General features: G+C 39.3%; 1 protein-coding gene across 3 annotated transcripts; it reads right to left on the bottom strand.

Annotated features, from left to right (window-relative positions):
* Positions 1 to 59,580: 59,580 nt before the first annotated feature.
* RAPGEF2 (Rap guanine nucleotide exchange factor 2) lies at positions 59,581 to 240,852 on the bottom strand (the record flags this gene model as incomplete). 3 transcript variants are annotated; one of them, XM_084264147.1, is made up of 31 exons in its annotated part: positions 59,581 to 60,268; positions 61,518 to 61,823; positions 64,377 to 64,936; positions 66,472 to 66,697; positions 68,027 to 68,146; positions 69,067 to 69,219; positions 71,440 to 71,628; positions 72,479 to 72,702; positions 73,740 to 73,763; positions 74,383 to 74,506; positions 74,593 to 74,804; positions 76,434 to 76,817; positions 77,053 to 77,293; positions 81,764 to 81,921; positions 86,623 to 86,869; positions 88,854 to 88,962; positions 89,057 to 89,260; positions 89,352 to 89,459; positions 92,372 to 92,536; positions 92,884 to 93,036; positions 94,694 to 94,852; positions 95,413 to 95,549; positions 97,308 to 97,485; positions 106,506 to 106,637; positions 142,439 to 142,456; positions 145,081 to 145,248; positions 147,989 to 148,064; positions 167,502 to 167,585; positions 178,862 to 178,918; positions 182,408 to 182,478; positions 240,396 to 240,852. In XM_084264147.1, the coding sequence occupies 31 exons, from the start codon at positions 240,462 to 240,464 to the stop codon at positions 60,243 to 60,245; spliced, it is 5,082 nt and encodes a 1,693-aa protein (XP_084120273.1). In that variant the 3' UTR covers positions 59,581 to 60,242. The 3 variants fall into 3 exon arrangements, with proteins under 3 accessions (XP_084120273.1, XP_084120274.1, XP_084120275.1); XM_084264148.1 differs by lacking the exon at positions 68,027 to 68,146; XM_084264149.1 differs by lacking the exons at positions 68,027 to 68,146; positions 142,439 to 142,456; positions 145,081 to 145,248; ... (3 more) ...; positions 182,408 to 182,478; positions 240,396 to 240,852 and adding an exon at positions 127,772 to 127,831.
* Positions 240,853 to 288,358: the final 47,506 nt, after the last annotated feature.

Genomic DNA, 288,358 nt, shown 5'->3' with positions numbered 1-288,358 from the left:
CCCATTCTAACTTCTTGATTTGCGACCTTTTGTCTTACAAAGTTAATATACTTTGATAACCAAACAGGAATTGTTCATTTCAGGAGAATTTAGAATACATTAATGGAAAAAATGTAGGATTTTTACTTCAAATTTTTTTTCTTTGAACAATCTGATGCCTGAATTAAATACTCTGAGATTACCTCTGAACTCCAGTGTTTACCAACATATTAATACAAATTCTGGAGAAGTATTATTTTGTTCACTAGGGCTGGATTGTTCAGGGTTTTTTCCTTTTGAAAAGTAGCTTCCTCTGTTCTTATATATGACGTGACCCACAGAGGTCAATTATTTCTTTTTTCTCCATCTTCCTCCTTTTCTTCAGACTATTTCCTGTGGTCTAAACGCTTTTCCTTCCAGCTACATTCTCTCCTGTTGGTGAACTACTTCTGATAAACTGTAAAGATCAATATTTTTTTTCCTCAGTCTTCAGCTCTCTGTATCCCACACATTGAACTAGATAAGAAACAAAGTAAAAACAGTATGTGTATGCTAAGGTGAAGGGCAAATTTAAAATGTTTTAAGACTACTAGCCTAAAATTTAATCGCAGTAACTCTCAATACCATGCTTAACATAGCTAGTTACTAACATGGAAGATTCACAGTGCTGCATACTTCAGATTCTTACTACATCTCTTGAGAAGAGACACAAGTAAATTCAATTATTTTGAAGTATTGATTGACTTAGTTTGAAAATCATCACATGCAGTATTACAATGTGATATTCACCTGTATGAGGCTTAAGGGTGAGTCTTTCTGTAAGAGCTCATGTAAATCAGCTCTGCACCATTCTACTTATTTCAGAAAAAAGCTTTATAAAATGAAGTTTATTTTAAACTCCATTCCTAAAGTTAAAATAACTGACAAGAATTAGATCAATTTCACAAAGTGTTTATTCATCATTCTTCTACTAACACCAGTTCATCACTTTATCAGGTTGTATTTAAATGCTGTATGCAATATTTTCATAAACTAATTTCAACTCATGAATGAGCAGTTTCTGCTAACAGACAAAGTATAATTCAGAATGCTGACAGCTGTAAACAAATTTTGCTCTCAGTAATGCATTCTGGTCCTATTCTGATGGGAATAGTAGCTACTAAACAAATACATTTGATTTATTTTTTTCTTTATACCTTGGCAGTAGATGATTCACTTAGGAATGTATGTATTTTTTCCTAAATCTGACTGGATATACCATATCTGGTAGTAAAATTCTTGGAGAAGTCAGTTAAATTATCCTATCTTCTTCCCCTTTCATTCTGACTTTTTGAGGGTCTTCACAAAAGACAGTTGTTACAGAGAAATTCAGGAGGAGGTGAAATGAGAGTACACACACCTGTGTGATGGGGTTGCAGGCTAGATCTTTCCCTAATGCTTTGAATTTTTCAAGCATACTATTTTACATTTTAAAAACACACTCACTTCAGCAGTAAACAATATTATTATCAGCAACAAGGAAAAATAGCTGTGTTCCAAAAAAACAAGAGGAACAGCAAAAAGAGAATATTCTCAGAGACAACCATTATTTTAATCACCCCAAGTTATACTTGTCTTTCCTCTCCTTCTCACTCTCTCATTCCACAGAATGTTACCACCTACTAATGTGATGACTCATTAGATTGAGAATATAGCAGGAATATTAAGCACCAGATTTAAGCAGAATATGGAGTAGTGATTGCATTAGAAACAGACAGTTAAAGGATTTATTGTATTTATCTTTTCTTAACTATGTGAACCGAATAACAAACTTTTTTTTAATTTTCTTTTCCTTCACAGAATTGCTACATTCTGATAATTTATTTAAAAAAGATTGAGAGAAAAGATTTTTTTCTACAATACTGTATTTTCTATAATTTTCCACATTTTTCTGAATTGCTGCTTTAATGAAAAAAAAAAGAACCCTTACTTCAAAATATACTAAGAGAATGATTCAGATTTCCTCAAATCTATTCCTTTTTATTCCCTTGAAAGAACTAGTGGTCAAATGCCCTCCAAATTTGAAAATAATTTCTATTACTTTACAAATGCCTTTTTCAGTAAATGCCTGCAAGTAATTAGTTTTGATGTACATGTCATCTCCAGAATTGTCAAAAAGCACTTACTGTGATTCTGACTACTTGTCCTGATTGCAGTTGGGATAAAGTTAGCTTGCTTTCTAGTAGCCAGTGTAGTGCTCTGTTTTGGATTTAAGATGAGAACAATTCTGAAAACAGACTGATGGTTTCAGTTGTTGCTGGGTAGTTGCAGTGCCTACACTAATTCAAGGAATTTTCAGCATCTCACACCCTGCCAGGCACAGAAGCAGCTGGGAGAGCACAGTCAGGACATCTGGCCCAGAATGGACAAAGGGATATTCCCGGCCACATGCTCCATATATAAAGAGGGAAAGTTAGCTGGGAGCTGAGATTGCTGCCTGAAGTCTCGTCATCATGGTCTTTTTGCACATGCTAAGCTTATGCATTACTGCATGGCTTCTTTATGTTGATTATTATTCTCTTCATCTTCCTTTGTTATCCTATTAAACTCTCTAACTCAACCCACAAGTTCTTTCCCTTCATCATTCAATCACTCCTTCCCACTCCACTCAGCAGGGGAAGGGGTGAGCAAGCAGCTGCATGGCTCTTAAATCACAACACTACTAAATTCAGAACAAATATAATCTTCAGTTCTTTGTCAAATAATCCAGAACCCACAGATATATGAAATCCACATTCCTTTAGAACACTCACTTTCACTGCTGACATTTGCCTACAATAAAATGTTTTCTAAAAATGGAGAATTAAAAGATTATTTATAAACTAAAAAGTGCAGTACATGAAAAGCCAGGTAACTGGTTTTCAGGAAATTAAGTATTTTATATTTCAAAATTAATTTAAATTGAATACTTGTGCTGCAGGTGTTTTCAGAACACTAAGTCTAAAATAGGAATATTAGAAATACGGGTAAAACCTTGTTATAGATAAATGGACAATATTATGACATTATCAATTTCTCTTATCTGTATTAATTTTCTGCACATATTTTCATAGTGGAAATTCTGGTTTATTACTTCTCACCTATTTCAGTAATAAGTTTACTTAAATGCAGATTTATCTCTCACATCATTTTGCTGCTGTAGTTACTCACCCAGCTCAAAATACACACATAATGCCCACCACAACTTTTACATAAATGTCTCCAGTAATTGTTGGATGTGGAGAGGGGAAGTTTTTGGCTGAGTCCAAGGGTCTGTTTTCATGAGAGCACATTATAATGTGTGTTGCAAAATAATGCCTTTCAAATGAGCCTAGCTTAATTCAGTATAATATTTAAATTACAATCAGATTTATTAAATGATGAATAATATTAAACAGTGATAAAATGATGATGAGGCAGCTAGATGATGTCTGCTGTGAGTACAGACTGAGAGTTGGGGTTGTTCTGCCTGGAAAAGAGCAGACCCTGGGTAGACCTAATTGCAGCCTTCCAGTAGCTAAAGGTGGCTTTTGGAAAGCTGGAGAGGGGCTGTTTATCAGGGAGTGTAGTGCCAGGAAAAAAGGGGGTAATGGATTTAAGCTGAAGAAAGATATGTTTAGATTAGATATTAGGTAGAAATTTTTCACTCTGAGGATAGTGAGCCACTGGCGTAGGCTACCCAGAGAAGCTGTGGCTGCCCCCTCCCTGGCAGTCTTCAAGGACAGGTTCAATGGGGCTTTGGGCAATCTGGTCTAATAGAAGGTGTCCCTGCCCATGGCAGAGAGGTTGGAACTAGATGATCTCTCAAGTCCCTTCAAACCCAAACCATTCTATGATTTTATGAAATAAAATAATTTAAAGTCTTTGTGTTTAAGTAGGTCAAAGTGAAACTGAAAAAAATTTCTAAATGTCTTTTTTCTTTAAATTTCTGTGACTACCAGAAAGTATTAGACCCATTATAGGTTTTTCTAAGCAGTTTTAAACGTTGATTAACCTAAAAAAATATTACAAGTAAACATTTCTGAACAACTAGACTACATTTCTCAAAGACTATAATCAAGCTCAGCTCTCTCCTCTATGATCAATCAGGTGTTATACACCTCAGAGAAGTGCAATCCGTTCCCTAGTGACTCTCTCCTTAACCTCACTATCTGTAGAGGAGCATATTTACTTACAGAGTAACAAAATGTGGATATAGGGCAAGGAAATCTGGAGATTTCCTTTGAAACACTTTTGAAAAAGGACATTTTGCAATTTTAGCATCACTTAATTTCATAAATCCCAGGAAGGACATAAGTCACATATCAAAGTATAAATTAAAAATTCCTCAGTTCAGAATTGTTTGTTTCATAAATGTGACCATAGTCAGAATTTTATTTTTATGCTAAATTTAAATAAAAACCTCGTCAGGCAGCTGAATCTAATCACTACTCTAGTGTAAAAAGTTCAGCAAACTGTCCTTTTCATGTCTTGAAGTTGTCCTTGCAGTGGAGATCACATCCTATCTGTTATAAAATTCTTATCCACCACTCTTTGCTCTTCTCACAGACCCAGAGTAAGACACAAGTAAGTAAATCAATACTTTGATTGACTCAACTTCTTCAGGAACAAAATACATAATATGAATATGTCTACTTGTTGAGGATGCATGGATGCTGGTACACATTCTCTTCTGCTTCCACATGAACAGCAATGCACAAGGAAACATCATTTCATCAAATGACAGCCCTGGACACATTTCCATATCCTGTTTCTGCTGGCAAGCAAACAGCTTTAAAAAGCCGTCATTGGGGATGGGCCATATGGTTGCATAGCACCAGCTGCACCCTACAAAAAGATGAACATGTATTGGTGAGTGTTCCCAAACTGCAAAAAGTACACTAGCAGCAGCCTGGGATTTCTTTTCTTTTTTTCCCCAGGGTTTTTCTAATTTCAGAAACTTGATTTCCCCAGTCTATCAAGGTGAAAAATCCCATTAGCGGGATATCTGAATATTGGGCAACCTGAGTATGCTGCAAGACTGCACATCACAAATCTTGTCAAAGTAGAAGAAGATGTAAGGCCAACAAAGCTAGCCCAATACCGCATAGGGTGCCAACCCCTTCGTAACAGCAGCTATCCCAGGAATGAATCACATCCATGCCCATAGAATCATAGAATATCCTGAATTGGAAGGGACCCATAAGGATCATCAAGTCCAACTCCTGACTCCACACAGGGCCAGACAAGTCAGAGCACGGGACTGAGTGCATCGTCCAGACACTTCTTGAGCTCAGTCAGGGTTGGTGCTGTGACCACTTCCCTGGGGAGCCTGTTCCAGTGCCCAACCACCCTCTTCATAAAGAACCTGTTCCTAACATCCAACAAACCTCCCCTGTGTCAGCTTCATACCATTCCCTTGGCTTCTATCACTGGTCACTAGAGAGTGGAGATCGACACCTGCCCCTTCACTTCCCCTCGTCAGGAAGCTGTAGGCTGTGACGAGGTCTCCTCTCAGCCTCCTTTTCTCCAGGCTGAACAAACCAAGAGACTTCAGCCTCTCTTCATAAGACTTCCCCTCCAGATCCTTCACCATCCTTGTCACCCTCCTCTGGACACTCTCCAGTATTTTAGTGTCCCTACTATGAATAGTCACTGTTTAGCCCTCAGAAGAGTTCTTGCATTACAAGGTACCATATCCCTAATGTTTCTGCTGGAGCACGCCACTACCCACTACTACATAATAAGCTCTCTAGTCCTTTAGTCCCTGTACAAAATCAGACTTCAATTTTAGCAAATGACAAGATTTTAGCACGCTTAAGAATTATTTAGAAAACTCCTAGCAGTGCAATTCACAACTAGTACTACCAAGCTTAGTCCCCAAAGTTCCTCAGGTTGTAGAATATTTTTACGATGCATTATTTGGCATACTATGCAGACAGAGGCATATGCATGAAGGGAAAATGTAATAGCATATTGTACCATCAAAAATAGAGCATAATAAACTTTGTCAGCAACAATCAAAGATGATCTTAGCAGCTACACAGTTTTACAGCTCCATTAACTGAAAATTATACTAGCTGGAGATTTTTCCTGTAGGTTTGTAATTCATAATCCACATTATTTCTGCTACTTACTTGTTGTAAATAGTTACAATACATAGTAGCAGGAATATCACCACAACTTGGGCTTTGACAAATTCTAACAATTTTCCTAGACCAAAAAATAAAAGAAAAACCCCAAAAAACACCAGACAGAGAAAGCAGCAAATATAGCAAAATTGGATAAAAGGAATGGCAGGTGACACGCTCAAACCCTTCAGTGATGACATCTGGTGACATGAATTTGATTACAAATTTGACTTTGCTAAAGCAATAGTTGTGCTAACATACAAAACCGTCATGCAGCTGTATGGGGGCCTTTACAGAGGAAGGCATGTGCTCAAGTAATCTATCAGCATGACCAACCCACACTCAGTCTTCCCCCTCACCCACTTCTACCAACAAAATTACTCAGGTAGGTGGCTGATTCAGCTACCTTTGCTGTTGTAACAGGTTTATTTGAAAATAAGTGCAGTTTTTGGCCTAATATAAGCAACGCAATTATATATATAGGCACAGAAAACCTCTGTATTTTACCTGTTACCACATAATCCCCACAACAGGCTGTTCAACAAACAGAGCTGAAGGTATCCAGTTCTGTAAGGCTCTGCCTGCGGTGCCACCTCCTAACCCCTTCTCCTCCACTGCATCTCCCATGCTCCCTCGGGCTCCCGTGGGAGCTCTAGGGCATGGCCTGCCCTGACAGCTGCACAACCAGCTGGCAGGCCGCTGCACCCCACAGCAGGCTGGCATGAGTGACACCATATAATCGAGACTGATTTGGATCTCCCTCTTCTATCCAGCCACACATCTAGGTCTTGTAGACTTTTCATACCTTTGAGATGTCTATCTTCTGTCAATGTGGCTGAAGCAAGGCAATTAGTTAAAAAAATATTAGTGATAAACTTGATGGCTGCTCAGCATGTAAACCTCATTTCTTAAGAAACAAGGCCGACACCTGTGCGTTCAGGTTCTCATCACTGAAACCACAGGGAACAATACAAAACTCTGAGGCAAAGAAAACAACACTATTTACAAAGGTTCCTGAATTTTTAGTTTAAGTAAAGCTTAGAGTTGAACTTAAATTATCAAAAACATTGACTCTATACCCACAAAAAGTGCTGTGAACCCAGGTAGGACATGCTGCTTTAGTTGCACAAAACTAATAGAATTAAAGTGAAAAATGGAGCTTAGTGCTAACTAGTGAAGTAGCAACAGTAACTCCATAATAAAATGAAAGTACATAGAATGAAGGTATTACCCCTTGTGTAATTGTGTGTCTGCGCTGTATGATCATGGATCCTAACAAATGTGATTATCAGCTGCCTGAATGATAGGCATTTTGTCAATTATGCACCAGCCCAGTAGGCACAAGTGCTAGGAGCAGCAAAATTAGGAAGATGTAATAAAATGAAATGGACTTAACAGAATAAATGGTTACCAGAATTAATGAACCTATTATTCAACATACAAAACACTACCACAGAGTACTCCACATTGCATTATCTGTCTGTAGCTACAATTCTCTATCCGTATTAAAAAATATGCTGAACTAGAAACATAATATCTGACTTCAGGCTAGAATTTCTGTCTCTAACCACTATTACCACCAGTGATTAAAGTGGTCAAGTATAAATATTTACAAGACAAAACAAAAGATATTTTTTCTACCTTTAAATGAGTGGTGTGATGCACAAAATGGGGGAAATAAACCCACCAAAAAAAAACCAGAAAACTAAATGTCTTTAGAATTATTAAGAATGCTGAATATTTTTACTCTTTTGATGCAGTGCCAGGATGAGAATTTCAATGGGGAACTCTACAGCTGCATCTGCCAGTATTTTAGAAAGGAAATGGGTCAGGCAGCAACAGCTCATTCTTTAAGTCTCCTTTTTTATATCCCTACAGTAATGGTTTAGAAACTGTTAAGGGTTTTTCATGAAGGCAGAAGAAAGTGCTCCCCATCACCATGGTTTCAAACTTTTTTTTTTTCATTTTAACTCAAAAAACCAAGGAAACATTCATCAGTATCAAGATAAAAACTCCAGACTCTTCTAGCAGTATTCTAGTTTAGGATGATCATCTTCTCATCAGATGTCTTAATTTTAACTATACTTCAGATACAGCTTTTGAGAATAAAACAGCTTCCTCACTGCTGACACAACTAGTATTCAGAATTGCCACTAATATATTCACAGAGAGGAAACCATGTTAAGTTTGAAACAACTCATTTTCAGGTCTGCATTAACCTTTAAATTGCTATTACAGCACTGTGAAATCCCCTTTGTGCTAAAGAGAAGCAGTAGTGCTCTAGTGAAACTGATTTTTTCACATTTTCTGCCTGCAAGCATGATTTGTTCTATTTAGAAGTTCCTGCATTCCCCGCTGTTTAACAAGCACCCATAGCTGAACAGCTCTCTCACCTGCTCCTTTATTCTGGCTGGGCAAACTAGGCAAAATACTGAAGGTTATTTTATCTAAAATATGATCTGAATTTATTAACACAGGTAGACAGGTAGAACAAGATTCAGCTGATCCTAAGTGCATGTACCAAGAATTTTATTTCCCCCACGAAAAAAAGAAGCTGGTGGTGGGGTCTGGAAGAAAAAGTGGGAGAGGGCCAGAAAAGGTATTTGCTGCACTAAACTGGATTAATGCTAATATGCCCAGGAATGTCAAACTCACTTTAACAATCAAAAATCAGGAAATACAAAGTTATGGTTCCCATTGGCATCACAACTCATGCTCTTGCACACATACATTATTTTGTATTACACCCTGTTAAATTTATAGGAACCATGTGAATATGTTATAGTTGCTTTTTAAAGCATTAGTTTGAAATCCTGGACTAGAGCACATGAGGTCATAGAAAAACATCCAGCTGTGCATTACACAGCCACAAGTCTGACTCAGTCTGGTCTTTGCAAACAGACAGAAATTATATGTAAAACCTGATGGTCATTTCCTGAAGCTTGACTATACAGTAAATGCTACCAGACCTAACAGGAACAATGTTCAGCAAGGACCAGCACTCCACGCAGACCAAAAAAACCAAAACCAAAAAAGCCCACAAAACCCTGTGGTTTGAAGCACATCAGCTGAGCAGGAGCTATTCAGTCACCAAGGTAGGATAAGATTAATTCTTAAACTTCTACATGTTGATATATTTTAAAAACTAAAGAACTGCAGATATCCACTGTAGGGAAAAGGAGTACTGAATAGTTATTTAACCTTCTTAGACACCAAGGCCCAAAGAAGATACAAAAAGGCACTAATCTGAAAAATTATAGCCATCATTACATTTATTGTTCCCCTTAACTGCAACCTGCCTGTTGCCTTTTGGTAAGGCATGGCGACCTGGTTCAGGAACGGCAACGGCGCCACACTCTGGCAGCACGGTCCATTCAGCTCACAGACACCAATGTGGTGGACGGCAAATGGCGTTTATTAGAGAGGGGCGCGGGGCTTTATACCCCAGGGATCAGATGTCACTTCTGTCCGCTTACCTCACCAGCTACCTACTATTGGTTACCTAAAGAGAGGGGGGGGGTCCTACCTTTCCGTACAGCCCGAAATCTTCCGACCGCCAGGCCCTATCTACCGACATTTCCCCCCTCCCTGTGCTCACTAAAACTACTTATAGTGCAAAGTGCAAAAGTGACATACAATACTGATATTTAAAAAGGTGATAGCTTATAACAGTGTTGGACTACAGTAGTGACAATATATAATAGTGATAATAATAGTGATAATATGTTAGTAATCATATATAATAGTGATAAGTTATAATATTGATAGCTTATAATAGTGATAGCTTATAATGTTAGTAGCATAAGGCACATTAAGTGAATGATAGTCAGGGGTAGCTTAGACAGTAGGGTATACTAGGGACAACTACAGAACAGTAGGGATAGTGCTCAGTGGTTGCTTTCTTAAAGCATCTGTCTGTTTTCTACAAAGAGAATGTTAACCCACTCTAGACGACTCTTGACGAATGCTGTGAGCTTGTTCAGTACGTAGGGTCCGAAAATCAGTGCTATTATGATCATTACAAATGGTCCCAACAAGGTAGATATTAAGGTGTTTAGCCATGGCGAATAACTAAACCATGATCCCAACCATCCTCCTTGGGCCTCTCTTTCCTTTTTTCTCTGAGCTAACCTTTCTCTCAGTTGAGCCATCGAATCCCTGACTAATCCTGTGTGGTCAGCATAAAAGCAGCATTCCTCTTTCAAGGCTGCACAAAGGCCTCCTTGTTGCATGAACAGGAGGTCTAGTCCTCGTCTGTTCTGCAAGACAACCTCTGTGAGTGAAGAGACAGATTGTTCTAGATGGGTCATAGATTCCTCGAGTCTTTGCAGATCTTCGTCGATGGCAGTTTGTAGTCGAGCCAGGTCTTGGTGATGGTTCAGCATAGTGGTCGCTCCTGTGGCTGTACCAGCTACTCCCAGGCCGAGCAGTGTTGCTATTGTCAGTGCTGTCAGTATTTCTCTCTTTTGGATCCTGTTGTCTGCATCTCCCCAGTAATGGCTCATTTCTTCATCCGAATGATATAGGACCCTGGGAATAATCAAAACTTGTACACAAAAGTCAGTTGATGAGTTAAAACGCTTAATGGACACACAGGGGGTTAGCCCTGTCTGATGACAGATCCACATCCCTGATGCGGATGGAACTGCCCATTTATGGGTTCTATCGATCGCAACCGTTTTTGCACAGACCGCTCTGTTCCAGCTCGCTAAGGTGGCATTACCAAAACATATGCCTTGGCCTTTAACCTGGTCCAAAGTGATTCCTCTCCGAGGTGTATCCCACTTGCACTGAGTCGGGTTATCTTTCGATGAGTAGCTAAAAGGAGTGTTGAGGGCAATACCCTCATAGTAAGGGGGATAAGCATCATAACATAGCCAACATTCCCATGCCCCTGTTATCAATTCATTAGGCTTCCACGTGGCCAGCCTGTAATGCTTTGTTCTTTTGGGAGGCCACTCATTTTTTCTCCTAATTTTGTGTTCCACCTATTTCAATCTCGACAGATCTTTTACAACTGCCTTGTACTCCAGCTGCTGAGTTGAGGCTTGTATTTCCTCTAATACCAATTCCTGTTATTTTCCATTTTCTTTGCTACGTAACCAGCCTTGCTCTGAGTTAGCTAATTTGTGAATGCTGCAAACCGACCCATCAGATAAGTGACATTGCAAGATGCGAGTTGCTACATTCCATTGGCTTCCCTCTACCCCCATAAATGAGGGCAGGGATAAACACAGCTGATAAGGCAGGCATCCTCACTGTGACTTCTTTCTTCTCCCTGGAAAGAAAATAAACAAATTCGCTTCTCGGTGAGAAGAGGAAAAAACAGCAAGGTGGAGAAAAGAGGTGGGGAACAGTGAGTCCTTAATGTTAAAGGCAGCAACAAGGCAATTTCTTATAAAACTATGCAGATAGCATCTTCTTTTCTAAGTGTGGAGATAAACTGTAGTGTCTACCAAAAATGTTACAGGTATTAACTTAGGTTCTACAAAACAAGTAATCAGTAAATCACGTCAGTGGTTTCCAGTGAGTTTTCTGATATATATATACACACCCTTCGCCCCCCACTCACTTACAAGGGGACAAAGGAGCTAGCCTCCCGGCAGCTTGGGGGACACAGTTAAATACAATAAAAGAGCACTAGGAACAGGATTTTCGACCTTGATTTGTGGATTTTTTGCTTGTCTTTGTACTAACTTTTCCAATTTATCTGTTGGCACCCCATCATGAGTTCTCAGGGAATGCCTTTTCGCCATCCCATGGTCCACAGACGATTATGTTTGTTTTCTATACCTTCCGTAATTATTTCCCTTTTTCTTCTCTTTCTGATAACAAAATTCCATCTCCTACTGACAGGGACACTCTCAACACATAGTCTGACTCCTGTCCACACAAACAGCTTAAATTTGCCACTTGCTTTGTCTGTCTCCAGCTGCTCTCCTTGCAGAGACACAGAACCACTGATCAGAACTCACACTCGCTTCACAGTCAGACTGCATCTCAGTCAAACACTTAAATCATTCAAACAACTCACGGTACCGGGCACAAAGATTTCTTGCATATGCAAAGCATAACAATGGTTATGAAAAGGTTTTTCTCTCTCTCGCAATTACGCTGCAGCTCAGTCACTCACCACTCACACCAGAGTTAACTCATTTCACTCACACAAATAGTTCGTCAAATTTAAATCAATTTCCAAAACTCAGTTCCTTTTAGCAATATCTGAAGTCAATACCAATAAATCAATGTCACCAGAAAAGGATTCCCTGTTGGGGAATGGAACCCTGGTCTCCTGTGTGACAGGCAGGAGTTCTCTTGCTTAGCAGCAACTGTTTGTTTACTTCTACTGACTGCCATAGGAGCAGCCATTCTATACAACTCAAAGGGGCAATACATCCTGAGAGGGTCCGACTTAAATATCAAATTTTCCCTATTCACTCTCAGGACCTCACACCTTTCTGTTCTCCGAGAATCCTGCCGACTACACTATTAAAATGTCACGATCCACACCCAGATAAACGGCTTTGGCAGAGGTTAAACCCCCTTGCATTCCAACCGACCTCAGATTGCTCTGGGTGGCTGGGGGCGGCTGGGCTTAACCCCTGAGTGATGTCCAATTAGGTGCTTTATCATGAGGAGATCTTCACAATTCTCGGGAACAGAATTAAAACTCAAAACTGAGTCAAGGTTTAAGTTACTTTATTTAGCCTGCAACATGCGCACACTAACAATGATACTTATTCATTAGGTTACCTTATACCCCTGTTCATATTCCTAAATCATCCCACTTCATATTAAAATGTGCCCCAAGAAGTGATTTCCATTAACTCCTCCCCATTGTGCCTGTGCACTGCTGTTTGGTGGTGGTCGTTGAGGGTCGTGGGGATGAAGTCAGATGGCTCCTCTCCATCACCGCAAGTAACCTTCTGTCTTGCGCAGACTCAGTTACCCCTTGACTCTGATCCAAACTACAAGTTTTGATTTAGCAGGTTTTGTATACCTTCAAGGACAAAGGGGAGCTTGAACTAGTTAAAGTGGAGTGCTTTGCCTGCATTCGTGGCCAATTAGAGACAAGCAAGGAATTCATGAACAGATAAGGAGGAGGGGGTACTGGAACTCATCAAAGAAGTCATTTTATTTCCACAGAGCACATAGTCCTTGAGTGTGTAATTTACGTAAGATATGGTATTAGACCCAAACTTACATCCCTTTTGATGTTTTCTTCTTTATCAGTGAGGCAGAGGCCTTCAAGCGAGGCATTGTTTATGGGAGGTTACAGCTAGGGCACTTCAGGCTATCCTGTTAGCAAGTCTTCCTTAACCCTTTACAAGCATCTTAATGCAATATTTCAGCAATGTTGAGACATAAGTCCTCTGGTACAGGCATTCGTGGAGGGACACGGTATGTCACACCACCCCGTGACTCAACATTGCCACCTTATAGATGGTACTCCGTGATAGTAGAGGATAGAGATAAAGTAAGGAGGAAGGAAAAGTGTGTGCACAATAGCTCAATACCTACAATCAAAACATTCAAACAATTAACAATTTTCAAATTGCATTTGCAATAGTCAGTAAGAACTGTTAACATTAGATAGACATTAATTAACAATTTGAATTTGTCCAAATGCAAAAATCCAAATCACGTCATATTGCTGTCCCTTGTAGTTCAGGGGCTGGAGGAAAACAAACCAATGATACTTTACACAAACTTTTACGAGGCATATCGCCCTTTTGATCTTTGGGCTCAGCAGGCTTATCACCGTCTGGGGGCTGCAAAGTTTGTGTGGCCGCCCCGATTCCCAATTTTTGGGATGACCGGCAAACATTCTTTCGCCTCCCTCCAAGTGTCCTGCTCTTGTATCGCTTTTCGGAGTGCCTGCACGAGTCTCCCCCACGATTTCAGAGTTTTCCCACTGCCGGAGGACATAGTTTCCTCGGCTAAAACTTTAGTACATTTAACCCACACCTTAGGATGGAGAATATCAACCGGCTGGTCAATGACCCCGATTTTCAAAAGTCTCGCAACGGCGAGAATAAAATCTTTAACCTTACACTCAATATCCCACTGCACACTCAATACCAATACGACCCTCACAAGGGCTTCCATCCTCCTTGCGGGTCCGAGGGCGTCCCCTCTGCCGGGCTGGTCCTGCCGCCCGGCCGCCGTTCACCTGACGCAGGCGAGTCTCCCGGGTTTCCGGCACCATTTGTTGCCTTTTGGTAAGGCATGGCGACCTGGTTCAGGAACGGCAACGGCGCCACACTCTGGCAGCACGGTCCATTCAGCTCACAGACACCAATGTGGTGGACGGCAAATGGCGTTTATTAGAGAGGGGCGCGGGGCTTTATACCCCAGGGATCAGATGTCACTTCCGTCCGCTTACCTCACCAGCTACCTACTATTGGTTACCTAAAGAGAGGGGGGGGGTCCTACCTTTCCGTACAGCCCGAAATCTTCCGACCGCCAGGCCCTATCTACCGACACCTGCCTCATAAGAGAGCAACTTTCAAGCCTGCTAAGCTTATGAAGTTGCGTGTGACTTCTTAAGCAGAAAATGGTTTAGTGAATTTCATAATATTCAGTAAATGTTCACTTACTTGGAATTTAAATAAAGGTGACTTTTGAGTAAACTCCGGGTACAGCTTAAACATCTAGTCATAGCCAGATAACATCTAAAATAGTTATGCAACACTGATTTCTTCCATCTTAATCTAATTGTTGGTTTCCAGGTGGCATTAAACTATGTTAATATCTTTCACAAACTATTGACTTGAGTAGTTTCTTTATAAATGTATTTGTACCCCTCCAATACCAGAAATGTTGACACTTAAAGTCATTCACAGGAAAAAGAAGTATTTACATGATTGTTTTATATTGTTTTTAACATGCTTTTTAAGCACATCCTACTATAACTAGAAAACCTAACAAGAGAGTAACACTAATCTTATGTTAAAATATGTATTTAAAACCATTTTTAAAATTCTGTGCCATAGAAAAAGATACTGCAAATTACAGGAGTTCTTGCTAGATTAAACACATTTCTCAAAGTGTTCTTCTCAGTTCTGATATCATTTCAAAGAATGTCTCAAGAGGGAGGAGACTTCATTTTTTCCTATCAATCATTCTGCAACAGCATTTGGCAATGCCCCGTATTGAAGCCATGTGGCACAAACTGTCCATCTCACATAGCTTGGCAGCAGACAGCTGTAAAACGAGAAAGATATCTTCAGACTCTAAATACTGGCACCATAAGAAAAAAGTTTTCCTTCAAACAGCATTGTCATGCAGCAAGATACGGTATCTTCAGTCTCACCAGGCCATGCTATGTTTGGCATTTTTATTACTTTCACTTCAGCTGAAGGGGATCAGCAGATGAAGAACCTCTGGTTTTCCTTTCAGGTTTTCAGCATTGTGTTTCTAGCCCTTATCACAACACAGAGGGGACTGAAAACTAGAATTCTTCAGGTTTATAAAACATTTCAAATTTAATAAACGTAATGGTTACACTTCGTAATGTGGGCGTTTGATTTGTGAGGTTGAAACTCCTGAGTTGACAACACTTCACAATGTTAGAAAACGCTAATACTTCACCCTGTATATGTCAGCACTGTGAGAAGCAAAGGACTTAAGATAGCACCAATTGCCAGTCATCTCCTAAAAATGACAGGCCAAACTTGCCTCTGGCATTCAAAACTAGGATAGAGAAATGGAAAGCCTCCGACAGACAATACAGATGGCGTTTGCTATCAACAAGTAGCTGATTCTCTAGCTCACCCCTCAGAAGTAACTTTCAAGTACCAAAAGCGCTTTCCTCTTCCAGATCACAAACAACCCCTAGAATCAAAAGCAGGTTTTTTATCCCCAAATGAGCTTATCTGCAGTGACTGGAGTAGATTGAGCAATTCGGACATCTGTGCTGTGGTCTCTAGCATCCCTCACCAGACTGATGCATAAAGCAGCCAGACCCTGGGCTTTAATGATCTTCAGATGATTTGACCTACCCCCAAACTCTTGAATTTGGCCTGGCAGCAGAGAAGAGCACTTTCCCCTGATAATCACAGAAGGGGGAAGGGAGTACTTTGGCTTGATTTATCTAAAGTGTCATGGGGTTTTCCCCTATGAATATAAGATGTGTGTTGCTATAAGATAATATTCAAAGTGACCTGAGGCAAAATTGTGAGCTCTGGAGGGGCAGGGGATCAAGTGAAAAATGCATCAGAGCGAGACAGTTTAAATAACTACAGTAGATGACCTATGAAGTCAAATGTGTGCACAACACCCTATACAAGACTCTGTATCTATAGCTTGGTATTAGAAGAAACAACCTGATTTTCTGGAGGCAGTACAGGCCTGCAATTATTTAAAGTGTGAGGAAATTGTGTCTTCAGCAACTCTGAAAAGCAGCACTGGCATGTTATCCATAAGCAGCTAGAGAGTAATTTTTAGAGCCCAGATTGGAAAACTTCATTGAAATATGCCAGTGCATCACAGAGCTCTGAGAGCAAGAAAGCAGCATCAGAGCTGGGAACATATTTCTGGCACTGGCATCCTGTAAGTCTCCATATTAGCAATAGCCATCATCTCTTCCTCTGCTACACTAGAGGAGCACAAGTTCGTTTAAAGTGAGACAAACAGGAAGCTCTAGGCTAATAGTTGTCTTTCAAATTTTTACCTATGCAAATAATGTAATCTAACTAGCTTTATAAAAAAATACGTTTTACAGGCTCAGAACTAGAAAATAAAGGAAACAAAAAAGATAACAATTGCCAAGCACATTTCTATTCAATATGGAAAAATCCCATACTGTAAAATACTAGTCATAAAAGGAGGAAAGAACACCAAGAATGATGCAACAAAATATTTTTCAATCAAAACTGAAAGGAAAAGAGAGAGGGCAGGGGGAGCAGAGAGGTCCCCAGCAAGTCATTGCCTTGAAAGATTTGATGCAAACCCAGAATGTAAAAAAGCCAACTAAAATTTACAGAAGAAAGGGTTTGATTACAGATGGATAATGCACTGAAAATTCAGAAAAAGTAAAAGATTAGTAAAGAACTGTACTGAAGATTTTCCTGTTTCTCATGAGACACTGAACTTGGACTTATAACAGAGAATGCAAGGAAAGATGATACTTTTCATGTAGAAGTGTGATGCAGGAAATGGGAATTCATTTTGCAACTCTGGCATCCATCTTCTGCCACTCTGTGCCTTGAGCATACACCTCAGCCAGTCACTCCCATTCACTTCTGCAGGAGGACATTTCATCTATCTTTAGTTTCCCTCTGTAAAGTTAGAATAATACTGGTGTTACTTGGACAGTCACAGTGCAAATTGCCATTGTTAAAAAGAGCCATTCTTTTGGACCACATTTTCACTGAATCACAGAATTTCCTCTGCCTCCCTTTTCAAGCTACGTGCTTAATAACCTACCCATTTCTGTAGCCACCACAGCAAAGCAGGAGATAGAAACCCTTATGCGTGGTCCTTGCGTGCTGTTTAAATTTTAAGCCAGTCATCTCATCCACAGACTTACAACCATCCTCTGATTCTCTGTTCTCATATGGTGTTTGCCCTGTCATACTGTACCGGGGCTCCCGTGAGAGCAAAGCCTCTAGGCAATACCACAATGCATTCAGCAACAGACCCAGCAGGATGGTAATAGGCTGTCTTCATTAACCTTTGCTGACTGAACTGCTCTCGTCCTATTTGCACTCTGTACATTGGTGATGTCTCATAAAGATTCATAAGGGGGAGTTTAATGGTAAAAGAGCCCAAATTGTCTATCCAGTGAAAAGGGAGAATGTTTGTAGGTAAGAATAGATTATTTTATTATTATTATTTTTCCCTCATGAAAGCTGTGGCAGCACTTGAAAGGGCAAACAGAACAGAGGAATGGATCAATAGAGGAACTGTGGGGATGATAATTAATGTAGGGAAATGGCTATTTAAACACAGCAACAGAAGCTGCATTCACTAGGTATCTGAAATAAAAGGAGCCAGTTTCTGAGAGAACCTGAGCCATTGGATTGCATCAGCACTAGCTGATGAGGCACTGGGCATCCAGTGTGACATACGCCTCTCCCAAAACATTGCTGCCTGCCCTCACAACACACCGCAAAAGTTGAGTTGTGGAGTGACTCCAACAGAGCTAACTTCTTAGGATAAACACCTTCTCTTTAAACTACCTGCATGATTTGAACTCCATAACAGGTTTTTTTCAAGTCATTGCTTTCATAAAGGTTGAACAGCTGAAAGTCAAAGTAATTTGAAGGATGATTGGGGCAACTTAGAACTGTTATATATATATGTGTATATATAATATATATATATAAAAACATAAAAATCTCCTCCTAGGTTTCTTAAGCAAATATCCCATACATGTCTTCGTTTCTCATCTTCTTAGTGTGATAATGAAAAGTCCGTAGGTTACAATGTAAATTAATTACTTGTATTTGATTAGTTTGATCCATAGGAAAGGAAAACAATAGTTATGTTGTTTTTCTCTGAACTAACAGTTCAGAGACATGGAAAACCCTAAGTAGAGGGTTACTGAATGAAGATAAAGGCAAATTTTGGATAACCATGTGAATAAAACCAAGGAAAAAATTTCAAAGCCATCTAAGATGTGTTCTTTCAGTCTTACAACATGATGATTTAGTAGTGTTAGCTTACATTAAAAAAGGAGAACAGCAGAACAAAATTTGATGTTGCTGCTTTTTATTAGGTGATGGCTACCTTTCTAGCTGCCATTTCAAGGAAACCAAATAACTACTTTTAACTGGAAGAAGTGCCCTTGCCTCAGACCATGAGGAAAATTAAACCATAATTCTCTGTCTTCCAGTTTAATCAAAGTCTGTAGAAGCAGCCTAACTGTACCATACAAGTGGGGGAGACAAGGTGAAACCACATAAAATCTTCAAAATCGAGGGAATGGAGACAAAACTGGAGCTTCTGTGACTATTTCCCATTTATACTTTCTTGAATTAAAGCAATTCAAAATATTAGCAATTCATGTCGTGCTCCTGCACTGATTGCCACACCTTGTGAAACTGCAACACGTCTTCATAAGTACTCTTCAACGCAAAAGGAAAAGCTTCATAGCTCATCAATAAACCTGAAAGAGCAGTCTTATAAAAATTTAGCCACGACATGTTCAATTATTTCAGTGGAATCAAGCAAGTCCTCATATTACCCTTAAGAATGAACCAAAATAAGAGAAAAACCTTGGTGAACAGTCAAATGTTTTAAAAGCTTTGCTTTACACCATGGTGTGGAATACAAAAAGATAATTAAAAAGTGCACTCTCTTGGTGGCTGTTTATAATTTTTAGATATTATGTGAATAGTTAGTAAGAATTATTTTCATTAAAACTGTTGAGGAAGAAGGCCCATACTTCCCATTAATTACAGTTCTTCATAGATGAAAAAAATTATGATAATTTATAACCAGTGATCTGGAATGTTGTTTCTCTTTCTTTTCAAAACTCAGACAGGAATATTTAAGATCCAAATTACTGCTTGGATGATACTTTGTGCTTATTGCCTCCTCCCCATTGCTGTTAAAATTGATTCATTAATTTTTAATCTAAAAACAATTAATGTGGGAAGTGAAAGGTTAGGTTTGAAATAAGGTGTGATACAAAGGGGATGGCAGGCACCCTGATGCGAAGCAGATTGGCTCTGATCTTTCGCAAGCCAAGTGAGGTGTTGTTGTTCTGCTATGGATGAAGGGGCTCATTATCCCAAAGATAATTGCCCAGATGCCACACCAGTGAGGTCACATGAAGCACGGCTGTGGTTGCTGAACCAGTATTGGAGCTAATTAACAGTTAAGGCTGCAGGCAGCCATTTTGTACAGACCTCTACTGAGATGCACAGCTTTCCCATCCCATTAGCATTAACCATTTGCTCACCCTCTTTTTGCTGCTGAATGAAAACATCATCTCACCTGTCAGAAGAGCAAACACTTTGGTGCTATTTTTACAGCATTAAAACGCATCCTTTCAATCATCCTGCTCATCTCAAAGAGCATCAATCATTTTCATCCACATGTCAGCTAAAGGTTTGTCATCTTGTTTAATGTTGAAAAAGGCTGCATTGGAAAGCAAAGGAAGACCCGGAGTTCTAAAAAGTGCTAACTCACACCAACAGGAAGCATGAGACAAAATTTTACTTTCCAACATGACTATTTTTCCTTCTTTCATTCCATGTTACATTGCATACTTAAGTTGAAATCATGAACTGAGCATCTGGTGCTTCCAGAGACCCACTTATTTATTTACTTTTTTTAGCCATACCTGCTTTAGAGGGGTAGTTTAGTCAATAATGCAGCAGTAAATTCTACACTTGCAAACTCCTGAGCCTCTGAGGGCTCCCCCTTGATTATAATGGGTCTTTCAACATGAGTGCACACAGGCATCCGAGTGGAGTTCATGGAAACAACAGAGGATTTGCCATGACAGCAGCAGGCAGGCCAAACAGGTAGTTTTTAAATGGTCTTTCCCAGATGCTATAATTTCTCCCAGCTCCTTCAACTGACATATCGTATGTTGTTATTGCCTTGAAAAGCTGCAACTGAAACTTGATACTTCTGCATTTCTATTACAAAACTGAGCAGAGTTTCTTTAGCCTTGTGAATTCAACTCAGGTTTAGTGTATCCTTGTAGCCAAGAAATACTTAACATCATTTTTAAAAATGTTATAAAATTGTCAAAAAAACATCAGTTTCCCCTTTCAAAGATGGTTACATTTAATCAGAACAGTCAAAATTGTTTTTCTAAGAGAAAGTGAATGATTCTGGGGTTTTTTTGCCTTTTTTCACTAATGGAAAAAAATGGGGTTTAAGCTGTTGTGTGGCAGTACTTGCCCTACTTCTTTTTTCATTTCAGTCACCGAACTGAAAAAAAATCGGCTGTCTCAATCTCAAACCACTAACTTTATTCTCTGGACCATTTAACCATGGCAGGGGCTCTTTCCCAAGATTTATGTAGAAAGTGATTCCATTCCTACACAACGAACATGCAAAAACCTGAATGACCTCCAACATCGAGAGACATGCTTTCACCTCAGATCCAGCTATGCCTGGCTTTACTCTTGCCAGCCACTTGGAACAAACATTTTGCCATCCCCTGCATCTCCTGAAACCCTTATCTCTTTTCAGAGGGCTCATGATCCTCATCATAGGCTCCTGCAACATTTCTCTCAGCCAACAATGTTAAATAAGGTCAGGTTTAGTTGTGGGGTTTTGTTGGTTTTGTGTTGAATTTTTTTCCCAATACCTTCTCTCCAGTCTATTTGTCAAGTTTGCTCATCATAAATCTGTATCGCTGGGGGCAGGATTGCCCAGCTTTAACATTTGGGCATGCACTTAGATATATATATTATGCATCCATCCATACACACACACACACACACGTACTTGAAGAACTGTCACTTTGAATGCTCTTTAAAGTGAACTGCCAGGTTTTTCTGACCACACAAAGATACCAACATTTTTCACTGCTTGGAAAAAAAGAAATCAAAGGCAGGCAGTATAAATGGTTAGTGATAGCAAAGCAAAAATAAAAAGAAATCCGAGAACAAATCTCTAGGAACCTATAACATCTGTCACAGAACGGCTGTAAATGGGTAAAACCTATGCTGGAAAGAAAATATAGTGATTATTTTTTCAGAGTGAGCAAGAGGACTCAATGTAATGTAAATCTAGCCCAAGAGAACTGGTAAAGAATAAGAATACCTATTTTGAATATATGGTAGGTAATAGGGGCTTTTTATAGTATCTGAACCTGAAAATGACAGCTTTGAAGCAACTCCCTAACTATAAAATTATCATTGTCCTCTTTCACATACACGCGCATTTTTATGCCCATGCTTTTGCCACAACCCAAAGACTGATTAATTAGCAGACTGTACTCGATGAGAAAGGCAAGAAGCTGTTACCCAAACACAGGGATAATTCAGGCTCTCCTCTAGTCCCAGTCTTGAGATCGCACTAAAATTATTCTATATGTCTGAGCATTTGAGATTCTAACATGGAATAGAGAAAATAGAGAAGTAAACAAAGACAAGGTCTGACACAGGAAACACTGTACTGACTTAGAGTTTTAAAATGCTGTCTGATTCAGTGCTTGCTAGTCCAACTTATTAAATCACTCCTAGCAAGAATCTAATCTATTCATATACTGCTCCAGAGGGCACAAAATGTCTGATTCATGCAGGTGTGAATTGTTTGAAAAGTCTGCTTTTAAAAAAGTCATTTGCATTTTCTTATAGAAGTGTTCAAAACGCTTTAATCATTGAAGCAACCTCCTGAAAAGAAATCAAGTTTGGGTTTAAAGATGTGTGTATATTGGTTAAGTCAAGCTCCAGGTTTTACATGTTTTCATGTTATTGTGATTGACATTAAAGAATCACAGAATCTCAGAATCACAAGGTTGGAAGAGACCTTTGAAGATCATCAAGTCCAACCATTCCCATCCTATGCTAAACCACGTCCCTAAGTACCTCATCAACCATTTTTTTTAAACACATCCAGGGAAGGTGACTCAACCACCTCCCTGGGCAGCCTGTTCCAGGCCACGACAACTCTTTCAGTAAAAAATTTTTTCTAATATCCAATCTAAACCTTCCCTGGCACAGCTTCATGCCATTTCCCCTTGTTCTATCTCCTGTCACCTGGCTGAAGAGACCATCACCCACCTCTCTACAACCTCCCTTCAGGTAGTTGTAGGTGGTGAGAAGATCTCCCCTCAGCCTCCTCTTCTCCAGGCTAAAGCTCCCCAGCTCCCTCAGCCGCTCCTCATATGATATGACCTCCAGCCCCTTCACCAGCCTGGTTGCCCTTCTCTGCCCTTGCTCGAGGACCTCAATGTCCTTTTTATGGTGGGGAGCCCAGAACTGCACACAGTACTCAAGGTGTGGCCTCACCAATGTCGAGTACAGGGGCACAATTGCCTCCATAGACCTACTGGCCACAGTGTTATTGATACAAGCCAAGATGCCATTGGCTTTCTTGGCCGCCTGGGCACACTGCTGGCTCATATTCAGCCTGCAGTCAACCAACACCCCCAGGTCCTTCTCTTCCTGACAGCTCTCCAGCCAGTCTCCCTCAAGCCTGTAGCGCTGCATGGGGTTGTTATGTCCCATGTGCAGCACTCTACACTTGGCCTTGTTAAACTTCATCCGGTTGGTCTCAGCCCATCGGTTCAGTCTGTTCAGATTCCTCTGAAGAGCCTCCCTACCCTCAGGCAGATCAACATTTCCTCCCAGTTTAGTGTCATCTGCAAACTTACTGAGAGAGCATTCAATCCCTTCATCCAGGTCATTGATAAAGATGTTGAATAAGACTGGACCCAGGACTGAGCCCTGGGGGACGCCACTCGTGACCGGCCTCCAGCTGGATTTGGTTTCATTCACCAACACCCTTTGGGCCTGGCCATCCAGCCAGTTTTTAACCCAGCTGAGGGTCCACCTGTCAAGGCCAGTGGCAGCCAGTTTCTTAGTCAGAATGCTGTGAGAAACTGTGTCAAAGGCTTTACTGAAGCCCAGACAGACCACATCCACAGCCTTCCCCTTGTCCATTTAGCAGGTCACCTTGTCATAGAAAGTGATCAGGTTAGTTTGACAGGATCTACCTTTTGTAAACCCATGTTGACTAGGCCTGATCCCTGGCCGTCACGCATGTGCTGCATGATAGCTCCCAAGATGACCCTCTCCATGATCTTCCCTGGGACTGAGGTTAGGCTGACAGGCCTGTAGTTCCCCGGTGTCACATCTGCCAGCCTCCAGTCGAGTGGAACTTCCCCAGTCTGCCAGGATTTCTGATAGATGATGGAAAGGGGTTTGGCTAGCACATCTGTCAGTTCTCTCAGCACCCTCGGGTGAATATTATCTGGCCCCATTGACTTGTTAGTATCTAACTGGCCAAGTAGGTTGCTAATCATTTCCTCCTTAACCATGGGAAATTTGCTGTTCCTCCCCTCTCTGTCAGCCAGTTCCTAAGGATGAGTACTCAGGGAATAACCATCTTTACTATTATAGACTGAGGTAAAGAAGGAATTAAGAACCTCAGCCTTGTCCTTATCCCTTGCACTAATGTTCCCTCAGCATTCAAAAAGGGCTGGAGATTCTTCTTGACCCTCCTCTTACTGTTAATGTACCTATAGAAGGACTTTTTATTATGTTTTACAGAACTGGCCAGTCTGAGTTCCAGTTCAGCTTTAGCCCTTCTGACTTTCTCCCTACATGATCTCACTAATTTCCTATAGTCATTCCAAGACACTTGCTCCTTCTTCCAAAGCTCGTATTTTTCCCTCTTTTCCCGAAGATCTTCCTGGATCTCCCTACTCAGCCAAGCTGGCTTACTTCCTCGACAACTCCTCTTCCGACAGACTGGGACAGCCTGTTCTTGTGCCACCAAGATTTCCTTCTTGAGGAGCAACCAACCCTCTTGGGCTCCTCTGCCCTCAAGGGCTGCCTCCCATGGAATCTTATTGAGCAGCTTCCTGAACAGACCAAAGTCAGCCCTACGGAAGTCTAAGGTGCTTGTTCTGGTGTTTCCCTTTCTTACTTCTTCCGGTACTAAGAATTCTATCAACTCATGATCACTGTGCCCCACGTGTCCTCCAACCTTCACATCCCCCACTAGGCCTTCTCTGTTTACAAACAACAAGTCCAGCAGGGCACCTTCCCTGGTGGGTTCATTCACCAGCTGGGTCAGGAAGTTGTCTTCCAAACACTCCAGCAACCTGCTAGACTGCTTCCTCCCTGCTGTATTGTACCTCCAAGAGACATCTGGTAAATTGAAGTCCCCAATAAGGACAAGGGCTAGTGATCGTGAGACTTCTCCCAGTTGTTCAAAAAACAATTCATCAGCTTCCTCCTCCTGATCAGGTGGTCTATAGTAGACTCCCATCACTGTATCTCCCTGACTTCATTTTCCTCTGATCTTTACCCAGAGACACTCAACCCTTTCATCACCATACTCCAGCTCCAGGTAGTCAAAACATTCTCTGACATACAGGGCTACCCTACCTCCTCTCCTACCCAGACTGTCATGCCTGTATAGTTTGTAACCAGCAACTGCAGTACTCCAATCATGTGAATTATCCCACCACATTTCAATGAGGTCAATCACATCATAGTGTCCCTTAGTAACAAGGACTTCTAATTCCTCCTGTTTATTGCCCATGCTGCGTGCATTGGTGTAGATGCACCTCATCTGGTCTATTGATCTTGTTATACTCCCCAGGGAAGCCTTGTTTCCCAAGTGACAGCTGCTTAAGTTACCTAGCCAATTGGTAGTAGTTACATTTCTACTGTGAATTATCACACTATCCCCTGGATTAACTAGGGTGGCTGACTGGAGGTCATTGCCAGCACACCTTTCCTCAATAACTCGACCACCACAACCAGGTTTTTTTCCATCTAGCCTGGCCCTGTCCCCCTCCCACTTCTTATCTAGTTTAAAGCTCTATTAATGAGCCCCGCTAGTTTCTTTGACAGTATCCTTCTGCCCCTTGGGGATAAGTTCTCCCCATCCCTAGAAAGCAAGGCTGATGAGGCTCAAGCCAGCCCACTGTCAAAGAACCCAAAGTTCTGTTTCTCACACCATGCTCTGAGCCAGGTATTAATTTCCTGGCTCTTCTTCTTCTGTCCCTCCCCATTCCCTGTAGTAGGAATGATGGAGGAAAACACTACCTGTGCTCCAGATCCTTGTACCATGCGTCCCAAGGCCCTTAAATCTTTCTTAAAGGTCCTCAGTTTTCTTTTATGTATTTCATTACTACCAATTTGGAAAATTAAAAGCAGATAATAGTCCGTGTGCCTGACCAATGGGAGTCTCTTTGTTAAGTCCCTAACTGAAGCTCCCTTAAGGCAGCAGACTTCCCTACATAGAGGGTCCGGCCTACAGATCAGGCCCTCAGTTCCTCCAAAAGGGAATCACCTAAAACAATGACCCGTCTCTTTGTTTTAACAGAGCCTGTTTTGATAGTATGCTTAGGGGGTCTTGTCCTAGGGAACACAACCTCAGGAGTCATTTTCCTATCAGCTGTCTCATTATCTGGCTGGTCCCCTTCTAGTAGGGCCTTGTATCTATTGCTCAGAGGAACTTGTGGAGGAAGGAGAGGCATGGAAGGCACTCTCCTACTACCCTTGCCACATACCTGGTTCCATTCATCCCTTTCATTTAGACTGTCCTGCCTGGGGGAGGGTACAGGGTCCCTCTGGTCCTGGGTGCTGTCAGCTGGGTACTCACATTTCTGTGGCTGGGAGGACATAACCTGGCTCCTCCAATCTATCTCCATTTTAGCCTCCCTGATGCTCATGAGCCTAATTTATCTTTGAGAACATCTACCTCTTCTTGTAGATATGCTGTATTACACCACTGTAATCTAATATTCTGTTACAGTGTCACAACACAGTAAGAAAATCAGAGCAACCTGATTACAGATCAGCAGGAACACAGGCACTGAAAAGGTTTTGCAGCATATATATACATAAGTAATGTTAATTGGAAACTGAAAGTGTTGGAGTACTGTATTTGCTTGAAAGTAGAAAACATTACCTGGATGTCTCAGCCCAATGTATAGATAAAGCAGGCAAGCATGTCAATAGGAAGAAAGAGGAGTGATTTTTCAGTTTTAATGTTAATGAATCTTTAGTAGCAGCTAGTTAAACTGGACTTGCAGAGCAACAAGATGCATCTAATGGTAAATATTTTTAGTGAGATATTCGGAGTGATTTATTCTTTTATGAATGAAAGTCACAATGCTTTGATGCCTGGAGGCTAAACACTGGTATCCAACTGGATCAAATTGGTGCATATTTTTGAAAGAACATCTGGAAAGCAACAAAGACCTGGAACAGAGAAGCTCTGTCTAAAGAAAGTAGACAGCAAGGCCTTGGAGCAAAGGAGCAGGGGCATGACATTCTCTTATCCCAGTCACAGTTTTGCCTGTAGTGCAGATAGATACTTACACTCTTGACAAGTTTCCTTTTAACACTGTGATGACAGAAGTTCAGTGTTTCTGCAGATAGTGAGATGGGTATTCCCTTTGCAATCACATAACTTACATTAACTAGGTTTCTTAAACCAAGTCCACCAATATAACATATACAACCATTACCTGTGCCATCTGAAGGAAATTGAGGCTATATAAGTTAGAAAGACATCTTTCACCTTCCTCACACTACATTGAGATGACTGTTTTGAAGACCCATCATACAATTGAATAATGAGTAATGTAATAACTAGTAATAAGCAAATAAGTGGTTCTCTGTCCCTTCCCACCAGTATGAATATCCATGTGGTATTTCTGTCCATCATATATATTCCATTTAGTCTGTATGTGGCAAAATTTGATCCATTATGTGGATACCCAGTTGAAGTACCTTAATGGTACCGTAAGGAAATGCTGAACACAGTACTGAAACATGATTTTGTATGGCTGGGGTATAAAAGTCTGTCCTGTTGCACTGTTTGGATTGCAATTTTAGATTAGCATTAGTAAAGATAACATTGCAGAGCAGGACATTTGCTGCACAAAAGAGTACTTAGAATTGGAATATGCAAGAAATTATACTGACTTGTAGACTGGAAACAAACTCCAGGGGACTATCAGCATAGCACAGCTGTGGGAATGAAAGTCAGTTTGTATTCCTGCTTGGCTAGTTTTAGACAACTTGAAAAACTGCCTGTCTATATTTATAGATAAAATATTATACTATCTGACACCAGTGCTTCACAGTAACACACAGAATTTACAAATAAGGATGTAGATTACTGCATTCATTTTATCATTTTATTGTGTGCTTCTTTCAGTATAGTTTCCGTTTACCAGAGATGTACAAAAATCACAAGATGTTATGGAGCTGTTTTGAACTCAGTAGAAAGAGGCTGTTCAACTGATCCAGAAAAGTATAAAAGAAATGTAGCATAACAGTGGGCAGAATAGCAAGCCACCAGAGCATGCTGGGTCCAAGTCCTAAGGCAGCAATCAGTCCTTACCACAAGCTCTCCCTAAATTGCAGAATGGGGTCACAGGGATGCTCTGCGATGGCAAGTGTGTACGTATTTTGACTATGACCTAGATATTTTTACCTCTTCTTTTTTTTGTTTTCTTCTGTTTTTTCCTAGGTTGAGAATACTGAATATTCCCTCTGACATTCACTGTGTCTCTCTGTCCTCTTTAGTTCATACAGCAAAAAAACCAACTATCTATCACCCTTCTCCTACACCTGTCATATATACATATATATGTACTGTGGCCTGGGTCTCCCACCCTGCTCATAGAGCCAGCAAGATTTGCTGACTGCTTTTCTTGACAGTTCTCTCAATTTACACCCTTTATTCTATATATAAAACAAGTATCTTTGGCTCAAGACAGCAGTGTCTCTGAATGTAACAGAACCTCACAAGCACTGGAGGGTTCCAAAATGTTACAGAGCAGCAATACACCAGACTGGGCAATTTTTGACATTTCCACTGACATTGCTAGTGTCAGAGACGGGGAAAAAAACCAGAAATTGCACCTCTGTCTCAAAGCTCATTCATGGCATCCTGAAACAACTGTGCCTGCTTGGTACCAGGATATATGCTTCCCAGTAAGAAATTCATATATTTCTATCTCAACTTGTTTGGCAGGTATGTGCACTTGAATAGAGTACAGGTACAGGAGAGAGATCATCTTTCCCAATATCAAGGACTGGGTTTCTGAAAAGCAATCTGGCACTCCCTGGCAATCCCTTCTTTTGTCCCACAGGGTATTGTTCTTCCTCACAACAGCAGAAGATATCAGGGCACACCTGTTTCAGGCAGGGAAACCTCCAGGTGTTTCCAAAACCATCGCTTGCTTCATTTGTATGAAAAACTCACTGTGACAATTGGAAGCAAACTAGTTTCTTTTACAATGTCTCAGGGACGAGAGAACATCATAGCGCCATCCACTGCATGATACCCAGCACAACTCCAGTCAGGTTCCCTTCACTGGTGTTTGGTTGTCCCACAACCCATAACAATCATTATAACCTTTGAGCCACGCTCTGTGACTCCAGGCTCTATGCTTAGGTCACCAGTGATAATGCAATGTGATCACTGGCAGGAGTTCTGTGATGGAGTTGCCTGCCTCAGTCTGCCGTCCTTTGCATTTCTGTGAACTCTTTCCTTTTCCCCATGCTCAGTTCAGAACAGAGCAGTGTGCTGCCAATCTCACTAACCAGTAGAGAGGGAGGTTTTGGAAGGCTGTGTATGTCACTGAGCAAACACTCACTGATATGTCCCCAGCCTGGCTGGAAAGAGGATGAAAAAAGCAATGCTCCATGACATTAACTCCCAGTTTGCCCAGCTGTGTAAGGGCCTGTTGCCCAGGGTATGCTCCTCTGCATGAATCACATTCTGTTCTTTCTTTCTTTGCTACTAACACTGATTAAAATTCTTTTCCAACTCTTCTTCACCCTTCCTCCAAATCAAAGTCATCTCATAATAACCTAAGCAAATGATACCACCTCACTGCAGCTATTTTTTCTTCAGACAAAGCTATTTGCCCATTTCATTCCAAGTAGTTTCACAGTAATGGAAACGCCATTCAGAGATGAATAACTTAATCCTTTCTCTTAATGGCCTTCCCTATCTCTTCCATTTGATTTGGTGTCTTTGCTGGCTCAGTATCTGTTTAACTGATATTTCTTGGAGCAAAGACCTTATTTTCTAAAATATTTGCACTGTGGCTAGGCAAACTTATGAATATGCTTTTATATCTGCTTTCATTTCAAGGGGAGCACTGTGGACACGATGCTAATTTAAGTCATTACAGCCTGTCAACAAAGATCAGTTAACTTTGACATTTCAGGTAATTATGCTTTTTTAATATTTATAATGTAAAATATATTGCGAAATAAATGGAATTAACAGCAATTGCTGATTTTCTAAGCTCTACAGCAAGGAGTATAGAGGACAAGGATGAGATTAGTTTATTTGAAGAAAGACTGTCCAATTTCATTGTTTAAAATATAATAAGCATATTGCAAATTACTGGACAACCTCATCTAAATCACATTAAGCTTTCATAAAGAGCCATTACTATGTTGGAATTTAGTCCTCCTGGAAGCAAACTAACTGGTATGATATTTTTATCAGTTGCATACATGTCTGTCTTGTGTATATTGTGGAATTTAGAAATCCAAGCCAAGCAGAGATCAGCTTTATTTGGTGTCAAACATCTAACACAAAACTGTTCTACATAAGTATCCACACAACAATCAGTGGCTTGTTCCAGAAACTCCTAGTGAGACAGTTTACTACATCTTACCTTCCCATGCATACATAACAAAAAATAACCACCACCTTAGATGTAATTCATAATGCCAGAAATGTACATATATATGTAAGTTTAACAATAATGTTTAAGATGCCTTTGTGGATCCTTTCATTTTTCTTGTAATCTCCTCATCACATGGGCATCATAGTTATCAGGTGATTTTTAGATAACTAATTCCCCAAATTAAAACTGCTGTGCATATTGCCTGTACCTCAATCAGGCCAGCTAATTCAGATCCCCTATCTTGTTTCCTTATGAAACCTTTGGTAAATGTGGTTTTAGAATATGGGACTGTCTGGAACAACAGCCTCACTCAATCCAATGGCCATGTCTCAAGTCACCCTTGCTGTTTATAGCCTTTATTTTCTGTTGCAAGTACTTCTAGCTTCACCTTTATGGATTTTAAAGGTTGCTCCCAAATCCCAAAATATACCAAGGTTTGGTTTGATTTGCCTTGCTTGCCTCCATATACACGTTCAATTCCTTGCTCACCCAGGCGTTTTGTTTAATTACAGAGCCATGTTTTGTTTTCAGTTCCTATTTTGAATAAAATGTCAAAGATGGCAAAGAACACTTCGCTGTTTCCTTGTGTAATTTAGCAAACCTAAGAAGATATCACAGGCTGAACCTACATACCCCTCTGGTAGGCATTCAAGGTTTTTGACATCCTTCTCCAACAAACCATTATGTATGAGCTCATGGATAACACATGCTACACCAATACTTCACTGCAACCTGACAGCCACCTGGCTGGTGCATTCACTGATATTACTATAGGTCTTTCCCATGAAGAGTTATGTTTTGGAATAAGACTTGCCAAACCTTAGAAATTCACTTAATGTCATTCTTTAGCTGAAGAAAATATGCAGCATTCTATTTCACTTGTTATTCTAATCCCTGAACATTACCAGCATTAGCAGTCATTAATATATTTTCACACCAATGCACTTTTTTGCCTTTTTCCTCCCTTCTTTTAAATGGCACGTGTTTCTTTTTATTATAGAGAAGCAGCTTCAGCTAACAATTTGTACAGTTATTACTGCCAGAGTACAGTATGTGCTCCAAAACTAGTCACATACAAGACCACTAACAGGCAATTTTGGTTTTTGTTGGAATATAATGCATGCAGATAGGATAGGACACAAATCCCTCATTAAACACTGTCCTGATTATTTTCCAGAGAGCTTCAACTCTGGATGGGGCTCTTCTTGCCCTCATTCTCCTCAGATTATTTTCTTAGTTTGTTTTATGCCTTTACTGTGTGTATGGGCCAATAACCACTCACCCAGAGACTGGCAGAGGAGGGTCTATTTCATTCAGTGTGCGTGTTTTAACCTCTCAGCTTTTCACCACCACGGCCTCTGTTTCAAAAGTCTATCCAGCTGGCATACAGCAGGATACCTTTATGGTACAGCTCTCAGACGCCTCAACCTGATTTACTAGCACCTGTCCCCTGCTATTGCAGGTCTTTATACACTGCTGTACCCAGCAGAAATAGAGGATTAGCACTACTTCTGGTGACTTCTGGATCAGTTTAATCGGGCTAACCATCTGGGGCAATTCAGCTCTCTTTCCAAACCTGTAATAATTACCACTTTTGACTCAGCCATTACCAGTCAGCTGCACTGAACTGGAGTTCTGTGGCTGGCTCATAATTAATTCTCTTTAACATAATTGTCATTTCTGAGTAAATAACAACCAGGATCAGATGGATGAAAAGAATTTTCCCTTCCACTGCCAATTACCAGTATAAAAAAAAAAACAAAAAAAAAACCAACGGGATGTATCCTTGGCACATCTTGCTCAAAACAAAGTTGGAACACATTATACCAGCTATAACAAAATGACATTTGTTTATACAGAGCAAAGCTTTCTGAACCCATAACTGTGCTTTGCTCTTGAGGAAAAGCTATCTCCAGCACATCAATTAGCACACAGTAATTTAATTTATGTTCAGCCAAGTAACACAGGGTCGTATTACAAAGATGAGGAGAGACAGAAGAAAAGGCACTCTGAAGGTAAAGCACACTTGAGCATGCAAAGGTTGCAGGCAGATTTTGAAACATCTTTGGTTCACATCTTACAGCATGTTCCTATTTCAATCAGGACAGAAAAGAATAAAAGAAAAAGAAAAAAAAAAGGAGAGAAAAACACAAAACAAAACACCCAAACCACCAGAATATTCATTAGTGTCTAAAGTAGTAGCCTGTGCCTGACAAGTTGCTTTAAGTCATTTAAAGTTTTATACTAAAGTTTGTCAGTGAGCCCCTTTCTGTTGGATCCCAACCACCCTGAGGTGTGGCACCATGGGCATGGACAGGCTGGGGCAGCAGCAGGGTGGCTCTGCAGCACCTTGGCTGCACAGGCATCCAACACTCCCCTTCTCCAGACACCTACACTTGTATTATGCCCTGTATGTTAAACTAACTTAAGGCAGAGCAGGGAATTGTGTTCTGTTCCCCCTCCCAATCAATTATATAACTAAAAAAATTTTGAGCCGTTAAAACAATTATACATATATTAAAAAATACATATATATACACACAGACACATATATATATGGTTAGATCCAGATGCATGGCCCCCACTGCACAAGCAGCAGGGAAGCTGTCACCCCAGCAGTGCCTGCCGCCTCCTCCCAGAGCCACCGCCCGCCTTTCCTGAAGACACATTGCCACCTAGCAACGGCACGGCGTAATCTACAGCACAATAGCACAGCCTCTAAAAGAAGTTTGTTTAAAAAAAAAGAACAAACCACAATCCATCCAAACACAAGAACCGGATCCCTCAGCGAAGCGACAGGCTGTTGCTGCTGGCTGTTAGGACAGGGAAGGCCTTGGCGAGCATGTGGCCAGCGCCATGTTACCCTCTGGCCAGCACTTGGCAGCTCCCAGCCCCATGCTGCCACTGCATCCACCAGAGGGTCAGATGTTTCCCTCCGTGAATTTGTTCTTAGATCTCACATCTCAATGCCTGGGACTGACTGCCAAGGAAGGAAAATACTGGAGGGAAAAAAAACCACAACCTTGAACAACTATAATTCTTTTTCCACAAATAAAAATGCTGGCAAGGTGGTTGCATGAGACTCCTTTTTTTCACCACAACCCCCTTAAGCACACCCCTCTGTAAGGAAATTTGATGGCAACTCACACCTCTCCTGGGCAAATCCCACTAATTCAAAATTCCTCCAATTCATTTCTTGGTGCCTTCCTTGCACAGCTCACAGCACACCTTCCTGCATCAATCTGCCATTGATGTCTCTCCAGTGACCACCCCAGTCACTTTCTGCAGCCACAACCTTGTCAGGAAAGGGGGCTAAGGGAATGGGCAGGAACTCAAGAGGCAGAGATGTGTTTTAAATGGTATGTCAGGATTAAATTATTATTTAACCCATATAACTGTCCTTTGTGTTCATCTTTGTATGAGCATACAGGCAAGAGGGAGAGACTGACAAAAATACTCTTAAAAACATCTTGGAGGCAGGCTTAGGGATATTTTTTTCATGCACTTCCAAACCAAAATCTTAGCTGTTTTGCTATTCAAATTACTTCTTATCTTTATATCTTGCAAGGGTTTTTTTCCTCCCACATTTTTCACTATTGGTTTTTAATAGGAAGTAGGGACTTTTGGGACATCAGTACCAAATTTGCTATTGCCCAAGGCAACTTGAATTTAACTTTACCCTGATAAACGTGCTATACGTTTTCAGTACCAAACAGTGATTTTCATCAGTAATAGTATCCTCTCTCATTACAACAAAATATTAGATAAGGGAATGGGGTATAGTGTGTTGAGCCATCTGTATTTCCTCATAAAGCACACTGGAATTATTTCAAGGTTTTCAGTGGGGACACCAGCTCAGTTATTTACCCCTATAAAGCTTGAAAAGGAAAAAACAAAAAAGGCAAGAAAAAAAAAGCATGCAGGTATTTTAATCAATAGTATCCTCTGTCAGCAAGGCACCTACAGGTCCTAGAACAAAGAAATGAGAATGCATTCACTAGGAGGCAAACACATCTCACAGCCGACTGCTGAGACTGAAGTGAACAAATTCTTTTGTGAACCTGTGCAAACCTGAAGTCAAAATCACCTCTCATTGATTTAGTGTGCAGTACTGTACATTGACACAAGCTATTATTTGCTCTATAAACTGCTTTGAAATAACACAGGCCTTACACAACTGAGCATTTTGATGAGTGATACGGCAGTGCTTAGAATTACCAAGCTGGGTTGCAAATATTTATTTCAGTGTCTCCTCAGAAACTCATTGGAAAAAGAACCTCTCTTTGAAACTACACAGTGGCTTCATTGACCTTTCTTTAATACATTTCTAGAAAGTGTGACACTCAGCTAAAAATAAAATGCCTTCAAATTGCAGCTGTGGTTTTGCCCCAAAACTGTAAGTAAAGCAAAGTCATCTCTTCCAACTGTAGAGAAAGTTATTTCATACTACACACAAGTCCATTACAGGTAATACTTTGGGGTTTTCTCTTTATGATGCCATCTCACATTTCGGTACCACTTCACACTTCAAATATATGGCCCAGAAAACCAGAGTAAAATATACCAAAGGTGTTGAGAAAATTGCATGTCTGTATGCAGATGAAATCACAAATGGATGGACATATGCAGCTATTCCAGTGATGGCATTAGAAGCAAAATACATAACAGTGAATCTAAACACAGTTCCAAATTTAAAAGGTATCAGTGCTGAAAAACCTCAGTGGTCCAAACCAGTGAGCTATCAGCATTGCTTGAAGTTACATTAATGGTTGCAGAATGTAACCCTTCATTCAGCAATCCTTACACAGGAGTTTTTGAATTACCTGAAAGAGATAAGTGCTTTTTTTTGCATATCATCTCAAAATACAGCAGGGATGGCTCCCCCAGACCTTGGCTGGAACATTCTCTGGTTCAGAACCTGAACTGGATCTAATCTGGCCCTGCCGATACTGCCTGGACAAAGATGATGGTTTTGGGGGCAAAACATCCAATTCTGACCCACTTCCTTCCCTCCCATCTCGAGTTTAATAAGCATTGTTTATTTTTCCAAAGCATGTAGCTATTTGAGACACCAAAGTCAAATGACTTTGAAGGTTATTTCATGTGACAGCCCTGGCCTTCCTTTCCCAGCAGTTGTACACAAGACACGTCTAAATTGCAGCAAACAGAGCAGTGCATGCAGCCCTGAGCCAGCCCCACAATCAGAAGCAGTGCAGTAGCATTCTCACAGCATGCTCCCAGACTAAATCGCTTTGTCAGGATGGCTTAGCACACCATAATATGGGGATGGCAATTCCAGAAACCAAGCAGGAATCTTTGTTTAGTCTGGTAGACACAAGTTTACTCAAAGCTAGTTGATGTCTTTCCAGATCCAGCCTGGCTGCAGACAGCTTCTGCGATAACTACTTCTTTCTCAGATAAATAGATGACTCATAACCTTTTATTCTTACCTCTTTCTGGGAGGGTCGGTGAAAACACTTGCGTGTGTCTAACCTGGGGAGGCAAACCTTCATAATTATGGGAGGTTGTGTCTCTAAAGCTGTCCTGGCAATTGGACAGTGCTTCCTTGCACAGTGCAGATTCATTCACATCATTATTTTCATGAATTAGGGAGAACACCCAGCATACTAAGTCATGCCAGGTTTTGTATGTTTACAGGGTAGGATTTTTGGGGGATTTTTTGATCTGTTTTGGGGATTGTTTTTTTTCTTATCTGGGTCTTTCTATGTCTGTAAATCCTAACAGACATCCTCCTAAGTTGCAACCAAATTATTAGTACATAACAACTTATGCTTCATTAACATTATTCTGCAATTCAACAATGTTAAGTGTGGATCAGAGTGATTCTCTTGTCTTTTCTACCATGACCTTAATTATTCTGATACCATTTCCCAATACCCTGTTATACTGAAAGATAATTGGCTCTAGCAACCTCATGTCTAAACCTCCACCCTTCCACCAATTTACTACATTCTGTCTCCGCAAGCTGTCCTGTTGTCAAGGATTGTTAGATCTGAAAAATAGGTAGCATGCAGCAAGGAAAAAGGCAGGGGGGTGGGGGGGGGAATCACTTATTTAGTTATATCATTTTCTGGTGAGTTTCTCTCAAGGTCATAAACACAGTATCACAGCAAGCTAGTTATCTGCAGTCCTCTTTTCCTTCAGTGCAAAAAAATAAAAGAAAATAAATAAGCCTCTGCCTACCTTATTGCTAGCAGCATATTTTGCTCCCTATAGCACCGAGCATGAGGTGTGTTGTTTGATTTGTCTGTGTATTTGTCTTATGTGAAAGTCTTAAAACTTTTTCTAATGGCATAATTAGCTCGAACTTAATATAATTCTGGCCTTTCAATTAAATTTTGCAATTCCCAAATAACCTTTCTATGCCGTTCAGTGTGCTGTCCTTGGCAGGGGCAGGTGGTCTGTACCAATACATGGCTGCCTCCTGCACTTCAGCACTGTTTGACAGTTAAAACACAGTTCCTTTACTCACACTTGTAAATACACCTTATCTTACGTTTCCCTAATCATTTTATGTACTTCCTCAGCTATCTCCTTAAAAATCACAGGCCATATATTTATTGTAGGTACAGCGACTTTCAACTCTCCCTCCCATTGCCTCCCCCCCCCCCCCCCCCCCCCCCCCCCCAAATTCTAGTGAATCTCAACAGCAACAGAAGTTTTAACTGCCCTGTTTTCCCATCCTTGGGCTTTCCTTGTTCTTTCTCTTCATTCTCCAGTGTCACTAAGTGCTCAGTCAGTAATGATGTCAGAGAAACAATCTTTCAGTGTAAGGAAGGGAACTTGTGGAGACAAAAATAGGGGAAAAACGTATGACTATATGAAAATACCAAATTAATTAATAGATATCTGAAATAATTAGCTGAAATGCAGCATTATCATCAGAGAAAATAGTGAGCTGGGACTGTTCAGTCTGGAGAAAAGAAGAATAAGGGTGGACCTTATTAATGTTTATAAATATCTTAAGCATGGGATGCAGGGGGAATTGGCCAGCCCCTTTTCAGTGGTCTGTGGGGACAGGACAAGGGGCAATGGCTGCAAAATGGAGTGCAGGAAGTTCCACACCAACACGCGGAAGAACTTTTTCACAGTGAAGGTGACAGAGCCCTGGGACAGGCTGCCCTGGGAGGTGGTGGAGTCTCCATCTCTGGAGATATTCAAGAATCATCTGGACACCTATCTGTGCAGTGTGAGCTAGGGAGCTGCTTTGGCAGGGGGTTGGACCCGATGATCTCTTGAGGTCCCTTCCAATCCCTATGATTCTGTGATTCCCCAAGCTTAATGTAGCTGATCTGTCTTTCTGTAGTCAAGAGAAAGAAGGTCCTTCCTTGTGCAATTCAGGGCATTTAAGTGAGGGACCATAAATCACCCACCAAGTTAGCCTTTTTCTCCTCAGCAATTGCAGAAGGAAGAAGATAACTACCTGGTTAATTTTGCTGTCAACAGTGGGTAGCATGACATATCATTTGTTTCAAATGCAAGGATATGTACTGATGACGAGGTAGATTATGGAAATTAAGAATGGAACAGGATTCACAGATTAAAGATGCTTGAGGTGATGCTACTGGATACTCTCATGGACTGGTGTGTAAAGTATAGACTGCTGTATATTACCAGCCTCATCAGTGGCACATCCAGGGAACAGTCCAGGAAAATACATTACTGTCTTTTCATATAAAGCAAGAGAACCCAAATGCATCTTCCTGGTCCGTACTTTGCAAGCATTGAAAGGCTGAGAATGACTCTGGGTGTATTCCAGACAGGTCCAGGGACCACAGAATAGCAGCATCATTTAGGTACAGTGAATAATTGTTAAATTGCCTCACCGTATGCCAGCAGAGTACTGCTGCTCCCTGTCATCACTTCAAGGCCCAAGAGCTAGAATTCACAGCAGAGACAGATATCTAACATTTGAGCTCATCGTCACCATTACAGCAGAATTTGACAGCAGCCACTGCTACAAGCTTTCATTCATACTTTCCTAGAATTGCAGCGTGTTGGTCCTTCACTTCAGGCATCTGTGGAAATAAGTATTATATGTGGTACTGAAACCCTGCTGAAAACTTCACAATGCTGTGGAGACATGTGTCCTTAACATTGGTATTTTATGTCACTAATGACTACTAGCCAAGAAAAAAAAAAAGTGTTCTTCCTTGCAGTAACTGCCTTGTGAGCAGAAAATTTACACTGCAAGACCACAAAGTCTCCTGTAATACTGCTGTTATTTTTATACAAGATTAAAAAATACGTGTATTCAGATATTCTATTTTGAATATAACTAAACCCACAGTAGATGTATGCCTTCAGTCATAACTACAATTTTCTATTAAGCTAATGACATTTTTGCTAGTAACGCAGAAGATACTGTGATTGTGTTACAGAATATAATTCATTTGCACATCAATTTGCTTGAATGCAGTAAAAACACATTAAGAATTGGAACATCATTAAGTTAATGTTGAATGCATACATAAGATCTTTCACCCCAAAAAAAATCAATGTCTAATTTGTTTGTGAAAACATCAGACGTTACTGATTACTACAGACACTTGCTTCCTGAAAATACACTGCTCTAGCTGGGGAGGAGGAGATCTTTTATTCTAGTAGTCACTATTTCAGCAGTTTACAAACGTCTTTTAGCTGACAATAGCTCCTGAGAATTCTGTCCAACTTGTTGCATACACTACTTTGAACCCATCATGTCATTGCTCTCAATAGGGACAAAGAGGCACTGCTGAATTATAAGAGCATTTGAAAAGGGTCCCTTTTCCCACTCACTACCTCCCTTGCAATTCCACTACAACTTCAGGCTACTTACCCAAAACTAGTTTCAGGTGAGTTTGTGTCTTCTTGTAATTCTCTATCAGCCATGACAACATTTTGTGGAGTCACGACCTACCAGTAGAGCGTGACAGTGCATGGCAGCATGACTCTGTAGACTACCAGGAGGCACTGTGGGCAAATAGGAACAGATTTATAATGGCAGCTACTTGACCCTGAGGACCTGACATCCACTGGCTTGTCTTTTTTTCGCCCAGAAATAGAATCCCCATCTGTGGCTGGTGAACATTGCATGGCTCCTGGAGCATGGCTGCAGTGTTTCACCCAAGAGAAAGACAGTTCACTAATTTTGAGACTGCTCCAGGATGGAAACCAAAGTACAGGAGGTGGGGATGGTAAGCAAACTGACTTAAAAAGCACACCCCAATACGCACTAAGACACTACTATCAGCTGAGCACTTGAACACTGAACTCCCTCTCAGCTGCATTTATGCTTCTGCCCACTAACATTTGTATAAACCCATAACCAAACATGAGACTCCTTTCAGCCAGACATTGTCATTTTGTGTATATATTTTTAGAACAATAGAAACTTAAAAGGAATCCATTTTGTACTGGATCTTTTGGATGCTGCCATGTAATAAATACTGGATAATAAACATTTGACATTTTCACACAAGAGATCCTTAGTCAAAAGGGAAATCTACGTCAAATTACTGCCAGTCAATACTGATTCATAACAGCATAAGGATATATATGCCCTTTTCCATTGCAAATACATTTTCCAATGGAATGTTAAGCTTGCATAACTCAGAAAAATATATCCTTATATTAATAGATTGCATATGCAGTCAAAACAGATTCTGTCTCCAGAAACACTAGATCCCTGCAGTCAGTGATTCCTTCCAACACAGCAAGGGCTGAACTGTTCAACTCAGTTACTTCACTCAGTTATCAGGGTTTTCTAGGTGACCTTCAGCACATTTAAGCAATAATGCCTGTGGAAACAATGGAACCTGTAGTGTTGCAATATCATAGCAGCAAAATTCAGTTAATCTAGCATTCAGTATTTCAGTATTCTAAAATCAAAACTAGATTTAGAAAATCGGGACATAATAACTTCAGTCAGGAAAAGCTTCTGACTGGGAGGAAGAATTCTGGGAAGAACTAGAAAAAAGAAAGAGTTTCATGTCCAAACAGTTGGTATTTGAGATAATGGTTTTGGATAGAAAAAATGTTTAGAACTCGGTTTATTTGCCCCTACCTCATGTCCAAAGAGAGTCTACACATGCTTGCTGCAGCACTAGGCACCTATGACAGATTCTGGAGACCAGATGGGATACACTGTGCCATTTCCAATAAATACCAATGCATGCACAACTGAACTGAGCTCCAAGAGGGAAAACTTACCAATAGAAATCCCGAATGTAGGTGTCTAATAGTTATTTGTCTAAACTTACATCACATGGGCTCGGATCAGCTGTCTGAATGGAAAGCAGACCCGTGCAATCACTCAGCAAGAATTTAGTTATGCCATTTTCCAGTAAAACTGCAGAGAAATCTCCTCCTTAAGCATGCGTGCTTAAACTCTGCTGGACGGTAGCATTTTCTGCGGGTGAGGTGTCCCGCGTACCTAAGGACGTGCTTCGGTCAGCGGCTGGAGTGCAGTTCCCGCAAGCCGCCGCTCTGGGGAGCCTGCTCACCACCGCGCTCAAGGCAAAGCAGCTGCTCGGGAGCAAAAGCAGCCAACGGAAAGAAAATTACTGAAGCCTTAGAGGAAGGGAAACAAAAATAAACTAGCTTTCTAAATCATCGTCATATTCCTATAACATGTCATTATGCTTCAAATTCTGAAAGCCAAAAGCTGCCCTCCCTGCCCCCCTCCCCCGGGATAGTAAAAAACAATAGGAAACAATGGGCCAGAACTGTTTCCAAATAAAATTATTTTCAGACTTGAATTCTAGCTCTGCTTATACTACAATCATGTTCCAAGAGGAATCGTTAACACTATATTAACTGGTCTTAAAAGTCAGCTTGCGTGGTGTGGTTCGCTTGTGTTGCGGTAAGACAAAGCCTCATTCTGCCTGAAATACATATTTAAATATTTACATATTTAAGTAAATACATATTTACTTGAAAGTAAAAGCCTGAAGCATCTTCAGGCTGAATAGAATTACCTGTAATATTAGAGGAGATGTATTAGTTAAGATGAAACTGTAAACTTAGATACACCTAAGCACATATATACACGCATGTGGAACACACAGGGGCATAAAAAAGCAGTTGCTACTTTACCTTTTGAAAACTCAAAGGCCCTAAATGAAGAAGAATAAATTTCAACTGCAAACAAACCCAGCTCAAAAATATTAAATTCTTCTTCACCTTTCCTACTTAAAGCAACCACAATATGTTAGAAAAGTAGCCTACTGTCACCATAACACTTCTGTAAAATACTAAATGTAGTCATCACCTGCCTTTCCATGAGGAGATCTGAGGAGGTATGAACCTGCCTTTGCAATTAACCCAAGAAATATTCATTTTCAGAATATATAATCACTTTCTGTGGATAACCTATTGCTAAGTGTCTACAGAACATTACCTGCTAATTCTACCCAAATGTAACCCTTCTAAGTTAGAGGTAAAAAGCACAGAAAGCAGGTGGCACAGATGTTGTACAGTACTGAGCAGTGCAGACCCTACATGGACCCTCTCTCTAAATTATTCTGTACAGATAAATAGTGCTGACAGGTTAACATGCCCAGTTCAGCAATAAATGTAGTTTCACTTGAGTTAACTTCTTGAAATATTGGAAAGTTTAGGAAGTCTGATACAGAGCAGTGAATGAGTTTGAATCCCAACATCCTCTTTCACATTTGAGGGGTTTCACCAAAGATAACCTGCATGTTCTTCAGAAGCCCTCATTTCCTTAGACTATGTTTTATTTCCATAGAAAACCAGCTACCTGCTAATGAAAAATTAATTGTTCTGTAAATGGTTCAGCGTTCAAAGAGATGTTTAAACTCTTCAGCCAGCACACTCCAGTATCTTTAAATCAAGTGGGAGAACAGTACTATTTTACAACATATTTCCTCTGATAAAAATGAACCTGATCATTTTAACACAGATATCACAGAAACTTAGATAGACAAAGTTCTGTGTTTGGGATTGTTTTTTTGGGTTGGGTTTTTTGGGGGGTTTGGTTGGGGAGTTTTGTGTGGGTTTTTTGTTGGTTGGTTTGGTTTTTTAATAGGCCAAGGAATCACTGGATTTTGAGGCTGTTGGGTTTTGCAAGGCTTGGGTTTTTTTACAGGGGAGGAAGGGTGTTAATTAAATTTAGCATTTTTTTCATCACACAATCTATGTTGGGACTTATCATTTCAATGAGTTGAGAGTCACTTTTATGAGCCATTTGCTCACCCCCTTCATATTCTCATGTCCGTGGTATCAGGAATTCCTCTCTGGTGAAAGGAAGCTGAGCCACTTGCCTTTTTATCAACAATGTAACTTCAGTTTATGCCTAGAGGAATCACTGTAGATGGAATTACACATTCACTGAGGCTTTCTTGCTAAACACAGAGTACAAATATGTTGTCATATGCACACGCAGAGAGCCTAAGTGAAAAAAAAAGGAAAGAGCACAGATAAAATATAAGGCAAGTAGCTAGGCTGATGTTAGCATTCATTGCCTGAATTTGCATTTAATGTCTAACTGGAGAAAGTAAACATTTTGTTTAATCTTCTGAAGCCTCCAGCACCAAATTATCCTCTCCTCCTCTCACTCTTCTTTGAAGATCCACTTGCAGCATCACATCTTTTATAGAAAGAGCTATTGTAATGACTGGCTTAGCTGCAGCCTGAGTGTGGCATCATCTAAAGCAGCATTTTACAAGATTTGGAAGCAAGCAGACTTCCCAATACAGACAGAAACCCTACATTCCCCTGCAAACCTGGCTGCACTGGTGCCTGGGCCTGGGGACAAGAAAGAAAACTGCAGGGACAGCAAAGTGCTGCACATTTCCATACAATCAGGGGATCAGCCAGCACTGTAAGAAGGGAACAGAAGCTGGGATGATAAGGAATCGCAGGATGAGCGAAGGCTGCAGTTGCCAAGTGGTATCATTCTGCTCTGCAATGCTCCCCTTCCTGGCCACATGTTGCTTTTCTTTCTTCTTTGTCACTACTCAATATGGGGAACTGATCCAGCTACATTTTTTTCCTCCCTTGAAGTTGTTTCCAGCCATATCAGTTTCTGTATCTGGCATATCAAATGTCTGTGCTAATACAAAGTGGGAACAGCTTGCCGAAGATGGGGCTGCCTGTTTCAAAGACAGCTGATGCTTGGATTGGCTTAACACTGTGAAGCTGCACACTGGGGTTGTGAAGGGGACTCACAGTGAGAGACAAGCAGAGAAAGATAATTTTGTTAATGAGAAAGAAACTCAAATATTTTCCATTTAAAATGTCTAATAATTCTGCAGAAAGGGTGCACTGCTTTAAGCCCTATTTTCAATGCGTGAAACTCATCATCTGAGGAGTTATGTCCTTGAAATAAAACAATTTTTCTTCAATTATACAATACTCTTATATTTGAGGGTTAAAAAATGTATTATTACACTACCCAACATTAAGATAATGACTATAGCAAGGTTATTGTTTGAAAGCAGAAGCTTTCTCAGGCTTGTCAATGAATCTGGTAATACATGTTATTTTGAAACAGAACCACAGCTTTTTTTATTATTTTTTTTTTTTAAACTACATGTAACAGCTGCACATTCTCAGCTCCATGTATATACATCACAAGCTGTGCACATGAAGAGCCATACAACGTGTACCAAAGACACTTTAAATTTGGCTGATGTTATTCCACAATCTATTCCTATCTGAACAATTATTAGTTCACAGTTTAAAGAAAATGCATAATAAAATTCCTGAATAAATTCTAAGAATACAAATGCGGAGAAAAAGTCAAACAACCCCAAACTCATTTTCTCAGAACTTTGTTTATTCTTTCACTTTAGAGGATAGCTATTCCACAAAAATAAAGCATATTTTCCTTTCCTTGAAGTAGGTTATAGTCAATTGATCCAAGTAAATGAAGTTTCCTATTATACAATGAATCTGTTGAGGTAAGTACCAGCTGGATCTATCCCCAACAGCAATAACAACATGTAGAACATGATTATAATGTGACAGATTGTGAAACAGAAGAGATGGTTTCACTTATAATAAGGTCCTTATGTTAATACAGTAACAGAAGAGAGAGTTTTGCTTGTACACAATGCTTGTAGCAAGGCCCTTATGTTAATATAGCAAATAATTTCAGGGGTACATTCTCTGAAAATATTGCCTTTGAACATTTTTAGGAGCTTGATTACATATGCACATATGGAAAAATGTGGACCTGCTGCTAAATGAAGCAAGGTACCTGGTGACACAGGACATGCAAAAGGCTGAAGTACCAAATGCCTCTTCACCTCCGTCTTTACTAGCAAGACCAGCCTTCAGGACCCCCAGGTCCAAGAGATCAAGGAGAAAATATGGGGCAAGACACATGTATCTTTGGTAGAATACGATCAGGTCAGGGAATGTTCTGGCAAGCTGCCTGACGGGATGCACCAAGTACTGAGGAAACTTAGAGGTGTCACTGCAAGCCCACTTGTGATAATCTTTGATTAATTGTGGTGACTGGGAGAAGTCTCCAAAGACTGAAGGAACCAGCTTCACTTCAGTCCCTGGGAAGGCTGTGGAGCAGCTAAATCTGGGAAGCATTTCCAGGCATACAGGAGACAAGAAAACATGAACAGGAGTAGTCAGCATGGCTTCATTAAGTGGAAGTCATGCTTGATAAACTGCTAAAATGAAATAACTAGCCTGATAGATGAGGGGAGAGAAGTAAATATTGTTTAGTTGGACTTCAGTAAGTAAATACTGTTTACTTGAACTTAAGTTCAAGATACAGAGAAGCCATTGAAGCAAGGGCTGGATGAGCAATGAGGTGGATTGAAAACTAGCTGAACATCCTGTCCTAAAGAGTAGAAATCAACGGAACTCTAGGTGAAATGCAGTAATTAGCAGTATACCCCAGGGATCAGGGGTCCAGGGATTCAGTCCTGTTCAGGGTCCTTATTAGTGGTCCAGATGATGAAGCCGTGAACCTTCAGCACGTTTGCTGATGACACTGAACTGGGAGGAGTGGCTGATATACCAGAGGGTTGTGATGTCATCCAAGGGACCTCAACGGGGTAGAGAAATGGGCTGACAGGAACTTCTTGAAATTCAGCAAAAGGAAGTGTAAAGTTTTGCTCCCAAGGAGAAACAACCCTAGGCACCATTACACCCAGGTAGAAAGCAGCTTTCCAGAAAAGGACCTGCGGGTCCTAGTGAACACCAAGTTGAACATGAGCCAGCAATGTGCACTTGTGGTAGAAGATAACAGATTCCTGGGCTACATTAGGAGTGTTACGAGCAGATTCAGGGAGCTGATTCTTCCCCACCTCTCAGCACTGGTCAGGCCATACCTGGAGTACTGTGTCCAGTTCTGAGCTCCCCAGTACGAGAGACAGACATATTGAAGACATTCCAGTGAAGGGATACTGAGATGATTAAGGGGCTGGGCTATGTTACCTATGAGGAAAGGCTGATAGAACTGGGACGGGAGAAGAGCAGGCTCAGAGGGATCCTATTCATGCGTACAAATACCTGGAAGTATAGAGATGTGAAGGTGTAAAGATGACAGAGACAGGCTCTTCTCAGTGGTGGCCGGTGAGAGGACCAGAGGCAATAGGCATGAACTGAAACACAGGAGGCTCCATCTGAACATGAGGAAATGTTATTTTTGCTATAAGGTGACAGTGCTGGCAGATTGCCTAGAGAGGTGATAGAGTCTCCATCCTTGGAGGTATTCAAAGCCCTATGGACACAGCCTTGGGCAACTGACAGGAGGTAGCCCTGCTTGAGCAGGCAGGTTTGACCAGATGACCTCCAGAGGTTCCTTCCAACTTCAACCATTCAGTGATTCTGTGAATCACAGACAAGCTGTGCCTTGCAAGTAATACATACTTTTAGCAGGCAAGAACATGTACACAGGCAAAGTTAAATATCATGCAGAAAGAGTTGGCAAGCAGTGCTACAGAAACCATTCCAAATGTCAACTAGCTTAGAGACAAATCTGTGTTCAGCAATGAGTGTAAATGCAAACAGTTTAAATTATTTTACAAGGAAAGTTTTTGTTTAAATCCCTTACGAACTGAATTTGTTTCCTCTCTAGGCTTTCCAAAAGCCATTCTGCTGAGCAGCACTTATATTTGATTTTGAGATCTTTAGAGCTACCCTATTATTTTTTTGGACATCATCTTTTTAGCCATAGCAGTTGGTGCCTTCCAGAGCAAAGTATTTTTGGTCTTGCTATTGGCCACACTTAGCAGGTCACTGTTCCTGTGTGTCTCCCGCTACTGGAGAGTATTTGCAACTTAATTTTTTTCTTCTAAAGGCAAAGACCGAGTAGTCAAAGTGGAGCACCAGCTTGGAAGCAAAGCTAGTGGGAACATTGGCCTGTTTGCCAAACGCCTGCATACCAGCCCCCATCCAAGATGGCCCACTGACCGCCAAAAAACATTCAGTGACACACTGGCGGCTGATAGATCAAGTTGAAAACAGCCACCTGCTGTCAGCTCACATGGTTTTGTTTTTCTAAACAAGGCTTACAGCATTTGGTGTGTGTTTTTTTCAGAAAAGCTCCAGTGCCCAGATTTTTGTTTCCCAGTTCTGATATTATAATAGAGCAGCTTGAAACATGCTTTTTAATAGCCTGTTTCACAGAAGGTGAACACTCCCCCCAGGCATTTAGTTATTACTGAAGAAAATCCATACTTTTTTTATAACCCTAATGATGTGTTTAAGACACTACTCTACATTCCTGCACAACCAACATTTTCTGCACTATACTGTACTCACAGGGAGCTCCCACCTCTTCGAAATGTGACAGCATCCCTGGGATGCGTAACGAGTGGTCTTATGACATATCAAACATCCTAGGAGAAAGGTTATTTGGCCTCAAATTTCATAAAATCCATGCAGAAAACAAGGCTTGACATCTCTCCATATATGCATAGATTCAAGTATTTTTTTCCTCACTCTTAGGCTATGTCTTTTGATACCTTACATAGATCCTTACCATGATGAAAAAGATCAAACTGTGCATGGCCTGCAGTTGCACATTAATGAATTTATAATGGAAAGTCAGTGCAACTGAAATAACTCTGAAAAGACCAATATTTCAGTCCAGAAAAAGAGACCTGATTCCAAGAGATTACTTACTAGCTAGTGACTATATTTTTATGTAATAAGAGTACGTTTTTTTGATGCAATAAACTTTCAACATAACCCAGAGGTTCCTGTAAACCCTTGCACAGAGCAGTTTCACTCATCTGAGGTCAGAGGCTTCATCTTCAGAGTAACAATCTCCAAATGTAAATAGGTTACATGTGATCCCCAGGCTCAAAAACAGACTACTTGAAATGGAATAATCAAGATGTTAAGTTGGATTCTTTATTTATAACAGTTTAAGTAGGATTACATAGTTTTGAGCATGACATTGTCATCTCTTCCATTCTCCTTGGACATGCTAACCATTGCCAAGAACTCAGGGCTGGCTCATCATCACCCCACACTTTCAAAAAACAATCCAACAAGAACAAAGTAAAGAACAAACAAAATAAAATCCCCTGCGATTCCAGCATCTCTGAAATTTGCTCTGCAGTAAATTGTACAAGTGGTTACCATGTGTGGATAGCACACCATTTTCTAAAACCCAGCTGCTCTTTTAGTCTTGTGGTTACCTTAGGAGGTGATTCAATTCTCTTTACAAAACTGTTAAGAGGCAAAGGATTTTGAAGCAGGCATCTTTAGGGAAAAAACAACAAAATAACAGAAAAAAAATACAAACCACAAAAAAAAAACCCCAAACAGAAACTCCCCACAAATCTCAGAAACCATCTCGGGATTTTTTAGGCTGAGACATGCAACACTTTCACAAGCAGTAAAATCAAAATATGCTTTTCAGGCTTCCCTCCAAGTGCAGTACCGCACAGTCAGCACACGAGGTCTCTGGCACACAGACTCATCCCCCAGCCTTTCCTCATTTACAGCTCACTAAAGATACCTTTTCACAGGTTAGCTTTGAAACCTGGGGCCTCTCCCCAAAACATCTAGGCCCACATAAGCAATGTGCCAAGCCCTTAAGTGGCAAGTTTTATAGAAAAGAAATGGAAAGCTGACTTATTATTATTATTATTATTATTATTATTATTATTATTATTATTATTATTATTATTATTACTACTACTACTACTACTAAGAACACGCATGGGATGTATTGCTGCACCTCAGCTGCAGCCATGCAGGGACGTCCTCAGAGCAGTCACGCTCTGACTGCTCTCATTGCTTAGTCCTCGAGCTGCCTTCCTCCTCATCCTGCCTTTCATTCCCACTCTGACTGTACACAACTGTATTGCCTATTTCTAATATGTTAGCATGTTCCTTTTGGAGTACACTGCAATACCCGTGCACAAACTGGTATCAGAACTTTGAGGAATACAGCCTTTATCTCCTCACTTCTCTTTGTGACTTGTTCAAATGCCATTTCCTTTTTTATCCCATCCATATTATTCTCCTGGTGTTTTCTAGATGTCTTTAAACAGTAGCATACATCTTGCGTGCAGGTAAGTACCTGATCTGCCTCCACATAGATTACTGCCAAAAGAGACAACAAACATGCTAAAGATACTGTGCTTGTTTTGAGCCTTGCTTGCCCCAGTCCTATGTTGTAGGCATAGACCATTTGATTATTACTTACTGTGTCTTAGACCTGCAAGAAGCTCAAAGTAACCATCAGCAGGCAGAATCAGCTTGTCAATTTATAAACACCATTTTTACAAATACAGGTATTTTGTTCTTAAAGCACAGAGGTTCAGAAATGTTATCTTCAGGTACTCATTCCCACGACATATTTTAAGTAGCAGTTTTCTTGTATAATTTCTATACTCTGTACTCTGAATTGCACTTTGCCCCTTGCATTAGTTTGGATTACTTGTATAAATGGGATGAGTAAACAAAAGAGATCTAATCTCATCTGATTCACATTTCTGTCACTAATGGCTGGTGAAAGTATTGCTGCCACTCTGCCTTGCAGAAGTAGGTTTGCGTGCATTAGGCAGGCTCTGCATGCTTGTGGCTTGGCAAGAACGTGAGTACACCTGAAAGATTACTGAGAGAAGGTCAGATCAGCATGATGTCCATTCTGTGGTTTGGGCTAATTACCTAATTTTTCTCCTTGCAGTGAAACATACTATTTTGTACCAAAAAAGTTGGAAGCACTGAGGTCGTTGTTTGCAACAGCTAAAAGGTGAGGATTGAAATATGTGTTACGCTTGTTCACCTTCCCCAGGCCATTATGAAAATAGCAGTTCTAGTCATTCCATCACTATTTTTCTTCCTCAAGGATGGATGAAGAGGTCAATAAATTTAATTGAACTCTCATCTTCAAAAAACACAATTTATTGTAATAAGAATAAATGCTATGTCATCAACATGCAGTATTCTATTAAGTACGTATTTTTAGCAGATTTGTGAAAGGTATTGATTGGGTACATCTGGCCAATTCTGCATTTCTAAAATCCCAGCACATTTCATTTATAAAATAATATTTCAGATGAAAGAAGGTGACCTTCACTGAGTGAGTAGTGTTTTTCAAACTTTCTATGTAAGCATCTCTAACTTAAGAAACCTGCAGACAAATGGGGTTGCCTTTTTTTTCTCTTTAAACCTTGTCAATGCAGAGCATGCTTCAAGAAAGAAAAGAAAAATTGTTAGGGAAATAAGAATTAGTCACTGATATTATTTTATATATGTACACTGCCTTTATCAACCAGTTTCCAGTCTAAATTATGCATCTCAATTTGAAGTAGTAAGTGAAGGTAAACAGTGGGGAGGGACTGGAATGAGGGGCAGATTATGCTGCTAAAATGCTGTGAAAGCTCATACACAAATCAAATATTGGTATAGGCTAAATTTACAAAGATTGCAAGATAGGCAGTTGAAGAGAGAAGGAAAACAGTAAAATAATGTATAAAACATTAACCTACAACCCCCAAAGCCCCAAAGAGCAAGAACAGCAATTTATCTGACAATCCTAGGTGAATAATCAAGAGAACACCACTGATCACCAGGCTAAGACAGCGTTATGCCCTTGTCTGCACAAGGACACAAAGGAGCCAGGGATTCACAACTCACTGAAAGTGGGACAGCCCACAAGAGACCTTTCAGCCCATCATGCCACAGGAACTTGAACTACTGTCAACCAGCTCTTTTGGACGAAGCAGGGACATGATTGCTTTCCAGAGGTCAGCAATTTGCATTTTTCCTCTTTTATTTATATGTGCCTTTTACTTATGCACACTTTAAGAGCATCAGAAATCTGCAGAAGCTCATGCTTCAAACCATGATGCTGTTTCACAGAGAACCACACCAGTACACAACCTTCATAAATGTTGAGAGGGACTGCGGGCAGGACCTGCTGATAGAAATTTTGCTTAAAAATCATAGCATTATTGATTTTCCACTGATTAAAAATACTATGTTTCTTCACAGTATAGAGTGGTGAGAATGCCAACTACATATCTAGATAGTTGCACACTTCTCCCTTTGGCAAAGGCTGTAAGTATGGACTAAGGTAACCCTTGCAGCTATCTGAACAGAAATAGTTGAAAATCCATGCTACTCAGTTTCACAACCACAAAAATTATTTCTTTAGGATCATCTTACAGGATGACCAGTATCAGTATGCAGTAAGGAAGATTGTTTTAAAAAAATAATCAGCAAACAGGACATTACAGTACAGGCTGCCATGAGAAACCATGAGCTCTTCAGGCACTTGTGAACTGAATGAAGAATTAAGAATTATAACAGTACAAGCCAGGACTTCTCAGGAATCAGGAAAATCAACATTTTCTTTCACAGCCATCTGTTTCCACGCTGAGATGCATCCCCAAGAGAAGACATCTTGCTTGCTTGCCAAAGACACTAACTGCTGTGAAGGAAAGTTTATCTGAGAAAAGCCCATCTTAAGTGTCAAGCATATCTTGTGCACTTAGCATTAGTGCGCTTCAAAACCAGCAAAAGAAATTGCTTGTGACACTTGGACTAGCACCAGATGCAAAGAGAAACAGAACATCAGCACATCAGCAGATAGCAAATGCATTCAGCTGCAGCGGTTTCTTTAGCAGAAGAAGAATGTGAAATTTCAGCCAAAGCTATTAAAATGAGGAGGACACAATCATCAGGACAACGCTACAATCAAGGACAAGTTTACAACTAAGAAAGGAATAAAGGCTGACGCTGCAGGTGCTACAAAAGCACCACATACTCCTGAACTCAGCTAAAACAAGCAAATTTGGAAACCTCAATGACCCTAAACCTGAACCAAAACATTCAACCAATAGTTAGGTGAGTAAAAAAACAACTCCAAAAAAAAAACCCACCAAAAAAGTACTAAGACAAAACAACGTCCTGTGACATCACAGAGCTTAGAGGTCTGCAAAGATTTAAAAAGACACAGAATGCATAGCACCTACCTCATCATGAACCCATTGCACTCAAACAAAAAACCAAATCCCGCAAAAGAAATGTACAATTGGGGAAATTTGACACTTAAACCCCAGCCCAGTAGTCATAAAGGTGCTAAAACAATGCCTGCATCAGATCCAAGCAGTTTAAAACAACACTAAATCAATTCATCACTTTAGTGATATTTATAGACAGTATCACCTGACTGGAGTTACTCAATCTTTGCAAGTGGACTGACATTTTGAACATTATATTTGTGAGGTGTATCAACCACACCTTTAAGGGAGCCTTGCCCAAAACCAATGCCATTTTTATGTCTTCGGTGCAAAGACAACATGAAGGAAGCTATAAGCCCCAACCTGCAAACGCCTGCTAGAAATACCTGGGAAATTGAAATTCAAATTGGTTGCAATTGCACCTTAGAGGACACTTGCTGACCTCTGCAAGCCTTAGTCCAATCCTCTAAAGGAAACGGTATTACTTCAGCTATTCAGAAACTATCAGAATTTATAAACTACTACTAACTGAAATTGCAACATTACATGCTGCTTACGCATCACGAGAAGTAGGATGCATCCAGGTGACTCCTCAACCCCAGTGAGCAATGTAACCAACCACAAACTAGAAACAATCTTCAATGAACTACAGAAGATACAGGGAGAGTTTGGAAAGATTAAGCCTGTGACATGCCAGTTTCCATAAAGAGAAAGGAAAAGATCCAACACAAAGATATACCAAAAAAGAGTGCCTATGACCTCCCCCTGGAAAGTCAGCCACTTGAAGAGTAAGCACCAGAATGGAGACATCCCAACCAACCAAACGCAATAAATATACAAAGTGAAGGTAGTTCTGTCACATACAGGTCATTAACAGCAGATCTCCAACACTGTTTTGGAAAGACACCTGTTTTTCTAGAGCATGCATATTGGCCAAACATGATTAAAAGCAGCAGAAATGTGATTAGAAAATAGTCAGATACAGACCCTTATAATTGCACAACAGACCCCTCTAACTTGTAAGATTACTGCTCGGATTTGAGAAGTCTGCCCAGAACCAGCCCTCCCTCACTTCCCCTCGTCCCCTCCTCTCTCCACCGGTCCTATGCTGCACTCAATTTGTGTTTGACAAAGACTTCAAAGCCTGGAAAAAAAAAGTTCTGGTTTCATCAGATCATAATTATCACAAGTACAACAAAGTAAGCATTATGCCATGCATACATACATAGGGCACTACATAGAAACCTGAACAGTAGAAACCTGAACAAACCAGCTTTCAAGAAACAATTGAGAAAAGGGTTATGTATGCAGAGACAAAGAACTGAAGTCTGAATTTGCCCTGCCTGGGTACACTCCTTTCAAGCTTTTTGAGCACTGAAGTGCTGCCTCCTTCCATTGTTTCTGAGGCCTGCATACAAAACACACTTTGGGAGGAAGGAAATGGGTGGTACCTGCTCTACAAAGGAGCAAAGAGAAGCTGTGTGAGAAAGCAGCTAATATAAGCAACAGGAAGAGGTTAATAGGGAGGGAGAATTGTGCATCTGAAGAACAACAACAGAGGCATGAGAAGGAGGAAAAGCATGTATGTGCCTGGAAGAGGAGAAGCCACTAAGTACACCCTTCCTTAGTCAACAAAGCTCTTTAAACATGAATGATTTATTGAGGCGTATTCACCAGCAATAAATGCATAAGCCTTCTGAGCATGAATTTCTGTACTGTCTTTGCTACGAGCTTTTCACAAGCATAACAGCTGACTCGCAAAATGAACTTTGTGTGGACTAAGGCACAGCATGCAAAATTTCAGGAAGCTCAGTGATTTTGCCAATGTTATTATTTGAACAGAAGACAAAACAAAATGCAAGGTTTTTTTTAGAGACTTTTATATTCGGCCCTAATCATGGAGGGACCTCTGTCAGTTTTCAGGTCTGTTCATCTTAAACAGTTGCGCTGTCCTAACAGCTCCACTCGCAACACAGGGACTCAAAGGCATTACACACAGCCCAGGGACAGCCAAGTCCTTTAGCTTTGGGAGTCACAGAAAACAGGACCCCAGCTTTCCTTGGAGGCTACACTTCACTGACCCTTAAGCTTTCTTGTTCTCTAACTGCCAAGAAGGCACAGACTTTCTCAAAGTACAGTACTGAAACCTGGGTAAAATTCTTCAGCCAAAGTCTCAGCTAATGTTACACAGAATAAGAGATTCACTTATTTCATTGGTTACCCAAGATACAAAAGCTGTCCTGAAAGTGTAGAAAGGGGAAAGAACTTGTAGGACAAGGCTCCAGGATAATTTTTAAGAGTAGCTAGGAAAAAGCTAATCCCCATCCTATAATCCAATCCAAATCAGTGAAGTAAACAAAGATTAACAAACTAGTATTTTGTAGGATGGAGGTGAAAATCAAAATTGGCAGAGGTGAACTTGAATTAGACTTTTCCATTGATACAAAACCCAAAAGATTCTTCAATGAGTAAACAGTTAAAAACCAAAACAAGTCATCAGGGCCACTATATGACCAGGGAATAATAGAGCTCAGGAATAATTCACCTATAGCTATGCAACAAAGCCAACCTTCTTCAATGGAAAATACCACTAAATACAGGGGCCAATGAAACCAGTGATGGTATCCAGCCCAGAGTTCTGTGGTATTACAGACTGAGTAGTAAGACTTAAGGAAACTAGTAAGTGAGGGGCTACACCGGGTGCCTTAAGAGTAATGAACGTATGGGAGAAGTGGGGGGAACAAACAATCCACCATCCTGTACAAAGCTTGAGAACAAGTGTCAAAAAAGAAAGCTGTTTTAGGTCCTGGGTTAAACACATAAGGAATAGAATGCAAGGTAGAGATGATATAATGTAAAAGAAACTACCTACCTGCATGGGAGGTGGGAATGTAAGAAGAATACCAGCTTGGAGAGGGACGACTGTTCCTGATGATGATGGGTGTGAGCAAATCTAATAATTAATAATAATCATCACAGCACAAATACAATTGGCTAAGAATACAGTGTTGAAAGGCATTGACAACAGATCAGAATACTGATGACAGGATAATCACAGTGACAGAAATAGGATCAAATTCAGATCACAATGCAGACTGCACTTAATTTCAAGCAGTAGTTTCAGATCCACATTAAAATAAAAAAAAATAAGGCTGCACAAGACACAGAGGGCTACACAAGTTTCCACCCCCTGCCTGCCCTAATGAAGTCTGTGTTATTCTGACAATACGAACACATGGCCACTGTAGGACATAGGTACCAGAAAAGAGAAGGGAAGAAAATCACTCATCTTAAAGAATATTAAATGCAAGAATGGTGCACACATGTAAGCAGGCACACAGAGGCTTGTTATCTCTTGACTACTGGGGCTGTGGATCAGCCTTCCAACTGCAAAACATGGCAACAAAAGCTATCTCTTCTTAAGACCAGAACATGTGCATCAGGGGGGGGTTATACGAGGGTTCTCCGAACTGTCAAATCAGAACAACCCTTTCAGTTCTACACTGAAAAAAAATTAGAAACTGCACCCCTTAAATGCTTTTAAATAATGCTGTACCAGCTTCTCCACTGCAGACAACAGCCTAGCTAATAAAAGTGGATGGATGGTACATTTTATACAATGTTTATGTATATACATACACACACAGAGCTTCATTGCCAGCAGTGAAATGGTGCTGTGAAAGAAAATTATTGTCCTTTCAGAGGTTACACTATGTAGGACAAACTTCCCCATTAGAGAATCCAATTAAAAAACACAAACAAAAAAAGCCAAATAAATTTTCCAAAGAGGAGAAGACTAAGCATGCCATGAGAGACTGACACCAAACAATAGAACAGTAGCTGAGGTAGACAAGTCTACTCAATAAGGAGAAGCCAGCACTTCTCATTAACACATTCTGAGTGCTGACACAGGGAGCCAAGACTCATTTCTCCACAGCGAGAACTGAGCCATGTGCATTAAGTGTCACTGCATCAATTTAATCCCAGGCAAACCCCAAATCATAATAGTTTGGATTATACAGTTGATGGTTGCTAGTAGTTGGATACTGTCAAGGTTCATGGCTCCTTATTTTGTTTGTATGATACAAATCTTTCAATTTATGAATTTGAAGAATAGTATATAGAATATATTAATCTAGTACCTGAGGCGTATCTATACTATAATAGCAACTATTCCTAAATAGTCACTGCGTATAAGCAATATAGAACTTTAAAGATCTTTGTATTCTAGTAAAACCACAATTTATCTGATTTTTAGTGGAAAAGAGAAAATAATTGATTCCATCTTATGCCAGTAATAAACCTACATTCACTACCTTCTCTCCAAGCATTCCATTTACAGTGACAAGACCGTAAATCTTACTTAAAGGACAATTTAGGGATAGGTAACCAAACTATATTAATCATCTCAGATAGTTGCTTTTTTTTGGGGGGGGGTGGGGGGCGGGGGGGTGAATTTTAAAGAGTAATTTTAACAACGTTCCTGTTTTCCTTAATAAATCTGTGTTACTTGTAATGAACACTAGACAGGCTGTTGCTGCTATATAAGCTTTGCCCACAAAGATCCTTCTGGTGTTTCACCACATACCAAGAAATATATAAGGTATTAAAATGCTGGCAATGAAATCATTACTTACATTCCCCAGAACTGATTTTGTCTTAACTATTGTACAATCCATATAAGACAAGAATTCTGGAAATTTATTACATTTCCTACTGGTTTTAAGCAAATTGTTTTGCCTTTAAAGTAGCAACACTTTAGGTGGACCAAATAATTTGGTCCCAGATTTGTAAAACGTGCATGCTCCTACAAGTGGCCAATGTTACTCCAGTAAAGCAGTATCTTCAATACCTCAGCTGTTAATATTTTTATGGCCAAGTCCAAGGTGTAATGAACTGCAGAAAGAAGTAGCCTCTGCATCAACAAGTCAAGTCATAAAGAGTACAGATAATCGAATGACATTTTGGCAGACAAAATAATTTTCCTTACATTTCAGTGTTCAGTGCAATTTTCATTAATGTAACACCAAATCCCAGCAACCGGTAGTTACTTGTCCACAGTAAGTGCAACATTCATACTACAGGTATGAGAGCAACAATCAAATCCTGTTTCATGAGAAGTCATACCATAAACAAGGCCTTTACTTGTACTGAATCGGTTGCTTGTTAAGTGCTGTTTATTCCCCGAACCCACAATGAGTTAGGTTATGTGTATTGGACAGTGAGCATTGAGGACATCTCTGCACAATGTGTTCTAAAAGTACTAATTACAGATGAGAGACATAAAAAAGAGGATAAGGGAATGCTGCCTAATTCAATACTATGTCAAGCATATTGAAGAAAATTTACAAATGTGTAAATGGTTCCCTATACATGACAAGTTGATAAGAGGAATTATTTCTCTAACAATGTAACTTTAGTATTACTGAAGGAAAATCTTGCAGGTAAAATGGATAAAATTTACATTTGCTCTACTAATGTCAGAACCAGTGGTAGTTCTCTAGCTTGTGGAAATGTACCCAACAGGTATTAGCCAGAGATTCACAGAGATTAGTTACACACACACACACACACACACACACACACACACACACACATACAGATCTAAGGGTTTCAGTAATTTCCTTCCTTACAGTGCTAGAGATTCTAGTGACAAGACAACAATGTTTATGAGACCTTTATTTTCAATGATTTTTAACTTGCTCATGGTTGTATCTTAAGTGAGGAACATTTCTCGAGTTATGGTAGGAGGAATTAGATCTATACAGAGCATTTTGTTGTTTCTCTTTGCAATGAACTAATTTTAGATTTGGAAACAACACCCATGAAGCATTTTAAAGCTAAACAGGATACAGCTGATAATGGCTTTAGCAGTGACATTTTAACCCAGTCTTCTGCATACTGCTGAAAATTATTAATCTAACCCCTGGGGGAAAAAAGATAAAAGTCTACAGATTTGACATTGAATTAACATCATCTTCTCACTGATGCTGCTGTCATGTGATCTTTATTACCTGAAATACGTTCTTTGGTAAAAGCTCAAATGGATCGCTTTCCATACTTCTCCCTACCCAAATGTTACCACATGTATTCCTTACAAAATATAAAATCACAGTCCTTTCTTTAAAACTGTTTACATTCTATAGACACCTAACACCGTATCTATTCTCCCTTTTTGGCATCTCAAATGTTTCTGCTGGGGACCTACAACATATCAGCCATTCTCATTCAGCAGTACATGCACACACACACACACAGAGACAAACACCAAACTTTTCAGAAATTATCAGCACAACTTAATGTTAAGAAAAAACTCCACACCAATGGTTTGCCCACATCACTTGGCAATGTCCCTTTAATATTAATACACAGAGAAGTAAAATTTTTTCATAAATTTGTTCAAGTATGTGGAACATGTAAAATGCATAAGAATCAATATGGACTTCATTAATGTTATATTTATTTATTTTCCAGCTTCATACAAACTGGATGTAGAAGCATAAACATAGTACATTTCTACCATTTTCAACAAAAATATAACCAATATGTACAATTATTGTATTAAAAATACAAAAGGGATACAGACTCCACCAATGTCTTTCTAAAAGACATACAGGTACAAGTAGTATCAAAAGTATGAGGAAATCACCAGTTAATTGTACATTCTGCACTTGACATCACAGAGCGAACTGAGATTAGCAGTCCTATGGTCTACAATTACTTAATGCTTATATAACATTTGTGCAACTTGTGATAGAGCTAGGATTTTGTATTTCTATATGCACATGAGGTCCATAGCCTTGAGAATAAAACTGGCAAATAATGCATATTACATGTAAAATTACAAATGCATAATTGACAATGTGATATATAAGCAAATAGACAAAAGCTATGATTACAGGAGAGAGAATTAAATAAAGCACTGACATTTGTTTGATACAGTGAAAAAACACTGCAATTTGATCTTTAAAAGTTGAAGCTATTTACGTTTATCTACTGATCAATATGATCAGCTGAGTTCAATGGAAAAAAATAATTAAAAAAAAAAAATCCAAGACCAGCAGTTCCTCACATTTGAGTACTACTCGGATTGGCAGCCTTCACTTCTCCGGAGTCTGTGCAAAAACAACACAAAAATAGAGGGGAGGGTCATTTCAGTCATTATAGGGTTAATAGCAGCTGTGAGCAGGTGGTTGCTACACATTGGCCTTCTCTACACATGCAGTGTTCCATGAAGCCATTAACAGTTGTGACTAGTTCTGCATTGCAAAGGCTGGCAAATCTAAACGTGTTATTTTTCATTACTTAAAGGCTCGTTTATCCCCTAACGGCAAAGTCAATAGATGGAAGTTATTAGATCAGTGTTAACAGCTGACACAAGCCGTGACATCCCAACTTTCCTTCACTGCAATATTATCCAGTTAATTTTTCTTTTAATATAACTACTATATAGTAAAAAAAAAAATAAAAATTAAAAAAAATATATATAACTTAAAGGTGGGGTTGCCATCTGTCTCGTTACATTGGGACACTGTCTTTTTTTCATATGCCATCCAGTAATCTGCAAGGCACAGGTATGAGACACGCAGTGTCCTCGTCCATCACCGGCCAGCTGCAAGCACACGTTTCTGCACTCACACTAGACCCGGCTGAGGATGCCATTAACACCAACATTTACTAAATTTTGAAGATGCCAGGGTGGGGCACAGTAAGAGTAAAGCCTTCCCCTCTGCCCTGCTCAGCCATATTCTTTCCAGGAGCTCAGGCTGGCAACCCTACTTACAGGTATGCAACAATACTGTAATTACTACGCAGATGCAGTATTTGATCTCCGAAATGCAAACATACAAAATTGTAACAAAGGCATTGTAAACAAGCAAATAAGCACTGCCTCCTTGAAGGATTTCAATGCATTTTTTTCTCTTTGTAGGTTAAAGGCCAAATGTAACTTGACAACTAGCTTATCTCATTATCCCAATGAGACTAAGTGCTAGGACTGTGATTAAAATCTAAAAGGAAGATTTAAAAAAACCCTTCCAGGCATTGGGAAGTGCAGCCAGAGTTAATCATCCTGATGTGATGATCTTGGAATTTGGAATGATACTGTGTGATGTGGCAGACAGCGACAGTGGTAGCTTGGAGATTGCTGCACTGTGCATTTCAAGCAACACAGTTTGAAAAGTGCCAGGGCGATTTCTTCACAGTATTTCACATGCAAGGGGAGAGGGGACAGAAGGGGGAGGGGCAGAGGAAGAAGCCCCATGCTGCTTTAAGGCAGGGAAGGAGGCAAATAGGTCCACCATCCTTTCACTATAGTTCCAAGGCTCCTATTCTAGGGACGTCTTCTTGTGCTCTCCTTTAAGGTGGCTCACTCTGGATCCAGAAAAGCCCCAAGTCTTAGACAGCAGAGACTTGTTCATCTTCTGCAAACACAATAGGATAAGGGAAAATAGAATTTAGTTCATATAGCGCAAGACTGCTACTGAATGAAATAACCTCTACTGTGCTGGTGTTTTTTCCACTTTGTTGTAATAGATATATATTTTTAAACAATCTAAATATCTGTACATTTCAGGCCTCACAACAAATATTCCTTTGCAATTTCGCTCTCGAAGAAAATAAGACAATTGTTGGAACTGAGCTAGTGAAGTTCTTCAGCCTGAGGCACACAACAGCCAGCTACTCCTAGATATCTAATAGCTTCATAAAGTTATCTTAGGGTTTTTTTCCCCTATGATTTATTTGAATCATGATTGTATAAAAATTGAGAGCCACTTTAGTCATTGGTAGAAGCAAGTAAAATTCTCTGTCCTAGTAATTCCCAAAGTTTGAGGCAATTTGATTAAGGTAGACTTAATTTTTTTCCATCATGTTCAACCTCAGAGCTCAACCTGCACATATAACCTTACTAACTAAGCAGCTAGGAAAGGAAGGGGAAAGTTAGCTTTTCTATCATTAAGCAAAATACAGTCTTCCAATATGTGACTTGGGCACAGCCTTGGCTAAATTTTGAGCACCTTGTTCTAAAGATGTAATCCATCTACACTTGCACTCCATAGGAAAAACAGCTATCGTTATAGCTGAGCTAAAGCTTAAAGATACAGACACGCTTGGGCAAGCCAGGCAGCAAGAGAGTAGTGGGCTCGTTACATGAAGCAGTGGCTGTGGAAGACCCAGTGTCCACAATGCAAGAAAGAGTTTCAGGTAGAATGCGAGTGACTGACTATGCAAATAAACCTGACCAATGATGATCTATGGGGCAGATGGGCAGGAATTCTACAGGGCAGGTATTCTACAGGCCAGGGTACATTTTTTTATCCATTAAATGCATGGTTAGTGAGAAACATTAGGTACACTGGAAACTTTCAGGGTAGGCAGGGCTATACCTTGTATATCTGATCTCTGTATTCCAGAGAATTTTCCTAACCTAACTGCTTGGTTGTCCAAGGTTCAGGTGGACCTACATTCCAGATTTTAATTGTATTTAGGATGACCTGAATTCCTCCCCTCCCAAAAGGTTTACAAATAGTAAGTTATGAGAGATGGAAGGGAGCTCAAAGTATGGCAAGAATTTCTATGGCACAACACACTTGCATAATTTGCTTTGTGTCTGTGAAAGCATTGACCATTTTTGCATGCAGCACACTCAAAATCTAACAATTAGAAATTTACCATCTTCCTCTGCGGAAAACCCTTGAGACGGATAGTGAGCAAGACGTGGATCTGACTCATTTGGTTTATGCCACTGAGGTTTGTTCACAGGCCTGCTCGTTGAATGGCCATGTGACTGCTGCTGCGGAGCTGATGTCCCATGGGTCTCACATGTCCGTGCCACCATTCTAGACCTCTGAAGTGCTATGTTGTAATCTGGAGGCTTTCTGGTAGGATGGGAACCACCTTCTGCAAATTCAGCAATAGGTATTCCTACATAACCAGGAGGAGTTGGAGGTGGTTCCCGATATCGACCCTCTTTTCGTGCTGCAGGAAAAACAACAGATTATTAGAACGGATAGTAAGAGGAAAACTGCCAAAAGAAAACAAACAGTGGTAGTTAAATAAACATCAATCAACTCCACATCCCAGAAGAAAATCTGAAGCACATTGTCTACCATATGTAGACAATGAGGCCTTGAAAAATAAACCACGCAAGTACAGAATACGCAACATGCACAGGATATAGCTAATCTTCCAATTGTGAAGCACTAACTCTAATAAAGTTCACCAAATTACACAGGGAATTTGTTCAAACTTAGCAACTGAAGCTGTCCCATCAATTGTTTAGAATAAAACATATGACAATCAAAGTAACATGGAAAGACTCAAGAGACCACAGAAGTGGCAACCATCAGGAATAATGGCATCTCATTACTATCTTTCTTAATCCTGAAAATGGGCTTTGTAGCTAAGAGCTCATCTCTTGTTTTTAGCATCTTGTGGGAAGGGGGAAGGAGGGGTAAGGTAGCACCTGACAGCATTATTTCTTCCTACAACTCTTACTACTTAATAAGCTATAATTTCAAAAATTCAGGAAGTGAGCTTCATCTCCATACTTCCTGTATGCATTACTCTGCTGCTCTTACAGTTGTATTATCTGCAAAATTAAGACTTGAAAGCATGCCCCTAAGAACAGTGATTGCATTTGATTCTATTTAGGAGACGGAAAGACCACCACCTAGTTTGTGGGTCTTATTGAGGCACAACTTCTACCTGAACCAGACTTAACTCTGGGTATACTTAGAAGTCCTCTCTTACAGACAGCTTCAAGGAAGGAAACAGCAGTTAAGAATTTTAAGCATCTGCAGGGACACACAGCAGATAGGCATGACTACTTTGGAGTTACGTACTTGAAGTTAACTGGGGCTTTGATGCTGTACACTTTTTGTGGGTCTAGCCTTTTAACACATGAGTGCTTAACTTACAGTACAAAGGCAAACACAGCAGGAAAAACCACTGACACAGACAATTTACTCTCCACAGCTTGTCATATACTGCATACTCTTGCACAAGTGGCAATGACAATATCACCCTGCATTATGCAGCATGGAACTGACTGAAAAGGCAGTATGAGCCTCAAATGGACTGGTGCTACTTGGATGTGAGTTTTTATAGATTAAAAACTAAGTCTTGATATTATAACAAAACCAAGTATTTTCCAATAGGATATAAATATTTTTCTTGAACAAATTATTTTAACTGAGGAAAGCAACATGAAGAAGTTTCTGAGAAATTGTATTCAAAGATTTCTGAACAGTAACTTTGAGGTAGAAGAAATTCTGTGAAAAATTAGTCTACTGAAATACTGCAAGGGATCAATGTCTATCCAGTGCAATAAAACCATGTAAAAATAGTGGCTTCTGTTGGACAGTGATACTCAAGAGTTACATCTGCAAGATAATTAGGTAATAATAGTACTGAAGTGCATGGATGTGAATGGCTTGAATTTTCAGATCTCTCTCACATTCTCTCAAGTCTCTAAAAACGTAAAAGCACCACTTTGAGAGGCAAGTTTGGACACACTTGTTCCACATTCTGGTGGAAATGAAGGGCATCAAAGAATAAAATTAGACAGCAACATGAATCAGGAACCTGGAGTCCTGAACTGAACAGCGTCCTCCTTTTTATAGTTCAGGGCTTCGGATCTGCACCCAAGCTTTGAGGCAATGGGCCACTGCTAAGCAATATACTTGAACAGAAAATGGAAAAGCAGTTTATCACAGTGGTCTCAGCATGACCTCAATCTGGCAGGCTTTTTCAGCTGTGTCAGCACAAAATGACTTTTAAATAGTTCTTCACATTAACCTAAAGAAAGGCAAAGTGAAGGAGAATGAAAGAAATGAAAGAGGTAAAAAAACGCAGAGGTCTTGGATGGCCCAAGGACTGGGATGCGTAGAAGGAACAGGGAAAGGAAAATGTTAAACGCTGACAAAGACACCTTCACATTAATTTATATATTATCTGATCTTTCTTTTGTTGAATGACTATAAATGTGTTTCAGCTGTAATTTCTTAGGAACTTCTTCAGTTTCAGCAGTCCAAAGAAACATCTCAGTCAGTATTTAAGCACAAAGTGATCCCATTTTCAGAAGTGAAGAATATATTCACAATTATCAGACAAGTCATACAAATGCATAAAGTAAAAGGCTTCTAAAAAGAAAAAAAATCAGGCCACATTTATTAAGCTATCTAAATATAGAGTGTGAAGCTTTACTCTGAAAAGAAATTCACATTTGAGAACTGACACCTAAATATATCAACCCCTCAAAACACTGCCCAGCAGTTGAGCTAGTTTTTTTGATGTATGGTAGGCTCTCTTGAAACACAAAGGCACTGACAGAACTGTGAAGCAACAATAAGTGATATTTTTTTTCCCTAGCAATAAATGCACAGTTAAAGGGGAAAATTTGAGAAAGACTGATTTACTTTAAAAATAAAACCCCAACAAACCGGACAAAAGAAATGCAGTTTTAGAATGATGAGAAGAACCATAAGCAAATGAACTAAGATATTTCACGATAAGCAAAACTTAACTTACCAATAAGCCCCTTTGTACTGCTTGATGACACTGCTATATGAGTGGGCACAGGAGCTGGCTTTGACTCCTCTGCTGGTACAGATGTCATGCCACTGGTCTCAGCTTCAATCGAAACATCCTTCCCACCCCTCCGCTTTATGGTACCTGTATCACCTTCTGAGTCCTCTCCCCAGTAGCCTGTTGAGGATGCCCAGCTTGCTCTGGACTGTGCTTGATCAAGGCCCTCCCTACCTTGACTTTGCCTGCCATACTTTGTGCCATGATCAGAGAACATGAGCTGGTCCATGTGACTGCCTGAGGCCCACAGTCCTGCCCCATCGCCTGAACTATCGAAATGAGCATGTCCAAAAGGCAGAGTCTCCCAGCTTCTCTGGTGCTGTATTGTTTGTATGTTGTCATGAGAACCACTTGAACAAGAAGTCCAGCTGCCACGGCCACTGTCAGCCGCATCAAGCGAAGCTCTGTCCCCCTGATCCTGCGACAGTTCTTCTGTACTAGGAGAAGAAAGCACAGTTGCTCCAGCATACAGGCCTCTGGTCTCTGACAGTGGTGCATATGAACTAGATGCACATTGATGAGAGAGGGGAGAAAAAAAAAATAAAAGAACCCAGAGTTGGAATCTGAGATCATTTATAACACGAAGAATTCAACAGTCAATAGAAAAACAAGCATATGGAAGGTTTTGATGAAATTTGTATTGTTATTTGCATTAACGACTAATTCAATTTTAAGAATGCAACTCACTCATTCCAAGCTCATCTTCAGTAAAAAAAAATTTTAAAAATTACTGGAAAAAACCCGAAAAAACTTAATGCTTCAGTGGAGTTATTTCAAAAGGTAAAATCTTAAATCTGCGCAGCCCTTTATGACAGGCAAAGTGCACTGACATGCACAGAATAAAAGGGAACAGGCTGACAAATTTCTACTGTTTTTCCAACCATGTGAAGCAAAGGATCAAAAGTTAAGAGTTTTAGCAGGAGGTGGCTGAAACTTCTGTTTAGGTTCCTGCCTTTCAGATTCATTTCTGCTTAGGAAACTCAAAGTGAACTTTCCAGCATTCCTCGCAAACGGAAAATTATTTTAACTTTAATTTTGGGAACACGTGCTACTTTGTAAAGCAAGTATATTCTCCATAGCCTTTAAGGGATTAAGTAAGCCTGACACTATCACTTGCATAGCAACAGAGAAAACCAACGAAGTGTCACTTCAGTTTAGCAGCTATCTGGGCTCCTGGGGTTTCTCCTTCCTGGGCAGCTTGCTGTGCAGATTGGAACTACGCTCTTCCAAATATTTAAGACATCTGATTAAAGAGCTTGCGTAGCCTGGGATTCCCAAAGCTGAAGTATACCTGCTTTGGAACAGGCCTGCGATCCACAGACCCCCTTCAGGATTAGAAACCTTGAAACCATTCAGAGGACTGAAGCATCCAAGTAATAGCTCAGAAAAGCAAGTGTATGTCAGTAAGAGACTAATTGGAGCCCGAGCTCAAATTATTTTTCAGACCAAGGCTCTCTGCTAGAGGTTTAGAGAACTCCTAACAGCACTAGCTTCCCCACCATTACAAAAGTTAATTACCTAGAAAATTACCTAGAAAACCAGCAGCCTAATGTGAATTTTAGCTTCCAGTTATTGTTGACTAGGAGAGATATTTGGGGAAAAATATTTCTGGGTTAGATAAATACGCAGTTTCTTATGAAGCAGACTGGAAAATTACTAGCTATTTCTGTCCTCAGCTTGATCACTGAATAATTGTATGAATAATTTCTCACCTAATTCAGTTAATTCCCCATCTAGAAAACAGGCTAGCACACTAGTCTGCCATAAAGAGGATAATCTACAGCACTACTAACTGCTCAGATAAGGTCTACTGAGGCAAAATCTTACTGCTGTAGACCTCATCAGGTCTACAGCGAAACCTTTTCTTGTCAGAAAATGGAGCATTATCTCATAACACAGCACTGAAATAGTGTTTTTTAAGAGTGTGGGAGGAAAAAAAGATTGAGAGAGATACTGCAAAAGTTACATGAACAAATATACACACCACATACACACTACATGAAAGTATAATGTCAGTAAGCACAAATAAAACTCCTACCCTAAGCTGTATTGATCTGGTTCAATCATGATTCTTCTATCAATCCTTCCCACACCAAGATTTGTCTCCACGATGCTGACAGAATGCCTCTGTCTCCTCTCCTCATGCAAGGAGACTGGCATAGAGTCAAAAGAGGAATTGCTGACAATACTAGATCTGGAAGAAATTTCGCTGTGACCAGAATCTGAAAAGTTATCCACCGTGCCACTAGGAGCCAAAGTGTAGCCTGCAAAGGGAAAGCCATGTTAATCAGACTCTCCGAGAAGCCCGCTCAGTCATTGTCAGGCAGGCAGCAATACTGTGACCATTGTAAATCAAAATGACAATTACATGTATACAGAAGCAGCAACAAAAAAGATACGTGACAGATCTGGGTAACACCGTGTATTCTGTCTCTTAGTAAGAGGTCTCAGACTGTGTCAACATGCACTACTCACCAAGTGCTCACTTTCCTTCCTCCCTGCCCTCCTCCCCCAAAATAATTTTCAACTGCATCATCACATCTGTATCCCTGCATTATGAAATCTCACTGCTCAAAAAAACTGCCTGAACGTAAACAGTGTCTCCAAGATTAGAAAGAAAGAGATGCCCTGGACAAGATTACTGCTTGAAGTAACCCAAGACACACCCTCACACAGTTTTTCTGTACACTTCAGACATGAGCAGCAGATACAACATGAAGCACAGATGTCCGGGCTGACGGCTTATTACATATCTTGGCTAAGAGGTGGCCTGAAGTGTTTTTCAGTAAAATGTTAAAAACATATTCACAATTTTCAAGCTTTCTTTGTGGTACTTGGCTAACTATTCACATTCCAAAAAGACAACATTCTAGAGCATGTATTACCAGAATTATACTGTAGCTTGGATGCAGCATTGACACCGCCAGACTGAGATAAAAATCTGCAAACCATGAAATGCCACAGAGGTAAATTCAGCATTTCTTTTAGTATTAAACAAAGCTGAGCTCAATGCTCTTGCCAGCTAAGTCAAAGATCATTAAACAACATTCATCCACAAGTATATACAGGGGTTTTTTTTGTTTTTTTTTTTTACTTTCAGTCTACATGTAAATGTCAAGCTGACTTCAACTGATCTATCCCAATTCACTTGCTGAGAACACGGATTTAATGCTGTCAGTTTGCCAGAAAGAACATATCATTAGCTTCATGACACCAGCAAACCAAGGCTATTTTTAATTTATAATTAAATTTTCTTTTTGCAAAAATAAATTACTTTTCCCATTATGAGCTAAGTACAGAGTCCAATTCCATTTTAAAGAAATTGACAGGCCTGACCAAATTTGTATAAATTCATCCTCTGTAAATATTTGGGAGAAATCATCCCAATCTCTTCCAAGTACTTGAGATGTCTCTCTACAAGGACTCTAAGTCTTCTCTACGTAACATCCTCCATCTGACCTTTGTAAAGATCACTTCAATAGATATCTTGGACAGACATTTGTATTTCCTTGCCATGTTCATCTCTCTCCTTTGGAGATCTCTGCTTATTCAAGTGGAGTTGCTTTTTCCCTTTTTGTTTCCATAAGTCCTGCCCAACCCAGATGTCCATGGTGAATTGTTATTCTTGCAACTCTTCTCCCTCCCAAGAGGAGTAGAGGAACTGGTTAGGCCCATTGGTCTGGAGCCATAAGGCCTCAGATGGGCACTGCCACCTACCACATCAAGAAAAGGGCTCACCTATCCATTTGCTAAGAAAGTAGAAAAAGTGATACACACGTAAGTTTCAAATTATCATGATCCCTGTGCCGTTTGGAGAAGGTTATTGCTACTGGGATGTCTCCCACAGACTTTAGCATTCTGAACCTCTGTGATGGGGATTCAACACCAATATATGTATTTTGTGATAACGTTATGTTATTATCTTTCTTAAATGGGACTTTTGTTGTTTAAGCTACAGGAAAATGCCTCCATTCCCTGTTTTATCAATTCATAACCAGAACAAGTATAATGAAAAAGAAACTGTTTAAAAAAATATTTTCAAGTCCTAAATTCACTTTGAAAACCAAAATAATTTAAAATTAACTCAGTGAAGAAAGCTCTGATGTGTAATACCATTCCTCAGATACCCATATACATTGTTTGAATAATTAAATAGGCTGCTAGTAAAACGGTGTGTATTAGTGATTTGAATCCCAAATGTCTTAATCCTTCCTGTCATGCGTAGGCCACATCCCCTGCAGATGCGTGACACAGCAAATAATTCCTCTAATAGCCTAATGTGCTCAATGCTGTACCCAAACTTTAAGTTTCAATCCGCATATCCTTCCACTGGCAGGAAACACTGATGATGGGAATATCTGTGTCAGAAGCAGCTGCAGTGAGAGTGACACACTGCAAACCCTGTGTCAGATTCAGGCTCTCTTTTCTAGCTTTTGCTAACCAGAGGGAGTCCAAGTGTCCTGAAATCAGGTTCCCAGGTAACCTTTCACGTATCCCACCCTGCACTACATTTCCTGCCACATCTAACATAAACAGGAGCAGCAGTAATTTATCTGCAGCATCCAAATTCTGAGAAGCTTCCAAAGTCTATGAGCTTCAGGAACCAGGATGAGAAATATTACACATCTGATACCTTTCCTTGGAGAGCTCTGTGGGGAAGTGGGAGGAGAAGACAGCTGTGAAGATGCACTTGAGACCGTGTCTTCAGATTGTTTCTTGTGCCGATCCAAACTTCCTTCTTCAGATAATGAAAGTATTTTCTTTAAAGCTTGTGGGGAGTTAATGCCTTTAAATAAGAATTAATGCAAGCAGATGTAAAGTCCAGTATAAACACGTCTTTCTGTTCCACAATGCATTTATAGAGCAGACACCATACAGGTAAAAATCTTAATTTCTTTTACTGCATAATTGTGAGTTTCTAACACCAGCTTAAATGAAGCAATTTTTTTAAACCTAGGCCTGTTTAAAATGTAGAACTTAATTCCAGCATGTTAGTGAAGCTGGTCACCTAAAAGAGAATACTTTGCCGCAGAAAACACAATGCCAATTTGGTGTTGCAGAAAACTGACTAGATGATATAGAAATCAAGGATAAGCATGGTAATGGTTACTGAGACACTTAACTAAGATTATGTTGAATACAAACACACACAAATCTCACTGGTTAGTGAGGGTTTATATAGTAAGTATTGAAACTGTTCTCCTGTTTCTTTTCTATTCAGAGTAGCCCAGAAGGTCAAAGAAAGCTGCAAAGAAGATTAATAAGATTAGGCTTACAAAACAAGGCCATCCTGCAGCTGCCTTTCTCTGTTTCATTTATGAGAACTATGTCTGCACCAGCTTATTTTGGGAAACTGAAGAGTAAAAACATCCTGAAGATGATGGATGATGTAAAGATCTAGAGCATCAAGAATTGCTTTTCTCTGGCAACATTTATCAGTCCTTTCCCTCCCCTCAAAAGTCTATCCTGGGACAATCTTAAAAGTGAAGACAGAGCTTCTCTGACAATTTTGGCAATGTTTGCAGAAGAGGTTATTTTCAAGCATTTTACAGAATTTATCTTTGATCTGTTGGATCACAATGCTTCTATCAATAATTTACAGCTGCTTCAGTAACGCAACCTAGTCAGTTTTCAGAAAATTTTCCACCTTGAGTAAAGACACAGACTATGGTGCTTCAAAGTCCTTTTAAGATTAAAATTTAATGGTAAACTCAAAAGAACTAGACAAATACAGAATTTTTGCTTGGTATTTTGCTGCTTCTAATGTCTCACTAGCAGCCTAAGCAGTGCATGAGTAAAACTAATAAAAAGTGAAATCAGAATCAAGCACTCGTGAACTTACCATCATGCAATAAGGAGAGCCAGTTACACTACACATACTGATTAGGGATACTACTGTACTTAAGTGATATGTAAGAAGTTCTTTAATAATGCACTGTCCTGGTTTTGGCTGGGATAAAGTTCATTTTCTATCTAATAGCCAGTACAGTGCTGGTTTTTGGATTTAGGATGACAATGATGTTGATAACACTCTGATGGTTTCAGTTGTTGCTAGGTAGTTGTAGTGCCTACACTACCCAAGGACTTTCCAGCTTCTCACACCAGGTGCACAAGAAGCTGGGAGAGCAGAGACAGGACAGCTGGCCCAGCCTGGCCAAAGGGATGTTCCCCACCATGGAATGTCATGCTCCCAAAAACTGGGGAAGTGAGCTGGAAGGTGGGATCACTGCTCAGAAACAGACTGGATATTAAGCTGTGTTTCCACATACAGTGAACAATTGCACTTGTGCATCACTTGTTTCATGTTTATTATCATCACCATATTCCTTTGTAATCCAATTAACCCATGAGGGGTTTTTTCTCCATTCTCCTCCCCATCCCACTATGGGGGGAAGTAAGCATGTGACTGCGTGGTGCTTAGCTGTCATCTGGGGTTGAACCATGACATGCATATATGCTGTGTACACATGCTGAGACACAGATCTGGAAATCGGATTAGAAGAAATTCCTACAGTCTGATATTCTTTTCAGCAATATACAGGCAGCAAGAACTGAACAACAGCAATAAAAAAAGCACTAGGGAGTAGGAGCCAAAGGGACAATTGTCAACATGAAACTTCAGGCCTCCATTTCTAACAAGACTACCAGTTTGAGCAGGCCTGGAGTTCATATTAAGTGTTCAACTTTTGAAAAACCACCAAAACTTCTGAGGCATCTCAGATGGGTCCCTTTGGAGACGTTAAGGCAAGATCCCAGGGCAGATAGTTGGAAGCAAGTAACAGGTAAATACTTATGCAGATTAAACAAACTGGCAGGATGTGCTCCTATATTTCTTCCTTTCCATTTCTAGAGAAAAGAATTGAGCATACACACTGCATAAACTGTCATAACCTGCATGTAATACTACCAGGAAAGAAATATCTGAATCTCCCTTGATAAAAAATGTCTCCCTGACATAAGCAAACAAACCAGAGCATTAAACCGAACACTTCACTGTTCCACTTACCAAATGGTGGAAGGTCTTTGACTGGCACTTTCTTGCGAGAGGGATAAAGAGACACAGCAGGGACCTGCAAGGCTTGGTTTGCTTTATGTTGCTGTTGCTGCTGCTGCACTTTCTGCTGGATGCCTGCCCGGGGAGCCACCGGTGACGTTTCAGACTTGCCAGATCGCTTGTCTCCTGTGTTCTTCGGCACTTTGCAAGAAATGGGAGGAAGCACAGAATGACTACTTGATAAAAACACTGTGAGAGTTTTAATCTCGTTGTGCAAATCCCTCCAATCATTAATTAAAAGGTGCTCAAATACTTGCATAATTAATGCAGTAGGATACCTTCAGAGAGAACAGATGAAGAGGAAAAGACAGGGAGATTTAACTCTGTTTAAAATATGTACATTATCAGAGAACTTAAACTCTCTTTCTCAAAATAAAACTCTCCTAAGTGACTATTGTTGTAGTTATCAAAAACATGACCAGAAGTTATAGCAGGCTATCATAAGGACCACAATTGGTTTAGAACGGATATATAATTACTATTTTTTGCTACCCTGAAGGAAGGGGAGGGCAAAAGATACAGAAATTCCCCAAATCAGAGTGAAACAGATATCCAAGCATAAGACTATCCCCAGCCAGGTGCAGCCGTCCAGGTGTCTCTGAAGCCCCTGCACATAAAGAGATCCCCCTTTCCCTCTCGAGACCAAGATATCCAGGATGACCGACTATATTCACACCAACAGCTTGAACACATCACAATTGTAGAGAAACTTTGGTCTCCTCTATATGCTTTGTATGGACAAATGTGAGGAACCCTTGTGTAATTCAGCATGGCATCTTGATGGTATCTCTTATATAAATGCTATGTCTCTGTATTGTTAATCCGCAAGATAATTTCCTTAAGATTCATAGATGTTCGGTACTTGAAAATTACTAGACACATCGTTTTCCACCTCATTGCCTAGTTACCATTCCCAATTACTTCCTCAGAGAAGAAACAGAGGTATATTTAACAGCTTTCCCTGAAATCCTTAACAAATGACAATGCTCACATGTGTTGGTGGCTGGCTCACACTGCAGAGACAACGTCTGCAGGCTCTCTTCATCCATTTCCAGATCCAAGTTTGAGAGATACTGCTTTACTTTCCGTGCCATCTGAGCATCTTCATACAGTTTTTTAGCATTAAGGAAGGAGCTGCGACGGACCCGCTTTTTATGGCCCCCAGTTTGTGCAACATCCAGCACAGCTGCATTCGTACTGCCCTGGCTGAGAGACCTGGAGTGAAGCGGGGGGCAGGATGGGAGAAAAGAGGGGAAAAGTACGAGTTAGACCAACATGGTATCACTTGAGAAACATGAAACGTGCAAAAGATTGCATGAATGTCAGTCTACGGTCAAAGCTTACATGCCTCATTCCAGTAAGTCAAACAGCTATAACAGATAGAAAGATGAGGGCCAGGAAATCGTTTTACTTGGTTACAGGCACTATTTTAATTACAGAAATATTTTAACCTATTCTGCTCCAACTAGGCAATATCACTTCACACATCTAGAGAAGCATTCAAGCTAGCTCTCTCACGTAAGCCAGCTACTGAGAAGATTGGAGCATTAAGAAAAGCTCATGCAGAAAGGCAATGCTGACAGAAGACTGTAAGTTGAAGTTCAAATTTAAATATATAGAGAAGGCATTTAGAAAGCTCTCTAAATAAGTTTCAAATCAGGCCGTAAACAAAACATACAGCTCAGTTTTACAGAATAGAACTTCCTTGTAACTTGCTAGGTTGAAGACAGCTTTTTGTTTAAAAAGAAAATAAAAAATCAGCAATTTCATGATGAAATAAATGTCATGTGCATTTCAATGTATGTTTGTTTATGTGATAGCAATGCATTGTTCCTGAATTGTTAAAGATTATAATATTATAATATGAATTAGTTTAGGGGATACTGTAAGTTTTAAGTTTTGCCTTTGATTGTGCTAATTGCTTATTAGGCATAAGAAAGTGAACAGTAATTTTCAGCTGTTGCAACCTTGTGATTTCATAATTTCTCTTTTACTGAAAGTCCTTTGGCAATTTAAATTGGAGGTGGGGGAGAAGAACACTCCACTCCCATCTACAACCACTTTTAAGTAACACTTTTGCATTTTAACCTCAAAAGCAAAAGCACTCCTGGATTAAAATGTATTGTCAGTAAAAAAGGGTTAACAAAAGAAAAAAAAGTCGAAGCATCAGAAAATTAAAGATAGCAAGTAGGAAACAATGCAAATGGCAAGGGAAGAATGAATGTCTGTGTGTGTTGTCTCCAACCACTTACCCCAAACTCCTCCATTTCTTCTTCCTGCAAGTGAGAGCCAGGAAGAGTAAAGCATGGGTTTTAGAAGAGACAGAGAAAGATCACAAGCTCAGAAAGAAAAAGACCAGACCTCAGGACAAGCAGTTCTGGAAGCCCACAAACATTAAAAAGAGCCTTGGCTCAGGCATACAGTCAGATATTACAAACTCTTCTAGCTCAAATTAAGAAAAAAAGTATGCAATAAGCTCATCTAAAATAAAGCCAAAGAGCATTCACTCCATGTTTTCTAGCACTACTAGCTGACATTATTTCAGATACATTCCCACTTCTAAATCAAAATGATAAGGGTGGCACACTTCAATGTTTCAGACTAATACTTCAATGCTCAAGACAGTATCTCCACCTCTCTCCCAATGATGGAATCTCATTTTTATGAGGTAACTGTCAGCTTAGGAATAATAGAAACCAATTTAATATAATCATAATATAAACAAAAACCGCAATGACTTCTCAAGTTTGAGAACACCAGAAAATGATGGTAAATGGTTAACCACGAACAAAATACTCATACTGCTCCGATACAAGGGGCACTTCAAAAGCACCTCTTGCTGACACCTAACTTTCCCTCAGCTGGGAAAAGCTTTGCTTAATCCAACACACTTACCTTGTCCTAAACATTAAAGCAGGATCCATGTTCACTGAAGCCATGCGACCAACATGGCGTATTTCCTTTGCAATCATCCTCAGCTTCTCAAAATTGACCAAGCCTTCCACTTTTGAATCATTTCCTACAATCAACAATTAACAACATCAGTTATCAGGCAGCAAAGTTAGATTTCCTTAGATGGTAAAAGATGAATAATTCTGCTTTTACCTTCATGAAGGAATGTAAGGTCTTTTTTGATAACAGGAAACAGGGGGATTATAGGGGGCTGGAGGTTTTGGCTGTTAAGGACGTTACGGTATTTTGCCATATTCCTAGATGGATCAAACAAGTCCTGTAGATCTTGAAACAGCTTTTCATACTTGCTTGGAAGCTTTTCCCAAGTAGTTCGGAGCCTTGCAACAGGTGCCAAATTCAGGCCACTTGACACAAAGAAAAAAAAGAGTGCAAAAAAAGTTCAAGAACAATAGAAAGAAACAAAAATTCCCAGAAAAGGCCACATTACATTTTGTATGGGAGAAATACCATATAGCCAGAGTAGTGTAGCACAACAATTTCAATAAAGTAACAGAAGTGAAAACCTCCTTTTGTCCACATATATTACAGAACAATCACAATCATCTGTATATAAAAGCTCTAAAACCCGAAGTCATCTGCATGATGCAATCATAAGCAGACAGAAATTATAGGTGGATGGATAATTAAACATTATAAAAAGCATGCACTTGTTCTTATTGCTTTGGAACAGTGTCTGGATTTGACAATACCGTAATCTAGGAGTAACTCAGGATCACCATTTACTTCCAGATTGCCAGACTGAAGTAAAAACCTTCTTCCACCTACATTAAAATTTAGGTGGTGACTGCACAGTGACCCACCTTCTTGCTGCAACAACACATCTGACTTTGTGTTGTCTAAAACATATTGTTCTAAGACACTCTATACATTTGCTGGTATTATGAAGCTGTAGCTGGTACAAAAAAACACCCCAGGTTTTTTCTCCCTTACTGGCACTGGCAAAATGAGTATCTTACACATTGGCCAGTTTTTCTTACAATTCCTTCCTTCCTGTTGTAAAGTTTGCTATCTAGAATCTTTCCTTCATCACAGGTTTTGTTCACAGGCAAGCTGGGTTTTTTTTCTCGTAGGGCAGCTGAAATAGCTGAGCTAAATCTTAAGATTTTTATATCTCAGAGATGCTGACTGATTATCAACATGGATCCTTGACTTTGGAGTTTCCCATGGGTTTTGAAAACCATTCAAACAATCTTCAGAAAAAATGTCACAGTCTGTTAATTGAATGTGATGAGAGCTTTTGCAGACAGGGACAAAATTATCATTTTCATGCAACTTACTCAAGCTTTTTCATAAAAGGCAACATTTAGGTTTTGGGGGTTTTTTTGTTAGGTTCTCTTTGCATGACTTTAAAGGAGATGTGAATGATTTAAAAATGTGTATAAACACACACATTAGTTTCCTCTCCTCCTTTCCATTGCTAAACTACGAAAGGTTATCTGTATGAGATTTTCAGTATCTTTTGTAATTCTGATTACCAAAATCTTTATTTACAGCTTATTATACGGCATCATAGTCTGCTACTGACCATTATCAGAGTTCCATCCAAGAAACTGTTGATACAAAGAAAACCAAAGGCAACATAGATGGCTCGGTGAATTCAAGATACTGGGAACTATGCATAAAATTAAGAGCTCCTATGGGTAATTAACCCACTCCTTTATGACAATTTTATAATTTTTATTCATTTTTATTTCTTTTGGTCTTCGTTTTTTAAATAAGCACAGTAGTTTCTCCAGTGCCATATTCATTGCTGACTCTTGCCTCATTGTCTTGAGCATTAAGTACATAATAGTAGTATTCTAGATAATATTTTAGCAAACGTTTCAATTTCAAGTTCAGAATTCTGGAAAATACACTTATTGAATTGTCTAAGTGTTGACAACAGTATTAATTGATTTTTCTGTTTAAGTTATTTTTGGACTGACATAAACAAGACTTTTTTACATGGAATTAAAATTATTAAGGGGCAATACCTAATGATGGCAAACATGGAGTTGAAGTTCTTGCATTCTCTGCAATGTAGTGCGATCTTAATGAAATGCTTAATGATCTTCATCCTTTTCAACTGGTTGGTTTCTCTTAGAATCTCAGAAGCTACCCAGAACGTTTCTTGATTTATCACTTCTTCAAATTTTTTTAGATTAGTGCAACCTGTTTTTGATTTTAGTTTGAACAAGTCATCTATGTATTCCGTGGGTTCAATATTACGGAATAGCTCAAAGTTTCTCATGGAGAGTTGGGTAGCCACCTCAACAGTACTGAGCTGTAGCAGGGAAATTTGGCTTTCCCTTAGTAACTCTTGAGCATCTTCATCCGAACAAAGAGTTTCTGTTTCCATGTTGTTCTTCAGGTAATACCTGTAAAAGCAAAATTAAAAAGACACTTGATAGAATATACTCAAATCCTAGTGAAAGTTACAGTAACAATCCAGTTGGAATCATGGAACAAAGGAATTTCAACAGGCTGAGACAGTAATCAGAAGTTACATAAGGAGCAATTTCTTGTAAAGAAACACAAGAATGCTCCTAATGATGGGATTTTGACTTAATAAACTGGTACCATCAGTTTTAGCTCACAGTCTCTTAATCTCACCTGCCACTCAGCTGTATCCTGTCAGCAAGCTTGGATAATTGATCAGGAAGCCTCCTTTGCTTGATTACACCCTCAGGTGTGACAGAGACTTCACATAGTGAATATGCATCAGGGGTTGCAGTGAGAGCAAATTCCCTGATAGCCTGGACGACCACTTCCTTTGCTGTTGTGTCCTTACTGATCATAATGTAGCGACTTTGCTGATCTGCCTTGAAAACCCTCAGAACTTGGTCTGGTAAGTCTGGGAAAAAAAAGTTACATGCAGTTTAGGTACACAATTCTGTAAAACTGAAAAAAAATCAACCCTATAAGAAGAAACAGTATCAGTTAATCGGTCTAATTACCAGTGCTATTAGTTTTTACTTCAATATCATTGTTTCACCTCTTATAAAACAGATGGGGTTTTTTTTGTTTGGTTGGGTTTTTTAATTGTTCCATTAACAATGAAAGCAACAAAAATATATTCACATTTCCAAAGTTTGGATAAACTAATGATCACTCTGATTTTCACAGATGTTGAGACCTTGCAATACTATTTAAGTCTGGGAAAATGAAAAGACAGTCAACAACACTATCTTACATACCAACTTTTAAGAAGTTTAAGTAAATTAGGTAATAGGAGTGTCAATTTTACTAAAGATGTTTTTGAGAAAATAGACTCATTTATCTATGTTTGACCCTCAACCAGAGTGCCACAAACAAAGGCAAGATGTGTACATATAAATAGCTAGGAAGATGCATGCATAATAGCCCACGCACATGTACACACAAATAAACTGTGGTGGTATTAATGCATCCAAGCACTTAACTATCCAAAATACTCTACCCTTGATACATTTTAATCTTAATAATACTTGTGTAAGTAATAAATTGAAAACTTGCTCTTTATTCTTTGTACCCATGTTTCAGTAATTAAGAACTAAACCAGCAAAAGACAGGAAAGCACTTCACAAATACTCAAGTTCTAAATATATTACTGTTTCAAGTGACTGATGGCAGAACACTTACAGTGAATTCCTACAAGACAGCCATTTTTAGGAAACCTGGAAAATTACCAGCTTAACTCCAACTGTTGGATTTGCTATTTCCATAAGCTTATTAATGGACTGAAATCTAGACCCATTAACATTGCCATCATTATATTGGAAAAAGAAAACAAAGGGCAAAAATTACCCAGCTATCCATCACTGGATTTTTTTAACAGACGTTATTTTTAGCTGACAAGATAAAGTACTTTTAATTTCTTCCAACTGTTACGAGTAATCTTTTCTAGTTTTGTGTGGCATGACACTTGGTCATCTGTTCTTTCTTTAATGAACACTTCTTTAAAATGATTTTTTTTTTTTTAGATCATGAAGGTCATGTAAACAAGAAAATAGATAGCAACAGAAAGCCTTCTGAATATAGAACCTAAAATGATGATTATTAAAAAAGATACTGAAAAAACACCTGCCAGACAAAAACATTCACTTTGATACAACTGCAATCTTTTTTACAAGAGCTGAATGTGCATAACATGTATTTAAGTTACTACAGAAAGATCTCGTCAGCAGCAGAAATCTTGTGACACAGGAGTAAAAAATAACATCTTGCCACTACTGCTGCATGTGTCCAAAGTAATCCTTTGGGAAAACATTAAGATAAATCTCTCTGATATGAGTTTATATGCCACAAAGGCTGTTTAGGCTTAAATATATCAGTTTATAAATTCGACGCAAATAAACTCATAACTTTTAAACTCACAGTAGTATTTTTGCAACTTGAAAAGCATTAGTACTAAAACACATTAGAAGTGAGTGATGACATCATCATTTACACATAATGGGCATCAGTACAGGCGAGTTTCTAGCCATTTCCTAGTGCTTGAGGCAAATGTACGGATGACTTCTAACTAGCAAGCCAGTTTGGCTTTTTATCACCAACTCTGTACTGGCCTATCTTCCCTCAGTAATTAGTTGAAGAGGGACATGGAGCTGTACCTGAAATCATTTCTACGTTTTTTGCCACCTTGAGGAAGACAGATGCCAAAGACATAGCTGTTCAGAGCAGTTATTAAAAACCAGAACACTCTCCAGACCTTGTTGCCTCTTGCTGTTACAGAAATACCTGCCACTCAAATGCCATGAAGATGGGTGGGTACAGTAAATGGCACCAAGGTGGGAACTCGCTTAATACTTCCAAGAAGCAAGTGTTTCGTGCAAGGAGAAAATAACTACTCTGCTGGACTGCTGAAGTCAATACCGAAGAAACATAGAAAACAACAAATAGAAAACTATCATCTTTGCACTGTATTTTACCATCCAATTTCTCTGGCTGTATACCTACCAGAGCTGGTAGCAAAAGCACTACACAGCATAGAGAGAAGTCTGCCAGCAACTGAAATTATTACAGCTATAGCAGTGGTAGCAAGTAATTCAGCACAGTAATTTTTAAATAAAGAAGGACTTGAAGAGAATCGTAATCCCCCTTCACTCCTTTCCAAAAAAGTAAAGTGGAGTGTTGGGCTGAAGAAGCAATGTTATATGATAGGAATCTAGTCCCTTGGAAATCTTGTGTGGGGAAAAAAAATGGTACCAGTGACTGGCATCTCAGCATTACTGTGTTATTTGGACTTCGAATCTAATAGCAAAAGCAGCACAAGAGAAATCAAAGCACTATTGACTGTTTGAACATTTAAAAATAAACCTTAAAAATTATATGTGAGAAAGCCCGAGAAAATCAGAAGAGAAACTAAAATTACTCCTTGCAGATTTCAAACTTAAAAAATAGAAGTATGCTCTTATTTTCTACTCAAAGCTGTTTTATTCTCTGTCCTGAGGGATATTCCCCAAAGCCTCAAAGGATGGCCTGTTCTACCACTTTTCTCTTTCTTCTCTAGAGCATTCAAATTCTTTGCAAACTGCCTCCATCTCCATCTTTAATTTAGACCAATGCAATAAAAGAAATTAAAATTGCAGGCTTTAATTTTTTTTTTCCACATTTTAAAGTATATTGAGGTATAATTGAATTCATCTATCTACAATGCAACTGCTCCTGAAGTCCTTAAGGCATGTGCTTATTTCAGGCCCCATTTCCCCTTGTTCTCACACAGGGAAAAAATCACACCTGCAAATTACTTTAAAATTTGCACAATTGTCCACATACCAAATATTTTAAAGCAAATGAAAAAAAAATTTAAAGGATAAAACACTTAATACATTTTCTATGAAGATATCTGAAAAGCTGCTATAAAACTGAAGCAATGACACTACATCATTTTTATCTTGTTTTCTCAAAGTAAAAGGCAAACAGTAGAACATTATTCACTTATTAAACTTCTCTGATCTCCATCTGTGATGGAAAGATCTTCGGACCTGCAATGGCTTTCCTTCTCAATTAATGGAGTTTGTTTGAGCTGTGTGAGACAGTGATGCCTGCAGCTCTGGAAGTTAGCCAGTCACTGTGCTCATCATTAGGGGCACTTTATCTAGAACCGTCTGGTTCTAAGTAATAATAAGCTGGAAAATGGAACATTCACTCACTGCTGAAGTGCTACTGAAATGTTAGGCGCTAGTGATAAAGAATATCTTCAAAAAGTGTTGGACACTAGTCATTAAATAAAATAAAAAAAAATACCAATTTTCCCAGTCTCAGGAGAGACCTTAAACACTGGGATGGATAAAAATAAAAAAAATATTTAAAATCACACATCATCTTGTAGTCTTTTCTAGCCCTGAAAAACCCAAGACAAAGCAATGCTCACTATCACAGTTTCAAATGCGATGATTGCACCAACTTGGCCAGCATGTACCCTGATGTTTAAGCACCATCCCTGTAGGTAAGGTTTGAAATCCCTCAGGCTTAGAAGGGCACCGATTTTTCAGCTCTACTTCTGAAAAATACTCTAAAGATTAGACTAAAATAGCCAAGTGTCTGCATAGCTACTGCCACCATATCCTCCTCCAGCAGCTACGTTTTAATAGCAAAGATTTCGATACTTAACTCAGAGGTTTCCTGCTAAGAACCTTCCTGCAGCCAGATAAGAGCACAAATCCCTGTCCCGCCAGGAGCTCCAGCTAAACCCTTCTCATATGATAAGGCTCTCAAGTTTTTCATATTCTCCCCCTTTTTCTCCCTCACTTGCCCCCATGCTTTCTTCCTCTCTGTAAAATTTATTAAGTATATCAGAATGGGATTTTAAATAATTTGATGCACAAAGAATTCAGCACAAAACTGTCGGGCAGGGTGACTGATGGGGAACTTTGAAACTCTGTCCTTTACAGCTGCAATACAAGACTATATAAGTCCGTTCAGAAGACAGGAACACACATCCTGTATCCCAGTCCAACGCCCTTTTGCTGAACTGTAAGCTATTTGTAAATACTGTGCTATTTGTAAATACTGTGCTTGTTACTAGACAGATCTATCAGGGCAAATTGTAAAATACCAAGCAAAGTAAGTTTTTACAGGCCAAGAGCATTCAATCAGTAAAAGGCCCTCTCTATACAACAGACTTGAAAAATAGACATCAAATACATTTGGGTAAAGTATATTAGAGCAAATATAATAAATCCTAATGCATTAATATGTGCCTAATCTCTGGGTGACAGCACACAGTTAATAAAAACTAACATGCATCTTCTCACGCTGGAAGTCCAGAAGGCAGGGAAGGGGCGGGGAGATTGATGTAAAGAAATTACAAGGTCAAGAACAGCAACTAAAGAATCCTTACCTGGAGTAGTATTGAAGTCTAAGATACGGTGATGAGACTGCAGTAGATCAGGATTACTGGATGACAGGGTTCCACTGACAGGTAAAGCAGGAGGAATGTGCTTCGTTTGCCTCAGTCCCACAATGCTGTCATCCTGAGACTGGCCAATTCCAATATCACTGTGTCCAGACAAAAATAAATATCAGGACTTACAGACATTTGGCTATACCAGAGGGAGGCAGAGACATCTATATTGATACATTTTCACACTTTCATTTGTTAGTCCAGTAATAACTATTTAGAAGTAAAAATTCTCCAGACAACAAAGCTTTGTGTCCAGCTTTGACAACAGCACCCAAACGACCACTCCAAATGATCTGCTGCTCACACTACTGGAAAATCCTTGTGTTCACCACTAAGCTCTGAGAAGCTGCTAGTCTTGTTATTTTTTGACAGATTTCTCACAGTGGCCAAGATCTTTTTCAAAAGCTGGTACACACCTAACCATTCCTGTACTACTCCATCACCTCAACTTTGATGAATACCACTGTTCCCTCAGTGCTATTTCTTAAGACCCTATATTCACAAATCTTTCCTCCAATCACAGATTTGCAACCGCACTTTGGGACATATCATAGCCACTACTAAGATCTTTCAACAGATAGGCAAGAAATGATCCATTTTCCTACCCTGCATCACCTTCTCTGAGTTTCTCTTCACCAAATGTGACTGAAGGGATACCAACTAACACAGAAGGCTAAATAAGCATCCGCACTTGGGTGCATCTCTATTCCTTCTAAAGTGTTGTAAATACAGTGTTACATGAAGGATCTTGTCTTTAAATTGTGTAAGGCAGGGTGTAACTAAGGAGGTCAGTAGACAGATCAGAGACAGAGTTATCAACATGTTATAGCAGGCATTAATGTGCTCATTGTTTTGAGTTCATCACCTTCAAGTGAAGGAGGACAAAGTTGGAGGTAGGCACTGAACTTTTCTATAGTAGGTGCAAATCCTTAATAAAAATGCTGACTGGCAAGCACTGTAAAGCTAACTTTAAAATTTAGCCACTACAGTCAGACTCTTTCTAAAAGGCTAACCCATCTAGATTTATATCTACCCATGTAAATAAAGCATAAACCAGAACTTTGATTTCATTGCAACTCTAGAAAGTCAAGCTAGTCAATTAAACGATGCAACACAAATGACCTTTTGTACCCTAATTTAGGGTATTTAAGCTTTTGTCTAGTGTTATACCCATCCTCAGAAAACCTAAACAGAATTAAGGGCCTGATAATTATCCCTGTTGAGCTGTTACAGCACAAGCATCCTTTTGTTCTTACCAATGAATTACTTTACCCGGTACACTCTCGTACCACTTCTTTAAGTGCCATGAATTGAAAAGTACTCTGGAAGCTTGGGCACTATCTCTAGGCATCGGAGAAACAATTTTAATTACAGGAACACAGCAACTGCTTTTTGGAAGGCAATGCAACTCAATTTGAAGGGGTATTGCTGTATGATGTGTTTGGGTTTCCTCACTTTTTTTTTTTAAATAACTCCGTAATACAAAAATATTTTACGAAGTGTAAACCCAAAGCCACCAGAGTGACAGAAACATGCAAGTCACCTAAAACAAATAATTCTTGGGTTCTTTCTCAGTCCAAGAGAGAATTCAGCTGGATGTGAACATCTGTATTTTTGTACTTGCACATAAAGCACTGAAGACTGTGACAAGCAGCAGTGATCAACTCACACACAGCACTTTTATGCTAAGCCACAAGCAAGGAGTTCTTTCACTACAGCTAAAAGCACTCCCAGCAATTGACATCTTGCTTTTTAAGTAGGAACCACTCCCCAAACACACACACACACATAAAACCAAGTAAACAAAGAAACCTCAAAGCCCCCAGAGCCTCAAAATGCTTTCTGGTGGTTCTAATCAGCCAACCACACAGTGTATTCAATAAAGGTGTGAACACCGGTATGTTCTCTAAATTCAAATCAAAAGATGATGTGACTCTCCCCCTTATGTTAATGGTTTCACTGGCATTATGTATTCCCTTTTGGGGGCTGTCACTGTTACATAATCTTATACCTATTGTGTGCGTCATGACAAAGCAGCTTCAGTAAAGTGGATCAACTGACATGTTAGGTTTTAAAAAAAATAAAAGTAATATCTCAAAATTCTCCCCCCAATTCTAAGCATTCGTTTACTAAATTGGAATGTGTTTACCTTGCACTCAGTTTGCTCTATTTTTAAGACTTAAATCAGAATCTGAGTCCTAATTTATGCAAACAAGAAATGAACCCCGGAAATTTCAGATCCAAATAGCAACACTAGAAAAGTCTGGGTCCATGAAGATCAGCTGCCCCTGCTGTTAGGTGAAATACTTTATTATGCCAGTGAATTTTATGCTGGTGACAGGAGATTCTGGTATTGCTTTCTGTATGCATTTGCCATGCAGGGAGATAGCATTAACTAAGAAATAACTTCCCTGTTCAATGAAAAGCATGCTAGAAGGGATAATGGAATAGCAGAGCTGTCTAATGCTTCTTCCTTCAAACTACAGCATACTGTGCATCCCACAGCAGGGCTGTAAAGGCGGGGGGGGCGGGGGCGTTTCTTTGCCTGGGATGCTGCGTTATGGACCAGGAAGAACTTGGTGGAGGTTGTGTTTAGGCATTATTTGGAACCTACAGATCACAAAACCCACTCTGGATTAGAAGAGTAAAGAAAGCAAAGAGCTTGACTAGAGGCTGTAGCCAGAAGCACACTTCAAGAGTGCCTCAAAGCTGGCTGAGATTTCCGAGCAGATGCAGAGGAAACAGTGCTGCTTGCTCCGTTTGGAAAGTTACTTGACATTATTGGACTAAGCAGCAAGACTGAAAGAACGCATTATCTCTGATTTAGTGTCAAGCTCAGACAAGCTCCCTCTAAGAATGACCTCATGCTAGTTTAAAGCTTGGTTTTATCTGGATGTATTTTTGGAGGCATGGGAGACTTCTGCAATATTCATGTTCAAAAGAAGGTGGACAGATTCACCTCAGAAGCTGACTCATGAAGTCATCAAATACCTACTTTTAATTAATGAGTAAATCAGCTTTTTCATCCCTTGATTTTTGGTATTTAAAACCACATGAAAATAAGTAAAGTCTCTTAATACATGCAATACCATTGAATATTAGAAAAAATGAGAAGTTTCTACACAATAGTGGGGGGGAAGCACGAACAGTAAAGTCTACAGCTACACATCTCTATGCAGAAACTGTGCAGACACAAACAACTGAATGTCAACAGGCTTTGCAGACAAATTGCTATATATAACACATGAACTAAAGCTAGCAAAAGGAAAATAAAATAGGTCAATTGTACTGTTTTTCTGAGTCTTACCCAAAGAAGTCCCTGCACAGAAAAAGTGCAAAATTGAAAGGAATCAAAGAAAAAAAAATTATGCAAAAGCTTTGAGCAATGGCGAACAATGAAAAAAAAAAAAAATCCAGCCTAACACTATGTATGGCTCAGCAGAGGAGCAACCATACAAGACTGTGAAATAACAAGAAGGTTTACAGATTCTCCTCTAGTGAAAAGTACCTGCGTCAGTTTAAGAAATATCCCTTATTTCAATATAATAATTTATATTTTCAACATTTAACTTACTACCATACTATTTATAATGCTTCAGAACATTATTCATTTAGTAGAGAATACCAAATACCAGTTAAGCTAACTTTAAAAAAAAAAAGCTGGAAAAATTCCTAGATTTTCAACACAAATGTATTCTAATGACTTTACATATAATAGATTTCTTCCTCAATGGGACACAGAAAAGAAAAATGCAAGAGAAAACACTGATTACACATAAACTACCCTCTACAATTCCTTTTTCCCATTGACGCCATCTGTCTTGGCCAAGAACCAGATTCCCATAAAAAACATATAAAACTCATTCTTCTATTGTTTCCAACAACCCTTATCAGAAGTCTACTTCTAAAACGTGTTCATAAAACAAAAGATATCAGATACCACATTTAGCTTTCAATAAATGCATACTCAAATCTATCAAAGAACCCAAGTTAAAATTTTAACCTCGCCATTACAGCAGTATATAGAAATTCCTATAGATGACTGGAATGTGGATAAGTTTAAATCATCACTCCTCTGAAGCATCTAGAAGCAAACCTGCTTGCAGAGTTATTCTGAAATAATTAATACTTAATTGCCTGGGATGTTTCCAGTTAATAGTCACAGAATGACAGAAAGATCGAGGTTGGAAGGGACCTCTTGAGATCACCTAGTCCAATCCCCTGCCAGAGCTGGATCACCTAGAGCAGGTTGCACAGGACAGAGCCATCGCTCTGTCTATAGGACATAAAATACATCCACACTGATGTAAGGAATTGCATTATTAGTAGTATTCTGTAACATATTCTTCCAGATTTAAGGAACCTTATAGTGACTTTCCAGTACCTGAAGGGGACCTACTGCAAAGCTGGGGATGGATGTTTGTAAGGGCATGTAGTGATAGGACAAGGGCCAGTGGTTTTAAACTAGAGATGGGAAGGTTTAGATTAGACGTTCGGAACAAGTTCTTCACTCTGTGGATAGTGAGACACTGGCACAGGTTGCCCAGAGAGGTGGGGGAGGCCCATCCCTGGAGACATTTGAGGCCAGGTTTGATAAAGCTCTGATCAACCTGATCTAGTTAAAGGTGTCCCAGCTTACTGCAGGGGGGTCGGACTAAACATCCTTGAAAGGTCCCTTCCAACCAAATGCATGCTATGATTCTAGTAAGTACAAAAAGGTATCATGACAAATTGTAAGTATCATTACAGACTATTAAAATTTAACAGAAAGGAAACATTTAAGAGGACAAACTCACTTGTATGGTTTCTGAGGCAGAATACTGATACGTGTCTTGTCAAGTATCTTCTTTAATTTATTTCTTCCTCCAACTGTGTTGGCTTTACTTTTCTTATTTACTTTTTCTAATCCTATTACTTGCTCCACATCAACAGCAAGGTCCGGGATAGAATAACGACTCGCCTTTTTAATATCACCAATTTTAGGCAGGTGGGGAGCACCATTTCTTTTTTCCTCTGACAACCGTGTTAAGAGTTCTTTAAAAACTGCACAAGACAGGGAGGGAAGAAAAAGAACAAAAATGTAAAAGAAAGCTCTGAGCAACAGAAAAGTTTAATAGAATAGAAATACATTGGATGACCACACGGTTCCATGGATGGTGTCAACAGAAGGACACAGACTTCTGCAGAACAACAGCATGCATAAAATGAGCCCACTAGACAAAAACAAGGTTGAAAAATGAACTACTGAGAAGGGAGGTTTTAAACAGATAGCTAGTAACAAAAGCTCTCAGATGGACAAGAAATTAGCATTAGGATTAAAAAAAAAAGAAAATCAGAAGACAAAACTGCAAGGAAATATATTTTCATGAGGAAAATACAAGAAACTATGACAGTATTGAAACATCTTGGAGGTTTGACAGGGCTATAGCATCCATCTGCCAGGTGCACAAAAAGCCTCTTGGACTCCCTCAGCTCCCTAGCAAAGAGACACCTCTGAGGCAGAAATATCTGATGAAGTTGTGAATTAGTTCTATTGCAGGTTTAAGCTTCACAAAAATGTGTATGTATTTAAATATATCAAACAAAACTGATCTGGAGATTAAGTCACATGTTCTGAGTGTGAGATACATAAATGGAAAAATCCTCTGATTACTTGATTTGTAATAATAATTGAAAATTTATCATTAAACCCAAGGAATTGTAGAAAAAATGGGAATGAGGGCTGAGTATTAAAGGTTTTACTATTATGTATTAATTTTTTCATTAAAAGTCATCCTTATATCCAGAGGTACACAACAACTCACCAAGAGACTTCAAAAGCTCCAAGTAAGACACACAAAGAAAAATGGGAGAGTAATCCAAGACAGCAGCTTTACTATCAAATAGAAGCTCTGGGCTGGGGGGATAAATTATATACAGATAATTTAAAAAAAAAAAGTAAACTCTCCTTTTGGGATTTGTTGATAAGGAATAAATGCAATACACAAAAAAATAACTGTTCTGAGACTCTACTGTGATGTGAGTTTGGTATTTGTCACAGAGGAACAAGATTAAAAACACAGCTTCTCAAGGAAAGAAGTAACATACGAGAACCAAAAAACCTAGTCCATGAAGGATGGTTACACAGAACTTACACATAAAGAAACAAGTACATACTGCTAAACAAACCATTTACAGATTTATTAATATGTATACATTATGTATACCTTATAAATGCCTTAAATATTGGAAACAATTCAAGTATTAGAATCCGTACTGCAAAGCAAAAAAAAACCCCCAAAAAACCCAAACCCAAACAAAACACCAACAACCCAGAAAACAGATTTGACAAATTACTTTTGGAGATAACCTGAGCTTCCTTAATCATCAGTTAGTGCAGTGACATCCTGTGGTAATATTCTGCCCTACTTATTTGTGGTGAAGAATCTGATCCTGAAAGAGATACTTGGGGAATGCATCAAACAAAACCCATAAACTATAATTTACTTAAGATGCCAACTGAGGTCCTGAGAGGCATATGGACTCCTTCATGGCTGCTGTAGTACTTGTAAGAGGGAGAAGTGAAGAGAATAGATTAGGAGGGTAATGAGGTTGTTTTTACCGACCTGACAAGAAAGTTTTTATTAACCTTGTCACACTTCATGTAGACATGGATTGAAAACTATGAGCAAATTCAGCAGGTAGATTAAGATCACTAATCAACTGAAATTCCAAGAGGCTCCTTTCTTGAGAAAGGACTAAATGTTACACATCAAACACTTTTTACAAATTTGAACTAAATCGTCCCAATAGTTTCTTTTAACCCAGAAACGAGCACTTGTGAGAGTGAAGTCCCTTCATATAAGACTCTATTACTCATTTTTTCTCCGCAATTATGAACTCAGATATTTTAGGACCTGTAAGCTTCCTCCTTCTATTCTCCTCAGTACAAGTGTTTCAAGCAAAACCATTTAGAACTTTTGTAAAAAAAAATTAAGACTTCATCTAAATTAGAACAGAAATTACATAAAAGTGTACATAAACTTACCAAATAAATTGGTTTTCACAGTGATAGACAGATGGGTGTTATTTCTAAGGATTTCCATGGCTTTCGACAACTGAATGTTTTCAAAGTTTTGACCATTTACTTCCAGTATCTGAAACAACAGAAGAGTAGTGTTGTTTTTATTTAGCAAAAAGAAAGGAAACAAAAAAAAAAGGGGGAGGGCACGACATTTTAACATTACATACCTGGTCTCCACGTTTCAAGCCTGCTTCTGTAGCTTTGCTACCAAAATCAACACTGTCAACAAAGATTCCAAATCCCTTTTCTGACCCTCCCAGCAAGATAAAAGGCAAAGGGGCTTCTCGAGATGGCTTTGTTAAGGTTATCAATCTTCGTTTAGCTTTAGCAGCACAAGCAATATTTAACAGCCTCAAATGTCCACCCATTTTCTACAAGAGAAAAGCATAATTGATTTATATATTACAGCAGCCTGGCTAGTCCCTGCCATCCCAGGTCATTAGAAAAAGCCCTCACTCTTACCTCCCTCTCCAGATTGTTCTCAAATTCTTCCAGAAATCGAGTCATAGCAGGATCTCCTTCAAAATCATTGAAGTGATTGTTCACCCACAACAATACTACCCGTGTAACCTGAAATTTAATCAATAATATAAATATTTTCCAGGAATACCCATACAGCACCAGTGCTAAATGCTTTAAAAAACACCACTCCTTAAAGTCCCTGTAAATTTCCTTGGAATTCCTAAATATTTTTATGTATGCACACACTCAAACCTAACTTAACTAACTGCAATTATTTACCAGGAGGATAGACTGTACTAATTATTAAAATTACTTTCACTTGTATAAGCAATTGTATGTTGTAATTCATAAAGAAAACCGAATTAGAAAATTAACACTGGCTTGAATAGGCAGCAGAGCACAGAGGTACAAGGCAACGTTAGATCTGTTTCTGACTTCTTATAACAATATCCTGTTCATGTACACTTCCAAATCTGCTTAATTCTTCAAGCACGTGATCAGAAAGCTTCCAATACAGCATTATGCTGGTTCTTGAATCTCAAGAATCTTTAGGTAAGCCACCATTAACTTGATTGGGCATTTACCTGTGTAAAAGAGCTATTATACATTTAGAGAGTCAAAGAAAAGGAGCTATTGTGAGAAGCAGGAAAGAGCGAATAAATGCAATTCTTTTCCTTAGAGTCAATCTTTCAGTTCATGCCTCCTCCTCCTCCCTCTCCACCCCTACTCCCCCCAGGCAACTAGGATTATCAAAAGTCCAGAAGGATCATGGCTGGTATTTTACAGTTTGTTAGAAAAAAAAAAACCCAAAAAACCCCTAAAGGAATACTGCCAATTATTACTGTTTATGGTAAAGCCACAAACTAAGAGCTGCACTATTTAAAACTACACACTTGCTTCCACTATAAAACATTATCTTAGCATGCTATTTGTCCTGGGACATCAGCAGCACTTGTTCTGATAAAATAAAGAGAATTTTCATGTCTTGAATTAATATTGATGCGTGTTACTTTAAAAAAAGCTTCTGAATCCAAAATGGTTCTGCCACTCAGTTGCCTCTGTAAATACAGCTGCATTTCTTATAGTATGCTGGGAAAGTAGGTTAGATGGGGAAGCCCTCTAAACATTTCAAAAACTAGAGCTTACTAAACCTCTGCAGCCTCTTATGCTAAAGATCTGACATCGGGCATCTAAAACCAAACCCACCTATACGGTTTCCAAGTAGTTTGCCTTTTACCCCACAAAAGCAAGTGAATTCACAGAAACTAACGACCAAACTAATCAAGTACTTCAGAATTCCTCAGGAGTTCAGGTTTCTAACAGGAGGCAACCGCACACCATGCCCGTGCAGCAGCGCCCAACCACAGGGGTGTAGGCTGGAGGTAGCATTTCTGAGGTATCTGAAATTTTTCTACCTTTGAAATTCCTTTCTCTTAAACATTGGTGGTGTTTTCTGTTCATCTAGATGGCACTGGAACACCCAAACAATGTCTGGTTAAATTTAGGCTAATTGCAGATCTTTAAAATTAGCCAGGAAGTTGCAAGCCATATCCTATGTTAAGTCACTGAAGAGATAGCTTCTTTATCAATATTGCTTTCTAATTTGGGACTTAGTGATGTATGCCCAAACAGCACTGCACTGAAATGGTTAAATGGTGACTTCCAGAGAAATATCATTACTTGTGTCACAACCACAAACAGCATTAAAAGTGAATTAAAGATGCAAAGTCAAGTAACTTGCAACTGGGCAAATTCATTGGGAAGGCTGGATCTCACATGTCCCAGTCTGATTGCTACAGAGTACCCAGCATCCTCAGGCAGTTACACTGACCTCTTTCCAGCTCCTCACTGCCTATCAGCCCCTAATACGAAACAGCCAAAACCTTCCAGACTGCTTTTTCCCCGCGTGCTTATCGCCGCTCGCCCCAAGCTGTTCTCAGACTCCTGCCTTTCTGCCAGTGCTACTGGATGTCAGGAAGGGATGGTTATGGAGATGGCAAAACAAAGAGCTGCTATGTTTTCAGACCTGATAACAGCAACTGCTCTGGCTCATGCTTTTACAGAGGCTGAGGGGATTATCCACAGGAGGACAAGAAAAAGAAGTTTAAAGAGTAACTCCAATACCATGGCTCTGAAGCCGTAACAAGCCTGTGCTAAACAACATTAGCTGCAAAGCCTGTTCTCTTTGCCAAGTGCAAGATCCTTCCTCCAAGGGATAGATATACCAGTATTTCTAGAAGAAATATCCAGATTTAAGTAAAAGTTGAAAACCAAACTTCTTTTTAAACCCTATTGCTATAATTTCTTTGGTTTTAAACTTGCAAAAAGCAATCTGGAAATTTTTATTTAGCAAAAAGAACAAAGGTGGGGTTTTTTTGCTTTTTAAACATGAGAGGAAGATAAAGCATTACAGTGTGAAGCACAGTATAGCCTCAATGGATAGTGTGGCAAAACTGGAAACAGAGGGACTAATTCTTCTATCACGGACGGTTTGTTTAGGGAAAGGATGTTTGTTTGATTTCTTGAGTGTGGGTTTCTTTGGGTTTTTTTAATACTGTGCAAGGCTCAATAGATTCTTAACAACAGTTATATTTTATATATAGTCTCTTTATATGAAAATAAATGATCACAAAAAGTTTGCCAAGTTGTGCTAACTAGTGTTATGTATGGGAAAAACAGAATTCAGTTATATGCTGAAGTTTCAAGACACAGCAGAATTTTATTGAATTAAATAAAAATACTGATGATTGGAAAAGCTTTCCGTATATTTGTAAGTAAATAAGTTATGTTGTAAAAACACAAAAATGTGCAACATGGCTAATTTACCTTGCCTGAGCATATTAATAATTAAAACAGGGAAAAATATTTTCTTTGTTTTGTCCATATATTCTGCCATTAAAATATGTCACCAGTTATTTACATCTTACTCAGTTTAGTCACTCAGTCTAAACCACATTTTGTTCTTAATAGCTTATATTTCAGTGTAAATGGTAACATGTATGTATTTGGGGAATTTTAACCTTATCCCTGAGGCTGGGGTCATTAAACCACTCCAACAACTTCTTGCCCACTTCCATTGGGCTGGAAAGAAAGGTCCGATATGTTAACAGGAAGTCTTCTATAAAGGTTGGGTCTACCACAGAGTGCTCTTCCACCAAATGCATTGTTAACCTTTCGGATGTCCCCTATTAAAAATAAATAAGTCTTAGTTATTAAAATAACTTTTCAATTTTGTTTTCTTGTAACATACTAAAGATGCATTACACCAGAAAGAATACTGACATCTATCAACTGCTGAGTAAACATAACAGTTTAAACATTCTAATCAGAAATGTAAAAGAAGGCAAGTAATTAATTTCTATAGCAATCACCTAGCTACCAATATGCATAATTATAACCAGAAAAACTAGAAATATTAACAATTTTCAAATATGTATATGCATATCTGTCTAATAATCCTGGACCTAATTTGCTAAATTACAAAGTTTATACGACTCAGGCTTTTGTGCAACATCCCTTCTTTTGCTTTTACCTTGATGACAATGTGACCTTTTCTTGTTCCAGTGCGATCAAGCTCCCTGTGCTCCTTCACCATCACAATCTCCCCTTCCTCTTCTACCTTCTGCATGTTCTTCTCCACTTGATTGAGGATGCGGCAATAATCTTGCTGGGCTATACAAACAAACTGGAAAGAATCATCGCGCACCAGTATTAAAAGGTAAAATCTTCAGAAAAGCATTCAGACTTAAGATGCAATTACACTATTAATAGAAAAGACAACCTGCAGCGAGCCAAATTTGTCTTTCCAGCATTTCAGCTGTAGTAAGCAGATGAATACACAAGCAGAGTACTTCTACTACAATCTTGCAGTCAGAGGAGACCAAGCTTCAACAGAGCAACATGATTTAGCATCATCAGCCATTTTTGTTTGGCTGCTTTGACCTCCCCTCTGCTGAAGATGAAAGGCAGTAGCCTAACTGGTATTTTTTCTCCCATGCAAGCTTTTGTGTGGTATTTAGAAGGGTTAAGAGTTTGAAGGGAAAACCTAGCTTTTATTTTTGTGGGCCTACTTCTATGATAATTAATTTTGATTTTTTCATAGCTATGATTAATAAATTCCATCATTAAGAAACCTACTATTTATTCAGTTAAATGAGTGCAGGCACACAGGAAAAAAAAAATGTTATGGATTAAAGTATATAGTGGGAAAAATATTTTCTACAATCATCTGCTATGCCAAGAATAAGTGTAAAAATAAGTATATTCAGAATATTGCTAGCACCTACACTATGCAAATATAATTCAGGCCACCCACCACAACTTTGGAAAAGAAAATACTATACACACTATGAATTGCCTTCTATAACTCATTAAAAGCTTTAAACCTTTGTCTCTCTTTTGGGGCAGGATTAAGCTGCCATCTTAGATGAAGTCAGGTATTTAACTGAAAGGAAATAAGTGTTTCTTCTGATTGAATGTTGTTAAATCATCATATACATATTTTGGACAAAGGTATGAGATTCACAGAGATAGTATTTTCTCCTGTGTTCTTTATAATTCATTTACACACCTTTTGTATTTCCAGTATCTACCAGTAGCTGAAACAGAATTCCCACAGCTTGGATTTGTTGCAAAACCTTATCCTAACAAGAGAGCATTTATGCACTTCTTGGTGGGCAAACTAAACCAAACTAAATCATTAACACACATTTACACCTATTTCAAGGGACATCTACTGGAAGCTAATTAGCCATCAGAACCAAGCAAGATGCTTACTTCACCCAGGGCTTGAGTGTAATTTTCTGGATGGGAATAAGCAAATAGCAACCACATATCTAGATTAGGGGAGTAGTTTTATGCGACAAGAAGCATTCCTTACATCTGACTGCTTGCGTCATAGAAAATACAAAGGCCTTTTCCTTGAAAAGCCAGATTAGCTGAAACTGGAAGATGTTCTACTCAAACAATGAGAGAGAAAGTTTGTACTACTTCAGTAACTGAGTCATGCAAGGAAGAATGGCTTTTACCTGTAGGAGTAAAAGAGTCTGTATTGGATAATGGACTTTGAAATCTTAGTAAGGGCAAGTTTGAAGCCATGGATGTATGCAACTAGCTGCTGGGCCTCATGTTCTAGAGGAAGCATTTAGCCAAACTTCTTCATCTAAACTGATCCCTATCCAGGAATTCAATTTCCCAGACAATGGATATGGGACATATTTCCCAACTATTGTGTAGGGTTACACACCGAAGATTTTGCATCTATTCAGTTTCAGTTGGCTATTGAGTTGCCTTACATGTGTGTATGTATGTGATTTTGCATGCATTACAGACCGACACTCTACCTGGCAGTCATCCACTTTGGTTCTCATCACTCCTTTCATATATTCCTTTTCCATGGTAGGGGAAACACCAAAACTGTTCCCCATGCAGAGAATCTCTGTTCTTCCATCAGGGTATGTCACCTCCACAGAGCCATTCAAAATGACTGACCAGGAATCCAGCTACAAATCAAATGTTGCAGGATACATGACTGAATCACTTAACATTGGAATATCATACCATATAGATAACAAGCCTCCCACTTTTTCCAAAGGAAAGGGCTTTTTAGCACCCATTAAAACCACGTTAAGCTAGTTTACTTTAAATGTGCATCTATTTGCAGCTCAAGAAAACCGAGATCTTAAGTTTATCTTTAATACTAGGTTGTAGTTTATGCAAGACTGTTGAAAAAAAAAACACTAAAAAAAAAGATGAAAATATGGTTTTAAAACACCACTCAAATACTGAAATAAAATCGGCTCCAATAGGCAGGATGCATTTTGTACATCATTATGAAGAGTATTTGTTTCTGCTTTAAATGTGTAAAGAGATGTTGTGCTTGACTTACACAAAAGCTTTCAAACCAAGCCAGAAAAAAAAAGACACACCTAATTTACCTGCCCAATGTTACAATTATTTTTTTTTATTTTATTTATTTTTAAAAAGCAACAAAATAGGAGCTTAACCCCATGGAATCTGGGTGTTTGGTATAATAGCAGAGTCAAAAGCACCTTCTACTGACCTCTTCCCCATCGTTTAGTACAATAGTTCCTGCTCTCTCCACAACTGCAAACACCATTACAGCACAGAGCTCTCTCCTCACTGACATTGTCATGTTGGCAAAAGCAGGCAATTGATGCATGAATTCCAGTAGTTGTTCTGAAGGAGAGAAAGCCCACTGAGTCGTGCATGTCAAAACAACAAAGCACAGTAAAGACAGTTCTTCAGCAAGATGCCGTAGGCTACTTAAGCTAAAATGCTACACAATCGTTTCTGTATACTAATAAATCATGTACAGTGGCCTGTTGTAATTACTGGGTACTTTGTAGACACAGACTGGCTGGTCATATCATCAATAGAAGCTCTGCAAAGTAAAAGTCAGCATAATAGAAGAATTGTAAAGTAACCAACGGCTCTGAATACAACCAATGATATCTGTAATACTCCAGCCAGGGCAATAGCTCCCTTAAGACTATGAGAGGCCTATATAAAACACATCTAGACATTAAGAAGGGAAACCTCATTGCACCAAGCCAAGTTCATTTGTAAAGACACCACTTCCTAGGCTACACTTAACAGTAAATTGTACTTGATCATCACCTGGATGATTCACAAAGTTCTGCTTGGTTGGACCAGATGGGATTACTGTCTTAAAGGTGTCTACTGTTGTTCTGTCTTCTACATGCACTGGAGTTGCACTTGCATTCAACAGTGATACTCTCCTGTTTTTCCACTTTTTACATTGCTCATAACTAGAGAACTCAACTTTCCTTGATAATCCTGGTAAAGGGTTATAATCCCTAATGCTAGATGGTTTTGCATTCAGTTTGATATAAAAGTACCTACTGAAAGTAGTCAATAGGACTTCATTGTTTTACTAAATTGCAGCATTACTGGATGGCTGAGGTTGGAAGAAACTTCTGAAGGTCATCTGGTCAAACCCACCTGCTCAAGCAGGACCACCTACAGCCAACTGCCCAGGGCCATGTACAGATGACACATATCTCCAAGAAGGGAGATATCTCTACCGCCTCTCTGGGCAACCCGTGCAGTGCTTGGTTGCAGTAAAAAAGCATTTCCTGGCAGTCAGAGAGAACCTGCTGTGTTTCAGTTGTGCCCATTGCTTCTGGTCTTCTCACTGGGAACTGCTGAGAAGAGCCTGTCATCTTTACACCCTCACTCCAGCTATTTGTACATGTTGATGAGATCCCCCTGAGCCTGCTCTTCTCCATCTGAAGAGTCCCATACCTCTTACACCTTCCCCTTATAAAAAGTGCTCCAGTTTCTTAATCATCTGATAATCAACCTTAATCATCATTTAATCATACTTTGATAAAATTACAAAAAGAGCAAAACTCAGCCAGTGAAACAGATTAGATTAGAACATACAGGATTTTGAATTCTAGTCCTGCTTTGCTTTCAAGGCATTAACCTGTACATTAAGACAGCAAATTACTTTGATTAGGTGCATGTTTATGTACAGGTCTAACAGCTCCAATGTTGAACACAAATGTGTATCTTTAGTTAAAAACAGACATAACTTCACAATGTAAAATTTAAAAAAAACAATGTAATAATCGAGTGTTGGGAGTCAACGTTCAATTTGCCATGGTTCTGTCTGTTTTCCAGTATGCAATGATGTATGCTTAGTACATCAATTCTGATATCTCTTAGAAGCTTAATCCTGAGATTGAAAGGGCCCGCAAGTAATAGTGTTCGCCCATATAACATATGTTTTCCTCCTCTTTGGCTGTACTCAACCACTGGCTGAATTTGTAGCATTTATAAATGACCTTACAGAATAAAAACTTATCAACTGTAGAAGCCAATGATTAAAATAAAACCTCAAGCTTAAAAATTAATTTATTTTTGCTGAAGAACAAGTCTGACTGTGTTTTTCTACGTTGCAATACTTACCAATGTCATCATCTGTCCGGTCTATTGGGTCTTTCTCCAAGCAGTCTCTAACAATATCCCTACTCATCAAAGGATCTGATGCCCTTTCAATGTCTTCTTCATCATCATCATCCTCAGAATCCACTGCTGTCTCTGGCAACCCACTGAGATCCATATCACCAGCCTCACTTTCTGTAGCCTAAATTGATGTATAAACAATTTTAAAAAATAATGAAAACATTTAAATGGTTTTTTCAGTGCTGCAGTTTTCTAGTTAAATGTACAGAAATTAATTCTATCACTTATCACTCAAATTCACGATTTTGCAAGTTGCTTTTTGCTTTATATATCTTTTTAAAATAATTAACAATTAAATCAACCACAAACAATGGTTTAAACAGGTCTTTTAATATTTATTTCCATCAGCATTCAACAGACATTTCATCAGCAGGTCTTGGGGGAATTGAAGGCATTTATATTTCAAGCACAATTTATTGTAACATTAAGTGAATATAATTTTTTTTAAATAAACTGTTCATTTAAAACAGTTCTGGTTCGCAGTCCAACTTTAGATTTTCAGTTAGGAATACAATGTAATTTTCAATAGACAGTTTTGTGAAATAATGGTAGCATCAAAATGCTATGAATTTGCATGTGCCAGTAACCTAGGACTGTATTTTTCTTTTAAATTTCCAGTTGAACATAGTTAAATATGTCTTTCATTGGCTGATTAACTGTAAAAGAATTTATGGATGCGGAAAAAATGCAAAGTCACTGTTTAAACACCACAGATGGACTACAGAGAATACCTGCCAAAGTTATCCAACTACGAATTGTATTAAAATGAAGGAAAACATAGTTCACATATAGCCTGAGGTCATTAGTATAGCACCTAAAGGTAAACAGATTTTAATGATTCGGTTTTAAAACCAAACACTTAAAGCCCCATAAACATTTGTCTGCCATGGCCTGATAAAGCTGCTTTTTCTCAGAACCTGATTTAATAGCACAGCAGCTGCCAAGGCTCAGCTATGACATTTTTTGAGGAAACGTGAGTTTCTAATGAGCAAGTTCTAAGCCGTGGCTTGAGGAATCAATTTTCATATGCTTTATAGAGATGGTTTGTTTCTAGGACTCTGGAAGCACGTAACACAGTCACATCTACTTTAAAAATGCTACATGGGCAAACACAGCTTGTTTCATCGACCTTTCTCTCACAGTAGTAAAAAACCCCACCCAAAACTAGGTCACCCTCCAAACAGAGAAGGTAGGGCAAATTACATTGGCATTTTCATAGAATCATCTCCCCTGTTTCTGCCTCACCAGCCATGGCTGACATCTGCTACTTTACTGCTGTTACACACAGCCACCTTAAGAATGGCAGCATATGGCCGGAGATGGATCAGGGCAGCTACTGTCATTCTTAAAAGTTCTGTCCTACAGCATAACACAAGCCTTGTAATTTATTAATATACATTCTCTTACTGATTTTGTTTGGAGGTTTAGGCTTGGGTTCTGGTGGGGGGTTTTTTGGTGGCTTTTTTAAGAAAAATGCTGAGTGTTTCTTCAGCAGGATAAAGATCTCATTGGCATACGAACAAATCACAGAATCACAGGGGTTAGAAGGGACCTCAAGAGATCATTGGGTCCAACAACAATAGAACTGATAGCCATATTTTCATTAGCAGTCCTAATGAGTTTAATATGCATGTTCTTCATGATCTATATGAAAAAGTTGCTGTAACTACTCTTTCAAAACAGCCTTTATCAAAAGTGACTGATGGAAAAATTTGTGATGATGAGTCAGCAGACATGCAACTTATGACACCAATCTGTCAGAATCAGAAGTTTCCAATGGTGACAATTCCAGTGACAGTGAGATTCACTAATTCACAGTCAATTTTGCAAATCTTCCCATTACCAAGAAGTACCCCATCTACCTGTCTATATTAAGCTCTTCCAAAATCACGTGGGTAAAATGAATTCAGAACTAAATGTAGTCACACGATGCTAACATACATGAGAAAATTCCACATGCACACCTGATTATTAAAAGACAAATTAGTTGGCTGCCTTAATATGATAAAGCCAGACAGAACTTGGAGCTCTAATATTGAGCAAAGTTGATGCTATTTGAAAAAAACCTCAGATTGAAATTAAATTAAATTTTATATACAGAAAAGACGTCTGAAATACTACTAGAGGATTTTCGCGTTTCCCAGAGAGCTTCACTTTTTATAGAGCTAATTATAGCATTTTCAAAACTGAAGTCATTGGTGGAAACCTGAATGATAAAGCAACTAGTTCTAACTTAGTGGTTATCAAAAAATACAAACCATGGCAACAAAGCTCAGAATTGAATGCAACAATCCAAATTAGTAACAAAAATTATTAAAAATAAACCTTATCTTTTGAGAAAAAAAAATCCAGAAAACTTTTTGAAAATATTATGATTATACAAAAGTTAGAAAAGGAACACAAATGTAACCTTTTCATGTGGGCAATAGGCATTTATTAACCTGTTTATTGTAAAGAATCAACTCACCCACCAAGCACTACTCCTTACTCCTGCTTATACATGCAAAAAGTTTTGCATGAGCTTTGTTAAATTAAGTGTATCGGATCCATCTTAATGGTAAAAACATATGCCAACTCATCTACAAAAGCATTGCTAACAGCTTCTATAGGCTTGGTAGCATCAAGTATGACATTAAGTATTCAAGGTCCTCTTGCTGCGACACTAAACTTCCAACTCACCTACTTTGAGTACTTTTGTGCTCCCTCATTTTTTATAAAAATCAAGCCTGTCCACACAGGAACCTTTAGTTCCAGAGCAATAACCATGTGTTTATGTAAGACTAAAAGGAAAAGCCTTGATTAGCTCCTCTGAGCATAGGGCCTTCCTTACAAACCTCAGCAGAAGAAAATCCAGGACACAAGATGAATACCTGACAAATCTGTACTACAATCACAAGTCTTATAAGTTCTCAGGGTATGTAATCAAGGGTGAAATACAACTCAGAAATCAGTGTTTTAATAGGTGTATGTTGTCCTTTGCTTCTAGAGTAATTAGCTTCTAGAGTAATTAGAGAAATTAGCTTCACTTAAATCTGAAGAGATTGCATTTACAAAAAATGTTGTTTGCAGCATAAAGTACAAAACAAAATCTCTCCAAAGTCTGAATACAGCTTCAATAAAAATTTTCTTCACAGTTAGAAAGATGGCTTAAGAAATTTGCTGAAGCTTCTAAGGAATCACATAATAGTGACAGCCTAATATTTTATTTGTCATATCACCAACAAGAAACTCAGGGGATTAAGACACATATTCAAGCATGAGGTGAAGAGTTATTTCACATTTGGTGCCTAAGGAGAACCTGCCCAAGTTTAAACAGTGTCTATGAAGGCTAATATTGTACTCGCATAAAAATGGTTGCTCCAACCACTAAGGATCTCCAAGTCCAAAATTAATTCTAGATTCGAGTGATAACAGCTACTTAAACAAATACTGTAAAATAACTAGGAAAAGATGCAAAGCAAATGAGCCTTGTGTAAGTTCTGTTAGCCTTTGGCTCCTTGACTGATTCGGGGGTGGAGTGTGTGGGTGTGAGGGTGTGTTAAAATAAGAACTATTATTCATTCCCCTTAGGCCAAACTGGGCAGACTTGGAGAAATGGAAGACCTTGTTAGTCCTTTAGACTGGTATGAGAAAAAACTGTTTAAGTCCAACTCTACCAATGTTTCATTTTTTAGAGGCATCATAAACACAGAAATAATGAGAGAGGTGATGGACTACATAAACAGTGAAAATTATCTCCTTTACTGCCTCATTTCTTTCTCCAACTAATTTTAGGATATCTGTTTAGAAAAAAGATCAGAAGAGTTCAAGGGGGATGTTGGCTCATCCAACAGATCTGTATCACTACACAGTCAAGTAACTCTCCCTCCAGTATACATGCCAGCAGATGCACCCACACATCACTTCACTATGGGAAAGAGAGTGGGAAGACTTGGAGAACCGATAACAAAACAACTGGCTCTACTTCAGGTGGCCACATTGGTTTTCTTTTCTACAATGCTTTGAGGAAAAAGCTTCCAGATGATTGTAATATAAGAGAAAAAACTAGAAAACCTTTAAAAATAACTACATTAACTTCTGATTTCATAGTATTTAAAACATAAACTTTTAATTTTTAACTACTTTATTTAGGAAATACTAAGAAAAAAATGCATAATTTTGAAGAATAAATCCCCTTCGTGACTGATGTCAGCACCTAAACTGACGATCCAAAATCTCCAAACATGCCAGAGAAAAAACACTGGAGGCCAAAGAAAAAAAACACGAAGAAAATTTTTGTGCAAAGTAGAAATATGTTCAAGTCCATGAAAAAAAGTCCATGTCCTTCAAGTCCATGAAGAAAACAAAGACAGCAGACATTCTCAGCTCAAAAAATCCCACCCCCACCTTAGGTTTGATTATTGCAGTTTAAGAGCTGAAAAATAAACTAAGAAATGAACTTAATAATGTTTATTATGAAAGCACTCATTTTTTTCTTCCCAATTTTTAAACTAAGACTGTTATAAAACGCACAGAACACTGGCATTGGACCTCTCATGAAATCACTCACAAAAGTCCCATTAGTTTAAAATATTTCCTCCTGTCATATAGATATATCAGATCCAGACACTCTACAGAGAAATCATGGCTGGGGTTTTGTTTTACATGAGCTTTCAACTCTAAGGGTAAAAGTTTACAATATCAATAAATTGCTATGAAATTCAATCCATGTGATTATAAGATGTATTTGTTTATTAAGTACGTAGCATATATTACGATCAATTATTATTACATGCATAAAATCATACATAAATCTAAAGCAGTAAAATTAGTTTTTCATACTCTGCTGACATGAGTGCAAGAGACCATAAAGTACCTGAAGACTCCTTCAGTCTAAGATTTTTACTGCATTCTTCATGTTTGTTTTTTCATTATCCACTACAAAATTTAGACCACATCTGTCACAGGACCCGGCCTGAGCAGCCTTCCTCCCTAGAGATGCAAAAAATGTAGCGACCCAGACAGTGCACACCAGGAGACGTGTCCTCACCCATCATCAACTAACTGCCACCTTAAAATGGAGCAATACAATCTGAGACCACAAGCATACAGCAACAAGGACTCTGGAAGTAATTCCTGGGCTATGAACTGCCAAAGGGGAAGGGGTTCAATAGGACACCATTTACCGGAGCTGTTTCAGACATCCTTGCACTACCCAGAGCCCTGTACTGCAGAGGTTGATACAATCAGAAAGGCTGACTTAATCTTAAGGCAAAACCTCTTCATTTTGCTTTCAGCTACTTAGGGGCAGGCTGCATGGGCTCTCTGGTTCGAGAGAGAGAAGTCTGGGAAGCCTCAGGAAGACTTTCGGGATGGTGGACCTTTCTTCTAAGATTATCAGACTCATGAGAAAACAAAGCTGACATCTTGAAAATTTCCAAGCAATACACACATCCTGGGAGGGTATCAGAAAGGATGTTCCCTGTTTCCTGTGCTGCCAGGAGTGTCTGGGCAGACACCCGAGGGCACACAGGGTCGGCAGGAAGCCACCAGGCAGAGGACAGGACAAGTCAAAGAAAGGCTGGCAAAGGAAAGAGCTGAGCCAACACACCACCTTCCCAAAACAGGGAGGGGGAAAAACACGCATTCAAGGGCTTAAATCTCCTTGCTCTCAAGCTGGGATCATTCCCTGGTTATACACTTGACAGGTATAGGAAGCATCTAGGAGCATATAGGAACAGGTATATGCTTCCATACAGGAAGCATTAACTAAGCATGAGAAACAGGAGCAAGCAGTCATACGTGAGAAGCAGCCATGAACAATTTGCTTTGTCAAATCAACACCAGTATTGTTCTTGGCAAATACCATGCACAATCTAGTTAACAGTCAGCATCCCCTTCCTCTCCAGTCACATTAAAGTTAGTCCCTTTATGAACTTATTTCCTAAAATATAAAGTAACAACATTTAAGGACCTTACTGATTGGCACTTGAAATATTTTTGAGCCTTGGGTGGGGTAAACACAAAGGATTATTTATTTTATTTGGGTAAGTACTTCTTATCCTAAAAGAAGTTCTTTCATGTCCAACATTTGACAAACAAATTTAGTTACAGCATTAATATTTAAAAGGAAATATTCTCAGCTCAATGCTGAAAGCATCTGAAGATTCAGCTTCATGATTTATTCAAGAAAATCTTAAAAGGCCATGAACGTATTTTCACTGCAAACAGCTGCTCTGAAGGCTACAGAACTAAAACTTACTAAGATGCAAAACTTGACATATCATTAGCTCAGATTTCAACAGTAAGGATCGAATTAATAGAATATTTTTTTAAAAAACCCACCCCACAACATTTATTTATCAGTTGAAGAATAAGATGGCAACCATTGTACTTAGGCATAAAAAAGTACATACTACTGAAATGAAAAAATGACATTATACACAAAACATAAGAATCCAAGGAACAGCAGTACTGAGCTTTGCCTAAGACCTATTAAAATTGAAATTAAAAAAATAACATTGACCCTTTACTTATGGTTTACTGGTTTTGAATTAACACTTGGGAGAGACTCATAAGGCAAATAAAGAGAAAAGAACTGACCCAATCTCAGTTTCAAAAATATTTCTGTTGATTTAATCCTTGACTTGACCCTAGAGAACTGAAATTGGAGCTGATTTATTTTGTTATGGCTTTTTTTTGGCAGTACTTTAACTTAACACCATTGCTGCCTTACATTCCTTTAAAACTGAAATCTAGTTAAGAAATTAATGACTTAACACAATATGATAAATCATTAAATAAAGCAATACCTGGAACCATTAAGTTAAATTTAATAATACATGAAAATTAATAATAAGTTAATAATGATAGTTAAAATCTATAATTTATTAAATTTCCATACCTGAACTTACAAATTCTTTTTTAAATATGTTTTTCTTCAATTCTGTGTGTTAACACAAAATCATGAGGCTACATTCTACAACATATGCTCATATTTCTCAACGTTGAAAAAGACAAAGGTAATTTGAAGTATTACTGTAACATTTTACAATTGCAGTTCTCAATTCATCTGTGCCAACTTATCTTTAAATGAGGTATTAGCTGTAGGTTTTTTTAAATCACCAAGAATGACATGGTATCTCCAATTATTTTTTAAATTAAATTGAAAGTACTAAAAAAGTAGATGGTCCTCATGTAAAACTTTCACAAAACCATTAACTCTTTTCAAGCACAAACATACCCTTGGTTCCATTTTTGTAAACAAAACTTATTGTGGGATTCATACACAGGTTTCTGCCTATAGAAAGATGTATTTCTCTGAAACTTATATAGGGTTGTTGGGTTGAGGTTTGGGGTTTCTTTAGTTTCACAGAAATTCAGTGATCTTTTTCACAGTCACAAAAGTTTTGCTGAAACTCTGCAAAAATTTACTTCCAATTTATCTATAGAGTAACTGTATGACTGTAACTAAATGCCACCTACAACTGTGTCTCTAGAGGAACTTGTTATTTTTATGTTAAGATATAAAATCTTTGGAATGAAAGGTATGAAAATCTATAGAAGCCTTAAAGAACAAAGCTGATTTTACATCTTCTTCACCCTCACAGTAAAAAACCTAAATCCTGTCCCGAAGTAATCCTCTCTCCAAAGAAATTCTGACATACTTGACTGGCATATGCTATGTGTTCAGCTACTTTGACATTTTTCTCCAAAATAAACCTTTGTATTATTGCAATTACTATCTAAATTGAACTGGGACATTTTTATCACCTATCTTCTCCCACAGAAAAGCCTACAAGCTAATTCACGTGAAGAAGGCTACATGCTACAACCAGGCACACAACTGAACTTGTATTTGTACAGATGATGCTTTTCCCACTGTTGAAATGTCTACGTGTGCATTTTTAAAAGCATCCAAAACAAATGCTATTCCTTTTCTAGGTAACAGCACTTCACACAGAACTGGTCTCATTTTTTATTTTTTTTTATTTTTTTAACATCTGTCATGATAGAACAACATTTTATTTAAATTTAATATTTTTTTTCAGAATAAGAAATTGCTATAGTTTCTTATCAGAAGAACAAATCCTCCCCTGACACTGCAGGAACGGTAAGCATCAAATGAATTATTTAGACCTTCAGAATTATTTTTTTTCTAGCTTATTTTGAGGAAGTACACCCCAACGTGCTCTAGGGGCCCTCTGGATCAGTTTCACAGTAAACCTCTTGAAACTCAAGCTGCTCCAAATGAAGATCATAGATCGTTGTGACAAGAAGCACCCCAAGCAAGAAGTATAACAACTTAAAAAGTCTCACCAGTTCAACTTCTCCATCTTTCTCAGGACAGCTAGAAGAGAAAGCACGACTGAGATGCTGGCGCCAGGTCTCTACAGGGTGGGGAAACTGGAATATGCCACTTAAGTCAGGGCAGCACAGGCTGCTCACTGTGTAATTCTTTCCCCCTACCACTGGATATGTTCTAGACGTTGAAGCCAACACTGCTAAGAACTTTAAAATACAGCATCAAGAAGAAAAATCCCTCACATTACAAGGTCCTAAATCTATAGTTTTGAAACTGCAATCCAGCTTTTAATCATCATGCCCAGCTCATGTGCACTTTTCATTAGCACATCTCAAGTCTAGACTTCTAGCCCTGAATGTCACAGCTTTTATACGTGTTAAAAAAAGGAGACAGAATGACAAGATGAAGTGTTGGAGGCAGGAACAACCCCCTTTACCTCCTAGGTCCCACCTGGGACATCTGCTGGAGAGGCCACACCGGCTTCTCCATGCTGAAGTTCAGAAACACTTCCTCTCTCAAATGTCACAAATTGCAAACAAAATTAATGAAGCACGATCCTGAAATGTTGCCACACACTACTCCTCTACATTGCTGACTCAGATCCTGACCAGGTCAGGCAACACACCTCAGGTCGCTGTGCTGCTGGTTACTTGCTGAGTTTTCACAAACATCAGACCTAGTATGCAGCAGATAAAAACCTGAAGTTTTTGCAATTCAAACAAAAATTAGTTTTTTGAAATCACATTGTGTCCTGCTTCAGACAAAACCTGACAACACACAATAGCACAGACGTTCAGCTATCAACATCAAAACTGTTGGCAACTGCATCTCCCCATCAACATCCATTCCAGTCTTACCTGGTAGATATCAGAAAGGCTGCTGCTTCCTGAATCACTAGTGATGCTACATCCTGAGTGACTAGATGAAACGTGGGTCACCTGTGGGTGGAGACTGTCAGTAAGGTGCAGCTTTGTGAAATCTGCAGGAAGCTATAGGTGGAGCAGAAAAAGCATCATTACAATTTGAGGTAGATACACAGCAAAATGAATTCAAATAATTTATGTCACACTTTACTCTGTGCCAGTACCACGTCTATTAAGAAAACCACTGGGGCTTGAGAATGCAGCATAAAATTTTGAGTTTTGCAGGTTTTTTCAGTTCATGCAGAGGTCATCAAAATACCAACAAATTGCTGCAAATATAAGGGATTTAAAAAAAACCCCACCAAAACATGTATCTGAGGATAAATACCAGTGAAGCAATAACCCTTATGCCAAAACTCTTCAACATCTTGCTATGGGGTTTGGATAGAATTAAAGGACATACGAATATTGTGCTAGTTGTAATATCAATGGTTTCCTGTAGAATGGGGATTGACAGCAAGTCAAGCCACATACATTTAAAAAATAATAATAAATAAACCAAAACCAAACCAAGCACTGCTCTGGATTTAACTAACTCTTTGGTTTGTGAAGGTGACAAAGTACATTAGAGGCAGGTAAAAATCAAAGCCAGCTGAGCTACCTAGCTGTTATACTTTGAGCCAAATAATATAATGCAAATAGGAAATGTGTGGAGACTGACACAACTGCAAAGACCTACAATCCTGAAATGAGTTTGCTCACATGTGGTGCTGAAGAATGAATCAAGACAGTATATTTATCATTTAACAATCATCCACCAGGACTTGTGACTTATTTTCACCATTACTTTATGCACACAGGTCCCTTGAAAATCTTTTAGAACTGTAAACTGACTGCAAAAAGTGAACTTTTGATAAAGGAAAATATTTCCTGTCTGAAGAAATATTTATATGCTATTTCAGAGGTAAATCACTCCTCAAGAAGCTTGCATCCCACCACTAGTCAGTAAAAGTATGTCAATATATCAATTTTGATATGCAATAAATTCTTCAAGAATGAAAAAAACTTTACTCATTTTTTTTAACCTTTTTTCAATAGTTTCTGCACAACAAGGTAGATACTCTATCTGTGCTGTACCAAGAATTTCATATACAGTGTGTCCATCCATGTCAGTTACAAATGCCACCTTAACACTATTAACATTCTCCCTGGATGGAAATTAAAATAAGAACTCATTCAACATTAAGATAAAATAAGTTGATCATCACAGACAGTTATGAAAACAATCATCTTCAAGTCACAAGAGAGTGTGATTGAGAAACCTATTAGCTCTATGTGCTTAAAGGTATTGAATGATTTACTGATGTTTGTGTGGTTTAATTCTGTTTATGGAACATGCCCTGAAAGAACCCTGACTTTTGGGTTTGTGGTGAAAGCACAAACAAACAGAAACGCTATTTAGACTGACTGGCATTCCCTCTTCTAATACACCTGAAAAGGCTTTCATCCTTATCACAGCATGACTGCATCAGCGACAGCAAAAATGGCTACATTTTAAATCATTCTTTCTTAATATTTTACCTGAAAGAGGAGCCAAACCCAGGAATCAGACATTAATAATGCTAAAAAGCTTCAGTAAGCCCAGAGCTAGAGTTGATCTTCATATACCAATCAACAAAGAAAGGGCAATTAACAAAAGCAATACTATAATAGCTAGTCATGGATGCTGCCTCCAGAAAAAACTAATTATGCTCACTACTGATGATGAAATACCAAAAGGAGAAAACATGATATGAAGGAGTGTGTTTTAGATCGTTATAATATCTCTTCTCTCTGCTACTTCCCTTTTCAATCTGTAAGCTTGAATCAGCACAAAACTGGGCAGTGTTTACTGATATTCAGGCCATTGTATCCATTTTTTATCATTATTTGAGCCATTTCACAACTAAGTCTACTTTTCATAGGTAGAGTGGATAGTAAGTCAACCACCACAGCTTTTGCAATGTGTTGATGAATACTTGTAAAAGTACAAACTCTTTAAATTAAATTAGTCCAGGTTTATTTCCAAGTAGAAAATTATTATTGAGATGTGCACAAATTATCTAAGATTAGCACACTTAATAACTCACAAAGTTACAACGTTAAGAGCTTTACATTTGAGTAACTATTTCAATCACAAATAAATATTAACTCCATAGGGAGGTGCATATCCAGAGGCTTGATCCCAGCCAAACTCATTTAGTTTTTCATAATGCCCTTTAAATATCTCCATGTCATTAACAATTGCATTTATTTTTTATCGATGCAGTACCAATTCTAAGAACCTTGCATCAAAGCAAATCCAGTTAGCATGTTAAAAATTGAAATCAAACTATGTTTAATTTAATGACTGCACTTAGTGTTCTAAATGAACGGCAAGGATTTATGTTTTGTTGCTACACAGGCAAGAGGAAAAGGCAGGAGATCCCACAATAACTGATGAAACACATTGCAAGCAAAAGCAAGCCTTCTGAATTTTTTTTGACTGTAGCCAATCAGCTGATTGTTTGGTGATTGCTGGTCTCAGAACAACTCCTGGAGTCAAAGCCATGCTGCGTGAGCTGGACTTGCCAAGCGCTGACAGCAGAAGATCAGAAGCAGGCATTTTACTTAGGGCAACCTAACTAGTCACTTTGATCCTAATCAAACAGGACTATTCACAAGCAGAAAGCACATGCTCACATCTTCGCAGAATACTACATCTCTGTGCTACATGCCCCTAAGCGGCATCCACTTCGACTGCCCTACCCCCAAATAAGTTAAGGTGAGAAGTTGTGCAAGAAAGGAAAAAAAAAAGAATCCAAAAATTAAGTAAGCGGAAACATTTAAAATGAGAGTTCAGTGAAAAGTGTGTGTGAGAAGAATATGCATTTCTATCTTGGTCACATACTGCTGGTTTAATTATTTAATGTACAGAGTGGTACACAGTGGGGGGGGGGAAGTAAAGCACTGCTGACAAAGAAAAACCACACGTGCCTAAGTCTCCTATATCACTCCTGGAGCACAATCTTTGGTAAATGTTTTTTCAGTAAGCAGAGCAAGAATAAAGTGCAATGTTCAACACTGGCAGAGCCAGCAACTAGCATAGTGTTGTCTGATCTACACCAGGGTATTTACATCTGATTTCTTTCTTACTTGCAGTGGAACACCATTAGACAACAACATCGTGAAGTCGTGCTACTGCATCCAGTTAAAAATGGTTAGGTACATCGATCACTGCTTTTGGGAAGCATATGGAAGTTAACTTCACTACAACAGGTATAAGCTGCTGTGCTACTGAACATCAATTTATTATGAAATTTTCAAGCACTCTGTGCTTGCATTCAGCCATCATTCTGTTCAAAAGCTCAGTGCTGACTCCAGTATTTATCATCACAGTAAAAATAAAGGTTCTCTTGGAACATTTCAAAGGGCATACAGGCTAGATCTAGTACATGCTTTATCCCAAACCATGCAGTAACAAGACAATCTAAGGACATACCCTTTGCCTCAGCAACATTACCTATTACAAACTGAAGACACCACAAATGGCATCAGAACTGAAGAGTCATTTTTCTCTTGCCCTCCACTGTCATTAAATGATGGCTAGTTTTCAGGAGCCATTCAAAGTAATAAGAATCTTATTCTTATTACATCTTATTCTTATTCTTCTTACACAAGCAACTTGTGTATTTTACATAACAAGTACTAAACTACAGCTTTGCTGAAGCCAGAAACATTTCTAAAATTCATTACCAAAGACTTAGAATAAAAATGCAGCAGGGTAATTCAGAAAAATGAATGCAGTCTTTGTTCTTAAGTTAACAGAGTTTCAAAGTACATTATCTATACACTACATTCAATAAGTGTCATTAGAAGTGCCAGATAACTGTCCTGATAGCCTATTTTCAGGACAAACTTCACCAGTGATAAACATTAAGGCTTCACAGGCATAGATCAAATGAAGTGTAATGGGGGGATAAAAGTTTTTAATACAAAATATGAACCGATAAAATAGTTAACACTAAAGCCCTAATCTTAATTTGTCTGGGGACAAAACAGCATTTTATAAATATATACATAGCTTTTAGTAAGTGAGCATGCATGTGTACATACACACATTTAAACAGTTTACACACATGTATAGAAATGAGGGGAACAAATAGCTCATCTGGGAACTCCAAGCTTTTACTTCTTGAAAACCCTAAACCAAATGAAAACTTAAACTGTCTTGGGCACAAGGAAGTATCTCCATTTTGAACTGTACAATACCTTAAAACCTTATCACATCTTCCTATCTTTAAAGCAGCATTTTATTATTTCCACCCTCTAAGTGAGTCACCACTTCATGTATGCAAAGCTAACAATTTGCTCTGAATACATTCCTCCTATTTTAAGAACATCATGATTTTCTCCTACCCTACAGCGTGCCTTTCTGTATAACAAAAGGCAACTTCAACTTCTACTCCAGAAATCGCTGGGCTCATCCTACTAACATAGTATTTTAAAAATAATATATATATTTGTAGAATATTGACTGGACAAGAACTGAAAATCTTCAATTATAGCATAAAAAGGTATGAAAACAGCAAAACACTAGTGAAATGACAATAAAAACTTTTCTTCATGTAAATATTATTCCTCTATAGGTTTTTGTTGTGAGGGTCTTGGGGTTTTGCTTTGTTGTAGATTATTTTTGTTTGCTTTGTAAATGCAGTTATGTGTGAAACAAGTATAAATGTAACAATGGGAAAGACAGACACAAGAAGAGAAATGTAAGAGAAAATTCTGGTTGGGGAACTCCCTTATAACAACACTCATTTTGGTGCAAACACATCAGTAAGCATTTTATAAACAAGGTCTTCTGCTGAAGGGAGGTCAGCACTTCATGACAGATTTATAAAGCCTGCAAAATGACTGAAGTACATCTGCAGAAGGATGGAATTTCAAAATGTTTATTGCACTCCAGGAATGCAGATCGCCAACACAATATTCTTCAGTAAACTATCAATTCAGTAACCTTTTGTGTCACTAACATAAATTGAATATTCACATAAGTGTTTTTAAGTCTGTTGTATGCATTTTAAGGATATACCCAGATATGTGATACATGACTGAAGGAACAAACACTTCTAATAATAGTGGGTATTCATTGACATGCTATTTCAACATAATTCTTTCACTAACCAAGAGAGACATCGAGGAAAACATCTTTATGGTTCAGTGACTTAAAACATAGCAGTCAGTGTAAGTAATTACAGAATAATAAAGTAATTTCTATTGATTCTGTCTACAAACATGATGCAGGCTGACATGTCCAGTGCAGAGTTAAATTTAAAATAAAATTTTGAACTATATACAGGTCAAATTAGGTTGTAATTCTCATGGAAGCAGGATTTCCTTGTACTTAGGGGTGGGATGGAGAACATGAAGAAGTTTCTATGCAATTTCTCTGAAAATTTCAGCAAGAGCTGAATAAAAACCTTCTGACTTGAATTATGCCTTCTGTGTATCATTCATTTTATACAATAGTAACTCATGTATTTTGAATCTCCAAATTTTCCTCAAGTAGATATCCTCACGTGAAACAGTGGCTCAAACTTCATGAAGACCTGCTCTTAAAAACCTTCATCTTGGCTGCAACACAAGACACAATCCATGATCTGAAAAGACTGCATTTGAGTACTATTGCCATTAAGCAGTTGCTTATATACAAAGCTGCAGCACACCTCTAACCAAAAAATAATCATTATAAGGACGTCTTTTGGCAAGCTGCAAGGTAGCACCCCGCCCTGAGCCCTAGAGTTCAGATGTTCAAGCTAGTGCAGTGTAACCTGGTCTCGGGGAGAGATTGAGACAGAGCAAGTACATGAGAACTTCAGTTTGTTTCCCTCACAAAACACACAATGACTGCCACTTACTGTACGTCTCACAGCTCTCAGCAGCTAATCCTATGAGCATTTAATGCATTGAACATAATTATCCTTTGCTTGAAGGATTATTGACTTCAGCAGAGGGACAGAGGTGGTGAAATGTAAATGGGTATCTGGGGAATGGAGAAAAGCTCTCAGGGACAACTCTTTTCAAAGGAGAAGTATGAAATCACTGACACACACCCACTCTTATTTAATGAAACTACCTTATATGTTGTAGTACCAAATCCATTAGTATTTGCTTTTTCTTTTGACAGCATTTGTGGCACAGGTTCAATGCAGCACTTTATAAGGAGAAATCGTATCATACAGATATTTACAACGACTGTGAACCAAGAATACATTTTTCCAAAGCTCTTCTCTGAAATCCTGAACCTCAACCATTATAACCCCTTTACAATGAACAGCAACAAATCTGCAAAATCAGATTATTTCTATTTAGAACCCTACTCAGAAGTCTGTCTCAGTCAGACCTGGTAACTTCTCTGTGCAACTAAGGATAATTTAATAGTTGTAAAATATGGAATCTCTGGTGGTTTTAAAGTTGAAGCAGTTCTGCTCCAGGGATCATACTACAAAGACCATTCTACAGCTGTTTGATCGTGGATATACATATAAGTACCAACTGCTAAAATTTTTCCCAAACAGTGCAGTGGAAGGGAAGCCTTGCAGAAAGGAGTTTGTAGGAGGTCTTCCTCTTCTTTTTTTCATTAAGCATCTGGTACTTTATATTGATATGCTTGTTTTCTTTCAAAGTTGTCTACAATTTATATCAGATCCCGTCCTTAGTCACCTTAACCTACCATGGAAAAGCAGAAACTCTAACTCAGCATATTGCATCTACATGTTGACAAGGACATCCCATATAACTCTTGATAGCAGCTCCTGTCTCACCAGGCACTCGCATTTAGAGCCCTAACAGAGCTTGCACAACCCACATCTGCCCGCACAGAAACTAACAGCTTCCCAAAAAAACAGTGAATGAAATTGGTCAGGGAATTCATATTGTGGAAATCTACATAATGAGAACTGACAACTAGGGACAGGCATGCAATGACGACTGCAGTTTAGGCTGAAGGAAAGATTGTTCTGAGGCATTTCAATTGACTTCTGAAATATCTCTAGGGTAGGAGCGTAGAAAACTGAGCTCAACCACTGAACTTCAGTAAAAGCTCCCCATTATTTGCTAGCAATAGACGGGGAGGACAAAAAACTAATAACGCCTGGCTTTGCAGAGATCTCTCTCTTGGGAATAACTGACTTTCATACTAACACAATGCATGTTCAACTTGATGTTTTTCCCACAGTTGGATATTGCTAAATACTTCCCCTTTGTGCCTGCTTGGGTGTGTAATATGCCAAGAACTAATGCTGGACTGGACTGGAAACTAAATGGCCAACTTTCAGGATTTTGGAGGACCTGTAAGATTAAATTTTGAACTCTTTGGCCTGTCACAAGTCACTGTGGGAGAGGAAGGAACTGAGAACCTGGTCAGAAACTTTCCTTCCAAAGGAAATCAGCTAAAGGATTTATGACTAAGGATGTAAAAGCAAAAAAAAAAGTTCAGGAACACTTTATGTGGGGACATGTGTTTACAGGAAATGCTAATTCAAACATTTTCAAGCAAGATGCTTTAAATCCTGCAGAACATTTTAAGTGAGAGGATGCCCATGTATGCAGACTCACTCGTGGTTCACAGCAGTCTAACAAGGGAGAAGAGGAACACTTAACAGCAACTACACCAGCAGGAGTAAAACTGATGGCACCTACAGCCAGATTTTATTTTCCACTTTAAAGCATCACTTAGGATTGAAAACCACTAGAGGCAACTAAAGATTGTAGCTGAAGGTGAAAACATCAATCCTGGGCACATTCTAAATGGTTCCACAAAGATGCACAAAAAGTATACAATTCGAAGTGTTAAAATCTCCATCACTGGGCTGTTCTGAGGATGTGTGTTGCTTTTTTTTGTTTTGTACCTTTTCATACAATATTTTGTTTTATGGTTACAGCATTCTAGCCAATCCAGCTAAACCTGGTATGGTTTTTCAAATACTCATGAAGAGACATTGCAATTTTCAAGTGCAGCTGTTGAAGCTGAACTACACAGTTTACTTACTGAACTACAAACTTAAAATAGTAAAAGGTATCAAAGTGAATTGATTCTAGACTAAAGAAAATTCAAGTTAAGAGGTACCCAAATGATTTTTTTTTTAAAAAAGGATGGAATATGAAAAATTATAGCTATAGGAACAATCTTAGAATTCCCCTTTTTCCAAGATGGAGGGAAAAAAACATGCTGCTAAAACCTTATAGTATCACAGTGCAAAGACTCACTGTTGGTACAAGGGATGAGTAGGACACAATTCTGTGAGAGTGGTGTGACTACTACTTGGACTAAGAGATCTAAAATGCAGTATGAGAAGATGCAAGATCATGCACTTGGAGACAAGACCCAAGATATCCATCAGAAATGACTGTGAAAATAGTTTCGGTGTACTTGCTAATCAGGTGACTGAACTATTAAGGTGATGCAGCAGAACCCAATGAGATCACAGCATGTATCATACAAATATACAGAAGTTCTGGGCTCTTCATGGCCCCAGAAACACCTTATTTGGAAGTGCTGCACACATTGCCAGCTGTGTGTTTTCAATAAAGGTGAACTTAATGCCAAAACATCCATAGATTCAGAGAACTATTATGATTATCAGAAGAAAAATAATTAGTATTATAAACAGTGGAAGAGGAGCGTGATTTATTCAGCTCAAGCTGAAAGAGGGCATGATCACTATCTAGAAATAGGAAGGAGGAAAAAGAATTATTTCTAGTAAAAAGCAATGCAGGTGCAAAGCCTAATGAGTAGGAAGTTGAAAGAAGGTTGCTACCTAATGAACCACAGAGATTCTCAAAACCAAGCTCATCAGGAGCTGTGGGAGAGAAGGCTTTCAAACCCAAGCTAGACAAAGTTATGAACATGCTGTGCAACAGTGTGTAATGGCAGTGACCCAGAAAATCCCTTCCATATCTACATCCCTCCTCCAAGCCAGTATGTTTGGGGCTTTTTTATATACTCTGTCACTCATAACCAGACTAACCAAATGAGGGAAAAAGACAAATTATTAACATGATAACATTTTAGACATTCTTGCTGGTAGCTTCTTAGTAAAGGTTTAAGTATTCTCTATGTTTCCAAGGAACATAATTTTAAAAGATATAGATATGCAAGGAGTTGCTGTGCACAGATGCAAAACCTGGAGGTTTCCATCTGTAGACTGAGTCATACCTCTATAAAAAAACAAGTTAATTGAAATAAGTTTGACAGAAACTTAAATAGAGAGATGACAGTTCACAAGCAATTGGATTTTTTTTCCAAGTTTGATGGCTGCAACCATGTCAACACCACCCTTAGTGTTTTCACTAAAGGATTATCTTTGCTTTATGGTATCAAGGAATAGTTAATGAGAAAAGCGTGGGTTTCTTTTTCTCTAATTCTACAACTTTGCTTTCCAGTAACTTAAGCAATAGGATAGGAATATGTATAATTTCTTCTGCTAACAACTGGCTCCAAAGAAGAAATCGTACACCACAACATGTTGATGCGCACTTTTGCTTCATCTCAAGCAAAAAAAACTGAAAAAACTGATTGCAGGATGCATACCTTCAACACACAAGAAGCTATAAAAGCACTTGTTCCACCCTTTTTTTTTAAGAGTATTCTGATTATAGCATTTTTGCTATGAAGCAAAAATGTGTACTACTGTAATCAGAGATTTCAGGTTTATTAATCACTTAATAGTAAGCGTTTCTAAATAATGATACAAAATGTAAAAAAGGAAGGCTGGTAAAAAGGAAAATAATTCTGCTTTAAAATAAGAATCATATTTTTTGAAAGAAAGCTTACAGATAATTCTGAGACTGATGTACAGAGAGCAAAAAGGTTTCATATTTGCCTTATAAAGTTATATATGTAATTTCTCACTGTTTTTCTGTATAACAAAAAATAGCACAGCACTAAGACAACTCAAAATATTTTAAATGACAATTTTTTAGTGTGCCAGTTATTCTAAACTGTAATGTCAAATGCTAAGTTAAAGTAGCCTTTTTGTTTAATCACTTATTTTTTCCAAATATCCACAAAAACATATTTACAAGGTAATGATTTCCCAACTTCCTTCAATGATGAAGCAAAACGAGAATGCCCTACATAGCGTTTGCCTGCTAAAACCGAGGCTGCTTTAGAGCAATGAGATGTCATTCATTGAAGCACAATGTCATTCTGCTTAAAATGCTGACATTCAGATGTGACTTCCAGAAATTTATCTATTTGTGCCTGTGAAGTTGTGCACACAGTTTAAATCATCCCTTACGTTCCTCCCTCAACAGCACACTAAAAAATACAGTTCATGTAGCAACTTATATATCTTATTGACACCATGAAATATTTCATAGGTGCCTATTTAGGAATGAATTTTAAATCAGAGATTGGTAAACTGCAGAAAAAATAAGCAGCACATAAATCTGCTGGAAACATCAAGAACAATAATCTCTAAAACTATTAGGGAAGTTCATGGGCTTTTTCTCCCAGCTACTAGAAGACAAGAGCCAGTATCCTTGCTATAGAGACCCAGTATGTGTGCACATACATCACCTATAGCATTAGGTCACCTTGCAATAAGTGGAAAAACTGAGACTCAACCTTCAATGGCTGAATTACGACAGCACTACAAACGGGTTTACTCTATCACCCCATGGTGCAAGAGATTAAGGTGGTTACTTTCTTTCTGAAAAGTGGTAGACATTTTAGTCATTTATTACATTAAATGGGTTATCTCTGCATGCTTAACTGAGCAAAAACCCAGCTGGAACATTGAACCTCCACTTAAAAGAAAAAAAAAATCATATTACTTGAACTCAGGAATTCCTAAATTTAGTTTTCCCTGGGTACAAGGGAAGAAAGAATAGTAATGTACAACACACTAATGGAAGTGGCAGGTGTAGGAATGACATTTAACTGTCTAAACAACCTCTTCCTTCAACAGGAAAGAGGTAGATAACTAGATTTTCTGTGTACTACTGCTGACATGCACAACACTGTTTGTGAAACTACGCTTTAGTATACATTTATTTAGGAATAGCAGCTATACTTCAGGACCTTGGAAGCTCTCTGCTAGCCAGAAATATTTAAATCCTTTACTCTGAAATGCAAGAAATCTCTCATCACAACACTTTTCTTAAAAAAAAAATTAAAAATTAGCCACTAAAAGAACCTCCTGTTTTGGAAATGAGGAAGATTGAACAGGACTGCGACTCCTGGAGTGAGACTGCAGAAAATGTTTGCAGAAGTCATACACCAACAGGCAAGGAGAGGTACACCTAGCACACAGGCTTCTACAGCTATTCACGGAAACTGTTTTCATTAGTTTGCTTTTTATTCTGCTCCTACAGCTGGGAACAGCTTTACTTTTAAAAGAATTACTATGACTCTTCTCTGTGGCCTTAAAAATTCAGTGGACCACCATTTCCAGACGTGGAGTTAATTATTTAAGTATGACCCTTTACAATGGCTCAGAAATCCATAAATTCATGCATCTTCCTTTTCCTTGAGGTTCCTTAAGAGTGAGGACAACAGGAAAAAAAAGATCCCTCTACATTATTTATGGATATTTCAAATAAAAATCCCCTACAGTCAGCTTCTTATTCAAAGGCCAAAAAGCCTAGCTAAAAATCCACTGGTGATGTGGGTCAAAACTGAAAAGGCAGGCACACCAGGGAGACACATCCAAGTCTGACATCTGGCTCCTTCCTGAGCAATCTAGAAAAGAGCTGCTGCCTGCCAAGTATTTGGAAGAGGGTTTTTTTTCCTAGCTCATTATCAGGAATACATTAAGATTTGGAGGTCAAGCTGTATGCTGAGCAGTGAAGCAGTAGAGGCAGAGACTGTACAATGCAAGTTTTGAAGTATATATTTAGCTGCTTCCATATAAGAAAAAACAAAAAAACCCCAACAAACCAAAGAAATCAAGAGCACAAAAAAATGCAGTTGGGTTAAAATGAGAACAGGGCTGATGGTTCAGAAAACCTAGGATATAGCCAAGTAGGAAATATTTTCCCAAATTCAGTTTAGATCTCCCAAAATCCAGGCTAATTATTTTTTTTTCAACTAAAACCAAATACATCCAGCTTTCATGTACAATGTCCTACATCACCCTATTTTCAAGTCATCAATCCCATTACCATGATCAAATTTATGGTCCAGTTCTGCAGCCATATTCTCTTTTTCAGGCATTACCATTCAAATCATCCCACGTTAGCCCTTCCTGACACTCACATAACTCCTACAGCATTCTGTAGGTTGACAGGCACACATCAGCACATAGGCATTTAGGAAACAATGCCATGGACGGAGCCCTAACAGCACAACCCAGCTCTCATTCTCCTGGCTCTGCAGGAATAACAGTAGCATAGAACAGTAAAAGCCTATTTTTAACTATAAAGCAAGCCAGCATGACTAAATACACAAAGGGAGCAGACCCACAAAATAGCACAACGTCATTTTTATGAAATCATTCTTCAGAGAAGGAAAAAGAAAGCTTTAATCCATTTTTCCTACTTGCAAAGTCACAGTTTGGAGTCAAGCTATAAACTAATAAATCCTACCCAGTAGGTGTGTGCAAACGACCCAGCGCACAGCGCCAGTGCTTATAAGCCAGCAAGCTGACAGGCTGCAGCCAGATAAAAATGAGGCAATATTTATAGATCGAGTGAAAGAAATCACAGGTTGAGGAATTTGACCACTGGGTTATTGTCTGAGTTTACAACATGGTTCCTCCCTGGGTGTCCGTATACCTCTGAAGATCTGGTCACAGCAGGTACCAAGAGCAGCATTACTGCTACCACACATAAGCAGTATTTTCACTTGACCACCAACCAACCCTAGGACAGTTGAAGGAAGTTATCAATAGGTAGAAAGTTAAAAGTGCTACATGGAGCGACTTTTTACTTGCCATAGCTTTTGTCAGCTTATTAACAGATACGAAATGCAGCTATAATGTAATACTTTGCACTTCTTTGCATCCTAAATGATCAGACTGCTTTTTCCTCTATTTTGAAAAGCAGTTGGCTCTTGAAAGTCAAGAATCCGGGGCTGAAACTGGTTTTAAACCAATTTCTATATTCCCAGTGCAAAGGATAAGTATCATCTCCATCACAAGCTGCCAATACCATGGAGGTATGCATATATTTGAGGGTAAAGTCACAATCGTCTTCACATTCAAGGCAAAATCTTCACATTTTGTCAAACAGTTGAGAGCTTTCTGATATAGTCACTAAACTGGAGCTCAGAAGACATATGAAGAAAAATCAGAAACCCCTGATAATCTAAAGGAGGGGAAAGTCACACTCACATCCACTACCCAGCACAGGGACCATGAAGCACAGGATCTTCTGAAATTTGTAACATAAGAAATTATTTTATACTCCAGACAGGCTTTGGGAGGGATGGCAGATTACAGGAGACATCAACAGGACTCTGGAAGGGCTAGTAAACTGGCTCGTCCAAGCTGTGAGATTCAGCAGGCTACTCCCCAATTAGGAAAACCCTCTTTCACTTTTCATTAAAGTCCTACCCAGTCAGTGTGTCCAAATGACCCTGCACACAGCGCCTGTGCTTATAAGCCAGCAAGCTGACAGGCTGCAGCCAGACAAAAAGAGGCAGTATTTATAGATCGAGTGGAAGAAATCACAGGTTCAGGAACTTCCACTGGGTTACTGCCTGTGTTTATACCATGGTTCCTCCCTGGATGTCCATATGCCTCTGAAGATCTGGTAGCTGCAGGTACCAAGAGGAGCATTACTGCTACCAAACATGAACAATGATTTCTACTGGTCACCAACCAACTCTGGGACAATTTAAATAAGCTATCAACAGGTAGACATGCTAGGATTTTGTGCTCTGACAATTGCAAGGTAGACCATGGATCACAATGCCCTTGTTTTTAGCTTTTTGACCAACTTAAAGTTTGGTCCAAGTTAAGAATGCCAGGTTAGCTAAGTACTGTGAGGGCAGTTTGTGGAAGCAAGTTTCATATTTGCAGTCAGAGCAATTTCAAACTATAGATAAGCCTTGCATATTACCATAATGCAGTAGTATAATAACCAAGTCTAGCATCACAAATGCAAATTATAAACAACAGCTACATAAAATTTAATCCTATCTTCCAGCTATTCCACCAAATACAGTTGGTTGTGATCCTTCATCTTTTCATAACAAACAAAAGAAAGAAAACATTAAAAAAAAAATAAGCAAAAGCTCATCTCCACCCCCATGTTTCAGATGTATCAGGACTAAGCAGCAGCCACACTATTTGGGTCAGGTGCTATGTTACCATAATGCAATTTACCTTCAACATCACCCACATAAAAGCATTGCAATCTGCTGTCCTTCATCTGCCCTTCTAGTATGTCCATACACACAGCAAGTTGGGGAAGCAATGACAAACACTCCTAATAAATCACAGCTCCTGGGCATAGGATCAGCTTTCACAAGTAACCCACTGAGCAGAGACTCCTTTGCTACAGTTTATTCTTCCTGGGGTTCTCAGCTGAATCATCACCATCCCAAAATGAACAGCAAAAAAAGACTTGGCAAGTTGACAAAATTGGAAAAACGACCAACCATCCAATAGTGGGATACCGGTATGAGTGCCAGTTACATTTCAGATTGATGGGTTAGGCACACAGAGGTTTAGAACCCTATAAAGCCTGCAGATCTGCAGGGGTCATCTCACGCTTCTCTTCCACTACAGCTACTAGACTTTTAATGCAATATTGAAAATGATGTGTGGCAGGTACGAGGTTATTTGGTCATGGGTAAATCTTGAGACGTTAATCTCTCATTTTTCTCAAATCCTTAACAATAACTGTACTTCTCATGTAGGGTCTTCACAGTCAGGAGTACTTGTCATTCATTGGCAATAGACACAACTGGGAAACACCACTCCAGTATTACACTTACCTGCATGGAATGCCCCCACTATCCATATTTTCTTCTTCTATTTCTATTCATTTCTAAGTTTAGAGAATGCTAACAAGAACACATGAAAAATACCAAGTAAAAAGAACTGCTTAAGTTATGTATTTGCTGTGGCAGCTAAAATATAAAAAAATTATGTCAGACTTTAATAAAATAACCCTGAGATCCTTGTATTTATTTCAGTCAGAGAAAAATCACACCACTATGTATTTATGAACGGGTTAGTAAAATTAGTTCAGCTTTTCAAACATCAAAGATGCTGTTAATGATTAATTTGTAGCAATTTAAAGCCTAGAACACTCCAAGGAATAAAAGACATCTAAGATAGTTGAAGAAAACCAAACTTTAAATAAGCATTAAAAAAAATTATTACATTTCCAGTGTCAACATCTTCCAGTATCCCAGAGAGTCGATGGTTTGAACACAGTTTAAATCTTAATCCCACTGTAGTTTAGAAATCAGAAAACATGTTTCCTAATGCTCATATTGTTAAATCCCATGTTGTTATCTTTTGATATTTCATAGATTTTGCTGACAACCTGTAGAGCTATCAGGCATATAAGTGTTTTGTAGATGAGCTTCAAGTCACCTCAGCAGCAGATACAGAACACGAGGCACTTCCCCTTGTTTTTGTCTATGGGAACAGCAGCGGCAATCAGAACTGCAAAAACAAGCCATGCAACCACAGCAGCTTCTAATCCTCTTACAGACTACATATTTCTTTGCATTATCATTGTCTGAGAGTCCCTCTCTTAGGTAATTAAAACTGAAATTTAAAAAAAAAAAATATAACATACTTCATCTCGCAGGAATATTTTTACAGGTCCATTTGCCAAACTGTTAGGTTTACACACTTGGAAATTGTTTAAGTACAAGCATAAGTACCGCTGTTAAAAACTCTCGAGCCAGTATTCTGCAAGAGTGCAAACATTTTGCAGACGGGAGAATTAACTTGAGGTACAAAGACACAGGATTTCCTTAGCTGACCATGCCTGCTTCTAGTTACAATGGACTTCATGCTACTCTATGTACATATTGATGATTCCTGGGTATTTTTAACCTATGCTACTTAGCACAACATATTCCATTATCCATATCCATTTATGGACCTTCTATTATTCCTCTGACATAATTAATTTCTAGAATCAGGAATAAATTACAGTATGTTATGGGCTGTTGGGTTTTCCTTTTTATTTTGAGCTTCAGTCTTTTGTTTGTTGGGTTTTTTAGTTTGGGTTGGGTTTTTTGATTGGTTGGCTTAAGTTTGGGGTTTTTTAATTGTTGGGTATCACCAGCTCTCAATTTTAGCTGGATTTTCAGCATGCCTGAAAATCAGGCAGGAGTGCCTATAACTCAATAGTGATAAATCGTATTAGTCTGTTGGTCTCAAAATAGAATTTAAGAAGCAGCTGACTTTTCAGGTTCACATCTGTAATATGATGACACATTTCAGGATGCACCATAATAAATATCACTTTGCAAGCACTCTAAGACTACCACTAGATTTGGCTGCTTTGGAACATAATCCAGGACTGATAATATATAGCTCATGGTAGTTTTCCAGTTCTCATTGCAAGGCCCAAACTTTTCAAACTTCATGATCTTGCTAAACAAATGCTCTACTGTGAGGTTTTCCAAGGCAACTATCCACACTGACCTGATAAAATTTCAGCTACTTCTTAAGAAGGTAGGGAAAGTAGTTTTGCGTTACACATATAGATGTGGCTTTTTTGGTGTGGGTTTTTTCCTCCCTTTTTCTTTGAAAATTGCTGTGCAGTCCCCAGGCCCTGAAATTCTAACAGAAAGATGGCAGGACATCTCCTGTGTGCCAAGGATTATTTCAATGCCATCTCTACAGGTCACTAATGCATTCCCTGTCATTCCTATGAAATGACCCAAATTTTTCTATTAATAAGCTTTTGAGAAAATCTGCAGTTAAATGTTGTCCTGGAGAACAGGAATTTAGCCAGATTCTACCACAGATCTCTGGTAGGATGCCAGGCAAGTCACTTAAAATCAACCTTTCAGGCAATCATTAGGCCGTGGGTGCCTGAACTGGGCCAACACACAGAAAATTCAAATAACAAAATCCATACTTTGGACACTTACTTAGACCTAGCTATGCTGAGAAAAAAAAAAGCATCGTAAGTTCTCAAAATTCTGTCCTTGCTGTTTGTCAAAGATTTGCTTCAGCGGAGCTATCTGAAAAACACAATGTCCCCTATGCACTACTTTAATGAATCACATGAACACTGTAGTTACAAAGACCTAAAAAAAGCTACAGAAGAAAAAAATGAATGCTTTCATGTTCTGTGTAGGACTTGAATAGCATGCCATAAACACAACCTGGCCATTTGAGCAATGAAGCTAGTGCAAAATATCAAACAGCTGCTCATTAAACCAGAGCTATCCATCTTGAGATGGATCCTGTGGAAGATACACGGCCATGTAATTAAATTCTGCATCATAATGCATCTATGAGAGGTGAAATACTATTCCTAATGACATGAAAAATCCACAACTCCTTTAATGGTCTTCAGAGAAGACTTTATTTCAAAATACACAAATTAAAAGGAAAGGAATAATAAAAAGGGGGCAAAACAGAAACCTGATTTCAATAAGTAATAAAAATAAAGGTGCCTAACAACAACAGAAAAAAAAATATCTGTATCAAGTCCCAGTGAAATATAATTCATCAAGATAAACAAAATCACAACCATCAACAGCTACAGCTACAAGTAGGTTACTACTTAGTTGTTGTTCTTCTTTCATGTATCTCTCCCTCCCCAATATATCTAAATATAAAAAATGCCACCTCCAATTGTTCACCTTACCAAATGCAACAATCACATCATCACAGTTCTCTTTGGCATGCCTCACTACTGCTGTGTAATGCTCAAAGGACAAGCAACCATCCCATGTTACATTTATTGTACCACTTATAAAACAGTAATGATGGTCTCTTCCAGAAAATTATGCTTATTCTCTGTAGTTCTAGATTTCTTAGCAAAGTAGGCTAACCAACACACTTACTACACACCAAACTCAAACAATGGTATTTGAGTAATTATCACTCAAATTTCTTTCTCAAAGCACCACTCATTTCCTTCTTGTCCCTGGGAAAGAGGGGCCCCCCTCACACAGGACCACAAATCTTTCTGAACAAAAATACGGTAAGAACAAGCCAAAGACTTGACTTATTGCTTTCAATATTTTTCAGTAATTCAAGACAGGTCAGGTACATGAAAAGACTGCAGTAGCTACGTGATCCCTAAAGGAGTGTCACTGGGCTGGCAGTGAAACATGTTTTATTAGCAGACGTTATTTCAATAATACCCAAAGTAAAAATGTAACTTATTCTTTCTTACAGGTTGTGCATAAGTCACATCCTGTAATTCATGATTTGTTAATGATTACACAGTCATGAAAGAACAATACATCTCATCTGACATGTTTAAAAGCCATTAGACTCGTCAACTTTTTTCATTTTTTTTAAAATAACCTTGAGTAAGTTCCTACAAACAACACACAGAAGGGAAAAGGAGAAATGAGATAGAAAGATAACAGTATAGAAAATCTGAGTCTACCATGGGAACCTTCATATGCTAGATCTTCATGGCATATTTCCACATAATAAAGGTAGATGATGCAACATGTGAAACTTTTCAAGAGATAGTCGTTTCAACGTTCCCAAATTGACCATTTTTTTAAAATATCACTCACCTTCCTCATATTTATGATTAGGAAGATTATAATTAAAGCACTACAGAGCCAATTGAGCCAATTGAGAGGACTCTTAAAACCATCAAGGATACAGCCAAACAGAATAAACATGCTGAAATCTGGTTAATTACTTTAAATGCAAGAACTAAGCAGAACTACATTTTCAACAATCCAGCTTTCATTTCTTTGCCATCTTTCACTCAGAGTATACTTTTACTCCCTGCTGAGCAGATGACAGCAGTTGTGTATCAAGGAACATCACTTTCAGTTATGTATCAAGGATCAACTTTCAGTTATGTATCAAGAGAGGCGTCCATAGCACTGCTTCAGACTCTTCCAATACATGAAAGACAAGACATGTAGGTTAACTACTCTTGATTGATGCTGATTTTATTTCTTAAAAATGCAACACAGATTTTCACTTTTCCTCTCTCCCTTTTCACCATGATGAACACAGCAGTCAGTCTAGACCCCATTTTCACAGAAGGGTACACTTAGCCCATATCCCTCATTCCTTAACTAAACTGGTATGAAATTAAGATTTAACAGCATTAACTAAAATTAATTCACAGAATTTTGTGCAACCTTGCACAGGAGATTTTTTGCCTTCAATACCAGACTGTCCCAGCAAACCAAGCTGTGAAACTTTAGATGGGGGTTTTACAGAAGTAATTAAGGCTCTCTCCTTGAAATAAGTTGAAATCAGATATCAGTAAAAGAATTAGGACTCTGGGAACATACTAACATGAAAAAAACACCTCATCAACAAAAAGGTTTCACTCAATATGTTTTCATTTTAGGCAAAGCAAGAGAGAAAACAACCATGGAAAAGTTTCATTGCCGAAGTGGCAATGGGTTTTTTCCTGAGCTACATTGTGTCCTAGCAGTTTCATTTCAAACTTCTGTATAAACTCTAAACTCTCACTTTTTTCATGCAAAATGTGCAATCAAATGCCAGCCTTATGTCAAAGGCATTTCTCTTCTCTTACATATATGTGGACATTTCTTAAGGTAAACTAATTTTCTTATAAAGCGATACCTTGACCTCTTCCCTTTTATTATTCCTACTTTCTGGTCCAGAGAGTGAATTTATTTCTGTGCTTTAAAAAACTCAAATACAATTAAAATATAACAGAGCTTGTAGCACAGAGTCTCTAAAATGCCAAGGGTGGATTTTTTCCTTTACCTATAAGCAATTATTTTATATGCTATATAAATATGCATTATATGTGTTTAGATGCTGGGTTGTCAGAATCAACCTAGAACTTGTCATCAACATTATTTGGAGACTAGAAAGATCAGGAAAAAACAACAGCTTTCTCATTTTATTCCTATTTGCAAATTCAAGGTAACCTATTCTTTTTCAGCTTCTTCAGTACTTCAGTTTCAGAAGGAAAGGAGGTGGTTTGTTGGTTTTTTTTTTAGATTAAGTTTTAAATATTTCATGAACACCAAATGATTTGGTAACATGAACTCCTTTATACTTAGAATGTAATTAAGAAGGAGGAAAAGGAACAAAACAGTCTACAAGAAGAAGCTGTGATATGTCTGCTACATGCATAAGAAAAATCCACTAGACACATTCAGAAATGTTTCTAGATTAGTTTCCATATTTTGTATATAATAAAAGCTGAATTCTTGAAGACACTGTTCCTCCTTTAAAAAGTTGCTGCTATCAATATTTATGCTTGAGCTGCACACACTGAACATACTGCACACATTCCCGTGCACATTCTGACACATACATATATGCATAGAACACATGTATAAAAATACCTTTTCAAGAAATAAATTGCCAGACTGAAAATTATAACGAACTACATAAAACCTAGCATAAAGATTGAAACGTGTTTACTGATCAGTAAGAATCTATACTTCTAGAATCTTTTTATCATGTAAAACCTAAATTTCTAATTCCTGACACCTGAGGCCTTGTTAAATAATGTTTGTTCTTCTGCTTATGAATGCAGTTTTCCCAAACAATAAACACAGGCAGCCTATGGGATTAAAGCATGACAAAGGTGTAGCTGACTCATGGGATCAATTAGAAAGCATCAGTACTTACGCCTTTTGTTCATTCCATGTTTTACTAACAGTTTCTGCATTTTCAGCATAAGTGTATCACAGATGCTAAACGCCATGCTACAAGGCAACAGCACACTAGTACCACAGACTAGACAGAATAAATCTATTCTTATCACTACCTACAGTTATATCGCTTGTTACGCAGCTCGAGTATTTCCTTAAAGTTTTAACAAATGCATAATGATTTTAGCTGAATGCTCGTAGCTTCTTGTCCAATGTATGTCAGCATTTTTTTTCAGTAAAAATTTAACATCCAAGAACTTACAGAGTTGCCTTTTCTAAGCTAAAAACAACCTTAAATACAGCCACCGACGTTAATGTCACCTCAGGTACAGCTTTCCCTCGAAAACCAGTATTAAATTCACAAGCAGGAAATCCCGTAAGCAGGACGACAAGCAGTTTCAGTCTCCATGCAGTTTGCCCGTGACAGGTTATTGATAGAACAAACAGAATTTGCAATACTTACTGAGTGTTTCTCCTGCTGGCCCATAACTCCATGGTTAGCTGGGATTGCAAGTGGTTTCATAATGAAGAAACATAAGCTGAACTGAATTTACACATCATGTACCAATTTCTTATGGATGGCAAGTCACCCTCCACGGCATTAAATTAAAAAGAGGAGGAGGGGGGGAAACCAAGCTGGAGCTAAAAGTGTCACTACTGGTAAGCTCAAAACCCCCCTTGCACTTGTAGTGCAGAGCAGCAATCCAAACGATGCGTTAGTCTCCATTTTTGTAACACTGAAAGTCTAAGCATGTCAGGACGTACAGAGCCTGATGAAACCCTACATATCCAGCATTCATCCAAGGGAACAAAACCATTCCCTGAGCCTGAGGAATGGGAAGAAAAGAAAAAGGAGGAAAAAAGCTAAAATGGCTGACTGCACAGAGACTCCCTCAAAAAGGCTTAATACAGTATTATATTAGTGAGGGTGCAGGAACCAGCCTCCAGCATTCAGCCAAGCATTGTTAATACTCCTGTTTCATTTGCAATCACACACACTCACACACGCAGCCTCCCCCCACCTCCAGCACTACCCTCCACTCCCCCAAAATCAGGGCAGAGCACGCGAATAGGGACCTCCTCCCCTAGCTGCTAATGATGCTGACAGAGTAGTGACCAGTGATCTCTGTTCCACTCAGCTAACCAAGTTTGCACAATTAATCTTAGCAGCGTGACATTGATGGACATTTAATTTTATGATGCCTGCTCCTCGCAATCGAGACAAGCACGTCTACCGCCCAAAGAGTCAGCAACAAAAATACAACACAGTTACACACACACACGCACACACACAAAAACCCAGAGAATCATGAGTCTGAATGCAATACGCCAATATAATTACGTTATTGTGCTTACTTTGGAAGACCATGGCTGCAGGCAGTTGGCATAGCAACGCACAAGGAAAGCCATTTCCTGGGTAGAAAGAATGCTTCCTTTTCTAAATAAAAAATTCCTCTTAGGATACAAACGGCATTGCTGCTTCCTGCAGAAAGCAAAGACACTGTAGTCTGTCTCTTAACCTGCACACAGGCACACACTCAATGCAGTTCGAGTGATGTAAGTGGATTTCTCTCTCCTCTCTCTCCCTCCCTCTCCCTTTATCCACCGAAATATTCAAGTCAAATGGAAGACACATTCCTTGAGGCTCGCCCCCTCGGATACTTAACCATTTCACTCATTAAGGTAGAGATGGACAATGCAGATAAAACAGCAAGCTCTTGCCTGTATCTCGTATCAGCCTCTGAAGATCAAGGCAGCCCCAGAGGGGAGGGATCCGCTTGCTCCTGGCTCCTAAGAATATCACTGAAGTCAGGGTGGGAATAAGGACCCACGTTTACCTCGGCAAATCCTGAACCGAACACGACTTTTCATGAAGATGAGGATAAAGCAGAGGGTTTGACATCACCACCCTTTTTCCCCCACCCAAAAGAGTGCTGCTGCAGAGCTGTAAACATTGTTATCAAGTATTTATAAACAGGGCACTTGATGAGCTCTCTCAGATTTTCAGCAGCTTCCCAGCTACGCAGGCCACAGATACCCAGGGGCTGGGGCAGGTAAACGTCCAGATCCCTTTAAGACAGCATTTAAAGTCTTTCTGAATATAGCCCCTGCTTCTCCTTGCACACTGAACACACAAATTCCACTAAAATTGAAAGGGGTTGCAAGATCTGGAAGAGTCTGATGTACATATGGTTTTTATGATTCTCCTCTCTGACTGTAATTATATCTTAAACTTGCAAATTTCCCCAGTCACTCCCATTTACACTATACCACTTCTCGTGTTTTACTAGCAACAGCATAATGCAGAGGAGCTGAAACGCAACAGGGAACATGCTCAAGCAATAAACTAATTGCCAGCCTAATAAGACGTACATCTTAAGTGCCACGAATTGATGCCACTTGGCACAGGGGAGATCAAGCCAGGGCAAACAGGAGCATGCCCCTCTTCCTTTAGGCTTCAACTTTACTGCAGTTCTCTATAACACGTTTACGACACATTCTTTAAAATCAGAGACCATCTGTGCTTAAAGTAACTAAGTAACTTCAAAGTCCTTTTTTTTAAAACAAGAACAATAGGAAAAAAGGCTTAACAGTTGTTACACAGGCATAAACACACAGGGGAAAAAAATACATACTACAGAATATTATGTCATAAAATCCACAGCTGCCTTCCACCAAAATAATAAGTCCACTGGTAATGAGTTTAGTTGGTTACACTGTGACTTCTTTTGGTACTGACAATGACTGCTAGTAAATGAGGCTATAAATATTAGTGCAAATGAATTCTAGTAAAGCAAGAAAAGATCCTCAAGTATCTGGTCTATTTCTTGCACGGTTATTCTAAGGACACCGTGTCACACATAGCACATTTTAAACTGAATATATTTACATTTATGAGAGTTTAATGACACTTGCGCACCCTTGGTCTTCTAGTATATGCTATAAGAGAAGTTATTCTTTATACAGCTAACTATGAAAATTAGTTGAGAATTTTAAAAAGTTTAGACTTTTTAGAAGTCTTCGTTGTGTGCCTGTGCAACTAATAGATGATTTAAAAATGCTGAATTATGCTTAAGCCTCATAAAACAGTCTAATGCTGAGCTCAATCAATTTTCTGATGAAGCGCTGACCAGAAATAGCGGAAGTTATTCATTCTAAGAAGCTTAGACAAACCCTCTCTAGCACAAAATTTTAAAAAATACTACTTGTTCAGAAAGCAATTAAAACCCTCTTGAGTCTGATTGGTGGCCTTGTGGTTAACACCACGAGCAGAATGGAAGTGTGGGGTTTTTTACACTCATGTCAGGAAGAAACGAAGTTCTGTCGAGCCAGAACTCTGTTTCCTCAGAGCAGGGAGGGAGCACAGCGCTTACTGAACTCCACTGTATACATAACCATCAACATGCATATCACCATCATTTGGTATTTCCAACCAAAATCTAGCCTAGGTTTCTGTGACATAAGCCTTGAAGAGTAACATGCAAACATGAACAAAACCATTAAAACATTTGTGAAAGACAAAACTTCCAGACAGTGATGCCACCAAACGCTCCCTTGCTACTTAAGCTGGCCACTACTATGCATCTTTACTTGTCTGTTAGAAAATTGTACTTCACACATGAATTTAAAATTTAAAGCCACTTAATGTCTAATTGATGCTCACATTCAACAGACTGATGAAAACTTGGTGGTTTCCAAAACAGGAAATAAAGTTTTCTTTACAGTCAAAATGTGAAAAATTGGTATTTACAGTTAGGTAAGGAAAACACCACTCACAGGTTGGTGCTATTTCAAGAAATAAATAGTTGGTTCCATTTCCCTATTCCTCCACTCAACCGCTACCAATTTCCAGGTGTAGTGGTGCTGTGTAAACATATGCACTGTCCATTATCAGTTCAGAAAATAATTAAGTTTAATTTCTTTTTTTATAAGAAAATAATTAAAGCAGAAGCTTAGTGTAACATTCGATGTTTAATTGAAGAATTCATGGAATTTAAATCAGTGTATGGCACCAGAATGTTATATCCTGGACAGTTTCTATCATAAGCAAATATGAATAGTTTATCTAAAACCTAATTGCAACGCTGCGTTCATGTGGGTTCAAAACCCACATAAGAATTCCTTGTTTGACTTGAAGTTTGAAAAGAGCAAGACATTTTTGCAAATGTTTTAGACGATTGTAGTGAGATGTTAATACAACTGACGTGCAATAATTGGACATGATGGGCAATCCCCAGCTGCTTTCAAAGTACTGTATTTGTAAGAAAGCTGGCTTCTCTTTATGATTCACAGAACATTAAAAAGTCCTTCCAAAAGTAACTATCAGTGTTAGGACATCCTTGGACTATCCACAGGATTCCTAATCAGCACTTCTGAATTTAACGTACAGACCACAGCAGCATCCGCCTTTAACACCTCTCAGCTATTTCACATCCTAGAATGCAATCTCACACAGATATTATTCTGTCAACAATGCTTAGACTATTAAACCTTTTTAGGTTAATGACAAATGCTGCAACAGCAGATTACCTCAAATCTTCAATTTTACCTTAACTCACAACTATTTACAGGAGCACTTAAAATATTAAAATATTATACAGATTACGTATACAGAAACCATTCTTTTCTTAACATGCATCAAACCCAGAAGTTATTAGCACATTTCCCCTTCCTTTCAAACACAGTATGAAGTACCTTTTCCTTCATGTTCAAAAATCTTACAGAAAAGAATGCTGGAAGGTCACCAAATGCACTGCCACTTCATAACTCCAATAACTAGGAAAGGTGGGGGTGAGGACACAAATAAATAGAAAAAAAGACCAAGGAATAAGACAAAACCCCACAATCATTGTGTGTACCCCAAAAATATCCACTGTGAAGGAGCTATGTTACAGAATGGTATAGGTGGAATATAGACACTTAAACTGAAGAGTGTAAGAGTGCATAAGGCAGAGGTATCTTTGCTTCCCATCCTCCCCCCATGCTTTCACTATTAAAGTTATGAAAGGTTAAAACTTAATTTTATGCTCAGAGGTATTGCACAGTTAACTGTTTAGTTCCCAGTAGCGTGCTTCTAAATTTTACAATGCTGATGCTTTCTCTCCCTCCCCACTAGCCTTATGAGAGAGATCACTAAATAACAATCTGATGTTCCCATCAGATTTAAAAACACTAACCAAAACCACCAAAACCCCAGAACAATAATTCACTCCAAATGCTGCAATACATTTACATGTTTCATACAATATGAAAGTCTTATTCTAATGTACTTAGGCAAATTTACTGCCCGTAATTTAAATCTCTGGCCATATGACCCAATTCCACACAAGCGAGCTCCTGTTTATCAGCATAAGGCTGATATGGGATTACCCAAGGCACACCTGTTCTGTGTGCATTTTCTTGCAAACTTTGAGGACTTTTTTTAATAAAACTCTGCTGCATAAAGGAAAATCACCATACATGTTCTCTGAGGTGAATTTCTATGACTAAAACACCATTTGGGCCAAAACACACTGATGAAGTAATAGTGTTTGTCAAATTACCTTTTTTTCTTTTTTCTAATTCCTAAAGCTGTGGCATTACCCTCATTACAAGGACGTTCACCGCAGCACCAGCAACACCAAAGCAACAGCTACAGTGGAGCTGCGTGTGCTGTTTTGATAACACATTTACTAATGTTACAGACCATTTGAACAAATGCCCTTCTGTTGAGCTGCTGCTGCAGATGAATCTATAATCCGGATCTTTAAAATAATGACAAGCCCCAAGCCATCAGGCTGGTGCCTCAGCTGGGTGGATGTGCCAGAGACTGCCAATCTTCCCTTTGACGGCAGACTCATTTGTCACCTTCTGTGCACAGCTCTGTTTTCAGCACAGCAAACTTTCTGTTTGCATGCAATCCATCTTAAAATGGGAGTGAGTTAGAGTAGTCATTTAAAATACCTGCCATCGAATTCTCCTACATACAACAACTATGTTAGAACAGGCATGAAGAAAACCTGTAAGTGATGGGTGCTTATCCCAAAGGTCCCATTTCCAGATTATTTAATTTAGCCTACAAAACTGACTCGAGCAAAGGCTCACCACAGTAACAGAGCACACAAACTTTTTCCTGGACTCCATATTTATTTATGCTTTAAATCCAACAATCCTTCTAACAAAAAAAAAAGAAAGTCAACTTATCTTTTGTGTTCCTGAAATAATTATAATGGTCTTACTTATTAATATTTTTCTTGAAAGATCAAAACTTTATTCAGTACCTATGCTTGTAAAGTCACTTTATGTGATGCTTGACTGATTCACCTGTGTTTTTTTACGTAAAGCAAAAGGTTATTATTTACACAAGCCCAAAGTTTAGAGTAAATAACATGGCATTAAAGGTATGCATTATCGTTATTAAATGTTAAGAGTTTGACATTAAAACTTGAGATATTAAATTACTTCAATTGGCAGAATGGTCACAGATTAGTGTAACTATTTCAGTACTTCAGGAGTAGAAAAAAATCCAGTCTGTCAGGATAGATGTTTTCCCCAATGTTCATAAAATTTTCTCACTTTGGTGTAAGGACAAGAGTTGAAGATAACGTGTTAATTAAATCAGAGAACATGAGAATGTGCTTTCTGCTTTTAAACTGTGAAAAAAAAAAAAAAAAAGGAATGAAAGCAAAAAAAGCAAACTCTCTTTTAAGGTCATGAACAATAACATTGGACATATAGGGCTAGCAAGGCCTCTTTACCAGATCTAAACAGTACCTTGACACACCTACCTGCTGGGCATGAGGTCCACTACAGAGATAAAAATCACCTTACTATATTGGTGGAAGAAAAAAAAAAAAACCAAAAAGCCACAAAAACCCTTATAACATCGTGTTCACACCAATTTCACAGCAGGAATCCAGAGACACAAGTTCTTCTCCTATGTGAAGTGCCAAAATTTCATGTACTTCACTGTATAATAATGCAGGAAAACTTATATAAACTAGCTAACTGCATACCTTTTTCATGGTATACTGCTGCTGCACTGTTAAAATGCTAAGAATAAAACAGAAGTATTTTTCTGAGGTCAATCAAGTGCCCAGATTCTAGACCATTACAACTTCTTTACCAGCCCCACTGAATTCTGTTACCTGAAATATGCTGACATGAGCTGCAAAGATGATTTTTCTGGCATGGTACTGGACACATTTGTGACCACCCTAGGCAGGGGAACAATTATTTAATGCTTCAGTCTAAAACATGAATGGATTAAAACCAAACAAACCCCAGATTTTTCCAGTCTTCTCAATGCCAGCTAGTTTTTCTGATGGGTTTAGGTGTTTATTCATTGGAAGACTTCAGCAGTGGTGGAGAGGGAGTATTTTTCTTTTAAGGAAACATGATATGTTTTCTAACAGCTTCCCTCGAACTTAGAAGTTTTAAGAAATCTCTCATTACTATATTCAAGGTGTAGACACAGATGGGACTGGTAGAAAACCTCCAGTCCACCATTTGGTTTCCAGATTCCCCAAATAATGGTGAAAATTGTGTGTCATTTTTACTACCATGTGTCATGTTGAGTCCTTTCTGTCCATCTTCTTAAATGTTTATTTGAACATCTCCTGGGGTAACTAATTACTTATCTCTGGTATTTTTAGGAAGTTTGACTTTGAAAGGGACAGTTGCTGCTACAGAGGATTTTCATTTTATTTGAATTGTCTGTTGGAAGGAAATAACTTTTGGTTTTATCTCCAGCACAGTCTTACCCAATGAGACACTCCAAAAAGCCTACTCCAGAGGTTTCCAATTCAAATGAACACTAAAAACAGTGTACCAGTGTAAGATCATTTTCTTTTTTGGAGAAGTCTCTCTTCATGCCCCTGTATATCCTCCTTTGTGTAATGCACTAATATATCTTGAGTGCTTCGTGCCCTGGCTCTTGCTACTGTACAGAGCTCATTTATCCAGACCTTTTGCTTTTATCAGTAACAAACTCCATGCAACTTCAGCTTTCCCTTACTTTTAAAAGTAATTATCAAGCAAAATGAGCCAAATTGGTTTTAGATAGGAAAAAAAGTCAAAATTCAACATTAGATACTTCAAATAAAGAGACATCAATATAAAATTCTAAGAAATGCCCTTTTCCTTGCCTTTTTTCCAGTCAAATCAATCAGGGAGCCAACTACCCCCAACTGACAGATGTCCTATTTTGCAAATTTTCCCCTTGCAACTACAAGATCAGTTACCTAGATATAGAAATGCTAAATAAAATTATGGAGAACTACACCCACCACATTGAGTGCCCCTAATAATTTGATTCTACACTGCTTCATGTTCCAAGATTACCATCAGAAAAGCTGTTAGTGTGCTTACATTTAGAAGATGATCTTTTGAGCACCATGGATCATTTGCAGATTTTAAAAGCAGTTAGGTGCAGACCTTTACACTTGCCAAATTACAACATTCAAGAGTAAAACAGAGACTATAATAATAATAATAAAAAGTAAAATAGCTTGACTGAGTTCAAGAAGCGTCTGGACGCTGCACTCAGTCCCATGCTCTGACTTGTCTGGCGCTGTGTGGAGCCAGGAGTTGGACTCAATGACACTTATGGGTCCCTTCCAACTGAGGATATTCTATGACTATGAATTTACATTGTAGCATATACAAATAATGGAAAACAGAGCAAGAGCACCATGTGTAGTTCTTATGCCTGCCATATCAATACCTGTAACACCAGCTGTTCCAAGTGCATGTCAAAACTTTACTATCTGAAAATTCAGAGATAATTAAGGTTAACCACTCAAAACTAATGCCCAGCTCCCCATACCTACTGCTTATACAACAGAATAATAATACTTTTACTAGACCTTACATAAAAGTTTTATCATTCCATAAAAAAAAAGTTCCCTGCCTTGGCTTTGATAACAGCTTGTTCACTTTCCTGGACTGAACTATCAGTATCACGACTATCATGCAAGCATGAACAATGGCATTTAGACTTAGCAGGACTAGCCAAGGCACAGTAATACACACATCTACCCAACAAAGTATATAGGGTTTACATATTATAAGATTTTGATCTCAGCCTTTCCAGTGTTTAAATTATTCCACCTGTCCTGCTTAAATTTTAAGATTTAGACTACCAGGGAAGTGTTATGGGCATTGCTGCATCTTCATTAGCAGCTGTGGCAGCACTTTGAGACAAGCCTCGTACCCACAACTTGGGCTTGTGAGTCTCAACTAAAGGATTAGAAACAGAATTATATTGACTGTGCACTTACCATTGTAACAACTGTATTTCCTTCACTTTAAACAAACAGAACTTTTAAAGAAACCAAATCACCTCCCAAAGCTACCATGACAGACATACTCTCAAAGATCTATGCTGAGAGTTTTAGAAGTTTTAGAAATTCACACAGCAAAATGATAACTTTAAATGATTCATATCATATCCAAAAGCACTATTAAATGTACTCAGAAACAGAACCTTTTGTGCTAATATTAACATCAAATACTGATCATTTTACCTTTAGGTCACTACATCAAGCACAGCTCACATAACAGTGGCTTATATGCTTGGGGGAAAAAATACGAACAGACAACATCCTTCCATGCTTCAGTGGAAAAATGTCCACATTAGGGCTATCACTCATGATGCTCATCTGCATAGAGATGCCAGTGTTCAAAGGATCTGTGTTGGTATTCTACGTATATAATGCACAGACAGATCCCATTTCCCCATATGTACTTTATATGCAAACAGTGTTTCTAAATTAACAACCTTACACTAATGAGGATATCCTATTTAAAAAATATTTAAGAACACATGAATGTGTTTGGCTTTCTAAGCTTCCTCAACTCTAATCAAGTTTAAGTAGTGGAAATTCAATATTTGTATTTAGTTACATTTTGCAACCATCAGTTTAGAAAAAAGTTAGGAAAATTTATTTTTCTGCTGCATGAACGACTTTCTGCATTTTGATGACAAACCTCATATTTAGTTTTATACCCTGTATCTCAGAAAAGCAATCTTTTATATAATATATAAAAGAGCACATGACATGTCAGCAACAGCAAAAAAACCTCACACTACTCTGGAAAACCCAGGCCATTATTAAACAAAGTTTCACATATATTTGGTCATCAAGTATTGGCAGCTCTATGAGCTGTAAACAGGACCTAGTGTCAGAAATAGATCCAAAAAACACCAACTTATATTACTGACACTTCAGTTGCAGAAAATACTGCGTAGTTTCAAAGTTTCTCTTTGAATTTCCAAATCTAATCACAATTACAAATCCAGTTATGGCATCAATGTGAGCCCTTCCCAAAGGGAATGGAAGAACAGTAAATCCCAATGGATATGAGTTCTGCAGCAGGGATGATGCAATATATAAAAATAGACATCCTCTGACAGAAGCTGCAAGTTGAGTAAATAACATACTGGATGTCATTAATTTTGCATTAGCTTGCTAGCAGACAATACTAAAAGGATGATGAACTAACAAATTTGTTTCGCTTCAGGTGCTACACAAAAGAAAATCGTAGCATTGCTCAGCTATTAACAGTAATACACAACATGTAAGTTTGAACAGCAACAGTCCCTTACAAGACAGATGAAGGAGGGAAGCCATGTAGCTAAAATGGTTGTGTTTTGCAACAAAACACCAAACATAGGGATGGGAATCACATATTGTCATTATAACATTACTGGGGGTGTTCCCATAAAGAAGCATCCAACTTCTATTAAAAAAAAAGGTTAAAGGGAACTGCACAAATTGTCTCAGGAATTTTTTTAGTGCCTGTCTTCAAAATACACATGCATATATAACACAGTCTCACGCTTCAGGAGTTAGCATTACTGCATGTGTTCAAATATTACATATACAGACTAAGCATATCTATTCAGTATTTTGTAGTGCCTCCTAGTAGAATGGACACATCAATCTCCTCCAAAATCATGGGGTGATTATCACCATCATGGAATAATAAAACCAGTTGCTCTTGAAATTGCACACTGAATTTTGTAAATTAATTAGCTTTTCTCATTTATTAATGGAATGATCAATACAGTATATTTTATTCTAAACAATAGAAATGTTAAATAAAATATTTTTAATTGAATGCATTATCCCTAGGAAACAAATCTGCTTTAACAAACACACAGACATTATTTGTGTGATCAAACGTATGATTAAAGCAGCCTGCATACTATGCTACTTCCCAGCAGCTATACATTGTAAATTTCGGTGTGTGTACAATCATCTTTTTAATTACCACACCTCTGCTCACATTAATTAATCAGTTTCATAACCAAGAATAGAGTCCAGTTCACTTTATATTTGTTCTAAGTGAGGTGACCTTTTTGATTCGAGTCCACATATGTCACACAACAGGACCTTCTCAGCTTCCTTTCTCCTTGACCTTCACACTCTTCCTCTATCTTGAGCAAAACTAAGGTAGCACCAAGTTCAAAAATTAAATGTATTTAAGTAGGTTTAGCTGCCACAACTCATACGAGTCTTAAAAGCCAAAACCCTCAAACACCCTGCTTCCCCAAAGATTTTTGATGAGCAAGTCTATCTGACTTGGATCCACAGTAGTTTTTCTGGGCCCTTTTTCCTTCGTAAATAGACTTGATTAACACTTCCAAAGTCAAGGATGGTTAAAAAATTGGGATTTTTCCCCATGACGTCTCCATATTCCTTATACCTTTGTATAAATTCAAGCCTTCCCTGTGTTCATACCTCTTTGTCCCTCACCTTATCAAATAAACTTCCTAGATTCAGCAAATTAGCTCAGATGTGGTACATCTTCTTAAGATCACATTATTTGTTTGTTATTATTCAAATTACAAAGATTCTCTTTAAGTGAAATTGTATTTAGAAAGAAAGTGCTAGATAATCCTAATGATGTAGTCAGGAATGCTAAAAGCTGCAGCTATTTACAGGCTTGAAAGATGGACAGTATTCCTTTAAACTAATTCCTTGTAGAACGGTATCTGACAACTGTTCCTACTGATTCAAACTAAACTAACTGAACTTTTACCTATAATAAAGATTGCTATGTACACTGTTATCTTTGCATCAACTTAATATGTAGAATACAAAGCACTAACAAGAATACGTTATAGTAAAGTATATCACAATGCCATAAAGCCCACATTGTTGAGAGACAACCACATATGAGGCATTTCATGATCATTTACAGGGTCCATGGAAAGACAACCAGCAATATATACCTTACAACATGAACATAAGTATACACGCAGAGAAGCAATTGCATGATGTACTTTTTTAAGATTAAGTCTCATCCAAAATTATACCTGGCATCTGTAACAAAGTCCTAAAATAGCTTTTCTGAATTCTCATTTACTCTATTACCCAAAAGAAAATACTGCTTTTCTTGTAAACTTCCACATGGCTTCAGTAACCATCAAATAAATTAAGGAAAACAACTAAGACTTTGCAGCAAATTTGAGCAGAAAAAAAAAAATCATATATTTAATCCTTCCTGATTAGAAATGTCACATAGAAATGACATAAAACAGCTTTTTTGATTTTTACAATGTAATTTTTTCCAGACAAAAGAATCGGAACATAAATTTTCAATCAGAACTTTTAGACTCTCGGCAGACAATGTGAATCCAAATGGGATCAGGAAAAAAAGGCGACTTTGCCAACAGTTTGCAATAACTGTTAGCTACAAGAGAAGACAGGGCAGGAAGGAAGATTTCTACAGTTTGCTACTGAGCAGGTTCTAATAACTTTTTAAAAAAATATATAACAAAACTAGAAAACCCCCTCAGGCTTATTTTTTTCAGGGAGTCATGGCTGCAGATGAGACTTGACTCAGTGATATTAGACCTGGTTTCATTTCCACCCCTCTTCTCATTCAAACTTTCAAGTCACAACCTTCAGATAAAATCCAGAAGGGCAATACTTGTGTGCCCTTAACGCATCGGCACAATGACTGGCTCCGTAGCACTGTGTGTGAGGAGAAAATTGTTACACGCCTGTAACTCGGGGAAGAAGCTGTGGTTACTGATGGCTCCGTGCCCACTTCTCCCTCCCTTCCAACAGCGGGTAAATGGATTGTCACCTCACGTGAATCTCAGGCTGAATGGGATAAGAAAGGCTCCTCAAGGCAGAGAGGCCTTTTGCTGGCATTTCGGCAGCTAGCTTTAAAAAGCCTGGCTGAGGATGCACTAGCAGCAGTTTTCATAAGCCTGTTAACTAATTCAAATCAGGACAGTTTCTCACAAAGTAAAAATAAATCTGAAACACACTAGTTTCCTTTCAGGGCTATTCACAGGTGCTTCAGCATTTTATTTACCCACATCTCTACACATTCCTCAGCATGCTTTGATATTTTCTCTTTGGCAGAGTAAAGACTATGGTACAGACTTGTAAATGCCCTCAACTCAGTTTACAGATCAAATCTAAGGCACAGGAACACAGTCACAAACCAGGGAGTTATAAATTACTACTTGAAATTACTACTTATAACCTCTATGCCACCGAAAACCAGCATTTTATTTTGGGCTAAGTTATTTTTCCCTTATGAATATCTGTTCATTTACACTAAATATGTCATGCATTATATACATAATAGCCAGATCAACAACACTCTGACTGGGCACTACCAATTCTTCACAGAAGCACTGAAGCATCCACAAAGTTTATTCCCAGTAAGATATTTCCAGAACGTCTACCCCTTTTTAAAATTCACTCCATAGGAGACAATTCTATTTTAAAGTTTGGAAAAATAAAAATCAGTCTAAAGCAGAAGTAAAGCCATGTCCATGCTCTTTCAAGTCAAGTCACTCAAAACAAGGGCTCTTCACTGAAAGCATTAAAGTAACCTTCAGTATAGAAATACACAGAAGGAAAATGCACTTTCAGAAGTGAAAATACAATTTCTATTCTTCAGTAAGGAGGTGTTACACTAATCAATTTCAGGGTAGTTTCTGACACATTAGAAGTATAAGCAAAAATTTTCTACGAAAAAAATCTGAGTAAGGTTTTCCAGATTCAAGTACGAACAGCTCAATATAAACTTATGAGGATATTTTTTCTTCCCTGAAAAAGAACAGATCTATTTTACCAAACTACAAATGGTGGCAAAAAGGATGTTGTTATATCAGTCTGATAAAACAAATGCATTATATTTCCCTATGTTATGAAGTTTCTGTTTTCCTCACCCTAGAAATTAGCAACACTTGTTCCAAAAGTAACATGCCTAAGTACAATATTCAACATTAGATTTCACTTCAAATGGTCCTTGAAGCATTAGGGTAAGTTTTCAAACTACTGCAAAGTATTTCAAATTCCTATCATAATTTGAAAAGCATATTATCACTCTTAGACGTAATATCTTAGTAACAGTAGGTTACTCAGGACTCAGGGCTCATTTCACAGAAATGAGCACTGATCTGAAGATGTGAACTGGGTTCCTAAAAGAAACATACCATACATGCTGAAGAAAGAGAATTTCAGCACAGATAACACAATAGTGAAATCTGAACCCTCTAAATCTTTTAGATAAATTAATTGAACAACGTTATACAGAAGATTATTTTAAAATAGTAGAGTAGTAGGTGTGGAAAGGAAGAATTTTGAAGCTAAAGGAAAGAGTTTCAATTTGTTTGCAGTTCTATCACAAGAGATTCCTCAATCCTAACAGTAAAGATACATAGCCATTGGACAAGACACCTTTCTTATCAAACCTTGTATTTGGTGGTTGGTCAGTATTTGCTCACTTCTGCACTGACAAATGAAATTACAAATACAAGTTTGGATGCTACTCACATATTCTGCATTTAAGACCTGCTGTAAGGCAAAACTACTATGTCTTTTTGTCTGCCAAATACTAAATATTTTATATGTACCCTTTGCTTATTTTTCTCCATTTTCTCTAAATCACAGGACACCAAAGCAAGAAAGAAAGGTCAGTCGGGCTGGGCAAGAGACACTGTGTGTCACCAAATTCTACATTTACATTAGTATTTTTATATCATAGTGAGATTGCTCAAGTGCCAAAGCAAAGGCTACGAGGCGATTTTTGTCATCTCATTGCATCAGTATTATGATATCACACTGCAAATCCACAAGTAAATTGTTAGTGGACCATACACAGTAAGTTACAATACCTGAGGTTTAGTGCATTCCTGTGAGCCAAAATGAAATGAATGCCATATAGGAGGAAAGGAAAAGATGAACATTATCAGACATGCCATAGTACATTCCACCACTATGAAGATAATGTTACAATTATGTTAATGAGGGCCACTGTCCCCCACAGGTTGACTGTACTGCAGAAAGCCATGCCACAACTGAGCACCTCATGTAGTTTTTAGTTCTCGAAAAGCACAGCCATGCATCTTCATTTAAGCTTTACATTTTCTCAAAGATATAGAAAAATTTCTTCAGAAAATACTGTTTGAACTTTCTGAAGAAAAGCAGACTAGTACAAATAAGGCATTTATAACTTATAGACAAAAAAATTCTACACGGTAACTAAAGATTTAGAGTAACACAAAAAATAAGAAAATTACACATTTTGGAAGACATTGAGGATGCTACCAGAGCAGATCTATTACTTTCAATCTCATGTACCTAACACCTAAATGCAGAACAAATCCACAAGGAAGTGTAAACTTGAAAACAAATGCCTCATAGTAATACTTCTTTCAATTTGACTTTAACACATGTATTGCAATAGCTGAACATCTGAATTTTTTTAATGCTTCTTTATCCATAATTAAGCAGTAGAACCAAAGATGAGACCCTGACAGATGCTGACCAAAGAATGGATGGGCAACAAGCCCACAAGATATGTGCTAATGTTATTTTAATTCCTTTGTGGTTCCAAAAACCCCCGCTTTCTTCAGTCAATTTTTCAAGAAATGAAGACCACAAAAAATGAGGTCAAGGGACATAAATTAGGAAGGGAGAAAAGACAATGCAGCCTTTAACACATATGGTTAAAGCAATAGAAATAATATTTGCAATAGGAGAGAATGAGAGAACAATGTATACAAGATCACCAAATACTGTAAAAAATAGAAGGGAATGGGCCAGCATGGCGAGTCTTGACTACATTGTTAATATTGCTTATTTGACTCTATTTGCTTTGTGAAAAAAGTAAAGTCAGTCATATGCATCGTATTCCACTTTTTAAAGCAACATTTGACTGCAATTATTGCAGATTTTACAGTTTATTTGGCAATCTCTTCCAACTCAATATGAAATCTCACTTGCAATGAATTTCCCAACACATACACAAAATCATTATGAACTTGCACAACAGAATGGCACACAATGGGCTTTTGCTCTTAGTACCAGATAAGCATCCAAAAACTCATTAGGCATACCTACAGTGAAATTTATACAACAGGCATGGACCTACTAATGCAAATGGCACTGTGTCTCAGCTAAACATTGCCCTTCTAGAGTTAGATACAAATCGCACTAGAACTGTTGTTTGCTAATCACAACATACACATCTAAATAATACAAAAGTAATTATTCCTGTAATTCCTGCAGAGAACAATACCACATATTTATTTTTTCAAAAACAGACCAGTAAAATGTTTCATCTTCAAACCAAGTGAACTGGCTCAATCCGTAATAAATTTAGAGGCAATTAAAACTGCACTGAAAATTAAACCATTAAAAGCTGTTGTATAAACAAAAACAAATTGTTGGCATAAAATGTAATTATTCAACTCATGAGGAAAAGCCTGTATAATTAACAGATGTAATCAAACATCTACACACTTACAGACACACACTGAATATACAGGGAACTGGCAAACAAGTCAAGGATAAAGAAGGAAAAATGGAAAAAACCTACAACTGCATTGGATCAAAGACAGTATTTTAAAAACACTAAGGCTCTAATCCTTCAAATTTATATGCGTGTGGCTTACACTGTGCAAAATTCAGCCTAATGAACTCAATGAGATTAAATATGCACAAAGTTATTTATGCCCATGCCTTTATGGTTCTAGCAGATTTGGAGACTTAAATGAGAGCCAAAGACAAACAGCTTTTCCAGTATCTTGCTTACAGTTGAAATCAATACCAAATAAATACATTATAATAGAGCTTTTCTCAATTTAAAAGCCGTATCAAATATTTTGTGAAATGAGCTTTAATTATTAGTTTATTTAAATCTCAAGGGAAAGCCTTGAAACTTTCAACATGTAAGATTACCCCTCAGAAAAAAAAATAAATCAAATTAAGTAAAATGCCCAAATGGGCAGACTACGTAGTTCACTGAAACCAAAGAATAAAGGGCTCTCGAGGCAGACACCAGTAAAGGTTAATTTGACATTTAGGTTCTGGATACCAAAAAAGAAATGACAGATTCAATCTGAGAACTTGGCTTACTGCATTGCAGGGTCGTCTTTTTCAGGCCAAAAAATGTTATCATATACATGAATGAGTGCTTCACTAACTGACCTTTTAACACTGTACACTAAATTATTTGTATTGTAACTTAATATCAAAAGGAAATGAGAACATAGTTTCTTTCACAATTTCAAATAATGACTGGAACATTAAGAAATAATACATGACATTCACGGTCATAAAAAACTTGCTTTCCACTGTGAACTAAGATGCAAGCTGTGCACTTATTTATGTACTGATGGAGCCAAATTAACTCTGTTTTAACGGGAAACCTCCCTACAAAAGCACACTGTTCTGCCAGAACCAAGTTTGACCATCTTGTTTTGAGTAGTTTTCTGATTTATGTTGTTGTGAACCATAAATACAGACATCTTACCGTATGGTAGCCTCTAAGTAGAGGTGGCTTCCCCACTGGATAAGGGTCAACAGTGTCAATAATTGTTTGCCTCTCTCCTTTCTGATTGATTTTCCTAAACCTTCTTCGAGATTGCCTGTGAGAAGCTTGACGCTGAAAATACTCCTCATTTTCATCCATATAATCAACCTATAAGAAATGCAAGTAAGTGTCATTTCCCACAAGACATCAAAGTTTATGTTTAGAAATGCGACAAATTCTATTTTCAAGAAACATGTTAGCTTTGAATTTCCTGCACTTTCAACACTAAGGGTGAAGGCACCAATTAAAAAAAAAAATACAAAAAAGTAATCACTGGCATGAACTGCATCACCAAGTAAGAACACTTTTCAAAAATTACAGAAATGGTCACCTCACCATTCTTTAGTTTCTCCCTCTACCCTTCTTATTCTGGTAGGAGGGTTGGTCTAGATTATCTTTTGGGGTTCCTTCTAACTCCTAACATTCTGTGATTCATCCAGATTCACCACTCAACACAAAAAAGAAACGGATACGATAGGGCACTTGGTAGTTTTCCAGCTGACCTCTATTTGTCACTTGGGATCTTGCTTAGCCCAAGCTGTGGCAAAGACTTTGCTCTTCAACAGGCATCCCCATTTTTATTTTTTACTTCTAGTATTTTCAGATCATAAAAGGATTTCTAGTAGACTGGATTTACATAAAAACAAATCACTTTAAAACAGCAGCATGGAGAATAAAAAGTACTTTAGGTATATCCTAATATAAAATTAGTCATCTTGCTTCACAAATCTTCAAAGACATCCTAAATTACTACACAACAATGCACTGCAATGAAATACTTGAACTAGGAATTCTGGTTTTCCTGAAAGAGGAGAACAACCTTTTTATAGTAGTTTGGCTGAAAATCAACAACCCTACTGTTTTCATCCTACTAATAGAAACCTTACTGAAGACTAACAGGGAAATGAGGGGGGGAAAAAAACAACCAAAAAAACCAAAACTAAACAACTTTGAGCATTGCCCATACACGAGGATTCAATTAACTCTGTCTTCTACCCAATTCCACCCCACAGAGATAAATAGTATTTCTGAAGATGCAGAGATGAGCTCATGAGTTACCTAGCAAGGCTTCTGTGTATTTTTCAACAAGTAATTAAACAAAATACTCCCACGAATTTGCAGAGTATCTGTGTCAGAAGCATCCCATCCTAGTCAGTTCATACCACTACATACAACTTTGAGCCTACTAGTACAAGGAGATGAGCACAGTTCCTGGTTCAACCAGGAAGCAGCGGTAAAACTTACCACTTACTGAGGATTTATTTCACATCTGACAGAGTCAGACTCACAACCTACACCTACCTGTCTCCCAGAGAAGAAGTGGGAGATTCTCAGAACCCTGGGGATGGGATTTTTTCTGGTCAAGAAATATGAATTACTCCTTTGAAAGATGAAGTGTTCAAATTCAGCTCTCCCAGAATGCTAGAGTTTTGGTTTTTTGGGACTAAGATGACCCATGTTAGAGTCACACACCTTTCCTGGACCCAACATTATCTATCATCAGTCCAGAAGAGTTTTTTTCTGGAATCTTGTGTTCAGTTATCTCCTTTCCCTATGCCTGTATTTATAGCATTCTTCCTTATGTCTCATCAAGGCATGCACAGGAGAGACAGACAGACATCTACGTATCTACCTCCAACTAAATTGCATACTTCTAGAGAACAAATCGAGGACAATAAAATGTTTCCCTAACTTATGGTCAGATACAAGTTGCGCAAACTGGTCAGACAAATCAGAGGCCAATGCAGGGCTGAATGGGGAGGTCTACTGCTGAGGAGCTGCTCCTTTACAAAGTAAAGTTACAGAGAGTTTTAGTTAGGGAGAGTGAAAAAAACAACTTGCATTTCTCCCATATGCCTTCTGTGTCTCCTGCTGTATTGTATTAGCTTCATAAGATGATTTTCTTAATTCGAATTGGAAGAGGGAGAGTTCTCAAACATCCGACAGAAAATGCTACCATTACACAACCATCTTTATCTGTTTAAAGTGAAACCACAAGGAGCTTAAAATCCACAAAAACGTGCCTGCATTTGCATGAAAGTTAAAAAGCTGGTGGGTTTTTTTTTTATAACTGATCAACTTTAGACAAGTAACCCAATCTCTTCTAAAAGCCTAAAGCTATACCACGATTCCCTGCGCTTCTGCAAGTTCTGCAAGAAACTCACTTATTAGGAAAAACAAAATGTTTAGTTTCACAGCCTATATTTGAACACTATATGGCTTAGATAATTGTCATGCCTGGATATCATTATTCTCAGTGACAGAAAAAAATTTAGCCCATTGATTGCACATTTCTTCAGATGATGCATTTTGAGGTGGCAAGTAAAAACTTTTGAGCTTGTGAACCCTTAGAGATGCAGCTCTTCTGCCACAGGTGTGCAGCAGACAGGAAATAATCTTCACTTAGAAAGGTCAGTAGAATTTTAAAATGTTCAAACTACTTCTTAAAGCCCCAGACAGCTGAGAATAAGTTTTAATTCAAAAAAATATTAATTCGTTACACTAACCCGACATTAAAACTTTAAAGCATCTATGCTTACTTATAATAATAAAACAACTTAAAAACAAAACAAGCAAAAACCCTCAAACTGTTCTGCTCTTCTCCTAGCACAAGAAAACTTTAATTTTACAAGAATTCCTCAAAAGTAAATGTAACAATATAAAAATGCCTGTATCACTCAAACAATGCACATGTGTGCGCAAAGAATAGCAACAAAGTTATGTAGGACATCTTAGATTTTTAAAAAGATCATGTGCAAAGCAGAACATTCTTCAAGTTTTATTGGAAGTTAAGTGTTACCAAAGCTGTCTGTTAAATTTGAAAGCAACTGAATGAAAATATTCTTACCACAATCATTTCAGATGGCTCTAAAACAATGCATTCACAGCCCCGCCTGAAGCTTCCTGCAGAACGCTTGCCAAAACTGAAGAAGAAAAATATTTCAATCAGAACAAAAGTCAGAGCTATAACACAATCCATAAGCACATTTACATCTTCTCCACATACTGTAAAGCACAGGGGAAAAAACGTACATACCTCTGCATGATACAAGTTCCACACATGTCATTTGACAGGTAACTGATACCCAAGGACACCAAAATCTGTGTATTTTGTATTTACATTGTTTACTAAGAGTATGTGCTTAATAATTTCATTAGCACAAAAGCAAGTCTCAATCAAGTGCTGTCTATTGAAGATGCACAGTTGATTCTGAACTTCATGACAGAGTTTGATCCAGCATCTTCTGATGTTACAATATTAAGTTACCTAAGCTATCTGCATTTCTATAAAGCAAGCTAACTAGCACACCAAGGAAAGAATGAAAAGGCTGATCAATTTCATTTAGGTCTTTCTTTACTTAAAATTAACTAATAAAATAAAGAATCTGAGCGTGAGAGTATTCCCAAATTGAATAGATGAGGACAGAAGGTTGTTCTGCCTTTCATGACACATTCCCACCACAGTGTAATAATTAAGCATACTATTTTTTCCCCATAGGATAAAATAGAAAGCTATTCTAGTTTCAGTTTCTGAAATACTCTGCCTTTATTAAATGAATGTGTGTGACTGCAGGCTTAACTGCGAAGAACCCTCGAAATGCAGCTGTAAAGGTAGAGTGCAGAGTACTGGTACATAATTCAGTGAAACTCAAGAGCTTTATGGTCAGATCCTTAATCATACACTGTCAGAATGGAAGAAAAGACAACCAGATAAAGTTTGTTTCTTGGCTGTGTACTTCCCTCTCAGATAGTTCATATTTAAGCCTGCCAAGCCAATGCCTGTCTTACCGTCGCAGAGAAAGGCAGGACGGATGAGAAAGTAGCTGAAACTTCAGGATCCCTCTTGGAACCTGCTGTTACACACCTGCCCTAAAATTTCCTAAGAGCCAATGCAACTATTTAGCCTTTCCCTTTCTTCAGCCTGGCTCTGTTCAGTAGAAACGGGAAACCTTCCTATCTGAAGCTCATAGGGCAACAGCTCTTAAACTACCTGATGAAAAACAAATCAGACTCAGTAAAATTATAAAATCTTAATTTTAACCAAGCCTGTAATGCAGACACACACTAAGGCACCATGTTTGTGAAAAGTAACTTTTTAATGCCTTACTTCATAAGAAGCAAACTGAAGTTCTTATGCCATTTGGAACGGTCTACCTAGCCAGTTTATAACTATTCTCCTGTCCTGCCAGGCGATTAGTAGAAATGAACAGTTTAACTTGCTACCCCAAAGGCTAATCTCTTCACAACAGCATGTTTACAGCTCAAATAGAAGGCAGTCAGATATTGAAAAGAAATGCCAGCTGTGCTTATTCATCAAAATAATAATCGCATTTAATGGTACATGGGACTTCTACAATAGAAAAAATTTTCCAGAATACTAAGCCTCTTGAAAAGAAACACTCAATAATGAAGTCTCTCAACAAAATGCGCATTTTCCTAGAGGCAAACACATGCTTCCTCCTATAGTCCAGCAACAAAACACAGGGTGCTTTACTCTACAATGCCACCTTGAATTTTATCCAATTTCAACTTCTCTTACAGATAACAAAAAAAATAATGCTATTATCTTGATTCATTAAACTGTTGCAAAAGTGACAAACGTTCTCTTGCTCATTCACCTGACCCATACACACAGTTTTTCCTTTAAAATGGAAAGAAGGGGGAAGAGAAAGGAGAAAGTAAATCAACTCATTGATTGAAAAATAACAATGCCAAAATGGTAATTAGGAAGTCAACTTATATGATATTCTAATTCAACACAGAGAAATACTACCTTTCTTCTTGCAAATCCTCATTCCCCTCTTTGTTGCCATTGGTTTTGGTCTAAATACAATATTTACTGTGTTTTTGCCAGCCCATTTTCTTGCCTCACAGCAAACATTTATTTCAACACAAATATACTTTTCTCCACCCCACAATTTCTTCTTCCTCTATTGCTGTCTGTAAGTATCAACTATAAACTTCCACCCTTTGATAATCGCTGCTGACATCCAAAAGTTTCAAGCCTTAGCAAACACAGTAAAAACACAGAACTGCTTTGGATGTGCTCTTCTACTCCTGAATAACTTCTTTGGATTATACCCTTTGGCACAAGGGACCAGGTACCCAACATATTAAGACAGGAGGCATATACTGAATTGCTACAAAGAAAATTCTTTATTTCTGTTCCTAGTAAAATAACCATGTCATTGCTGTATTGTTCAGATTCCCATGACAGCATGGAATTTATCAGCACAGACAACACATCACACACACACATACAATCTTTGACCAAGGAACACAAGGCACTTCAGGCTGCAGAAAACTCTATAATCTTTGAGAAGTATTTTAGGCAAGAAGACAAAAAAATCAAAAAAGTCCAAAAACTCAGAAGAAAGTTAAATGACCTTTCAAGTGTTACATATCTTCTTAGATATGCCATGCTAAACTTCATGACTTCCAATCTGCTGCCAAAGTTTCGTCATCAGCGAGGAATTCACATAACTGTGAAAATCAGGAAACTTTTTTGTGACTGTCCACTACATCTAGACATCTCAGAGGTGTGCAATTTTGACTGTGGTAAAACATCCATCACAGTATCCACACACTATCTGATGCAGAACCACATTTTTATAGCTACACATCATTGAATACCTGATGACATGCAGCTCTAAGAAACAACTTTAATCTTAGAGCACTGCCAATCCCATTGGTTCAGTGCAGAAGATTAATATCAGTATCAGTAAGTTTTATCAGAGTGAACTTGTTGGAGCTTTGCACAAGAGCAAAAAACAAAGACCAACGAAAAAGGACTTCAGTGTCACTCTTCTCCACCTGAAATTCCTGGGGCAGTAACCAGCCACTAGGCAGAAGCAGCCGAGCAAGATTGTTTAATTGAAAGTAAGTTACTTAAAATAATAGTAGGAAGCAAAAAGCAGCAAATACCCAAGCCATAACAAAGTCTGTTTACCGAGTTAATCAAAAAGCCCGAGCTGTAAAGCATTTTGTAAAATTCCAGACGATCTTCATATAAAAGACCAAAAGCTGGCATGCAAGCTTGCTTGAGGGATGCTGGGTATCACAAAAAACCCCAGTACAGTAGCTAAATTTTCAGTGGAAGAGCTGACAGATTATCTTCATAATACCAGTTCTATTTTAGTAACTTCTGCTACACATTCTTCTTTCCAAATTTTAATGCTAGACCAGACTTAACATAGAAAGTGAGTTTGTCTACCCAGATTTATCATGAACTATACAGTCTGCATGAGCAGTAGCTAGCTAAAGTAAAATGTGGAAAGCCTTTATTAGCTCATTTCCATGGAGCAGGGATTTGACAGATTTATTCCTTCCCTTACTGTAGTGTGGAATAGGCCTGTGGATACACACCTTCACTAGGGAGCTTAAGGTAAAACCACATTTTTATGTTTACAGCACAATAGCAAATTTTACATAAAATAAGTTTCACATTTGGTTGTATCATACTATTCCTTAATAATTTCAATATAAATTGGTTTATTACATAAAGGTAAGGTCTTCTCTTACCTAAGCCTTATTCATTTTGACTGCTAAAAATAGCTCGCTTGCAACTATTAAGTCAGTGATGCACCTGAGAAAAGCCCAGCTTTGCAACTATTTTCTCTAAATCAGTGATGTGCATGAGAGAACGTCACCAGCGCAAGCTAAGGCAGTTTAAAGTTATCTTTGCAATGGTGGCTGCCAATATAGGATGTAGAGGTTATAACAGTAATTCAGATAGCCAGAAAGCTGCCTGGCTAGGATATTGCTGCCTCACCTGAATTCCCCAAATAGCCTTGTTTTGCAGCAGTTTTCCCAAGACTTTTTTCCTGCTATCACATAAGCTCTGACTTGAGGTTCCCTGAGTATTAAACTTCACATATGCTCTCTTCAGTACCTGTCCTAGAGGCAATTTCACTTTTGGAGTCCTCTTCTGTCACAGTTACTTTTATTCCCTGTACAGCTACTGAATGCATGAGGTGAACATAAATCTACTTTAAAAAAAAAACAACTTAAAGATATACAAAACAATTTTATTTGCAGGAACGTCCTTTACAGTAGCAATTTCAAAAGTGGATGATTAAAAAAAAAAAAAGAAAAACCTTAACTCTTACATGATTAAATATTCTCCCTGAGCAACTGCTCCCTAACTATACTATTCCCCAAAGCAATTGACAAAAAGTTTAATTCCCTTCTTGGCTATATTCATAAGCATTAATTCCAGATAAAATCATTAGTACTAAAAAATCCCTTTTTGCTCACTACATGTATTAAAAGCAGATACTTTAATCCATATACATTATTTACAACTTCATTTCCATTCTAATGTATTCAAAAATTGCATTTACACTGACTGTAGATGACAGTTTCCTTCTCTGAAAGTGTAACTTACTACATACTCAGAATACATACAATGGGCTAAAGAACAGTTGTGTTACAGGTGACAACATGCTGGTTACTCGGAAGACAAGTTGTAAGTAAAAGTTAAGCATTTCCATGCTTCCCAAGCTTATGCTTTCAGTTTTCACTAAAAACAACCTTTACAATTTTAAAACCACCATTAGTGCAGGAGCTAACAAACAGCAACATGAGAATAACTTAAGGCTGACATCTGCATTTCTTCTCATTCAAATTTAATAGTTGTACTAATAAACCAAGACAACAGATTATCTCAATTAACTGAAACACCTACGGATACAAACAACATACTGATTTTTATAAGCACTTACATTTAGAGAGCACCAAAAACTTCCAGGTATTGAGAGTGACTCTTTCTATCCTTTCTACTATGATCATGACACCGGAGGACCGAGCATTTCTCTCCAGACGTGACCCGTCCATTTCCCCAGGTCCCCAGACATAGCAGTACACGCACACACAGATGCTCTTTTCAAAGCTGGCAGGAGATGCAGCAGCTACTGAAGAGGGAAGGTTTCCCTATCAGCATTCAGCCCTGTCCCCTTGCCCGGGGCCTCCACATTCCTGTTTTCACATCATCCCAGCTCCCAAATGGAAGATTATTTCTCAGCACTGGAATGTAAATGCATTCATCAAAAGCGAGGCAGAATCTGAAGAAAACTCCACTGACGACAAACACCAAGAAAAGATTTTTCAGTGAGAAGCCCTTTTCTCCCTTCTTAAAGTCAAAGATAGCTCACAGAAAACCCAGTTTCACTGGTGCAACTATTTTTCAAAAAGGCCATACAAAACGTTTTCCTCTTGACCTTTCTTTATTTTTATATTCACCACCTTGCATAAGCTCAAGGTAATCCTTAATTCAGGTATGAATCACGAGTCTTAGTGAAACTACATCTCAAGTCTTACAAAGAAAGCTCCACAAAGTCTGGTCATCTATATCATGCACATTCTTGGGCACGTTTTAGGGCACAAAACATCACTAGAGTTTTATGTATTTGCAAATGCAGCATTTGGAATGAAGCTGCTGATTTAGAATGAAGTCTATTGAACTGGCATTTCCTATAAGTCCAAAAGCATGCTCCATTTAGACATACTCTAGAGCAATTAAAAACACGAGTAACACATTTTGTTTCTCCAATTCTTAGCATTTTCTATGATACATTTATGCAAGCAATAAATTCTGTATTGATTTTCGTGGTTTGGGGTTTGGTTTTAAAAAATATATATATTCTAGCAGATACTAAAACTAGAAATGGAGTGGAGCATGATTGCTGAAATTATGCCAATACTCTAGCAATTAGATATTCAAAACCTTTCTTCCAAAGTTTTCAAATGGGGTGGATAAAAAAGCCTCTGGCTTAAGGTCAGTGCTGTGCAATATTTGCTGATACTGGACATGTAAATATACATGGAGATTAAATTAAATGCTTTCCTCCTCACCATCCCTGAAATTAATCCTTTTCTCTTCTAGACTGTACCTGAGTAAGTCTGCAAGCACAGGGCTTGAGATCAGTTCAGTTTCCCAAGCTTTTAACATATTCATGATAAAACGAGATCTTAAATTACATAAACTCAATACCTCCAAACTCTTTTTGTAAAAGTTAACATTGCTCCAGCAGAATCAGAGAAGACTACCAAAATGAAGTACAGAGGATGTCTTCAGCATATTGAGAATTTTAAGTCCTGTAACATAAAGAGTATCCGTTTGCTTTCGGGTAGCACCCACCCTGCCAATGCTATTACTGCCATGGCTATTTACATTCAAATGCTCCCTACTTCATTTCCCATCTTCCCTCTACCCTCCACTTCTCAAACTTGGAGCATGGAAGAGCCACCGTTCCTCTGGATGGATCACTTGCTGCATGTTCCGCCTGCACGTGCTGCCTGGTGCTGCTTCCTCATACCCGTGCCATGACCTCAGCTGTGACCAGCAGCTGCTTTCCATCACCGCATCAATTACGCTCTGATGATACAGAAGCAAACACGAGCAGAATGTCTGGTCTCTGACAAATCCCAAAGTCAAATCTTGATGAAATAAATCAAGATTTAACTTGCAACAATGCCAAAATGAGTTAGATTTAGTTCTACAGCAAACCAGTCACACTGAATTCCTAAATGAAATATTAAAGAGCAGTATTTAGCAAATGTCTGGGGGAGAAGGGAGGCTATTTTCTATCTGCTCCTCAGGGAGACAGTAAGGAATTCAGTCAAGTTCTTCCTCCTCTATCTTTTCTAATAAAAATGTACCACATTTCATTTTGGTACATCTAGATTGGAGTTAAAGACATCAATCCTTAATGGCTTATTCTAGCCAAGCTAGGTTTAGCTCAGTTTCAAATGAATGTGCTGTGAAACTCAGACTGCCCTTTCCAAGGATTAAAAAAAAAAGTTAGAATTTAGAAGAGTATATACACGTGCAAGCCATCCCTAGGGGAACGCTTAAGTGTTCTGATGAAAACTAAATTTGGCATGGCCACTTTCTGACCTCGCAGAAAAAAAACACAGAGCCCTTCATGCATGCTGAGCAGCTCTAACGTGAACAGTCCTCTCCGTTGGGGACGATGCAAGGGGAGAAGGTAGTTTCCTCACGCTTAAAGTTGCACACTGGAAACTATGAAAGCATGGGTTTGTTAACTAAAAGACAGAGAATCATTATCAGACAATTTCATCTTCTGAATAATAGAGGCTGGCTTCTCCAATTCTCATTTGAATTACTGCCTTTAGATAAAAAGAGCCAATACATAAATGCAGCGCAAGCTGCTTTTGACTTGTGTTAAGTATGATTAACCAAATTGTGGCAGTCATCTGCATATCAAAATAATCAGGTGATTCACCTTTGGGGTGGGTTTCTTTTTGTGGGGTTGTTGGGTTTTTTAAAATTTTATTTTAAGCTTGCTTTTTTTTCCCCCAGCAAGAGCAAATAGCTGCTTGATAGATATGTTTTTCAGCTGAAAGGAAAATTGAGATGCTGGCAACTGGAATATGAGTTGAAGCAGCATTTGCAGACCTGTCAGTTTGCAAATCCTGGAGATGTGAGCTCACCACATACCAAGGATAAGGATGATTAGACTTATCCAGTGTCATATGATAGCTTAGATGTTGTTTACGGTCTCAGATACAACAGCTCACGTGTCAGGGAACAGACACACTTGCAACATCACAACTAAGTGCATGCCATTTAATAATACCTTGACAGAGGGAGTCTCACAAGAGGAAATAAAAGCCTCAAACATCATTGCACCTCCTTGCTTGATCTGGGACCCAAACTCCACTCTGCCTGTGGGGAAAGGGGAATCACAGTGCCAAGGGCAACCACCCTGCTGCTGCAAGCAGGAGGGTGTAAAGGCAGGAAGAACCCAGCAAGCCAGACAGAGAATACCTGACAACTAGCTTTTCCATGTGAAGGACTCTAAAATTACAGAATAAGCACGTTTGTAGTATATTAATGCTTTAAATAATTCCTGTTAAAAGTGTGTAAAAATTGACTTGAACTCCAGATGAAAGCTTTAGTAAACTTCAGTATTTCAAACACGTTTGGTTGGCATCCTTACAGATGACACTACCTTATCTATGTAATACTCATAGGGATTTCTTTATTTCTTATGCAAATACAACCCAGATCAGAAGTTGCATTAATCTGGTAATTTATAGCTCACTAATGAAAGCACTTCAAAAGAAGTTCCTGAAAACCCACAGTGAATAATTTGAAATTAGCTAGATTCTGGAGGTTTCCTCTCAGAGAAAGTCCCTCCAGTCAAGCCCTGAATCATATGCCTTATGATCTTCACACAGTTTTGCTTTTAGTACAGACTACTATTTCCAAAAGAGTGCTTAATTTTTAAAATTTTACCTAGTTCAAGAAGGAGCATAGTGGTGACTTTGACTAGTTTAAGTAAAAAAAAAAAAACAGTGAAGTTTCAAAGTTTGTTGCTTTTCACATTGGCATTTTCTAATGTTACCTTAAAAATAAAATTAAGCTGAAAAAATGGTTAGAAAATCCAATCAGGAAAACAGCAATGTAAAGAATCACTTTTTTTTTCAGATTTACTCCAAATGAGGGTGGATGCTCAGGGCCTTGAAAGCAGCTGGTGTGCCAGAATACCATTCAGGCTTCTTTACAACCTTTTACATACATATAAACAAGAGAAATGTGTTTATTTAAAAACTAAACAGGTAAGAGTATAAACAAAGCTGCAACACAGTGGCAACAAAGTTTAGCTTGTTGCAGCTCAACTTTGCAGCATCTCTACCGCAAAAAGGTAGAAGGCAAGCACCTCACCAGAACAGCTGACAAAAGTTATTTTAAAAAAAAACAAACCCTACTTTTATTTTTAAATTAGAAGTTCTTATGTTATTCTATCTTGGAATATATTCAAAGATGAAAGCTTTTTTCCTAACCTACTTTTTTATTATTCCTTTTTTAAAAAATTAAGAAATGTTTTGAATAAAGACAGCTCTGATTATGCTTCATATTAATGACGTCTGTGTTGCCATGGAAATTACCATGACATCACAAAATCTACATAATGGTCTCAAAGAATGAAAAGTAGTAGGAAAACATTGCTTAAGAGGCAAGACCTTGTCTGAAGACAGTTTAGCTTATTAACATTCATGAAATTCATTAAAACAGAGGAGTATTTTTCCAACCTCATACAGAGCCTTTAGTAGTTAGATCCTAAATGAAGACTGGGTTTTTACCTTGAAAAATATATAATATGCGTTTCTAAGTCCCAACGGAGACTTTCGTAACTAAGGTACTATAAACTGCTATCTTTTTAAAACACTAAAAAAAGACCAAACTTGACAAATCATTTGGGTTTTTGGTAGTAAAATAAAACCAAACATATTGATATTTTCCACCCCCACTAATGCGCCGAACTCATTCAATACAACCATTTCATTCATATGGAGGGCTAAGCACATGACCTCAGTAACTAGTTTCCATAAATCTTATTAGTATAATGCAGATGTCTTCAAGATACCTTTGTAATAAGTGCCCTGTAACTCTAAATGAATAAACAAACTAAACCAGTAAAGTAATAGTCACAATTTTGTTTTAGCTATTTAGATGATAAGTTGAAAATAAGTTATCCCTCACCTAACATGTTATACTATGTCTAATATCCCTGGATTTATTTTTCAGAAGCATTTGAAAATTTCAACATCACCTACAGTGCTGTATATACATAAGGAACTGTCATTATCCAGCTTATCAAGATTGTCCTTCACCAAAGGTAAATCTATAAAAGTTTACATCACCAGAGTTCTACATGAGGCAAAAAAACTGCTCTTCCCCACATATATGCCAAACCTAAATGCAGGGACAGCCATCCTATAACTTTCCCTCAAGAGTTTTCTTGAGCATTTTGGGGTTTTATATATATACAGACACATACATAGACTTGTAAGTCTTACACTTGTAAGCACAGTATAGACTCTACGGTACCTCTTGACTTTTCTGTAGACTACACAAGTTTTGGTTAGCATGATTTTCCACTCTGTATATTCTTCTTTTAAATATAGTCGTGCAGCTGTAACAAATCATCTCCAATTTCAGGACTTTAAAATGGACCTCTGTCTAGTTAACACTGTTGCTTAGGCTGTGAAAACTGCAGAAAATAGCCTTTTCCCCAGCACATCATACCTAGACCAGCATCCTCTCCTTCTTGCTCTGCATTGTACTCTGTCTCCTATCTCCACGTGGGTATAACTTTTCCCTCTTTGGTACTGAGGTACTTCAAGATATGGTTTAGTAGAGGACACGTATGGTTGGACTCAATGATCTTAAAGTTCTTTTCCAACCTTGTGATTCTGTGATTCTTTGTACTGGTTTTGCACACAGTTCATTTTGTTGATACTGTGGAGTAAAAAATGACCAGGTAACTTCTTAGTTCATTACACTTATAAAACTTGCCTGGACACCCTGAGACTATGTAAAACAGCCACGGTCTTCCTTCTGCCTTCAGCAGGTATAACAACACATATGCGATTTTCTCAAGTAACTGTGGGGTTGGGGGTTTTTATGGTTTGCAGGTTTCTACTAAAAGTCAAAACCTGAAATACCAATACACTGAATCAGGAACCTTATACCAGTGGGAACAGATTGCAGAACAGGTCATCTCACCAGCTGCAATATCAGTTGTCAAAAAGCAACAATTTTATTCTGATAGACATCTTTAATTGGCAGTGTAAGCAGCAGTGAATGCCCAGATATAACAGGTCTCACATGTAAATTTGAAATAAGCACGTACTTTATTACATAGAGAACTTTCCTTTCCTTATCAAAAAGATTTCTCCATTTTTTCCTCATCCCCATTTGTATGCAAGTAATTTATTACCATTTCATATGGCAGCTTTTTAATAATAAAATCAAGCCTGAAATTTTACAAAGAAGATACCACTATAAGCAAGAGATGTTGAAATTTAATCAATATAACATAATTATATTGTACAGAATAACAATAAAAGCAAGAGCAAAATGAACAATGCTTCCAAGACTGATTAGATGTTGTTCTTAAGTACTTCAAATTATGACATACTCCATTAGAAACCCTAATGCAGGGATTAGACAGATGTCTCTAACCAATGAGACACAAAATAAGATAAAGAGTCAGCAATAAAAAACATATTCTTTCAAGGCCAGTTTTTGTTGCAGCATATTTTAGAAACCAGGTATCAACTAAGCAGTACCAAAAATTTTCAACAATGAGAAATGTCAACATCTTTGGGAAAAACACATTTTCAATCAATGTTCTTCCCATCCATTCTAGAGAGCATTCTATAACATTCCAAAATACAAAATAGCACTCAAGTTTCAGCACACTTTTCAAACTTTAAATAGCCAAAATTTTAACCCCAGCTTTCTAAAAGTTTAAAAAAAAAGGGGGGAGGGGGAAGGGGAGGTTGTAAAAGTTGGTAACATTCATAGATGTCAAAGATTACAGTTGTTTTGTCAGCTACCTTTAAGGATTCTCTCCTTTCCTCTGCTTTCTTTCTGCTGCAAGTTTATCCCCCATGAGTCTGGTCTGTTAAAACCCTCTGCTTAATTTCAATTTCTTCTTAAGGTCCTTTTCAGTTGCTATGAGTTATTAAGATACATTCATGCTTAGACAAATTCCTCTATGTTACCTCAGACTTTGTTTTTCCTTAGCATTGGCTGCATGCCATACTCACACCACTCTGAAACATTTTGATTATAATTATTTAGCAAGTGCAAAAATAACTTAAATTAGTTCACAGGCAGGACTCTCCATAAAATCAGCAGTTTGGATTTGCATTGTTAAATACTTGGGGTTTTATGGTCCATAGCACAAATTTCTAAGCATAATTTTGTCATTAAAAGAGATACCTATAACTTTTTCAATATTTTTACAGTTTCAGTGGGGAAGATAAACACCATCAATCTGAATAAATAACATCAGAAAAGTCTATGTGTTTTGGGGTTTTTTTTTTTGCATGCACATTGGCAGGAAATAACATCTTTACTTCACTTGCAATTACTGTGTGTGAAACAATGAAAACTGGACCAGAACAAGAACTCTTGCATACACAAACTCTGCATCATCAGTTAATGGTGCTTCTCTTATAGAATATGTACATTGTTCTGGACATTCCACCAACGCACCTGAGCATCAGCAAGTGATCCAGACCACCTCAAGTCCATCATCAGGTGTTATGTATGGAGAGACAGAAGTCTGTATCTATAGAACATATAGACCTAGAAGCTAGTACAGAGTTTACATTTGTGAAGGCTTCTGAAGTTGGCTTTTCTCCTACCATGAGTATTTCCATGCCTGAAAACCTCCCCCACCTTTAAATATTCAAGCTCACTTAAAAGTTATTTGGGTCATTTAGCACTTTCTGCTTCATTGTTACCTTCTCATCTCCTTGTTAGGACCTTGGAAGAAAGCCCAGTAGCACTAGCCCCCCTACGCTAGATTTCTGGTTTCATTTTCAAAAGATGCCAGCGTAATAGATTAAGTCCCTTAACATTTCATCAGCTGTGCAAGAGCAAAATTGTAATGGTGCAGAAATAATTGTTTTGACAGGAACAACACCAGACACCACCCAATCTCATCATTTAGGAACTGTTTCCTCTTCTATTTCCCAACACCTTAGAAGATATTGGCAGCACATTTGGAAGATGACCAATTTCAAACCTCAATGAACTCTTCAATTATTCAGCAGAACAGGAGATGGGTGGGATAAAGTAAAACGGACACAATGCCCAACTCACTTCGCTGTAAAAATCACTTTGAGTATTCATATTCTAAAAGACCTGTACACTAATTTCTGCAAAAAGTCATTTCACATGACATTACTGGTACAGGTAGCATCATGAACTCTGCTGTAGCAGCAGGTGACATGACAAGACAAAGCCCCATTAGTTTGTGGCTCAGCTAATTCAGATACCAACAGTGTTGACTGTGACTGTGTCAAAATGAAGAAGTCAGATTTGGAAAGCTCAAAACGCTCCCTGCAACCCAGGCCTCAAGGAGCAGAGTTCAGGGACAGAGCCAGGGCAGCTTGTGAGGCAATGCCACACATCACCAAACTCCAGGATTCACTGGTGACACTGGCCATGATACCGAAGGGAGACGAGCAGATTCAGGTACTCCAAATAAAATGTTCCCTCTTGCAGGCAAGCTTTTATTTTATCCAGGAGTTAGAGTCTCAAAAAGTAATCATAGCTGCATGGACTGTGGCAGTCTAATTTTGTGCTGGAAGGTACTAGCTACCATTTCCACTCAAAAGGACTTACTCAGTCTTTTAGGTAGATGCAGATGGTACAACACAATTGCCATTACTGTCTCAGTGTCCATTTAAAATCCACTGTGAGCAATTCATACCAGACACACTCAGTCATAAATGGACTGACATCTCCACTACTTCTAACTTCTTTCTTCAGCTTATGACCTCAGTTTTATACAGATAATACTGTAAAATCATGCTCCTTCATGCTGCAGTTCCAGCTGATGGACTGAAATGCCAAAGCAAGGCATTTGAACCAAGTAGACAAGACAGCCCTCAGTATCACTATACCTTTCCACCAACCCTTAGAGATAGTCATGAGCATGGCTTTGGAATTAGCTGGATACAGAAACAATAAACCAACAAACAGGTCATGGGAAAATCTGGCAGCACTAACAAGCAGAAAAATAAATTTTAATATTGAGAGTGAGAGTTCTGAGGGCAAACTGAAAATGCATACTTTGGATTTAAGTGATTTCTTAACAGTCTTGAAACTATAACCTAGGGGAGCTATTTCCCTTTACAAAGATACAATATATGGTCTTTGTGTTTCCATCATGATGCTGTAAATCCTTAGCTATAAGCAAAACTCAGCGGGAAAAGCTCCAGAAGCACAGCACAGTTCTTGATCAACTCCCTCTGCAGCTTAACTAACTAAACCAGACGCTCTGAAGAGTATAACCCAGAGCTTCCCTCAAAATCCATTGTTCTAAAACTCTCAGTTTCCTGCTCAGGACAAAATATTCCCTTTTTAGTCAAAATTTTAAGTTTCTCTTCGTTTAAGTATTCGTGTATAGTGGTCAATCTCAGTTAAAATAACAGTTTCATTCTGTTCTCTCATGACTTTCACCCAGCAAGAGCCATTATTAATAAACACTTAGTTGTAAATACATTAAGGTCTGGCATTGAGAGAAGAATTTTATCATTGTGATTAAAGCTATCAATATAATTTTATTCACCAAAAAGATGGAACAAAGGCAGCTCTATATTCAAAATATAAATGTATCACTAGTTAGATATACATAAACCACACAAAGCGTAAGTCCCAAGCATCATTAAAATTACACATACGTTTCAGGATACATAAAGCTGTAGAAACGTGTGTAAATAGCCAAGAGCTCGGCCCAAGCATATGACACTCACATGCATTACCCATCAAAACACAAAAAGCCGCCAAAATGCCTAACAAATTTTCTTGTGAGAGGTTACTTCCTCAAATTAATCAGGACACATTTGGATGAAGACAAATCATTTCTGCACAAATTGAGTCACGTTATTGCTTTAAACACACTCAAAACAAGTCCATCGTTTCTTCGATAGGTCTCCAGTAGAATTTGATACTTCATTCCATCTCTTCAGTTGTTTTAGTATAGCAAAGACCAGAGGGCTCAATCATCAATATCTAAATAGCTACATCTCTCAATTATTAAAAGGGAAAAAACACAGATGTACTCTCAACTTCAAAACTTAATCTTTTCATTATAGGAAAAAGCTTAAATAATTGCTCTCCTGTGTAAAATCTGTGAACTTGGTAAAGGGAGAGCAGCTCTCTATTGCCACATGAAGTGGTGAGGAGAGAACTGGTCAGGTGCAGAAGCAAGGAAAGAAAAGAGGTGGCTAACAGTAAGGGAAGAATATAGATCAGTGAGCAAAGACAAGAGCACATATATGACAAGTCAGCATCGCATCATGCCTGAGCAGCACAGCACACACCACCCAGACAGTCTCTTCAAGGAGAGAAGCAGAAAAACCCAAGCACCAGAGCCTACTGGTCTGAGAAGAACTGCCCAGCAATTCTGTATTGAGTTGCTACTAAGAGCTAGTTGCATCCTCCAGTCGTGGAGGCCATGGGTAAGCGCGAGGTTAGCTGTGGGAGATCTAGGAGACACTTTTGTAGTGCAGCTCCAAGTCAAATAAGATGAAAGACCACGGTAATATTTATACTAGAGGAAGAGTCCTGGAACAAAAACCACATGGGAAGTCCAAGAACAGAGCAGACTTAGCGATGCTGGAGGCCATTCCAAAAGGTATTTTGAGGGACTGTCACATTACTGCTGTCGGTGACTACATGAAAACACAGGAGAGCCAGAAGAAATTCAGGGAATTGTATTTTCTGCTCATTTATTTTCTGGACTTCATACATAAACCTCATTCTACCATGTGAACTGCTTCAGGGTACAGATGCTCGGAGAAACAGTGAGAGTACCGAGTGTTAACTTATGCTAGTTGGGTGGCTGTGGTGGGACAGGGGAATTAAGGAATATTTCTTTTGACTGTAATATATGCCTGATATGTAAAAGAAAATTAGTATGAAAACTGCTAATAGTAAAATCTTCTTCACATTAAGCTGTCAGAATAAATTTCACTGTTGCAATTTCCAGAAATTAAATAGGAGAATGAGATCAAGTTTTATCTTATGTCACTAAAAATATGGCAGCTTTAATTGTTCAGGTCAAAAAATACTTAAAACTCAGAACTGTAAATATTCCCAAAAATAGTAAGTTAACTGAATAAAAAACAGCTTTATCTTATGAACAATATTTGCTAGTTCATGGATTGGTATTATAACAAATACAAGCTAAACCATGTTACAATAGGGAAATAAAATTACATTTGTCCTATTTTCACAAAACAGACAAGTTTTAGATGTTAAAGTTCCCAAAGCAAGTTACTCGATTCAGGACATCATGTATGCTAATATTCCATCTTGAACATGTTTTTTTAATTAATTTTGAATTAAAGACTTGTCAAGAAGCTACTTACAAGTAGTTTTACAAGTCATCCAGCACATTACACAACTTTGGTAAAATTTGTGTCAAAGTATTTCAACTAGCAGCTGTTTGACCATATATAGTACAATACAAAGCTGTTTATTTTTGGACTGCTGTACTATTATTTACTTCTGGCTTGAGTGGGAATGCAGTAGACTGGGAGAAGGGGGTTGTTATTATTTTTAATTAAGACATTCTTTCCCCAACTAAATATTAACTGTCAAACCAAGTCTTCACTCCCTCTCCCCCAAATAATTTAAAATGCTATCCAACACTAAGAATCAAAGACATGGAAATAATGATTTGGAAGAAAAAAAGCTTTACCTGACATAAGATACACAGCAAAAGAGCATTTCCAGTGTTATCCACCAATCAGTCTGAGGATGCTATATCAAACTAACACATCTAAATTAAAGAGGCCCCAAATGCAAATACTGAGCATATGTAGTCAACTGCACTAAAGTGCTTCAAAGTTTCAGCCATAAATCCTGTTCCTTATAGGCTCACAAGCCAACACCCACAAAGTTAAGAGTGGGACAGAATTCAGCACAGGACAGAGAAAACACCTCCAGGACTGCAGGCAGATTTATTCACCAGGGCTACCTGCACCACCTGAAGCAGGTACTACTTCTACCCTGGCTTGTACTTGAAATCTGGGGATGGATGCACACATATACTTTGGTTTTCAGTTTGGTCAGCTACTGCCCAGCCATCATTCAATTACGCTGAGCTTGATACAGCCAGGAGGCAGGCAAGGGGAAACCTGCAGGACGAGCAGCACCAGCAGCTCCTGAGGTCTCACTGGGAGAGCTGGATGTAGCCCAGGCTATTAAAAAAAAAAAAAAAAAGAACAATTTTAAGATTGGGAGAAAAAAAAAAAAAACACGAGGAGTTTTGGATAGTGAGATCTTTGTGGATGGATTACTTTGAGCTCTGGGAAAAATCAGGGAAACGACAATTTTCTGAGTCACTCAGATTTGGAGAGAGGAGCATACATCTTGCTTTCTGCTCCTACACAGATTTCTCAGCACCATCATGCTCTTACAAGCCTCAGATGCTGCAAAATTATTTCCTAGTGGCTTTTTAGATGGGCAAAGATAGAATGAGTTAAACTGGAAAGAAACCTATTAAAATAATCTAAATAAGGATTTACAGTAAGTTTACTCAAATGACAATGTTTTGCCAAAGCAAGATCAAAAATGTATGATCTCTACCTGGTCTCCTCCTATTATTACCTGGATGTCAATGATGCATAAAGACATGCTCCATTCGCTAAAGTATAGCAAATTCATCTTAACATCTGTAAGATATTAAGACTCCCAAATTATGCAATACTCAAAAATGCTCCTAAAATTATTATTCACTATATGTGTCAATAGTCAACTTAGGCAAAAAGTTATCCAATAACCACCTTTTGCCCACTTTTGATGCTACTCTAGATTTCAAAATACCACCCTATCATTCTTTCTGGACAGCAGCCTTTTCAGGAGGTCTTACTTCCATTTATTTTCTCTACAGCACTGTAAAATTTTACTTTAGCATTGCTGTTAATCGGTCTCTTCTACCCAGTCTGTATATCTAAGCAGTTTACTAAGTAAAGCTGAAAAATTTAGTTTTCCTTTCACACCTTTGCTCTATTCCAAATCAGAAATATAACCTGGGTGCCCTCTCGCTTTTCTCAAGTTTCTTGTTCAGAGATGAGCCCAAGTTCCAGACACTGCAGCTTACTCAGTTCCAAAGTAAAAATCCTGATTAGCTTTGTCCTCAATTTAAATAAGTTCCTCACCTACCCTTTAGCAACCATAGCTTCTGAGAATAAAGCCTCTCGCTAGGTTTTGCACTCCAGAAATACTTTCTACCTTCTACCATTAAATTTTCTTAATTTTGCTTTTATAGACTTATGTTATCCTTGTTAATTAATAAATCAACTCTCTTGCAAGTGCTTCCCATGACACCAGCTTTGGCAGCTACATAACTCCATCCACAACAATGAAATTTTTTCTAATGCCAAGTTGTAATTCACCAAGATCTCAGACACTGTCCCACATGTCATTTCTGATTTTCTCCATGTGAACAGCTTAGTCACAGGACCTGTAATTTTCTGTTCATTTTTCCAGGAAGAATCTCAGGCTTGTTGTTTATCTTATTAAATCTCCTCTCTCACCAAGTATCAAAAAATGTCTGAAACACAAGCACTGCTGTAATTCAAAGGAACAGGAGAATCTTGACGCAGACTATATACAACCACCCTACATTAATTCAGATCTCTCTTCTGGCATCTAAAGGAAGAGCTTTCTGCCAGTTTTTTTTCTGGCTTTTCCTGTTCATGGCTGACATATGGGACAATTTTCTTCCATCTGCCAGCAGCAGGGATCCTATAATCTGTTGTGCTTCTTCTTACAATAACCAGTTTTGGACCTTCAGCATATACTATTTGATGGCACATCAAATATACCATTTTATCAGCAGTGCCTGTCCTCTTACAGATGCAAGACACTTGCTTTCACCATGAACAAGCCACCACCATCAAATGTAAGTCCCGTGACCAGCATTCCTCTCCCACTGAAAAGCAGGTTGGAACATCTAATTGTTCACATGCCAACCAACAGTAACTCTGAAGTGGTTTCCCACTGTTTAAAACTGTAAGGAAGTTTCTAGTGCTTTCATTCTCATAATACCATACAGAGACATGTCATTCTTCCATTCTGCCTTTCATAAATTTTATTACATGCTATTTACTTCAAAGGAGCCTTTTATAGTAGCCTGACTGAATATGCATATAACCAGCATTTGAAAGTGATTCTGCTCTGCTTCCACTAAAATGATCAAGCTTAGTCTAAAATCCTTGCAGTCATCTGCAATTTTTTATGTAGCTCAGAATAATTAAATTTTTGCTGTAGAGATGTGCATTTTGAGTGTCTCACACTCAGACTTACCTCTTTTTCCATGTAAAATACCACTTTTTATTGTAAATCCACTTACATGAAGCACGACCTTAAACAGAAGTAGCAAAGCTGGCAGTAACATGATGTAAGCGTATGCTAAAACATGCACTGAAGACTTGTGGATGCTAAGTAAAACCTCAGGAAACCATCACAAGCTCTAGCACATCCTACAATTTAAAGTTTCGTTACTCACAGCAACAGACTACTCAGTATTTCATCTGTCACGTTTTTGGTAGTTTTATTTTAAATTGATGGCATTTGGATGACACTTAGGATGTTCACACCCTGTCCACAATGATGGGCTTTCAGTTCTGGATATGGGCATAAAATAATCACCACAGCCAGCAAAGGTAGGAAAAGTATGTTTGTGCACTCCTGAGTTTCATTAAACATAAGACATTGCCCTTTAATTCCAAAAATTCTCTACACCTCAGGATTTACATTTAAGATACATAATGCAGTACATTCATAGCTGGCATACCTGCTTCTTGGAAGAAACATAGATTCTTTAATGAAGACTGACCCAGACAGCAGGATATACCAACAGGTACCGATATCATCAGGACTGGAATAAAAAAACAAAGAGAGAAGACACAGTTTAAGGCACTTGATTTAAGTTACTCATAGCACTACCAAATTTATAGTATGAAGAACAAATAGGCAAAACCACTCAAAATTATGGAAGAAAGCCATAGTTAGATTATTTGCAAAACATTTACATTAAACTATTTTGATTTTCACCTGCAAATATATATATTATTAAACTGCCTCACTTCATTTATTTCTCTCCTTTTTAAAAGCATGCATCTTTGGTAGCAGCATAAATTCAACCAAATATAATTGAAAAAGATTAAAACGAAGTCAAGCTACAGTACATATACTGTATTCTATTGAATCCATTACTTTCCTCTTGCTGCAGAGAACTGTAGCATTTTCTCCCCTACAAATAAGGTTTCCTTTCTCAATTCTAGCCATCTCCTCTTTCACCCTTTCTTCAAGACAGAAATTTCCCTTTTGACATCAGTGTTTGCTCCCACAATGTAAGAGAGCATCGGATATATTTGCAGATGGTAAACCTAGAGTGGATTTGCTCTTGGTTCTGCTGCTACTACGCACTGCCCCTTTCATGCCTCTTCATGGCACAAAAATCAACTCCCAATAAAAGGGACAAAGAATTTCTTTTCCCTGATCCTTATCCTACAGAGGAACTGGATGAGGACTTTGTCATCCAGGGCCAGTAAATTCTACTGTAGACTCAGATCTTCCTCCTTGAGTAATACAAAATTATTTTCACAGGGTTAGACTGCCCTTGGATAAATTCAAATAATGTTCAGACAGAGAAAAAAACATAGCTTACTAGAAACAGCTGCCGTGGAAGCCTTGTGCCATTTCAACGGTCAACACTGAAAATATCTGTGCTTCGCTTCAGTTTTTACCACTCTTGGTTCTTTCAAAGAAACTCACTAATTGGATTCAAGTAGTTAGGAACTTCACAAGCATTCTTATCTGAAAACTACATCCCTAGTGACACTAAGAGATGCAGATTACTTAATTAATCTGTAGCACCTTCTTTTTTTTTTTTTAAATTACACGTCTCAAGTCTTTGGTAACAATTATTTCTAACTTTAAGCAAGAACAGCCCACATCTTTTAATGAAGATGACAGCATAGTATTAAAACCCAATCTTAAATCTACGTAGGCTATGTACATGTTAGCAGCGTGTTTTTCATTTGTAGACCTTCAATTTAAAAAATACCTATATAGCAGGGTCCTCAAAACAAGAGTGCCTTTTCCTCAGCACTCAATGGATTACACTTTCTGAAAGAGGAAGTTAAAAAGAGGAAACTGGCCTAAAACAGGAGAGAGCAAGACAGCAAACCATCCAATCTAAAAAAAGGTGCTCAATTTCCATTTTGCACTGTATAATATAACCATAAGAGAAAGGACAAACATCAGAAACATGGAGAATTAACAGTAGCAGCAGAGGGCATAGTATCTGACTACAAACACAAGAACTGACTAAGACGATGCAGCCTACGTTTCTTTCCTACCAACCAATGACCTGACCAGTGAAACCATACTGGCATGCTACACCCACCTGTGAAGGTTTAACCTCTTCAAACAGAAGATTTCAGGACATACTTTTTTATACTGGTAGACAGTAGAGAGTGATACGATAACATGATGTCAACAGTTGAAAATACAAACAGTTTTGATTTACAGAGTTAAGGGCATCAAGCTGCCTTTTCTGAAGTGTGCTTCATATGCTCACTCCTCACATGCACCTGTACTTCCCTCAAACCTATCTATAAATATCAACACCTTCAATTTCAAATATACACAGAGAACCAGGTTAAAACAGATAACTCCAGTGTATGGTTACACTTTTGAGAATAATATTTTCTCTTGAAGTGGTGGTTTTCTTGAGTTTAAGTCACACATCTTTAAACACTCTTCCCCCAAACAGTCCTGAGTTGACAGGAACGCACCCAGCATTGCTGCAGAACTGCAAATCAGTGGGGTTTTAATTTTTGGTTTGTTTGGTTTTGGATTTTGGTTTTTTTAATAGATGCCATTGTAGATACAAATAATCTGCACTAAATAGCACAGATAAAAGTTTTAAAAATAGATATTTTCAGCAATGGCTGTAGATTGCACAATTTCACAAATTGCCTGGAAGTGACTATCAGGATGACAACAGTAATCTAATGCTCTGCAATCCATATGGAAAATTATCTCATAAGAAGTTTTGCGGGTTGGTTTGGTTTGGTTTTAGGGTTTTTTTAAAGTTTTCCTTTTCTCAAAACCTGGTAGTTTGACTAAGTGTAAAAGTGTAGTCTAAGAGAAAAGAATCTAATCTGGCATCACAGGCTCTATAACTCTAAAGCAAAAGTAATCTAAAAAATCAGTTTATACTTTCACAGAAAGCCATTTCCATGGATAAAATAATTGAAGCAAAAATTTTAAATAAAAGTGGTTATTTCCCTCCTTTAAGAGCTGATGAGCTATTTCAAATCCTTTGTCAAATCATCTAATTGTAAGGGTCTTGAGTTTATCTTTTCTCACTGGAGATCTTTTAGCTCCAAAGAGAAAGGCAGCCACAAGATTTCACAAGCACCACTTGATTTGTTCAACATTCAAATTCTTAACACTACATTGAATCTACTTTTAATCATTTAACAAACAGCTATAAAGATTACACATTTAATGGCAGTGGTTGAAATTTTTCTTAATTGATCACACAGAGCATGACTTCTCACCCAGTGGATCATCCAACTCATTTGTTTGGGGGCTTTTTTGCCAGTTTACAGGTTTATCGACTTTCTCTGCAAGTTTGCTGGTCAACAGTTGTTGCTCCTTCTCACTTATCTGTCATGAACATCATACTTTACCTACTTCATGTTTAATCAATTGGATCTGCATTCTGTGATGACATCATCAAAAGGACTTAGATACCAAGACAACATTCTTCTAACCAGTGAAATAGAGCTACTTGCTGATAGTTTTCAGAATATTCAGGTTCTAGCAGCAGCCTCAAAGTAGTGCAAAACCGAAAGCCAATACCAAACTAGTCACCAATATGCAGACTTTATTCACAGTCTGCACCTAAATTAGTTGTACAAAATTTAAATAAACCTACTCTAAATCTTGACTCTTGCGTTATAGTGCTTTTGAAAGCAGGGGATTTCCTGGGGGATCTATATTTAATTTCTCAGAGTGTAAGAGTTTGATTTATGGGAACTTGGGAGCTAGCAACAGAATTCAAGAGACTGGATTGCAACGCCTTCCCATTGTGTTTCCGTCCTCAGCTTCTCTGACATGGTCCTTTCACACAACTACAACCTGCAGCCAGACAGCACACTTCTCCACTTTCAGAATGACACAAAAACCTTAAGACAGAACTGCTCAAAGTAACTTCATAGCTGTCACTTTATTATGTTTTGAAACTTCAGTTATATATTTACACAATAGACTATGAATGACATCACCAGGCTGTCACTGCTGATAAGGTTAGACAGCCTTTTCAGGCCCAAGGCTTAAGACTTTTTTCAAACCTAAGACTTTAGAGCATCTTCTGATCACTGGTTTTCTCAGCCAACTCCTTTAAGACAGCACTTGAAAAAAGCTAAGCAGAATGCAGGTTTCAATGGAAACAAGCATGGAAACAGCTTCCATATAATTACCACTTCAGATTGCTTTTGCAGAAAGAGACCTGAGACCTAAACAACAGAAGTGTCATTCTTCCTCCAGCACCGGACCAAATGGTCAAACAACACAGATGCTGGAAGGATCCCTAACTTAAGTCAAACATCAGCATCCAGAACTTCTTTCCAATTCAGAGGTATTTTCCCAGCTACTTCATAAAAAGGCCATGAAATTGGCAAGAACAATTTCTTGGTTGTGAAAGAGCTAGTTAGAATTATTCTCTCCATAAAGCAGTAAAATTCCAACCACTAAAGGACTCATTCAAGACATATTTAAAGTGTATATAGTACAATTTCTACAAGCTATAACATTTGTAAATGTTTTGGTAAAAGAACTTACATTACAAACCAAGATGTACCTAGCAGATTACATTTCCATTAAATCATACTCAATGTTGTTGAAAGCTGAATGAATTTCAGAAAGTAAGCACAGAGTAATTCAGAACAGACATTGTTCATGCTCCCAGGTCTCCCACTTGAGAGGAACAGAAACAATGAAAATTTGACATGTCAGAACTGGGACCTCTTTGGGGCATTTAAGCACTACACAAGAAGAAATTAGAAAGAACATTACTCTGAAAGTTTATGCTCCATAGGATATTGTTTCAGCAGATTAATCTGTCTGTTTCTCTTTGCTCATTTTGGTTATCTTCTAGATGCTGAAAGCTATAGATAGTTTATTGTTTAATTGAATAACCATTGCCACAATTAGACATTAGCCCTGAAGTGCCTTGGGATGTCAAACATGTCTTTAACTATTCTCTCAGGTAGACATGTCATTGCCTGAAGATCCTGCCCACTGGCACTGTATTCTCACAACACTCAGAATAATCACAAAACCATTTACTCATATTGTCAGCACTGTCTATAACCCTCCTTAATAAGCTAGTTAGGCAGTTACCTGACATCTGCCAAGGCATTTGAGGCGCTCTTGATGACATTAAGAGGTCTGTCCCAAACACAGAATTAAAACAGATTGGGTACTTAATGCACTGGCCATGCACCATTTTCATTTTTTTTTAAATTAACATATTAATGTCTTACTCCTAATAATCACTCTATAAGAAAAAAATAAAATATATCCAGTAATAAAACTAGTAACTCTGAATTAACAACTTCTAATTTTCACAAAACAGGCATCTTAAAGTGCATATTTCAACTGATAACCATTATTATCTTCTATTAATAGACTCAAGATGAAAACTGGTGTCTTGACTCCTGGTAGTAAGAGTGGGAAATAAAGAAGAATGAACCATGGGAAACAGTTCCTCAGTATTCATTAAAACAAATAATCAGAAGTATGCTTTTCTCTGGAGTATTTAATTTATTTGTATTTTCTGCTCCTGAAATAAAATCAGTAAAATAAAACAGAAAGTTCAGTCAAATCAGTGATTATTGCAGAGTCTCAGTAATGTGTGTCAGTCTAAGACATCTGATTAAAGAATCAAGAAACAAATACCTTATGCAAGGTAATTGACCTATTGTCACTGAAGAAGAATTAGCCCTTGATATCAAAAGATAAATTCAGAAGAGGAAAAAAATATAGTCTCCTATATCATCAGAAAAACAATGACAGAAGTGGTAAAATAAAATGATCTTGCATCCAAAATACTCTCACATCATCCAGAACAGACAATTTCTGCTACTGAACCTTATACCTTTCTAGTATTTCTGCAAAACCAAAGTTTTTATTCTCAAAATCACAACAAAAATATGACAGGTTTTGGTGAAAGACTTACAGTAAAGGTGCAAATTAAAATCCTCTCAAAAAAACTTTACTTTTAGTCTTCATTCGAAGAAGTGTCAAAAATCAGGTCACACAACACAGAAATCTGGAACTGGGTATGCAAAGCCAACAGCCTAACATTGATCACCAACACTATTAAAAAGCCTTGATTCAGTGTCTGCTTATACAGAGCAGACTGCCAAGTCCTTGAATGTATTTGTTTCAATGATACACATCGCCTAAGAAATTCCCCACAGAAAATGTACCCAACAACACAGCAGATGTAATTCAAGTTCCTGATTTACTGCAGTGCAGAATTGGCAGTATCCCAACACTACTCTGGCAACTGCCCAACTATCAGAAGGTGCAATACACCTTTAGGAATATTTTAAGGAGAAGGAGAGAGAGAGGAAAAATTAAAAAGAGAGAGCGAGACCAGCCCTGCTGCAGCAGCAGTTCTTTACATGACTTCCACCGAAACTTATGGATTCACAAGCAGAATGAATATATATGCTCCCTGCAGAGGTCCACCTCAAAATTCACTGACCCAGAGAGATGCTGCAAACAGCCAAATTCTGAGTTTACTGCATATTCAGAGCATTTAAAATATTTAAGTGTCTCATATCTATAGGACCAAGGTAGAAATATTCTCTAGGGGCTCTCAGATAGGAACATTCAGCAAGCATGGACAGTAAATGCAGAAGCGTGAGCCAGGCCTCAATAGGCAGGTGCATCTTGTCCAAAAAACAATGTCAAAAGCAAGATACTGAAAAATACAAGAGAGTAACTTTACTGATAACTCTGCAAGACAATAGCTTTACTGATAACTCGGAATATCACCAGTGGAAACATCAGCTTGATTCTCACACACGTCTCTAGTGATTCCTTTCTGTAGTGTTTTAGGTTTTAAGTGTTATATCTATAAAATATAAACATATACAGCTATGGATCACATATATTTGTACAGAATAACTTGGGTTTATGATACCACCATCATAAAATGTCTGGAACACATACAGAGCATAAAAACTCCTTCATAACACAAATGCATGCATCAGAAGACAAATTTTAGTGAGGTGGTCTCAGCAGAGCTGTTCTGTTTTGAAGTCATGCACCAATAGCTAAAGAAGCTTTTAGCTCATTTTTGTCACACTTCGTTGCACAATTAAGTCAGGCTATGCAGAAACGTACAGCAACTTTGGCTTCACTTTTTGTTGGTTTTTTATGTGCTGCTTTCACTCCTGAGGGGTTTCGGGGCAACTGTGAGAGAACCATGAATTTGCTATATGTCACTTTTATTCTAGGACTTAGAGTTTGACTATTAGATTCCCACTTTTAAAGACTACTCATAGATCTGTTTCTCACCTGCCCTCGCACAGAACTGCTGTACATACATTACACAGATCTACAGCTGCAAATGAAACTACAGCTTAGCCATTTAGCTAAGACACACTGACACACCTTACAGCTACATCCAAAACCCCTGCTTGATTTTGCGTGTGATGCACAATGCTTGGATAGATGACAGTACATCTCGTCCATGGGAAAAGCACACTCCTGAGGAAGCTCTTCAAGTTCCCTGCCAGTCGCTGCCCTGAGTTCATCTCCCCAATGCCTTCAGATGATTCTCTAACACAACCTGACACAAAGCTACACAAAGTCAACACTCCAGCATTTTCCAGACATCATGCTCTACCTCAAGAAACAAGCTAAAATTTTCATCTAAGAAAACCCTAGGTATTTCTGTAGCAACCAAAGAGTTGTGCTCCTTAGTTACTTCCCAAATTTCATTTATTTTAGGCTTTGGTAGTTGGGCAAAGCCAACTCTGGAGATGTCCAAGCAGCTAGCCCACAACAAACACTTTTGGGTCTTGTGATTTGCCATGGTGATGTAACTCAGAAAACCTGGCTAAGACCGTATGGTGATACTACAGCTACTGGACCTTGAGAATTTAGTTCTAAGTATGGAACTATCCAAAGAGACCAGTTTAAATTATGTATCTTTATCCTTTTCACAGGGGCTTCCCATGCCACTCTCCCCCCAGCCCTTAAGCATTCCAGTATTTACACAAGTGGATGTTTTTCATCCCAGATTGTATGACAAGTGGGGACTGTGGAAAAAAGCAAGACAAAACATAATCGTACAAATACAGCTATTTACTGCACGTTCTGCCTACCACTGTCAGCAATTGAGAAACTAAAGAGATTGGTATTACTCCTTTCAGATGCCAACATTCACTACAGTAATAACTCAGTTTTATACACAACATTTTTTCTCTCCAATCTTTTTCTCTCAACAGTGTCCCCTGAAAACACTGACTGTCATTAAAGCATAGAAGGCTGCACACCTGAATGACATAAAAGCACACAAACACACAGACATTAGACAAGAGCTTTTCCCACCCACAGATATTAACTGTAAAATTCAGTTCTTTAAACACTTGCTCTTTTCTAAGAATCAACACAATCAAAAACAGTAACTTACTACTAAAGTGCTACAGGCTGATAAATTTGTTACTGATAAGAGGTTAAATTTAAAATAAACATCTTTTAATCTTCTCAGTAGGGACATATGGAAGGTAGGAGCATACATATCCTATCAGGCTTTTGTTGAAAAGTTCTTGAAAAGACTAAAGCACACTTCACAATAATCTGAGTTGGGATTTCCTCTGTATTTAAAAAAACCTCCAAAAACCCACAAACATTATAAGCAGTAGCTAAGATAGTTCCAGGTTCAATTGCTCAGAAACTAAAGGGAAAGTGATCACAAAAATATGTTGTCCTACAGAATTGCAATTAAGAAACACATAATGTTTTATTAGCAAATTAGTTTGGACAGTAGGTCATCCGAATGTTTTCTGCCAATGCGGTATCTTTAGAGAGGAAAATAAGGGAAGCTTAAAGACACACAAGACTTACAGAAAGAGTAAGTAAAATATCACTGATACATGCAAGCAGAAATTTCAAAGAGCGTGGCTGAAAACCACACACAGACACTGTATGACTAAATAGGGAAGGTAGGGAAAAAGAAGTAATTATTAGAGACACATCCATTTGCTTATATGCAAAGCATTTATTGCCAAAGATTCATCTCTGCCATCATAGCAAACATTTAAATTTTGATCTGAAAAATTCTGTTCAGCTGTCAAGATGTATACACACCCTTACAAATCTGCTAAAACTTTGGTTTCCAAAGAAAATGCCAATTAGAAACTTATAGTTGGAAATATCAAGAATGACTATTATGCAGATATGAAAGAAGAACTTTTTTATTCTTTTAGATAGAAAAATATTTACTTTGTTCACTTGATATATATTTTAAATGAGTTCCTTACATAGGTTTGAATAAAGGTAACAGGTAACAAAAATCAGGTATCTATGTCAACTAAACATCAATTCTGAAATTTTGCCTTGTAGGTTTTAAGCCCTTTTATCGTTAACTTCCCATCAAATGAAAGTAGTATGATGACTGGCACATGAAGAATAACTCGAGCTGAACTGCCACTTTTAATAACCCAGTTTCCATTTAAACAGTGAGATGGCCGTAGGGTTTGAGAATTTGTCACTACCATGTACACCCGCTGATAGTAAAGTAAATGCAGATGAGATGAGCCAATTTTAAACAACATGCTCCATTTTATCCCTTTGGTTATTAAAAAAAAAAACTAGATAGATACTATGAAAATTAACTACTTTAATTTTTTAATCCTCCTTTAAAAAAAGCCCTGTGTATTAAATACTGTTAATTATTTTCAGCATTTCATACATGCAATAGAAATTCACCTTTCAGCAAGCACAGCTGACAACATAGATATGAACAAAATTTTCACAATGAAAAAGTTTTGATCAAATAAACAGAGCAACTGTATTAGTTTTCATGTTAGCATTTAGAGATAAAGACTTAGCTTATCCACACTGAGTCATTAAGTTGTGCCTCAGGGAGGTCACACACACAGGTCAATTAACAGCTCCAACAGTTGCAGCTATTTTAATAGATTTTTCTAATGAACACAGAAGATTAGCACCCCATTTCAGATTTCAATGCAAGTCATACCCTCAAAGGGAAGAAAAAAAAAGTTGTAACTTAAATTCAAATTTAATATCTCCCCTGCACCCCTCAAAACCTTCTTCATGACCAAATTGTTTTACGTCTGAGCTTGAGCTCAGAGATTTTTATCTGGCACGTTCAATAAAAAGTCATCAGGTTGTATACTCCAAGCTCATTTTTGAAGCTCAGAAACAAGCAGACTTATTCTAACCTGGCTATCCCATTGCTTATCTCCTGCAGTACCGAAAGAATTTTTCCAAAGGTCTAGCTTCTATCTTTGGAATTCTATTTTTAAGAATACATCTTTTAGAAGAATACATCTTCAATACATATGTTGAATTTGTGAAACAAAACAAAACAAACAAAAAAAACCCAACAAACAAAAAAAGGATTTGTTGAAATTCATTATCCTAAAAACAGAAAACTGAAAGTTGTCTGCAGATTTCATGGTATTTCCTTACCAAACACATCTCAATTCAGTCAATAAAATGTTCAAGTTCATTGCAATAAAATGTAAAGCTACAACTCAGAGTAACAGAACATATTTTTCTGGCTTCAAAATGCTGAATTTTTTTTAATTAAAAATTGTGTTAACTTTCAGGTTAGCCCATTAAACATTAAATCAGAGATGTGAAATGCTAGAGCAAACATATTTTGCATTAGCATCTATATCCCGAATTGCTAAACTTCCCATTAAATCTACTGAATAAATCATGGCGGGAGGACGGGGGGTGGAATGTCAAGAGGCAAGTAAATAGAAATGACAGGCAAACAACCAAAGTGAAGATGAAGTCTCACGAAAGGAGTGACAAATGAAATCAGTGCAAGAGAATTGCAAAAAGCACTTCAAGTTAACCCAGATTACACAATTTTCTGTGTGCACATTGTATTTTCTGAGACACATATTTCCTGGTAACATTTTGCCTACCTTGAGCATACACAGCCTTGACTCATTCAGCATATAATTTAAATTTAAACCAACAGTTCGATTGAGTTATTGAGTCTAACCAAAAACACATAATGGACACAAACCAACTGCCTAGAAAAGGAAAAATCACCAGCACAACAGTCCCTAGCAAATCAGTCTGCAAAGAGAATAAAGATCATATTGGTCTAATTAAAATTATCTATCCACCTATAGATTTTGGCATTGTGTGTTTCCCATACATAGCTGATTACTGAGTTTCATTAGACATTAATTTAACTTTGCTGCATGGTCAAGGCTTAGCAATAAAGTTTGTTCAATCACATCTTTTTCCCGATGGCCAATAGAAGAAACCTCACACTCATATAAAAGGCAGCACACAGGGCAATGCTCAAAAAAATACCAGAAAACCCAGAAAAAGATGCATTAAGAATGTGGTTCAGGGCCAGCAAGTGAAAATTTGATAAGCCTTTTGTTTCAGTAAATTGCTTGCATAAACAAAGCAATCACAATCCTCAGATCTCTACTGTACATCTGAGCTGACATTAGATCACGTCCCTGCTAATTATAAGCCATGTTAGATATGTCGATTTGGCACCTCTGGCACAAAAAGCTGGTCACTACTATTTTGACAAAATTGAAGTGAGACTAAATGACAACTTCTTCAAATGAGAAGGCATCCCACATCCCCTAAATTTATATAATCTCACACTGGTTACAAAAATTAATACAAAACACATCACCAAGCAAGAGTTGCTGTTGGCTGCCTCCCTGGCAGCAGCAAATTTCTCTGCTGTTTGACGATGAAAACAAGTGGCTCATTTATGTTCACAGACTGTGTGATGGGTGAGGGAGCTGGCATTAAACACTGTCCTTAATACACTTTAGAAGGAATTAATTCTTTGAACGTCATACGAAAGGAAGCAGAAATACTTACTAGTACAGAACTTCATTTGCTTCATGCCTTTCATATCTAACAGTTTCACACATCAGTCTGAAAGAGAAGGGAATAAGTCATTTTTAATTACAATCCCTATCGGTGTCACTTTCTAAAGTTAGTCAGCATTTCCACATTTGCCTCCAGCACTTGCAGAAACTCAGCATCAATTTAAAGATAACTTGATTTTTAACTGAAAAGAAAAAAATTGTTAAATGTAAGTATTAACATTATTAGTTCATCCAAGATCAGATTCGATTTAGGACTCTAGATGTAATTGGTCCCATAGAAAAAAGAAAATCTGTAACATGGTTAAAATGATATTGATCTAATTTATTACAGTAATCTGATAAAATTAAGTTGCTTTATAAAGAAACAATTCAGAATTTTAGACGTGGATGGAAATTGATGATATGCAACACTAATCAGAAATACCGTGACGTAAAAACCTCTCTCTTTTTCAAGTCAAGCCCAATAGATAAAACAAGAAATTATGGCACATGGTAAATCAATACTTCTCATTTTCCTAGAATTCAGCAACTTAAAAATTACCATGAGATTTTAATGCTGAAATCCCGGAGGGCTCAAAGTGGAAAGAATTTCCTGTAGGAAAATCCTGTCTAGAGGAAAGGATTAAAGCACTTTTGCATTCACTGTCAGCCTAATAAATGTGGCATAATAGAGAGCAACAACAACAGAACTTACCATGTACTAGGAAATGCAACGTTAATTTGGTATTAAAAAAAAAACATATAATTTCTCTCTGTTTTTTTAAGGAAATGGACCCTGTAAATTATTGGGGGAGGTGGTAAGGAAACAAACCCTCATGGACTTTGGCTCTGAAGCAGACTGCAAACACCAAGGGTATTTGACAGTCAGAGAGAGATTTGCCTAAGAGGCTCATGTGAACATTCAAGTGATGAAATATATTTAAATTTGGGATCCTCACAGGATCAATCACCAGAACCTCAGTGAACCAATGACCGGCTGCCTGCAAGTCTCTCTTAAAAGTAGACAAGTGCTCTCAAATTCCTACTGAAGCAAAAAGCCTCAAAAACATTGATCTGAGGCCTGGAAGAGTTAGTGTGGATTTTGTGTTACATGTAAAATGCTTCTTACTGCCATTTCCAATCATTTCCAAGATCATTTCAACAGCCAACATGCTGCTACAGACGTTACCTTAGGACTCATCTTTTTCAGTATTTTACTTATTAATTCAGCCCACTTAAAAAAAAAAAATAATGCTTTCTGGGTCCAGAAGGAGAAGGCTTATAGTGATATCCTGATCATTCATAAACTTTAAATTGAAAATTGAGATCTTAATTCTACTTGTAAAAAACAAAAGCAAATATAAAAACCTCAACCAACCCCAAAACCCCCACAAACCTCCAATTTTACCGTCATGGCCTTTCCCCCACCCCCATATTTTAGATCTAACTCTTTAGACCATCTTTGAGAGCTTTTCTTCCAGTCAAGGTCTGTATTGCATATAGTTGAGCATATGCATAGTATATCAATTTCAGCTAATGAAAAATCTTCTTGTTTCCTGGTATAGCAAAACTTTTGGAACCACGGAACCTTTTATTTTTCAGACACTGCTCCCTGCCATAAAGCCAGGTCTTTGTCAAAATCCCTTACAGACCCCAAAAAGCTACTGTCTGCTTCTACCTCCTGAGTCCTCATCTTCTTGCTCTGATTCTCTGTTTTGAGAGGAAAGGGGAGAGTGGACATGAGGTTACGGTTGAGAAGATACCAGAAAAGTGATTGCTAGCAGTCAGATTTAAAAATTGAAGCACTGCTCAAGGATAGCCTGTGCCCTACTGGTCTGAACGATGCTGGGCAATGGGCCATCTAAGAGTAGGAGTTATAGGAAACAGAATCACTTTAACAAGCGAGTTCTGTTCCCCTCTGAATTGGGAGCGAAGGAAGTACATTCTTGCTTAAGTCACGCAAGTTCATCACTGGCCCCGTCTGAGCTTTAAAGCATTATTAGGCAGCAATACGGGAGAAAATGCCTCTTAAAGAAAGTAGTTGTGTGTTTCAATTCTTGTGGTAAACTGGAAAAGTTAGAAATTGGAGAGGCCAAGTAGTGCAAACTAGATTGCTCCCTAGAACTGAGTTAGTTCTGGTTCATACTGGTGTCTTGAAGGTGATCTTTGCCTGCTTCCTAAACGAACCTAATAAATTCAAGCTGAGATCATCAGCAAGCCATAAGGTAAGTTATTCACTACTAGAGGCTATATTTAATACACCAGTTTCTGATGCATCTCCGAGGTTTCTGTGGCATCCCACTGCCACAAGAAAAGTACCCTAAAGGACACCATAAAAGCTTTCTGCCTCACATCTGCCTGGAGCCCAGCCTTTTCCATGTATGGTACTGTAAACAGAAGCTCTCTTCTAGGAATTCACTGTGCTGGGAAAGCGAGTTCCACACATTCCTCAGCAAGGACCTCACTCTGCACAGGAAGCCAAGAAGCACACATCAACATACCACGCAGCCATATGTGCGCACTTTGATCTTGTAAACAAGTTAACATCAGTTCAACTCCAGCTATGCAAAACTTGATGTGTTAAAAGTCTTGCATATAATACCACAGCTAACTGAATGTGATCGTGGCCTCTTTCCAAAGCAGAATTACAGAGCCTCCTTTGAAGTCAAACATTCACATTGCAAAATGTGTCTTGAGCACTTCTGGAGAAAGAAAACCACGCCTTTTATTTTCTCCAAATTACAGAATACTGGTTTGGGAATGCAGACTGACAGAATGACAAAGAAAGAGGGCAGAAATTAGAACCTAAACCAGCATCAATCACGTCAAAGTTGTTTCTGCATCTTCAGATGTGTCAAATGTTGGCAAACCCCAGCATGCAAAATAACAGAAATTCACCTTTTCTCCCCCAGATCATACAGTTGTGCTGGCCACCTTCTACTGATGTGCAAGTAGCCTTAGAAATCTCTACCTTTAGATGTTTATGTGAGGACAACTGAAAAAAAATTACTTTTAAAAAGACCACAACTCTTTACAAAAGATAAGAAGTTCACCTGGAAGCTTTTACTTGAATTTATTTGCTTCTTGAAGTATTTCAAGAAAAAATATGTTCATGTTGTTACTTAGTAATTTCCTATTAAGCATCATTTGCATGTGTAGTGCATCATTTGTCTAAAACTTCCAAACAAAAGCAAGCACAAAGTGAAGCACCGGCTGAATAACAGACTCCACTCTCAGGATTATTACTTTGCATAAATGATTTGGACTATACACAAACTTTTATTCAGGACCAGAACTTGCACTCTGTAAATAAAGCATTTACTTTGAGCCTGAAAGTTTGAACAGAACAACCACATCCATAACAGAAATCAGGAGGAACATGTAGGGATACACGTACGCACACAGAGATGACAAAAGCATTTGATGGATATGGTGCCAGCCAGCTTTTCAGTTTGAGGCAAGGCACACAAGACTAGTGTATAGTTACCAAACCAACTATTCCGTTGCTTTGTTACCACATAAACATGTATGTGTTTTTAATGATAAAGTATCGTACCTTAGCTGATGCTCTCTCAGATTAGACAAGGCTTCCATTCCATGTAAATAGGAATACACAATCTCCAAATCCTACAAACATAAGGAAAACATTATTAGGATTCTCTAGTAAGGAAAGCAGGAATATCTGAAGTAGAACATTTCCAAGAGGCTAAAGGCAAGTTGCAGGAATACCTTTGGCTACATATTGGAACCTAACATGGGGAAGAATGATGGTACGTCTACATAGGAAAATATAAACACAGAAACCTTTCTGATTTTGCAGTCACTACTCATGTCCAGGAAACAAGTCTGGTCCAGAATTCCAGTGAGCTACTTTGCAACTACCACTGTCCAGCCTCCCGATGCCACCACACCCAAACACCTTCATTTATTTCATAAAGCAAGCTCAGAGAAATTGGTCTTTTCATGCTCAAGGGGAAACAAGAAGACACAAAGCAGTCTAACAAAATCCTCCATTGTACATAAATATTTATAAAATTGTATCCTCTTCAAATGGAAGGCTAACCACAAGCTTAAAGTGAGGAAAAAATAGTTGGTATGAACAAAAAAATAATTGGCACAATTAAAAAAAAAAAATCACTATAGCACTTAATAGCCCAGAACTTCTAGGGTGATTTAACTTGTGAAATTGATGCTGTTTCATCATTCATCTTTTTAAACATCCTGATTAAGAGACACTATTATTCATAACTCATTGTCAACCACTAGTTGACAAAGTTGAGGATAAACACCTATAGCACTCTCAAAACTTACTGTAAGAAGATGTTTTCAAGTAATGAAAACAATCAAAGCTATAAATTTACGATATATTTTGTCACTGGGAAGCATTAGTGTATTTCAAGCTGACCATAAAGTAGAGAAATAACTCTGTTTTCAAACACAATGAAAGAAGGCTAATGTGGCATTTGGGCAAAGACATTAGGACTGAAGTCCCACAGAGAGCTTGAATTTAAGGAAAAAAAATCCATTTAGATACATGAAGTGTAGAAATGTTACTGTACTTGTTTAAACCATGGTACAGATAAGAAAATGTATCAGGAGTTACACTCAACAGTTAAGACTAAATAAATTACTTTCATTCAGTATTGAAAAGAACATCTTTTTCTCAAACTGAAAAAAAAAAAAAAAGAGGCAAATATTCAGTTTGAAAAAAAGAAGAAGAAATGCAAAAGTCAAAGCACTGCAATTTCGCTTCTATTCTGGTACTCCTGCTCCCTTGCCCTCTAGAGGCTCTGGTCCTCCTGTGAGGAGCAGAGGACTAATCAAGGACAAGAGTAATTACGCATGGTTTGGGATGGAGGCACTTTACACACAGAGGGCTTTGAAGAGAAAATACAGTAGCCACTTGCTTTTTGGCTTCTCCCACCCCCTTTTTTGTTTTTAAACTGATAAAATCATGTGAAAGCATGTCTGCCACAGTCAGTGACCTGCTCACTTGCCAGACAGGCTGGGAGTAAGCAGAAGCTCCTGGGAGCCCGATGCCAGCAGCAGAGTGAGACACAAGCCCGACAGACCCCATGGCACTGCCGCCACTCATCCGGGTGTGCCGGACTCTGTGGCACAAGCCACCAGCTGCCGTGGGACGCTGAGAGTAGACACCAGGAATCAGATGCTCCTAGCAGTGGATTACACGTAAAAGAGCCTGGCCAGAAGGTGCTACTGTAATTCCTTTTCAACAAGCGGACGCACAACAGAAGGAGAATAACCCTTTGCCACCAACTCGCACTGAGGTTTCCCTCAAGTGGCACAGATTTCACACGCCGTGAAAGACAACGCAGACCCATTGAGAATGCTGCCATGTACAGGGATCCAAAGAGCTAAAAGTAGAAGTGTGTGGTAAAAGAGTTCCACAGACATTTGTTTTCCAAAACTGCTGCATGACACAAACCTAGCGACAATTGCTTCAGATGTACTAAGCAGTGAAGAACCCAGGTTATGTTCCATGAGTGACTTAAAGCAGGGGGGATGCATTTAGTCACTGAAGGGTGTCATTCTGACCAGTGTTCACAAACAATTGACAAGATAAGTTTACTGAACATTTTTCTTTAAATAGAGATAACCCTTCTTCAAAATGCAAGCATACTTGTTAAGTATTTGCATATATAACATCCCATAGGTTCCCATCACCAGGAACTGCAGATGACGGAGCTCCTTGCCTCTCAAATCTGCACCTGGAGATCCACAAAAGGGAAGGGAGGGGAAAAAAAGAAAAAAACCTGAACACATCTTTACTTGTGCTTCCATCAGGGCCTGCTGGGTGCAGCAACACAGGGAAGATAAAATTGAAAACATCTCATTACAGAGAGAGCCAAGGTGTTTCTTTTTATTTGCACAAAGAAAGAAAAAAAAAAGCAGCATGAAAACAGACCGGCGCTCCCGGCTGCGGTTTCCTATCAAAGCAAACAGTCATTATAACACTGCATCAAATCAGACAGCGGTCTCTGAAGTGTGCTGCAGCCGCCCTTTAAGCTGCACGTTTACACGGGGCGTCTAGCAGGAAAGAGCTCCCTCTAGCACCGAAATTTGGGTATTGAAACTCAAGTAACACCCAGCATCATTGCCTTCAATTAAATTCTCCATGATGATGGTGCCAGGCACAGTAAAATACAGCAGAGGCAAAAAAGCTGAATATATGTTCATATATTGCGACTGGGCACTGCACCCCTCCTGCCAGCCTGCAGCATTAAAGTGTAGAAAAGCAATTAAAACAAAAGAATCAGAACATCAAGGTGGTGTCATTGGGTCACCTCCCTTTTCCATTTGCCTCTGGAAAAACTACACTTTCCTTAACTTCGCAAACGTACTCGTTATGGAACACAAGTAGCTGTTTTAGCTTCTTAATTAAAAGTGAATTAATGGAATGCAAGAGTCCTTCAGAAATATCTGTGCCAAGTGTTGTAAAATCCTGTAAACACATTCCAAATGCTGGAAATGATGGCTTAAGAAAAGCCATTTCACAAAAATAACGCGCACACAAACTCAGGCATGTAAGCTGTGTATGTGTTTAATTCTGATATCCTAGTCACTGGCTAAAAACCTAAAATTTTTGAATTCTCCGGGAAAGAACTTGGTCTTTCAAGCAGGAGGTGACCTGCCTCTGCTAAGTATGCTGGCTACCTGAGCACAACCTTAGAGGAGCTGCTAAATTCAGTCCCCCCGTGACTTCCGCAGACCCTTCTGCTTGCTCGCAGCGTCCACGACAGCTGCCTCTGACCCAGCCGCAGCAGCCCAACGCGCGCAGGTGACAGCAGCCGAAGGAACGAACGATGCTTCCTCGGTGGTGGCTTTTACCACGCAAATACTGAAATCACCACCGGGTGGCAGACCGAGCCCCCAAAACTTCAGAGAAAGTCGTTCTTGACGCAGTTTCTCCCTTTATTTTTTAAAATACAGGTTTTTTCTAACAGCTTATAAAACTCGAGAGGAGCAAAGTTGATCATCACTGCCAGCTACGAGTGGTTAAATATTCTTCTATGGGAAGAACTATTTATACAAAAGCACAGGGAACGCACCAACTTCTGCTCTCTAGTTTTTATTCAGCTAGCAGAATTTTAAGAAAACATAGCAAAAGCAATGCAAAGGCTCAGCTGATCGTGCTACAAGAATCAAGCTCTACAAAAAGTTAGTGGTGACAGATTAAAAAAAAAAATCTCCATGGAAACTCCAAAACCAAAAATTAAATGCAAAGCACAAATTAGTGCAGTTTTTAAAGCATGTTTTTATTTAAATGAGGACTGAAAGACTGAAATCCAATCTATGCTTAAATTTGTACCACAGCCAAAGTCATACGCTTGGGTTGCTGTGTGTGGAACAGCCCAAAATTTGTTTAATTCAGTGTTATTTCTTAATTTGTTTGTTTCCGCGGTGTCAGCTGCCTCAGTTTAAAGTTTTGACTGTACTTGGAAACAGAACCGAGACACCCAAGTTTTAACACAGCTCAGCTTCAACTACATCTGCAGAAACACATCAGTCTGCAACCTTACCTCTGCTCTCCATTCTAATAAAAATCTGCATTTCTCTCCATTTCATTAGTGCTTCAAACATATTTGGCAATGCCAGTTACACAAACCAGACAAACCCAAACCAGAATGCTGGCCCCAAATTCATGTGAGCTTAATGAAGAAACTTACTGAAGTAAAATGAGAGGGATGTGAAAACTTGTTACTTTGGACTGAAAAAGTTAAACCTCTCTAAAAATTACAGACTGACTCTGTTTTCAGTCCTGGTTTGCATTTATATGTGACTGACTACAGCCACGACTCGACTATTCATCCTTGCCACAGTTAAACAGCAAAATGCTGAGCTGAGAAAGTCACCGCGCTCTCAGCAAGAAATTCACTCATTTCTGTGAAGTGGCAAACAAGCAGAGAGACTATTTAATCTTACAACAGTTTGGTTTATTTGAAATCAAAGGGTAAAAGTAAAACACCAGCCAAGTCCTTAATTCACTGCCTTGGAGGATGGGGTGGGGGAGAAAAAAGCCTTCTCAAAGCACCCAATATGCATCTTCGGCTCAAAAAGATCTTCCTGCTGAGCACGCAACGGTTTCTGAAAGGCTCATCTTTCTTAAAATAACCCACTTCATTTGGCCAACACTAGTAGCACCAGAATGTGAGGGGAGGGATGGGTGGAATGGGTGGGTGCACCCTCTCCCCATCCCACCTCACTCCCCATCCAACCAGACAGTCCCCAAGCCCAGGTTTCACTGTCCCACTCAGTGCCTCCCCCACTGCGCTCCTGCCACCTCCCTGGCCACATGGACCAGACTTCAGGCTTCTCTGTTGGCAGCGTGAAACCCATGAGGTCCAGTGTCAGGGTCATGGAGGCAGCAGCTCCTATGGTGGGGTTAAGTAGGACCTCAAAGTCTTCAATGGGTTTATACAGACCATGAAACTGCTGGCAGGAAGGAAGGTGTTTGTTGTTTCTACATGGCTGACAACTTCTAGCTCAAAGTGGAAACTCCCTTTTCTATTCAACTATTTTAATCCTTTTTTCCCCAAATTGCAATATACTAACAAGAGCAGCAATGCCAAGTTTTACTGTCTAAGGAGCAGCGAAGCCACAATCCAAACCCAGGCTGCAGAAGTCCTGCATCTCTATCCTTACAGCAGCAGGATTTTTCTCCCACCGGATTTGACTGTCGACCATTCAGATAGCTATACCAAGCATTTATATTCTTTTCTTTTCCTCTAGCATTGATTTAGCACCTGCCTGCAAAGGCTCCCCAAGGCCAAAGCAGTGTTTCCTTTGGTGATGCTGGCAGACTGGACTACAGCATCATCTATCCCGTCTGGCTTAAACAGAAACTTCCATGTTCACAGAATAGACATGTCTGCTCACATCTGGCTCTCACTGTTGGTGAGAACTGCCAGGTTCTCACCAACAGCAGCTCAGGAAACAAGTTACTGCCTTCAGAAACAGCAACCTCTAAGGGAAAGGCAGGACAGAGCAGGGGAGGGGGCGGAAAAAACCCTATGTCAGTCATCCCAGCCAAACCTATCTCTAAAAGCAAGACCTAAGAGTGAGCTCACATCTTGCAAATATTAAGCTGCCAGCAAAACCACAAAATACAACTTACACCATGACAAAAAAATCCAGCATTACTGACACCAAAATCCCTGCAATACCCACGTGAAGAATTAATCTTCACTCCAGCTTCTGAACATTCACAGTTGCTGTGCAGGAGCATGCCCAGGTATGCATGGACTAATCAGTGAGCCATACCAAGACTAATTTGTTGAAGAGATTAAAATGAAGTATTTGTCATGTACTACAAATTTTTTACATACTTTTTCTTACATCACGACCTTCGTGTTCAGGAGTGGGGGGCCGCCGCATGGGAAGCATGCCAGAATCCCAGCTATTACATTACAATCTAATATAAACTCTGCTTTTTAACTTTGCTGCACACTACACCACAGTCCTTCTCTGCAAACCCTTCTTACCAGCGTATGACATGCTATATAAAGGTGTAAAAGAAAAAATAACTAAAGCCAAAGCTATAGAACAGAATTTATTGATTTCATGCTGAATTGGCAGCTACACAGATATGAATTAAATATAGTATTGTTCTGAATGAAAAAGGGGACCTATTTTAAGCATTAATATAGAGTCTGTAATTTATTTCTGTAAATTTACCTCAAACTATCAGCTCCCAGGCAAACTGCAATCCTGGAAACTCAACATTCATGACAAATTCACAAGGACTCAGCTCAGAGTTGCTTTCATAATCATCATCACATCACCATTAGAACTTCTTTTTCTTTTGGTTGGCATGGGGCAGAAGTAAAAAGCGGAGGGGTGGAAAGCAAGAACAAGTAGTGTTGGAGATGGGTGGAAAACAAAGCCAGTGTAGGAAGAGCAATGGATGGTAGCAGAGTAGCTTTGCTGTCCCTGATTTGCCACCCCCAAGCCCAGTCTACCTTTTCATTAACTGCCTGTTCCAGGTAATAGCTTGGCTTTCCTCAGAACCACAGCTCTCCAAGCCAATGATGGGACAATCTAAAATTGAGGAGTTTCCAAACACAAATATTTTCTTACCCATGGTACAAACAGGCAACTAGGATTAAAAGACAACTTTTAAACTTAAAAGCCTGTTAAAGCCATCAAATGCCAAATTACTTATCTGAACTTCAGCCAAATGTACTAGTGGCCACTAAAGTTCTGAAAAAAATTATCATCTTAAACCTGTATAAATTTCCTGAGGGAAATTTATGACAAAATACAACTCCACACCATGACTAAGCTTGGGAACTGGCCTTAAGCGGAAAGGCACCAAGCCCTCCCAAATCTTCACCTCCTCTGCTTCAGCTAGGCAGTAGTAAAGGAATATGGAAATTATATATTGATCTTTTTAAGACTTCTTGACCCAACAAAAAACCAAACAAGTAAACAAACAAAAAAATCATTATTTTTAGCTCCACTGATGGAAGGGTAGGGACATTTGTTCTGGGTTATGGATGGATTTTTTTAAACTGGATTAGAAACAGGAGGAACAGGCAATTTTAATCTGGAACTGAAGTATCCTCAAATGAAGTTAATCAGGAACAACTCCAAAACCTCAGAAAAGAGAAATCCCATTTTCCTGGTTTGTCTTAACTGGGAGTCATCTTAGTAGAGAAAAGAAAAAAAATGCTTATCCAAATCCTTCCACCGTACTGCTGCCTCTAAAAGCCAGAGGCTGGAGAAACACCATGGGATCACAGCAAAATAGTTGTGGGGAATACAAGATGTTTCAATAAGATGCATACATCAGTCTTCCTATCTTTCAAACACGCTTTGCTTTGTGACCAGTTTTGTTCTCTCAAAAGACAATTTCACTACATGTTTATTTTTGCATTTTAGGTTGGTTTTCTAAGAGGAAGTGCGTTAAAAACCTCTAGTTCTACGTAATGTCTCACAGATTTAAATATAATAATATAAATGGGTTTTGGTTTTCAATCTTGCCAGCAGAACCTGCTCAGATATATAAAAATCAGTTGGAAGGTTTGATGAGCTATCCACATTAACAGACTTTTAACACCCGCTCAAGATAAGTACAATCAATTCGACATATCCTGCTGGTCATAAAGCTTTCAGCAGAATGAAGTAAAGAAATTAAGATGTTCATGATTATAATCATTCTATAAGATGGGGATGAACATGGAAAGGGTAGATGGGAAATTAAAGCCTGCCATCTCATAGAAGTCAGTGAACAAACTAATGAGCATAGGAAATTACAGGGTAGCGCTATGCACTTCTTTTCTGCTTTCCAGACTCTCAGAAGTCAGACAATTAAGTGCTTAATATAAAAGCCTAAGTTCTGTAGTCAAAAATCCAAACGTTGGTCACATGTCCAAATGCAAACCAAATGGTTTCAATACAAAAGATCTCTCCTACTGACTGCACAGTCCATAATTATGAAAGGCACTTAAGTTTTTCACCATTAAGAATATATATAATTGCTTTTTTATGCCTTTTCACTATTTATAGACAACAGTTGGAAGCTTGTACTAATTCTGTTCTATCCATTTTCACATTCACTACACAAACATCCACATCTTTTTTGCAGAGTTATGACAGTTCCTAGGGGCTCTTTTTTTCTTTTTTGGTAATGCTAAGGAGATCCTCAAATTGTTCTCAGACAGCCTGTCCTTTGTCCCATGTTTTCCATCAACTATATGGAATAAGACTCCTACTAAATGAAAATTGATCTTATGCTAACAAATACATCAGCTACTAAATAGATTAGGACTTACTTTGAACAATTACTTGTAGCAGAAATCAGTTTTACCTAAGTTTATCCAAACACAGAAGACTATAATGATTGGCAGCTTTACATAACAATTTGTTTAAAAAAAAATAGGGAACAAGAAACCAAACAGGGAAAATTAAGTGATACACAAGCATCCTGGTGTAGACAGGCAAAGATTAAGTCCTAACTGCAACATAGTTGTAATGAGAGAAGCATTTTAGAGGACCTCAGCCTAGAGAATGATATCAGTAAGAACAACCAGCCAGCCAGGAAAAGGAGAGTACTGTATACCCCAACATGTATCAGGTTGGGTTGCCTACCAAAAATAGGGTCAGCAGTTAGCTATGCTTAGAGGATCCCCCAAATGCTGTCAGAGCAAGATTAAGATATGATAATTCTCACATACTTTTGCTGGTGGTTGTGTTTTGGGTTGTGGGGGGTTTTTTGTATGCTTATTTAATCTACGGGTTTCAAGGCAGCCAGGATTAATATCCTTGATACTAGTGTAAGCACAAGAATTGTAGTCCAGACAATCTAGGCATAAACTAAACAGACTGCCATGAAAGAAACACATCGCTCCAGACCTGGCCTAGATGAACTCATAAAAATTTCTTTGTAGCAGGTAAGGGCAATCTATTTTCTGAAAAACCTTAATTTCTGTAAAGCCTAGGTCAGGGTACTTCAACATCCCAGCCAAGTGGTATCAACAGCTACTCCTTCAAAGGAGTCATTATAAAGCTGATGATCATTAAAATCAAACAAACAACAAAATCCCAGAAATCTACGCTTTGTAGTATACTGGTCTTTGGAACTTACCAGATCTGTTAAGTGAGGCTTGTATTGCAAATGTTGAGCAAGTAAGTCACAGTGACATTAAAGAGCTGTCTTTTGTCAACCAATCTGTAATAACTGTTCGTGTGAACATTTTATGCTTTCCAATGTAAGCAAGCTTTATAATAGTAACAGGTTAAAGAAGCAATGCTGTTCAGTGGACAAAGGGTTAACCTTTGGGACCTGCACAATCACTTGTGAACATCTGTCTATATCTGAAGCTATAATGGTCGCAACTGCTCACATTTCATCTGATTTCTCAGGAATACTGGCATTTTACCTTGTTAAAAGACAACCTTGGAATTGGCCTTGTGCCTTTGGGACTGCAAAGCCCAGCAATGATTCACCAGGGACAGTTTCAGCACTGTCCCAAGTGCTGAATATCACCATGCTCCACCCCCAGCTCATTGCCTTTCTCCCTTGCCAAGAAAATAAAGAAAAAAAAAGAAAACCAAACAAACAAACAGAAAAAAAAACCCCACACACAAACACACACACACAAACCCAGGAGCACAAACCTGACAGTCTCCTGGAGAAAAATCAGTTTCCAAGACGAATTCAATCCCAAGCCAGACAGCAATATTTATTTCCATAGACTAACCCAGAGCATCAGGGCCGCCACCGCTTTGTGAACTGGGAATTTTCAGAAGCCCCTGATGCCAAGAAGACCCCAGCTACCCCCTCCAGGAGTTGTATTTTGCAAACAGCCACCATCAACCCAAGGTTGAGCTGGCGAGGAGCCCTGAGCTGCAGCTCACTGGCTTGTGACCACGATGGTGGACTTGGCAGTGCTAGGTTAACAGTTGAACTTAATGATCTTAAAGGTCTTTTTCAACCTAAGCGATTCTGTGATTCTATGACAACTCACATCCAGAAACAAAAGAAACCAGCATGAGCTGGGAACTGCACTCTGCCAGAACTTGCAACAGAAATATCTCAATAGTACTATAACCAAGAGAAAAATACAGTGAGTTATTTTCTATGGCTGGCCTATAACCATTTTATATTGCTGGCTTACTTCCAAACAAAGCAAAAACACAAAGCAAAACAAAAATAAAGTTCGCCTTTCCATCCACCAAAGCAACAGGGGGTTTTAGCTGAAGTAAAACTGCACCTTTTCTTTAGGACAGCTTTGGTTTTATTTAATAAATATTGTGTTGCTCGGTTTCTTTATATTTATGAATCAAAAAAGCAGAAACAACAAAAGCATGAGGAAGGGGAGAGAAGATTATACCACAGCTAATTTCAAAGGTTTATACTCTGATATACATCTTTTATATTCATACATTTAAATGAAACATTTCCCAGCATTCAAACATACAACTCCTTTTTAGTTCAGCTTATAGTTTAAACAAAAACTTTGTCATTTGATTTTGTGTTTTAAAAGGAGATAGCAAAGAATCACAGGGAGGGAGGTGGGATGGGGGGGGGTGGGTGGAGGGGGTGTTTGGAGCAACTGACTTTACAGCAGCATATTTCAGAGTATTTCTTCCAACAGATATTAATCTTACTTCAAGCACCAGCAGTAGGTCACATGAAAATGATCCCCAGGCTCATGAAGTACAAATTTGCATGTCAAATCAATCCCCACTCAAAAAATTAATCTCGAAAGATGCTAGTGGTCACACCCTTTCAGAGCTGGGATTACTCTTCTCTGAAAAGGAAGCAAGCGTTAGAAAAATGCTGCAGTACTTTCCACAAAATAATCTCCAAGCCTAAATTTGTGAGCTCAAGTATGCCCTGAAACAGAGGCTGCATTTAACAGCTCCAAATATTTATCTTTTGGGTGGGTTTTTTCCCCTTCCTATGAGCAGGGTTCTGAAAGGGACCCGAGTGTATTGGTTGGGGAAGGGAGGGGTGGACAACACAGCACGGTAGTGTTTGGGTTTTGTATTTATTTTTTTTAATATCATTTGAGGATGAAACCTTTTCCAGTCTCAGACAGGCTTAGAGGGGACACAGGCCTGATCTGACTTAAACAGATTTTTGCACTCTTCCAAGGAGAACACCAGTCACCTAAGAAATTTTCAAGTCAAATGGGGAAACACCCATCAAGGTCAAGCATCTGCAGGGCTGTGTAGTGATGCACAGCCCCTTTCTGGTCACCACACTGCAAACCAAAATGGCTGCTCCTGAGTACTATAAAACAGGATGGAAAAACTGAAGTAAGTGTCTTCCATTCCCAAATGGGTTGAACCTTCTTTCAGGCACCGGGAGAGCATGTGACACCTCGGTAAGCCAACCCCACTTGCCAGAGCTGACACCTTTCTGACTCACACTACTGCTCTGACCCTTTAATGGTCCAAGTCCAACAAGCAGATGTCACATACATACCTGCAGCTAGCCCACAGGAGGCTGCCCCAGCATGAAGGGCACATGTCACTACTTCATTGGTGGCAAAGCAGGCAGATGATCTGGGTTCAGCCAGTTAAAATGAAATGACACAGAGCAGCTTCAGCTGATGTGACAGATCACTGCCCTTATAGGGAAGGACACAGTTCTCTTGATTCAAGTCTTAGCCAGCACTGCATCCATAAGGGAAAACCTTCAAGAACAGCACAGACACTTAAAGGATGCAACAGTGAAGTCATGTGGTGAAACTTCATTGGAAGGCTCTGCCAGCCCCTAAAAAAGCCCTTCTGGAGGTAATATGGCATTCAATTTAATTTGAAATCCCTTTCATCTCATCAGACTTGCTGAAGGGATCCATCAGATCTAAATCTGCTTCTGTGCATCAAACAAGCTAAAAAGGGAGACCCTAGCACCGATCATCTTTGTCAAATTTTCAATTCTTTGCCTTAAGGCACCACACTTGTACCACAGGCTACAGAGATGGCCATGCTGACACAACTGCCACTATCACACACAAGAGATTCTGAAAAGGCTAGGAGTTAGAAATGAAGTTGATCTATTGCTTACTCCATTACCTGACCTGGCTGTACTGTTTATATTCAGTAACTTTACAACAACTGTGAATACATAGAAATACATAGAAACAACACTACCAGCTATTTCTTTGTGGCCAAGGGATTTGTAGCTACGAACACACTGCAATCCAACAGCAGTGACTGCTTATAGCTGGTCTACAAACTGCCTCCCGAACTAGAGTTTAATTTCTAATAATTGATCATGAGATAGCTAACTGCCAGTCACAACTTGATATACCTTAAGTTCAAGAACATCCTTCCATTTGTTGAACTAGTGTCTCCCTGCCCCTGGCTCCAACAAGCATAGAATATTTGCAAGGGACCAACAAGTGTTGTGGGATGGAGAAACCAAACACAGGGACACACACAAAAATCCCCCATCCACAAGACAACAGCAGGCAGTTTCTCAGAATCTTAATCCAATCCATATTAAAGGGAAACAGGTTTTTCAACCTCCATAGTCTTTCCAGAGTGGTACTGTATGTCACATGCTTTGCTTAGCATAAGTTAAGAGGTCAAGATATAACACTGAATTCCTCATGTATAATAAAATACACACCCCTGGTTTCATAATAGAGCATTTTAGCCAAGATCTTAAACACTGTTACTTACAAACTTTAAAATTTGATATGGAAAAGGTTACCCTTTGTTTTGCAAACTAACTCAGATTTAGGATATGACAGCCATCAGTCAAAATCTTAACAAGATACTACTTATCAGCTGATGAATAAGCTACATTTGTTCTTAGACACTGAATGCATATCTTCACAGCAGCTTAAAATCAGGTGTTTGAACTCCGCAATTGGACATTAAAAGTATACATGTTCCTAGAGGTTAGAGATCACTGGTTATCTCCTGACTTAGCACTTCACCACCCAGTCTGACGACTCACATTTTCCTTTTAACACTCAAAGCATCTCCAAGCAGATCTCAGCTAAAACTGAAACATCACGCCCCTCCCCAAAGCAACCTGAGGGGCAATAAGTGAGATCTCTTCCACAGATGCCCCTCAGAAGCCCTTTCAACTCTATTAGAAACCCAATTCTAAACAGGTTTGAGCACCAGTATCTAAGCATTCTTCAGAGCACGCTAAGAAATACACCCAACATTAATTACCTGCTTGCACAGACCTAAAATATTCTACAACATGGAAAAAAAAACCTAACCAAACAGCTTTCAGATACTTTTCCTGAGTCTAGCACAAGAGCAGAGGAGTGACAAAGGTGATTTCAAACAGCAGTGAACATTTCTTCCTGAAGAGAGAGTGGCCTAGGATGACAAGAACTGGGAAAGCCAGATGCACTGCCATCTCCTTCAGGAACCACACAGGAGCCAGGAGGTTTATTCCAAGAGTCTCTGGTGGGACTTGTGTCAGCACTGTGCTCACCAGTGCTCCTGAGCTTTGGGCACAGGGGAAGAGGGATGATTAGTGACAGTGTGACTAAAAGCTGAACACTCCTACAAAGGCTGGGCATGGTGACTGGGATAAATCATCTTCCAGGCTGCAGAGGGCTGGGAGGGTGAGGCACAAAGACACCACACCTGCAGTGTTGGGCACGAGGAACAGAGGTCCCAGCAGGCTTGTTATTATCTTTGGCCTTTGCTGGCCTCGTGTTGGTACCAGTAAAGCTAATTACTGTTTCTGTTCTGTGCTCTCCAACCCCACTGGGAAGGGCTCATTAAGTCAGGAGCCTGGCAATACCCACAGCAGTCTCCACGCTTTTAGACAGCAAGTCTCTGCTGGTGAAATAAGCCACAGAAATCCCGGATAGTGAGGTGCAGAAGGTAAATCCACAGGGAATCACCTCAGGAGCAACAGAGCCGGATCGAAACTAGCTCTGTGGAAACCCAAGGTGACTCTGCATCCTGTTCACTGCCCCCAGGTCTAGAAGCATAGCTCAGGAGTTACTCATACCATCCCTGCATCAAGCTTTCCTCAGAGCATGCCTGCTGCCTCCACGCAGCGCTGTGTCTCAACTAAAGCATCCGACAGGACCTGACCTCTCTTTGAAAGACCATCACAGCACATGTAATCCAGACAACTACCGACAGGGAAGCCTGTAAGGGTTGAGACTTTCTCCTTTAAAACAAGATCCTCAGTTACATTTAACACAGATCATGATTATTATTTCTAGTGTCCAACATATCAAAGGGTGGCTCATCTGTCGGATTTGATCTATTTAATCTCCAAACGGTTAGTAGCCTCAGGCAAACTGTCTAGTTCAAGTAACAGTAGTCAGCGCGTAAACTTTTCATCTGCAACGAGTGATACAACTACAGTGGTTTCGGGTTATAGAGTCACACTCTTTCTGCATACAGGACCCATGAACTTCTGCTAAATGAAGTTCCCAGCTTGTCACATTAGCTGCTCTGTCCTCCTGCCTTCACCAGCATTTTTAACCCATTTCCCCAGTTCCACTTTTTCATAAAGATCTGAGGTTTTTGCATCCTTCGTGAACCTACCAATTGCTGTAGACTAACAAGCATATCTACATTTGCTTCTTCCTAATTTTTAATTTGAAGAAATTAGTTCATTACATTTCTACTACATTCCCTTCTCCATTTTCACTAATACTAGCATTTAGCCACAACCAGCAGACACGTGGTTGATGGCCAACATAAAAATGAGTTAGTAGACCTCAAAGGAGCTGCTCCAGGGCAAATAGCCTTAAAAATCTACCAAGGGAGGAAAGAAATTGTCACCTCTCTTGGCAGTCTCAGATACTAGAAAACGACTGAATGAAATGCACAACGGCTCCAAGGCCCCACACGTTTTATAGCCAGCCAAATCCTGCAAAATCTGGTAAGAGTTCTACGTAAGTTCCAGCTGTACTTTTAACTAAAGCTTTTTGGCACTTGTGAAAGTACAGGAAGCTGCCAGGAGCTCTAGAACAAATACATCAGCTGGATATGTCTATGAAAACAATCACCAATGCAGTAATTTTACTTAAAATTCTGTACATAATTTATGGCTGTTCTCAAATAGGGGATCCCACAGCTTCTTTCCCTCCCTCCCTTTGAGTGCAGAACACCAAGACTGCACTGCTTATCCTTGATATTCACTCTTCTACAACTGAACTGATTAGAAACAAAGCAAGATTTGGCTGTGGATCTCTGTCACAGGCAACAGCTTTTAACTACCCACAGTTCACAGAACACTTTCATTCCACTTCCACCAAGTCCTAAGAGCTTACTTCCATTTAGAATATACAATGGCCCAAAACTTGCCTTGAAAAAGCACCAAACTTCAGGTAAACCTGCACTCACTAGTGTCCTTGGCTCCCCCTGCTAGACTGAAATTCTGTCCTGGAGAAGTGGAAAAGCCTTTTTGCAGCCTCCCAGAAATTGCTTTATGACCACAAGCTGTGTACCGATGCAGCACAGGTACTACGTGTTCTCTTCTGCCAGATCTGCTCAGGTGGGTACTGTACAGATGCAAGATCATGCTGACTGAGACAGTTGTTCCTCAAGTTTCCACAGAAAGTTTTGCCAGAGGACATTCTCCAATATCACAATCATGATTTAGCTGGCTCTGCACAATTGTCTCACCCAGAGGTAAGTTCTGCCTTTTTTGTCATTGACTTGCACTCCTTTGTGCCTTTATTCCCCTGTTTGGAACATCTATGAATGAATTTAAAAGCTGAGAAGAGCAAATACCTTGGTTTTAGTGTTTTGATATCGCTTGGTTGTCTTTTTAAAAGCACTGAAACATTACATTTTCATTTTAGTATATCAAAATGTCATAGGTTCCTACCCACATAACCTGAAATTACAGAGGAGTTGCGTCCCAAGGATACCTTGATTTTGATTTTCTTTCCAATGGCACAGGAAAAGAGCCTGAACTCAAGCCTGCATGCAAGAACACATACTCCCTAAAATTATTAACTTGCACTATGAATTTACAGAATGTACAAGCTGAGTAAGAAGCTGGCTATTAGAGGTTAGCTATTTACTAGGTGAAGGTTACAGTCACACACAGCACGCACAGGGAACAGTCAGCTGCGCATGTATATGCAAAGATTATCTGCCCTTCAGTGAACCAGCTGATATCTCCAGGTAGAATAAGGTCAAAAATACATCCTTAATTATATTTTGAGAATGGTGGGGCATTTGGCAGATGGGTCTGTTGGCACATGAGGGAAGAGTCACAACAGTGAGGGTGCAGAGAAGGGACTGGACAACAGCACGCTCATGCTACTGCAAGAAAGTCTACAGGTGAACTTTGTACTGTGCTATTTAATAGAGCTTCCTGGAGTTACTTCTAAAACACTAAGTGCTTTGGGAATTAATTACATCATTTTTACATTTTAAACAGTGAAATAAAGGATTTTTTTGGAGCAGAAATGTTGTATAATACATCCTTAGGTATTTCTCCTTTTTTAGGCTTTGGCAATAGCTGAGCACCTTGTGGCATCAGTATGGTCCCACTTGGTAACTATGGAAGTTTATGTAAGGGCAGCTGGTCTTATTTTTGCTGCAAGTGACTTAGAATTCCTGAGGGACAGGGGAAGGGCAACAAACACTGTATTCAACACTGATCCAGAGATGTAGCTGGAGAAGAAAGCACCAGTCCCAACAGTAACTGAGTTGCAGCAGGCCTGATTTCACAGACTTTCCAAAAGTTAATTATAATTCTCTCTTTCATTCAATTAAACTTAGGAAGTCTTTAGAAAAAATGTAATTTTACAGAAGTAACTTGAGTAGAATTATAAAGGTTTACCAGCAAAGAAAGATTGGGTTTAAACTTGATTTTGTACTCTGGAAGAAGAAAACAAACCCTCGGCACTACACTAACAGCTTTACAGGAACTGATTAAACTTGCAAACCTGATCTAAAAAAGTTGAAAGATAATTCAGAGAAAAGAGACAGTAACAGCTAAGGTTAACACAAAGGACTATTTTTTCAAAGGTACATATCAAACAAGTGAACCGAGTACCCTATCTTTGATTTCAAAACATGTATTCTTTTAATTGAAGAAAGAAGGCTTTTGTAAACAAACTGTACATGTCTCAATTTTCATCACTCATGAGCCCACTGGCTAGTTTTAAACCTATTTGACAGCATGATAGATTTACAACAGGAAGGGCAGGAATCCAAAAATGCAAAGAAACTGCAAGCAATGAGGTAAAGGGCTGGGAAGCAAACAGAAGGCACAAGTTGGGAACATCAAACACTGGAAAATACAAATATTTACATACATTCCTTATGCTCACAGAATAACTTTTTTTAAAAAATGTAAAACCTGTCAAGTACTTCATACCAACACAAGTGACCTGAATCAGCAGTTCAGCTTTTCCATGCTTTCTAAACTAAAGTTAATATTTAATACCAAATTTCCCTTAGCATGGTTACTAAAAGCAAGCTATGTGTTAGCAAATCAGGGCACCCCACTTGCTTTCAAGTTAGAAATATACTTTTACATTGCCTAAAGAAAGTAACTTTGAGAAAAAGAGATCTGTAAGCTTTTTAAGTAAACATGGCTTACACAAATTCTCAGATCTTGTAAAAAATAATGATCTCTGATGCATAACATTTTGCCCAACAAATAAGGAAAGGACAAGCCCATGCTTTCACTCTTGGCTCTCATCGCAAGCTGGCAGAGGGCTAGGGGAGGAGGGGGTGAGACCTGGAGAAGCTTGAGCATTTGGCAGTGGGAGACCAAGAAGTTAATATCTGGCTGTCTGACAAGACAATTTTCTGGCTGTAATCTCATTCTCTTAAGCAAATTAAAACAACAACAAAAAAAATTGCTCTCGTTGCCCTTCTGGTTAATGGCATTTCATTCTCCTCAACAGCCTGCTGTTTGAGCGCTTAATATGACTATTACCCAGAATAAGTTTTATTTCTGACCTCAAGCCAGCAGAGGAAAGTCTCAGAGGCCTGGAATGCACTCACAATGCTGAGATGGCTCACATGTGTCCAGATTAGCTCCTGGAGTGTGCTCTGTTGGCGAGTGCATGCTTTACTAAAAACATGCTTCACATACGGAAAAAGGTTTATGGGTTGACAACTTATCCAAAGAACAAAAAAATCCTGACAGAGCAGCATCAAGTAAAACAAAGGCCTCTTGTATTCTCTATTCACGTGATACTAAAAAGCATCCTAAAATAGTTTGAAGCAATGGTAAAATTTTGAAAATTAAGTAATACACTTAAACAGACTTGCAACAAACATACTACTCAAGAGCTTTCATTTATTCACAAGAAATATTCCACTGCCTCTCAGTACCTGGCTCTGGCACTGATATTTTCATTCAGAATGTCATATTAATGAAAGGCACGAGGAGGCATATCAAAAGAGCTTGTTTGGTAGGTACAAATTTTTCAGCAAGAAGTGATATCGCATGATTTTTGTCCAAAAATCCAAAAAAGCATAAAGAAGTGGCATGTTAGTGCAGAAATACATTTTGACATTATTAAAATTCTTGATTTAGCCTTAGTAGAAGCTCACAGTTTACAAGCACCCATAACGAAGTATCAGAAGATGTAATAAAATGCCTGTACTTTTTAAAGACATCTGCATTTTTTCTTTATAACATCTATATGAACATATCAACATCAAATCCCACAGTTAATATGTTTTTAGAAGATTCTGTTTCAGTTCATTGTCTTACAAAAACTACTTAAATATTTATAAGCTTTTTACACAACATGGAAAGCAAAAGCAGCCAAATAACCTCTTACTACTGCTAATACATCTGGTTGTCTCTGCTGTTTCTTACTTGACCATTAGTACCCCGACAAAACACAGTAACTGTTTTGAGACCAAGCACAAAGACGTCCTAATTATTAGAAATCCCTCAACAAACCTAAGCAGCAGAGCAAGATTAATACAGTCACAAGACCCAGAGATTAATCTATTTACCAAAGAATCCATGCAACAAAGCGGTCTAATACCAAAAGATTACTGAAGCTAGATTTTCAACAAGATAAGAAGGGTCAAGAGATCTAAACAGCGTAAAACATCTCCCTAATAATGGCTTCTTCTACAAACATGTTCCTGAAAAAAGAAGATACTACCTTGCTGGCTTTTAATTAAAATGTCTTATTTAAACCAAACTGTCTAGATAGGTTAAATCAAGAGCACATTACAACATAAGCCAAGTAACAAGCTGACCAGTAAAATAAGTCCTTTGGTTTTAATTACATTTAAAGATCAAGAATGGATGCCAAAACAAACAAACAAAAAAAAAAACGAACAACCTTATCTGATTCCCACCCGTGTCCCCTCTCTCCCCAAATTATCTCATATCTTGGAACAACTCAGTGTTTCACATCAGTACATTAAAGCTAAATTTTAACTGAATATAGAAAAAAAAGCTAAAGATCTAATTGTAAAAACATTATCTATTCAGTATATTCCACAATTTAGATCCAGGATCCTTTCCCAAAAACTTTTACAACCTCTTTAAGAGGAAGGAAAAACAATCTATACCAGATCTAGAACAGAAACTTTTAGTAAGCTTAAAAAAACCCCAGCTGATGAACGTATTCTCATTGAACTAAGAAAAGGCTTGGAGGTACCAAGACTTGATGGCCACCTGCAAGCAAGCAGCATGGATCAGACTTCCAAATTGTAGTTCAACAGAAGACTGTACAGTGAAAACCAATAACCCAGAACCTGGAACAAGACAATTCAACTAGAAATTTCAGGGGTTATTGCAGTCTTTGTTGTTTTGCTTGTAGACTGTGAAAAATAAACATTCAGTCTGCTTACCCAAAGGATTCTGCAAATCTTACCATTTTACACCAGGACCAGCTAGCTCTCAAAGATGCATTCACTACAAGTTACAGGCATGCTACAGAACACACCAGAGGAGACCCCATATATCAAAAGGAAACTCTGATTTTAACACACTCCTGATTATTTAGTCAGAGACTACCATTTGCATGAATTCTAAAGGTGCATTCTTAATAGAAAGAGTACTTCATACGAAAAACTTCAAATCAACCTGGACTTGTTGTCACTGGAGTTTGCACTGGAAAAAAAATGCTCACTCTTAATTCAGCTGTTACCTAGTACTTTCCATTCAGCTTTTTTTTTTTTTTTTTTCATTCACACAGCATGAAGTAGATGAGAAACACCTCACAGCTCCTAGGACCATGCACTACACAAGAGGAACACATGCTGGACTAAACTGTATTCCCTGCTTCGCAGGCTTTGGTCTTTAAACTGATGCCTGACCAACACAGGACAAGAAAAGAGGTCCCAAATGCTCATCCGTAGCGTTTCAGGGGCCCTTAACAAAGCTCAAGATGCTTAAACCATAAGGCTGGGAGAGCACTCAAATGAAGACAGCGACCCTTTCTTCCATATCTAGGGCATCCAACAGAGGGGAAAATAAGGATGACACAGGGATTAACAAGCTATTACAGCTCCCAAATTCCATGCTCCAGTTTCAGAGGCTGGCTAACTGGTCACAGATCCCAGAAGAGCATGTCCTAACTGAAAAAACTGTACCACCAGACAGTGCCACTCACTCCCCACTGCAGCCTTATCCAATGCAATGCCCTACTGCAGTGACCTGGTGAAGACAGCGTGGAAGTATCTGCTGATGAACCATGCTGTGCAGACAAGATAACCCACCTGAAGGAAGTAGAAAACATTCAGTGGTGGAATGTGGGGCAGGACTTTTCCCTATGCACTAAACACTTAATGTTCAACCCTTGGTCATTAGAAATTGCAGACCTGTGGAAATATTGCTGAGGTAGTCAAATGTAAGTGTGATACAAGAAACCACAAGTAAACTCAGGGTAATATTATATCTTAAACTATCAGTACTGGTAACTTCTACATTTACACCACACCTAACTCAATTTTAGGAGCAACTTGTACCAGCCACATCCTCCCTTCCTTTTTGTGTTAATTATCTTTAATAATGCTTTTATAATAGGCCCTCATTTTCCCACAGTCTCATTAACCTGGTAACTTGAAAACAATAGGCCTTCTTGCATGCAAAGACAGAGGATGCAGCTGCTTCCATCTATAAATAAGATGTTGTTGGATCAGATGTGATTGCTATTGTTTCAGTAGTCCGTCGGTTACATGAGCAGATTAGAAGCAAGGGTCAAGGTGTATTTTTTTTCCTTTCTTTCAATTGAGGGGACTACTATCCAAAATAAAAAAACCAAAAAGGTGAATAGAAGATAAATACAAAATTAGGCAAGCCACCTCCCATACACTCTAGCTTAGTGACATAAGACAAACCTGAACAGTAATGACAGAAACCACTTAACAGTGGAACTGATTTTGCATTTTAACATATTCGTTTATCAGTTTATGGAGCTGTCATATTCTGTACAAACAGTGATACTTTAACACACCTGTGGAAAAGTAAATGTGAGCTTTCATTAAGATTTTTCTAGCTTTAAGATCTATCAGTGTTTTAATCATACCTCAAAATTTCAAGGAGAGCATTGAAGAAACACAGTATAAAAGCCTACATTACCAGCCAATGAGACAGGAGTACATTTTATTAAAAGCATGAGTTTAGGAAGCATTTCACTTATATCACACTCCAAACCAATCTACAGAAAGCCAGCGCTTTGAGCTCTGCCTCTGAGGGATGAAAAAAACAAGGGAGATACAAACAGGGGAGGATGAGGAAATCCAAATGTGTTCAGCTCCAATTTATGAAGCTGCATCTCAAGGTGACAAGGATGGATCCCAGTGCTACAAGCAGTAAGGGATCCACAAATAAAAAGGGGCAAGAGGAAAAGCTGCTGCCTACCCTCATCAGAAACTGAAACTTCACTCATCCATGCCAAAGATTTCTTCTCCTAATTACATTGTTATACAACTGGCTAATCCAAATTAGGACTATTATAAATTAAGTTACATTAGAAATATTTTGATCAGCACCTTTACTTCATAAAAGTATAATTTACGTTTTTCTGGAGAAAGCCCATTAAGATAACAGTAAGCTCACCACTGGGATCTGCTGGTGGCAGAGGAGCTTTGTTTGGCTGTTCTGCTTTGGGAGAAGGGCAACTCTTTCCTTCTCTGACCAGCCAGGTTACTAAGGTAGGGGTGAGTCCTGAGCCCTGACACTGGTAGGTACCCACAGAGAAACTGCATCTTTGAGATAAAAAAGTGTTTCCATCTTTCAAGGTACATCTACAACACAATCTGCCAGGCAGGCAAATACATCCCAGCAGGCTCTAAATTCAGGAACGCCTGAGCTGATCAAGACTGCATCTGTCCTACACAGCCTTACAATAAATATGTATGACAGATTTTTCTTTCTATATATGTGTGTAAGGAAGATAAATGTTCCTGACAAGGTATATACAGTCTGTGGCAGTTTGTAGACACTTAGCATCATACCACTGTGGCAAATTAAGGGTTAAGTTTTGGGTTGTCTACACAGGCTGGAAAGGTAGGGATGCCCACAGAAATAAATGAATAGATATATAAATAGATAAATAAATAAATAAGAAGGTAGGGAGAAGAACCATCAGAAGGACTTAAGGAGGAAACAACCTGCACTCAGGAAGCCATAAGCATTTCTGACAGAGTGAAAAGCACAACCCAACATAAACTAGAATGCACTTAAAGATTAGACAGCTAGGAACACAATTCTGTTTTGCCTTTTCATGTCAAAAGTTTACATGCAGTATGTTGGAGGAAACTCTCTCCTTTATGCTCACCAGCAGGAAAACCCTGCTTTTAGACTCAATACTGCCACAAGCTTCCAGCATCTATCAGTGACTCTTTCTTTGTGTATAGCAGAACGTGATATCCACCAAGAGTAACAAAGTGAAACACAGTAATCACCAAGTGCCTTATGCTATTCTTCCTCCTTAATGTCTATGAATATGTAGAGTGAGCATCAGGAGGGTGGAACCAGACTCTCTCTCAGAGAGAGACACAATGACAGGACAGGACAAGGGGCAGTGGGTACAAGCTGGAGCATAGGAAGTTCCAAGTGAACATAAGGAAAAACTTTTTCACTCTGAGGGTGACAGTCTGCCTGGAGAGGTTGGAGTCTCCTTCTATGGAGACATTGAAAACCTGCCTAGATGTGTTCCTATGTGACCTAATTGAGGTGATCCTGCTCTGTCAGGAAGGATGAACTAGACGATCTTTTGAAGTTCCTTACAACGCCTAACATTCTGTGATTCTGATAACCAACTTGCATGTTTTTATGAAAAGAAAAGCACTAGAGAGCATTTACAGTAAATTGTGCTGCCTCCACACATATTCATCCCACTGACAAATGTTCAAATTGAGGAACAAGCCTAGATTCAAAATTAAATAAACTCTGCACCAATCCACACAGTCCCACACTACTGATGATCTAGTTACATCTTAGTCATGGCCAGACCATTTGAAAATAGTTTTTGTGTCAAATCACACAAGTCAACAAACATCTGGAACTATAATAAAAAAATCCTATCTGAAAACAGGCTAAGTCACTTATTAGCTGGTAAGAGGATATGCTACACATCCTTACATGATGCAACATGGATTAAGTCCTCAAAACATTTTTCAGAAAGGATTATGTTTTTCCAGTTTTTAAAAAATAATAGTTGAGCATCAATAAAGGATTTCAATGACTTGAAATTGTTTCCAGATATATTATAAAATAGCACACAGTAGCTAGACAAGCTCATCAGATAGACAACTGTGTAGTCCAACACATTAACTTTCACAGTAATGTGTCTAAAGTCTTGATGTTAGAAAGTTATCTTAATTTAAAACTTATCTGCCACTTATCTTTTTCCTGAAAACGTAGTCTTATTTTGGAAAAAAACAAAACAAAAAAATCCACAACAAACCCCGGAGAAAGTTTCAGAACTGTATTCTTTAACTTCAGTAATACTGTGAATTTCGTTTGGGTTTTGTTGTTTTTTTTTTTCAATCTCCTATTGCACACATTTCTTCTATTAAAAAATGATGTCATAGTAAAAACGGACACCACAAAGTCTACAAAGCATCATACACCTTATAATAACAAAGAAGTATTTTCCTATTTTCAGATCAAGTTGACAGAAGTTGTATAAGAAAACACATAAATTCTTTAGCATATGCTCTAAGCACAGTAATACTATACTAGATCTACTCAAACTGAGTATCAGATAAGCTACAGCAGCACTCAATTTATTATCTGTATTAGGTACCATACATGACATGACTGAGCTGAGTATCTAGAAATCTTTGTATGACTGTTGCCTGTAACAAGGCCAGGTACAACCTTCTCATTAGAAAGAAATATTTCCTGCTGCTTGCTGTCCAAATCTAAAGCTGTCAGGTGACTTCTGGACAGATTTTAAAGTAGGTATTTCTTGTGTACCAGTAAAAAGCAGCTCCCTAAGATTTTATTTTTTTTTTCCTCTACTCCAAGCAATACATAGGTAAAAACAGGCAAAACTGTATAGTATATGCCTTGAGATTGCATAGTTAAATATATGAGTTACTGACAACAGAAAACATCACCATATTAACAAAAAAAGAGCCACTCAAAATAGAGAAGAATTTGAGCAAGTCAGCTGTAGCTCAAACACAAAGACACGGAGGTAAAAGGAAGCACCTTCCTTGTTGCATAAGGAAATATCCCCTTCTTCCCAGCAAAACACTCTTTGAAAGAACAGCTATAGCAGTACAACCCGCCTGAGCATTTCCGTCACGGCAAAGATATGATCAGGAAAGGTCGTGACCTGTACTGTTCTCCCTACTTTTTATTTCCCAAAGGTATCACAGTACCAGCAAATTAAGGGAACCACAGCTTTCCTTCCTTCTCTCCTCTGCACATCTACCAACCTTCAAGCACTTGTTATACAAATGTATTTTACATGTATTGTTTTTAAAAAGCAGACTCAACAAATACCTAAGTCACATACCACTTCATACTCTTTTAAACAGCACTAGCATTTACAATCAAATTTACTTTGTATTTGCATCTGATATTTGAAAGCTGAAACAAAGCAGCAGATACACAGATCACTGCTTGGCCTACAACCTTTCACTGGATTTATGGTGAATGAATAAGCGTGTGCAATTTCTACATTTTTTGTACAGTTATAATCTAACAATAGCTGCATACTGAGGAAGTACAGCCGCTTCAGATGAAAAAGAAAACCTGCTATTCCAGAATGAGAATAGAAATTGCTTCTTCATTCCTTGTCTATGAAAATAGACAAAAAAGACAGGGATCTCCTGGAGAGAGTCCAGCGGAGGGCCACAAAGATGATTAAGGGCCTGGAGTATCTTCCCTACGAGGAAAGGCTGAATGAACTGGGGCTGTTCAGCCTAGAGAAAAGAAGACTTAGAGGGCATCTTATTAATGTTTATAAATATCTCAAGTGTGGGACACAGGGGGAAATGGCCATCCTCTTTTCTATGGTCTGTGGAGACAGAACAAGGGGCAATGGCTTCAGGCTGGAGCATAGGAAGTTCCGCACCAACAAGCGGAAGAACTTTTTCACAGTGAGGGTGACAGAGCACTGGGACAGGCTGACCAGGAGAGTTGTGGAGTCTCCATCTCTGAAGATATTCAAGACCCATCTGGACGCCTACCTGTGCAATCTGTCCTAAAGAACCTGCTTTGGCAGGGAGATTGGACTCAGTGATCTCTTGAGGTCCCTTCCAACCCCTACGATTCTGTGAATCTGTGAAAATAACTTAATTTTCGTTATCTCCCGAAAAGACTTTTGCAGATCTTCAAATTTTACTCTTCCAGTTCATCTTCTGGAACAGAGATTTGCAAATACAGAATCTTAGGACTTAAAATTTGCTATTATTTTGCAGGAGTGCAGTGTGAGGAAAGATGGTTGGACAAAGGGGACCAACATCCTCTACAGAAAAGAAATCTGCCTGCTCAACTAATTTCAGGTTTTGCACTGAACTTGGAACCCTAAGAATTACAGATGCGCTACATTCACCTTGTTAACAGAAACATTTGAATGCGCTTCTTTTTCTTCAAGAATAACAATAATTTTAACAAGCAACTGTCATATTGTTGCTCTTTTTACCCACCCAGACAGAAGCCAGATAATTACCAGATAACTAGAAAAAATACATCGCCAATGCTTAGCCTACAGCATTTACTATGTCACACTGGCATCCATTTGCCTCTATGTTCTACATAACAATAGTTTTGAATAAATCAGTGCCGTCTGTTCAAAAATTGATCTGCAATCACATAAGACACGTACAGATGTAGTCTGATAAGTTATTTATTTTTCAGGTGGAAGGAAGGAGTTTGGTGGATAGTAAGAACACAGTGAGAAGTGTTGCTTGCACACCGCTCTCTTGGGAAAGTTGCTTTACTTTCAGACCGCCCGTGTTTGCATCCATTTGCAAAAGTTTCACAGCTCAGACATTACCAACGCAGCTTAAGAACTATTTTTGCCAAAGCCAAAAAGATCAATGCACTAAATCAGAGGTTGGATCATTTTCCTCTCACAATACTCAAACACAACAGTGCCCCTGCATTAGGATTACTAACGTATCTGTCAAGTGATGGGCACAAACACAAAGAGCACCTTAGTAGCTTCATTTAAACAAGGCTTGTAAAAAACCCCCAAGCTTGTTAACATAAAGGTTTTCAACAAATGTAAAGGTCACAGATCAAAAAGTATTAGTAATTAAACACACAGGCAACAATATAACCAAAACACACATTTTCAGCTACATTTCGGTTTTATTTGGTTGGGTGGGTGGGTTTGGGGTTGGTTTTTTTTTTTCTTTCTTTCTTTCTTAAGACAGGATCCAGAAAGATTAGATGGTTTTAATGAAAACCAAATACAGCCACATAGAAAACTTAAAACTGGAGAACATAACTATTTATCAAGAAACACAAACCCCCTAGGATTTAGTTAAAAAGGAAAATAGTTTAGTATTATAGAAAGACATTAGGAATACCTTTGTGGGCTAATTTTTAAATACAATCTTCTAATTATTAAGCTTTTTCACAACATTATGTCTATGTCAAAAAACATCTGCTAATGGTACCAAATTGACAGGGTACAGTCAGGGGACAAACTATACATAAACAAAGGGATTTCCATAACAATTTTTTTAAAAGTCAGTCCTACACAATGCAAAAACATATATGAACTAATAAAAACCATCCTTGCATACTACTTAAAAACATGACCATTTTGTGGGCCCATTAACACAGACATGAGAGAAGTAAATCCTATAAGAATAGAACTACTTAAGGCTTTCTAGAAACTGCTATGGAGAGGCAATCTAGTCACTTCCTTCGAAATAATTCAAAAGCAGAAGGGCTGAGGGGAAGAGTCTCTTCTGCAAAACAAGATCCTCTAAGAGCTGTCTATGTCAAGACAACACAAGAGGTCACAGGCAACAGCAGATCTCTAGAAATAAAATTTAATAGAATATACAGACTATCCAAAGAAATAGTCTGTATGCTCCAGTAATAGGAGCATCGCTGCAATGGAAGCTTGGGAAGGAATACAAACCATTTAGGAAACACTGTGCAGCATAACAGTGTTTGTAACTGCAAAGGACAGATTCAGTCACCCAGGGAGCTCCTTCTATTTCAGTCCTAAAACAAGGCTCAACTGTATTATGTTAGGAAACAAAAAAAAAACCCTCTCTTCTCATTTCATTAATAAGCCAGTTTCATAGTTGAGGCTCATCATGTGGTCTTGTGATTGCTTAGATTTGGTAATACTTCTACTACAAATTATATATATAAACTATTACGATTTAGACATGCTCACCCACACAAACAATTCCTAAAGGCTTGTAGCTTAAATCAAACAGCAAGATCAAAATTCTGTATTCTTTCTTAACTTTGCTTTTAACAAAAGTTACATAAACCTTTTAAAATTTCTAGCAAGGACAGAAACAAGGAGAAACCCTTAAAAGAATGAAATTACGTGAAGATAAGATTCATTTTCTAGCAGCAGTAAGCTATAGCTGCCTTCTCCTAACTTGCTGTCCCTGAGGACACAATAACATATCAGCCATCTGCCCTTTATTAGAAAACACCTGTAGGAGACAGCACAAAGACTCTGCATTATTGGGCTATAGCTACTTCAACTATTTATTTCCTTGATAATTACAACATTTAGCTTTTTAGGTGATGGTTATTCTTGCCATAAAATAAAAAGGAATAGAGAGAACATGTGTGCCTTTCACCAAATAAAGGAGTAGAAAAAGCACAGTGAGTTCAACTCCTATGGTTACCAAGACGTGTTATTCAACTATTTGTAGTATGTGGGAGAGTTATTTAAAAGCTTAAAAAAAAAAAAAAAAGAAAAAAAACAAACCACAAATATAAAAACCACCACAACTGAAATACCAGCAAGGGGTGTTTTGGTTTTGTTCTGTTTTCATTCAAGCTGAATGTCCCAGTCCACCTTGGAACTGCAATTCGGAGGGAGGGGAGAGCAGGGGGAAGAAGGGAAGGGAAAAAGAAAATCAATCCATTCATTTCCTACTTAGTGGACAAACTAGTGCCACACTTTGCACAGAGAAGTTTAACAGGTAAGGGTTTGTTACTCTTTGGAACAGTAATCATAATGTAACAAATTAGCTAGGAAGCCTGTGGAACTCACCAAAGGTAATACCACTGGCAGGTGAGTGACGCCACCGGCTTTTCCCCAGTCCCTGCCCACTGCCTGCCCAAAGCTAAGCTACTTGTTTTCAGCTTAAGAAATAGGCCATGCAGATGAACAAGTGACAGACACTTGGGATTACATTCAAGTGTCAATTTGACACTTAAGAAGTTAATATGACTAAAGAGAGCGGTAGCCCCAGTTCCTCATTCTTTAGTACCAGCCCAGGCACGGTAATTGGTTTCAGGACTCTTAAACCAGTAAGTTGAGTTCCCTTGACTCTATCTTTGATACTCATCTCAGCTCTGGCACACATCCTTCCCTATTTCTACCTTTTGGCACCTGAATTAGGAGAACGAAGGTGACAAGATTAACCACAGATCATTTTCTTCCATGGGCTTAATCAGAGAAATCCTAGTTCTTGCATACCACTGAGTCAGAGTCCTTTTTCAGCCTTCACCTACGCCCTGAGAGCCGTGAGTTACAGAATAAATTATTCATTTTAAGTAATTGTGCCTACCCTATACCACCAGCAAAGAGTTGTACAGACTACAGTGATCACTGAAGTAAAACAATTGAAGGAAGCAAAAGCTTCACCGCATGAAGTGGAGCGATCAATACTGAACCTAAAGCCTGTAAGTGGTCTGCTTTTTTCCCCACTTCAGAACATCTATCAAAAGATTCTTCTAATTTTAAGCTTAAAATGCTTTTTTTCTTTTTTCTTTTTTTTTTAACTACTCATCAGCCACCACTGTCAAGATTCACTGTCTGGGTGCCAAGCATTTTATCCTCCTTTTCCTGCAACACTGAGCTAACGTGAATGCTGTAACTGAAAGTCATTTAATGTAAAAGTTCACTTGCATTTGTGAGAGCACATTCTTTTAGTTCAAAAATTGGAATAATGCTGGACAGAAAAGCTTGACCAGAATTAACAGACAAATAAGGGCAAGCAACATTTCATAAGCTATAACTATTAAAGGTCCATCTCCTGGAGTCCAAGAGAATTTGGATTTCTCCGAAATCGCATGCGGCCATAGCTCATTGCTCAATCAGGGTGGTACAAACCATTGTTTCCCCTGCTCGTCTCTCCTCCTCCCACCAGCACTCAGATTATTCAAGGTGACTCAGAAGAATTTAGAACTGGTCACAGCTCCAATAAATTCCTGCTTCCTAGCTTAATGCATACTGAAGGCACTCAGATTCATTAAGAAAAACAAAGTTAGAGGAATGGACTGGGAAAAAACTTAAGTATCTGGGCAGGCCTCCTATATGGAGAAGAATATTAAGCTGCCTACCTAACAATTACCTTTCTGAACACAGAATGCAGAACAGTACTTGGTATCAGTTTGTTCCTAAACTTGAGTTTAAACATTAATTAGCCACTTTTGTTCAACCAAAGCTAAAACAAAGCCAAGTTATACCCTGAGGTAAGGGGGGAAGAGTGGTTGCCTCACGAACAACTCCAGCACAGTTCAGCATTCAATGACTCCATCACAATCACAGAGACAGGAAAGTCCTCAATACTTTATTCGAAGATGACAAATTAATTCCCCACTTTATCCTTTAATCTTTTTCTATTGAATATATTTACTGTAAATGAAGATTTCAATTTAGGCTTCTCATTCATAAGTGAGAAGAGCAAAACCAATTAAACTTAGGAGAATAGCAACTTTAAGTATTTCCTCAGCTCTTTAATTCTGATGCTTCACAGCAGTTATACAGCTTGGAAAAAAAAAAAAAAACAAACCCTCAATGTTGGCAAGTTGTTTGCTTTGTTGAATTACAAACAGATTTCTTTGAAAGGAGGAGGAAGGGGAGATGAAACTGCAGATTGATAGTTCTGTGCCTACAAATAAGACTAGGTACACAATAATAAACTTGGAAATCTAGCATAGGTAAATAAAATACGACAGTGCCAGTGCTCTGATTTGTTACAAGCAATGAGTCTATCAATTCAACGTGACAAATATAGAAGGAATAGAGTCAGTCACTAAATCCAAACACCATCTGATCTAGGCAAGAAGATACCTTACTAGGTTATGAGATTTTTTTTCAACTAGAGAATATCAGGATAACTTAGACCAAACACAATTGCCCATCTTCATAAAACGCCTTAATGCCAAAAAGCTGGACTGCAACTAAATCACACCAAATACCTCAAACTGTTACAGAAAGAGAGTAATAGCTGGTATTTTCTGTATGCTTTTCATCAGTTTTCAATGCAACTTCATCTCCCATCAGCAGCAGCTCACATGCCACCACAAACAGAAGCATACCTACAACTTCTACACTCACTAGTATGGAACAGTATTATATGGCCTAAAGCAAGAGAATCTGCTCAGACCCCAGTAGTCCCTTGCCTCAAGCACCCACGACAATTAAGTTTTCCTCGTTATTCAAATTATTAATCTGTTTAACTTATGGTCTCCCCATACTCCGGGCTTCTAGACCACAGGCTTATGCTAATCAGGCATCTTCCACCAGAAGTATGGGCTTGGGGAAAAAGCAGCAAAACCCAAGTCTCTAACAGAGTTCCTATCATTCAAATGCCTCCCTTTTTAGACATACATATCAGGCATGCAATACCCTCCATCATCATTTCAACAGAACTTCAGCCTTCTCCACTGCTTACTTCATACACCCAATTAATGCACCTGTAATTGCACCATGGCATGAGTACAGAAAGGAAAATGCCAGTTCAAAATTGTCCTGTAACATTATTCTAATTTCATAATGGCATAATCTGGAATGTAAAGGAGGAATTCCATAATTGTGCTGTGAAATGCCAATTAAAAGTGGTATTAAAAAAAAGTTCTTCAAAAAGCAACAGAAAAACAAGCAGAAGAAATAAAAAAAAACACAGAGCTATCACTGTTTATCAAAGTTTGTTTCTGAAATATGTACATTCCTTTGTTATCCTCCTAGAGGCACCCAAACAGGATTTCCTGTATTAAACTCATTTTTCAGCTCTAAGTAGTGTGCACAGTGAATCCAGCTTTAAAAATATTGACATTAAGAGCATAATATTTATCCTTTGCATAGGTATTGAGTGGTGAGTCCCATTACCCAGAATTAGTACCTCTAAAAGAAATGTATTGTCCCATTTTTTCTCAAGTATCACTATGATCTGAAAAATCCCATGATTTTTTGCTTGGTTCCTTTAAAAATAACAACTCTTATTCCAGGCAAAAACTTCCAAGAGATGCAGGAGAAACCTGCACTGTCTGAGGCTGGTTGTCTGTGGCATCACACTTCCCAACTTCACAGCTGCTGCTTTAGGTAAGGACAAAATCCATTTAGGGAACCAAATGAGATCATACTCGAACAGACTTATTCAGAGTTAAGATAATTTCAGTACACCGTCTTCTTCTGTTATGTAAAAGTTGTCATTTGCTGTAGCAAACAAAAGACTACAATTGCTTAAAAGAAAAGCATAGCTTTAAGCTCATTTGGGAAGTGACACCTCTCTCATTACCAAACAATTACCATTTATTATCTCTAACCTGCCTTGCCGCAAACAAAGACGGATCCTGTTCATTTGCACTTCATAAATACCGCAGCACCCGGCGCAGGAGCTGCTCCCACACCACAGCTGTGCCCTAAAACCGAACCAGAGGAATTAAGAGGGAAGAGATTGCCACCACATCGACTGGCACCTCTCCTCTGGGCACATGCACACCCATTTCCTCTGCAGCAGGTCCTTGGCCACCTTGGGCACCCAAGCAGTGAGTCAGTGTGGTAATGTCCTCCAGCAGGAAGCTTCCTCGGTGCAGGATCTCATAAGAAACAGGTTTGCTGGATATTCTGATACCATTTTGTCTTCCTGACCCTTTCTCATTAATTTCATAAACACCCTTTTTCTCCCACCATGCCTCTCTCCAGGGTTCTCTGAATTCCAGGCCAGAAAGCTTGGAAGTGTTCACAGCCATCTTTTTTCTTCTTTCCTTCCCCACTGGAGTTATGCACACGTACAGCTAAGCATCTGAAAGTTAATCCTTGCCATATCTACCTCCTTTCATTTCAAACTCAAAAGGGGGAGTTCAGGGACAGCTTACAGATACTGGTTATAGCAAACATTAAGTTACACATTCAAAGCAGGTAAAGGGTCACAATGAGAAGGCAAAAAGCACAATAATTACAAGAGAAGCTAGCTGAGCAAGAGCTACACAAACCCTCAAAGGCTACTTTCAGGAAGGGTTACAGATCAGCAGAACTATCTCATAGCAACTTACTCAAGTGAGTCAACAATTAGTGGTTATTTTTTGTTTGCTCCACATAAATTGCTATATCCCCATCAATGCAGTTCCAACAGGGGTGTCAGAAACACATATTGCAATGGATTATGTGTTGGTATACTGAAGAGTATTGCTGAAAATGTTAACTTCACCTTCCTCACTGCTCTACAATAAATACCAACAGTTTTCCAATACTTTGAGATTCCAAGTGCAACTCTAACATATCTCAACATAAGCCTGTGCCCATCCTGATGCTACAGTCAGCTTGCCAGTATGCCTCAGGTTTACACCAACATGCACATACAACAGCACTCACGCTGCCCCAGTCATCCTCAACCATAATGCATATTCGACAGTCAATTCTTGACAATGTTATTATTTGGATTATATATACCTTGGGAAAATGCAATGCACCCTTCTATACTTTCTGGAGGACTCATCATTACCAAATACAATGAGTTCTTTTTTTTTTATTCTCATAAAATGAAGTCATAGAAGAAATAAGACCTCTATAAAATGGTAAAAAAAAATCAAATACACCTACTGTAATAAATTCAGAGTTCTGTTTTTGGAAGCATAACATGACTGGAGCATAGATGAAGCCATATGTATAAGACTGAGCATAAATACACCCTAAAGCAAGTTACAACTTCTAGAATATCCACACTCCTGTAATGAGCTGCATCTTGTCTAAGCACATTAGACTCCTGGATTGTTAGGTTTCTCCCTCAGAAGGGACAAGTATGCATCATTTCCATTTGCTTTCAGACAGAAAGGACTATGAGAAAATGTCAACCACTATATTATTCTCAATTTTTATTGTATGGCATTCTGAAGCTCATATAAACTTAAAGAACAGATTAAAAGAGACCATCCTTCTTGAAAGACAGGTCTTTGTTTCCAAAAAACTGGAGAGTTACCATCTGCAAACATCTCTCTTCCTGCTCAGTGACCTCACCCTTAATCTTCTAGATTTTTTTTTTATTTAGATATCCATTGGATATTTTTTACATAATCAACAGGATGCATTTTTGCTTGGAACCACACAAAATGAATGGGAATATGGTCAGTATTTTTAGAAATATCAGTGCAACATGGAAATATTTTCATGACAAGGAAAGCCAAGAAGTCAGACATTAGACTAATGACCTTTAATGAACCCTAAGTTCCCTTGGATAGCATGAATTATTTACGTAGTTTGTTTGGAGAAAAATATCTCACTTTCTCTTTCACTGCAAATCAAATCTTTATTTTTGCAATGTTTTGTATAGAGCAAGGCCATGAAATCAAGCTACAGTCTTTGAGCACCTGTTATAAACTCTTGCAGGTCATGGCCCACAGTATCTATAATGAACTACAGAACCAGAGAGAAAACACACTACTTAAAAGACATGTTTTAGGAAAAGGGGAGATCAGAGGTTAAGGTGATATATGTAGATGCCAACTAATACATACATACCTTACACACTCAGAACTACTGTTTTACTGTTGGAAAACACCTGAGCATGGCATGTAGTTCATATCACCAAGTTCAAGCATTAACAAAAGTCCCTTTAGTAAAATAATGAGACTGCAAGCTGAAATCAATTCACTGGGTCAGGACTGAAGAGTCTCACTTAATTACCCCACAAAAACTGTATACACATCCTTTTCCTTAAGGAATCCTTAAGCATTGTGTTTAATAGATTGGCATAATCACTCTACAGAGCTCAAGAATCCTTGTTACAAGTACTTACAAGAAATCCTTGTGTTATCCTTTCAAATGAATTGGCCAGTAAAGGTTTTTAGTCAACTTGAAGCCTGTATATTGAGAAATTGAAAAGGAGTCTGTTTTATGTACTTCAATGTGTTTAAAATAATTCTGAATGTATGTATAAGAACTATCAAGACTGCACATCAAAAACAAGATCATAGGATGGAACAAAGCCTTTCCGGTGGGTGTTACAAGAGTTCTGCCTACAGCATATGCACCATGTGGGTGGTTCACCATAGAACATCCTGCACCTGGGAGAAAGGTGGAAGTAAGAAACACATTTTTCAGTACTACAGAAATTTCAGTTAAGCCTCCCAAAACTACCAGTTATACAGAAGTTGCCTTAAAAAAGGACTTTATTATCAGATAACAGGACGTGAAGACAGCAGGCAAACAGTAACTACTTCATCTTTCATTGAGACATGTATCAACTCAATATTTAACTTCATACAGTATTAAAATGTACTGGTTTTTTCTCCCACAACATCATTACTCTCTAGTTCCTCTATGAGTTGAGACAATGGAAGAATCACCAAAAAAAATATCCATCCCAATGAGGTCACTAGGATTGATAACTCTGCTGTTCCTAAGCAGTACCATAAAGGCATTATAGCAAGTTAATAAGCCTAGAAAACAAGAATACATCCCCATGTTTATTTTACAGTGTTTACTTCCTTCCTATTTGCTACACAAGCAAGCTGGCCTTGCTTCTTTCAATTAAATCCTACGTTTTAAATAACGGCATAAAAATCGCATATATTCCACCCAACACAAATCAGGCCTCTTTCAAAGCCACAAAAGACTCTTCCCCTCCCATCATTCACTTGTCCAACACGCCAAGCATAGCTGTCAATCACTTCACATCCCTGACAGCATAATTGCTGAACAAAACATGAAAAATGTGAGGAGGGTTGAGACTAGAAGAGATACAGCCAACATTCCTCCCTGCACACTTTGGTATTAATTTAGGGTTCTCCTTTATTAAGATTCCCCTCCAGTCATTGTTAAAGCAAAATAACAAGGAATCTCTTGAAGAAGGTTGAAAAGGCCTTGAAAACCAGTATTGCCAAATACTTTTGTTTTGCACCACTCCTCATTCCAAAAGCAAGCAGTAGCATCATTCCCAAACAGGGGCCTCTTCTTTCAGGAGCAGTTTTATCTTTGCCCCTAGCTCCAAGACACCATTTTCTAACTTTGCTGCTGCCCCCGTCCCTGGAGGTGTTCAAGGCCAGGTTGGATGGGGCCCTGGGCAGCCTTGTGTAGATCCAGGCCTGGAGGTTGGTGTCCCTGCCTGTGGCAGGGGGGTTGGAGCTCTATGATCCTTAGGGTCCCTTCCAACCCAGACCATTCTATGATTCTATGATTCAAGTCATTTTTCCTCTAATACTATGAAACGTTATATGAAGCAGCAGAAACGATGAGGCTGTGACAACTAATAAGTCATGATAGTGACAATAATAATACCATCTTTAACTTGTCAAATGTCCTCAGTTATCTTCACAAAACAGGCATTTCCTTTTAGTAGGTACCTTTTTAGATATTGTAGCATCAACTGGGAAATTCTAAATTATCCCTTTACAAATGAGCAAAACTTTATGCTTGATACTTAAAGTCAGGCTAGTTTTCATAATGTGAGCACATTTTAGGTAGAAAGGCAGAAACATCAATATTCAATCAGTAAAATTTGTATGAAAAACTTTAAGGTGTCACTCTTCAGGGCACTCGAGCAAATATGCAAGTTCATGTAAGTGACTCAACAGCTACACACCTCTGCATAATAGATATTTTTTTCTGGACTTCTGATCTGTATCAGAAGATCCAGAGATTTCTTTAAATCACAATACAATGTAAGTGACATTTTGACTACTGAGAAGCAACCATTCCTTACAGGACCCAGAGGAGCTTTAATTTTCAGTCTATGCAGAATAGTTTCATAAGAAAAATCCAGCTTTTACTGATTCAAGTATAAATGAAAAATACCGGCTCGTATTGGGCTATTTATTTTTTTATAGCCCATATCCCCTGTTCAAAATCCTTTATTAAAAATTTTTAAGTAACAAATAAAAACAGAGAATCACTATAAGTAAATCCATCTCCAATCTTTGCAACTATTTCAACATTACAAAATGGTTTTTAAAAATTATTTTAAAACCTGCACAACTACTATTGACTGGCACTTGATTACTTCTGGGCCTTGAAAACATAAGCACTCTAAATCCTACTATTAAAATTTTGTATCAACTAAAGAATGCTCAGTCTCCTTACAGAAGATTATTTATATGCCACTTCCTGAAATGGAAATTCAAAGTTTCCTGAGAGAAAAACATTTGTGACCCACTGTGGGGTTTTTGCCAGATACGTCCCTCTAAATCTGAGGAATCCAGCAGTATAGGTAGTTTATATACTTCTGAAAAATTCTTCAGGTTCCACCAACATACTCTAGAATAGAGTTCTACTTTCAATCCAGCATAATTTATACTTTGTTAACAACAGCACTTAAGTAAAGGACATCTCAGTAACTGTCAGTGTTGCATAATCTGTAATTTAGAAATACTACAATGTCAACTTCTTGGGATTCAGAAAGGGTATTTCAAATGGGAATACATGAAAAATCAACTTGCAAGACCTGAAAGAAGCAAGAGAACCAATTTTGGTTCATGTTCTCCTTTCTCTGTTCTGAGGAAACACAAAAAGAAATTTAATAGATTAAAGCATTTCAGCTCCATTCAGAAGACAGTAAATTAATCCTGATGGCCTCAGTTGCATTTCTTTCAGAAAAAAAATGTTTTTCAGTAGCACGTTTACAACAAATGAAATTCACCAAAGTGAAACATGGTTTAAAGGCAACTCTACTAGTTCAGACAACTTAAGGAGCTGCTGTATGACTAAAGTATATTTTTCTGTTTAGCAGAGTGAAGGAATTTCCCCTCCCAACACCCTAAAGGCTTCTGATGCATTTTTTTCCTGTTCATAGCAGAACTGATTAATAGCTGTGGCTTAAATCCAGTGTACAGTTTGGGCAGCTGCTGACGGGCCACTCCATCTACTTGCTGCTCCCTCTTTGCTATGCACAACACGTGCTGTTAAATGCACGCTGTCAAAAACGCTAAGATGATTCACTTTTAAATCTGGTAAATCTAGAACATGACTACTTCAAGACATTCCCTTCTCATCTTCAGGTGTGGAAAACAAGCAAGCTTATAAAAAACACATTGTCAGTTTTCCTGTCAAATCTGGCATGCCAGTTTTCAAAAGATATAAAAAGAATCATCACATAAAAAAATAAAAGGGATAATTTTTCCACTGTTTACTGCACAAGCTTTAATTAAACAAATTGCAAGCCTTCCTATGAGCAACAATGCAACTATGTAAAACAAGCAAGTCTTACGATTACTGGAAGACTATTTTTTGTCTCTCTAGTTTAAACAACCAGCATTGTCTCTAAAATTACTGTTTAGCTATGATGGAAACAGACCTGTTTTCAGATTACAAAAATATAACCTCTCTCTCTAGTGCAGCTGCGAACCAAGAATTAAGAAAGAATTAAGTATCTATGAACAGTATGCCATTATTTTTACTACAACCCCCTGCATACAATACAGACTTTGAGAGAACAAGAGCATCCCAAACACAAATACAGATCCTACTCTTAACACTTGAATATCATTTAAAGTCACAGAAATGCTTGGCAGTCTTAGATACCAAGGAGTATCTTTCACTTTTAATGGCAACAAAAGCTTGAGTCTTTGTCAGGTTTTAGATTATGTTTCTGTATGGAAATAAAATACACTAAGCTTTACTTAAAAAAAAGAAATTAGGAGTTAACAGAAATCGTGAAGCTTTATTTATTTTCTTCATGCTTGCAAGTTAAAATTTTCATTTCAATTATTAATTTTGTATGTTGCTTCTGTTTTGAAACCGTGCTAGCAATATATAAGCTAATAGTTTGATTTTCTTTCAGTTTGCCTCTTTTTAAGTAAAGGAGAAAGAACATAGGTCTTTCATGTAAGGATGCTTCATGAAAATTTGAGGTTCTTGCTTGTTTTAACTGGCGTGGGAAGTGTCACTTTCAATTGGAATTTTCACGGCCAACTTTTTAATCAACAAAATCTTACAAGTATTAGACCTGTATTTACAGATGCTCTACTGTCAATGAAAGAGGGACAGAAAAAAAAGGTTAACTGGCTTCCAATTTTCCCATTATAAGCACTATTTTGTAGCCAAGCATAGAAGTACAGAAAGCTTGCTTATTTTACTTAAAGTAGAGCTGGTATTCCCACAGGGGAATTTTATCCCCCCTCCCCAATATTAAAAAAAAAAAAAAAAAATCACAAAACAACAACCCCCCTCACCATTTACAAGAGCAGTACTTTCTTTTTGAAAAATGTGCCAGACCAGTAAAATCAGAAATAATACCACAAAAGACCCAGACAGCCCATGGCCCTGCACATCCTCCTGAAATATGAAAGACAGTCAGTAGTCCAACCCTTACTGTTACGTCAGCCTGCCTAATGGTTTCAAACAGCAGTATTTATCATCTTAGCATTCTTCTCTGCCCCTTTTTGCTCTCCAAAAACGGTTCATAATTCATAATGAGTTGCACCATATTTTTTTTAATTTATGGGAAAGCAGAGGACTGCTTCAGTTTCTCTTGGTACTTTTTATGAATAGCAGCATCGTGAAATGAGACACCTATCAACATCACAGACATCCAAAAATTTAGGAACACCTGCAGATCAGTTCAGTTAACAGTCATTTAATTCACTGGTGAAGTAATACCTGTACAGGAAGATATCAAGGAGACTGCAAACACTTCACTAAATTTCATGAAAATGAAAGCTGTTATTATCCCTCCTACACTCCCTCTCTCTCTCCAGACAGGTCTATAAAAAGAACAGCCTGCAAAGGCAGTCAAACCTAGCTGACATGAGCAGAGACATCTGCAAAAGCTGCTTTGCCAGCATAGTTTATGTCACTTCTCAGAACAAAACGAGTATTTGGTGATATGACACGATCAAAAGCATTTCTGCCAACATAAAACTGATCATAGCATAAGTTAGGCTGGTACCACTGCACAGGAAAACACCACTAACATTGCTTTTCTTTCTGAAAACCCCAGTCCAGATAAACTCCCACAGCAACAGCTATGCCATTTATCTATGATACCATATTCCCTTAAGTCAGTGGATGAACATCTTTGCTAATACAGTTCATTTAAACCAAGGAATTGCTAAAATCCAATTCCAGTTAAAGCATGCTTCTACCTGGATCTGAATGAAAGCAACAAATAGTGGGTGGGGGGAAAAAAACCCCCACACCAAGTCAGAAATAAGTTTAGTAGTTAGTCATACTGAAGATACTCAGTTACTTGCTTCTGTAAATTAAAGGTACTTTTTTAAAAGACAATTCAGTTGTATTTAATAAGAAAAAAAAAAAACAGGCTGAGTTGCTATGATCTCAAGTCCACTACTTTCTCCTCATATAACCTTCCTCCAAAATTACTCTCTTCTGCCACTGTAGTAAATGAAACAATATGTCTTTCTAAAGAACCACAAATCAAGTGCCAAGTGGCTGGAGGGGACACTTAGCAGAGGGGAAGAAAAAGGAGCTACCTGGAAACACACAGCACATACTCCGACTTCCTATCCTCTTCTATTTCATTCCTTTTCCCATATTACTCATCTGGGGCTTGGCCTTTCAAAAAAACCCCACCAAGCTCTTAGAAATTCATCATTCTGGTAAAGTGGTTAATATTCATCTACTACATGTTAAAATGTCGCGCAAAGTAGTACCTACTCTGTGGGCTGTTAGACTGCTTCTGGTGAACATCACTGCACTCCCATTATTTAACAGCTTCCTCAGCCTTCAGAAACTGTCTGGACTAGTGGGAAGGCTATTAACATTTTAAAATGCTTGCAGCTAATATTTCCAAGTTGTCTAAGAGAGTAATTATTGCCCATTATTATTCTTAAATAACAGCATCTGTTCACAAGTTATGATCCAATGTACACTTTCAAGCTGGCCATTGCATTTCTTTTGCACATGAATACTTCTCCCCTCTCCTCCCTGCCCTCCCAGCCCAGCCTACACTAAATTTCTCTCAAGCTAAACAGGACAAAATACTGATAATGAATACTTTCCTGGGTATGGATAATGGAGAATATTCCATCAGGAAGAAAAGCTCATATTAACATAGGAAAACATTAATTGTATAGAAAACGCATTCTACAGTATTACAGGATGCTCTCGCCCTTCTAAAGGAGAGAAAAAAATAAAGAAGGTTACTTGAATGAAAGCCCTACACAGTGGCATGGCAGGGCTCAGGTTGAAGGAGGGTATATCTCATCTAGGCATGTCCCATGGGAAAGGGAAGAAAAAAAAAATCCACTTCCATTAGCAACACCTAAGCCTGTGTGCACACCTTGACTCATCCAGCCTGACCAAGACAAAACATTCTCCACTTCTCCAATTCAGAAAGAGGGTCAAAATGATCTGAAACTGTAGCTGGCTCCCTAACAACAGCCTGCTTAAACCCTCCAGATCGCAGAGATAGCCTCTCTAATAGTAATTTTCGTTGCTATTAGGTTTGACTGGTGAAAGATTTTATCTCATCCTCAAATTCTGAGTATTTTTATAGGCTACCCATGGAGACCAAAGAACCCACACAAGGATGTGGTGTAGCTGCTGAAGACTACGCGATCCTTACACATGCACACAGCAAGTCGGTTTTCAGGGCATCAGAAATATCTTCCATCATGCTTAGAGAATGGGAAGACACATAAAAGGGAACGTTAAAAGTAAGTGTACACGGGTGGCAGAAAGACAGGGTCAGGGAAAGCAATTGTGGTGTTTTAAAATAAACTTATTAATGACTCCAATAATTTAAATGGCTCTAAGGTCCCTCCAAACAGCAGCCTGCCACCAGTGCCATCAATAGTAAAGCTTTAAGGTCTGCCTTGTGAGACAGGCAGCATCTTTCACTGTCCACAGGGTAGCAATTACAGCAGAGCAGTACAGTAGTAATCCCCAAAAAGGATTGGGCTTTTTTTTCTTCTACTTTGCTATCCTTGGAAACACTGTAACTCCCAGTGATGCTCAAAGGAGCTGGACACAAAAATACACACCAGAGAGTTTATTTATAAAAGTCAAATTGGCTGGAAAAAAACAGCACTCAAGTCCTCTGCTTGCTCTCCCAGCTCTAATGACAACAGAGAACAAAACAGTCTGGCATTAAAATATTTGCTTGCACATGTAAAAATATACCTTTTACCCTCACCCTAAGCTTACACTGACTATAAAAGCATTTCATAGTGCCCAGATCCACAGTTTTACCGACCACTCCTTTCCAAAGTGCCAAACAAGCATCAGCTAACAGCACATGCATGAGATAAAGCTAATTTCTCAAAACTACATAAAAATTCAATTTAAACACCTTCAGAGTTCCACTAAAAGTTGCTAATTAGTAGTGATTTCTGGAAACCATCTATTTTTATTTTTTTTAAATCTGGCATAACTTTTGAATGATTTACTTGTCTGCTGATTCTCCAGATTACACCCTGAACAGACCAGGGGAAAGACCAACAAACTGCTACCCATAACCCCAAATAAGAAATACCAATTTGGAAAGTACGTCCTTGTTCTTACACTGATCTAGGGTATTTTTCACTCCTCCTACACAAAGTGGAGAAGGTAGGCTTTGTTTTTAAAGGCTGTACTTTATTTGTTGAAACTGGGGATAATTATGAAATGTTATATCTATATTAATAAATGGCAATTCACACTGAATGAACACAGCATATCAAGAACAAAATTAACAAAAAACACTCCCTGCATATTCCTGTTGTTTCAAACACTTCACGCAATCATCAATACAGTTCCAGTGTAGCTAAGTTAGACTAAGTTGCCATAACTCATTTATTCCTAATGCAAAATAAAACAAACCCAAAGAAAACACACAAAGCCCACAGGACAGCAAGGGCATTTTCTTGATTTGATCCAAGTGTAAACAGATGTTTGAAGAGAATTTTTTTAATACAAACACAGTCAGAAACCGTTTCTAATGTGTGTCATTTCAGTATCACGTTGTGATTTTTTTAATAAAAAGCAAATGTAAACCACAGACTATTGATTAAATAGAGATTTCATAAGTATAAAGCCAAAAGAAAATGATACTAGTGTGCTTTTTTGTTAGATTTCAGCATACCAAGAATTGTCGGTGCAGTTGCTATCTCATCCTTCAGATTTTTATGGTATATGGGATTTATAAAAGGGGCATTTTTTAGATTAGGGAAGGAATCTGTCCATAAGCAGCAAGTACACTTCAGTGATTATGACAGACTGAATTCCTATTTACCCCTAAAGTATTTTTTCTTGCATTGTTTGTGAACCAAAGTGAATAATTTTTGAATTTTAGAAAACTTAAATCCTGGCAGCACAAACCAATCAGAAATAAAGACCCACACACATAAAAATGAGGAGAGTAGACAGAAAAAAAAAAAAAAAAGAAAAAAAAATCACCGTTGATAGTAACTGGGAGATTCCCAGGGAAAGAAGAAAAACCTTCTGCTCATCCAGGAAGCAGAACTTGGTGACAGCAGTATCACATGCACGTTGACACACATAGAAGATGACCCTCTGTATACTGTATTAAGTAGCTCAACATTTTTCCCGTACCTGGCCTTTTATCAGGTCAGTATTGGGCCCCTACCTGGAAGATTTTCATTCCATTTTCTCTATCTATCTTGGATCAAAAGACATTTTTCTGGTGAGTAGGTGGTCTCACATCACTTATTTACTTCTCTCTACTCTTCCCACTCCTCCCCCCCTCCTTTTTTTTTTTTTATCATAGAAAAAAGTCTTTACCAAGTTCACAGATTCCAAGTTCTTCACAGATTTCCTGAGAAGATTAACTGAAGTGGTGAATCGATTCCCCAGGAATCATTTCCTTTTAATATTATCATAGTAAAAAATGTGTAAGTGAATTAAGTTAGAATCTATTTGAAAACCTACTGTGCATAAATGTATGTTCCTGAACAGCAGATTCCTGACAAAAATATTCTAAATGACTCATGACTGCAGCATCTTCAAGTTTTGCATGTGTACTCTTAGCAGGTTATCCATCCAGAGCAGCTGCAATGCAGGTATCCCTGGGGACATACTGCCCTTCGAGACGTAATTTGCCAAAACGCTTCAAAATCAACAACCCACTGCTGAACACCCTTGTGTTGCCTGCAGACCACCACATGTCCCGGTCTGCCACGGGATGCAGTCATAGCTCATCTAGAGAACAGCTAGATCTTGCTTTTACAACTGTGTACAGTCACTACTTAGTCATTTTCTTCGGAAAAATACCACACCTTTCATCCTGAAAGGTAAGTATCCATTTGGAAATTTCAGAGCAGTCGACACAAAAAATAACATCTCCAGCATTTAATACACGTCCTCTCATCTCATCTCACAGCTACCAATTCTACTCATTAAAGTGAATACAAAATTCAGAGTCTGTGGAGGACTTTGACCAGGAAAAAAAGGAACGAGTCCAGCTCCCATGAGCACTGGGACTCACATCAAAATAACATTTTGGGGGTTTATCCCATTTCTTGGATAAATACAGAGCTAAAAACTGATATCCCAATCATCAGGGCACCAAGGCGGTAAGAAACAGGGTGAATGCAGAAAAGTGATTTGTTCATGCCAAACCACCTTTTGGAATAAAGTTTGAAGAGTCTGGTCAGTACTTTGAATTTCAACAGCTAAGAAAACTTTAAGACACACAGCGATGGTTTCATAAACTCCTTTCAACTGGCACAGCACACTGAGAATTAGATAGTTAAACAGTGACATTTAAACTCACAATTTGTCTTCTTGAAACCTGTGCAAGATAGTAGATTGCAAAATCTTTTAACAGTAAATGCAAAGTACTAAATACAAATCAAGTCCATTATATAAAGTTATATGACAACCAGATCCAGGAATCTGAAGTCAAACAAAATGTTCAGCCACTGTTGACAGTCTTAAACCTAAATACAGTTTAGTTTACTGCATATGGAACTATGAAACGATATAAGACAAGGTCAAATGACAAAACAGTGATTATAGACTATACAACATACTGTCAAAACATGTATTCCAAAAAGGGAGAATTCCTGGTCATCAGTAGTTACAGTAAGTACATAGGTTTAAATATATTTTAAAAGAGGGACCATCCCAGGAAGACCAGGGGGCAAGGCATTTCTTTAAAGATCTTGATCATGTCTTCAAAGACAACTTCATTTTAAGTTCCTTATAGCACTAGCTATTCCTCAAAAGTGCTCTAAATGGTCATACCACAGGCACACACGTTCAGTTGCTCTGCTGTATAAACAATTGTGCAAACTTAAATGACAGAACAGGGCTGTTTAAGAAATCAATCCTGAACTGCACTGAATCCTGACTACAACAAAACCAGTTTAGTCAAAAGCATTCATTGCACTCCCACATCTTTGCTGCTCCTAGAACTGCCATATTCTCATAGAGGACCAATTTAAGTAATTGCCTTTTGTTTGCAAGTTGAGGAAAATCTCTTCCATACACCAGAACTTGCAAAAGACTTCATGTGTTTCATGCCCCTGTGCTTTTTATTCTCATCACCTCCAAGGCAGGAGAGATGAAGGGATGTTGGCACTAAAACCATGACCTTAAATGACTGGTGGAAGCATAGGAAATGGACAACCATCTCCCCCACATGTACATACATACTACCATCTAAAATAAAGTTGGTACAGCCATCTGAAAATCCACATGGGAAATATGTCCTACTGAACAGACTATATTCCTCTGCCTCCACAGCCCAACCCACACAGCCCGCTCTAGGTGATCCTGCTCTGGTGAGGGGGTTGGACTAGATGATCTCCAGAGATCCCTTCCAACCCCCACTGGTCTATGATTCTGTGACTCTATTCAAAGCAGTAACAATACCAAATAAAGTGCTTACTGCCTTTTGCGTTGTGAAAAGCAAGTGATGATTTAAAAAGATTCTTTTGAGGTGAAGCCACAGTCAGAGCATGAAATGCATAAAGCTGAGGATCTGGGTTTCACTGTAAAAAAACCACTTTCTGTACAGCTCCCTTTGGGAAGGAGAGGGGAAAGGATATGCCAGAAAACCACAATAAGTAGCATTTTTGGAGGAAGGCACTTCCTGCCCTTAACTTTAAGATAAATCCCAAACTCAAGACTTCTATAAATAGACAAAACAGTGGGGAAAAGAATCATATAGGATATCAGATGCAACTGGTATAGAACTTCCATTATTCCTTAAAAGAAATTGTGACACAGTTTTCTTAAAAGCAATGCACAGGGTGTGAGGAGCAAGCAGGCCCTGCTATTTCTTCCTTGCTGGCTCATTTTACAACTGATTTAGAAATATCCTTCACTACTGTTCATAAACAACATTCAAATTCAAACCTTTCGACACGCCCAGGCAACTTAGCACTGAATCTCACAACCATTTTAGCACCCTAACTGAGTTAACACATTATCGTATGGTCACAATACTTAGTAAGAGCATTTCATTTTTTTTCTACCACTTTACAGGTTTATGCAAAGTTGGCAAATCCTAGCTTTGTTATTTCCTACCAAGAGTAAGATCACCCTGGAACAACCAGGACAGGCTGTTCATTATGTGTAGTTTAGAAAAAGTCATCTTGGGAACGGTATTTCAGAAGCTATCAACAGCAGAGGTGACAGGCCACTACTTGGCTGACAAATTATGACAAGCACACTCTAAAAATAAACAGCAACATACGGAGGCAGTAATGCTATAGTCAAGATTTTTTAAATGTTTTTTTTAATGGAAACCTCACACAATAAACCACGATGCTTTGTGAAGTTACCCACAGCTAGAAGAAGTAATACTTCACTTAAAAGCTATTTCTAAAGGCCAGAGTAGCCATTAGAGCACCTGTTTCAAACAAGCCTCCTTTGTTCAAAAGAAACGTAAGGTAACTTGTACCCTGGAACACGGGCCAATGTCAACAGCAAATCCAAGTGGATTTCTGTAGGTTGTGTCACTATAAAACGTGTTACTTTCGTCATGGCTAAATGTTCGTTTGCTATCAAGCAAAGACAGACTGTAACAAAGTGCCATTATTTTCTCTTTGCTTTTAAATTCACATAGAATATTCATTCACATAAGAACATTAAACCTCAAACAGCAATGCTAGTTTATCAACCCAATAAAGTTGGAAATTTTACATATGCCAATTTCAATAAAGAATTTACTTCCCACACAAGAAGTAATACATATGAATGGAAGCATTAGCTAAAACTACCCTGGTGCTTCTAAGTTCTTTCCTAATAAAATAATTTTCAAAAAATAATAAAGCTGAAGCAATGACTTTAAGGTACAAAATTAAAAAAACACCACTGAGAGAGATTTAGAAAGGCAGAAACTACAAGGCATCAAATAAGACCGAGGTCAAACCACTGTACAGGGCTAGGTACAAAGAACAAGAGAAGGGAGAAATTAAAAAAGGAAATAATTCACCTGGGAATTCAGAAACATACCATCTGCTCACATGGAACAAAAAGTATTCTACCAGAAATCTCAAATTTCTTTGCTCCAGGCCCTTAAAACTGCTTTCTGAAGCTAGCAAGGTCTTTATACACTGCCATGTCACATATACAGTCATATTTTAGAGCAATATCCAGTAGTCTAGAAATTTCTCAACTTCTAAAGAAACATCCCTGTAAGAGTTATCTCGAATAAGTCTTACAAGCTTCTTATACAGAGGATTTAGGAGTAGTGGAGTCCAGCTATACATCAATACTCAGTAAGGTAAAATAAGAGCTAGTAGCACTAAAATAGACAGCTACCTAAAATATGGCAGAGATGGAATATACTCTTCTTTCACCTCGACAAACACCTACTACAACAACAATTATCATCGTAACAACAATCACCATCCTTCCCTTGACGTTGTTACCTCAAAATCATTCTTAATAGCTGAGCTTGAATTGCATTGCCATCTGATAGTCATTGAGTGGCCTGAGACCAAGGAGTTGGCATTTTCAAACTGAATCATCATGAATTAAAACAAGGCAGAGGCTCTAATTAGCGGCTTTCAGCAGTAACAGAGAAGTCGTGACAAGGAAACTCAATTACCCTCATTTCAGCAAGAGCCAATTCCTGGTCAGCATGTAGCTGGCGGAGCAGCTTGTGTTTCCATACCTACGGTGCATGTGAAATACTTCAGCCTTCAGATCTGATCACTGCCTGCCATTCATCCAGAGGTTTGATTTTTTTTTCCTACTTTATCAAACATTATAGAGCCCAAGAAATTTGATGCACCATCTAAAAACCTGTACCACAGATCAGCCAAGATTACAAAATGCAACTCAGACCAAGACCCTCACAATCCCCCTTCCTCCATCCAGGTGAAAACCATCTCACTGGGAGTGTTTACTGTGCACTCACCACCTCCTTAGCAGGGAATATATTCAGCAGACTTATGAGCTACTGCACTAATACAGAAGAGCTAAGCAAGAGATCCCCTCACCAGCACTCATCATTAACCGTGCAAAATCTTATCTCTTGTTTCAAACTCAGGTCATCTTCCATGAACTATACCTCCATTTATTTTTCTCTTAAGATACATTTACACCATTATAAAGGGGGCTTTGGGAACCTGGTCTGGCACAGAGCGTCCCTGCCCATGGCAGTGGGGGCTGGAAGCAAATGGTGTCTGAGGTCCCTTCCAATTCAAACCGTTCTATGATTCCATGATTTGCTACTTGTTCAACACTACAGACAAAAAGGAACCTATGTAACAATTAAACTGTATTACTCTATGTTCTCAACATGTATTTTATCTACCCTCCACAGGAAATCGCAACTACGTCAGCTTTCAGCATCTTATGACTTTGGTAACTAGCATAACAAGCCCAACCACATAAAACATCTTTGCCACACATTCCGCTTCCGCAGCACCCAACACCTGCAATTTTCTTCCAGTTCTGTAATCTTTTCAAAGACTGTGATTCCTCCAGAGTCAAGGAACAATTCCAGAGGCAGACATCCCTGGCAGGACTGTCAGTGTGGGCACACTCACCTCCCTTCCTCTCACTTTTTAACAACAATTTCTAATCAGGTATGGTAGAATCCAACGGTACTTTAACAGCATTGTTTTGTCTGCTGAGGGCCCTGTTCTTCCTCAGTGATACAACTCAATACTTTTTAACTACATTTTAAATTTGCAGTTGCTAACTTATAAAGTTCAAAGCTATTACAACACTAAGTACCACATACACAAATGCAGTCAAATGCCAGGACTTAAAAATACTGACGTAGCTATGTAAATAAAAGTGTGTCTTCTTTTATTACTATAGTTACATTACTTTCAAAAACCTGAATGAGCTGCAGCACACAGACAAAAGTAAGTGATCGGGGGTATCTGCCCCACTGCACAGAGGAGGGAGGATGCTCCGGACACCCACAGGAACATTGACAACAGATACAAAGAAATCCATAATACTGCAGGGTTAAATCTGTCTGCCACAGTTCAAAATGTAAATATTTACTGCCCTGTAAGTTGTGCATTCTGAGGTGTCTTTTGAAAAGTAGTTGAAATCCACTCAACCATTCAAATGAGCACTGGCTACTCACACAATTGCAACGTACTACTGATTTCTGCAAGATTAGATATTTGAAAAAAAAATAATGTTCTGTTTGGGTGAAGGAATGATTTCCTGACAAGATTAAGCACTTATCTCAAAGTCAAACAAAAACAGTATCCGGTATGTGCTTTAGGTTTGTCCCACTAGATTTCAGATATCAACATGTCTGCAAGACTCAATTCACCTAACCAACAAAATTTTAAGTTTCACTTCACATCTTTCCTTGCCCCCAGGAAGACATCCCACCAGAACCCATTTTTCAACATGCAACAAAACAATGTAAACACAGACAAGATTCAGTATTAGCAATACAAAAATGTATCGGGCCTCAGCAGCTCTTCTCCACCCAACTCTGCGTGCCAAAGGTAGCATTACTACCCAGTTTTCTCACTATTGCTGTATTTTATGGGGAAAAAACCTTAGGGCTAGAGCCTTATTACAAAAGTTGCCTCTGAGGTTAATCCTCATAACAACAAAACTGGAAGGCTTCTCTCTCAAGAAGCATCACGCACGCACATATGCCTTAAGTAAAAAAAAAACTTCAAGATACTGCTTGAAAACAGAGTACCATATACTTTTCTGGAGAAGGTTAAGCTGTTTCAGAAGTTCCTAGACACAGCCATAAGCATTTATTCTCAGTCTTGTAGCACAAGTCTTCACACCTTCAGCTGCACCAACACTGACATTTGGAGCTATAATCTAAACCAGACTGCACCACTTAGATTTTAGAAAGAAAAAGAAATGCTCACACAACACCTCTCAAAAATAAGTCAATTTTCTTTTGTTCAGCTAACCAGATTGTATCACTTAACCCTGTTTATACTGTAGCCTCACAAACAGCTGGATCGGCACAAATGAGGCAGCAGAGAACATCAGCACGGGAAACAAAGCTCTTAAACAAGCTTTGCTGCTAGAAAAACACAATGTACCAGGAAAGATTTAGCTTTTGGTTTCAGCAAGTCAAATCTCATGCAGAAGCTTCTTCCAAAGCTGTATTGGTGGTACCGACTTGTTTTCCCACGAACTGCTTACAAACCACATTCGCATAACATCCTTTCTCACCCCTCTAAATTGTGGATTATTTTTCACTTCACAGGACAGTAAGTCTGAGTGACTAATTTCAAATGGAAGACGCTGTACCAATATTTTTCTCCCCAATTACAGAAAAAGTAAAATAAAGATGGGAGAGAAGAGTATCTGTCAAAATATGGAACTGCAAATACAAACTGTAAAAGAAAAAAAAAAAACCACAAAACAGCAAACCCAGGCTCAAAAATTTTAAAGCATCATCTCACATGGAACAGGATTCATCTTCCCCTTTGAACTTATTTCTTAACTATGAAATAAATGTTTTTATTTATTAAGCCAAGTTTATTTTATCTTTAAGACATACAAAAAGCAAGGAAGCAAAAACAGTCTGGTAGAGACAGGCGCCAACAGGCATGGTCGAGCAGCATTTCAGTTCCACGAAACTTAATACCCTTTCCCAGGTAGCTTACACTGATACCAGATGCATTTTCATTGTGCTGCTTTTGTTTACCAGAATGCATACAAATAAGAGAAAAATGCTATGAATAGAAATATTAATAGAAGAAAATTCCTTTCATTTTTATCACTGCTGAAAAGTAAATTCTGCCCTTTTTTTCTAGGAACACTTAATTATTTTAACCTTATCTTATTCCTTCTGTGTTTTCATCAGGTAATGATATACATACTGCTCTTTATTCTTGGCCACATTTCTCCAGAACTGCTGAAAATCAACTATTAAACTGCTTTTATTCAGGTCAGACAAGACAGAGCCACACAAAGAAATACATCTCCAGATATACGGGCAGAACACAGAGATACCCAGAGAGAACAAATAGCTAATTTTAACTCCAAAACAAAGCTGTAAGAAAAGCACTGCAGTAGGGCTCCTCTCTCTCTCCCATGTCAAGAAAAGCAGGCAGCTTCAACTTCAGAGAACGGGAAGCAGAGGACCACATCCATTTCAAGACTTATTTAAATACACCCCTTCATGCAAAATATATCCAGCAAATTAAATCTGCAACACTGGCTGCAGCAAACAAGGCGCACAGACTCAGCTGCCCTTCACAAAGCATCTTTGTAGAGCTATCTTTCTGCCAGCGCTCCTTTTGAATCCCCAAACAATACCTCGCAAAAATTAGATCTCCTAGTGTGGGAAAGTTCCCAAAACACAAGCCAAAATATATTTTCTCATGAGGATACAAAAAAAACCCTCAATGAGGAAGTCAAAAGTTCTTACAATGACTGTTCAATATACATATGGTTATTCTTGAAACGCGCTAACAGATTAAGTAGCGGCATTCTGATTTAGGGGAAAGAGTTATCAAACTCAGATCAGTAATTCATCAGAACGAATTCATAGCTATTGCTCAATAATCCACATTAGCATACGGACTTTTAAAGACTTTTAAGCATATAGGCGGAAAAAAATAATGGAATTCAAGAAACAACAACTGGTTTCACAAAACCTGAGCTAACCTCTATTGTAATAAGTGCAAAATAAATGAAGGCTCTTCAGAGATAACATTTAAATCTTTTTTTCCAGGCACAAAGTGTTTTCCATTAATAACCAGTTAACCCATGGAACATTGTATCCTCCTACTAAGGAAAAAACATGATTTGGGGAAAATGCTTGTGTGATGTACTTCCCCTAATCCACACTTGCATGCCTGAGATGAGAACTAGCAGCCTTTTATCTCAGAAGTTCAAGATGATTATGCTTGTTACTGACTTCAGCAGAAGGGCAAGCCTACCCATGACAATCCACGTTGCCTTGGAAAAAACCCTCCTCTAGCATAGCCTCCCCAGTGGGGTAAAGTAGGTCAGGTGGGATGGTGTTGTCCCTTCACACCACTGAGGGTACAGACACATGCTCTTATGGCTGGACAGCTTGTTAACAGGCAAGTAGACAAAAAAACAAAAGCCTTGGGCTAGGCAGAAGATCGAGGAGCTTCAGGCCCTGCACTGCTCACTCCAGTAACTTCCCTAGGCAAGACTGCACGGAAAGACAAGGCTGCGTCCTTACGCACCCAGCTTTTAATTGCAGGGCAGGACATCCATGAGGTTGTCAAAAGCATGTTCCCAGGAATGTACCCAGCCCAAACTGGGTGCAAACACTTCTGCACCCACAGCAGGGCAGAAATCAAAAACAAGCTCTACCGAGAGAGAATTAATCAAGTGGGAAATTACAGGGACCTTATCAGCGTAACAGTTTAACCCTCACTTTCCAAGCTACTTAGTTTCAGTACAGCTAACCACGCCGCAACCTTCTGACGTAATGAGAAAGCAGGCAAGTGTTCAGGACAAGGCTTCACATCAGCTCTTTCTACTCTGGAGTTGAAGGCATCCCGATCGCACTCAGGTCTTTGCAAGTGTTCACAAAACTCATATTGCTACAGAAATATTCAAATGCAGAAAGTACTAGTCCTGTGACAGAGGAGAACTACAGCAAGAGGCATCGGAAATTCAAAACGTTCTTGTCATTCTCAAAACTCTTAACAACAAAGATAGGAACGGCTCTGGGAAAATGCACCCTCTGTCAGAAAGACTGTGAAATAAATACATTTTCTTTCAAAACAAACAGGATACTGAGTAGCCTGTTGCAATACATGCCCTTAGTTTTGGGAAGGGCATGGAAGTGGAAGTTCAGAATCTGACATTCCAGGGCTGTTTGGACAGACTTGAGATTAGAGAGGTCGGAAGAAAATCTGAGCTACGCAAGGGGTTTTGGTTTTAGTTATCAGCCACAAAAAGACAGCATTCATGCAATTAAGTCCGTTGGGTATAAAATTATGCTGCATAGTAATAGCAGCTTGAACAAAAAAAAAAAAAACATTAAAATCAAAAAACCACTATAATTACTTCCAAAATACATTCTCCAATATTATTTCTGTATTAAACAAATACAATACTTGCTTTGTCAGGTAAAGGTCTCATTCCAAATAGTTACTTTGGTTTATCTTCCCAGCTAAGCGCTGAAAGACAGCAAGAAAAACCTCTATGGCCAAAGGTCTCTCTATGCACGTGTTTATCATAGCTTCTTCTGGTTTATTTATATCCATCTCCCCTACTTACAACCCAAGGGACACCAAAAGACACCACTTCAGAATGTGTCTGATGAACTGTAAATGAGGATGTTAACTACTTTGCACAAGTTTCCAAAACCCTGCAGCATCTGGAGGGCTTTTTTCCACTCAGACCAACTACCTTTACAACTGACTTGATGATGGCAACTTTGCTTCAAGCCAACTGCCAAGCAAGTTCTAGAAAAGTGTCTGGACCCAGACCTGGCAACAGCCTTTTTACATTGCACGCTGTCACTAGCCACCCTCACAACATTATCGCAAAAGGTAACAGGCTCCATGGCCCCACTCCTGCAGGCAGCAGCAAGCACCAACACTACCATGGGAAGTGCAGTTAGGCATCTTGTTGCGTTGGCCAAATGGGCTCCCCTGAAAAAACAGAACATCAAACCTTGCAAACTGAACTTACTCCTGAATAATGACATTACAATGCCCCGCGCCATGCTCTAGCAATGTCATGCAGCCAAATACCAGGCATCAGCTGTCACAGTCCTTCACTCTTCTGGGCTACTGAGAACCAGCAGGAGAATTTAGCAACAGAACTGGTTCCCAGCACTCTACTGCTGTTAGCAGCATGATAATGGGGGCTACCTTCCTCTTTAAATATTGGCATCAAAAAGATGACAGCACGGTTGCACGCTGACAGCAAGGAAAATCTGAAAGCAAAACTCAAGCTCCAAAATACTTTTATTTTCCAAATAAAATAAGTCCCAAATAAGCTCTTTTGAAAAAGGATCGCTTTAGTCTTCTGGTATATGCGATATACACCCACTAAGCCTGAATTTAAAGACTAAGCATAATTCTCTATGCTAGACTCGCATGTAAAACACTTATTTTCTATGATCCCATTAAACTAAACAGCCTGGTATTTATTTGCTAAGAGATCACTACAGCAAGAAGGAAATGTTCATTTCTGGCTTATCTGAAGATTGCACACAATCATGCTATCAGTGGCTACAAGTATAAAAATAACACAGCTAGGGAACAAGCTGAAAGTTTATTTGGAAAAAGCATAGGTACATCCTATAATTAAACCATTGTTCCTCTTGAGGGCTCGAGAAAGGAATATCTGCTCAACAGTAGCATCCTGTTTAGATGTCTTCTGACATTAAATGACGCACTAGTATCAGACTAAGCGCTACCGTACAGTTCTTCCCTTAAGATGTGATCCAATGCCGTTACCCCTCTGCTATTCACTCCTACTGCACTGAATTGCCTCCTCGATGCAGCACACCGCAGTTTCCCAAAGAAAACCTTAGGCACCTAACTTATATAAGGCATACATTAAAAAAAAATTTCTTCCCACAGACGTCACTGCGTGGCATGAAAACAGTGAACTAGTATGTGGAGTTTCTGAGGTAACTAGTTATTCACATACCATGCAATGCAAATGAGTTGTTAGGATAAAGCAAGAGATTAGGGCTCTGGTTTCTCTTGTTTGAAAACAAAAGCAGCCCTATTTTTTTTTTACAGATTAAGCTGCACCAGTATAAAACTGTACACTTTCTAAGATAGCCTATCATGCCAATAGGAATTTGTTTTGAAAAGACATAAAGCTACGACAGATCATGTAAGACGACGTTTTGAGAAGAAAAAAAATAGATCACTATTTCTCACAGCTTAAGGGCATAAAACCATTTGTGATTTATGAACATTTAGAAGTTAGATTCCCCAAAGTAGTTAAATTAACTTCCCAGTTCACATCTTCAAAGAGAAAATGAATACTTTAATAAAGCAATTAGAGAGGAGAGCTGTGTTACACAACAGCATGTTGAAGTACAGCCCACATACATAATTCCTTTATTTTTTTGTGTCTCTTCAGTCAATGGAGTGTTGAGTTGTAATTCAAAACGTTCAGAAAAACTCTGTGAGGATGCAAGAGAGACACGAAGCTAAGAATTTTCCACACCAATGGCAGAATACACAGTTTACCTCACAAAAAAAAAAAAAAAATCAGTCCATTCCAAAATCACTGCGAGATTTTGGCACTACAGAGGTTCATTCAAGTTCAGTTTGCTTTCTCTGACAATGTGTATCAGACTGAGCAGTTCTCGAAGCCATACAAACAAACATGGTCTGGCTATCCTGCTGTCACTCCTCTGAGCCCGCAGTGAAGTCATTTTGCCAAATCTGCACCATGACAATCCAGGGTGAATAGGAACGTCAAACACGTATTTACCTCCTCGTGACTTGGAAGCTGAGGCCCAATGTGTTTGTTGATGCAAGTTAGGAACAAATACGCTACTAAAATATTTATTATCTGACACAATAACGACAAATTTATTTTCTCTTTCCAACTCTCTCTCAGCTTTAAAGAATATCTCATCACTTCTGAAAAGCCAAAATTAAGTGACTACCTTTACAAGTTAATGCAGCAAGGAATAGAAAATACAACAAAAAGTTGCTTTAAGCAATGAAGGAAAAAAGGTCTTTGTGCCTTGCTACAGAAACTTTTCTTTTCCCTTGGAAAAAGATAACATGCATAAACATATTTCTTTCAAATTCCAATACCGCTGTAAAATAAAACCCAATTTCCAGACCAGGGAGCGAACATTAGAAAACTCCACAACACACACACACAATTCAGCACAGCCAAGGGAACTGCAAGCCCTGCTCTCCCCAGCAGCAACAGGAGGGCACATCCGACCACCAGCTTTACGTATTTCCAGTACTAACAACACACCATGCTTCCCACAAATTTGGTCTTATCTGCAGATAACTTTGGCCAGTGTCAGCTTCATGGATTTAAGGGTGGGTTTCTTGTCCTGTGGCAATCGCCACAGCAGGCTTCCAGTCTGCTGATTTGGGAAGTTTTACAGCATTACTGCAGCCTCGGTGTTCCTTGTTCTAGCTCTCTGCTCCATGCCCTTCACATCATCTATCCCTGCATTCAAGCTAATTTCTTCACTGCGTCATTTCTCACTTTCTGCCTTTTCATTTTTTTCTTTTTTCTTTTTTTTTTTTTATTATCCCTTCTAGAGTGCAGGGCCAACTGGCAAGACAGAGAGAAAGTTTAATAGTTCTCGCGGCACAGGTCATGTCACCCCCAAGCCCAGAGCCTGGTGGCCCCAATACCTGACCAACTGGTTTCTGAGCATCTGCTGGTGTCATTCCTCCTGACCACCCTACCAACCTTTGATAACCATCATCCAAGGCCGGACATGGTCGGCAGCCTCCCCTAAATGGAATTTACACCTCTACCAACACCAGGAACCTCCCTACAAGTTTGCAGAGAGTGTCCTCCCCAGGAGAGAGCACTCAGCCTCCTTCAGCTTTAACAACAGACTGAAGGGCTGGGTCCAGCACTCAAGGCAGACATTTGGAAAAGGTCAAACAAGGACAGAGAAACAACTTTAGCACCAGAAAAACACATTCCAGAAGCAGCTTTTAAAAAAAGAGGGGAAAAAAATAAAAATCAAAACAAACAAAAAAACCCAAAACAAACAGGAAAAGAAATTAAATTTGCAAGAGGGACACGCTAAATACTATGCCTACGAAGTCAGTGTGTTTTTCCATGGGACTTTTTATTTTCTCACACATATTCCATGAGCATGAGGATAAAAATAACATTACCACAATGACGTATCTATAGTAGGAGGAATGACTTATGGGTGCCGACCGAAAGTCAAGGTTTCCTCTTTGCCCCCAATTTGAAAACGTCACCAGCCAATCAGCCGCCTGCCAAAATAATCAGTAATGCCTTCTCTTCCCCAAAACCAGAACACAGGCACCGCTCAGAGAGCGGGACAAGCCTTTAGAAAATAGGACAGATGGCATTACAACTCCAAGCAAAGTAACTCCTTGTATCATTAGCTATTGAACCCGCAGCTTGATGTGGGGGATCAGTGTAAAGCTTATTAGTCTTGAGACAGTTGGCAGCAACCGCCACTGCAGCAACCATCCGGGAGCAGAAGGAACTCATTCAGTTTAGTTGTTTTTCAGGTCATGTTAAGTCAAAATGCTTCTATGCGCACTCCAGTCCCAGTTTAACCTTTCTTAGCCTCTCCAAGCGCAATCATGCTTACAAGCGGCTTCAGCTCCCGCACTCTGCTGACAAAGAGGGCTTCGGGAGCCCGGCGCAGGTATCTAAAAAGAAAAAAACCTGCCTGGTGCCATTGTGTAAGGATTTCACCCTACTTTGGAGAGCAAGGACTTGCCAAGAATACCACTGACCTCAGCCCCAACATTATGAAACAGCGCTGCCAGCTCCAGCCAGCTATGTAAAAGTAGGGATTGAATTCAGATCCCGAGCCACAGCGTACTGCGGGATAATAACAAAGCAAAAATCCCCGAAATTACACTCTAAGGGCATTTTTCTTTTTACCGGAAGCAGCCTCCCAAATAAACTCAGCTGGCATCAACCTCCCTCCTCACCCCCACCCCCCCCCAAAAAAAAAGAGAAGGAAAAATTAGGGAGTAGGAGAAAGTTGCTGGCGTTAATGCATTGCTGCCCTTCCCGTGAGCTTGCCGCCCGCGAATGCAGCGCGGAGAGGGCCGGGGTTGTGGAGGGAGTGAAACCCGCGACGGAGCCGCTCTGCTCCCCCGGGAGCGGGGCCGCGGGGCTCCCGGAATCCCCCCGGGCCGGGGCTGCGCGGAGCGGGCGCGCTGGCGGAAGCCGCCCGCCAGGCGCGGAGAGCAGCGGGGCGGACCCTCCTCTCCCCCTCCCTCCCCATGCGGGAGGGTGCCGTGGGGTCCGGGATAAGGGGCCGCCTACCTGGGGGCTCCTCTCCGCCGGGTTCTTCATCACCGCCTGGCGGAAGCTGTTATCCACGTAGGACGCCATCGCGCCCCTACTGCCTCCCGCCGCCGCCGCCTGCCCGGGCTCCGCCGGCACCGCCGCCGCCCGGGGAGCGGATGGGGGAGGGCCGGCCGCGGCCTGGCGCTGCGGGCTGCGCGGCCGGAGCACTGGACGAGGAGATGGGAGGCGGCGCGGCGCGGAGGCACCGCGGGCTCAGCAGCGCCGCCGCCCGGAGCAGGAGGCGGCGGCGGCCGAGCCCCGCCGGTAGCGGCGGCGACAACGGCTCGGTGCTCCCTCTCTAACCGGCTCTACGCCTCCCGCCGGCCCGCTCCGCCGCATCCCCCCAGGCACCGTCGTCGTCGCCGCCTCCCTCGTCTTCCTCCTCCTCCTCCTCTTCCTCCTCCCATCCTGGGATGATGGGGGGGCTCCGGACCCGCCTCGGAGACAGGGAAGTTGCTGGCTCGGGGAGGAGGAGCGGCGGGGGGCGGGGCGGGACGCTTGGGGTGGTGGGGGGCGGGTCGCAGGGGGGCCGCGGCCGGCGAACCCTAGTTCTTCGGCAGCGGTGCTTCAACATCCATCCCCTATCCCACTTCCCCCTCAAAGCTGCCCTGGAAACCTATCCCTGTTGGTTTTTAACCCCCAAACTGAAGACTGACCGCCTGTCGCCATCGTCCCGAGGGACGCGCATCACCAGCTTCGGTTGATGCATCATTAGGAATGTTGGTGATGAGCAAGCTGGACGTTTTATTTAAAAAAAAAAAAAAAAAAACCAAGAAAAGAAAAGAAAAAAGAAAAAATAGAAAGAAAAAAAAAAGAATGAAAGACTTGATCTGCTGGATCTAGTCGCTCCCTGCTTTGGGGAGGCCACCTGTTGTCACCCCTCTCCAGAGTAACCTCTATCAGCCGGCTGTCCCCTCTGCCGTCGCTAAACGGGGTAAAAACGAGGAAGGGAAGGGTGTGAAATCTTTAACGCTTTTCGGGGGAGGATGGGGTTATCTGGCGGATCCTTCTTTTCACGTGAACTTAAGTTTTTAAAGAATGAAGGTCTTGCAACATGGCTGATTCTCTTTGTTTACCACGACACCGAGCATGTCTCAACAGCAGCTTGACAAATGCGAGTCATGGAAGTATTATTAATGCACCATTAACAGCAGCGTAATACTATTAATGTATTTGCATTTACAAGCCATGTGTACCTTTTGTTGATATGCATCAGGCAGTGTAAATAATGCCAACATTAAGAAATCCATTTAATTTCCAGTCACTAAGTGGGGTTATAGACATTTTTAATCACAAGTAAGGCAATCTAATTATTTTGTTTTTTTTTTTACTTGTAAAAATTCATAGGCATAACTGATTTATTTCTTACAAAACACACACTTCCAGCATCAGGAGACAAAAATCTTACACTTTTAGACATACATGGCTCTCAAGCTGTGTCTTCAGGCAGTAATCTACTAAACCTACTGAATTTCTACATATGGCTCATTAACAAAGATAACTCTCTGGGCTAATCCCACTCATATGTGTCAGCAAAATATTTTGCAGATAATACTGATAATTCTGGGCAGACCATGAGAAAAGACTACAGAGGGCTCCACATCCCGACTACATCTTTCCTATCGGTGCTTATTAGCAGTCCTTATGGGGGATTATTTTTTTAACTAACAGATTGAAAACGTAGTGTCCTTTGCCCTAAAGAATAACAGTTTTACATATGTATTGCAGTCACCATCCAGAAAGTATCATTTCTTCAAATTTATCAAGCCTGCAGCCATAGGAAAGTGCCAGGGTTTCTGAAGCTCAGTTTACCAACCCGGAGTGCTAAGTTTCCCTTTTTTTGTGGGGCATATATATAGGGAGAGTGCCACAGGAATGTGAGGAATGCTCTCCTGGGCCCGCTCCTAGATCACTTCAGGGCACCCATTCCCTCCTGCTACAGACTAGCTTGCCTGACATCTTCATATCTCTACATCAAAACAGAGCTACCCACTCTATTTTAATACGCAATTATCTTTCATTTCAGACCTATGAGCTATAACAGCATCAAGTTAAGGGCTTCCCTCTGATTAATTTTTCTTTGTGTTATCTGGAAGCACAGTACCTGCTATTCACAGTGATATTTAACTTCAGCCTACGGGGTGGGTGGGGGAGAGCTCCAATTGTACTCTGATCAGTGTGACAAAACTTGATGGTTATAAACATATGTCAGGGGCCTATCACACACCACATGAATTGTTAGAAATGGGAATGAATGAAAACTTCAGAATTATGTACAAATGCATTCAAACACTACCTCAGTTATATTAAAGGATGTGTCGGTTAACACCTTTTTAGTGCTTATAAGCAACATATTTGTATAATGCAGATGCTTCTGATTGTTTATATTCTCCATGGTGGATACACGTCTGTTCTTTATGCTGTTTTTTTGGTCAGGTTTTTTACATCTGAATAGGGAACAACAGCAAATAATCATCAACATACAGACTAAGGACAATAATTATTAGAAAACATATGCTTTTTCGTTATTCCTCAATCTACATAATCCAGCCTGATTTACAGTGGATTAGGGGGTTGTTTGCATGGGTCATGTTATTACATTACATAGATTTTCTTACCCTGTGTTAGACTAGGAAACCAGGAGTTAACCATGTACAGTGTTTGCAGTATTGATATTTCAGCAATATGGAAAGGCTGCAACTCAAAATATGACAGCTCAGCATAATATCCTTTGGATAGCTACAACTAAACACGATGTTAAAGTATTTTAGAAAAGTATTTTGCCTCAGAAATAAGGGTTTCTGCCCGCCTGAATATCTCCATTTCTTTTAAGGGATCAGTTGGAATGGTCAGGTCAAACAGTTACTAAATGCCAAGGAAACAAATTCAGCATTTCTGTGAGCTCTTCATTCATTTGCTAGTCGACATTTTTTAAACGATATTCAGACTTTGAGAGGCTTGCACTTGACTTAGCCACATGGCACTTAATTCATGACACCAGTTATCGGTCACCCACAGTTAAAAGCTCAGTTTGCTCAGGAGAGGCCGGACTGCCCTGGTAGGGAAACAGAACGTTGCCTCTTTGGGGAGTTTAGTAGAATGTATACATTCCATGTGGGTATAAACCCACAGATGTCCTTTTATCCCCTTTCTTTGAATGAAAACTCATTTTCATCTATCTACTGGGCACAGCATGGCCCCTGAAATGGATTCATGCGGCTGAGTTCCAGGCTTCAGAACTGCCTGTCTCCTCCCCTGCTCTCTCCTGGCACCTTCTCAGCAACCATAAAAAAGTTACTTTCATAACCATTCATGGAGGTGGACGGTGAAGGGGAACAGAAGTATCTGGTGAAGCAGTCTGGAGCTGACCTTGAGAACTATTGGCCAGGGCAGAGGCCAATTTTATTGGATTTTAAGTCACAGATGAATGATTTCAGGTACAAGAAAGGCCACTAACAAGGGGAAGCTATCTCCTTTGAACAAGATTAACCCCCTGTGCTCTGTCTTTGGGACGGCAATGCTTTCCCAAGAACGGTTGTCTCTCACCCTTTGGGATTTATACATGGATGTGATTATCACCATTTGCAATTCCAGTTTTTATCATCTTCTAAAACATGATGAAGGACATGTGGGGTTTGTTTGGCGTTTGTTGTCTGTCGATGTTTTTCACAACATTCTCTAGTTAGGTGGCTGTCACTAGTGCACGGCACAACATGTAGCCACCACCCTGAATCCCTGAAGAGGAGTGTCAGGTAGAAAGATATCACTGAGTTAACCCAGTCCATGAAAAAATAATTCTTTAATATTCACTATCAGTTTGTGGTCCTTTTGTACTTGCAAGGCAGTACAAAATTCAGAAGGTTATAAACGAGAGCCTGGCCTGTGGCATAAAGCAAGTTCCTCCTTTGGGTTTGGTTGAAAGGAACAAGAGAAGGATTTGTGAGTACTATAATGCATTTTGTATATTCAGAATTTGCTGCTATTTGCATAGCTACATTTGGGAATATTTATCATTCAACTTCTGCTATAGCTGCAAATGTATGCAAATCAGCTTTAACTGGTTAGTTTAATACTAGCAGTGGCAGCTCAGGGACCAGAATGAACCAAGTATTTACATGGTCCAAGTATTTACGTGGTTGTTGGAGAGGAATTCAATGTTCCCTTCAACTGCACTGATAAAGGTGCGCAGACAAAAGGAAGGGTGACAGCAATCTGTATTGCAGCGGCACAAGGGGAGGCGTTGTCAGGGACGGTGGCCCTCTGTGCTACATACTACTTGAGCACTGAACAAACTAGCAGGAACCCTTGAAGGTCAAGCCTGTATTTCCAAAGCAAGCTCGGTTCCACCCACACAAGCTTCATTCATGCTTGTGACCACAATACAGGTGTGCACCTTGTCCCTCAGGAGTGGAAGTGACAATGAGAGATGATTGCGAGTCTCCTATCCAATACCTCCCAGTGGGGCACTGGGAAAGGAGTGCTCAAGACCTCATTTCAACATTATCTGCATCAGCTTCTCCTTCTCTGAACAGCTTTTCTTTAAAAAAAACAAAAACAGAAAATTAACTACAGACATAGAAACAGTCAACTAGCATCTTTTTCATTATCAAGACATGTGGTGAAAGAGATTGTTTTGATGGGATGGCACAAAGCCCACAGCAGTAAATTGGTGCTTCAGTGCTGGTGCACTCTGGGACAAGCTGCCAGCAGAGAGAGGTGACATGTTGCGGTTCTTGAATTGCACCTGCCACACAGTGGCAAAGGTATCAGACTAAAACCAGGGGCCTTTCCTAGTGATCTGCAGGTTAAAAAATGCACTCTACTCATTTCCAAATAGTCATCCACAATGGAATACAGACAGGATACATGTAGGACTGATTTCAACTGTTGAAAGTTCTACTATAACCCAGTTGTGTGAACTATATAGGCAGTGTCACATATATTTCTAATATATTTCAGTAAATAGCATCCCAAATAAATAAATTAATTAAATCATTCTTACTCACTGCCTTTGAAGTTTTCATTACTGGAAAAATTAAAGCCCAAACTTATATTTCATGTTGGGTTTTTTGGCTGGCATTTTTTTCCTAAAAGAAAATACACGCTCACTTTTTCTAAAATAATGATAATTGAGTTGTTTAAAATAATCTTTTGAAGTTTCTATAACCCAAACATTACATGATTGTGCTTAAATGTGAAAAGGGGAAATTGTCTGGAAGTCAATCTAGACAGGATTACTGTTTATTCAAAGCTTGCCAAGCCTTTAAAAGAATCTAACACATATGCATTAATGGTAGATAGCCAGATGATCATTAATATCCAGTGATCCTGCTTTTCATAAAACACTAGAAGATGATAAAGTTATCTAATAGATCATTCAGAATGATAAATAAAACATATAAAGCTCTACAAGGAAAATGAAACACAGAGGAGGTAAGAATTTTATTTCTGCACAAAGATGTGAAATATTTATAAGAGAAAAAACTGCTGTTAACGTTGTTATTAAGACCTTTCACTCCATCTGTGCTGTTTCCAGTAGTAGGATTTCTGTACTGATTGCCTAATTTTCACTGTCTACCATCAGAAACCTTTTTTAAAAAAAAAAGCTCAGCTCTATTATATATGATTGAAGTGTTTGGCTTCAGTCTGTACTAGCCATTTAAAAAATATGAATATATTTATAACTTTGGGCATCACTGAGGGGCATTATTCTACAAATTACATTTACAGCTGGTAGCATTTTTCCATAATGAATTATTGATTAATTATTCCAGATATTGCCTGTCCTCACCCAGCCACCAGCACTGCTTACTGCACTGCTAAGTCAGCCCGTGCTAGCACTATTCCTTGGACTGAGTCCGCGAATGCCGCATTCCCATCAGCTTTCACCTCTTTACTCTTGTCACCATGCCCCAGAGAAATGATCCACGCTCTTCCCCACTCATTTTAACACGCTTATACTGCATCCATTGCAAGTATGTTCAGGCATGGCACTACCAGCACTTATTAGAAGAGCATTTGCATTTACATTGCTTCCTAACAACCTTTATAAATTACTCCCTTGCTTTGAAATTAATAGTCATTGTGTATAATGTTTATGCGGTTCAGCCTTCTTCATCCTTCAGTTACTGTTGAGATCTGTTCAAAGCATATGGGGCTGTGTGGGTGTGAACTTAAGTGAATGTTTCAGTGCTGTGCATACATATCCTGGTAAAGCATATTCACACCTATATCATAATGTGACAAGTCCTAGGTACCAATTTAAATGGATAGAATCAACTCCAAGTTCAGTGAATGCTAGAAAATGTTTGTTACTTACAAATCAGTGATGCCACAGTCCATCGATTTATGTTCCATTTATTTTTCCAGCAAGAAACTATCCAGTGCTTAGAGCAAAATGGCATTAAAATCTAATTTTACCTTATCCCAAGAAAGCATACTCCAGATAGGGGAGTATGTCTACCTACCTAAGCTACCAAGGTGATCTAAGCTTACTGTGGAATTGTCCTGACCATTCCAGACAATTTAATGACAACATACCTAACGTTGTCTGCACAGAGGTCCTCGCTGCATCCACAGTCCCAGAACATTCTTACTACACAGACCATAGAAAAATATGAATAGTTTGTGTTCAAAACATTGTTATGACCACAAGAGTATGGTCACCAGTAGTGTCAGCAGAGAAAATTAAGACTTACTATTGCTTTCTTTTTGTAAAGAACTTAATACAAGGAGATTCCTATTTCCACTGGGACCTGTGGGCTTCTGTACGAATACGGAATGATAAATCCAAGCTGTAAATTAGGTTGGAGCAAGAAATCCCTGACTAATACAAAAATAGAGACAGGAAGGAACAGACAAAAATAAGCAGTACTGCACAGGTAAGCACTCATTAACTGTGGGGTAGAAGTTTACGCCATGTGTTCCTTGTGTTATCTACATTTAAGGCAGAGAGCAATAAATTATTACTTTCCCATATTTGTGTATGTGTGTAAATTTTGCTATTTCTTTCTTACTTAGAACACTTTTTAAAGGTTCAGCAGCTAGCTGTGATAAACATCATCTTCTTAGTTCTGTAACAACCGATTTGAGCTGAGCACAAAAAGCCACCGTTGCCTTCTTGTACCACTGCTGGAAAAACACTGGAACCTGCTCTCTGGTTCATTTTTCACTTCCAGAACAAGATTTAAAAAAAAAAAAAAAATTGCCTCTCTCATCATTGCTGTGCTTTGCAGAGCAACTAGCATGGGAACCGTTGCCAGTGAAGATCTGTAGCTGACCATGTATGTCATGTAACTGTTTTCTAAGTTAGAGATGTGGGAGGCAGTTGAGATTAGTGTTTTGTGGGAAATCAAGTGACTCTTTGGAAGATGTACACTTTTGAAAAACATATGAACGCTTAGCAATTCAGCCAGGGGGAAGCTCTTTGCGAGGAATTTTCACTCTTTTTATGCAATTTAAAGGTTGCTGACATATGCTGGCATCCAATGGGCATGGTGAGAGCCCTGTACAGTCCCACAGTAAGCACACTCCTGTTATTCATATTTAATTTTGCTTCTCTTCCTTCAGCTCAAGCTATCTGGAATGGAGACAGGTCAGTGTATTTAGTCCTTGAGATTAAGGAAGTCTTGAGATGCTTCAAAAGTATCCACCTGCAAATAAACTGGAGGGTGGGGTTTGGCATCCTCGTGCTCTTGCTCATGTGCAATCAGCCAGCATTCATGTGAGGAAGCAGTGGGAAAAGAGCTCGGGTGGATCATTTCTCCTGTGTTGATGTATCTTTGTACAACAGTCCAGGCCCTCATCTGATTAAAATCCACGTATTTCAAGGAGATCAACAAAATTCTGCTAGTTTAAAACAGCTAAAGACCTGCCCCTTGGCTCTGATCCCTGTGGAGGTTGCAGGGAGTTCTCACCGCATTGTGGCAGAGGTTGGACATTCCCCTTTGCATCTCTAGGTAAAAAAACCCACAATCCACTGTTTTAAACCCCTCTCTAAAGTACTCCCAGCTGTGCTCCTGGGAAAAGGTACCTGACAAACAGCAAAACATCTTGTCCCTGTTCATCCAGTAGTGACATCTGTGTCTCGTTAGCAATGCACAAGCTTTTAAAATGGTTCTTCTCTCAGGTGGAAGCGAGCTGCATAACTTCATTCCATTGATGTGAATACCTCTCAAAGTTGCCTCAAGCCTTCACATTACTATTGTGTTCAGGTATGAACTTAGATTCCTCTTGCTGTGGAGGAGAGGAGCTGGAGTTCAAGAGAAAATTTCATCTTTAATTAATTTTTCTTGTTCCCTTGTGTTCCAAAAATAATACCAATGCTCCAGAAGCTAAGTATTTGAATGGATATTTTGTTATATTCAAATAAATTGCCTGAAGTCTTATCTGAAGTACCTGTTATTCTTAACCCATGCTCACAATTAATATGCTTTTAGTAAGGGTCCCACTCACTGTGTATGTAAATTTCTGAGCCAGATAGTGGGTTGATACTCCTGGGCAATGTAAATACAATTGGTTAAAACCACACATCTACACATCATCAAAATGCAGAGAGAAGTCTTGCAAGCAAAAAAACCCATGTTTGTTTGTTTGTTTCTGAGTTTTTGTTTGTTTTAAACCAGCAATAATGACATGGATATTTGGTTGATTTGAACTTGGAGACCAACAGTAAGGAAATGTTTTCCTACTGTGGTTAGATCTTAAAAGATCTGTGTATGCAGGAGTTCAGTTCCCCTACACTTTGTGGGAGCTTCAAATCCGACATTTCCAGGGGTAGTCTCATGGGAAATAAGAAAGGGATTTGTATGTAGACAGAGGTGCGATAGCATTTGAACAAAAACTGGTCTACAGGCGGCCTGAACCCATTCTGTAGTGCTTGAAAAAACCTTGTTTTTCTAAATTTTAAGGAGGAATAGAAGTACTGAACCTATTCAAAGCATTACACAGCTTTGAGTTATTAACTTGAACACCTCATGGTTTTGCAATGAGCATACATATGTTTTCTCATCAAAATCATGCAGGTATGTGATAGCTCCAAATGTTTAAGGTTAAATTGTATGGTATCTTCAACCTCTAACAGACGTTTGCAACTCTTTCAAAGGTAATTGAAAATGCTTAATTGGCCCAGATGTACTCACACGATTATGAAGTGAAATAGGGTAGCTGACATTAAAGGCTGTGGATGTGGAAACTATAAAAATGTGATAACTTGTTCCAGCTGTAATTTCCCATAAAATACTTTTCATGAATTTATTTGCCCATCATTTCCCTGAATTCATCTGAAACGTATAATCGTCAGAAACCCAGAAAAGAACTCATGTTTGCCTTTTCTCAAAGGTAATTTCTGTGAGTAATTTGCAGATACCTTTCCCAGAGCAGCAAGAGGGAGATAAGATCAGAACACAGAATTATTTCCAAAAACAAGTAAAGATGCCATTTTGGGGGTTAAAAAAACGTGACTAGTTTTTTTTTCCCCTTCCACTCCTTCACCTGACTATATACAGAGTGAGAAGGCAGACCTCTCAGCTGCTTCAGAGAGTTCAGCAGCTAAATCTTAACATCTTTCCTGAGATGCTGCAGAGTCCTTTTTTTTTTTTTCACTGTACATAACACTGGGATTATTTACTCAGTGAAAAAAAAATGTTAAAAAACCAAATCTTAATCAAAATAAGGAGGATGAAGGAGAATTCAAAGAAATACTGGCTTTAACCTGTCTAGGTTTATCCTTCTTGCAACTCCAGCTAGATGGGCTATTCCCAATCTATCTACCCAGCAAGCATAGAGAAGGCGAATGTCTATGAGGCAAATCCTTGTACTTATAGCCTTCTACCAGCCAGCCACTGCTCGTTTATTCAGGACAAGTGCCTCACCACCTAACAACCTTAGTAACTATTCCAACTATGAGTAACTATGAGGCTGAGGTGAGCACTGTTTTCCAAGCCAATTTCCTATGGCCCTACCTATGCGAGCCCCGAGGCTCGCCAAGGATGCTAAACCCCTTAGTGCTGATTATTAGACACCCCTCAAGGGCTTACTGACCTAGTTTAGAAACAGCATCTCATGGAGTGATCTTGGCCCTAGCTAGATTACGAGTGCTCGTCAACGCTTGAAACTTTTATTGGCTTGTCTGTGCAAGGTAAAGCATGCCAGCGTAGTCATGCCAGTAAAAGCTCAGTGAGAATACATAATTATAAAGATGCCTTTCACAGCTACAGCTTAGTTCAGCCCCCTCGCTAAGATGAGATACAATACTGCAAGAACTTTCAGGAGATGGGAGTTCATACTGGGGCTGTTGCTGTTACTGTAGCTGTTTTAATTATAATCATGCCGTTAAAGACAGGGGAAAAAAATCCTGCACGGTTCTTTCAACTGAGAAGACAGGCATTTTTCATCACTCCTCCTAAAATCACTTCCCTCTGTTTTGAAGTATGGTTTGAGGCAAGCGCTCTGAATCTTCTATCAAATTTGGGTCTCTTTGATGATTCCCTTAGGCTCCCGTTCTGCTGTATTAATTGAAGCCTAGTGCAGTAGGAAATTTAGCCTCATAAATTTTAGAAAAGTTGCACGTTTATCTAGTGGTACTATAACCTAAGATACATTTTAATTTTTTATGCCACTGATCACTTCTTTTGTATGGAAAAAAAACCCACACAGCTATGGTGAAATCTTACAGATTTTTTTCAGACAGCAAAACATCACAGAAGCACATTAGGAAAGTGTAAAGATTTCCTTCCTTTATAACCTTGCTGTGTGATACATCTTTGAACAAGACACTAACATGTGTCCCTCCTTGTTATAAAGCATATAACAAAACTCGTGCATCTACCTCGCAGGGCTGTTCTGAGGGCTGGTGCTTGTAAAGCCCTTTTGAGGATGAAAAGCATTATATGAGTATTGAGCACTAATCTCGGGCATGTGGACAAGCCATGCACATTCGAAGTGAAAACCTTTCTAATAATATCCATCTGCATCTTGAATACAAGAAAGAAATTGTAAGACAGCCTGTCAATGATCAAGGCTTTTTCATGCAGCTCACCCTACTGTTTGGCAGCTGGCCAGCTCGGGGAGCCTACAGAGGAAAATGGCTCCAAAGGAAAAAAATGTGCATGTTAAGCAGAGGACAGCCTTTGTGAAGGGTGAGAAAAAACAAGACAAATACCCTCAACTGCCAACGTGTTCTCTGGTACATGAGGAATGAAGCGAGACGAAAGGGAAGGAAGAAACTGCACTAGGCAGGAGCCTCCTCTTCTCCCCGAAGATAACTCTAGCCTGTGTGCGCTGAACTAAAACATGTTTCTACTTCAGGACCAGGCCTGCTTTACATTAAGGAGGTTTCTCTGTGGAGAGCCTGGGAGAAGCCAGGGAAGGATTTGTCTGGAACCGCGGCACCCAAGCCAACCAAGAATGCGTGCCGACCTTCAAAACTATATTAACAACACCACAAAGTACTTCAGAAATGTTTTTGGGGGCAGTGCAGTACAATCTGAGCATCCTGAGGAGGTCCGAGCAGCTCTTCTTCAGATGGAGTGATGCCAGGCTTTTGATTCAACGGGCCTTATCTGGCTGTCAAAGGCACTTTAACTGGTGCTGCTGACAGGCAGGGCACTGGCTCCCTGAGTCCCCCCTGCTATTACAAGCCTCCATGAAGAATCATCAGCAAATTCTTTTGCCTGATATATATATATACACATGTATATATATCTCCAATGGCAGAACTAGCCCCCCTACTTCCTCTCACCAGTCATCTACGGATTCATTTCACTCAAGCTGTGCTCCAGCTGTACAGTGTTGCAATGCTGCAGCAAACATATGGAGTTTCAGCCAATAGCCCTCCTTCACTTCCTACAGGCTTCCAGTCTCTCCCTACAGCGCCTCCCGCGCTACCTCGGATGCAGCAAGGTTTAATTAAAGTAAAATACGCAGGAATCAAGTACGAAAAACTCCATCTATCATCATATATTTAGAGAATTTAATCTGGAAAGCTTTCTAGCTCTCCATTAAAATGTTTACATGCATGACATTTCTCCTCTGATAAATCATAACTTACGTTTAGATAGTACCTTTTATTCTGTTAGCTCATCTTTACTGAAAAGTTGATTCCAGTCATGACTCACATAGTCTTTCATTCAAATTCCTGACATATAGAAAGAGCCCGAAATTAAATATTTAAGCAGCTTTTAATTCATGTTATCTTGCCACAGATCAATTTAGCACAACTCATCAACTTCTAACATGATCAATAATTAATGTGGTTGCAGGTCATCTACATCAGAGTTCTTTTAGCCTTCTTAACGTCTTCCTGTGGTTCATGCCACGAGCCCAGGGAGAACAGGCCAGCTCTGCCATGGCTCACTGGAGCATAATTCACAGAGGACCTCAGCCCATCGATATATAAATAAATAAATAAAACCTCCCTCCCTCAATATACCCCCCCACAAAACCCCACTCCAAAGCAAAAGACTTTGAATATGCTCTCGGAATCTTTCAGGATCCAACAGATGAACCCGAGTGAATTTTCCTACTGCGGTATATCGTGTTACTAATCCCAGCATTTGATTCCCTGAGCTCCCCCTCTCCACAGCAGGGATGGCAGAAGAGCATGTGTCCATGCCTCAGCTGTTGCAGTCCAGAGCCTGGCACCATAACCCAAAATCTTTGCAGCTGAAATGGAGATGGTACACTGCGGACTGAAGCAAACAATGTCCACCTCGGTGGGAATATAGGGCATTCAGTCGGTGACTACAGGGATGGCAACCTGCAACAGAGAGACTGACACCTGGAAACAGTGACTTTACAGATTTGTGGCTTGCAAATATGCACTTGGGTTAGTGTTCATTTGGCTGGTTTTTTTGGACGCATTTCATGATGTTGCTGACCTAGCTTGAGAGAAGTGATTCAAATGTAGACAAAGCCAATAAATACTCTAATAAAACAATAACTTGCCTGAGAACTCCAGGGCTTTTTTTTAACCAAATTCAGCCCTGACATAAGTATCGATAAACATATTCATTGTCTTAGCAAAATAACCCAAAACAAAATTACACTGCTTAGTAACAGAACAGAATCCTCAGAGTCAAACCTCAGGAAGCATGAAAATATTCAGGGTAAAATCTTTAGTGTCTCTTACTGTCTTCATACCACCTACAATGGCAGTGCTATCAAATAAATGGCATCATTAACATCTCCTACCAATAAATCCCAAGCAAAACATGCAAGGTTTCCCCTCACCCCAACCTTCACAGCAAAAGCCTTGGCAGCAAGACCTTGCATTCTTGCATTCCTAGATTGCTGCATCCAGCTATCACAGTTGTTCTCTTACAAACTCTGTTTTGAAATAAAATGAACTACTGAGTCTAAGCAAGTAAAAAAAGCAGAATTTGTCTTATACCTCCTTCTGTCTCAGAAACAGATGCCTCTGGCAAGACTGCTCATAGGTACAGCGTGAGGAAGCTCTGATGTCCACCATGCAGTTGCTTCAAAACTGGATGCACTTTTGCAAACCTTTTTAATGACATTAATGTTCTTGTTGCTGCTGAAATTTTTGAAGTAATATGATTTAATCTGTGGTCCAAAGACACAGCAGTCATATTTTCCCATGTTTTATCTTTCTGTGACTAATTAGGCTTTTTCTGTTTTAACCATGCCAACCATAAGGGTGTTTTTTTTACTTTCATCATTAGACATGGACCATCAAATGTGGAAGAATTCATGAAAATGAATACTGACATAAGCACCCTTAAAACGCAACATTGCTTGTGTAAGTGAACCACCTCTTCAGCTACATTGGTAGCTAAAGGGCTAAACGTTTCCGTGAAGGTGAGGGTTGGAGCCTGTCTGCACATGCTGCCTCCCAATTGCAAGGTAGCATGGCACACGCTGCCATTGCAGGTGACAGCAGGTGGCTGAACCCAGCCACTGGAGATGCCACTCTGTCATGACAGAGCACAAAACAATCTGGCCTGAAAGGTTTGGGGAAGACGCTATTGGGAAAGTAAGGGGAGGAGAAGTGAGAAATGGGAGACGGAGACAGCTCACACTGGGAGGAGCAGCTGGAGGGTCAAGAGGAGGAGCCAGGAACAAAATGTTGTTGAACAAGTAACCCTTGGTGATTCAGAGCCTGTGTCCACCAGCTCAGTTCTTACTCAGGATCAGCATTTGCCAGCGAGCATGCACAGACAAGTATCTCCAATCAAACACTCTGATACTGCCCTTTAGGGACAGTTGGGAAAAAGAAAACTATTAAAACCATGATGAAAACAGCTTCAGCACATAAAGCAGAGCTGCCACATATGTTTCACTAGAGCGTTAACCAATGCTGTGCTATCCTTGATTACTTGTTAATTAGAAGTTTATTTCAGATGTGGTTGGAAACATACAGCAATCTCTTGCTGAGCATTTTTAACGTTGCTGAAGCACTGAGGATTTGTATTACACTACACTGGTCCCTTTGGATTCACACACTACACTGGTCCCTTTGGATTCGCACACGTAGAAACGGCTCGTGCCCTAAGGTGTTTACAAGTGAAAGAAAAAGCAGGAGACAACAGATGGAACCAGCAGCTGGAGGATCTGCAGAAATCAAGGCAGCTCTGACAGGCACGCCAGCAAGGCTTTTGTCTGGGGCTCTCTTATTCCATCTTTTTTTTCAGCACCAAAAAAGAAATTCTCAACAAAATCAATACAGGAAACAGAGAAAAGGTAACTCCAGAAAAACACCTGCAAGATTCTATGCCCTCCCTTAGATCACTTTTATGAAGTGGAGTACACTGAAGTGCCATGAGCTCTGCCCAGGAGCCACCTTTTTGGATCAAGACGCCCAGAAGCAGCAAATAGCAGCTAAAACCCCCAAAAGTCAGGGTCCCTACAGCTCTAATTTCCTAAAGAGAAACCACGTAACTTGCCAGTGGGCAGTCTCCAGCAGACTTACTGCACCCACTTGGAGACAGGTCTCCAAGGAGACCTGTGGGAGCAGTTTCCCTGGGGCTGACACCATGCTGGTTGGGGGAAATGGGCCACACCAGCACCAGGGACACTCACCAAGACATGGTGATATGTCATGATGAGTCAGTCCTCAGTGCTTGCATGAGGTGGGAGGGCCTCCAGCCACCATGGTCATCTTGTACAGCGAAGGCCTGTTTAGCACAATAGATTGGTCCTATTAGTAGAAGCAGCACAGATAAAGATTAAGCAGCCAAAAATACACATTAAACAGTGCCCCAGTGATTGTTCCATCAGAAAATTCAAGACCTAAATAGATAAAACTCCCTACTTTCTTTATTCACATTTTCCATATCTAGTCAGTATCTGGGTATTCTTCAGCCCCAAGAGATTCTTTATTGTGTGCTAGGCATACACATACACACCTATGTGTGTGTGCACGTGCCCTGAGACAGGAAGATCAGCTGGGTGTTTTCCCAATTTGGAAGCTCTCGTGCCCTGCTCAGCAGTTTCCATTTGCTACTTGAAGAAAAAGACCTGGCAGTATTTGAGGAGAGAACAAGGTCTGGTCCAAAGGGCTGGCTGAAAGCCCCCTGCTGAGCACCAGCAAGGATTTCTTGGTGCTTCCAGTTAACAGCAGTTACAGAGATGTTTTCCTACTACAGCTCCATTTGAATTTCAAATGCACCAGCACAAAAGAGCAGACTGAAGAATAAAACTGATAGACTGAAAAAACATATACCTTTATTGAGTGAATCTGAATTTGCCTTGGAGCCCTGCTTTTAAATGACAGCGATGATCTGTGTACAGGTTCAGGCTAATAATGGTTTTTGAATAGTCCAAATTTAAAGACCGATATGTTTCAGTCCACTTGTATCTTGTAATAATTAATCAGTAATTGTACAAGTTGTACTTTGATACCCTCTGTCCTCCTTAAATGCCAAGGTACTGGAAACAGTATCTGGATGATATAAATTGTGTTACAATGCAATGTGTGCATTCTAGCAGTGAGGAATATATGATTATATGCTTTTCAAGTCATACACAGCAGTAGTTCCTGCTGTTGGGGTACAAGTCACAAGAACATAAAACCTGCAGCTTGGGGTCAGATTAAGAATTCATATAATTTAATACCCTTGCCAGAATAGCTTTTAAATCTCATTCACGCTTTTTGCCTTGCAACTTATTTCCAGCAAAAGGTGACTCGATTTAGTTATGAACTGCTTGAAAAAGAATTTCCTTTGATGCTTTAAATCTATTCCTAGCAATTCAATTCTACGTTTTGGCTTATGAAATGTTGCAATCATTCTTTATTTGCCTTCTTCAGAAAAGTCATTATTCAACAACTTTCTACTATAGCCTCTTCAGTCATTTCTGAGAGAAAGAACATAAAATTTATTCAGACTTCCTGAAAAAATGGGTCATCGTCTTTAATTCCAGATTACCACTAATTTCCAGCTGTTGAAATTAACAGAATGGCACAGGTAGATAAGTACCTCCACATCAACCCCTTTCAGTACCTATTTGCATATTAACAGATCACGTCATGATGTTGGAAAGAAAGGGGAACTAGATCAGCACACGAATACTCCAGATATAGGTGCAGCACCAATCTATTCAGTAGTATAGGACGTGGCAGTCATACGGAGTTGACTGTTTGCTAGGAGCCAACATGTTATCATCCCTACTCCTTGTCAGAAGGAGCACGCAGTGGCAAAATGGCATGGCACAAGATGTATAAATAGCACCCAGTGACAAAACCAGCCTGTCAGTTTACCTACTCGACTCCTGCAGCATTGCTAACACCATTAGAAAATAGAGCAAGTTTCAGAAAAACGTCAAATTGGATAAACCTACTTCTATCCAACTGCTGTGCTACGTGCTGCCCTAAGAGGTTTTTCTACCAAAGAGCTTTTCCACCCTGCTTTTTATCTAATATCACGGCAAGATTGCTATTACTCTCAGTAGATGGTGGATTACACTTGCTTAGGAGCGTGTGTTTTCTGGGGAAAGCACTTTTCCTAGGAAACTAATCTTAGAAAGTGCTTTGGACTCTTCTTGCTGACTGCCCTTAAATCCAATAACATAGTAACGGTGTTGTGTGACACAGGCACTGCTCCTGTGAATGATTTCTGCCAGACGATTCTGAGACAAGAGGAATAGTCAAGGTTATTTTTAAAGCACCAGAAGTAACTTAATCACAGCAACATAATCGCTAATCGAGAATGCACAGCTTGCTGTTGCTGACACTGATAGCTTGTAAAGGGAAAAGTAAATTTCACCTGATTATTTATAGAGTTCTGTTGCTTGTAATGGAGCAAATGTGTTATTGCAGATTTACAAGTTAGCAGATTGTTTCACAATTAGCATATTATTCATATGCATTCTAGGACTTTTAAGATTAGGAGCTAAGCATCTACTCCAGATAGGCCTACAACTATTGTTCCATTCCCAAATCATTTGAAAACTAAAAGATTAATTAAAACAAAAAACACCACCCTTAAAAATAAAATAGAATTCATTTATGTATTAGTATGCATAAGCTTCTTGTTTCTGATTTCAACAAAATATGTGACTTGTCATAATCTGATTTTAATTTTTCTTCAATAGTGGACTCCCCTCCACAGTTATGTCCTAGAATTTCTACTGGTCTCCTCACCCAGCTGGCAACCCAAAGGCCAAAAGGGGTTTGATCTTCTCATACAGCCTTAGAAACCACCTGATCAAGAAAGGAAAATTAAAATCTGAATGATTAACCTGACAAAGCAGGACTTCTTCACTCTATCATTTGTGTCTTTCTCACAGAGAATCCTGATGAACTGTTTGAATGACAGTTAGCAGGTGACAGGAGGATAGAGCTTGCTTTTGTTTCTTCTGCTCTCTTCCAGCCTTGGGCTCTCAATCAAATTCAGGAGAAAAAGACAAGCAAATGAAAGCAGAATTAAATGCTACTTGAAGTATGTTCAGCTGATACATATCTTCCAAAGGGAACATGTAACCAGAACATTAAAATTATACTTCTAAGAGCCACATAATCTTTGCCTTCATAACTTGTATTTAAAGAAGGAAGAAAGATGACTATACAGGAGTCTGAACTTGCATGCAAGTGCCCCAGTTGATGGGCTGTTGGCGACTGATATAGCTCCTGGATTGCACATAGTCCCACCGGGGACCCAAAGGCATTTACATCTCTGTGCATGCCAGAGTGGGAGCACCACTCTGGGCGCCGTCTTCCTTGGGGTGACGCCAGTTTCAGCAGCTCTGACCTTCAGCCACTTGTTCCCATCTCACACTGTTTGTTTTGGCACAGCTGTTTCTCCCCGTGCTTCCCTCCGAGGCCACATGGAAAATGAGATCTGTGAACTAATCTGTATTATAAATAACTGGGAGGGAAAAAGCCCCACCACTTTACTGTGCAGCTGAGCAGAGGTGGCTTCAGCTAGGCAGCCCCAGGTAGGCAGGCAGAGGGGCTGAGGCTGGTGGCGCTGCAAAGAAACGGCATGTGGCATCCCACCCAGCGCTGGTGGCTCGTTTAGATGGGGATCTCAGGGGGTGGGTTCCTACATCAAGCTGGTGAATGCCATGTTTGCCATTCGCATGGGTATATCCAGGAGGTTGAGATGTCGGAGGTACTTCTTTCTCTAAAGACAGGTGGAAAGAAAGGTGTAACACCAGCAAAGAGATGGAGGAACTGTTGATGCCTCTGCTGTCCCTGGAGAGTGGTTACCTCTATTTACTGACCGCCATGTGGATGTGATATATTTAATAGATGAAAGATGGAAAATAGTTTATGATATTGAAATTTTGGCTATATCTTTTGAAGAAAATAAAGGCAGTAAAAGCAGAGACATGGATTTGCATTTGGAGCAATCTTTTGAAATTTTAGTCTGCAACAGAGCTTAAGCTTTTCATTATTTCTCCATTTCTCACTCCCAAATTAATATTTAGCACTCAGTATGGCTTGACTTATCAGTTTTAAGACAGACTAGAAAATCACCTTATCACTGATTCGGAATCACTGGCTCCAGGGCTCTGTTTTCTGGGCCCCACAAATCACAGAGTACACTCAGCCCATGTGGAAATTAATAGGTTCTGTTGTAAACACACATCTTGGGCCTGCTTATGCTTTTCATTAAGCCATCACGAAATAGCAATTCTTATATAATACCAGCTGTGGCCATTTTATACTGGAAAGCAATTGGGGTGTTCCAGTTAAACTGGAACCAGTCACTCTAGGAAAAGAAAGTCCACACATGGAATTAATTTGAAAAGAGTTAATCAGAGCAATACCACAAACAACTCACAGTATTACCTATAGGTTTATATGGTTTAGGTCAGGTTAAAGATGTTCCTCACAGGGTGACAAGGCCAATTTTGGCCTTGATTCTCTGAAACCTTACACAAAGTGTGTTTGACTGTATCCACCACAAGTGGTAATCTTAACCACCAACTTCAGCCGGGCAAATTACTGTCATCTGGAAGTTACTGTTTGGCCAGGAGGATGAACTATTTCTGTTGTTGTTGAGGGAGTGGGAGGATACTAATTCCCTAAAGGGTGTTGTAAATTCAAGCAACAGTTCCATATTTAGCAATGATTTGGTTCTCTGTGCTTTTTAAATATATCCTATTAGCATATGTGCTTTCTGGGGAGTAAGAATGCTAGGGTTTATATTATTTTTTAAACATTAATATAAATAAAATTAAATACCCTAGCTTATAATTAATGTTTCAGCAGCAACAGTGAAACAAAAGGAAAACCAGTCTCAGTGTTATTTGAATAATTGTCATTCTTACCATCCGCTCTTCCCCCATGCATCATTCTGGGAATATACCCATAGCTTCCTCCAAAACCTTGATCAAATAAATATGTCTTTCACCGTGCCTAGAGAATCAGTGCATCTGGACCAAGCAAGGGAGCATACTGCAGAGATTTCAAGTCTCTACAGAGTGCACACTGCCAGCAGCGCCTCTCTTTATCTGACCAAGAATAGCCTGCTTAAATGCCTTTGCTAAGCCAAAACTGTTGAGAAGCAGTCCCTCGGGAATCAAGCCAGGGTTTTTCCCAGTGACAGATATATTCCATCTTCATCCTCATTAATGGAACATTTCTAATTGATTTTCTTTGTTTACCCTTTCCCTTATTCTTCAAGGAAGAACAACAGTCTTAACTTTGCTTTCTGTATGACAAACATCAAGGCATTCCTCACAGAGTATTAATCACACAGTGGGATCCATTGAGAGATCACTTGACTTTCTATTAAATTGCAATTCAATTTCTACAAATTATTCAAATACATCGTTTCTTCTGAAGCCCAGACAGAACAATAACACACACAATCAACGAAGATCCTTCTCCAGAAAGGGGAATGTACATGAGAGTCCAGACTATGGAGTTAAAAAATAATAAACCTGATGGAAAAATCACAACATAGTTCCAAGATGCATTTTCTCTGGCAGCAAAAGTTGATTTAAGATATTCTTGCTTTTTTCTTTTTTGCACCTAGAGGACAGTCCATTGCCTCTGCACTTGTGCTGATGTGACTGTTTGGGGGCTGTGCTGTAAACTGGATTAGTGAAACAGTCTTAAGAAAATTTCCCCATCACCTTTACTTAAGAATTAAAATACTATAAATTAGCAAGACCCCATCACACAGAGGCCTCGGAACCACACTGTGCACCAACTGTTAACCCCGAGAACAGGAAGAGTCAGTTAGTATCTGCTCCTTAGAGCTCAGCTGCTGATTATGGAATGATGGATACACGGATACGTGTAAGGAAGCACTGTGTGGACTACCCACAAATAAAATTTAGCCCCATGCTGAACAGGACTGAATCTGGTTTTAAGTTGTGCCCCTCCCTGTTAATTGAATACAGTCAAAACAAAATCATCAGCCTTTACTGAGTGGCTAACCTGGCTTTGCACTGAACTGGAGTGATCTTTGTTTAATTGTATTTGCACATAGTGATCTATTTTCAGTTAATATGGATCCTGAGAAGATGTATGGCTTGAAAATTAATCCCTTGCCTAGGAATAGGAGTCAAGTGTTATCTACGCTTGAAAATTCAGTTGGATTAACATTTAATTATAGAAACTATTCTGGAATAACTCCACAACAGTTTCACAGAACGAGTTCCCTTCTGTTCCTGTTTTGCTTCACTCATTTTCAAGAACTGGTCCATGTGAAAACTCACCCTCTTATTTTGCACTTTTGCTTTTATTTTCTGATAACTATGATAGTTTGGAGGGTAATTTCCTGCTCCCCCCGCCCCCAACACACACAGACATCCTGAGTCTGGATCAATAGAGCCCTACTAGCTAAAGCAATAGCATAAATATCAGTAGACCAGCAGGGAATTGATTTAAATCCATACAAGCAATGAAGTCACCTGGCATCATTGGCTGCAGCTCCAGTAGGAGACTCTGCCAGCACACTTCTAGTGTTTTGTCCTTTTCACTCAGAACATGGCTTGTGGCTCTTCTGGAGGCTTAACCTACCCTATGATTTATAATTTTTCTGGGTGACAAAGGTTTAGGGCTGAGCCTGGTGCAAAAGGAACTGTGGTTGGTACCCAAAGAAAGACCCATCTTCCACTATAATGATGAAATATTTCTAGAAATTACCAATTTTTATTTTTTGCCCATAAACACGGATGACATAGTCCCTCCACAGCTGGAACCCTGTGTGGGGTTTATCTGGCTAAATGATATTTGGTGGCTGAACCGTTATAAAACACTAGTTATAGAGGTGATGATGGAAATGGTAACAAGACAGTCTTAACACCTTAGTCATTCTAAATTTGGGGTATCTTTTTTTGAAAACTATCATCCAAGTGCTTTGCAATAACCATTAAGGCATAACCTGCCTTCATACACTGTCAAGCCCTAACAACCCTCAGTTTGGGCAGTTAAAATATCAATACTAATATCAGACTGTAAATTGATGCTATGGAGACTTTGGTGATTTATGACTTCACATAACACTCTTGCCCTGCTTGCACAAATGAGACACACAGCTGGAAATCTCGACCCCCGAGGTTAAGTTGCTTGCTATCTGTGTTGCTTAAGCAGTTTTATAAAGGCTTGATTTACCTAGTTATATTAAGTCCATACAGACCACAATGACACTGGGCTCCTTGCAAAGAGCACCAGTGCCTCCTCTTTATGGATGTTGAAAGCCTGTTGTGGAGGCTACTAGTGAGCCATAGGGTGAGTGAAATTTTGAGGTCAGCTCTGTACCTTAGTCTTCATCCTCTGGTGTTTTGCACTGCAACCAAATAAAACTGAGGTGGGAGCTGCAAGGTTTTCCAGCCAGTTGTCTCACCTGAAGCCTCAGTGGACCAGTACCCAGGAATATTGTTTCCCTTTGCTCCCTTTGTACCGTGCGTTCTGTGTGTGCACTTGGTCAGCTGGAACAGCATCTCATTCCAGAAATTCAGACCAGTCTGTAATTCTGCACTAAAATTCATTGTAGGCACATCTCTGAATGACCTCTTAAAACAACTGGGTTTTGTTATTTGAAGTGACTTTGCATTCAATTATATTTTAACTTGACATGGAAATCAATTAAAATGAATTAAAGCCACTTTCATTCTGGATTAAAATGCCTATAGTGACTTAATTTAGTAAACCAAAGCCATTTTAAATTCATGTATTTGGCTAATACGTATTCATTTCCTGAACATGTTTATATCAATACAACTGAAAGCATCATTTTAACAGGTAGGCGCCCAATAGAAAATAACAAAAAGTTGCTTTTCACCAGAGGGAGGCAGCTGGTTTTACTTCACATCACACCACTTTTCCAACAGCCAGGTTTTCAGAGCAGGAAAAAGAAATGTTTCCATGAAAAAAAAAAAAAAACAACATATGTGAACATGACCCCACTGCAGGAGATAATACTCTAACTAAAGGTGTAACAAGTATTGTTGTTCTTGCAAAATGGAACACCTATATAAAACTGGTGCACTATAAGTAAGATAAAAGAAAACAAATTGTACTGAAATAGCTTAGCAGCAAAGATAATTTAAACAACAAGTTTCTTTTTTTCTGTTCATAAGGCCCAGGCGTGGTTACAGGACAAGGAAACCTGAATATCCTCCCTACATGGGAGGGACATCTGCAGTAATAAAGGGTACCAGTGACATTAACAACTTGGGGTGCCCAGCCCCTCCATCCTTCATACTTCTCAGGTCACACACCTCACTACCCTGGCGAAACTCTGGATGTGAAGGAGCTCTGCTGTTTCACCAGGGAATGTCTCCAGAGCAGAGCACAGACTAAGGTGAGGAAGACTTTGAATATGAATTTGTCCAAGTTGCAGAAGGCAGAAGAAAGCTGTGCTCTGTTTTGCAGTTTTGTTCTGAATCATCACTAGGGCAAAGATTCATCATGGACTGAGCAAGGAACAACAGAGAGTACAGCTCTTAGGTTAAAAGCTGTGCTAAGCAAAGTACCAGCTCAAGCCTACAGAAGATTCAAGAAATTTTTTTTGGTAACAATTTGCCTGAAGGTAGGTCCCCCAGTGGATGAAGACAACTGAAAAATAAACTGGTTAAAGCCTCCCAACTTAATCTAACACAACACTTGCTTTTAAGGGCTGAATGGCTCCAGGCTGGATCTTCCTACATGACTAGAGAGGTGCAGAAGGAGCTGTCTGAGGGACCGAAGTCTAATGTGACATGAGCTATCAAGCAATCCCACCTAGCAAATTCCCAAATGCTGCTGAGAGACCCAAAACACCAGGTTTGCAATCTGTGTGATGAGGATCACGCAGGGTTTGCATGCTTGCAGATGCTCCAGGACCCCCAGTACCTCTGCAAACCCGCGTGCTCCTCAGTCACATGCAGGGCCAGAGGTGCAGAAGCTGATTACAAGCTTCAGACATTTGGATTTGTTCCTCTTGCCACTTGTTCTAGGTCCTCAGTTTGAACCCATTAATTACACATCGACTTACAGCTGTACTTGCACTTGCTCAAGGTTATGATAAAAAGTCCTACAGGTCTATTCCAGAAAAATAATTTAGTTGATATTTATATATGTAGATAGGGTATAACATCACATTTTTCTTATATATATACACACACATGCAAATTCACATGGGATATAAAACAGTGTTATGTTTATTGTTTGGTAGTGTTGGAAGCCCAAAATAGGCAAGGGTTCTGATTTGGTTTTTTAGGGCTGTATGAAAAAGTATTACAATGCTTTTGTCCTAAACCAAGCTTTTTTCAATAGTTAAGGTGCTCTTACATTGTGCTGCAGCGCGTCTGCATCGCACACTGTGTATCCCTCCAAGCACACCTTTCTTAAAACACCAAAAATAGAGAAAGTGTATATTTTACTGGTGTTTTTTCATCAGTTATACACCATGTTGAAAATAGATGTAACTCATTAAGTGGACACAATGAGGGGAAGGGAAATCGGTCCCTCCTGGGAGCAAAGGAGCCTGATTGGCAGGGAGGAAGCTTCCCAAGGACAGAGTGAGACAGCTAGAAGAAACGAGTAGAAATAAGAAAGCTCGGGAACCGGAAAGCAGCGGCTTAATTAGGATTAGAAAACTGCTGGGAATAGCAGATGTGCAGACTCCTGAAGCAATGGAAAGAAAGAAACTTTTCAAGGAGCCAAAGGAGTGCATGTAGCATTTACTGCAATCCAGGAAACTGCTGAAAGGTTATTAGCACTGGAGTGAACCTGGAGGAGAGAAGCCATGCCCCACGGACCGGGTGAGCAGGGTTAGGTGTATGTACTTACCATTCAGACCTGGCATCCATCTGAGTTTTGTGCAGTTAGAAACTTTGTCTTGATTTCATGTCTGCTCGTGTGAAACCAAGTTCTGAGTGTGAGCTCTTTCATGCTTCCCGAGGACCTCTGAAGGAAAGCTGTAGGGCTACCTTGAATCTGTAGCTGACTTGCAGTCACCTCAAGTGGAAAAGACCTGCTGCCAGGTTATCAGCTTGGCAGAGCTGCCCTTTCTGCTCCTCAAGGGGGCCTGGTGTTCTCTTCCCAAACATGCAACACACCTTCCTCCTTCCCAAGGTACAGGAAAACAAGACAGAGGGGCAGACTTTCCTGTTTGATCCTTCCCACCTGGATGCAGAGAAGTTGAAGAGAAAATACTCTCCCCATTTGTTTTCTCCTACTCACAGCTACTTCCAAACAAACGGATACCTTCAGCAGCATGGTATGAAAGTAGCTGCAGGTGGAAATGTAATAAGGGGGTGGAGTTAACTAGCCACTGAAATTAAGAAGCCTCTTTGTATCAGATCTAATGGAAAAAAATTGGTACCAAGAAAAGGACAAATCTTTAGTTTCTAGGTGTTAATTCTTTGTGACTTAACGTGATGCATGGAGGTAGAAGTCAGCAGCATTCAGACACTCCGCAAGCCTCATTTGGTCTCCAAGGATGCCCTTTTTGCCTTCCCAGTATACAGCAGTTTTCCAGGTCAAACTTTGAATCTTCATTGATCATTCCTTTACAATGACGGTCCTGGAAAGAACTGTTGTGTAGTCTTACATCCCCTGCTGCCACTACTCAAAAAACTTTCCCACCGAAAAGTCTGAACTTGTGAAAACACAAATAAGGGTGTTAATATATGTTACATATATTCATAACCTCCACACCTAGGTGTATGTGTTATACCCGTACTCTAGGTTTGTGATATTGCTTTTCTGAAGTTAGCAATGTGGACCTGAATTCTCTTCCTTCCAAACAAAAGAAGTGCCAATGTGCAGTACTAAAGGGCGCTTGGGTACGCTTGTGCAGAGCTGTGTGCAGGCATTTAGGAAAGATTTGTCCCATGTGAGTAGGTGCATCCCAGGGACACTGCTGTGCACCAACACACAGCCTGGATTTTCATAGTAGGGAAAGCAGTGTTGGGTCAGTCTCTGTGAGTTATGGAAGAAGCTGCAGCATGAGAGGTGCTGTCACAGCCTGACACATTCTGCTGCTCCAGCTGTAAGAGAAGCCAGTGAAAGCCAGTGAGCTCTGAGTAGGTGACTGGAGGTCCTCCTGCCCTGCTCCCCTATGAGGCAAAGGGCCATTAAATTTAGCATAATACGACAGGGTTTTTTACATTATCAGCTATCTATTCATAAATAAGAACTCTCCAATACGTAATGAACACTCAGTATTCAGTGGGGTTTCTTTTTTATAGTCTATAGATTTTATGGTCTACTTTGTTTTTTCTAAGTGGGCTTTTTCTAGTAGTAAAATAGACCTGACCCATTTTCTTCATGTAAAATCAATAGCAGACATGGATTCCAAGTCTCTCCCTTAAATATCGAAACATCAACAAATAATTTCACTACTCTCATTTCTGGTCTGCAGATATCAGTCTCAACACAGATTAAAATAAAAATAGTTTAAGCTGCTTAGTGAAGTTAAAATAAACAGCTTTTAGAAGAATTTATTAGAAAAATAAAGCTTTTAGCTCATCATTTATCATATGATCTTTAATGATCGTTAAGCTAAAATACAGTGCTTATATTTACTCTCCTTTACACCACAGATAACACTGTTGAGATATTCTAACCAAGTGTGTTTAAGACATCCAGCTTATTAGAATAATGCTTTCAAACATATTGTACAAAGTGGTAATTCTTAACTCACAGCGCTTCTGCCAGTGTTAACACCCCCAAATCTCTGAAAGTGAAAGCACATTGCATGCTGAACAAGGGCCTTAATGCTGTCACCATAGAGATGACACTTTGCAACCCTTATTTATGTCTCCCTAATTGCACCAAACATGCTCTCTTTATAGACAAACGCTTTTGGTTTCTTCAGGATGATTTTTCTAGATGAAGTTTTAAATAATGTCTTTGTAGAGACACAAATATTATTTTGTAGCACGGTGAATGGTTCATGATAAAGAATAGTAACCCTTCAGAGAGAAGACAGACAGCAATCAGTTTAAATACATGTGGAGAAAATTCCTTAGTTAAAATGAGAAACAGGCAGAACAGACACTCTCTTTGTCTCCACAGAAAAGGATGAAAGAACCTGTTATTTGTATTTGCCCAATGAACTTGAAAACACAGGGGAGAAAATATTTTGAGTAAGCCAAAACAAAAATATTTTTCCAGGACTGGAAAAGCAAAGCCACTTGTTTTTTCTTCAAAAAAAAACCCAACCCAACAAACAAACAAACAAAAAACACACCCAAAAAACCCCCCAAAATTTTTTACATTTTTCCCTAGTACTTCTGAAAATTTAGCTCAAATTCATAAACATCATTAGCTGCTTTGCAGTAAATAAAATAATTACGAAAATAACCACTCAGCTCTATTTCATAATCGCTAAAGGGTGAAAATCAACGCAGTGCTGAAGGGCTGTGTACTTCCATCTCTGAAGCTGGCCACTTTTTGTGCTATGCAATCTTACAGTAAGAAGTCCTTGCCCCTGCCCCCATTGAGCAATCGCTGCAGGGAAGCCATTTCTCTGATGGGTGAAGTGCCCTGCATGCTCATAGTTCTGCTTAAGTGCTTACTAAGAGCCAGGAAAATTATATAGGATAACAAAAGTCATACTTTATTTTAATACCGTTCACATCTCAGTGCTGAGCATGTTTAAGCCTGACTGTGTCAGTCCTTGTGGGACTCCTCTGCTGTCCAGCAATGTGTGTGGAGTTAGGTTTACTGCATGCAACTGCCATCAGCTTCACCAGCTTTATTCCTGAGAACCCCCCAGCTAAACCCAAAGGGCACTATTCCCTAAGTTACTGGGCAAAACAACTGTTTTGCCTCTTTTTCTGACTTTTACTCTAGTTCGTTCCTCCTTAATTGTGCTTGTTTCCATGACCCATAGGTCCATGAAAACAAAACCCCTTAAGATATCGATTTGATTAAGCTTATATCAAATTATAACAATCTAAATGCTTCTGCAGGCATTAGTCCTCAACTGACAAAAAAAGCTTTGCTCTGGGACCAAATCCAAATCTGGCCAAATCCAACGCAAAGAACAACTCTACCCACCCGACCACTAATGGCCACAGGTCAGGGGAGAAGGACTGAAGGCAGAGATTATCTACTCTTCCCAAATGCCACTTACACTGGGAGCAAGGAGCTGCTGATTCAGCTAACAGACCCTGCTACGTGCCAATCACTGTGATGTCTGGGCTACATATGCTTAATAGCTACTGATTTCAGAAGCTGATTATCTAATTGTTCTGTCATGTTGGCTTTGACCTCACGCTTAGCCCAAATCCCCCAGTCCTTGATGTTGCTTGCACTTCCTAGAAATAGCCAAGCTGTCCAGACAAGGAAAAGCAAACACAGGGTAGGTGGTGTCAGGGGGCTGTGCTTTTGACCCTGGAGGCACTATGGATTCAACTGGTTTGAGACACTTGACTCAGAGAACTTGAGCCTGAACACCCGTAGCTGGTACAGTGTGGTTAGATGTGCTCAGTGGAGATCTGGTTCTCAAGCTGTAATAGGTAGAAATGACCTGGGAGCTTAAACCTCCCCAAAGCAGGAATCACCTCCCTTTTGTGCAAATGGTACAGAGGACTCAAACACAAAGTTTTTGTAAGTAATTTTCTGCTGCTCCTTTTACTAGAGTTTGTACGTTGAATTGCTCACGTCTGCTGGAGAAAAACACAGAAAAATGGGTTTATCTCCAGTGACATCTCTGAGAAACAGAGCTGCTGTGTGCTCCCCTTATCTCTCAACATGCCTTATCAGGGAAAAAAAACAACACCCAAAAATGTAACTGCCAGTGACTGCTGTGATGGATGTCCCCATGCAGGCTGCTTTGCCGTCCTCCAAGCCCCAGACAGCTCAGGGGGCCACTGTGGTAGGAGCTGCCTGCAACCTTGCCCTGCCCAGTCTGCAGCGCCCGGGGCGGGAAGGAGGGTCCGCATCCCCCTCCTTGCTGTGGGTTGCTGTGACAGCCACAGAACTGCTGGCAGGTCCTTCTCCACCTGAACGAAGAGGATAATCTGGACCTCTGAGTGCAAGCACCAACACCTAACCAGTTGGCTCCTCTGATGTCTCTAACTGGGCTATGACACACCACACACACACACCCCCAACAACACACACACATATCACACACACACACCCCCACACACAGGAGGGAAATGCCACTTTCCCTCTGAGCAATAGTTCCTGAAGCTCAGACCTGCCAACACTGCAACTCTGGCACTGGTTCACACATAAAATGGGATCTCTTTTGGCCTCTGCTAGGAAACAGGGAATGCTTATTTTTTCTAGGACATGTCTGAATTCTTCAGCAGTAAAAAGAGGCCACAAGACAGACACAACTGTTTTAGCACAGTCCTAAGGAAAACAAAGAGAAAGAAGAGAGCAGCATAGGGTGGATGAAGGGAAGGACAGTTGTGAGCTGGGGGACGGGCTCGAGGTCGCAGGCCAGTTCAAAGCCTTTGTCCAGCTATCTGTCTGCTTGGGCAAATCATGAGCTACAACTTCAGCACTACTTGAATTCTGTGGGTGAAGGAAAAAGAAATTGCCTAAGCAATTGTCGCTGCTTTTTCTATGCTGACATTTTTACTGGTTGATTGCACAGGACCTGAGCAATTACATGAAGCAAAAAAAAAGACCAAGAAGCAGAGAAGTCAGGGAGGTCAATAGAGCCACCCTGTTTTGTTGAGCTTTGGAGGAGATTTGATTCAGCTATTCGTACCAATTCTTTTCCCAACATATGGTCCAAGTCCTGCCTGCAGATAAGCATGACAGGAATTCAAATAAAGACTACTCAGAGTGTAGGTGTTGCTCACAAACACATACACTGTACTGTGTTGCTTCTCTCCCCAAGACAAGTGTAATACATGTGGTTATCTCACTCAAGCTAGTTAAGTTTAAAACCCAGCTTATTACTGAAGATGAAACCTTGACTTGTTTACAGCAGTATTTGCTATCCTGGCTGCATTTGTGTCCCGTGATCTCAGAGGTACAGTCTGTCACGGACTTTGTGTTTTACCCCTTTCCTGTTTTCCAATTGTAACCTTTAGATGTGTTTAAAATAATCCCTTACCTTTCCAACAACTCTTCCTCTGCCTAGAAAAATCTGCAGAAAGGCATTTTTCCAAGTGATGTGATATTTACTGCTTTAGGTAATTCTTGTCAAAAATTTAAAGGAGTCAAACTGCTGCCAAGCTCACTGTCTCTGCAACCCTTGCACAATGTGGGAGTGAGTAATGATTCTTATTTTTCACACTGTCTGGTTTCATTGTCATATCTCCACCCAAATCTTCCAGATAGAAGTGGACCTAGTTGTCCTTCCCAGTACTACTGGAAAGGGGCACATATGCCTTCAGGTTAACATTCTACCAAGACTTGGTTTCACTTCTCTTTGACAGAGAGGAACAATTTAATGGGCTGCTGAAGCTGAAGCAACACATCAGCACCAATGTCCATGGTAACCACCTATTAATTTTTTTAAATTTGCTCCAGTCACTGCCCTGTGAGGATGTTTCCTGAGAATTCCTGGAATAGGAAAATCATTGGCATACTTGACTTTGAAGCTGAACAGATCTAATGAAAGGCTGCCACTGGCACCCACTACTGCAGAAAGCCATTGAGAATAGAGTATTTAGCTGATATTTTGTCTTAAATCAATAGACATATTCCAGAGCTAATCTCCAATGCATTTTGAGCAGCTAGAAGAGCTCTCTGGGGAATATTTAATCCCCTTTGAAGGAAGCGCCTTGTTTCACAGAACCCCATTTAGTTTTCAGTGAGAATTAATCTTTCCAGTTACTTTGATTAATACATCTTGAAAGAAATTTCAGGTTTATGAAGGAATAATTAGCAATAATCACCTTCAGCTATGAACATGTAACAGTAGGAAAAACCCTTATGAGACAGCAAAACCACCCATGTGAAAAGAACTTACGCCATGCCAGCAATATTTCAGACTTTAAGAGGTTCATCAGGACCAGGGGCTTTGACTGCTGAGGCTTTCATAGTGGAGACCTAGGTAAAATACAGAGTGGTGAAAAGGACTAAGGGCATTTATGAAGAAGGACCACCCTAGGAGGTTTTTTTGTACCTTGTCCCCTTCCTCTGAGAATAACCCACTAGGAAATGGAATATATTAATGAATGCAAGGCAGTGACCTCCACTGGAAAATGGGAAATGCTGAAATTCCCTACAACTCGCCTGGGAAGCAGCAGGTGATGACTGAAGTGCATTCACAGCCACAGCAGGTCTCCAAACATTCCCACCTGCTCCCAGGGCTGCAGAAACGTGTCCTGCTCCTGCTCAGCAGAGGTAACTGCATCTCTGTATCACCTCAGACATGCTGCGGGAGGGCAAAGCCAAGCAGACAGACACACAGGCATGGCTCTACTCAGACCCTGCCTCCCTCCTTTTTGCTCTCACCTGTGTACATCAAAAACAGGAGCTGCTGCCCTCAGGACACCACGTTCTTGTGCAGTGCCCCATAATAGAGCAGCTCTTGCATCATATTAAGGTCTGCCTTCCTTCCTTCCTTCCCTCCTCCTTCTTGCCATCCATACAACCAGGAGCAGCAGCAGTGCTGCCACAGCTGCTGGGAGCAAAACCGGGTGCGAAACCCAGGAATGGCCTGAGCAGCTCCTCCAGGCTGAACTCCATGCTGCTGGTAGTAGCAGCAGTACCAGGAACAGATGGGCCAGCTGGTCTTCAAAAGCTTTAATCACTCTAAACTACGGGTCTGCTTCCTAGCGTGCCAGGAGTAGGAAGTCATTATCAACTTACTGCTTATTTTGGTTATTACAGTAGCATGTTGTTGAGACTCCTGTAGCCTGGTGACAAGATACAACATAAAAGTGGCTTCCACAAAATCTGTGATCCCATGGTGTCTTCAGTCCATCGTTGGAAGGCAGCCAGCGCCGTCAGGCAGCACTGCAGCTTTGTCATTTTTGTAAAGCATTCATAAAACATGCACCTTATTAAGTGCTTGGAAAGTAATCCCAGTTTAAATTGATTGTTGAACAAAGAAGCAGCAATTTGCTGTTGGGGAATGTTTTATTTGCTTTTCAACTTAGGAAGGTGGATAGGAAAACAAAGTCACCCAAATTGGAACCAAATAAATTAAATGCATTCAATTAGCTAATGGAGTCTCTCACAAAAGGTTGCACTATTATAAAATTAAATTAGTTCTTCCTAATATGCTGAGATTCTTTAAGTCATTAGCACCTTTTTGTTGTGGGTTTTTCTTCCCCCCAAAAAAACTGTCTTAAATATTCAGGGGATTATTTTTCACTATAGGCTTTTTCCTCCCCCTGTCATACCTTTCAGTCCTTGTTCTCTTCAGTATTACAATCAGTGCTAATTTGTGAAAAGCATTTCTAAGCTAAATAACTTCAGTGCAACTCATGGGTATAAGGAACATATTTCAGATGTTTCTAATGGAACATGTTGTTCTCAGAGACTGGTTTCATGAACTATGACATGATTTAGTACTACCAGTGGCTTCTTGTGCCTTTTTAGAGCAAAACAACTGAAAGTGGAAGGTGGAAATATTTTGCAGTTGTGGCCCTGCCCTTGCAATGTTATTCTGGATGAACTCCATCTGACTTACATTAGGTTAATTAACAACTGTGTGGTGTTTTTGCTGGGGACAGCCAGAGAGTGCCCAGACGTACCTCCTTGGCACACTACCGCAGCAGCATGTTCCACACGGTGTGGTGGCAGAGACCTCCTGTCCCCTTCACACTGTCCTGGTTGGGATGGTGTCAGAGACCTCCTGTCCCCTTCACACTGTCCTGGTTGGGATGCTGCAAGGTCTGTGGTTAGGAAATGCAGTGCGTTGTCAGCCACGTCTTTATAACTCCGTCTAGTCCTTGCCGAAGAGACAGGAGGAGATTTCCTGCATGTACACACCTATTCAGTACACACATATTCCGAGCGTGCTCCTTCCTCTTTACAAGCATATCTGATCTCACCTGAATCACGAGGCGGTGGGTCCAAGGTGCGCCTCAGCCAAGCTAGAGAAGTGCCTGGAGGAAGGAGCGGTGCTCAGTGCTGCCTCATTCTTGTTAGAGAGGAGCTGATCTGTTCCATGGAAAGATCCAAAGTCTGCATTCAAGATAGCTCAACAGCAGGAAGCACAAGCAAAGGTCCTCGGCAGTGAGGCACGGGGTCAGAAACGAGCTACCTAAGGGACATAAAGGCACTTTTCACCCAGAGTGACTTTCCCAGGCAAGGGAGAGAGTCAGACACATAGAGAGAGACCCATTTTATCTTGATACTCGTGTGCTTAAAACTGAGCACTTTGCTGGAAGAGATCTGACGTGCCCTTATGTAAGCAAATTATTTTTATCTTCTTCTAGCCTAATAGAGACTTGAATATTTTGAGAATTCATAAGTCGCATTGCTATGGAAACTAACTCTGTATCTTTAGGTCAGTCTTGCTATCTCTAATTTGCAGAGTTCACATCTAATCTTAAAAGGGAAAAAAAAAAAAAAAACAAACCAAAAAAACCCCAACCCATGAAAAGAAAAGGAAAAATCCTCCCTGTTTGAAGGAGGGTGTATTTGCTGTTTCAGTCCCACTCCCCGCTACCCTCTGTCTCACTTCTGTAGCCAAAAGCAGAGTCTGTCAGCCTTTACAGGAGAAGAGAGGTTACAATAACAGCAGTCCAATGCCAAGTTACTGGTTTCAGCGCCAACAGAAGCGAGGGGATCTACGCCAACACTATGGACACTTGACATAGGAGCATCAACAGGCAAACAGACCACATCCAGGGGTAGGTATCCCCACAGGGAAACCCAGCCTGACACACTGTGTTCTCCTTGTTTCTCTCTTGCTTGGGTGAGCAAGCCAAAACACTCATTGATGCTCTGAACAACTCTTTTCCAAACCATAGCTTGATAGTGGGAGGATATATCACTGCACGAACAAGGAGAACTGCTGCTCCAGGACTAATTGAACTGGTATCATCTCAATAAAACAGATTACCCGAATCTTGTGCTGGGACATCTGCCTTATTGTGAAATAGGGGGTTTCCTTTATGTTGCCCAACTTCTCTCCTTCTGCATAACTTCAGCTACCCTTATCCTACAGTTTACCCAAACCTGGACCAGTGACATTCTTGAGATGACAAAAGAGAGGCAAACATCCCTATAGGGAAACTGGTGCTTGACACTTGACCACACAAGTTACAAGGTCCTTGCGTCTCCTTGGTTTGTTTATTCTCAGGCACTTTGTATAATAGGAGAAAAAAAATTTACTTTTTCAGAGGTAGTTCCCAGGCCAATGTATGTCTGTATTTTATGGCCTCCAAAGACTTTTCTGCATAACTCAAAGTTGCAGGAAAAAAAAAAGCTTTGTAAAGTCCTTTTTTAAGTTGTTGGAACATCACTACTGTAGTAAGAGAGAAGATTTTTGTTTTTCTTATTCTAACAAAAAAGTTGGCTATTCACCAAACGAAAGAAAGGATGTTTTCACAAAAAAAATCCCCCAAACCAAAACCAAAACTCCACATTATTTCAGTTGTGATAGGCCTACACTTTTGCTCAGAAGTGGGATGTGTTCTAAAGTTTGTGGTAAAAAAATTACTTTTTTTCTCAAAAACGCTAGGCCTACCAAGAAAGCAGTTCTTGTCAGTGAAAAGGAAGTATTTTTCTCCAAACTGAAAACCCATATACCCATTTAATATATTACTTTCTCTTTCAAGTCATGGTGCAGCTCATTTTTCTGAATTTTTCCCCCAATATGACTGAAATCACCATCTCACCATGCTCCCTTTTAATCCAAGCCAGATAGTCAAATAGTAAATATATAAGATCATAGGCAAGCACTCAAACTTTTTGAGAATCAGGGTTATGCAATGGTGGAAAACACGAGGAAAGCGTTCTTTAAAGGTTGAAATTCAGCTTCAGTAGACAGGGAAAATCCCACAAGCTTAATTCTTGTAATGGATGGCAGTGACACAAGCTCTGCTTTCTGGGATGAGTATTATTCTGTAAAGGAATGCAACATAAACCAGTAGTTAAACTAGGACAGATGTTGCTGGAAATATTGAAAAGATTTTTACTTTATATTATTAGTGATCAAATATGCAATGTTCTTGGGTATGTCATCCTCACAACTTCCCACAAGACATAATATTTTCCTTGTTGGAAAAAGCAAATAACTAAGTTGTAGGCAGCTTTTAGTAACTGAGATATTCTGGATTGGTGATGTAGCCACTTAAATATCCAACAGCACCACCATCCCCCAAGCCTAACCACTTGCCTGGGCTTCCCCTCCTTATTCCCTCCTTACATTGAAAATGCTTCCCCCACCTCCCAGTCACCCTCTCCTAGCTCAGCACTGGTACTTTCCCCAATAGGTTTCTAGTGAGCAACTTCCACCCTCAGTTCCCTGCAGCAAGTTGTCTCTTCCTTCCATGGCCACCACTAAGATGAACTCTGCTTCTTCCTGTCAGTTACTGGGTGAATGCCTCCGGGCTTGGCTTAAGAAGTGAAAAGAGATTTTTCTGACTGGGATGTGAAACTGGGTTTTCCTTCACTAACTGGGTTTTCCTTCACTAACTGGGTTTTCCTTCACTAAGCTCGCAAAGCTTTCAGCTACTGCAATAAAACTGCTGCAATCTTCTGTGAGGACATGCTTGTAGTGATTTTTTTAAAAATATTTTAAAATCACTGCAGTTAATATGCTCCTGTGAAGTTAAAGCTGATTTAAGGCTGCCTACACCAAAGTTATGTTAATATAATTCCCTTTAACTAATCAGGCATGAGTTGTGTGTGGAATGTACCCAAATTCTCTGTTATAGATGAAAACAGACTGTTCAGCTGCAAAGAAAGGATGGTGTGAACCCTGCCTTTTTTCCCCCCTCTCTCTCAAGCCTCCAGCTCCTTCAGAACCAAAGCAGACTCCATTGCACTAAAGCAGGGATAGCACAGGAGAAAACATGTCTTCAAGGTCTACTCAGTGCTTCCCCCCACTGCCCATCCTGTCCTTCATCACCCCCACTGACACAAGTATTGTCCTGGTTGCCCCAAGCAGCCTGTGGCTTCTGTGCCCTCCCTCCTCGCTTCTCCTAGAACACTGCAGCCATGCCATCCTGGAGAGGCTGGGTCCAGTGCCTTTTTCCCTTGTTTTAAGGAATAATGACCCATATCACATTCTTGAAGCTGAAAAAGCACAACTGCTCTCTTCCCTATTTCATCCTTATGGTGCAGCCCCATGCTGATGAACTCCTTTTTGGTTTCTTAGATTCTACCTACCCATCTCTTTCAGTTCCCTGCCCATTGCTCAATCGCTTCCAGCCGCTGGGGCACCAGGGACCGGGTCATGGAGATGGGGGCGTGCCCGGCAGGAGGCCGCTGGCGGGGCTGCGGCTGCAGGGAGAGGAAGGTCACAGGGTGCGGATGAGCCTCGTGCTCCAAGTTTATTGTATGAGGGGTTACCCTCTGCTACAGGGACAGATTTTGTCCCCTCATTTCCTCAGCCTCCTTCCTCTTTTTCCTCCTGCTTTTTGTCTGACTTCCCACACTCAGCATGAAATCAGACTAGCCAGAAAGATGACTGCTGCCGTTTTCCAACTACACATCCATCTTTTATGGGGATCGAACATTTTTGCCTTACTGTGATTTTTTTGGGCCCATTGGCGATGGTGAGTGAAGGATGCTTGCTTCTAAAAGAGCTGAAGCTCTGTGCTGAGCTGGAAAGGCAAAGTCTTGGGGAGAGCTCTGTATACTGGCCATACAGCAAGCCCTCATCCCCTAAATATGTTGCTTTTATATCGTTTACAAAATGTTTCTCTGCCCTGAGGCCTTTTATATACATTTGCTATGCTACTATCATATGTTATTTTTCTCATCAGCTGGAGGGCACAGAAATTGAGACAGCTCTTACACCACTGCAGTCCCATTGACTTCAGGAGAATTACATCCCATTAGAGCGAGTGAAATCATAACAAACAAATACGCTGTTTCTCTGCTGCTCACTGTTTACGCTGTACAGCCCACTGGAGTCACTCGTTCAGTGCTGTTCCCGAGCACATGACAGGACAAACTGCTTGTTCAGGTACACCCACAGAGCCAGGTAAGAAGACAAACTCTTATGCATATACCACTTTCTCTCTGAAGATAAATTCTTACACACATACCACTTTCTCTCTCTCCCAGCCCTCACTGGCATGCAGATCAGCACCTGCCTTTTCCACCATGCAGCTCACCAGGGGTGACAAAGTGGCCACAGGACACGTAGCACAGGGCATCCCCTTTCTCATTGAGGACCAGAACTGCTCAGACAGAGTGTAGGAAGAGACAATGAGAGAATAATTATTTGCTATCTATTTTTGCTCTCAATTTGGAAATCCTTTTTTTTCATTTTCTCTAGCTTCTTCTGTTGGAAATGAAAGCACTTGAGTCATTCAGTAACCCACAGAGGGTTTTCATCCTCATCTCATAAATGAGAAAACCTTGAGACCCAGAGATTAAATTATTTGTCCTTGGCCATAGATGTGGTGGAACCAAAAATAGTTCCCAGCTCCAAATTGCTACTTGAGTACATTTAACCACAAGACCATCCTCCTTCTCCATTACTCCTTAGTGTTCAATTTAGACTCAAAATATAAGAAGGCAACAAAACAAAAGAAAGCAAGCCTCAGGCTGAGACTTATTGAGAGGCAGACCCACATAGCTGTCAAACTGCATCCAGCCATCATACGGTTGCTGCCGGAAATGCTGGCAGTTGCCTCCCTGTGCAGAGGTCAGTTACAGTTGCATACCATGGAGATACTCCCTGGGTGCGCTGAGAGTTATTCTAGAAGACGAAGAAAATGGATCTGTCAAAGCCAGGCATGTTCTGGAGACACATCCTCATAAACAGACCCAGGAATCACCAACCCACACTACATCCTACTGGGTCTGTTGAGTCTTCAGTTTCCCTCTCTGTGTATTAATGAATATTCTATCCCAACCTTTTAATCCAGATGTTACTAATGCTAGTCGTCTTCTTCCCAGTGTTGATGCATTTTTTCCTGCTAACTTCCCTTTAGACAAAATAGAATACAGAATATATCAGTAATTACTGACTCACAGTTCTTTTTAATGCAGCTTCTACCACCATGGATGCAACCAAGCCTAGTGATAAGGCTATGGCAGCATTCTTGTGAGCTTCACCTATATACTTGGATAGATCTACTGAAGTGAGCAGCAGAAAAAGGGGTTAAAACATGGACGTGTTGAGAGATGAAGGCGGTGGTTCCAGCTCATAACTGTCATGTCTCACTGTACACAGTGCTGTCGCCAACAGAGAAGTTAATTTTCCTACCTTTGTGCTGTCAGCTGCACACTGATGCAAATATTGAAGGTTTCCCTTATGTACAAGACCTAGAATACATTTTTGTTTGAAGTGATGAACCCCTAAAGTTATTTTCTTGTCTGTGCTCTCTGCTGATACATTCTCAGCAATGAACACATCTTCCATTTTTCTCTGAAATAAATGGATTTCCTCTCCCATTCTCACTCCCCTTGTCCAAGTTAGAAATGTCAGGAATTACAATTGCTGATACTGTACTTGCTGTAGGACTACCCAGAAGTGGGGCTTTGGTATAAGCAGAAATCTGACCCACCAATTTCTCATCCTTCCGCTGAGAGAAAAAGGATGTTGCCTCTTGCATAAAGAGGTTTCATAAAGAACTCGCATAACCTGGTCTCAGTTGCTGCTGAGACCAGGTTAGTTTAAGTTAAAATTGTGAGAAAATAAGTGAGGATTTACTTGGCTTGACTAAATGTTTCTACTGGAAGAAAGTAAATTAAAAAATCACAAAAACATTGCAGTTCAAGTTTCTTTCATGTTTCATGTCACCAACTCGCAACTTCAGAAAAATCGTGGAAGTTGAGATCTACTACTTGCAACAACTGATTCACACAGGCTACATCAGATCCTTTTTCACTCAGAAGAGAATAAAGAGTCAAAAGCAGCTCAGTTCCTTTGTTCCCGCTGTAGCTTTCACTGTTGCAAAAGGCAGTTCAATTTCACATAATCACAACAGCAAGCAGCTATAACAGAATACATTAGAAACACATTTGTTCAATAAAAGAATGCCATTTCACAAAAGGTCATGCTTACAGTTTTGAGGCGGCCTCTAGTCACAAGCAAAATGCCAATATATCATATCACAAATCGTTGCCTTGCCTATTCTGTAGCTGCCTCAGCTACAAAAATGAGACAAGTAATATTTACCTACCTTTTCAAATGCTGAAATATTTGGTCATAAATTAAAAATACATACTACTGAATATTTAAAATAAGGCACATGAAATAAGACATACGGTTCCATGAAGTGGATAACATATGGGAAATGCACTGTTAAGAGTCTCAGCTGGAAAACCAATAATATTGAAAAAAACCCAGTAACTATTTGGTTTAGGAGTTTACATAATTGTACACAACCTTCCACAGCATTTATTTAGAATACAGCTACTTGGTGCTAAACTATAAATATTTAAGTCAACTTCCATTTCAGGGAGTTTATCCTCCCCACCTAAATGACTGCAGCCATAGCAGTCTGTTTTTAGCCTGCATCCTGTAAAGTTTCCAATATCTTTGGAAAGATGATTTTTATGCTAGAAGAAAATTAACTTTTAACCCAGGGGTAAATTTATTACATCATTCAATCTGCAACCTCCTTTTGAATAGAAGAACCTAGATCTTTGTCCATTTGTCTCTCGGGCACTTAGTTAATGAAGGAAAATAATTTTGCTGATTGTATTGGCTAAAGTTTTGTCTTTTTAAAATGTTGTCCAAGCAAAAAGATGAATACTCATCAGTCTGGATAGATGGGGAAAAACCTAGCACTGCCTATGATATTCAGTCTCGCTTTTTTTTGGTCCTAAGTTATATTTCAAACTAAGTGAGGTTTCTTTATGTCACGTATTAGGGACAGCAGCACCTGTAATTATGATTCCTTCTAAGGAACTACCTTTTGGTCATTTATATCTTTGCCAAAGAAGCTGTTTAATTAAAATGGCTGATGGCAGATGGGCACTCTCATTTCTTAAAAGATTCAGCTGTAACATCTCACCTTTATCTCAGAATTTGGGGAATGGATGAATACGTTGCTTTCCCCTTATGATAAAAAGCAAGTAAAAAGAATGGGTTTTGTTAGACCTGACAGCTAGTAACTCCAGAAAGGACACTTGAAAATCCTTGTTTGCTATCGTGGCGAGGTTGTGCTTTTGCAGTTTCCACATGAAGAAGCCCTACTGCTGGGGGCAAGCAGTTCATCATTCTCAGAAGCGATCTGTTAGAATCTGTCACCGGAGTTCAGTGAACATCCCCAGTACTGCACATGCCCCATGTCCTCTGAACAGGGAAAAGACACAACAGGTCTAAAGACCAGAAGGTATGAAGATAAGGCAAAGTGAGAGAAAGTGGCCCTGAAGATGGAAAAAGATGAGAGCAGAAGAGCCAAAAGCCAAAAGCAGGAGCAGAGGATGAGGGAAAAGGCTGCAAGCCAGGAGGAGACAAAGGCAGAAGCTGGAGAAGTAGAGGTGGGAACTGAAGAGGTCTTTAATCAACCCTCTCTCAAACTTAGTTGCAGGCTTACATGATGGACAGCTCTTGAACCTCAACATACCTCTGCTGCCTGTAACAAACAGCTACAAAACCCAAAGGGTAAAAATAAGCTTTCTCATTCCCCTCACGTCCTACCTTTAAATGTTGCCTTCTACAGCCTTAATTTTAATTTCTTTTTTCAATGTAATAAAAAAAATAAATCCCTACTGTAGCAGCATTAAAAGACAATCAGATTTGACAATTGGGCAAAGCATGAGAGGAATGCAAATAATCAACAAAGAGTTGACAACCTAGAAATTCTGGTCCCCTTAAGGAATAACTGCTGTGTGGATATATATTCTTCCTCCTATCACTTACATACAGGTTTTTTCTCCTACGTACATCTTAAAAATCTATGCAGCTTAGAAAAAAAAATTATAATTGATGCTCTCTTAATCAAGTATTGAGAGAAAATTAGTGCTCCAAATGGCAAAATATTCAAACAAAAGCGCTGATTATAATTCTGTTATTGATATGAGGTTTTAAATGGCATATGACACATCCAGATTGGTTCAGTAAAAAAACAGGTTTAGGGTTGGATGGTAGCTGAGATTTTTTTTGTTGTTGGTTTTATGGCTGAGGATAGCCAGATGGATACGGATTTTATTATAGGTATTGGCAAGTTAATTCTGCTGAAAGCCTGACACATGACGCATCGACTCAAAGTTGGAACACCAGATTTTCATCAACATTAAATTCAAGCCATTTTTCTGACGCCGCAGCCTGGATGTGCCACCACAGTTGGTGTATTACCTACCTCAACAGAAGAAAAACCACGAACATCTGGAATTATTCTGTCTGAAGTGAAAAAGATGAGTGAATTCTCCACAAGAGAAGAGCCAGAACTCTTGAAAACTTGTGCGTGCTAAGACATGTACTAAGATCAGCTCACCTGCATGCCCAGGTCACAGGTAGATCTGAGAGCATGCTGCCCTCTTCCCATCACACGACCTGGAGAACTGGATTTCACTGTCAGCCTCCTTTCGTCTCCTAGTCCAGCCTCCAGGCTGGGGAGAAGCCCTCCAGTACACCCCGAACCTTGCACTGTAGATGAACCCCTAACACATATGTGATTTGTGGAAAATACATGCATCATATTCATCAGTTAAATCTCCAATTTCCTAATACAGGTATGAGAATGGTGTTGGTTTAGAACATCCAAACCAAAGCAATCTGGCTGGATTCAAGTAGTCTCCAAAGGAGCCAGCCTGGGTGACATTTATCTTTGCTTCTTCATTTGCAGCATGGACAAAGGGAGCCATTTACATTCCTGAAAGATCTTGTCTCAGCAGTTTCCCTTTTGAGACCGTACAGTAAGGGAAAGAGCTAACTAATCTATTTGTGGCCTTCACATAGTACACCAGAAACTTTATAAGCATGGACAGGTGCCTGCCTGGGAAAGCTGGTCATCTAATTTTAGGTACGCCAAGATGAACAGGAGGAAAAAATATTATAATAGTATAGAGAGAGCACAGTTAGCAAAGAAAGAATTCTGGCCAGTAAGAGAACAGAGTAACTCAATCAGTGCACGTCCATGCAGCGTGACATTTTGTTATTAACACAAAGGATAAATACTTCACTGTTAATATCACTTGATCTGCAGCAATTAAACATCTCCCTGGAGTGAATCCTCTCATCAGAACAGAAATTATTCCTAGATTTGGCCCTGACCTCTTCGCCACCAGACGCTCTCCAATAGTGCAGATCTCAATTGCAGCAGCGGACACTGCCTGAGTCACCACAGAAAGGTTACCTGAACTGAGCCAAGTACAGCAATCAGCAAGGGGGGGAGGGAGGGGGATGGTGGTGGTGGTGTGTGCACTGGGAAAATTAACAGAAAGCTGCTGCATTTGAGCTATAGCAGAGAAGGTCAACATTTTCCTGACTAATCAGGGATTTGGGTCAGGAGGCATTGGAAATGAGGTAGGTTTTGGATGCTGCTTCCACTGAAACTGGGATCTGCTTGGCTTGCGGTGCCTCCCAGCACTCAGCAGCCCAGCTGGAAGCCATAAGCAGCTATCAGCTTGGGGCTCATGACATCACTGTGGCACCGAGCACATTTTTCACATACTAAGACAGCACGGATGCAGGCTGTTAGTTGAGGGAGTTTATTAAACAGCCAAACTGCTGGCTGCAGGCGCTTCATTTCTGCAGGTTAAGCCTTTTGCTTTGTTGGAGTGCTCCCACTGTTCAGCTGCAAACACTTTATAAAGAAAAAAATAGAAAGAGATTGGTATTAGCATCAGTTAACCTCATGTGTCAGAACACCTAAAAACTAATTTTTTGAAAGCACACAGTGCCTTGCCACCCCTCTTTGGTTTTCTATAGGGGGCTGAGGGTCCTGGTTGTAAAGTTCACTCAATGGAAACTCACCCGTTGTGTGAAGCGTGCAGAAATTGCAGCCAGCAGTCTGATAGAGGAAGGGGCGTGCTCAGCTTCAGCCAGGCCAGCCCCTGGGAACAGCACAGTTTTGTGCCGTGGTGCAGGCAGCCTGGTGAAAGAGAAATGAATCAGCCGTGTACTCTGCCCTGTAGCCTCATGGAAGCTACGCTGAACCATGGGCCGAGGGGCCAGCTTTTCGCCTTATTATACCTTTGGGAAAGAGGAATTACTGTTGTTGAGGAATTTTGCAGCGTGCTAAGAGGTTTCACAATCCCAGGGCAGACAGAGATGGTGAAAGAGCCTAGATCTGTCACGTTAAAGGACTGAATTGTTGCTTTGGTCCCATGCCTCTGGCAACCACCACCCGCTTGCTTGCAGTTGGGTGGCCGCCTTCTGAGCTAAGGGAGCACAGCACTGCCAGGGCCAGAGAAAGGGATTCATCCAGGGGGCTCAGATCGGGGAAAACAAACCATGCCCCCTTACAATGGGCCATGGTAACCCACAGTCTGGTTTTACACCTGAGGGATTAAGGCCAATTCTAAACCCACAGCGCTGCTGCAACCCTGTGGGCACCAACCCAACAAGCAGGAGAAAGCTGTATCCCAAGGCAGAGGCTGTGGCTGGGCATCCACTCCTCATGAGAGCTGACTCAGAAGAGTCCTGTCTTTCATATCCAGAGCCTGTGAAGTCTTGCTCATGACCTCCAGAGTGAGAAATGCCTAGAGAACAAGACTTAAAGGTCTACCTAAGTCTGCTCTGTACTGAAGTCAGCACCTCAGCAAACCAGACTTCGGCCAGGTTCTTCAGGTCCAAGCCAGTTCTGAAGATGGCACAGTATCAGAGCTATGCCAACAAATTGCTCTTAATTCAAAGTTTTAGCGTTTCAAAGTTCAGCTCTGCAGCTGGCCACATTTACAGGTAATGTTAAATTGAATTTTTACTGCACGAGGAAGCAGTGGGTGCCAGCAAGACTGAAAGACACAGAAGGCAGCTTTATTTCTGTTGCTGGTTTTAAGGCAAGTTTTTAATAGCTTCCAGTTAGCTGGAGCAAAGGAAGCTAGCTGCAAAGTAAATTACAGAAACTTAATATTTGCTGCAGTTAATGTATAACCAAAATAATACACTGCAAAATGTACAAATCACACTATAGCAGTCACAAGTCCTGAACTGGAGGGACACATAACCAAAATAACCGAGGACAAGTTTCACTGAAGTACAAGTTTGAAAAACAATTTTAGAGTTGATATAACTAATGTATTTTTGTCTAAATTAACAACATGACCGAGTCCCAGTTCCAATGGGACTCCCACGTGCCAAACACAGCACAGCTTGAGCAGTTACTACTTTGGGGTTCCCTACTGACTTTTAATCTTTTTTTTATATGATGGCTGGCATGAGGCCTCAATCTCACAGGAGCAAAAAGCTCTGAAGGAGGAAGACACAGTTTTCTTATTGTCTTCTGGCAGCACACAGCTGCTTTTCCACACACAAGACAGGAGTTTAAAAAGAGATGTGGACTCTTGTCTTCTACCCAGCGATGATCATTAGAGTTTGATTTAAAATGTCTGAACTCCTGAGCGTACTCTTAGCTATTGAGGCATGGTTTGACCTTGATTTCCAAGGAGCCACCGCTCAAAGCCTTTAAATTCTTCTTTGAATCGTTCCACCTCTTTATGGATTTTTCCAGCTGACCCTTTTGATCCTGTTTGAAGAAGCTGAGTGGGGGCAGCTCAGTGCATGGAAGAATATTAAGCCTGAAGAACAACAGCTGTAGCTCCAGAAGTTAGGAAAAACTTTTATATGGCTCTGTCTTCCTTATAATTCCTACAAAACTGCCTTCTGAGTGCAAAAATATGCTTAGCAGTTCATCTTAATTCTCTGATGACTTTGCCTTTCCCTAGCCAGCAGGACAGCGATTTTGCAGCTGCTGCTACTGCACCTAATTTATCAGCAGCTTCCTTTGCTGGTGCTCAGAGCACCGACAACTGTGCTCATAACTCATGCAGAACTGGGACTCACCTCTTGAAGGAAACAAGAGTTACCCAGTGCCCTTCCACAGCCCACAGGTGTCGACGCTTGGCTGGACCACAGGCTCCCACTGATGCCCACTGCCAGCCCCACGTCCCTGCCCGTGCTCTGTAAGGGTCAGGGAGCAGAGTCACAGGCTGGCAAGGAGATGAAGATACTGTGTGCTTTTCCAGGAGTTAGTCCTCCTCTTAGCATGGTATTAAGGTCAGAAATAACGACAGCTACCCTTACAGGGGGCTTCAGTGGCAAGGAAGGGAATAGTTAGGGTATATTACAATAGGTTACCTCAGACAGTCTCCATCAGAATAACAATGGAGGCCGATAGGATGTACCGCAAAGGGTGACAGGGTCTGTGAAGCTGAGCTATCCCATGCCAATCTAGAGCTAGGCGAGCAATCTGAAACCAGCTTTTACTCTAACTGCAGCTGGGGAAAAGGAGAATGGGATTGGCACCGGTCCCACAAACTGTGTTTCAGTATTACAGCCAGCTGTAGCTCTGTCTCTTAAGCAGTCCTTCAGGGTGCAGTTTTCATGTTACAGCTAAGCTGAAATAATGGGTAGGCGAGGCTGGGCAGGGAAGCTGCTGCACTGCTTCTCCCTCTCATCCTCGGTGCCTGGTGATAGATTCTCAAGGCATCATCAGCAGCTCTCATCTGACCCCTACTGCAAGCAGGCAGGTAAGGGTAGATTTCCACCAGCAAACACAAGCGTTCAGCAGCAGATTGGCTCCGCTAATGTGAAACCCACTGCCCAGAATTCCCATTTCATCTCTGCTGTCAGTGCATTACTCTGAAAGGGGCAGGCCTGTCTTCACCTGCTGCAGCCACTTCCATTGCGCTGGCAGCAGCACCCACACACTTGGGTGATGAGCTCAGAAGCCCGAACTCATTCTGTGAGCACAAAGATCAACATACTGCACTTATTGGTTGGACAGGGCTCTGAGCAGCCTGATCAGGCTGAAGATGTCCCTGCTCACTGCAGGGGTTGGACTAGATGGCCTTTAAATGTCCCTTCCAAGCCAAACTGTACTATGATGCCATAAAGAATATTCCTTCCCATAGCAGGCCCCTAGATTTCTCTTTTGCTGTCAAACCTTTTTCCTCTTGGCATGTGGGGATAAAACCTCAGGCTCCAACTGGGTTTGGCATGTGCTGTCCTTCAGAAACCAGTGGTGCTTCTCAACCACTCATTTTTACAGCAAGAGCCACTACGCAATCTCAAGCAGCGGGAAGAACTAATTCAGCATCCTTTGTTTTGAGACAGTTTGTGTGCTTGTCTAATTATGCAAAAGGCACCTTATCCCCAGGGGGACCCACCATCTCCGGCTACCCAACAGCTGCCCAAAATCACACAGCTCCTCACCCACAAGGGCCAGGATTGCCATGGCAATTTATCCCCTTACAGAATGACAGTCACATCTTGCCTGGTCATGGTTGCTTTTCATCTTCTGATTCCCACCACATGGATTAAAACACGCAGCACCAAGACTGAGTCGGGAACTCATAACAGACACTGGTACAGAGTCAAGTGGCACTTATGACCCATAGTTTTAATTTTTCACTCGTTCTTCTTGTATTTCCTTCTGCCCCTATCCTTTCACGTAGCGTAAAGCTGTAACACTGGTTATAGTGTCTCAGCTCACATGCATACTTCAGAGCAAAACCACATCACATCACTGCTGTCTGTATTCAAAGAGACAGATATAAAGATGCTGCGTCACCACAGCGGAACATTTCTTTACCGAGAGGGTGGTCAAGCACTGGAACAGGCTTCCTAGGGAGGTGGTGGATGCCCTGAGCCTGTCAGCATTTAAGAGACATTTGGACAGTGCTCTTAATAACATGCTTTAGCTTCTGGTCAAACAGTGTGACTAGATGATCGTTGTGGGTCTATCCAATTGAAACAGCTGAATCTATTCATTACAGGTACCTGCACGCCAGCGCCTGAAAGCCAGCGCATAAGCTGTTTCTGTGAAGCAGTAATTTAACATCTTGTACACCCCACATGCTCGCCTGTAACACCTTCCCACTGCCTCAAACAAGAAACTCGCTCAGAGACAAGTTTAACCTTTCACTTCTGCTTGTATTTTTTCTGAAAACTAGCACTTCTCCCGGGTGGTTACCGACTCCTGCTATTTCTCACCGAGTGTTGCTCAGCAGCTTGTCACGAGTTACTTTTCCCCACATCCCAAGCAAAAACTAAAGATGCAGAAGAGCAAAGCAGCAGGTGTTTTGCAAAGCCAAAATACATTTCTTTGGCAGCATCTGCGCGGTAGATGCTTTCAGCTAACTCACTACCCTTACAGGCACGACTGTAATGGCACACAACAAGCTTTTGAGGCAGTGTATGAGAAAGAGAGAAATTTTTCTCATTTTTCTTTCCCAAAAGACACAGACCTAGATGCCAAACCATTCCTTAAAGGAATTACCAGGAAGGGAGGTGTATGCATCTCCCCTGCGCCCCACCCCAGTGCAGCTTGATTGGTAGGATTATTCAACGACAAAGGCATTATTTTAGGACTCGGAAGACCAGGTACTAACCTTTGCCACAAGCTCATCCTTCTCTAATGAGTGGTGGTAATTATCAGAGTACTGAGAAAACAAACAGGAGCTGCTTTTATGCTGAGCCACAGACACAGGGTAAAAATTCCCGACCTACCACCAGCCAAGCTTAATTAAGAATAAGGGGTGGTTAATCAGTGTGGGTAGCTCAGCATGGTATCGAGATTAAGATGCATTGCAGAGTGACTGGAGACAAGTTTAGTGAATCCAGAGACAGTCTCAGTATTGGTGTATAACACTGCACTACACCACCCAGCTGTGCTATCGGGATACTCTGTGCTATACATCACTGCAAGGAGTGTAAAACGCTGTTTAACTCGAGCAGGTCCTCTGTTCAGTGAAGTCCACACTCATGTTTCAAGCTCAACTACTCCACAACCCAGCTGAGCATCACAGCTCTGAGAAAAAGGGCAGTGGAGCACACAATGGCAGCCAACCACCATCCAACTACTGGAAGCACTAAAATGCAAAAGGCAGTCTGATGCTGCCAGAGATTTCACCCCAGACCACT

Source organism: Gallinula chloropus, assembly GCF_964237585.1.
Source record: "Gallinula chloropus genome assembly, chromosome: 4".
Lineage (NCBI taxonomy): Eukaryota > Metazoa > Chordata > Aves > Gruiformes > Rallidae > Gallinula > Gallinula chloropus.
The sequence above is the reverse complement of the archived record's forward strand: the minus strand, read 5'-3'. Positions and strand labels throughout refer to the sequence as shown.